Raw genomic sequence first — 288,358 nt, forward strand, 5'->3', positions numbered from 1 at the left:
CCTTTTCCTCCTTATTATACACAATATTGGCCTTGGCTTGCAGACAAAGCACTGTTATAGAGATAATCAGGAAGTTTGACATCCCTTCACAGCGAGGTTGTTTCCCATGGAGGGAAAATTTGCACAGGAGATAGAATTTCATCCCCTGCTAAATGGATGACACAGATAGTTAGGACGATACTGGTATGAAGACTTGTTTTTCTTGGAGGGGTTGGCAATCACTAGTTACCAAGGCTAGGGTGTTACTGCTGGCAACACACCTCAGCCTTTGGTATTTTGATGAAAGCGGTTCAACTGTCAGCCACCAAATGGGCAAGCTAATTACCAGTGTAAGCTGATTTCCTGGTTCAAGCGCTCCACAGCAGTGACTCTCCCCAAGCACTGGGTGTGATTGTTAAACTGAGAAAAGGTACATGTTCTGCGTAGATACACCGGAGACTGTGTAAATGAATAGGATTGAGTGTATGGAAATGAAAGAAATGTGCTCCTCTTATTGGGGATGGCTTTTTGAATTCCAATGAGGAGAAACACGGTCTCTGTGGCAACGGCAGCAGTGATTTACATCCTCTCCGTCAGTCAAGCTCCTAATGTGGATCTATGGCGCAGTGCCACACATGATAGCCCGGACCTTTTGTCTTCATATCGGCAGGTATGAGATGAAAGTCTAAGAGAGCACTTCAAAGGTGCCATTTGTGAAAATTGTGGCTATACTTTGTCATGGCCATTTACATTTCCAACAGCTCCGTCTGTGTGCAGCTCATCAGTATATTGTCCACTCTCCTGAGTCATTTATTAAATACTGGGGAAACAGTGGTGACAGACACACAATCCTTTGTCAGTCAAGAGCTAAATTAATTAATTAGCAATCCATGCCGTAGTGCCAGGAGGTTGTTGATTATATCGTCCTAAGCCGTCATCCTGTGTAAATTGGCTGAGATTGAGATCTTACAAGGCTCTGACCTGGATCCCTCCCTAACATCGTGATGTGTGAAACATTGATGAGGGGATTTAGCTGGAGGAGGCTAGAGGACATGTTATCTTTAGCCATGCCATCAGCTCCATTAGTTCAAAGCAGCTAATGGGGCATTGGTCTGACACTCCCTGTGTCTTCTTTTACGGTAATATTGGTTGCAACCTTAACAAGGGATTCCTTTTCAGCTTTTTTGTTGTGTTTTGAAAGACAACCCTCTCACTTAAAACAAAAAAAAGGCAATTTCTGAAGCAATGTGGTGTAAATGCTAAATAACAGTGAACTGAGACTGACTTTTGGTTGAGACAGATGTATGATAATGTTGTTGTGGGATTGAGAAGAGTTTAAAATCGGGGAAATGTTCTAATTATTATGTATTGAATTGTGCCTTTGTATTCCCTATGGACCAGGCTATCAAACAAAGCCAATTCATCCTCTCTGGTCTTGTATCTTTTGATCCAGTTGCTGCAGTTACAACCCCTGTGGGTATGTGAATTAGAAATTGAAGAAAACTGATCATGTAAGAGTGCATGAGGATTAGAAGGTTTGAATGGTGCTCAGACTTGAAAGATAAGGAGAATGTTCTGTTTGGGATTCTTAATGTCTGATTGGTCACACATGCACAAAAGTCATATGCTTCCACCATACTGTATAAAACATGTGAAAAATGTTTATGATCTTCTCAAGTGCCATGTTCTGTTGTATTGAAAGCAATCAATGTTTCTTTGTATTAAGGAAAAAAAACATCGGCTGAGGTTTGGGCTTTAACAAGATTTGATTTATAAACAATGCATTGAGCTGACACTGTATTTTCTATGTGTTTGTGTGAAAAAAACGTTGTGGATTGAGTCTTTTTAAAGATCCAACAGGCAATGTATAAGGTAGGTGTTAATGCGGTGTAAAAATGTGAGTAGTCAGAAGACTAGAAAAGCGCTATAAGCTCAAGTCCATTCACCATTTTACTGTACACTGTACACTTTAACTGGAAAAGGTGATCATTCAATATTTTTTAGAAAATTATTATTTTGAGGTTCAAGCTCATATTAATATCCATTTATTTTTATCACCTTCAACTTGTTTTTGGTTACCATATTAATAACCTGCTCTGACCTTTTTATAGGCTGCAATAAACAATTGCTTTGAAATAGTCCTTTAATTACAGCTTGCAAGCGAGTGAAAAAAACTCAAGGGGACAATGGATTCAACTTTCCAGTGAAACAGAAGATTGACAATGGTGATCACAACAAAGTGGTTTGTGAATGCATTGCTATCTCCATGGACCTTCCACCGCTGTAAGGCACGGTGACTGTGGAGTGAGCAGGTCCCCTGGGCCCCAGAGGGAGGTTAGATGTTCAGTCTCATTTCACATGCTCTTGGAGAGAATAACAAACATAGCAGATCCTTTCAAATGCAGAAACAGCGGCAGATAAAGTTTACACATAAAACTATATATATACATACATATATATAGATATATATATATATAGATATATATATAATCTTTTCAAAATATTTCCTTAAAAAAAAGATTTTAGAAAAACATTGGTTTGAAATATCAGGAATCATAAACTAGTGCTGTTAGCATTAACAAGTTAATCCTAATCAATTAAGGTCTGTAATTAATACATTCATTTTCTAAATTGCGAATAATTGCATGCTATTTCGGCCTCTGCAGTGTCTCCCTGTAATCACAGTGATGGAAAAGGACACTGCTGCGTCTATGAAAAGCTAATTTAATTAAAAATAATACCCACCTTATGAAATCAAACATTCTTAATTGTATTTGTTTTCATTTTGTTTTTGATCCATAGTGTGTTCCTTTTTCTGTAGTTAATGTTGTAGCCTTTTTTTCAAAATAAAAGCATGGTTGAATTCACACAGCAAGTACAGTAATCTCAGCTACTACAAAAATTCAAAATAAAAGCCTAACCATTTTAAAATGTTTTAATATGAAACAATAGAACTTCAAACATGCGATTAAAAATTTGATTAATCAAGATTAATTATTGAAATGTTTTAATTAATCACTATTAAAAATGTCATCGTTTGACAGCCCTATGTAAAGCTATTCAATTTTGCAATATCCTACTTTAAACCTCCTAAAGTATACAAACTTCAATTGTTTATAATAATGAAACATAATAAAATAAACAAACAAGCAAAATTAAATTACAAAAAATTACTGTTTTATTCAATATATAGTGTTCTTTTCAAGCAAATAGTTTCCAAGGTTCAAAAAGCCTTCCTTCAATTAGTACACCAACCTTACACAAGTGACTCCTTTTCACTGTGTGCACACAGGACACAAGGGGCCACAGCACTTGTCAGAGAATGTCATTGAAGGTGCCTAGGAGACTTCATTGTTTGACATTAATCATGTTAGGTGTACCCTTTTATTCATTACAGTCTCATCATCTGAGTGATGAATGATCAAGGAAATACTAATGAAGGTTTGTACTTCTTTCTTTTTTATTAGACAGGCCTGCTTCATTGTGCTCATACCGTATGATTTTAGTCAGTAAGTGATTAGCCCCCCAATAGGCCCTGTGGTCTAAATGAGAAAAGGAATCCCCTGTGCTCCATAGAGAGACATTACACTGATCAGGGCCTTATTAAACACAGACTGTGCAAAACTAAACAAAATAACCTTAACAGTTTAACCTCTGAGGCATCTCCCATGGTTATGTATTCTACCCCCCCTTTACAATATCATAATTGCTCACAGTGGGTGGGGAGGGGGTTTGCTTTATGTAGGCCAACAACTGAAGACCCTGTGCTACTCAAATTGATAATCATGCATCAAGGATAACTGGGCAATTACACATACATTTGCAACTTTAAAGTATCTGTTTGTGGACTAACATTAGAATGTATATGATATTGTAGTATTATAGTAATTGCTTTTGTTTTGGCATGTTAACATTTTGAAATTTCGACTATTTATGGAACTTCAGCCCTATTTTCTGGCTCTTTCATTGAATCCGTGTTTGCTTGCGTATACAACAAAAATGTGTAAAAAAAATTGAAAAAAAAAAAAGGAAAAAAAAAGTAATGATCCAAAGATGACGAAGATCTGTGTAAACAATTTTGCAGAGCTTTTTTGGGCAGCTGGCAACTGAGAGCTTGGGACAAACTGCGCCCTGGCCTTTTGCACTTTTACACCACAAACTAAAGCCTAACAGATGGAGGCAGCTTATACTGAAGGTTGGGGGTTCGATCCCCAGCTCCTGCAGCAACATGTCTCCTGTGTCCTCTGACTTAACCCCGGATTGCTCTCGCTGCTTTGTCGCAAGGCGTATGTGAATGGGATTAGTTATTACTGATGGTAATATGCAAGTTCAAGTACATTTACCAAAAAAATATTTGTATTTTAATTCAGAAAACTGAAGTCAAGGTGATATATGGCTTGAAACAACCATTACCAGTGTGGGTGCTCCTTGTCTGCCTCGTCCTTTGTGTCACTGTTTCACTTGTTTTGTTATTTCAAGAATAAAAGGAAAAAAAAAAAGTTATGAGATGACAAATACTGACCCTGATATGATTTAAACAATCCAAAGTATCATGGGACAGTTTTAATATAGGTCAGTAAGATTTAAATAAACAAACAATAAATGTATTAATTCTTAAAAGGTTCAATTAATTCTGTTGATGGACTAAAGCTTCTGTAGCCTACAAACCACTCAATGGAACTTTAACTAAATGGTAATTATCCTCTCACAAACATGTTCATGATGACAGGGGCTGCCATATTCAGTGTCTGCTTACCAGTACAGGTTAATGTTAAACGTTTACTTACACACCACAGGGACATTTTCCTTCCATTTACTGGATGGCTACGCCCCAGTACATAGCTTAACTTCTATTAAAGCACAAGCTGGAATCAAAAGTGCCCACAACACTCTATATCCATCCCCATCACTGCTGCTCTGCAGTGTTAGCAATAGGTGAACGAGGATGTGTCTGTATTTACACAGGCACTATTTGCATGTTGACAAGACGAAGGCTGCTGGAGTGTGAGGCAAATGAAGGCCTTCCAGCTGGATGCTGTGACATGTTAAATGACTGTTAACGTAGTGTGAATTCAAACACTGACAACTTGTAAATAAACACCACAACAAGAGGGAGGGCATTGCTTTTTCTGAAGAATATTTCTAACATCAAATCTTAACCTGTATGTCTTATGTTGAGTTATGGCCTCGCAATGTCATGACCTTTCATAACAATGACTTGAGCCTGGCACACAATGAAAGATTTTGAAAACGTGAGAGAGCCCACACATGATGACAACTAATGACAGATTTAAAAGTGTTTTTATGGTTATGTTTTTCTGCTTACTGCTTCAGCCAGCATTCTTCCTGATTGGCTGTTGTCTGTTACATGTCACAATTCACAGAGTCAGTGCTCGGCTGTCCTCTGTGTTCTCCCGACACAACAGGGTTTTCTGATCGTAAATATTGAACACGTTTAATATTTATGCTTTCAAAACAGGGGAAGCCGCGATTCCTCTTCTGAGCAGATTGAGGAGGGTAAAATCCCTATGAACACACCTCACACGACAGAAAAAAATTGGCGAGATAATCTTTGGAAGCATTAGATAATCAGGCTTTGCTGACTTTGGTTGGAAGGGGAGAATAGGCCCCGAAATCTGCCCCATTATCCTGTAGTGTCTACCCTGCTTAAAGCATGGCTGTGACTGCTGTACTGCATGCTTGTATATTATTCCTGTAATATTTGGCTTTGTTGATCATATTTTATGTTATTTAGATTTTAATGATAAGAAAACCTTTTCATACTCTGGTCTGTAAAGTATCCCTGTGTCTCCAATGACTCCAACAGAATTGAATAATTTTTAACAGAAATAATCCCAATTGCTTTTTTGTTGTCTATTCCATAAATAACCTGATACCTCCACTGAATGCGTACGAATACAGCACTGTTATACAGAAAACATACTAAGTGCAAAAAAAAAAAGGGCCATGTCACCCAAAGATGAGAAGCAGCAAATATTTAAAATAATTAGCTCATTTATTTAGTCATGGAAGCCTGTATATGTATGGTTATATATGTGTATTTCTTCATCTATTCTTCAGAATAGTGACTTCAGAATAGTGACTATTTTGCCTGTTAGGACAAATCTGCGGATCGTTCTGATTGGCCTTGATACTTTGAAGTTGTGCATACCTCGGGTTGAAAGAGGAAATCGACTCTGGCTGGGATCATTTCAACCTGCTGCCCTGGAGAGTCCTTCCCCAGGCAGTCATTTGGACGATTTTCAAATGGTCGAGAGATGTCTCCAGTTAATTAAAAATTTACTACAGATGATTAATTGACGATCTTGATAAGAGGATCTTAACAGGCTTCGATGTGTGAGTTGAAGACTCATATTCTACTTTCAGGGGCAAAAAATGATATCCATCAAAATAATTATGTTTAAGGCTTATTTCCGTTTTAATTCATTTTTCTGCTGATAATTATCTGCTTATCAACTGCTTTCATATTACTTTGAACAAGAGGTTGTTCTTTATATATATATGTAACACATAGTGAATATTGGAAAGGAAGGATCCCCCCCACCTATATTCATTGGATCAGAGAAATAATGTTAGGACTAGATCTGGAGAAACTTAGATATAAGGGTGGGTTGGAAGATAAGTATGACAAAACTTGGTCACTTTTCATCACACATGTCAGAGGCCTATCTTTGACCTGAGATGCTATATCGGCTCTGTGACTGTTGAGTTGGGAGACTTTGATTATGGTTGTCGGAGCTGTTGTACACCCTCTATTTGTTATTGCCTCGTTGTCTAAAGGTTTGTGTATTTATGTGGGGACGCCACCTGGAGGGGGTGGGATAAGGGTTAACAATTTCTTGCTGTGAATGTTCATCTGACTTTGATGTAATAATATGTAAAATTGAAAATAAAGTTGTTCAAAAAATAAGCTGCAGTAACACCTGCTAATGTGCAGTAAAAAAAAAAAATATGTCTTGTTTAAATTAGTTCTGATGTGAACACAACATTTTAGGTTTTATCACCTCAAATACGTTTCTTTCTAAAGTTTCTATCTTGAAAAAAATAAAACATAGTGAATATAATGATGTGACTCTTCCATGACTTATCCCTGACCCACCCTCCCTGACCAGAAGAATTTACCAGCCTATTCATCTGCAGTGACACACTGGCTGATTAGCACCGAGAAGACCATTAAGCCACAAACTTACATTTTCTCCAAATTCCTTACTACTATTTTTTAGCAATAGAAAGGAGAAACTATTGTCATAACCCGGCTCGTGGGTTGTGACAAAAACTGAAGGAGTCGGGTTTTAGAAAAGCAAAGGATTCATTTGTAAGAAAAAAAAAACAAATTAAGTCAACCCATAACAAGACAGATGAGGTGTGTTATGGATGTGTGTAAAAGCATTATGGTGTATGTGGTGTTGAAGAGTACACTAATATAATAACTAAACTAAATGAATAATGGTGTCAGCTCAAGCTTAGGCAGAATAGAGAGAGAGACATCAGTAAACCTTTAGATGTCCTATATTTCAGAATCATTGGCCTAGTGGTTCATGATGAGATGTCAAATAAAAGAAAATAATATGAGAACATTTTTTGAAATCTTTGAGCAGAATACCAGATGCAGATGACCTGGGAGTTCTGACTAATGTAAGCAATTTGGATTTAGGCTGAGGCAAAGAAATGATTGGAATACAATGAACTTAGATCTTCACTAGGAGGTCAGTGGGTGTCATTAATACATGACATTGAGTAAAAAACAATTTAGGTATTACTTTTTTTTATTTACTTTAATCAAAGTGGTGCATCACTTTCAACATTTAAAAAAAAACAGAATCATATTATTTAAATTCCAGATCAGAAGTTCTTAGGTCTTTATTCAGAAAGCCAAATTATTTGCAGACGTCTTCTTGTGTTCAAAATATTACATGTTAAATCCTACGTCATGTCTCTGCCATGCTCCTCAACAGTCACAGGATGTCACTTGTGGCTGTGAGCTGAGACGCTGTTGAGATCTTTTTTACTATGGAGGCATGTCTATCCTGGTGTTACCTCATATAACTGTTACCATGTGCATAAAATATAAGATACAATACTAAAACACTTTTAGTGAGATTTTTGGTTGTTGAAATGAACTTTTTCTGTAATTTCAAGCACGCGAATTTGTTTTTTAATTGACTTCAAGATGACCTTAAATAGAGCACTTCAGGAAATGATCTTTAATATATTACACTGCCATTCACTGCACATAACTCTTAATTGTCCTGTACAGCTCACCTCACTATTCAAATTCTCTGTATATACCTCACATTGGTATTTTTATTTATCTTACCTATTCTGTGAATTTACTTCTCTGTCTTGCTGCTGCAACACCCAAATTTCCCACCTGGGGATTAATAAAGCATTATCATATCCTATCCTAAGATTGTTACTTTTAATCAGTGCAAATCACTAACAACAATTGTATTCAAGACATATTATATAATAAGACATATTTTTCATTGTATTCATAAATGGCAAATAACATCCATCTTCTAAGGATATCACTCCAAGCACAACACACAGAAACACTGGACATTTTACACTTTAACACACTTTAAAATGGGTCAAGACACCTGTGACCAGAAATGGGGAATGGTAAAACAGACCCATTTATTAAGGATGGCTTTGGAGCAGCTGCAGGTGAAAGACTTAACCTGGATCAACCAGTTGGGTATTCCCACGAAGGTAATACATGAGACTCTCTGCACATCATCATATTACAATGAGAGGTTTGGATCAAGATGTTACAAGGGCCGTATATCAGCCTATTGCTTGTGTGTATCATTAATATTGCTTAACACTTATATTTAAATTACATACAACAAGACATAACTGTTTGTATGACTGGAACATGCATTGAAGTCTCTTTGCCAAATGTGAAAGTTATAAAGTTTACGTGGATTCTGATTGGCTACATTAGCACACGTGTAAGACCCTGTAAGTGGCCATTTTCAAAGTCAGATTATTACACTGGAAAAGAGAAAAGATTGCATATGGCAGTTAGGATATTTTAGCATTTGGCTACATACAGCTCCTATCTAAAAGTAAAGGATTTTAGGAACCTAAAGCCAGATGGAGAACTGTGTCTATACAGGCATCTCAGTGATGACAGGTGGCATGATTTCAGCAGAAGCAAAAACACATCATTCATCACTGATGCCATTTGTTGTCAAAAAGAAGCCCATACATTTCATTAAATGTGCATATAGTGAGGGACTCAATAAAAATGTTGGTGAATGTCTGAAGAGAAAAATTACACATTTTGCAGAGAGAGCAGTTTAACTGATATCATCGATATATTTTTATGTTGATTTTAAAGTACAACATCCCAAATATAAAATCCAACTATTTCATAATTCACCGTATTAGTAAACATTAGAAAAAGCACCCATTCCAGACTGAAAGATCCATTGCCAAACCAGTTGGAACTGACATCAGGACACACTTTCCCCTTTTGTGTTACAAATGATTATATTCCCGGGTATTTCACTCCTTTAAGGGAAACGTCCATGGTGCAGATGACAACAGTACAGGAATGCAGCAATAGACCAAGCAATGCAGTCAATGGGCCCGAACATGTGCCAGGCGCAAATGTCTCGTCGCGCAGCAGAGTTGCCTAACCCATTTCCATCTGATTCAGTTGTCATTTTAATGCCCAGCACTCACAGTGTTTAAATAGCAAATTCATTTGCGCTCACGTTAGTGCCCAGGTGTTTGTTCGTTTTAAAATGGTGGTGTGGTCAGTGAAGAAGCTGGCGTGTATCCTGAGGACAGTTATCAGGCCCCTCTCCTTTAGAATCATCTACCAGTCAGGGTCAAGGAGGCAGACACACTCTGTACTTTTATGAGTATTGCTGCATGTCCTTTTCTGTTCTTTTTTTTGTACCATCAAAGTTACAAACCCTATATCTTCCTCGTAGGTTCCACTGCATCATTGGTGTGGACAGACTGCTGCTGCTCCCACAGTTATTAATAGCATTAGAGAATAAAGCAGATAATTCCAGCAGTGAAAATAAGTAAATGAATGTTTGCAGCCTACCTTTTTTTTGATGTTGAAAGTTAAGTAAGATCCTGTCCAAACCTTTTTATCATTAATGAGGATACGCTTTTGTAGCGTATAATTTTATTATGAGATGGATATCTCATATATTTAACCTCCATTAGAATATAGAGACACCACTTCCTAGGAATAAATAAACATTAGTTGTAGTAATTAATCTTTCAATCTCATACCAGAATTGGTGAACTCTTCAAGATGTTTTTAACTATGAAATACACAGACAAAGCGTGCAAATGTAATTAAGGAATTGTGAACAATAATGTAGATAAATGAAGTGAATATAAGTATTAATCTCAGTGAATTATGATAACAAGATTCCAAGACTTATGAAGGTGAATTGGTTTGCTAGAGGTCTTAATTTAATTACTTGATATGGTATAACTACCATACCACTTCGACTTAATCCAACAAATTTTGCTCCCTGCGCCTGGTTCTATACCTAGATTGTGCGCTGCGTAAAAATTCAAATACAATCGGACACACCCCAAAACACTGTGCACCTCGCACATTACATCATAACTGATTTTACAGTCTTTGACACCAGGATACTTATTAAATAGTATTAACTAATAGCATGCTGCATGGATATTTATCAAATATTGATTATAGACCCTTGACAGCTCAGTCTAAAATTGATATTTTTGATAAAACCATATCAAAGAGAAAGATGGAATTTTCCGACCTAAAGTCTCAGTGTCAAAAACAAACTTCAATCACCTCTGATTCCCATCTTCTGTGACAAAACAAAATAATTCATGCAACCTCTTCAGTTATTCTTTATGGTCCTGTATCTTTGGATTTGTTCTCTCTAGCTCTCTTTTACTGATGGCCAGTCATTGCTTCCACACTAGAGGCTCCCTGATCTAGACACTTGTTTTTACTAATCCCAGTGTGGCAAAGTATGGCCTGATAGTTTCTGCTAAGACAACTTTCTGATAAGGAGTATTCGGAAGATATCCTACCCCTCTGTCAACAAAACAATTAAAGATTGGATTGGACAGTGGATTTCTACCACCGGTTCAACAAATCGCAGGTGACTGAAATGTGTTTTGTGTTGCTCATAAGAAAAAAACAACAGCCCATTTTAAGGTTTCACATCTCTATCTAGATGTGAACATAAACACTAACACTGGTTTGCAACATCGCATCATAACAATTGAAACCATGATTTTTTGATTTTCGTAACATGTACTTCAGGAAAGGGACACATTTAAAGACTTTCCCCTGGTCAAATCTTACCTTTTCCCATGTTAATTTGAACCATACTGCCTTTCCCTGTCCTATCTGTAAGGTCCATCTTGGTGTCTGTGTAGCCCCTATGTTATTTTATAAAGCTACATCAACAACTTTGTGGTGTGTAATGAAACTGCGAACAACTGCGACAAAACAAAAAGAATCAGGAGAAAGAGATGTTCTTGATCCTGCTGGTCCTGGAACGAAAAGGCCTGTAATGCCTCAGAGAGAGGAGGGGTGCAAACTGTCTGTGATTGAAGTGAAAGGTGTCCCAGTTGATGATTCGTGCTTTCCTTAGACACCACTTGCATTGGACAGAACCAATTATGTGTTGGGCAGTTTTCAACACCCTCTGCAGTGCTTATCAGTCAGAGACAGAGCAGTTGCCATACTGTGAGGCAAAAAGAAAGGATGCTCTTGATGGTGCAGTCGTACAAGCAGACTGAGTAGACAGATGCGCCTTTGTGAGTGTCCTTAAGAAGAGGAGACACTGGTGAGTCTTCTGTGGTTGAGGGTCTACGAAAGATCCTCAGAGATTAAACTTGTAGTGGGAGACACACTTGACCTCCGTCCCATTGTTACTGATGTGTGTGTGTGTGTGTGTGTGTGTGTGTGTGTGTGTGTGTGTGTGTGTGTGTGTGTGTGTGTGTGTGTGTGTGTGTGTGTGTGTGTGTGTCTGTGTGTGTGTGTAAAGTCAATGAACAGCATGATCGCATAGGTGTTACAGATGTCCAGGTGGGAGAGGGCACACTGTAGTGCTGTAGTGCTGTTGAGATGGCATCCTCGGTGCTCCTGTTCTGCCGATAAGCAAATTGAAAGGGGTCGAGTGTGTGTGTGTGTGTGGTGGGCAGGTTATGACATGAGCCAGGACCAGCCTCTGAAGGCACTTCATGATGGTTGGAGTCAGAGTAAAGGGGAATAATCAATATGGCTATCAGCTATAGGCTGTTTGGGCACTGGCACAATCATAGTGGTTTAAATTATGTAGTGACTGCTGCTTGAGCCAGTGACAGGTTGAAGATGTCAGTCAGATCCAGAGGTGCAGCGCCACAGTGAATCAACTCTGTTAACCATTATTCCGTTAACAAAGACTTTAATTTAGAAATGGGCAGAAGGTCCCTGATGGACCTTCTGCCCATGGGTTGCGTTCTGTGTTTATCACTCTTGCCAAACATTGGCTATGAGTCTTGTGATTCCTATTAATTTTCATCCCATCTACTGTACTCTTCCAGTCATAAAACCATCCTGTTGCATCGGCAAGGGTCCCCATGATCCAAATCCAGTAAAAGATGTAATTCAAACACATTACTTCCATAAAGTAACAACAATGGCAAGAGTCATCATCATCAGTCAACCCGGACATGACATGTTCACCCCCCTGCCCACTGGCAAGTGCTACAAGGTGCTGTGCGCACACATGACCAGACTCCGAAAAAGCTTCTACCACAGAGCTGTCTCACTCCTGAACACACAGAAGTGACACCCACCCCCCTCCCCCACTGACTCTCTGCATCATAGAAAATCATGATCGTAAATCGTTTTACCATTTTACCATAGTCATCTGGTTAGCACAGCCCCTTGGCACACATATGGGGATGGCCAGCAGCCTCATGTCCAGCACAAAGAGCATGAGACCAACAGTAATGAGATAGATCAATAAAAAAGAATAAGCTCTTTGTAGACTCTCAATAGGTGGGAAGCTACCTGGGGTGTGAACCCCCCTCTTACACTGTGTCAGTAATGTTAATGTAACACACTCTCATTGGTCTTACAATGGAGAAAATTCAGTTTGGAAATAACCCCTTTTTCTCCTCTAATCCTCCTCTAAAAACACAACATGTGGAGTGTTTTGGTCACCTGTGAATAAATGTGTGAAGTGCCAAAGCCAAAAAAAATCCTTCTGTGAAATTGATGCAATTTTTATTCATTCATTTTAATTTCTGTCTCCACAGGTACCATACCCTGAAGCCGATATGGTAATGAGACCACATTTGTATTTTTCTGTTCAATGTTTGGAGTGTGATCCGAATCTGAATTTAATCTTCAGCAGTCCCACTGTTGTAGTAGGGTTTGCAGATTTTCATTATTTCTTCTAATTGTGTTTAACACAAAATGTAATGATCTAGAGCTTTATAATAGTTCATGTTCATTCATCAAATTTTAACATTAATGAAACAAAAATCATCATGGGTCCTAATATTTACTAATATTCATATAATTTGAGAAAAGTCAGAAATTTCACATTAAAGATTATTGAATCATGGTTGTATGAGTTTGTGTGGAGATAGATCAAGGGTAAAGTTCTGCCTCTTCAATAAATAAAGAAAACCACTTACATGATTTGCAACTTTAAAACCTGACTCAGACTACAAACAAATTGGGCTGATTTAAGGTCCAATTCCCCCTCACTGACAAATAAGGGGTTGTTTCCTACTCGAGGCTGGATGGATCATCTGCCCAGATTACATTGTAGTGTTAGTGGTATGAAGATCAAATCTTAACCTCCCCGACCTGCTCAGAGAGCATCGGGTACACCCCAAATTATATTAAACATGTTTGAAGTTGACAATTAAACACCCAGTATGTAATAAAATATATTTGAAAAACAGGTAGGATTTTTTAAAAGCTCCTGTAATCTTTAACTGAAATGTTACTTATAGCGTATTGCTATTAGTTTTTTTAAAGGAGCAATATGTAAGATATCTACTGAACTAAATCCTAAAATGACCTTTCTATATGATCAGACATTAAGGAAACATGCTATGTTGAAGTGCTTGCTTTGCTGACAAACAATGCAGCAGCCAGTATGTCCAAACAGGTGTTGCAGAGATGGAAGCGTGCAAGCAAAGTGTTTCAGATAAAAGCCTCTGCATTTTTTTTATAAGCTCCGTGACCAGAAACGTTTTAAAAAATGGAGAGAGGACACAGAGATGGTTTCAAGACCGATGCAGAGCTGGTGAAACAATACGCTAAATAAACAATAATAAAGCTCCCATGTTTGCGACATGGCAACCCACAAGCCCATCGGCTCTCAGAGTAACATATTGCTCCTATAAATCATAGCAGAAACGAAAACCCTGTCACAATTACATGATGAAAGGCCTGAATAGCTTTCATGCTGAATGCCAAATCTGTTGTTGGTTCATTTATAAAGGTAAACTTAAACTGAGTTAACTCTAATTAAACCTGGTACTTTGCATGCTTCATTCAGCTTGGACTAAAAACGTGTAACGTTTTCATTGTCAAATCAATCTCTATTCATTTGAGCTTCCACCCATTTTTGATTATCCCCAATATGAACAACATAGCTTATTTTCATACTTCAGTACAATAATCACACACTGTAATTATACACAATCAGCTGCTTATTGTAAGTGTAAAGATTAACAGTTTAGTTATATAAATCTAAAATCAGCCAATCACTTTATGGAATCATCCACACATTAAATCAATCAGGGTCTCTAAGGCTGTTGAACTCGCTGTGTGGCTCTGACTGATCTGAAGTACATAACACCCTCTCTGTCTGTAGAAGGTTTGCTATGGCACATGGGAGTTAACTCGTGATTTCCAATATTTATCAGTGATATATCCCATGATCATAGAGTTTTTGCTTTTTTCCTTTAGTAGAACTATTAATGTCATGATTTTTTTTTTTTTTTTTTTTGCATCTAGTAGTTGTTGGAAATTTCACACAAAAACACTTGAATGACAGCCTGCTTGTGCCATCAGAGGAAAAGTCAGGAGATCACAAAAGTATTTTTGCCCAGACAGGATCATACATTTGTTTATTCAAATGTTATGGTAATTCATCAATATGTGTGATTATGTGAAAACATAAACCTCACACCAACACATAGACAGCAACCATTTGGAGGAGGTTTTGAAATGTACTGTAGGAGAGTGTGTCTATCAGACCCTATCCTCTCACACACAAGAATGTGATGACAGAGGAATGGAGTTTTTCTTGTTACTAACGTTACTACACATACTCTGCACAGTTGTATCAACCAGCATAATGACATCAAACTTTATTCCATCTTATTCCAGCTACAAGTCTGTAAAACACATTTTTACACAAGGCAACACACCCTGTAGCCAAGACACTGTACTTGGGAAAGCACCTCTGATTTTCCAGACGCAGCAGCTTTGATTCATAACTCTGTTCCCCTCTCCCAAGCAGCCATGCTATCATAAGGCACATTGTCTATATGCTGCAGGCCTGTGATGCTGCTCCACACCGGGCTCCTGCTCATCACTAATGACGAGTTGAAGTTTAGGTTGAATCCTGGAATAAAAGGAAAGCCGATGTTGAAAAACAAAAACCTCATACAGTACATGGTCGCAGACGAGTTATAATATTATAATATTATTAGTTATAATAATATTGCCCAAACAAGTCGGTATTATGATCCTTCTCACGTCTAATGGAAAAGCAACTATTAGATGACAGAATGAACATCCTTGCAGATTATGTATAACAGATTTAGACATAACGTGAGGCTGCATCATTTCCGGTGTCATTGTTGTCTCACGTTTAGCAGCTTTACCGGGATCAGAAAGTAAACACAAGTTATGTCTCCGGTTTGCAAACAAATAGATAAATATATCCATCTTACGTCGTCTCCAAAAAGTTTATAAGCTTACAAACCGATAACTAGCATGTATACATATAGCTATTTAGCTACGGCCTATAGATATCATGGTAACAGTTGAATACACATACTCATACTAAACATCGGACTGCAGACATCCAGGTTTTATCAAAATCTGGTAATATTACTGTACCTTTTGAGTCAACATGGTTCTTTATCTTCTGTGCCGGCTTCCTCACCCTCTGCTTGTCAACAAATGCACGTTGTTTCAGATGGGAAGCGTAACCATTTTGCAGTCAGAATTGAAGCAAAATAAATAGATTTCCTGTCAGTGGAACACAGCTCAGTGTTCATCCCTGCCCAATGAACTCATTCTGTGCAGAGCTAATATCTTTGATAGAACAAGTTCATCTAACATTGCCACCTCACCTGTTGCCAATCCGAAACTTCAATTCAGTTAATGTCATATTGTAGTAAGATATCCTTAAAACATTTTGTACAGTCGTGAAGATATGGCTATATAAACATTCTATTTGTAGTTATTCACAAACAAAACTAATATGTATGAAAGATAGCAAGTCTTACAATAAGATGCAACATGAGGTCCAACAGAGATCTATCCTTGAACCTCTTGTAATCATTTGGATTGTTCATCCATTTTTGTATTTTTTTTTTTTTTTTCAGTTTAGTCTTAATTAGTTCTAATGCTGGTTTGTTCATTTAACTGAGTTTTTATTTTGTGAAAATGTTTAGTTTTAGTTAAGTCTTAATTAGTTTGAGTGTTAGTTTGACGTTTTTTGTAAGGAGCGAGATCCAAAAGGGCCAAAACAGTAAACATTGTACAAATTTTTAAATGTATTCAAAATAAACTAATAAACAACAACCGCCATCCATAACAGATTCACAAACATGAACATTGGGTGGGCCTTACAGGCTTTGACCCGCCCACTTGTACAACTGGCCCAACCTAAATTACTGTTAGAAGTTAGACTCTTTATTTATTCTTTTATTTATTCATCTCTGACATTTGAATACAATTTAAAAGCTACATTTCCTTTCTGTGTCTTGTGGATGGGGCAGAGGGAGCTGCAAAGGACAGTGAGTCAACTTTCACCCAGATAATAGTCAGTTAATTTCTTAGTGATTTAGGCGTTGTCCATCTTTCCCTAGTTTATGTCATCCAAGGTGGCAACTGTCACTGCACGTTTAATTTAATGACCATACAAGCATTTCCAATTGAGACTCAAAAAGTCAAAACCGGACAAATTATTTGTACAGCTGATCAAAATATAACTGTAGCCCTTCAGGATTACACCAACTTCTGACTCCAGCACTGCAGGATAGAGGACCAGTTCATTGATGTCGCCTCTGACTCAGTGAGGCTGCAGTTTAAGTCCACACACTTCATGACTGACTTTATTTTGGACTGGAGTTGAAAAAGTAGTCCCACTACCAGGCAGGGAAGCACCGGAAACACTCCTTACTTTTTGAAACATCCTTTCTAACTGGGACATGAAATTGGGCAGAGCGTCACTGCTGAAGCCCTGTTTTTGAGAATATTTTTGTCACAAATCAGGCCCACATCACTCACTGAAAGATTCATGTTTTTGTTAATATACAGGATGTTGGTGACTATTGTACAGAGAGACAATTTTGAGCAAATCTATTGGAGCCAATATGGGGTAAGCAAAATGACCAAAAGGTTGAAGGATGACTTTTGACCTCTTTAGATTTCAGATCAATATGATATTGAAAGGCGCGCAGAGCAGATAACTTCACCATTACAAATTTGAGGGAATTTATATATTTTGTATTTCTTTCGAATTTTTGAATGTCAATTTGATTTCATATTTGATCTTTTCAGTGATTGTGAATGGATTGCTTCGTGACTTTAAAACATTATATTTTAAATTTGTCATGTGTGAAGCGCTTTGAATTGCCTTGTTGCTGAAATGTGCTTTATAAATACACTGAGAAACACATGCTCTCCATGCATGTGTATGTCGCAGAGAGGTTATGTCTTGTTGATTGAGAAGCCGAGAGTATTCTTCAGTGACTGACAAATATTAGCTAAATAGAGAAAATGTTGTGGCAGCTATTTGAGTATAAAACAGTATGCATAAAAAAAGACTCTGCATTGCAATAAATCCCAGGTATAAATCAATTGATATCCTGTTAAAATGGTAAAAAAAATAATTATTAAGCTTATCAGAGCAGAGAAATTGCTTCGATTCATAAAATTTGGACTTTCACATGTGATATGTTTTCCGGCAGTTCCCCAAAGGACCTACAGATTTGACAAGTGATATTTTCAGTCTATCAAAGCTTTTGTCATTGAACTTCAAAAAAGCATGCATGCTTGCGTTAGTCAAGGACCAAACATTTACTGGTTCATTCTGGTATTTTATGTACATTGAATGAAACATACAGTTCACAACCTACTCCTTCATGTGGCATCTAATAGAGATGAAGCTTCAGAGCCATACCATGATACATTTGGGTAACAAGACCAGGGCTAACGCTCAGTATTACTATGATGGTAAAGGTCTGCAGAGCCTAAAAGGATGATTGATTTTTCAATGTTGCCAATGGCTGATGTTAGAAAGTTGTGGGCACACACCATGAATATTCAGTGGATTCACTCAACAGAAGTCCACCATTATTTGAATAGCTTTTATATAATATGTTGTATCCATCTCTGGAACACTGAATTTCACTAGCTAACTTAAATACCAATAGACTTTTAAGATTAATATTCATCCCAATGGCTTGCCGAAACAAACCATTTCACTGATGTGAAAATAGTAGGTAATATTACCAAAAGAAAAAAATCAGTTAAAAGGTTGCTTGCTTGAAGGGACTGTTTTTTTCAAACAACTATTTGTATCAAAGCGCAAAATTTACATTTTCTCTAAGGGTTTAAAAAAGATGCTTTTCATCCATTCCAAAGTGCATCAAAGGACAATAGTCACCGCATTGGCAAATCAATCTTGACACACACACACACACACACACACACACACACACACACACACACACACTGACCCACACACATACACAAACATACTAAGCAAAATTGTAGGATGAATGTGTGAATATGGTACTTTAATGGGTCCCCAAGGTCCCCGGTAATACAGTCAAGGACAACACCATACACATTCTTAAAGTTAGTTTCAAGGTTTTGTAAATTCAACTGATTTCTTGCTTGTACATTTTTGTCATTGATTCAAGATTTACAAACAAAAAAAACAAAAACATCCTAATGGAAATGACCCTGCTTGTTTCCCTGCATTTAATGTCATTCTACAGATTACAGAAGGTACATTACTTTCTTTAATCAAGCTCTTTTTGTTAAAAAATAAAAAAGAGATCAGCTGCTCCTAACACACTCTCAAAGAAGGCTAGATTCATAACTGATGATTGTAGTATCTTCCCCCCAGATCATATATTTAGTTTAAAAGGTGGTTGACAGTGCTGGGCTACTATGGGCCTTTCTGGAGATAGTAGATTGGACCATTTGGCTGAGTGCTCTAAACTTTCTGTGGGACAGGAAATGCATGTGAAATTAAACCTAACCATGACTAGTAGCAGGTAATGGGACTAATGGGCATTAGAGGCATAATGTGGTGTGATTTATTTGTCCTTTGCATTCAGCAGATCCCATTTAATACAGGGTAATAGACTTTTTGTGTGTGGACTTTTTGGGATTTTCAGTACTTTCTGCCCCCTGCAGATGAGGAGACCAAAGATAGGAATTGACCACACATACACATACTAGATGTACTTCATGTATTGTAAAGTTAAAGTGGTAATGTAAACAGTGGGAGAATGAGTCAGTATTCCAATTAACAAATGCATAATTTCAACAAACTGTCTATGAATTGTTTATTGGTTTAGGATTAGTTCACATTGAAGTTGTCTGAACAGCAGACAATTGGAACGAGTGTTTTTGGTACTTTACCTTTACTTAGCAGCTGGTAATCTGAAGTAAACAGATAAAGTTGAATGGCCAAATACCTGGAGCTGGTAGAGCAGTGCTGGAAAGCTGGCTGCGAGGTGGGATGTAGAGGCTTTGCAGGTCACACGTTGTGCAAAGTCTTTGCACTGCTTGGCATCACAGGAGCTGCCAAAAGGAGAGCCATCAAGTCCACCATTGAGGCTGCAGAGAGTGTCTCTAGGTGCCTTTGGATCAAGAGGTCTGACCCATGGGCCTATGCTGCTGGGACACAAGCCAGGGCCTGATCAACACTGGCTGGGCTGCCTGAAAGAGGGTGTCTGATGTCGTGAGACTTGAAACACCTGATGAACTCGTGATACAGTGGCTGCCCTGTTTATATTTATGCCATTGTCAGGATTCATCAGTGATGATGTGTCCCAGCGCATCCTTGAAAGTTTCTTCAAACCCTAAGAATGTAAGAATAACAAGCTTGTCATTTATGTCAGTGAGAAGGTCTTTGATACAAAGCCTTCATCTGAAACGACGTTGTCACTTTCTTCAATGAGACTCAGAAAGCCTTACCCTTATGTAACTTTCTTTTCTGAAAATGACCCTACAGTATGTGCAAGTTACTGACTGGCTAATTTACCCAGAAGGAATAATTATAAGTAAGTAGTAATACAAAGTCAGCAACTTCAGCATTGCAGTGCCTTCTCAAAGTCACTGGTTAGGGTATAGCCTCTCTATTTGGCCAATTCAGTGGTGTAACTAATGAAAAGAGAAGGTCAATTCCCTGGTGGTTTTATTCTGCACAGCTTTACCACAGAAAAATAGTCCATGCCTCACTGGTAAAGTAAGGACTGTTTTGAAGAGGCATGGGTGTTGTTTGTAGGACCCAGCTTCTACAAAGTTTCCTTCTGTTTGATCTAGCCTTTGCATTGACTCCATCTGCTGCATATATAAATATTCAATTCTCATTAGCATTCATACTTTAGCCTGTATATTGACTAACAAGGGAGTTAAAGGTAACACAAATCTAATTAATGTATAAAGTCTTACAGAAAATCATCTTCAAGGAAAAACTCTCCTTTGACTTTCTGTGATGAACTCTATGGGACTGTTTTTGTTTTGCCAATAGATTTCATTAATCTGCCATTTAAATGGTTTTTGAACCATATTCAAAATATGCTCACATGCTTGTTTTAGATCTTGATTTAAAACCATGCAGTGCTTTCAATGCCCACCCTCTACACACGTATACCTTAAAGGAGCTATATGTAACTCCCTCGCGTGCTCGTCATACGTGCTCGTACGTACACAAACGGGCATCATCATAATGTTTACAGAGGAGGTAAGTGGTCATACACATCTGTGTGTCTGTATTCATTCTCCATCCTGAGTTTGTCCGCCTTTCAGAGCTCCTAGGGTGGATAGAAGTGTGTGGAAGACGGCCTCTGGCTGTGCAGGTGAAGACCGGTATTCACCTGCCCGGGTAAAAAATGTATACAGGCAACACAGGTAGACAGTGAACATCTACTTTTTCACATCAGTTAACCGTTCGCTTATTAATGGGTGAAAAAAATGATTTATACATTTAATAAGTTACATACAGCCCCTTTAACATGCAGAAAATATCCCACCATAGCACTGTTGAAATCTGAAACTGAAAAAGTCAATGCCAGATAAAGACAACTAACTATAACTAACTTCTATACTACAATAACCATAACAAGTATTGAATTGGAGTTGTACCTTATACGACTGGCTTCTAAGAGAAACAAATCAGTAATAGAGGAAATGCAGAAAAAAAGGCTTAAAGAGCCCATATTATGCCCTTTTTGGGGTTCGTATATTTAATCTATGTACCTACTAAAGTATGTTCACAATAGTTAAAGTTAAAAAAAAAAGTGTCTGGTGCATGGAGCATGGAGCGGCAGAACATGAAGTTCTGCCACCAGCTCGCTTCTGACTCTCTAAGGCTCTGAAGTGTCCACGTTCAGAGTCCCTACTATCTGATTGGTCGGCCTGTCGGCTCTGCCGTAATTGGTCAGTCGCTCAGCACGGTTCTAGGAAATGCCCTGCCTCTTTTACCATATTGGGAATGCAGCCACTTTGGCTCCTTCCGAGGGGAGCATAAACATTAGCACCTTAGCACGACTGTGCTACCGCAGGCTACGACATATCGTGTGCATGCTACAGAAGTTAATGGGCCTGCAACATGAGCTTCTGGGCTTGCCACAATGAGCCAATGGGCTTAGATCAGTGATATCACACTGACAAGACATCACACTGGCAATTTTTTTTCGAGGGGGGCTAGAACCGAGCGTTACATGCAGCTAATGCTGCAGCTAACAGGAGGAGGTAGGAGAAGCCGCGTTTTTGCAAATAGATGTGCCTAAACATGCACAGGACACATGGAAAACACACTAAAGAGCATATAGAACCAGAAAAAGCATAATATGACCCCTTTAATGGCTCCGCCAATATAGCAACATCTGAGAAAGATCTGGCTAAACCTTGTGACCTCTGATCATCAGAGAAGAGGACAATGTTAAGGAACTTCAAAGTCCTTTGCAATTAAAAACAACATTCATATCAGGGGTCTACTTCAGGAGCCCTAGAGGATCAAAGCTTCCAGTCACCAGAGCTACTCACCTCTGCAGCAGATTCTTCCTGCAGGCCTCAGGTCCATCATCGGACCAGCAGACTGCTGAATGGCAAACAGCTGCTCAGCGGAACAGCCTAAGGGGCTTTTGCTCCTGCTCATGTTCAACACACCAACACAATTATCTGCAGTTGTAAATTCAATCCCTATCTTTGATTGTACTGACTATTAAAAATATAGCAAAAGTAAGTGTGGACTGGGACTATCTATCTATTACTGTAATACTAAAAGCCTATGTATATGTCATGTATGTTGTGAATCTAACTGCTAACTGGGCCCGTCTATTAATAAATCATAGTTATAAATCTAGTGTTGGTGAGGTGTTAAAGGGGTATGCTCAGTCTGTAGGGACCTGAGAGGTGCCAGGTCACTTCCTGAGCACTGCTGAGGTGCCGTTGAGCAAGGCACATACCCCCCCAGCTCAGGAGCACTCGCTGTGAGCAGCCCCGTCACTCTGACATCTCTCCATTTGTGCATATTCATAGGATCCTGTTTGTGCATGTGTGTGTATTTCAGTCTATGTATGTGTAGCATACAAGCTGTTTAGCTTGTGGTTGTTTGGAGCCGTTAGTGGACTGGAACTCTGTTTCACACAAGTTACTGTAAACAAGTTTCTTGGCAAATGTGTCTCAGCGTTCTCTCCAATCTGCTGTCCCACACCACACAAGATAAAATCCAAACAAACCACCACATATCACCAATCAGAAGAGCTTTTTTCTTCAGCTATAGGTTCAACGCAGCAACAAAGTTACAGATCAGCTTTTTGACTATATTTTTCAGATACATTTCTTTCTTTCTTTTTTTCTAATACGATTATAGTTATAAGATAAGAAAAGATAATCCTTTATTGATCCCCAGTGGGGAAATTCAAGTGTTGCAGCAGTTAAAGACAAGAAAAAGAGCATGCATATGAGTACTAATAAAATAAGAATATATAGGAATAAAATAAAGATAAAGGTGCTATGTATTTACAACTATTATAAGCAAGTATTAAAGGGGTCATATTATGCTTTTTCTGGTTTTATATGCTCTTTAGTGTGTTTTCCATGTGTCCTGTGCATGTTTAGGCACATCTATTTGCAAAAATTCAAAGTCCGCGGAAGAGTCGTCCTGTTAGCTGCAGCATTAGCTGCATGTAACGCTTGGTTCTAGGCCCCCTCAAAAAAAAATTGCCAGTGTGACGTCTTGTCAGTGTGATATCACTGATCTAAGCCCATTGGCTCGTTGTGGCAAGCCCAGCAGCTCATGTTGCACGCCCATTAAACTCCTGTGGCACGCCCACGGTATGTCGTAGCCTGTGGTAACACAGTAGTGCTAAGGTGCAAATGCACGTTAGCTTGAGCAAAAAACGGACTTGGAAAGAAGTTTCAGCTCCTACTCTCTGTGGCAGCTATGGAGATTCTGATGCTTCTGGAAGTTCACAACCACAACATGTAAGTACACTTCATTTATTGTCTTTTTTATTTGTTTGAAAACAACTTTTTTTGACTGTTTTGTTACTTTGCATTTGTTTATTGGTGTGAGGAGCCTGAACGGTGCTAAAGTCCGGATTTATGACCGTAGTTCGAGACGGTCTAATGAATGGAAAATCTGCTTTGTTACAGCCTCTTAGCTTTGTACGACTCTGCTAACTTACCGGCTAACACAGCTGTTGTTGTCCTCTTTCTACTCTCTTATCCACCTCTGTGTAAAACTGCTTTGTTATGTGGTGATTTTTTATCGATGTAGTAAGCCGGACCATTGCTAAAGTATTGATAATTGATCTAAACAGCTCGGCCAAAAATATTTTAAGAATCCTTTTTGCACTGTTACAATATAATTTGTGAGTGTTTGGCAAAGTAAGGTGTTTTTATACAATAAAGTTGCATGCTTATTTTAAGTGACGGAAATCAATATAATTTTTTTTTTAATTGCTGCACATTCTTGTTACTGCATTCTTTTTTCCAGTCTATGAAGTTAGCTCAGCAAATATGCTGTCTACAAAGAGAAAAATTGATGCTGAATGCAGATTATTTCAAGACAGATGGAAGGAAAAGTATTTCTTTTGCACGCTGAAAGATACAAGTACACAGGACAACTCCAAACTGAAAAGGTGAATGAACTATAGCATCATCTCTGCAAAAGCAACAGTCTATGTTTACCAAAAGCCGAGAGACACACGAAGGAGCGATCAAAGCCAGCAATGTTATTGCATGTGAAATCGGCAAGGCCTCCAAGGCGTTCGCAGAGGGTGAATTCGTGAAAACATGCACGCTGAAGGCAGCTGAGCTGGTGTGCCCCGAGAAACAACAAGCTTCAGCGAACATTAGCTTGTCAAGAAAAACTGTGGCAGAGAGAATCGGGGATCTTGCTGGGGATTTGGACAGGCAGCTTAAGGACAAAGTAAAGTCCTGTATTGCCTTCTCTATTGCTGTCGATGAAAGCACAGATGTGACTGATGTCGCCCAATTAGGGATATTTATACGTGGAGTGGATTCATCTTTATGTGTCACAGAGGAGTTTGTGGGTTTTGTGCTGATGAACGACACTGCCACTGCGAACGATGTCTTTGCAAGCCTCATCGGAGCACTGGATAGGCTTGAGGTGGACTGGAGCCGCGCAGTGACTGTTGCCGCTGATGGAGCACCATCTATAGTTGGCAAAAAGGCTGGAATGGTTGAAAAACTCAGGGACAAAGTTCGGGCTGTTAAACCTGGGAAACTGTTTTGGAACTTTCACTGTGTATTACACCAAGAAGCATTATGCAGTAAGAGTCTGAAAATGGACCACATCATGCATGTTCTTTTACAAACCGTGAATTTTAGAGCCAAGGGACTAAATCACAGACAGTTTGATGCTCTTTTATCTGAGCATGATATTACACGCGGTCTGCCATATCACACCGTCCGTTGGTTGAGCCGAGGAGCAGTGCTCAAGCGCTTCTTCGAGTTGCGCACCATGATCTCCCAATTCATGGCGCATAAAGGAAAGCCAGTGGCAGAGCTGGATGAGCCATGCTGGCTCACCGACCTTGCCTTTTTGGTGGACATTACAGGACATTTGAATGTGTTGAATGTTAACATGCAGGGGCGCAACGACCTTGTGACGGAGTACTATGACAGCGCTCGTGCTTTCCAAATGAAACTGTCCCTGTGCGTTGGACTGACCCAGTCCAACACAGTGCACTTTCCCTGACTTAAATCTCTCTCTGCTGATAAAAAAAGTATGGACACGTACAAAAACACACTGTCAGGACTCATGCGGAAGTTTCAGAGTCGATTTACTGTGTTCACTGAGCTGGAGAAGGATTTTGCACTTTTTTGCTCTCCGTTCAACACAAATGCAACAGATGTAACAGAGGAACTACAAATAGAACTGATTGAACTGCAGTGCAGAGCCCCGTTGAAGGATACATTTGGGACGGTTGGTTTGGAATCCTTTTATCAATGCCTGGTGCCAAACTACCCGAGGATGACCGCATTTGCGTCAAAGATACTCTGTATGTTTGGGACAACTTATTTATGCGAGCAGGCTTTCTCCGTGATGAATCTAAATAAGTCAAAAGGCGGGATGCACCATCGGCTGGCACACACACATCTGAATGATTTAATGAAGAAAAACACTGCTCAAAAACCAGCACCTGATGTTGACAGGCTGGTGAAAGAAAAAAAGTGTCAGGCTTCTACCAGTAAGTGATAATGTAAGCGTGCTCAAAGTCTCTCTCTTACTCTCTATCTCAAATTCAAATTAGCTTTATTGGCATGACAGATCAACAATCTATGTTGCCAACGCAGTACAGAAACAATTTGATCAACGAATGATTACAATATATACAAAATGCAAATATATATAAAAAAATAAAAATAAAAATACTAACAATATGAATAATTTTTATGGAGTATTTCTAAGAAACGTTCAGTGTAGTTTTAAAATATGTAGTTATGTTTTTACAAATGCATAAATACAAATTATACTGAATGTTTACACTTCTGTGTTCAATACAAAACTCTGCCTCTTGTTAAAGGCCATTTGTCACTCTTACTGTTGTATACTTTTTATTGTTTTCATATACAAAAATTCAGTTTCCAAGCACAAAAATGTGTGTGTTGCAGTTGTGACCTGCAATCAATCTAACATACCATATGTTTTATTTTATAATTTATTGAAACATATATCTTTATGGAAAATATTGCAGGGAAAGCATGTTTTTTGTCTAACTTGATTGTTGATTGTTGTTCAGATTTGTTGTTGTTCGCTCTTCTGTTAATAAATCAGCTAGAAGATGATATTTCCATGTTTCTTGAATTATACTGATGTTGGGACGGAAAAAAAAGTCCAGCCTCCATGAGGTCTGAATGAACAAATCAGGCCCTCAATCCATTATAACTCTGACATCCCTAGGTTAACCTATATATGTATATATATATATATATATATATATATATATACAGTGTTTCCCCTAGGTTTACAGCGTTGGGGCGGGGCGCCACGCCAACAAGGTTCAAGGTAACCCATGAACACCAAGGAATCTTGGTGTTCATGGGTTCATGGGTTCATGGGTTACTTTTAATGACAGCTGTCCTTTTCTATTGGAAAGGTATCCTTAGTGATACTGGTGTTGGAGGAGGTGTTTCAGGAACCAGAACCATTCATGGAGGAGCTGCAGAAAATACCTGGCTCTCAAAAGAAGGAGGGGTGGCTCGACACATGTCCAGGTATAGTCAAGGGGCGGGCCAAAGCCAACATACTGTCGGGTCAGGAAACTTGAGGCGAATCCTCAGGACAACACACAACAGGATAACCACTCTGCAGTTGTGTCCATGAGTATCCCCAGCACCGGCTCACAAAGCTGCGATGAGCTGCCAAGTGTCTGCACAGCCTGTATGCAGACAATATAGTTGGACGTAAAAAGGTTACTTCTCATTGTATATTTACACGTATAGTTCTACACATTTAAATGTTTTTTTTCTTACCTAAACTGAGAATAAAGAACTTTGAACAAATGCTTTTCTCACTTGTTTACTTTTATTCCTCTGAAATAATGAAACTGTTTGATTAGAATGAATTTGATTGAAGCTGTGAAATTGGAAGAGGCTAACGTATTTGATACAAACATAGGATAAGATAGTACTTTATTGATCCCCAGAGGGGAAATTTGGGCATTGCAGCAGCACAGACAAGTAAGGTCAAAATACAAAATACACATTAAACAGAATAGATTAGATAAGATGAATAAAAATAGGAGTTATATACAAGTACAAAATGAATGAATGAAGTAAACTGCAGGGAATTGAGACAGTATGTGCAGAGAATGGCAAGATAAAGTGACAAGTGATGATTAAAGTGACTTGGGATGATCAACAGCAGCAAGAAATGTAAACAGCAGAGAAGAGAGGCAGTGTTGTACCACAGTAATGCAGAGTGCAGTTATATAATATAATGTAGTAAAATATGATATAATATAGTGCAATATAAACAATATAGTGTAATATAATTAAATGTAATATAATATAGACTAATATAATAAAATATATATGATAAGAATGTACAGTATATATACTGATGCTAAATAATAATAATAATACAGCATAATAATACAATGTTAGTAATGATAATAATGAAGCAGGTCATGGGGGTAGTGTTTTATGGGGCTGAAGTTTGTGTCAGGATAGACTGTTATTGTTGTCATAGGCTGCTGTTGTACAGTCTGATGGCGGTAGGCACAAAGGAGCACCTGAAGCGCTCTGTTTTGCACCTGGAAGGGATGACACGATGGCTTAAGGAACTGCCCATCAATTATTAGATTGTAGTTAAATCCAAGCCTGTAGCTATAAATGTAGCGTTCAGGCAACCACACAGTGAACAAACCAGAACAGACATAGACAGACACCTAAACTCAGTGGCTTTATGAAATTAAAATGTTCACATTTACATTGACAGATCCTGGAGAAGAATGCAGAGTTGTAAGTGTTGATTTAAGCAGACAGCTCTAGGGACACATACGTGCATTGAGTTCTATGAATTTGAGGAGTCGTGGGAAGGAATCACAATTATGTAGTATCATGCTGGCAAGCCACAAAATTGAACTGAACTTCCTCTGACCGTCACCCCTCATTCCTCTCACAGCGGAAAGGGTCAGGAGCTTTGGCTTTTCCTACCATGCTGTGGGGCTCAAATAACACAAAGACTCCATGAAAAAAGCTTACATATCATTTCCTCAGCATCTGCTACCACAGCAGGTTTTTGCCTCCTGTAAGCTGGCATGGCCTTGTGCAACTGACATGAAGTGGATTTAAACCAATAGTGCTATTATTGCTGCAGCCAGGCAGAGCTCAGACTTGCCAAATGTGACCATGGCACACACAAGCAGGCTGCTATTTATGATCAGCCAGACACTTAGAGAATACATTCTTACTTCAGGCAACCTTACAAGGTTCCAGATCAGGCCCCGGACAGAAAGACAACAAGAATCAATTTGGCACTGAGGAATGAAGAGATAAAAGCTAGCCTGGAGTTACTTTTGGAATGCTAACTTTTTTTTTCCTGCTTGGATTAATATGTTTGCAGAGAGGTGTACACCCCTCTGTTCACTTGGCATGCACTATGGTCTGCTGTATCCATCACACATAATTGTGTATAGAGGTGGTCAGTCTGTGGCTAATGGATCAGATGTGTCCACTCTGTGAAATCCCTCCAGCCATGCATAGCCAGCTTCATCAGAACAAATAAGGTGTACCGACTCCTCTGTTCCAGCCCATCTCTTTCATTTCCACTCATAGACCTTATTGCTGAGGTAGGGAACAATTGTTCTGCTGCTTACGCCCCTTCATCTCTCCACTACATCTCTCATTCAGCACATCTGAGAGGCAGTCTACAGGGAGGACAACAATTAATAGGGAGGTGGAGACAGCGGATATGGTCCAACACACATCATGGCTTATAGCTGCACTTAGGATCTTTAGGGATTAAGTTGTTAACAGATCTCTGTTCATATATTTACAGTCGGTGGCATGCCAGAGGAAGGTACCCAAATAAGTTGGTGGAGAAATAGTGTTGAAGAAACACTGGGATGTAGTATTACTTTAGCTGTATGAAAAGTAAGAAGAAATAGTTGGGTTCAATTTTTCTTTCATCCATTAAATGTCTTTGAAATTCCAGAGCTATTTTTTTACTGGCACAAACTGTGAAAGCTATTTTTTAATATTGTCATGAGTACCTGAGATTTTTCATTTATTCTCGTATTAGTTGAAAACAGTGATTCATTTGTTGACTACCATATCTTTGACGTTTGGGAGTAATTTAGTTTTCTTGAGTTAATCAATCAAACAAGCAAACAAACAGACAGACAGTCAACAATAAAACTGTTGCATTTCATATTTTACTTTAGAACTTCTCAGTTGACAAGAAAGTCTCCTCTCACAATCCTCTATGTTATGAAGCACTAGACAGCTCATGAAGTGATATGCTAACCATCATATTGGCTAAGTAAATTCAAGTGTAAGTCTTCCAGTCCATTTCAGGAATGCATCCAATTATCTACCACAAACCAAAAATATGAGATACGTTTATTTTTAATTGAAAAAAAATGTCAAGAGGGGTTCTAGCAACTTTACTGGTGGACTGTAGAAAGTAGTGTTGTAGTCAAGACCACACTCACCAAAACCAAGACATACCAGAGACCAGAGTGCTCTGAGACCGAGACAAGACCAAGACATTTTGGGATCGAGACCCAGACAAGACCAATGTCAAGGCAGGGCGAGACCCAGACAAGACCAAGAGGTCAAGGTAGGGCGAGACCCAGACCAAGGTCAAGGCAGGGCGAGACCCAGACAAGACCAAGACCAAGGTCAAGGTAGGGCGAGACCCAGACAAGACCAAGAGGTCAAGGTAGGGCGAGACCCAGACCAAGGTCAAGGCAGGGCGAGACCCAGACAAGACCAAGACCATAAATATCACAGAAAAATCATCATCTTGTGTGCAGCAGGCGTGTCACTCACTTAGACGTGACACTGGGAAAGTTGTGGCCGTAACCGTGGGGATAGCAATCAAATTATGAATTAAATGAAATCATTCCTTCTTTTAGAAAGGGCTATTGGCCTTCCAATCACAGAAATTACATGAAAAAATAGCCTGTCAGTGGTGGTCTTTACTGGTCTTCAAAATCCGGAGTCCGCCCTGTTTGAGACTGAGACAAGACCGAGTAAAAATGCTTTCCATTCCGAGACGAGACCTTCAAAAAGTGGTCTCAAGACCAAGCCCAATTTCAAGACTAGTACAAAGTACACAAAGAGCATCTCCATGTCAATATCAATCATGAGCAATAGCATTGCATACATTAAAAAACACAGCACAAAGTACACACATTAAAAGAGGACTGTTGAAAACAGCAGCTTTAAGAGGCAGAAACCTCGAGCAAAACCAGTCATGTTGAACAGATGTATGCACATGTAAACATTTCTATATATCTCGACTTGAGCATTGTTTGAGTTTTGTCTAGATGAAAACAATACAATTTTGTATGAAGACCTGTCAATGTTGAGTACTGCTTTCTTTTTCTTATGAATAAAAATGCAGGTCGAGAGTATTATCGAAGGTGAGGAGGTCCACAAAATGGATCTTCGCTATCTACTACTACCTAACTACAACTGTTGTTGTTTTTGTGCTCTGATATTTATGTGTGGAACAAAGTTATTCCAGGATTCTTTAACAAAGTTGGAGAGTACAAGTGGGTTAGGTCAGTGACTTGTTCATGTTGTATAAAATTGTTGTGTTTGTTTTCTGATACTTTGTGCCTTTTATTTGCACTTTGTAATCTCTATATAGAAAAGTGCCCTTGAAGTCGATAAAGGTGTCAACGTGTCAGAATCAAGTAATAAAGTGTGCAGGGCCCGATCAGCATGCAGCCTTTAGCCCCTATGGTGTGATGAAGGAACAAGACTAGAATTGTTGCAGAGACACAAAAGCTGTGAAAGAAGGAGTGGACCCTCCCACAGATTTATTGGCCAAGCTTACTAAAAGTGTAGCTTTCCCTGCAGGGATTACATATTCAGCCCCATTTCCCCCTTTAATCCGGTCATTAGTCAGGGTTTGGAGGGACACTTTAGGCCATCTCAAATGCATGTTCAAAGGACTTGTTTACTACATGTAGAAATGATTGATAATATTCAAGAATATATTGGGTAGATTGCTATAACAGTCTTTTCAGATATTTGTGTTTCAAATGTGAATGTATGCTAATAACCTTGGGGATCTTATGGCTTTTCTTTCATGCAACAACTAGATCCAATTTTCAGTTTGTATACCAGGGTACATTTAATATACTAACACAAAGCAGACAGAAAAAAAACAGCTCTCTTTGCTTCTTGTATGATTGTTTGTGGCTGCAGCCGCTGTATTTGTGATAATTGTATGATTTCGTCCTCTTTTGTGGTTAATCCTAGCGAAGCTCCACAGAGGAAGGCAAGTTTATGTTTTGAATTTTTAATCAGTCTCATGCACAAGTTCCAAAATCTGTCTACACTAATGGATTTTCTTTTTGTTTTTTTTGTTAGCTTCATGTGGTTCTAATCATGTTGTTGGATTGACAGTGACTGAAGGTTCAACATCACGTATCACTATAGCAATGACACTCAATTCAAAGGTCAATCTCTTGTTTTTGAGCACTGTTCTTTTGTTCTGAAAGTTGATTAAACCACAACAATAATACATTTTTTTATTCATTAATAGCCTTGAACATTTGAAAATAGGACATTCTAGATGGACATTACTCTGTAGATATAGAAAAATGTTTCATTGTGAAACGCACTTTTTTTGCTAACATGGATTTATGTTTTGCAAATATATCAACAGGTTGCATATTACTGTATTACACCCATACAATAAAGCAGAACTGAAGGACAAAATATGCTATTGAGGAGTCTTTCAGTCGTCAACTGATGTTAGTACGTTAGTCACAGCCAAGGGTTCCTTCACAATGAAACAGTACAGTTATGTACCACCTTGGACTTATTATTAAGAGGTCGGGTGGAAGGAGGCATGTGTGCAGGTGCAGGATAGACACACCAGAGTCCAGAATTTACTTCATAACAGCAATCTAGGGCTCAGATGTTGGCATCTAAAGCCCAAGGACATGGGTACATTGTAATTCAGTTAGATGTTAATAAAATAGTTGAGTTAAATTGTAGTCTCTACGAGTGTATAGTGTATTTCAGAACTGCATATTTTGGTGGAAAACAAATGAAATCTGATGTCAGTTCAGAGTTGTTCCTGTTAAACCATACTTCCTCTCATATTTACTCTTACAGTCTCTTGATGTCTTTCTTGCAGACACTCTGCATCTTGCCTCACACAGAGATAAGCAGCTTTGCTTGGTGCAGGCAACAACATGAGTATGCAGGAGCTGTTGTTTATAATGTGAATACGACTCCTGCTGTTATTGATTCTGTCCGAGAGATGAGCCCTGTGGGTTTTTCAGATGTTTATGTAGGAGGATGGTGATGCTTGCTAAGTGGAAAAGAGACAATAAATCAATAGGCAAGGTGAGGGGAAGGGAGTACCAGGCATCTCTTTGTTCAGGACTACTTTTCAAATTTCAGTTTTTCTCTACTTTTGATGCACTTAAGGGGCTGAGTGAGTGGGCCAGCAGTCATCTCCTCACCTTTCTCAGTGCAGCTGAGTTCTGTCACTGCTGAGCTGGAGGTCTTGATTAGTTGGAGACTTTTGTATCGAAGAAGCTCGGGTTTTCAGATACAGAGCAGCAAGTTGGTTTTCAATTAGAGAATGGTGAGGGACTAAGGCAGGGCTCGACATTATAACTGGCCCGCTGGCTCGGATGAATGATTGACAGAGTCCGGCTGATTGCACGTTCAGCTGGCCCGCTCGGGCCAGTTAAAATACTGCCTGAAAAAATATTGACTGTCATACCTGTGTTTTGTCAGTGATTATTTTAAAAACGTTGCGCTAATAACTGCTCGTGCGAGCGCTTGTGTGTCATAGTTGAAAGGCAGCAGACGACCTCACTGCTGTCCCTCCCGCGAGCACGCTCGCTATTCTCGAATTGTACACTCGCACACAGATTTTAGTGCAGGTTTTCTCTAATAAAAAACATGTTTGGTAAAACGGTTTTAAAACCATCAGATCCCGACAAAAGACGAGCTTAAATCAGCATTCAAAGGAAAAAAATCACCGGAAGAGTGACAACAGGGCGTGACGAAAACAAAACGGAGAAAAGTTTCATCCTAAAGTAAAGAAGGAGGAACAGCTTCTCACAGAGAAGAAAGAAGGAGAGAAAGGTGATCATAACAATTCCAGCTCTATCACAGCCTCATATTAATATCAGATTAAGGAGACTCTTACAGTTACGAGCATGGTGAATAAACATGAGCACATACATATCAGAAAAATACAAAATATTTTTATAACTAGAGCTCAATTAATGAAATAAAAGTTGTAATTGACTTTTGCATCAGAATGGTTCAAGAGTAAATTGGTGACTGTTATTTTTCAAATGAAAAGTAACGTTCCTGGGCCAGCAGTTAAAATGATCGGGCAGTGATCTTTGAAAGCTAGTGGCCATGAAGGCTTAATGTCAACGCCTGTAAGGCCTAGTTCATTTATGTCAATTGTCTTTATTATTTTTAGTTATTGTAGATATGCTATATGTTGTGGAATGTTTGTGTAGTGAGAAAATAATATATACTAAGAATGTGTAAAATGTATTGTGACAATGTAAACTGCGGACCCCAGGAAGAATGGTAAATGTTTTCTAGTCTACTGACTACTCAAAGCACTTTTACAGCGCATGTCACACCTACACATTCACACCCATTCACACACTGATAGCAGAGGTTTCTATGTAGTGTGACCATCAGTATTAATTAATCCCATTCATACACATTCATATGCCACAGACAAAGCAGCGGGAGCAACTTGGGGTTAATTGTCTCACCCCAGGACACATGGGACACATTGCTGAAGGAGCTGAGGATAGAGTAGCTTCTCACTATGCTAAAGCCAATGGGGATCCAAATAAAAAAAGCAACTATCATTATTTGTATTTTTGAAAACGTAGGTTTTTCTGTGCATTTTGGCCTTTCGTACACTCGCAAACTACGTTTTATGTCACTGAAAACGCACCTTTTGCAAAACTCCTTCCAGGGCTAAGATTTTCAGAAACTCTGTTTAAGCTGTTTATGTTTCAACGGGGAAAACTGACTTCTGTGCTTGTAATGTCACACTGTATGCAGGTTTCTTCCATATTAATCTCATTTGATGTCATTGTGCGACGCTGTCGTAACATTTTTTTAACGAGTTTAGTGCAATTGCAATGGAAACAAACTAGTGCTGGTGTTAACAGTGCTTACTTGGCGTTTACATGTTTAGACAGTACATACACAGTTGCTCCCAGTATGTTGATGAGCAGAGGTGCCTGAATAACTTGAAATGAAAATGGTCAATGCAGTTTCTGACTTGCCATAACAGTGCATTTTGCGTTTTCATGTCCATGAAGATGTTTCTGAGAATTTAGCGAGTGTGGATGGGATTCTTTTTTAAACTGAGGAGGAAAACCTCTATTTCCAAAAATACCCACCTATGTGTTGACTAGGTCTTATAGTCTGGCTAAAAGACATCCCTATAAAGCTTTCAGTTTGGTCCCTCAGATTGTTTAGGAGCTGGTTGGAAACACTGACATCTGAAACCTCAAAGCTTGGTTCTTAACAACCTCATCATACCCATATTTTCATATTCTTTTTCATTACATCAAAACTGGATTTCAATCAGATATGGTTTTACGGATTGCCAAGTTAATTTGATGCTTCAGATGTTATTAAAGCTATTTATTCAAAATAATTTTGATGAAATTAGTTTTTCCCTGGAATGAAAACTGATTACTAAAAGAAAAAACATGAAATCTATTTTTATAGGTCTCATCACTTTTTGACTAAATAGCTCCATAATACCCCCATAAAAATGTAAATAGCCACCGCAGTATGTTAAGTAAAACAATTATCAGGCACATGTAACGGCATAACAGTGAAACGTTTTTCGAATTGAGTTTTTATATTCAGTGTTGGATATGAAGCCTGTGAAAAGATATGTTTTTGTCATGGCATATGGATGTTATGGTAACTCAAATAAAACATCTCACATTTTTTACCAAACTTTGAGTTCCTGCTTAAAGACATCTTCATGCCTGTATTAAATGATTCTGCCATCTACTGGAAACAAAAAAAGACAATGATTAAATCCTTCCAGGAGGTTTTACCAGACTTATGTCAAATAAGTCTTTTCCCCGAAATCTAAAAACATTGTAGACAGTCATGACTCAGAGTTATTTTCAGAGGATATTCTTGATTTCTACGACATTTAAGTGTGCTGCCCGCCATGGCAATGTTTAATTCACTATAAAACAGGATGCTATTTAAGTCTGAGTGTATATCATCTGAAGTGCCCCAAACCTCACAAGTTTGAGTCCCAGCCAGCAAACACATGCCAATTAGGACCCAAAGTCAATGCACCAACTACTGGCAGCAGAAAGTGATATATCCACCTTGCTATCTTTTTGCCTTCATCTTACACCATAATCTTCCCTCTTGGGACCAATGCTAATAAAGGCTTATTTTATCTGGTAAGTCTCCATCTTTTCTTTTTTTTAAAGTCTCCTTTGGTGTTCCCTGAAATATATCCATTGCTGTAAAATGATAGACAGCACACTGACAGCCAATGTTCACTTTTTTTTTTTTACCCACAAACAGGAATAATTTACATGTTCTTTCAGTGTTTAAAAGTGAGAGCTCTTTTTTTTGACAAGACAAGCTATAACGGTAATTATGTAGATAAAAAAGCCCATTCCCACCATGTTAAACCCTGTACATGTATTTCATGTATGTTATATTAAACTGCAGGGACATCTCCAGAAGTGTTAATCATTAGATAGAACCCAAACCTAGGGTTGACAAACATGAGTTAAATTGATTTTTTAAAATTGAAATAGTATATTTAACCATGTACAACCCCTGAAATATTAAAACAAAATGATACAATAGGTTAAGAAATGTAAATGTTATTACCTACAGATTACCTTTAAACCGTACCTATTTATTGAAATAAGATGGAATATACATTTATTGACCTTAAAATGTCTTTATTAATGGTATCAAAAGTCTACGTCTGGAACAGTGATCATATAATGACGTGGGCTACTAATCCATGGTGATATCGTGCAGGGCTGTTTTGGGCGGGTTGGGGATGGCTGCGACAGGTACCTTGGCAGGTGGTTTCTTGGTGGTATGGCGGACGGCTGACACGGAAAACAACAATACAAAAATATAGAAAGGATAGTTAAACAAAGAACTAACTAAAACCAGACAAAACAAATCAATTCAGGGAGAAATTAAGGTGTCACCCCTCAATGGTCAAACTGCCTCCATACGGTCTGGTAGTTAACCACTGTGGGAAAAGGCGATGGTCTTGTCAGGGCCGCTATTCTCCTCTGGGTCTGGGTGTGGCTCTATAGACAATAGATCTCCGCTTGAATCCCAAAAATAAACAAATAAGAAATTACCAGTGTGGGCGCTCCTTGTCTGCCATGCCTGCTCTGCCTATGGTTGTGCTGCTGGGGGCGGCTTGGTGGGGGCCTAGTTGCGTGCCTCTCTGATGGCCTTCTCTGACCCCGCACTTAAAATTGCTGTGAAGGCTAATGGTGGATGGTGTGGCATTATAACATTTTGGTTGAGGTTGTGCATTGAGAGTCAGTGTGTGTGTGTATGTGCGTGGGTGTGTGGATGGGTGGGTACGCTTGTGTGTGTACCCCTGACTTATTAAAACAAAATGATACAATAGGTTGAGAAATGTATATGTTATTGCCTCTCATCAAGAAAAAGCAGGCCATTTGTGCCAGCTTTCAAACTGAGACAGATTACCTTTAAACCGTACCTATTTATTGAAATGAGATGGAATATACATTTATTGATCTTAAAATCTACAGGAATCTTTTGGAAAATGTTTGGTTTTATAATTAAAGGCGTTGATCATTTATAAGAAATAAACTTGCGTATATATAAAAACATTCATGCTGGTTTATATTTTCCCCAGGTTTATGAATGGCTTCTTCATTGCCGCAAAGGTGCACAGTGGAGGACCATTAAAGAAGCTGGAAATGCTGACTCCTATTTGTACCGTCCTCAGAATGTGATGGGCTGGGCGTGCTTGGCTGATCCAGACGATAGCACAGACAGATGGAGAAAGGGCAGGAATGCCACTGCCTCCTCTGGTTGCCATGGTGAGGGAGGAGGTGAAGAGTGTGGAGAGACAGCCATTGTAAGTAAAGTGAAAATAGACTGAATTATCATTCAGCAGGTGGTTTCCCCACCACCAGGTAATAAATGGTGTGGCCTTCCTGCACACACAAGGAGGGCAATAATGTCCCATCAGCCTCCTCCCTTTACACAGCAAGCAAGTAACATCAGGTCAGCAGCCATGTGTACTATGGAGACATAACAACTCGGCCATTTGATCCCTGGTTGAGAAGGCAGATAAGAAAAGCACACATCATATTAAGATGGTTTTAATTAAAACCCCATTCAAATGTTAAAATGTAATGTGATCTGCTGTTGCCTGAAAAAGGGACACAAGGTGGAAATAAGCCCCCTTTATTCAATATCGATTTACATTTTATATAAAATTACTTACATTTATTACATTTCTTCAAAATACAAGCAGCCAAACAACATACAAATCAAATACAAAATTATAAAATTTCTTATATTTATCATCTCCCCTTTCTGAAATAACAGATGTGTTTCATAATAACTCTTAATATCTGTTTTGTAACTGTGGTAAATCTCTTCCTCATCTACATCTTATCCATCTGTTGACATATGAGACCTAGAAAAATATGGTATTCAGTATCTGTCTATTCAGTGTACAGTACAGGATCCGGGAATCTGATCGGAGAACATTCAAGGTGGGCTACTATCTCTTTCATCAAAAGATAAGCTCTTGTGTTATATTACTGTCATAACAGGGAGGATGGCGATTGAAATCAGTGGAAATATAAAAGACAGAAGAATCATGGGAAAAACAAATTGTGTGAGAAAAGATCATGTCTATATTATGGCCTTCACTGGAAAACCAGTCTGAATAAGAAAAAGAAAAAACAAGAATTAAAAAATATCAGGCTTCACTGCTCAGGTGTGAAGCTCTGTGGTCCGTACATCATATGGCGTATAAAAAAAATAAAAATAAAAAGCCTCGAAAACAACCATCACACCCCCTCTCTACGATACTTACATGTGTTCAGAAAATTGAGCCGACCCACTTTCAGTCCCTTCACAAAACGACACAGCGCCCTTATTCCACTCCAACTAGAAACAGTTATGGGTACAAATTCAGCACTGCATTTTAAGTTTAAAACTGTGCACGAGTGTGGCTTATGGTGTTAATAAAGTTTTTGCAAATCAGCAGCTTTACTTCATTGTCCTACAGTATACAGTGAAGCACTGTATAATTATGTTTGACAAACATTAGAAAGCAAACATTGAATGGAAAATAAAACTCTTCAGCACACCAACAAGGACATTATGCTGATGCTAAACCAGCAAAACCTAAGAGCCTCGTCGGAAATAGAAAGGACTTTCCTTCTTTGTATTATACATTGTACACTGTGGTAAAAAAAGAAGTACAAAGTGTAAAGTTAGGCTATGCGGCGGTTTCATGAATTGTCCCCTCTAGTTTCTTTGGGAGTAGCTCTCTCCTCTCGTCAATACTGATGACTGGCTTCCGGCAGTTTTGCCCGTCGATATATATCTTTGCATACACTGGATTGGAGTAGTTCATGGGCTGTTTGGGAAAGAAAGAAGATACAAATAAATATTTCGTTTTAAATTTGAACACTACATCTGACAGTCCATTGTAATGTATGGATTAATCAATCCAGATGAAACACAGCACAATAATCATTAAGCTGAAGTCATGGCTGCTCATTGATAAATCTTCTCTTTTAGACATCTCTGACAAATCGAGACAATAATCTAGTCTTTCTAGTGCTCCATTCTCATCTATTCTACAGCTAGCCTTGCCTGCCCAGTAGTGATTGGCAGGTACAATAAAATACTTTTTTCAGGGCTTGTTTGATTCCTACTGCATGCGAAGACAAGACTGACAAGAGAGGAGTTCCAGATCCAGTTTACAGGAAACCAAAACAAGGATCTAAAAGACATTTATATACTCCATAGAGCTGAGGGGATCTGCAGAGTTGTAACTCAGAAGGGCCGTTTGACTGATGTTTCTATAAGACATTATAAATCAGTGCAGCTATAAATACAGTTAACTGTGATTAATCAATGTTTGCCAATGTGGGGTTAAAACAATTACCAGCAAGCTCACAAAGACTGAATTGCCTCAGCTTTTAGGACCAGAAATGGCGCACCTTTGACCAATGCTATCTGCATGTTTTAATGCTCAATCCAAAAAAACTTGTTATTCAAGTGCAAACACGCTGATAGTTTTCTAATCAGTGCAGTTTTGAGCCGAGACTTAAAATATGAAAGAAGTTCAATAGTTCTAAAACTTCTCTCTAGGGAAAGCCAGAAAGAACAACTTGGACAGCCCCAAAACCAACTTAGCCCCTGATTATGATAATCAGTATAATAGAAATATTTACAGACTTCATTAACAGACAAACAAAGGTTGAACTGTTGTAGTTATCACCGGAAATTCTGAGCATGATAATACGGCGATATACAGTCATAATCACCAACTATGTGCTAACCGTAAAAATGTCACTATGTGTGACTGTTAGTGCTGCTGTTTGTGAATTGGACTTTCATCGTCATGAATAACGCTTGCATAGAAACGAATGTCAAATGTTTCATGATTGTTTAAAGTAAAAATCAGATCAGCAGCAGTGTGCACATTAAGAATGATCGATGATCTCTTTAGATCTCATTTGTACAGGTCTATGAGCTGCAATATCACAGCATCCTCTTGTGAATTTGGCCCTGAGTTTAACTTAAAGATTAAAACAGACACACCCATGCATGCTGTATGACAGGTAGCAATACTACAGTAAGACAGATAGCAACATGCAAGGTAATGATTACATACAGCCATGCAAGTAAAAGACTGGTTTACTAGAATAGACATTAAATTATCCTTCACAAATCGTATGGAGTATTTTTTTTAATGGTTTGTAGTTCACTGCACAGTGAACACTGAATTATTTCATGAGTATGACTGTTTTTCATGAGGACAAACATGACATAACGTTTGCGAATTCACCTGTCCAGGGATTACCTCCTTGGGCACAGAATTCATGCCCAAGGTGTGAGTGTCACTGGATTTTACACACCAGCCCTGCAACACAACAAACAACTTCTATGTGTAAAGGACAAAATGCATTTCATAAGAAAGTAAACACCAAACACTAATAATAAGGATATAATCAATCCATCTGTGGGTATTGAAGGTTAAGGAGTTCTGAATGTAGGGAACTATATTGTACTGTGTATGGTGTAAAGTGTAGTGTTTAGACAGCACAAAATACAGAAGCTAGTTTACATTCAAGACGACATGCTTCTGTCGAAAATCCATCCAGATTGGACTGACAATAGCAAATGTCAAAGATTGCAGGAAAAGAAGCAATAGCATTAGGCATAAAGCTCTAGCAGGTGAGCTAGATAACAGTATCAGCGAAGGTGTTATGATTCATTTGATAGGCTGAGTGTTAGTGAAGGGTTGAAGGCCTTGAGCAGAATAAATCGCCAGTCAGATTAAAAATCCTCTTGGACCATGGCAGCTGAAAATTCCTGCATAAACAGGTTACAACAAAGCCTTTAGGAAACCAAATGTTGTCCCAATTGATATATCCCAATGTACACTGTCAGATATAGAAACAGAGAAAAAGAAGCTCACACAAACTGATTGTTAAAATGCAGGAGAAACCCTAACCCTAACCCAAAAGTCTGGAAATTGTATCTTTAACAGAACCTACGTTTAATTTAGATTCATTATTAAAACTGATTGGATGCTCTGTTAAACAAAGGCAGAGGCAAGTTAATGACATGACACATCACAGGAGAACTACAAGATCCCGTCGGAATAAACATGTTGCTTTGTATCTCTGAGGATGAATTGTTGTTCATTCGGTGCCTGTTTTGACGCAATGTTGATAAAGTCATGAAAAATATGATCGTGAGTCCGTATATTGTGTTTTATTCTGAAATTGACCGGATGCTCTGTGCATTTCCTTGTCTGACTTCCTGTTCGGGCTGTCATAATCTGTCCAACACAATGATAGAGTGGCAGCTAAGTACGGCGTAGTGCGTGATGCTGACGGACCGCGGCGCGCGCGGAGTATGTGTGAATTGGGGGTTAGGAAAAAGATAAACATCACAACAAAAAATTAGGATGAATTATTTCTGAATAAAAAATTCACTTTTCTAGTTTAATTGAAATCTGATCACTTATTTGTGGTCGTGGTACAACTCTAGTGTAAAGTTATTAAATGTATTTTTTCAAAAGAGATCATTAGGCAAATGTTGGCATTCATTGGATAAGTTCAAAAGACCAACCTTGTGAGGGTCTAGTGTGAAGTTGGGTCGCAGCAGGCTGCCTGCATCAGCATGGTTGTCATGGTCCACTTCATACATGTTGTATGACGGGTTCCCAATCTCCACGTTTATCCCCCCATTTGTCATGGGCTGCCTCTGGACACTTTTTCCCCTGAGTGTTTGTATGATGAGCCATCCATCAATAACATGATTCACAACAAACAGGTCGACATGCAGTAGAACTTTAGCACAGCTCAATGTAACAAATCACATTTCAATAGGGCGATGTAACAGTAGCATCAATTTCACGACATCAAGAGAACCAAAGTGTCTCGATACAGTCATGGACATGTGAAGGTGTGAAACGATAGGTCTTTCGGGCAAAAAGGAGCAGTGTGAGTGCAGGTCAGCGGGGAAAATGGGGGTGGGTGGGCAGGCAATAGTTGCCTCAGCATGGTAAGGGACAACTGGGCCTAGTGTGAGTGCGCCCTAAGACAGACATCATAGCCTTCTCTGAGCACAGAAATACGAAAGATAGAACTGTTTTGAATGGATTCATCCTTTCCCACTTATTTCGGTATCAGTAAATCTGTTCTATTTCTAGAAAAAAGTTCTAAATAATGTGCCTTACAGAATCATTCCATTAACATACTGTGACATCCCTACAATTCACTGATTGGAACACTTGGAGTTCAGAACTTTCCTGAGCAAACCTGAAAAAGGAATTACAACGAGAGGCTTTCTGCCAGCGTTAGGTGTTCCATTGAACATGATGGAATGAGTGTTAATTTATAAAATACTGATATCAATTCAACATAATCTATTTATAAGCCTTTTACTGCATTATGTTGAATTTCTTGATTGATTTACTTACTTTTGCTTCTGTCTGCAGATGTAAACACCTGCTACCACCATCACAATCAAGACTACCAGCAGGACGAGAGGCACGATGATAGCTATGCTTCCTGAGAGACGCACAGAGGAGAGAGGATGTGGAGAAATTAGTGATGCATTAGTTTAGCTGAGATTGATTCAGACAGTGACACTTTAAAACATGCCTGACAGTAGCTTCAAAGGAACCTTAAAGGTATATATTTTTTATGGCCCATGATTTTTCACCATGTGATGATTAAGGATGAACAAGTAATCATTACTCCCAGTTGATAGATTGTAACTGTGGGAATGTTTTATGCATTAATTCATACAGGATACTTTACGGTTCATAATAATACTCACCTCCGCTAGTATTGTCTGATCTGCTGCTTTTAGGGGCGGGTCTTTCACACTGTGTTCCTGCCCAGTTGGCTGAACACCTGAAGGAGGTCAAGGAGTATCAAAAAATAAAATCAGAATGCTTTTTTCTTGAAAAGTAAACTAAGAAAACAATCTTACAAAAAGAGAGTATGAAGTGACCGTGGCTTACATATACAACACATTATGATTCAGTCTTGCTATGAAGTGCTTTGATCCAAAACAAACAACACACCACCTGGAGAGAGGGCACTATGTACATGGTGGGTCTGCAAACAGTGTATGTGAATTTACATGTTGAATATTCAGGATAGAAAGAAAATCAAAGAATGACAGCGGGACATCATGTCGTCATCTCATTTGTGTTCCAATGGGATCCGATGGGCGTGATGTATGACCCTTGTTAGAGGAGGTGATATCTAATTTCACACGACGGACGCAGATGGGTCTGTAAAGCATGGGTGATCTGGTAAGTGTGACTGGATGATGACAGAATGAAATTACTCTAAATTACATGCACTCTAAGAATCAGAACATCAGGCTACAAAAAATAAGGATGCAGCCCCATATATACAGGAAATGAATAACGCTCTCTTTGAACGAAATGTCACATCAACATGAATTTTAATGGAATATTAGGGGCAACAGGGAGTTTGTATCTCCTTTGGGAAAAGCCTAATTCCTTAAGAAATGATGGACTCTCTCAACCTGTGGTGAATGCCTTAGAGATAAACACCAATTACTGATGCGATGTTTCCGCCAAGTAAATTATATGCATACCTGATGACAGGTCTGTGACAAAAATATACAATTTCCCATCATGCAACGGTAGTTTTACCTAATGTCTTGTGTGCTCGGTGACGACTGCATGAGATGGGTGGATGGGTGTCAGTGAGGGGCAGCAAAGGTACAGAGTCATGCAACAACTGATAATGTAATAAGTGCGACATTAGCAGATATTTACACAAATTGTTATAACAATACAGTAGAACAGATTCAAGCTCTCAGATTGAAGGATGATTACATCTCAATTTAAGAAAATCCTAAATTGTGCCTTACTGCTTCTGCTACTTATACTGAGATAAAACCAGTAGGTTATATTTAAAGGAATGTCCTTTTTCACTTTCTTACTTAGAGTTGAAAAAAAGGGTTTATACCAATTTTATGTTTGAGCAGTGCAGCTCATCTTAGCACTGTTGTGTTTTTGCTTTAAATGCAAAGCAATGTAAATATAGTGCAAACAGTTATGTCTTAATGCTAAGATAAACTGGCAAGTAATTGATCTTTTCTTTTAGTTGATATAGATAACTGCAATATTTATGAGAATCTCAAAATTCTGCATGAAGGGACCAATGACACAAATTTAAAATTAAATTTAAAGTCATGACTTATTCTAAAAATGTGCTCGCTAAACACAGTTAATAAATGATCTTAATTAGTTTTTACATCAAGAAAAATATTTTTCCATTACATAAAATAAAAACACTGTTTCTTGTGTCAGGGTGTGTAAAAGAAGCCACACTGTTGGACTACTTTAACAAATGACTGTTGGTTGACCCTTTATACCAGGAGCCATGGCAACTAGACATCACCTTCAAATCCAAACAAAACAATCTATTTATATTACTGAGGACACTCAGGAGTCACAACCAAAAGGTGAAAAATATTTAAAGTTACTATATTATATTTGATTAAAAATGGCTATAATAATATATTTTGCCCATCTAAAAAATATTACAATGAAATCCAAAACGAGTGAAATACAACCCTGGGTAGTTACTTTAAGTCATTACATGATACTCGAGTTTTCCCTTTTCAACCTAGCTTGAATTACCTTTTGTTTTTGTGACTTGAACTAGAACTTATTACATGACAAGTTGCTACAAGGCTGCACTGTGACAAACAGCCCATATACTGGGCTTAGGCTGAAATGGAGCCGGATGGAGTTGAGGTGGGGGTGTGGACAAAGGGGTTGAGTGGGCTCTGAATACAGCTGGAGAGGTGAGAAGGACCTACTTGCAGCGTGGTTTGTTAAGAGCTGTTAATGTGCACATCCCCTCATTCTGACAGAAGTAATCGCAGGGGTTGGCCAGCTCATCACAACGTTGGTTCTTGAACCCTGACGTGCAGCTGCAAAACATTGTGTTTGGAGTGATAAAAGGGCCCAGAGAATGTATATTGAAGAACTGTTGTCTGTTTGATGAATGAAGGCTGACACAGTAATCCCTTTAAGAAGCTTTGCTCATAAGATGGAGTAAGTTAGTGTTGTGTCTGCAACAAGCAAATAAGCAAACCAAAAAATAAGAGAAGAAATCAATTTCACTGCTCACACACTGAGAGGAACATCTGCAAGAAAAGGCTGTTACAGTGGTCTCAATTTGAGATGTGAGTTTTCTTAAACAATTATTTCTGTGATTGCAATAACAAAGCTAAAAGAACACACTTGTGTGTGTTATTCAATTAATAACCAAAAATCAATAACCCAGAAATACAAGAGCCTTTCACTTAATTCAAACTAGCTTTGGAAACACAGAAAACACAAAATATACAATAATGGCAACAGTTTGTGATAAACAAATTGAAGTTTTAAAGTAATGTGTTCACACAGTGAGTATTCTGTTCTTAAGGTAGTAAAAGTTCTTTCAGAGTACCTGAACAAAGCAAAGTAAAGAAAGAAAGTAAAGTAAAGATTAAAGTAAAAAGCACGTCACAATAGCACAACATATTCCTTTCTTAACTTTCTTAAAATCACATGAGTTTCAATTTCTAACAGGAACAATATGTAACTAGGGGGTGTCGGGAGCCTAGTTGTTCATGTGAGCACGCCCAATGTACAAAGGCTATAGTTCCCCAAGTGGGCGGCCTGGGTTAGAATCCGACCTGTGGCTCCTTTCCCGCATGTTATTCCCCACTTTCTCTCTCTCCCCTAGTTCTGACTCTATTTTCTGTCCTATCTCTAAAAAAGCCCAAAAAAAGAAAACCAAAAAAAAAAAAATAGAACGCAACTAAACTAAACTGAACCGAAACTAAACTCCAAACTCAAAACTGAAAGTGCTTTATTCATTTTATTTGGGATGGTACTTATTCAGCCTGAGGTCTGTTGGCCGCCCCCCAAGAGTTTCAAATAGAAAAACAAGCCAAAGTGACTCGTAAACATTTTGCTACAACCCAGAAAATATTTACAATGAAGAAAAACGTAAGCTAAGGTAACAAGTTCTTTAGACAGAAGTACTGTTGCCGTTTACAGCTAATGAATTCAAGGTAATTGATCCAAAGTCCAGGGCAGCTGTTGAATGTTCTGCATTGTAGAGAAAAAGGTGTTATTGTATTTTTTTAATCCTTTTTATACATTGGATTTAAATCATCAAAGCCTACCCAGGGGTACACACCTTTAAAGAAACAAAGAAGAGTAAGGAAACCATGCATTGCATCCATGCACAAACCACAAGAGCATGTTTGAAGAACCATATTCAACTTCCCCTTTTCTGCCATTTATGGAATTGTTATGGTCACTGTACTTTCTTGCTTTGTATTCATGCAGTCAACCTTTCTTTCAACCTCAAGGAGTCAATGTAAAGAGGCCCTCATTTTCACTGATATTAAGAGAACATTAAAAAAATAACATTCATAAACATACAAGTAAACAGCAAAAAGATTTTAGGTAACAAGAAACAATAGAATAGCTTAGAAAAGTTAAAAGTTACATTCAAGAATGGTTAACATAGACACTGGGGTGGGTTGGGAACTACTGTTATAAGGGATGGGGTGGGTTTGGATAGGGATCTGGACCACAGAACTTTTTGCACTCTGGTGATTGTTGTAACACTGTACATTTCTGTGCAAAAACCAATAAAGAATGTTTGGATTAAGAATGGTCAACATTGCATCCAGTTTAAGATTGGTATATGGAGATAAAGGTTTTTTAAGTCTAATTTGTAACGTGAATTATTCCAGAGGTCTGCATGAGTGCACACAAACTGAAAGCAGTTTCCTCAATTAAGTGTTGGCATGCCGGGCTACAATACCCCTTTAGTAAGTCAGGTAATAATCATCAGTTTAGAAAGAAGAAAGTGATATATGATGGGAGGTTGCCAATAAGGCGTCTATAAATAAACAGAGACCTGTCATATCTCATTATTCAAAAGGCCTCCTCAACCTTGTCATACAGGGTCATCTTTTGGTCGGAGCATTTGATTTATCAAAATAAAGTCACATTTGTAGCTTTTATGATGGTGAAACTTGGATGTTAACCATTGCATACCACCGCTCTACTGCAGTGCTGATGCCGTTTTGGAAATCTCAACAACCTTTTTTTTTTTTGTTTCAAATGCAACGATTATAATACACGACACAGCTCTGCTATGCAGGGTTTTTGCCTCAGAAAGGCTTTATGAAATACACATTTACTGAGTGTATTAGGGTCAAACATTATGATTTCTTAACGCAGACATATCCATCATCTCACATAATCTCCGTTCTTTGCAGCCAACAATAAAGCACATTATCAGGATCTGTTAACCTCATCGACTAGGATGGGATCATTTGCATAGAAATTGATTTTATCCCCTGGAATTTGTGAGTGATGACCGCAAATTTCCATTTCACTATATTGGACAATGGGCAGTTAAAAAAACAGAGTTGGCTTTTAAAATGGATTTCCAATTTCCTCCTTGAAGATATTTTTAATACAGCACTGCATGTGATTATGGCTGAGGTTATATTCAGGGCTTTCAGATGTCTTTCACAATGATTTTCTTTGCATCCGCCTGTCAAGCTTTTTTTTGTTACAAGTTTCAGAAGTGGAATCTCATAGCATGTTCTACTGTTACATACCTCAGCTTCTTTCTGGGAGAGCAAACATCTAAAACCTACCATTGAAGAGTGTCAGAGAGGCCTGACATCCGCTCTTCACTGCAAGAAGGAACAGTGTGATATGTTCAGAATGGCAGACTTGAAGGGTTTTCTTATCTGCCTAAAAACCTTAAGCCAAAGCGAAGTGTCATACAGCGTCAGACGAGGTACTAGCACTCAGCCCCCTGCTGTGCCGTGGCTTCAACGTATTGACATCAAACCGTCCCTCAACTTCAGGATTTCTTTCCCATGGAAGACATTTATCTTGTACTGTTCTCCACGCAGGAATATGGTACCCCTTGGGGATCTAAGGCCAGGCTTTCTGCGGCAGCGAGCATTTGGATGGAAACAATAAGGGTGTGAATGATAGTGGAGAACATTCAATTTTCCCCACTTTCCTTCACCCATTAAGCAGTGACTTACTGACAGAAAGGCAGGCTGGTGTCGGGGTCCAGGTGACAGGTGCCTCCATTGTAGCAATATCCGTCACAGAGCTGACAGCTCGGGGCTATTCTGCCATTTGTACAACTGGTGGGTGAAGAAATAATGGATGCTAGTGAGAAGCAGGATACCATTCTTTTACAAGAAGCATTAAATTAGTTGTCATGATGTACATAGTTTATATAAAGAATGAGATTTCACCAGGCTCTTAATACACTAGCGTAACCAGAAATTAAATCACTGTAGGCAGTTTGCCGAATAAAATTTAAGTTTTCATACAATCAATTCTAGAGGCCTTTAGCCTTAGGATACAGCAACAGGACTGGAGAATACACCATGGAACTAATTATTTTTCCATAAATGTAGAAAACTGTAAAAGTCTTAGATTACAGCAAAATTGAGAGCAGATACAAATAGAGAGCAGATACAAAGCACTCACTTGCAAACCACATCTCCCGTTTCATCGTTAATGAGGCACGGAGCTCCGTGACATCGTAGACACTTGTCCATCTCACACTTGTTTCCCTCAAACCTGGCAGGACACACACACTCCACATTGCCACTACTTGATAGGGTGCAGGCCCTGGAGTTTACGCAGTAGTGATGACAGATGTCTGTTCCACATATAAAGAGATAAAGAGAAGAGGGAAGTGCTTAATGAGAAACTGGGGAAAAAAAGTGTAAGTCTGTTTGATTGGAACTGTACACAGCCTTAATGGGACTTAATTATCCACATCAAATGATATCTAAGCCACAGATGAGAACATATCACCCCTTGGGCAGCAATGGTAGGAAAACACTAATGACGTTCAGTTTAAATTGTTTTCCCCAATAACAATTATGAAAAAGCGACGCAAAAGAAAATAAATTATCACTTCAGAACAGAAAAACCCAAAGGTTGTTTGATTGTAGTACTTTGACTTTCTTTATCTGTAAATGGATGCAAATGTAGTGTTTATGGAAAGAAAATACTCCAAGGGGTTGTGCTTTGTTCCACTGTGTTTGTGAACGGCTTAGTTCTATCGATTGTATGCAGCAGAACTGAATCCAATTCAACGGTTTGTTATGACTGTGGCTTGACTTGAAAGGCTTATGTCAATCAAATGAAGGCAATGTGCATTTGCTTTATTTGCCACGAGCTAAAAGGTGCAAGACTCACGGTAAAGACAACGGTCCCCAGTATATTCTGCCATACAGCGGCACACTGGCTGGTTCCCCTGAGTGATGTCGCATGTTCCTCCATTTAAACAGTAGTTGTCACAAATCCTCCTCTCACAGTAAGGCCCTGAGAAACCAACAGGACAGCGGCATGTAGGCTTACCTGGACAGGGAAAGAAAGGGAAAGATTAAGGGAAAATGAAAAGACCAACAATGCATTGATCCCACTCACAAAGATAGTCTGTTATAGACTGTTATAAAGAATTATTTTGGGCATAGACCCCAATTGTTTAAAAAAACCAATGTAATTTTTGGTAACACTTTATATTAAGGTGCTTGTAATAAGCATTAATAACAGGTAATAAGTCACTTATAAGACCTTATTAGATTCTTATTAACACAAATAAGAGTATATATTTATTAAGTCTTATAAGACACTTATAGGCTCTTATTAGAAATGTATTAACACTTAATATATGTCATAAAAATTAATAAGATGCTTATTAACATTAATAAGACTTCATGAGTGTTAATTAAACTAAAAAATAACTTACAATTGGCTTGTAAAATATTAATTAACACAAATAAACTTGTTTATAGACCACTTATCAACATTCATAAGATGTTTATTAACATTGATAAGACTTTATTAGGATATTAATGCCTTAAGATTAATAAATACTTTATTATGCAGTAATTAACAGTTAATAAAGCTCCTCTGCAGGTACTGGATCTAAAATGGGAGCACTGCTTATAAAGATCAATAAATACTTTATTATGCACTTATTAACAGCTCAGTGGGAACAGGGTCCAACTTTCAAGTAAACGCAGAAACACAAAGGAGATCTATTAAACTTCCACTCAAACAGTTTTTGAAAAAAAAAATGCTACTACAAATACAAGTATTATCTTTAACGTTAACTGTAAACAACATTATTAAAACATTTGGTGTGTCATAGCTACCAACATATCTGATCAAATTCAGGGAAAACGCATAGTTTAACCCAACTTACTGTAAATAAAGTGTTTAAGGTGGATAAACTAGACTAGGACACCTGGAGCCCAAGATCTGAATACCAGTCAAGAGGCGCACACAGGAATACATTTGCAAACTTTGTATGTAAGTAACACAAATATTGCAAAACCAATTTTTTGTTTAATTAACACTCATGGAGTCTTATTAAGGTTAATAAGCATCTTATTAATGTTTATGACGGTATATAAAGTGTTAATAAGTTTCTAATAAGAGCTTATAAGTGTCTTATAAGACATAATAAATGTGTTAATTATGCCTATATTAACACTTATATATAGTCTTATTTTTGTTAATAAGAATCTAATAAGGTATTATTAGTGACTTATAAGTGACTTATTACCTGTTATTAATGCTTATTACAAGCACCTTAATATAAAGTGTTATTTTTTTTACAATAAACACACAACTGGGTGACATGTTCCTTTAGAGGTTTAGGTTCACTCTCCAGTCCTTATGGCTTGAAACAAATGAAAATGCACACAGAATAGAAAAGATAAATAGCAATAAAATAAGAGGTATTTACAACTAGTGTAAACTTGTCAGGATAATTATGACAAGTGATAAGTCATGATTTTAAGTGACATGGTATGATTAATAGCGGCATTGGTCAGACTGATAGTAAAATTAGACACCAATCCGTCAATCATAGATGTTGCATGGAAATTATACTCCCACAGTCACTGTCACTGGTTGATATACACAGTAAAAAAACATCAAGCACTTTGATGAGAGTAATGGCAAAGACCCACCCTTCTATCCATCACTTTTAGACATATATGGGTCAAGATGACAGCAGATTGGCACCTATGGAGAGGAGTTTGGCTGCCCCCTTTCAGAGTTGTGTCCTTCAGGTTTATCCAGGGGGGCGCCAAATTGTTCATGGGTCAGGCACAATATGCATAAAATTCATCCAATGTGTTCAGGGTCAGCCCGCATTTTCCCCTTGTCACACATGTCTGGAATACCTCTAACAGAGAGGTGCTCTGCAGCTCCCGATCAGCAATGACCTCAAGCAGCTTCAACATGAGGGAGCAGAGGTTCTACCTTGTGTTTTTTTTTTTATATTTCACATTTGAATTTGTAGGTTTTTGATGCGTTTTATTTCTCTTGTATATTCCCCTTCATTTCAACGTAATAGAAAATACAACACTGTTAGAAGCGTGGTTAATTCCCCTGCTCTGTTATAAATCTTTTGAAAGTGGAAGAGCCTTAGCTGAAACCCCTCAGGTGAGACGTCTAAAACAGCCTGAAAATAAAATACATGTACGCATGAAATGTTATTTGAGGTCATGCATGATTGATATTTGAACACCCCTTTTAGTCTCATTTAGATTATTTGGCTGTAAGTGTTTGATGATCCTGATAACACCTAAAGGTCAAAAGGTTGTTTTTTTACAGGTTTTTAGCATCCAACATAGACAATCCCCTTTCTCCCATTTGTGTGTCAATTACCAGCATCCTATTTACACACAACAGATACAGAACAGCATAAACATTCATTTTGTGTTGTGTTTATAAGTAAAAAATGTTTTTTTAATGTTCTGACTTAATGTCAAAGTACAATTCTTCAGAGGTTTTAGATGGATACTCCATATCAGAGGCTTAACATACTTGGTAGTGTTGGTATTACAAGAAAAAAATGGCACTGCAACATCTTTAATCACAGGGGGCCCTGATTTTTTTAAGTCTTGATTGATTGGAGTCATGAGCATGATATACTCTTTTAATTAAAAAAAAAAAAATATTTTCCCAACAGCACTGTTGGAGTGGAAAGGCTTTATGTGAGCAGGTGTAAGATGTTACAAGCAGGTACAGAACCATATCACTTCAGCTCTTCATGTTCCCTTTTAAAAACCCTACCATCATACCTAAGAAAGAAGCCCCAAGACTGAAGGTGTAGAGGAAAGGTTCTGTCTGCACTGTATTTAACCAAGTTGCCATGGATACGTGTCTTGCTACATCGGTCAAATACAACAATAACAATTTTGCACTTGAAAACTCTGTCACTGTCATAATCTGTTTGAAATGTCAATCATTATGCTTCAAGACACTTCTTTCTAACTCCCCCTCCTGTCTGTCATCTGACTGTGAAGCTTCAAACTCCCAGGCTCCCTGAACTATCCATTTGTGCTTAGTAATTTAGATGGAGTGATGTTATTGCATGGATGCATAGATTTAAAGCCTCAGGTTGTGAGGAAAATAAAATCAGCAAACATAACAGACAAACGTGGATGCCCAAGAGCACAGGACTGTCAGACCTTATATCTAGGTGCAGGTGATGACAGTAAACATTATCTTGACAGCATTTGCTGTCAATACAATACAGACCTTATTGTTGAACAATAAAGAAACCCCTAGTTTAATTTTGGCACATTCAATAACACAAAGTATTTGTGCAGCACTTGAGAACCATGCCTTCAATTCATTAAATCAAAGACCACAAAAGGAAGGCACATGTGGATCTTGCTAAATAATCCTTATAATTAATACGTTTTTACACTTGATGTGTTTGTTTGATGATCCCGTCTACTTGTACTCTTATTACAGCTGTTCACTACTTCATAACAGACAGCAGAGCATGCACACACGGAAGCAGGAAACAAATACAATAATGTGTCGGGTGTTTTTTAGCAAAACTGAGAAAATGAAGACTTGAATGTAACCTTGTGCTTTCATAGATCAAACTGGACAGATTCCAGTCTTGTTAGGATGCTTTCAGTCCCCTTTTTATTACAAAGAGCCTTTGACTTTATCCACACCCTTGCTCATCATTTATCCAATTTTCTTTTGCCTCAAGGACATGTGTTCAATGCAGTGCAGACCTCTTCTTGAATGAAAAATACAAGAAACAGCTGTCATAGCATGAAAGGAACAGAATTGTCTGTCTCCAGCAGCACAACAAACATTACAACACATTTTCCTCTTGGTTGTCCACCATAAACGGGAATTCAATTCATCATCCAGTGTAGAATGTTGGACTTTGCTGATGAATGAAAGACAAAGGGAGCACCGCCTTCATTTCCCAGTCCTGAAGCAGTGATCTCAGAGGGCTTAACACGATTTGGATGTTTGACAGACACACTCCATTTTCTTTAAAGAGCAGGAGTGATTATCTTGGCTGAGAGCTGTTTTAAAATCTTCACAGAATTTGATTAAAAAGATACATAACTCCTCTTTTTCCTTTTTTAAAATGTCTTTACTTCCTGTTGGGCAGACATGCTTCCCAAAGACCAAATGAAAAGTAAACAGATTATGTTATACGCTGTAAAAAGACCAAAGGCAAAAGAATTGCCCATTTGAAGGGATTAAAGATGAATAAAAATCCTGCTCCTCACAAATCAAAGCCCAAACTTTGAAAACAACAAATGACACTTTATGAACAGGGCCATTGATCTGCTGAGTTTAGTCACCTCAAATGGAAACGGAGGCGTTGTGGGTAATTGCTATGATGGGAAGATGATGCACATGATTGTAAATCAATAATACAATTTTTAATAGGGATATAAATCTTGTTACAATCCCAACACTGAAACCTCAGCATATTGATATAAAATTACTAGATTGTAGGGTAGAACTGGTTGTTCCAGACCCATTAAAGCATGAAAGAAGACACTGCAAGATAGAGGGTTGATACTTCAGGCGTATTTGACAGGAGCATCACTGACAAAAACTGCTCAACTGGCAGATCTAACGTTGCAAAATTGAGCAGAGTTGAGAAAGGCAAGGTAGTTTTAAAGGAAGACAAATGTGGTTGAATGACATTATGCATCGGGTCAGTGTGCAGGAGGAAATGGGCAGGTAACTCTGAATTGAAAATGTCTGTTTGTGGCTGTGACAGGTTTTTTTTCGGCAGGATTGGTGTTCATGAATACGAAGGACTTGGAATAAAAATACAACAAAAGATTTATAAATACATATCAACATAGAGATAAATCAACATGGGGTGGACACAAGGTAGAACACCAGCAAAATAGAGTTCAAGCCCTATGGCTCTGCAGAAATAGGAAGAAGGAATCGTGCTGCACATTTGACAGTACATTTTTAAGTAGACTTACCCAGGGGGGATCCCATGCAGGTGCCTCCATTTAGGCAGTAGTCCGTACAGTGGTTGACCTCACAGCGCTCGCCTGAGAAGTCCGGCCAGCAGTAGCACCTCCAGTCTCCTTTCTCATTGGCTAAGCAGCGGCCTCCATTCTCGCAGGCAGGACGGCACAGTTCACCTTTACAACAGAAAAGTCCATCACATACTGTGCTGCAGTGTATTGCAGACAACAAAGACTGTAGAAATGTGGACCTGACTTTTTGAGGGAGTGAGAATGAACAAAAACCTGCATGCGGAAGGTTTGTTCAGCCTCAACAAACACCAAAGCCTCAGAATGTTTTGCTCGGGGGTTTGTTTAGTCCTAGCTGTGTACTGTATAGATTCTTGTTAAAGTACATTTTTTAATACTTTAATTCAATTTTCAAGCCAAAACTAAGGTGGCAGGTACATGCATAGGCTCGGCAACACCCGAAACAACGCACATTTAGAGAAACTCGCAGTATATACAGAAATGCTGCACTTTGAAAAGCAAACGCAAACATCAAACAGCTGAAACAAGCTGAGACAACTGCATCATCAGATGCGCTGCAAATACATACACGAAACAAATCAAAAACATACACAGGTTCAGAAAACAACTCAAGATAGATAAATGCTGCAAGTTAAGCCTTTTCAACAGAAGTACATACAGGTCTTTAGGGGGCGCTGTATGGGACAGTTTGTTTCATTTGCAGTGCATTTCAGCCGTCGCACTTGTTTTAGTTGTTTGCTATTTGAACGTGCAGCTTTTCTGAATATGCTGCATGTTTCTCTAATGTACGTAATTTCAGTTGTTGCCGAGCCATGCACGTACCGGCCACCGTACAAAGCAAAGCAGGCAAGTGTTTTATTTTGAAATCCCTTAATAAATCTTAAAGCAAACTCAACTTTGGCTTGAAGATGAAAGAGCAAGCCTACCTGAGACGATGACATCACTACAGGTGCCATTCACCAGAACCTTCCCCTCTGGACACGTGCACCGGGCACCCGTTGGGTTGAGCAGACACATGAAATCACATGACATTCTCAGACAAGGGTTTGATGCTGTGGAGAGAGTGAAGAAAAGCCAAGAAGGTAATTTGTCAGTCTGGCCTGAGATGAGAAAGATCCTTTTGTTTTTGAAAGTGTTTGTTCTTACTCAAAGTAAAGACATTTATTTCAAGTGTTTTAAATATCTGTTATTCTCTTGAATCCTAGCGAGGCACCAGAGTTAAGCATAAGAATGACTTCTCGACCTCATCTCCCGATTATGGAACATGTTAAGAACTTCCTGTTGTCTGACTGATTAGCACACTTTGAAGTGCTCTTCTCTCTGACGCACACAACGGGTACACAAAGTAAGGAAAACGTCTCATGAAAAACGCCTCTCTAAAACGACCAGTACTGATAATAATAAAGCTTTGTGAGGCACTTGCTACTTTGGATTTAATATTTTAACTGAAATGTGCAGAGTAATGAACAGAGCTCAAAGACAGCAATTTGATTTACAAAATTTGCAAAAAATGTAATTTACACATTTGATTTAAACTCATGTAGAAGTTATGTTTCCATGCTTCACATATTTACTTTAAGTCTGGCACATAATGTAAAAACTAAAAATAATCAGTGCTCAGATTTCTGACACAACACATAATGATGAAAGCTCTGAAAAAAAACTAAATGGTTGTTAGGTTTTTTTTTGCTGAACATATCAAGCCTTCACGTTATCTTTTTTTTTTTTTGCAGGCTGTGCACATCTTTAACCCACACACTACACACTACACGGCCATCCTAATGAGTCTCTGTGGAATGGAACAGCTGCCCTTAAAGTGAAAAACTGACCGAGATGGAGCTTTCTAATGCTTTATAACCATTAACACCAGAGATGTAACAAATAAGTGAGGCTGGTATACTACATGAGGAAAGTGAGTGAAGAGACACGGTTGTATTGATTGACTGTGTTGAAGGAAACAGATGGGGGTGTTTTGGTTGCACATCTGAGAAAGTCACGTGTTTCAGAAAGATGTTAAAACAGTTGTTTCAGCCTCATCTTCTCAGGGAAACAGTTTCTCTAGTTTTTTTTTTACAACTACATATATAATAATAGGCTTAATGCATTTATCATAAAAACATATTTATACATTCTGAAAAAATTTAGTCAAACCTTTTCCTGACAAAAATTTCATGATATGTAGACTTACACACTAAACTTTTGATTCATCATAAGTACAAGTTAGTACACATCCTAACAAATATCATGAATAATATGTGGTGGGTAGTCTTTTAAGCTATACTATGTATTGACTTAACTCCTTATCCATCTTATACTGATGTCAGTAAAATCCCTCATGTCAGCCTGAAACAGTTCCTTATAGCTGCTGTCTCTTTAAGGCCCCTCTCCCCATGTGACCAATTTCTTCCCATTGGCCAGTTTTTTTGGCAGTCGCAGGGTAATTTGTGTGAGTTTCAGGTGGGCGTGTCCTCTGAAGAGCTGCCCAGTTGGGCATGGACAACCTGATGTCAGGTTCTGGCCAAGTCTTGAGAAGTTCTCTTTGTCAGCTCATCTAAATATGGATCAGCATAATAGATCTCCTCTAAGGGTTTGTAATCGACTCATTTGTCCTCACCTTATGTCCTACCTGAAATCCCCAAACTAGAAAAATCAATAAACGGTAAATCAGAAACTGAACTGCGACTGGAATGTAGGCTCTATATAAAATTGGAAAACAGAATCTTGTCAGGGAACAAACTGGTTTGGAATTACCTCATCTTCCTTCTGTTATGAAAATAATGTTCATGAATTAGGGCTGTCAGTGTTTACGTGTTAATCGCGATGGTCCCAGACGAATGCATTCATTTTTCAAGTCGTATTAATCGCATGCTATTTTGTCCCTTTTGGCGCACCATAGATAGGCCACCGCAGAGTCTCCCTGTAGTATAGACTGTGTACCATGTAGCCACAGTGATGGAAAAGAATGTCTCCTCTGCTCCTTTGAATGACTCATTTAACTTTAAAAACTCCCAGACATTAATATCCTAGAGGTGATAACAAACATTATATTTTTTTGGTGAACATTCCCTTTAGCTGCTTCCATTTATTTATTTAGAACATTTTTCTGTGACATTAAGTTAATGCGGGAACCTTTGAACTATGGATATTTACCGCTTAGTCTCTTTCATAATAAAATCAGGTTTGTAACCAAACAGGAAGTAGGGTACCATTAACTTAAGGCAGTACAAAAATACAAAATAAAAGCATCACACAACATACAAATGTGATTTATCTCGATTAACTATTGATATTCAGCAATTCATTTTTGTATTCATTTGGCAGCCTTTATATGAACGCATCATGGTCACTTGATAATACTCTTAAAAAGGACTGATCTTAAAGACAACATACCATCCTGCTGTTTGTAACGGTGGGAGATCAAAACATTGGTAGGCTTCTCAATACCCAAATTGAGAAATTCCACTGGCTGTTTGCCATACTTGTGAATCTTGAAGAGCTCATGCTTAAGTCCAGTTCCATAGATGTAGTCCTCAAAGATATCAATTCTATATGGCTGTGAAATTCCTGTAAATCCAAAAGAGAAAGGAATCAGATAACCGAAGGTTAACTCCTCAGAACACTTTACATGTTGGGAAACTAGAAGTTTGTATCCTGTGGCAGTGCATTGGTTGTAATTATTTGATAAAAAAAAGTTGAGTAAACTGATGTGGAGCATGAATAAAATGTCTTTAACAGAAGTTGTGCTTTGCTTTGCTGGTTTTCTTACCGTGTCTGTTGCTGATTGTCACCAGAGGGTCTGAGCCGTCCAATCTCATGCTCCCTATCTGCGAAAGCTCAGGATCTGCCCAGTATAATCGCTGGTTGAAATAATCAATTGCCAGCCCTGTGGGAGGATGTAGGAAATACATTTATTTACCTGACAAATTACACAGGCATCATCAAGGAGTCCCTCAGCACAGGAGACCTTAAGGTCAGAATGGTTATATGTGTAGAAGATCAACGCGATGTGGAGAATAGATTTCATTTGTTTCATTCTCCCTCTGGCTGTTTGCGTTCAGCATTTGTTTTGCTTGTGTCAATATAGCATATTAGATCTACCATCTAGTTGTGCAGTGCACTTTTGATGAGTGTAGGCGTGCCTACATTTCAATTTCAAACAAGAGATTCACTTTTACTTCTCCCTAAAGTCTGACAGGATAATTTAGCACCTGGCTGGGGCATTTAAATAGGTTTGCTTTTTTCCCCAAATGATGAATTTCCCTTTCTGTGACCAAGACAGAGCATTGGTCCCTTGAATTAAAGGAGGCCAAAGCAGCTCTTCAAAACTAGATCAGTCCTAAGTGTCTCCCTGTAGACACACCAAGAAATTCCTCGAGGCTGAAAAGTATCTCTTACTTTTAAATTTCCTTGGTGTTTTTTCCACATCTCTTGCTACCATAATAAAGCTCAAACTTTAAAGGCATTAAGATGGTACACATACTTTAGTAGAGTGTGACTGCACTGGCTTTTCAGTACTCTATCTACAGAGCATGAATAAACAGACAGAATTGATGTATTTATCCCAATCAAACAAAGTGGGAGAAGGCAGAATCTTTGGCCTTATTTTGATATTCTGACCAGCAGAGTGATTACTTGGTTATTGATAATGTTGTTATGACAAATTAGTCTGACATGATAATTGTTCTTAATTATGGAGTTTCAGACAATGAAGTCGCATGATCACAATGATGGAGTGTTGTTTTTAGATGTCCATTGCCTGCTTCCGGAAAAAAGGCAATTAACAGCTTTTTTTCCCCTTCAACCACATTATCAGTTTGTCAGCTCATCAAATCTGATGTCCAATAAAGAATATAACAAATCTCTTTTACATAGGCCATCACTTGAGCTTTTCAGAAATACTATGGCTAAATGCTCATAAGTCTAGGACAAAGCAAACATAGCTTTATTAGCCACACAACGGATTCAGTACATTGCCAGGATTTTACTTGGTTGTCCTCAAAGTCACATGATGATGGTCTACAACATATACAAAGCTGGGAGAGATCTGGGAAACGCTTGAAGTTTCATGGCTTCACCCAAGAGTTGGTTTTACAGTAAAATAAATGATGTCATTTGTCTAGGCTGACTATATGTGAGAAGCTTACTCCTGCATTACTGATAGGCTCACTGAAAGGCTAATTTATTCCATATACTGTAAATCTACCGTTGAGGACATATGAAAGCACTTTTGGTCAGTGCTAGCCATGAAGCAAAAATGATAACCACAACCAGGCCAAAGTAATGCTGGTACTGTCTTAGCCATGAGAAGAGAGAGGGCATGAGGATAACTCATCTGTAAAAAAAAAACTGTAGCCCTAAAACAACACAATCAAACTGAGATGAAAAGATGTATTCTCTATAAAGTCTGATCAGTCAGTTAAGATTTTTTGGCTTTGAAAATGCCTAAACCGATCACCAGACAGCACAATTCATAAAGAAGTGACTACAAGGTCTGATTGCGATAACAACCTGAAATCTGTGTGCATTTCTTTTATTTTTTCAAGTCCAACATGTTGTCTTCTACTACTCCCGACCAACAGAATGAGTGATGGCAATGGTAATTGGACTGCACTTAAATAGCTCTTCCTAGTCTTCCAACCACTCAAAGCGCTTTTACCTGACATGTGGTATTCACGTTTAAAATAGATGCTGCTACATAAAGTGCCCAACTGCCCATCAGTACTAATCACATTTATACAGTGATGGCTATGCCTCCAGGAGAAACTTATGGTACAGTATCTCGCCAAGGACAACAGATATCTGTGAAATAAATACTGTGACATATATAATCAAATTCACAGACACACAAAGTATGTAAGCCTACACACACACCACATAAACCCTCTGCTACATGCATGCAGCTTGAACCAAGTTGACACATCAAGATGGTGATGTGATCTTTGTTGCGTTATCTAGATGTTTAATGGAAGTATATTACACATGCTTTTGGCTTTAATACATTATAAGAGAAGTAATAATTTGCTAATGTTAGATAAACCTTGGTCCTGATTGGCAGCTCCAACCAGTTACAGTGACAGTGAAACGTAACTTGAAAGAATAACAAGACTTACGGTAGATACACCTGTTGACAGGAGCATGCTTGTCTGAACACATTTGAGACTACACGACAGTTTCAAAGCAGAAGTGCTCAGCCATGACTGTTGACTGCTTATAATGCTCCTGATATGCCTCGGAGCAGATGAAAAACACCATATGGACGCGTTAACAAGGTTAAAAACTAGATTTTCATGAGAAAGCTCTTTAAAATATCAAACTAACAAAGTGACAGCAGGGAAGAATATATTGGAAAAAAATGAATAATATGTGGATATTAAAATACCTACCAGTCGGCCTTCTGAGATTTTTCTCCAAGAGGACCCTGCGCAAGGAGCCATCCATGGCCGATTCCTCTATATGAGAGTGGTCGCCAATAACACTCCAGTACATCATCCTGCACACATAAAGAGAAATACCACTTCACTTTCTGTTAATTATAAAGTGTGGACTGTGTGCACAGACATATGCCTTTGAAGAGCCAAGAAAAAGTCAAAAGAATGTCTGCATTACACTTGTAAATAGTCAAGATTCATTTTGAGAGCCTTTGATACTCTGCTCGTGTAAAAAGTCGAGCTGCTCTGACAAACGTTTAGTAAAACACTTGGTAATGAGCATTAGCAATTTTTCATTGTAGTTGGAGCTAGAAGGGTTGAGAACTGTTAATTACCTGCTTGTTAATGTCCTGCTGGATACAAAATAGTGTTTCTATCAGGATGTTCCGAAAGAGTTGTGAGTAATGTAAGTAAAAGTGACTTTGTGCATGACCTACCCTCTAGCTGGGTTGACAGCAATGGCGTATGGCTCTCCCGCTATGTCGGTAATCAAGCGAGTGCAGTTTGGCGTCTTAAGTTGCCCCACATTTATGGAATACCGTAATTTCGTCCAGTGGGCTGTGTAATAGCTGAACCAGTGCATCCGAGAGTGATCGGTCCAATAAATGTTGCCTGTGATCCAGTCAGCAGAAATATCTCTAGGTCGACGAAAGTCTGAACACTGCAACCGAAAATATTCACAAATTAAGATGCTCTATTTAAACTTAGTTCACAAGTTCACCGAAAAGACGCAGTGATGATACATTTAGTGTAGTGAGTCTGCTGTATGAAATGACTGAAATGTTAGCTGTACATTTTTATCAACTTATTATGAGTTCATGAATAATATGAGCAATTAATCAGTTAAGACTGTTTATCTTAATGCTTGTAGTCTATGTGGTGAGATGGCATAGGCCTACTTGGATTTATTTGGGATTATTATGTTTCAAAGTATGTAAAGTACGTAAACAAACAGGTTAGATGCTGCACACTTACGATGTTCTTGACGTTTGTTTTACTTTGACTTCTCTCTAGAGTGTCTTTGTAAAAAATTCCACCAGGGTTAAACTGGGTAGCCCAGATAAACTTCTGGTGGTGAAACAGGGCGTCCATCCCAATGATACGGGCATTGTCCTCAATATGAGTGAGTAATTTGTGTCCTTGGCTCTGGTTAAACGGATACACAAAACTTCTGATTTCAGTGTCATTAGCAATGTAGAGCACGCGGTCTTCAGGTCCTGCATGGTGAGTAATACATGTGTGAGAAAGAAAGAAAGACAATTAGGACTATTCCAATTGAGTATTGACAAAAGGCAAAGCAAATTGCACACACATCTATCTGAACAATGTAATTATATAACATGACATTAATGTCAGAAGGAGTATGTTTACACCATAGCATGCTTGATAATAAACTAGAGAATCATACCTTTTGCTATGCAGTTGCCATTGATGTCCTTATAATTGCGGTCACATGTGCACTGAAAGGATCCTTTAGTGTTTGTGCAGTAATGAGGACATGTGTCAAACTGCAGGCATTCATTTATCTCTGGAGAAAAAGAAGGATTCACTTAGGAACAGGTTATTTATGAAAAGTTATTCATATTTTATTCAACTAAGATAAGCATTCAGAGACAATGGGTAATAAATAAGAACTACATCACAGCACAGGACAGCTGGGCCGGGGACAAACATGGCTTTGCTAACGACACGATAAGCAAGAACAAATTATGAACCTTATTTTAATTTCCTCTATGACAACCACTGGCCTGGTTCCATTAGTAAAGAGGAAATTAGAGTGTATGCTGGCAGTAAATGACTTCTATGCACAGAGGCAAAATGTCACAGAGAAAAAGGTATCAACTGGGAAACAAGAACAGATATCTGTGTTTTTTATAGAATTTACAGCATAATGATTCTCTGCTGTAATTATTGTATTTAAATATTTTGTCAAATGTTATTTTGCAAAAACTGCTTATTTGGCTAAGAGGTCTGTTGTAATCTGTTCAAAGCTGATGTAATTTTGACGTCAGCTAATAGTACGGGAACTGCCAGTCTGTGAGTCCTGTCGAGAGGTTCTTCACATAATGGGGAAGACTGCACGTTTATTTCTGTTAAAAGAATAAGTTTAAAAATGTAAAAAAAAGCCACAATAGCCACATCGTGGTGTAAATTTAAACCATTTTCAGGCAGAGTATTGGTAGACCTCCTTTTAGCTACCGTAATTTATTATGCATCTTGCCGTTTTCAATGAATTTTTACACTGATAAAATAAATATAGCGTATCGCTGATTCCTTGCAGTATTTGGTCAACAAAGCAGATCATTTCTATGACTTAAACTGGCTGATCAAAGGAAATTACATGGTTTAGTGTGACATGTGGTAGGAAAATCATTTATTGAATTAAGTAAGGATCATTGTACCATTTCCTTTTACATGGAAAAAGAGAGAACACATGTAGAAATTCAAAATAAAACAAATTACACATTACCTTCACATAGGCCTGTTTGTTGGTTCCTCTTGAAGCCAGGTTTGCACTGGCATACAGCATTAGCATTTGTCTGGTTGCAAATAGCATCCTCTCCACATGGATTTGTTTTCTTTTCGCACACATCTCCACTGGAAACTACAAATAAACACAGGACTTTGATTACACTTCAGTCTTCTGCATCTTAGACACCTGCTGTGTTTTTCTTTTGATGTGCAAAAGCCAAGAGGGCATCATCATCTTTCAAATAGTACAAGACACATCTCAAACACGGTTATACATATATTACCATAAATAACAAAACATCACATTTTAAATCTGCTCTTCCTGATAACATCATCGTGACATTCGTTTTTTTTTTCATCTCAGCCAAAAGCTTCTTTGATCTGTTAGCTAGAGTCAGCTGGTGCAGCACTCACAGGCCTTGCAGTCTTGCTCGTCAGAGCCGCCATCACCGCAGTCACTGAAGAGGTCGCACTGCAGCTGGACGGGGATGCAGCGTCTGTTACTGCAGGTGAACTCTGTCTTCCCACAGGGCCGAGGTCGACCAGCCACCACCTCTGCTTCAGTACACAAAATGTCAGCTTAAAAGACAGCTCGTAACCACACTCATGCTGTCCCAAATATTCATGTCGGAATATTCGACTTCATGTTTCAAAAGATAAAGTAGTAGAAGATGGAAATTTAGAAATGTGACCAATAGAATTTGAGCTTGTTTACAATTATTTGGATGGTAAATGGATTGTACATAAACAGCCCTTTTCTAGAGTTCTGACCATGCAAAGCACTTTTACATTACATTACACATTAACCCTTTCACACACACATTCATACACTGATGGCAGAGGATGCTATGTTTAGTATTAACTAATCCCGTTCATACACATTCACGACTGGCTTTGACATTCAGGAGCAATTTGAGGTTCAGTGTCTTGCCCAAGGACAGTTTGACATGTGGACTGCTGAAGCTGGATGTTATTACTTTCAACTTTACTATACCAGTGTTTCCCCTAGGTTTACAGCGTTGGGGGGGTGGGGACAAGCCGACATGCCGACATGCCGACACGGCGACACGACGACACAACTAAGGAATCTTGGTGTTCATGCGTTACTTTTAATGACAGCTGTTCTTTTCTATCAGAAAGGTATCCTTAAATGACTTCTTTCCCTGATTTCCGACTCTATCCACTATCCTATCCCTACAGTAAAGGAACAAAAAGCCCAAAAATAAATCATTAAAAAAAAAAAAATATATATATATATATATATATATATATATATATATATATGTTTTTTTTTTTTTTTTTTTACTTGACCTTTGGGGGGGGCAATATAATGGTATCCACTATCCTATCCCTACAATAAAGGCACAAAAAGCCCCAAAAATAAATCATTAAAAAAAAAAGAAAATGTACTTGACCTTCAGGGGGAGTGGGGGGGGGGGCAATATAATGGTAGGGGAAACACTGTATACTGTATTTTGAATTAAACTTTAAATGTCCCAGATTACTTGTGAATTGCTTATCAGCTCTGATAGTGGATGCACCACCCACCGTCAATATGTTGGACATTTAAAAAAAGATTGTAAACAATACCAGTGGAAGCAGCTTGATAATGATGTAGCCTACAAAAACAGTCTAGATTAGGCTAGTTTTACTTTTGCATTTTTTTCCTCATCAATTTACATAACTTTAAGTGTACATTTTCTTCCATAGCTCATAGCTGAGCACCAAGCCTGAGCACAGCAGAGAGAAGGAAGAGAAGGACATCAGGGAGTGATGGAGAGGCGGATGGAGGGAACGGTGGGATTGAGGTGAGTTTGAAAGGATGGATGGAAGAAAGACGCATAGAATGGTGAAAGGTAATGGAGTGAGGTAAGAGATGAATGGGTGTACCAATGAATTCAGAGAGGAAGATGCATGGCGGAAAGAGGGGGAGAAAGAATGAAAGATGAATCAAGTGATTTGTCCCTTCCTTTTCCAGTCTGCTCTGTGCTGTCGTTTGCAGGCGGCTTGTACTGAGGTTACACGTCAGGACACAATTAAAGGGCCATTATTAAAGGGCAAACTGGAGAATAAAATAAAGCTATTTTTTACACACAAACAAACTGAAATAAAATTAAAAATGATACATGTGTATTTTTTATGATAAAGCCTCAATAAACACATATTTTGACACAAATGCATTTTCCTGGATAGGATTAGCTCTATTAGCTTTATTCATTGGAATGAATTAATTGGAGTTTAAAATAATAACCTAACTTAAAATTGTACCTTACAGACACACAAAATGTGACAAAAAAACCTTTTTGTCATCATCAAAAAGTCAACCACATTTTGAAGTTATGACCAAACACTATGCCAGCCCAAATGAATATTTTAAACTCTCATATCTTAATAAACAAATATCTGCATCCCTGTGGGGGCAGGAGCATCAGGGGATCCTGTGTATAAGATTATCGAGACTTCCGTCGTGTGGTGAATAAAATGTCCATAACTTCAAATGCAATTTCTTATAAACGTTTGCTTCATTTAAATATCAGTGCTGTATTAGGGCAATTGTGCTCACCACACTCTTCTTCATCTGAGTTGTCACCACAGTCATCCACTTTGTTGCACACTTGGTCTGCACGTAGACACACGTGATCATTTCTGCAACGGAAGGGCCTTGTAGGAGGACAGGGAAGCTTCGCTAGAGATGACAGGACACAAACAAACTAATGGATATGTCTTTCAAAACACACAGGAAAAACAATGATTTGATATGTTTTGTGAAAAAAAAAAAAAAAAAACACTAAAATATTCCCGCTTGGAAAACAGAAACGTTGTGCCTTGTAAAAAATGTGTCAAATTTGTTCCAATGAAAGTGACAATATCAAACCCACCACACATGTCTGAATCTTCATCAGAGTTATCTCCACAGTCATCCTTGCCATCACACACCCATGTGTGGAGTTTGCATAACGTGTTGTTGCAAATGAATTCATCAGCTCGGCAGAAGAATGCACCTGCAATTAAACAGAATGGTCCCCATTACTTGAAACCAGGAGGAATTTAGAAAAGTGCATTCAATGGAACAGAGGATATGATTCAGAAACTCTTATGAGAAAATTATAATAGTAACTCATTTCACATAATGATTCAGACAGCCCTGGGTCAATATGTCATATACTAGGGGTGGGAATCACCAGAGGCCCCACAATTCGATATTATCCCGATACTGAAGACACGATACTATTCTATTGCGATTCTTAACATTTTGCGATATGCTGAGTACTGCGATACAATATATTGCGATTAAGCTTTTTAACTGCATATTATGTCAACTACACTAAACTAAAAACTAAATAAAGTATATAAATATTCATCCCTCTTGAGTCGTTTTATTCATACAGAGTGGGAGTCAAGCCCACTGACTGATCAACACTATGATGATATTAAAACCCTGTAAAAGGCTGCATGCACCTCACAATCTGAACTGGTATTTCAGTCTAATCCAACTTTAACATGAATTCATTACAATGCAACTTGTTCAAAAATAATTGTGCAACCCCTTCAGCGGTTAAAAAAAAAAATATATATATATATATATATATATATATATATATATATATATATATATTTAAAATATCATAGTAAAAATCGATACTTGGCCAACATGAGATAATATAATATTGGCACACAAAATATTGATACTATACTGTATATTTTTTCCCCCACCTCTACCATATATGCCTTCTGTCTTTCATCTCATCCCAACTTTTAAATCACCACCTCTACCTCTATGTGCTCCACGGTTACCTGAAATATGTTTTTTTCTCTGTTGTTCTCTTCCCCTGAACATTAGATGTTTAAAATGGTTCACATGACTTAATGAAATACACTGTGTGATAAGGCATTCCAGATATTACATTTTAAAGTCTATTTGAAGATTTAGGTTAGCCTATGAGAATATGATTTTTAATTCAACCCATAATTTCAGTCCCCAAAGCATACAAGAGCCAAAAACACTCTCATTTAAGGTCACAACGTGCGTACCTTGGCTGCAATTTTCCTCATCACTGTGGTCCATGCAGTCCAATACGTCATCGCAGCGCCAGCGCCTGGGGATGCAGTGGGCACGATTCAGACAGAGGAACTCATCTTCTCTGCATTCCTTCACACAGCCAATCTGGTGGCAAAAAAAAAAACACCATAAATCATAAAAAGTGTCCTGCGAGTGATGTTGTCAGCAATCACAGGAATCTAAAACACTGAATGACTCATGTATTCACCAATTTTGATCTATGATTGGACAGGCTGCCCCCCTCACCATAAAAGTTGCACTTCTCAAAAGACAAATTATTTTTGGGTTGATCTTTATGAGTCTCATGAAGCTGGACTGACCTCGTCTGAGCCATCCAGGCAGTTGTCATGTCCATCACACCGCAGGCTGGCTGACACACACCCTCCGCTGGCACACACATACTCATTCACAGAACATGAAGGGACCACTGAAAAGGGCAAATATATATCAGTCAACAACTTGCCTTCTCTCGGCTAGAAATCATGCAGGTGAGACCTTTACAGTTTATTGTTGTATGACAAGGAGAAAAATCCACATAAAGGTAATGCTGACTTAAAATGTGGCTCTTGACAGGAAACAACTTGAACTCATCACCCCCAAAATACATTTAATGCTGCTGTTCTGCAGGTTCTATAGTGTGTGTTAGCTGCCGCTGAACAAAGTGCCTTAAAGTACTTGTCCACAAATAGACAGCAGTACTCAAAAGAGCAAATCTACTCCTACACAAAATCATTTGATAGTTTTACTTATAACTGCATACCACATGTACATTGTATTTTGGACAAAATATCTTTGCACAAGTTAGTTACATTTTTGGTCTGGGTTAAAAATAATGGAATTAATGTCAAATCAAAAACAGTTCCTTACTATAAATTCTATGTAAGAAACTTGAAGACGTTGGTATTCCCATATTGATCATGAGACATATAACACAAGTCATTAAAAAGGTAATGTTCTAAGCACTAACTCGATTCTGAAGTTTGACTCAGTAATACTAATGTGTGATGTGATATTTAAAAAAAACAAGATTCATTAAGTTTTGAACCTGTTCCCTGGCAGTTTTTTTCGTCTTCCCCCATCTTGCAGTCTTCTTGACCATCACACAGCCACTTAAGCGAGATGCAAAGGTTATTTTGACACCGAAACTGGTCTTCAGCACATCGTTCCTCGCAGCCTTTCTGCAAACAAAGACATTAAAAACACAACATAAATAGATTGATTATTGTCCAAATACAATCATCTTAGAATGCATATTAACTGCATGTGGACATTTGAGATCTTGCCTTTTGGAACACAGTGTCCCCAACACTGAGAATTACAAAATGATTGGTCAATGTCATTAATTTAGCTTTGCAGCTTCAAGAGGATTGAGCAGGTAAATAGTAAATGGTCATAGACTTGTATAGCCCTTTTCTAGTCTTACAGTTGAGAGATGACCAACCCCTTAATAAGACCACTGTTTGTGGCCTGTTACTATAAGTGTACAGTACATTCTTTTAAACTTTAATGTTAATTTATCAATCTATTTCCTCTTCACTGTGTTCTTCCATTTAAAGGGAAGGGTTGGATGTTAAAATAAGAAAAGGATGGACCATTTGGCCAATGAGAGCCGTTACAAATAATTTAACATTCATTGTGAATGTTGACTGAAAGACATCTTTCTTTCCTTAAACTACATTTTGCTCTGACCCAAACAGCTAGCATTGTTCTGCTTTTCATTGTGTAAGTAGGGTTGCATTTCATTATATGGAGACGGATTATATTTGTGCGGAAAATATTGAACAGAGCAATACATTCAGAAGAAGAATGCAGGATATTAACAAACCTCAAATTACACATTGCTTTGCATCATTACCACTGATGGGGCATTTTCTGTCTGAATGGAAAAAAAAATCTCTGCATATCCATGCCATGCTAGATGAAGACATTTTTCCTTACAGATTATAAAGAGTGTTGAATTACAATGGTAATTCAAAGATTAAGAAATTAAGATACTCATGCATATCTATGAACAAAACTAGCAGTCTTTGTTTGGGTAAAAAGCAAAGACCGGGTATTTAGTGCACTAATGTACCTGAAAATACAAAAGCTCATCCCATCTATACTTTCCATCCAGCATTGTTTTGGAGTGTAGCAACAATATAGCGGGGATTTGTCCTGACACAATGAGTTATTTGTTGAATGGGATTATTTTATTTGCAAGTGGCAACATTGCCATCCGATATGTTTTGCCTTTCTATGCTTGGGCTAAAAGCTCAGACACCAACACACATTACAGAAGATCAATTACCCACTAAATAACAGTCTGCTAAGTATATACTGTAATTAATTCTGTGCACACTGTAATTTGCAAGTGTAATTCTCATCCATGTCCTTTGTATAATGTTCATGATATTTCATTTTGTTTAAACTAAACTGTCATTTTTACACAAGCCAGTAGTGACCCCTTAATGACAACAAATTATCTTAAAAGAACATTAACAAACGGTTAGATACTACAGAAAAATGTCCTTTTGAAGCGTGAGTACATTATTCTGAATTTAGTGTCAGGGTTGATATTTGTACAACAAAAGCAGCACTTTTATGGATTTACATTTCGTATTGATCTATAAGTCATTTTAACTTATATCAAAAACACTGACCTCATCTGAGTTATCTAGGCAGTCATAGTCTCCATCGCAGCGGAATCGGGAGGAGATGCAGTCACCGTTGGCACAAGCAAAGTCCTTGTGGTTACACGTGACGGGCTCTAAGTGTAAACAAACAAACAATCAAACAATTAGTTATAGATTTAAATAAATAGGACAAGTTTTCTTCCATCATGAGACACAACAGACCGACGCGGTTATCAGTGTAATAGTCCTTGTTTAGAATAACATGCTAATGATTTGCCATGAATTCAGTAATGAGTGTCGTGTTGTATCAGAAATGGAGAAACTATCAAAGCAGATCAAGATGTAAATACATTCATTGCTGCTGCTGTCACAAAGGAGAAAAAAAAAAGATCTTGTATCATTTAGTGAAAGCCTGTCCCTGAGGACAATATTAGGGCTCAGCTAAACAGCTGCATCAGATCCAATGTGCGGGCCCACTGCTTGTTATCATGGACTGGTAGCTAACACAGTGGGTGGGTGTGTGTGTGTGTGTGTGTGTGTGTGTGTGTGTGTGTGTTATGAGTTGTGCTGAAACAAAGACTCCCAGCAGCCATTGCAGCAGAATCCGATTTGCAGTCTCTCCCGTTTGCTGGTCCACCTGCTTAATTCTTTGCCAGCCAACACTTGACAGGCCTTTATTTGCATTTTAAGTGACATTAATAGGTACGGGGAATAAGCACCTAATAAATCACATAAATGATGCATACTCGGCAAAAACACACAGAGAGTATGCACACAGCCGTATGATATACAGGCAAATAATAGTCCCCCTCGCTCTCACACACACACACACACACACACACACACACACACACACACACACACGCACAAGGAGTTAAAAGCACAAAAGATCTGAAATTGAATATGTTACCTTATTCATTTGAAAAGTAAATAAAAGTTTTCTTTTAAAGTGCTCATAAATATTTAAAAAATAGGACATGAAACTAGTGAATATTCCTAAAGGGATGAGAGAGGAGTTCTGACATCTCACAGAGGCAGAACAGACAATAAGAGCATGTTTTGAAAGAGTTGCACATGAATGAATAAATTGTCGGCTCATAAGCCAGAGTTCACTGAAACAAGTGTGTGTGTGTGTATGTGTGTGTGTCTGAGAGATAGGGGCTTCGGGTGGTTATGGTGGAGGAGGGGCACTCAGGGGTCTTCAGAGAAGTCCACGTCTTTGAGTCTTCAGCGGGTGTATAAATCGTCAACAACTTATGAAAATGAACAAACAGAGCTGACAGAAGGTAAAGGAGCCAGGTACTCACTGCAGTTCTCCTCGTCTGAGTTGTCTCCGCAGTCATTCTGGCTGTCACACCTCCAGTGGTCTGGGATACAGTTGTTATTCTCGCAGCGGAATTCATGAGGTCCGCAGGTCTTTTCATCTTTTTCATGAGGAGCAAACAAACAGCAAGATGAAAATGGCTTCAAAGAGCATGAATATTAATGGTGTGCTTGCTATCATATTTTCTACGTGTAATCATCGTTTCCTCAGGGTTTCCCCGAGCAACTCTGACACCGAGTTCAAAACACAGTATGCACACCAGAGGCTAACACACCGTAAGATGAAATACCTGACTGTGCTTCAAATCATCCTCCATAGAATTTGTGACAAGAAGTTGCCAAAATTGAACTTTCTTCAAGAAAACATGCAAGAGAATATAAGAACACAACAAATGCTGTAGAAGTGGGTTTGGCTTGTTGTACATTTTAGTGTTTTGTGCCAGTGTCCCATCAGTGCTAACAAGTAGCAGGTAAAAACAGGTACTGATACTTTCAACACATTCTTTTTTAAGACATTGACAGCAGCTAAGCAGCTTTTCTGGGTATCGATTACCCACTCAGTCTTTAATGTTTTTCATTTGATTGAAGTAAAATGCCCACGTTTATATTCAATCATAGATAATAGATTAGATCAGATCAGATTCTGTTTTTAAAATGTGAAAATAATAGTTCAGAAAATCTTCCAATTCTAAAAGAGAAAATGAAAATATAAATACTATGGGAACATATATTTTTTTCATGAAGAAAAACAAGCTCTAATCATCTTATATACAAGGATTATGACTTGAGAAAAAACAAATTTAAGTTAATGTGGGTATGTGTGTGTGTTTATGTGCCAATATACTTTGCAGTTGTTAAAAAATCCTGGTGAGTTGTTCAATCTTGAAATAAAATGTAGCTTTTCAGTGTTAAAATTCATGGCAAGAGTTAAAATCATTCAAGAGTAACTGCATGATTTAAAAAAAAAGTACACATGGTTTAATATTTGCACCAGCAATACTCCCCCAGAATGGGTTTTTAAAGTCATACTGAGAGCTTCCTTTAAAAAGTCACTTTAGTGCAGACATCATCAGGGATAATGGCCAAGGTAACGCTGTTATCAGTTAGGCAAGAGATGCGTCAAAAGCGGAGGATGGCAGAATCTGCCTGGATCTCTTTCAAACATGACAGCAGGAGCAGGGAATCGGGAGAGAAAGCTGAGAGCAGCAGCAGAGGACACAAGGCAGTAATTCATTAGGAAGCAGCTCAGTCACTTACAGCTTATAAAAGATGTGACACTGGGAAAAAAAAAGCTACATTTCCCTGCCAAGTCAGGGCTCATTACGAAGCTAACAAGCAAAACTGACTTAAATGGTCAGAGGTAAATCCAAGTGAAAATAAAACAGCTATATGGCAGCATGTCTTTGTCGCTGTAAGAACTTCAGAGTTGATTTATCACCAGATGACAGGAGTAAACATTACACACACGGTAATTGGATAAAAAAATAAATAATACGATGATGGCGTCTTCAAAAATGAATAAACGTAAAAGCAGAAGCAAAAACTTCACATAAAAGTGAAACCAACCTAAACCTACCTACAGAGCAATCTATAGAAAGGAGACCTGTCACATCAAAGCATACACTCTCATTACAATCCTGTTCCAATGATGATTACCCTGACAACACTTGTTCTTACACTTCCAAAGATCAGGTTATGAAGAATCAACATCTGGCCAAAACACACAAACACACTTGGTGGAAGGGCCGGGTGGCCTCCAATGGATGCAAGATGACAACTACACCTTTTAATCAAACAATATATTAAATATGCTCTATCAATCCTTATATCCTTGAACTTGTGAAAAAGCTGGTTTGGTGTTTTTTTTGCAAATTTGACATTTTAATGACATCTCATTTTAAAACATTCTGTCTTCCTGAGGATGATGAAATAATATCACAGTGTCAATTTACCGTCAATTTTAAACCTCATAAGGTGGGTTGTGAACAATATAATCTGTTGCCCTGTTTGAAATGCCCCATTCCATCGCCCCTGAACAACGCCTGATGCATACTTCTTTGGCTTTCGAAAAACATGGCGCATCTCTCGGTAATGCTATACGTTGTGCATGTGTATGAGATTCCATGGGGCCTCTACAAAGCGTCTGGATTTGAAAACTTCAGATAACAGGCTTCAAGATGAGGCAGGTGACACCAGCGCAGGAAGTAACAGCAGCAAGACCTGAGAAGTGTAGGAGGAGATGTGATCCTGAACGTACAACAGAAAAACAGTCTGACTGAAGGAAGACTTGGATCATTGCTGCACTTGAAATTGATCGAATATGGCTGTAAAGGACTGAAGCAAGACAACAGTACAGTCTTTGAGGCCCACAAATTCAATTTGATTTCTCACCAATTAAGCTTAGCAAGAACTTCTTGCCAATAGATAATCAACAACGTTAAACGAGATGCTTTTATTGATATTGTCCTTGGCTATGAATAGTTGTTTTGGTGTATCTGGAAAATTCCACTATTCTCCTTTTACGTCCAACATAACTTAGTTTGCAAAAGTCCCCTCTTCTCAGTCATGAAATCAATGAACCAATATGACTCAAGATACAGACCGCTGCAATCTTATAGTTAGCCACCATTTGTAAGGAAGAGTGAATTCCCTCTTTGTAATTAAGAGCCATTTGTTCAGTGTTTGACTTCAGATTTCTGGAAGCTAAAGGGAAAAAAACGACCCATAAAACCATCAATAGAGTTTTTATTGTTAAAAGAAAACGGTTAGTCCTTGAAACAGAAATGAAAACAACTCTTCTAGTAGTCCTCTAGTCAGTCTTGATCTTGGGCTTTGCTTACAGATATTTCAACATTTTGATTTATTGAGACTGAGAACACATTAAGAGACAAAAGGGGGTGACATAAATGAGAGAGACAATACATGCACAGTGTGGCCAACAGACACACTGACAGCTTGTGTCATCTTTCATGACTGCAGACACATTTGATCTTTGAAAACTTCAGAGGGAATAGTGGTTTCAACTAGCTCATTTCAATTGAAACAGAACAGTGAAACAGTCCAAATACTTATTTCTATGTTGTTTTATTTTACGGATTTTTGCATTTTTGGGCTTTTGTCTTGATCAAAGAATCTGGCTCTTGTAGTGGATGAGGCTGGCATGAGAGAACATGTTTTGGTTTTCAGAGAACTGATAATCCCCAACAAAGAATCTCTTTCACACTACCCCAAAGGACAGAAAGCAGGCAAACAATCACAATACGACACTAATGGACTCTTTGTGACAGTGTTCCCATCTTACAACCTGTTTTCACACGCCTTGCACGGCTCCGCAAACACCGACCCTTTGGGAACAATCTACCAGCATCTTTGGCTCTTCTCAAGGACTCATACAATACTCGTCCCCATGAAATGCTATTGATCATGAATGAAAAACTGCTATTGTGTTTAGCTGACTGTAAATATTGTTAGATTAATGTGAATATTGGCTATAATGCCGGTAAAGTGATCACACCTTGTAAATGAAAGAACATTAAGTTTACTTAGTGCTCTGTTTGGCACACTGGGAAAAATCTGTGTTTTTAAGATAAGATAAGATATACTTTAATTGTCCCCTTGGGGACATTTTTCTTGGACTCCGTCGAGCTGCAGTTGGCAACTCAAAAGTAAAAAAAAACATGCATCGAGGTATGGAGCTCGGGTCGTGGACTTCTGCGTTGCCACGAACAGAAACCAGTTATTTTACTGGCAAGACCTGCGGCAACCATTGACTAGCATGACAAACATTATGGTGTCGGTCTGTGTGTGCATATACATATATACAGTATGTAGGTTGTTTTCTGGAGGAACTCGGTTGGATTTTCTGACTTCATGCATGCTTGATTTTCTGTATGTAAAGATAGTATTTAAACACTAATTTCTGCAACAACTATGTCAGACAAACAAAGACAACGATGCTACACCGTTATAATAAGATGTGCTTCATTGCTTTCTTCCTAAGCACAATCAGAAAGCCAATAAGAATAAGTCAAAGACACGAGTAAGAACAAAGTGAAGCCAGGTGTCAAATAATTCAGCTTTAAACAAGACCTGGTCCTGTAACTGAAAAATACCTGAAGTAGTGTGAAAAGTGGTTAAGTGGATTTAAATAACTTACCGCAATTAGCCTCGTCTGACCCGTCTGTACAGTCGGGGTCTTCATCACAAACCCAGAGTTTGGAGATGCAGTGCATTGAGGCCTTGCATTGGAACTGGTCTGGAGAGCAGGTGCTTTCAGCTTTAGGAAAAGGTAAGAAGAAGAAACATTGTTTGTGGAAATAATCTAGGTTGTCTGTAATAAAAAGATTCATTAATATAAGAAGTAGGAGGGAAACATTTAGATTCTCCCAAACGCAACACTTCTACATTACATACGTTTAAGGTAGAAGTGTTTCATACAGTTCCAGGGGCCGCTTGTGGTTAACATTGTTTCAGCTAGCATTTTGATTTCAGCGCTCAAGTGATCATTACAAAAGTGCATTCACAACCACATCCAATCATTGCGGAGTCTAAGAAGGGGTGAAGTAATTAGCTTTCCTTTAATTAAACCCTTGTTCTCTCCTCCTTACTTCCTTTCATTTGCTTCCCCCACTCTCACCCCTCTTGCAATCACATGCAAGACAAATGCAGCAGTCGGAAAGACTTGAATAGGGTGTGATATTCTGATGAGTTACATCATGGCAGAGAAAATCTGTTCTTATCCTCTGCATGATTCAATAACTAATCTCTTTGCAAAGGAATCGGCCATAACAAGGGATGCCTTTGGAATATCTAATGAAGAATGTGTAATGTCATGAAGTTTGTCCAAGCACAAAAATAAATTAAGCCTGAAGAGAAGACCGCTACGCAAGTTTAACTTAATCATGAGCATTTTCTCAAAATGACAAAAACATCAAAAAAAGGTATATTTAAATCTAAGATTTTTCGTTGCCAAGTTTGGAGTGGCTCATCAAAACCTCTGTGAAGCCATTTCGAAGACAATGAGTCTAAATGTAAAAATGTAAGGCCTTACGGCAGTCTGTCTCATCCTCTCCATCACCACAGTCATCCTGACCGTTGCAGCGAAGGTTAAGAGGGATGCATTTCTGTTTCCTGGTGCACTTGAACTGGCCTGACAGGCAGATGTATGTCTCTGAAAGAGAAAAAAATGGACAAGAGCAGAAGGAGGTGGCATCAATAAGAAATACAAGAAGTCCAAGAAGACAGACATCAACTTTTATATTTAGACCATCGAGTGGTAGAGACAAAAACCTCAATAAAACCAGTTCGTTAAAACCTCTACATTGACAGTTTAATGTTATTTTTAATAATCGTTGTATGCTAATGTAGCTTTTTAAATGTAGCATGATTGAGTTAACGAAGTGGATTCACATGAATAAAACTATACTAAGGCCGTTGCAATTTTTTTAACATATAACCTCTCCAATTTTTTCAACAGTAATTTAAATTTAAACATATTTTAAATTAGTTTGCTAAATTAATTTGATGCCTAGTATGTTCTGAACTCAGTGTACCGTCTACACTGTTTGTTTGCACTCAAACATTGAGTTGGACGTTTTGGTTTATATTAAACACACAGTGTGTAAATTTGGCTACCAGAGGGCTCTCAATCAAAACAATAAAGCTTTCAGTAGCAGCTCCCGCTTCCTTATGTAGCAGTCTTTGACCTAATATCTGGTGTTTCCATTGCAACAAGTGCTCAACCATAAAGAATATGTAATAAAGGTTTATTAAATTTTTCATTCATTTATATATTTTAGTGTAAAAATTTTACATATTGTACCTTTAATATGAATCTAATGAAAGTATCACATTATTTCCAGTTTTGGAAAAACTAGGAGCAATAAATATTTTAAATGTTTTGTTTTTGAATTGTAAAATGATCAAATAATCAGTTTGGGAAAAGTAATTAAAAAAAAAAAAGTCTTTAAAGCACTTATAGGTAACTTCATTGGTTTTCTGAGAAAGGTTTCTAAAGAATGCAACAAAAATACACAAGAAACAGCAAGTTGCAATTATGTTTTTGTTTTTTGAAGAACTCTTTACATTTTCAACATAAGCGGTTACATTATTTGCTGCATGCTTACCACAGTTAGCCTCATCAGAGTTGTCACCACAGTCGTTCTCTCCATCACAGATGAAAGGAGGGAGAGCACAAAGACCAGTTCCACACTGGAAACGTCCAGGCTGACATTTGAATTCCGCTGTTGGAAAGGGCATAAACTCAACTTAATCTCATAAATACCTTCAGAGTTCAATTATAAAATAAAGATATTCTGTCATTGCTTGGTCTAAACCAGTAGAAACTGGTGCTATTAAGTGATAATCGTGTGAACGAATAAGATAAAAACAAAAAGTCATTACATTAAGGTTGAAAACAGTAAAATACAACCATTCAGTTCCACTCGAGTTTGTTATCCCTGAAAGCTCACCAAAATAGATGCACTTCTTCTGCTATAGTACTGATTGAAGCCAACCTTTGAATAAAATGACACTCACGGCAGTCAGCAGGTTCATCTGATCCATCCCCACAGTCATCCACTGTGTCACACTTCCACCAGAAAGGGATGCACTCATCTGTCCCACAGCGAAACTATTAGTAAAACAGAAATACGTCTTAGAAACAGGTTTCTGAAGTCTACATGAATAAAGTTTTGCTTCAACATTCTTCAAAGCCAAAGTCAAAGTCAAAATCAATACAAAACCACTTCCTAAAATACACCGTACATGTAAGAGGAGTAAGAGTTGTTTGCCTTAGGGGAGAAATTCTGATCAGAATAGAAAAGCAAGGACATGGTTAAACTAAGTGAAGAAGTGGGAGGGAAGAGAAATGCTGCTGACCTGACTGGAGGTGCAGTTGGAGAGGCATGTCTTATTATCAGCAGCCAAGTAAAAATTAGTGGGACAGGCACATTTGTGTTCCCCACCAGGGGATAGCAGACACAGGTGGCTACATCCTCCATTTGCAATCTGACACTGATGCTTGGGTACTGCGCAGGAGAAAAAAAAAAATCATAATGTATTACGCCAACAATCTCCTTCTCTAAACAATAAGGAAGACATGTACCAACTACTCAGCATGGGAGGATAGAACGAACATAAGTGCCAGATGGACCTCATACCTTCAGGCTGGCGCAGCGAGTGGTAGACCTTGATGGATTTGATGGCTTGCCAAGAGTTGAGGAGCTCCATCCCTTGAGCGCCAGTTGTCTTGTGAGCACGTCGAAGGGATTTGGACTTCCCATCAGTCCAATAAATAAAGTCCTCAAACAAAGTCAGAGCCATTACCCCTTGGATGTGATCATAAGACACTGGAAAGGGAAAAAATGTTATGCCAAGCTACAATTAAACTCATTTTTATTCAATTTAGTTAGTTTAGTAATGTTTCATACCATAAATAATAGAGAAATATTCCACTTGTAAGTACATATACTATGTTTTTAAGATTTTTACATCCACAATGCAATTCTAAAGTCAGGCTTCAAAGAAGGTACAGCTGTCTTCATTCTGTGTCACAAGCTTAGCTAACCAGTTGCTGCCTCTAGCCTTACATTAAACAGACAGTACAGGGTGCTATCAATCTTCCCACTAACTAGCTGTAAGTCAGGACAATGTCTTAGTCTCACCTTTGCGTCTTTGGGTGCCATCCATGTTGGCAAGCAGGATGTGGTTGTCGTCTGCCCAGTAGAGCCTCTTGTTGGTATAATCGATAGTGAGAGCAGTGGGGCTATAGATCTCTGTGTCAATGATAACCGTTTGCCCTCGGCCATCCATGCCAATACGGCCGATGTGGGGAGGTTCACAGCAGTCTGCCCAGAACACATACCTAGTAAGAAGTAAAGCACATTTTCAAAGTGCTATATAGTACAGCTATACACTATAAAGAACAAAATAAATACTGCTGGCATGGAGGTCATCCAGTTTGTTATCCAATACCTTCACACTGGCTAGTAGTATGCTTGACAGTGACAATCCATGAGGCCTAGATTGAGTTTAGCTTGGTTTTAATCGTGGTTTGTGTTTACCCTGGTATTTATCAGATATGTGAATGGAGTGTACTTATACAGCGCTTTTCTAGTTTTCTGAAAACTCAAAGCCTTATTAACGCACATGTCAAAATAATCCAATTATATACACATTCATACACTCATGAGGAAGCATGCTGCTATAAAAAGTACCCACCAGTTCTACCTAATCCCATTCCTACACATTAGCATGCTGCTAGCTATTCAACATGGAGTAATTTGGGGTTCAGTGTCTTGCCCAAGGATCCTTCCATAGGTAAAATGCAGGAGCTGGGATAGAAATGTCAACCTTCAAATTGAAATACAACCAACTCCACCACCAAGCCGCAGCAACCCCATAATTTAGATGGATGGCTTGTCCATGTTGTGTGGATTGTAGCTGACATATTTCCAATATGTTACAATGTTTACTCCAATATTTATACCAACGTGTTAGCAGGGTCGGCATGAGGAGAGTTGGCTGGGTTTACCTTTCCCTTTACATAGTTTTTGTCCAATATTATTCACCAAAAGCTCAAACTACATTTCTAGCTAAATAGAAACATATAAAGTGTCACTCTGAAAGATCAAGCACCAAGGATTTACCAGCTCACTGTACATGTGGATCCATTTCTGGTATACAGGGCAAGGTGAAGGTGTAAGGACACTTCTCTTTCTTCACAGCAATGCCACCCAGAACTCTTTCATTGAATAAAAGCTTTTTATTGAGGGAAGTAGAGTACTTGAGTCACTGGTGTCAAGACAACGAACCTCCCCCAAATAGAAGTAATACTTTTGGGTTGATGATGGAGGACTTTGGGAAGAATCAGGGGAGAAACTGTGTCCCTTTGTTATCATTGGGTGCTCATGTGGTCCACAGTTTATATAGGGTGTTGTGTGTGTGATCCATAATAAGTCATTGTGCAAAAGGAAAGGTAGGAAATTCCAGGTGTCCCTTAGAAAAAAGAGGAACAACTACTTACATTGCTCTGACATAACCATCACATTTGATACTGACACAACACTGAACTAGTGAGTTTTCTTAAGCATACAGTTGGATGTACTCTACCCTGCCCGAATGATATTTATCAGCTTTATTTAGCTTTGACAGTAAATAAGGATCCTAACCAGCTGAATAATGACTTATTCAAACTCTCCGAAAGATTGAAAGATTGATTGATGGATTTCATTGGTTGATAAAATGAGACTGTCTTTCAGTTCTCCCTTAAGCATGAAAAAAAACCCCAATCCTTTTGAAGAAACATAAAGGCATTATGGTAAAGCTTTATGGTTATGAAATAATACTTACCCTGTCTGGGGGTCCAAAGTTAGATCTGTCGGGTTCTTGAGGCCAGAGCTAATCAGGATGGTAGGGTAGAGGCCATTGGCTTTGGACACTTCCAGGGTTTTCCTTTCAGCATCACACCAGTAGAGATTTTTTCCTATCCAATCCACTGCTAAGGCGCTGGGTACTGCTGTTCTGTGGACTATCTACAAATGTAGAGAGGGAAGCAAGGTTAGAGTTGTGTCTATCCATATTCAGTAGTGGACACATTTAATCTTATAATCTATATCTATAAAAAAGCATATTACAAAAAAAATATTAGATTTAATTCAAACATTTGTGTGTTCAGAACTATCATTACATAAGAGTAAAAAATAACTTTGATTCAGTAGAGTTATTTGGCTACTGTGCTTGATCTACTAGGAGTCCATAGGTTTATATGTGTTTCATTCTTTATCAGCAGTGGGAAAAAGCTTGGTAGGAGTAAGCCAGCTGTCTCTTTCAGATAAGTGATCATGAAATGAAAAGACAAAGGCAAAAGATGTTTTCTATTCATGTGTGTATGTTGTCTGTAATCAGCGTTGCAGAGGACCTAGTGTGGAGATGCACAGAGGATAACTCAGGAGATGAACTTTAGGTAGGTAGGTCAGAGGTATTGAATTAATCAATCAGATATAAAAAAGAGTACAGAAGTTTGTGCACCTTTTTAGATTAGGGGCTGGTTATAAAGACTTAAGAATATTAATTAAACTACCAATGTAGTTTGACCCTGGCATAATCATGCATAGCGTACTCTCAAATTGGCCATTATGGGGTAGGCAGTTGCGGCTGACATTTGTGATAGTAATTAATCTCAGTCAGCAGTAGTGACTCTTAATCACATTCAAATTGTATTTAAATGTGCATTTACAACCATACTAGCTAATCATAGACCAGGTTAAAAAAAAAGCTTAAGTGGATGTGCACAAGTTTCAAAGAGGTGTGTTTGTCAGAACTTTTGCTCTTTAGATTTTCATGCACAAAAAACAAGCCCTATGCTGCATCACTTCATGTGGTGCAGTTATGTAATGCATGCCCTAGTTTTGTGCCTTATGTATGGATTCCTGTTAAAGTTTTAATTAAAAAAAACATGTGTGTCATACTGTATATCTCTAACCCTTGTTTAACAAACTTACCGTAAGTAAAATAAGGGTCACTGGGCATATGATATACAGTATTTTATTATGCATTACACATATGTGTATTATACCAACAGAGGTTCTTCCACCAGAGGGAGCTTAGTGTGTTGAGCTGTAACAGAACAGACTGTTTTCAACTTACTTGTAAGTGAAGTGTAATCTTTTTTTTGTTGTTGTTGGGTTGTGTTGGAAGTATATCCCCAATTTCCCAAAAGCACACTTGCAATTTACAGTAGCCAAAGGGAATGAACATTAGAATCTATGAAGATAGGGCTCTTATTTATCACATTTTGGGAACCGCACCTAGAAACTTGATTAAACTATAAAAAGACTCATCTAATTGATGTGAATAAAATCTAAGAACTATCTAGGAACTCCATCAACATCCCCAGGCTAGTCTCGGCTTTTGAGTTGCCAAAAGTCAGTTGTTCAGATAAACAATCAACGTTCCAGCTGGCAAATAAAACCAATGCCTTTAAACTCTTTAAGATAATAAAACATCGCAGCACCCATGCAATCTGTCATTTGGGGACATGATGTGCTTTGAGGCATTATCTGACATCATTTGCAAAGAATATTTATAGTCTTGGCAGAAGACTAGGCTGTCCTCAGGCAGTAACTTGGATAAAACTGGCCTTAAAACAGTGACTAATAGTGCACAATTGTCACTCACTGTGAAGTACTTTTCATCCAAAACTGCCACCATGAGTCCCTATTTTTTATTTCATCCACAGCTTTAATGTTGTTGATAATATAATGACAGTGAACTGACAGTTAGCGTGAGAAATGCCTATATTTAAATATGAATCCGTTCAAACACTAATAAAACAGACAAACAAAAGTCTCTCACCTTTGGCTGACACTTTGCTTTATCAGTTTTAAGTTATCAAACATCTGTTGTGACATCACTGATTACCCCAAATATCTAATAGCAAAACTCTTCAAAAGTTCTCAACACAAACAGCACAGTGCAAAGACAAATTACTCTTTGAAATGAGAAGAAACTCAGAACCAAGAGACTAAAATCTGAAATGAACTTACATTGTTCTAATCAAACCATAGAATTAAATTAATCTCTGCATTAGTCAGATAAAGTTCTATCTTAGCAGAGAAAATCCAAAGAAATACTCTCTGATCCCAGATCCTTTTCTTCATCAAATGGCAAGCCTATACCAGTCACGCTGGATATCAGTGGCTCTTTTAATTAACCCAGTGTGAGAAGCTCCCTGATCGGGGTTTCAGACAGTTTTTTTTAGTTGCTAAGCTCACTCAGTGGCTCAATCAGTGACTGTGGAAGTAATTGGACTGAATGAGCCTCACGCCCCCACAATCCAGTGCTAATGAGTTGTGAGATGGGGACCCACCAGGTGCTTTGCTTATGTCTTATTGGCTTCATTTTGTGCTCTCTGATCCTATGACCTGGATAAACCTTGGTGATTAGAACACCACTGCATCATTAAGCTTGTTACAATCATCTCAAAGTCACAGGTGATAGTCTTAATATCACTAATACACATTTATTGTTGTTGAATCAACTGGCATTTGCTGCCCACAGAAACAAAAGTAATATGTTTACTTTATAAAAAGATAAAGGAATCACATCATCAGTTGAGCCTATGTGATGCACTTCATTTTCCAAGAATACTTGAAATCAATTTTATTTATTTTTTTTAACTTGAATAATCTTTACAAAATACACATTTCTTGTTTAAATGTATCTTGATCATCTCAATTAATCAGAAAATTTGTAACTGGAACAATCAAAGTTGAGCCAGCCCCTGTGTCATGGGCCATAAATCCCCACATGGCATGCAGTAACAGCAGCTAAATCTTGTTGTACCTTCAGGTCGCTCCCATTGAGGCGCATTCGGTTGATCTTTCTGCCACTTGGCCTTGTTGAGTCCACCCAATAGATAAATTCCTTCTTGTAGTCAAAGTCTATGTGGATGATGTTGTTGAGGCCCTGATGTGCAGAGGACAGAAAACACAATGGTATAAAAACAATGTCAGTTTAAGGTTTGAACTAAATTAAAACACAGATTATTTGAATACAATAAAAACTATTAGAAAGCACTTTCATTGGCAATAAAGCTGTACAAAAAATCCTATAGTATTTTTATCTAAAATGATGTTGATATGCAGGTTCATAGGGAAAGTGGTTTCAGCCCAATTGTTCTATAAAACTACATATATGACAAAATATGTAGACTTCATTATGGCCATGTATGTTCTGCAAACATATGCTTATAGACGTGAACAATGTTCTACTCGTATCTTATAGCCAATTTTAACTATCCAGAAGTCACATTCACAGTACCCATGGTTTGCCCCTACATGCTCACACAAACTTAGAAGACCTAAACATACATATAACAAATATCTAAACTAGCTTCAAACCAGTAATGTGGTTGGCTACTTTAATTCTGATTGGCCAATTATTCTGATCATTAATTATAGCTGATTATTATAAGGTTCCATATAAACTCAGCTCCAGTGTCAACTAAAACATAAAAATAAAATAACACCAACCCAGTGAGGTTCAGTTTGATGCATCTAGGATGAGAACAGGATGAGAAATACATGAAAACAGCTCTACTCCTCTGTTTGTGTTTTCATATTTACTTTAAATGTGATATTGTTTCGAGTGGTTTTCCCATAGGTTCACTTGCTTTTAGCTATATATAGCAATTGAAGAACCAGTGAAGTCTCAAATGCTCTGTGAATTGGATGTCCTATCAAAGCAGAAGAGTACTGTACTTCCTATCTCTGTCATGCTCGCAGGACCCCACTGTCAGTCAGACAGAGCTGCTCACCAACAGGAGTGCCCCCACCCTGCTATCTCACACTGTGGATGCTGAGAAAAGGTGTCAGATAATCTGACAGGCGAAATGAGACATCTTCATCAGATCATCAGCAACCTCACAGACAGGCGCCAAAGTGTCCTGGGGGAACCCTTCTCTATTCCACATGCTCCTTTTATCAGTGCCTCTATCCAGAAATACATTTGCCATTAGTATTCCCTAAAGACAGATTAAAATCAACCAACTACAAAATGAAACACAAAAGGAAAAAAACAAGCTCAGCACAGGAATAATTTCTGAAAACGGGCATGAAATTTTAAAAAAAAATGGATTTTTTAAATTATTATTTAATTTTTTTTAAGTGCGAGTATGACATCGACATCACTGTCAATATTTCCTGCTCCACAAATTCAACTTTCTTTTTGAAATGTGTTTGACTAAAATACCTTTTGGTGGATTCAGTAAAACATTTTTCATTCCAATCAATTCGTACAACTTTAAAGTTGAAAACAGGGACCAATCTAATCCGGTGGCATCATGACGAAACTCTAGAATTAAGCAATATTTCAACATCAATATCATTCAAAAGCCCTGCATTTAATGATTTCTTTACAGGAGCTGCCATATTTTTTTTAGAGTAATGAAAAGCATAATAGAAGTGACTAAATGTACTTATACCATCATTGTGCTCACTACTTTAAGCCTGAGATTTAAGCTGTCATTAACCACAAAGACAAATGAAAATTGGATAGGAGAACACAGCAGAATGGTTGGGGGTTAAACAACAATATTGTCAGTCACTTGTGATTGTCGTGGGAAGACAAATTTATGCTAACAGCTAAAAAACAAAGACAAAGGTAATTGATTGACTCATGTCAAATTTACATATCAAAAGCATTTAATGTGAACAGGGAATGAAACGGTGTGGTAAAGTGATATGAGGTCAGTGAAGTATCTGCCAGCACTTAGGGAAGCCATGTGCACATTTCCCTCTTTAGCTCCCATCGATGCTAACACATCGTGATTAAAGTGAGTTGTGGCTGATGAGAGCTCTGATACAGACAGTAGAGTACATCCAGTCAAGAGGTTAATATGACTGTGAGAGGAGACTGTAGGATACCCGTAGGCTGATGTTCACTAAATCAAAGCCAACCATTTGTGATCATCAACAGTCAAATTCAAGCATTGCCCAGAGCAGCTGTGATGAGACCTGGGAATAATTGAAATAGCTTTTCCATGGGGTTCTCAATGGGGTCATTTTGCTTTCTGCCAATCAGTATAACCAGTTTCCTGTGTCCATTTGGTGGGGGATGGGGAATAATGATGAACAGGACATCTTATCTAAACAGAAAATACTTCACTGAGGTTGGAGGACATTTTCACTCTAATTTAGAAAAACTCACTTGTGAGATTGACACATTGAGCCATGTACCTCACTTTGAACAGGTTCTTTTACGGGGATGATGAATGTCTTGATTGAAATTAAAAAAATGTTTTGTTGTGAATCTATAATGAATAAGCATCAGATTCAGGGGCTTCTCAGATCAATGATTGCAAACTTCAAAGGTTAAAAAGGGGGAAAAAAAAGCACATGGATTTGCAGAAGGCAGAAAACTTTTCAAATAAATGTTTTCTTCATCAAACTCTGAAAGGATAATTTCTGCCGTCTGCCATAGTGTTGATTTTCTTTCCAGGATATTGTACCGTGGTAAATGGGCAGATTCCCACAGTTTTGCATTGCAAAACAAATAATTGTATAACCTACCACTCCTTTGAAGATCTCTGTAAAGGTGTTGTGATTTTACACACATTCAGCAGGTGAACATAATTTCATTTTAATCCATACTCCCTCCTTATAATGCCTACAGACTGAGTGCAAGATGCATGGGATACTTGGATTCAATAACGAAATGTGACAAGATGGTACTGTAATTTGATTCATAACCTGTTCATCCCTCTCAGCAGGATGTTCATCTAAAAACAGTGAACACACATCCTCTACTGCATTAAATTCTCAACAAGCACGACGGCTGTGATTCCTTTATCACTTACCTGTTTTAAAATGGTGTAATTTGAGCCATCCACACTAAGCTTCCGAATCTCATGGTGGTCCGCCATAATGAGAAAAGGTTCCTCAGCTGAAATACGGTTCAGTAGAAATTAGAAACATAAAGCCTTGTAGGACAGATGGCACTTACAGCACATGGGAATTCTGGAAGGGGAGAGATAAAAAAAAAAAAAATCAACTGACCTGACAGTGCCTTGCATATATTGGGATTTCGCTCCAAGGCTTCGTAGCCATCCACACATAGGCACTTGTAGGAGCCAAAGGTGTTAATGCAGCGCTGGCTACATGGGAGTGTTGTGGCGCATTCGTCAACGTCTACACAAGTTTTCCCGTCATCCTTCAGGTGGAAACCAGGCCAGCATTTACACTAGTTCCATAAAAAGTCAATAAACACACAAAAAATTATGATTTCATTATGAATACATGACACTCTATACGAGAGCAACGTTTTAGCTGATGTGACTCTCCCTATTAGGTGGCAAGTGGAGATTTTTTAAGCCATGCTTGACATCCGAGCCCTGATACACATACTGTACTATGATAGCAAGAATCTGACATCAGTGACTAGGGACCACCAAAATGAATCCAAAGTGCTTGGATCAGCTGCTCGGGGGCCTACTGCAAATCCCTTTCTCATCCAAACGTATAACCTTGAGGGCCTTTCTGCTGATCTTCCTGTTCAGACCACAAATGGATGAGCTAAGGGTCTGCATTGATGTGCTCTCTGTCCATCTCTGCCCCTGACATGACAGGCAGGAGAGGTTTTCTGTGCTTTCAGTCACTTTTCTAATGCAGTAAGCGCCACTGCTATGGAAGAGTAACAGCGGAAAATCCTGGGACGAGGGCATAGACTGCTGCAGTCTGACAACAGTGATGGAAGCCAGAACACTCCAGCCAACATGGCCTTCACCTGGATTCTACCCTTCTATCACATGGCACAGCATAATCACCTGGCACAGTCGGAGAGCACAGACAGTGGTTGGCATGTTGTTGAACTCTCCTTACAGCTGTCAAGGTTATTCAAAAAGTGAGACACTAAATGTATGCATTCTCACAGCCGTCTTATCTGTTTAATGATATGCTATGTTTAGACTTGATATATTGTTGGGTCATTAGTCATTCATGTTCACACCATCACCAATATAAGCTCCACTATTTAACTGCAACTAATCAAAGGAGTGCTTAGAGCTGTAGTTGAGTACAGTCTACACAAGTTAATGTCTGACAGCAGGAACATCCTTCAAACCTGAATATAAAGATGCAAGTCGAACTGTCTGAAGCAGAAATAATTATAGATGTAACTCATTACAAGTTTAACCCCTGTTTGTTAACCGAGTTTGCAACTGCAAGCGTGTTTGAGTTAGCGTCAAATCACGGGAATGTGTTTTTACACATTTTAATCCTTGCTTTGACCATGCTGGAATATAAGAATCACAATTAGACTTTATAGACCAACAATCGTATGTAGCTTGAAGGGGATTTTATGAAGGGATGCATTCCAAACTACTGAACCAAGACTAGTCCACTGATCTCTTACCTTGAATCCCACAGGAAGATCTTGGCAATCCTGTGAGCACCCACTGACACGGCGGTTCAGGCACTCGTTCACATTACAGTTCCTCTCATCTGAGTGATCGCCGCAATCATCTCTCCCATCACAGAGATTCCTCTCGGACATGCAGCGCCCATTAGAGCACATGAAGAAGGAGCCGTTGCACAAGCTTCCTGAGAAGAGAAAGATATGACTTTCACTTGCACACATCCTTCTGTATTTTCTCTATAAACGAAGGGATTTTTTTTTTTTTTTGGCCTGCCAAAGAATACAGACAGATTAATTCCTTCCAAGAAACTTCTTCTGGTTGTGGCATCTTTTGTATTCAACATACGTCCCCAGTTTCTTGGGCGAGTGCTGCTGCTGGTGACTTTGATGAAGAGATTCCAGCTGAGAGCCAAACAGCAGTCTTACCTGCAGCCAGACATTTGAGGTTCAGCGGCAGTTCGTCAGAGTGGTCAGGGCAGTCTGCATAGCCGTCACACTCCCACTGAGAGCTGAGAAGACAACGGCCATCCCTGCAGCGAAATTCCTCTGATCCACAGGAGCGATAGACTGAAGAGAGAGAGAGAGAGAATTTTTCATCAAGTTTTACTTGGGCTTGACAATGATACATCTCCAGTTCATGGTGAATCTTTACTAGAATTAAAGGAAACTACAATGAAAAATGGTAAGCCTGATGTTTTAAATGTAGCAAAATTATATGGTATAAAATGAATTCAGAATATACATTAAGCTATTTCAAAGTACTATCGACAACATTTTCTAATACTACCAAGTATAAATAAACATTTCATGAACCAAAGTAATCATATATCAGGGCCGAGTCAGATGAAAACACTCTAGTCACCAAAACAAGTTACTATGCCAAAGTCAGACAAGAACAATGATATCAACTTAAATTGACAAAAACCCAAAACAACAGGAGTGAGTTCAGAAAAAAACACGGCATGATCTACAATATACCAGGCTGGCGACCTTAACTTGAAGTATTTATATTTTTGAAGCTTGGAAAAATAATATGTTTTCTACGAGGAACATTAGCTGAGTCAACAATAATTGTTATTAAGTAAATAAATATGCTTTTGCAGAGTCTTGCAGGATAATCTAGGTCCAGGGTGACAATGACTGAGCAAAACATTTAAATAATTTTTTAATTGGGCTTTTTCCATTGCTCACCGTTTGTTACAGATTTTCTATTTAGTGCGCTTCAAAATTTTCATTTTTGTCGGAGACCATAAAAAAAAACACCCTTTCTCAAGAACGATGCTCAAGATACAAAAAGGGAAAAAATAACAAAATAACAGAAATCATCATAATATTTCAACTTGCCAAACACAACTTAGATCCACCCTTTATCGAGGGACCATTAATGAACATCAAAAAAAGAGAAAACAATGAATACATTTACCACATTCCACTGACTCATCGGAGCCATCTCCACAGTCGTCGTCATGGTCGCAGACGAATCGTTGGGGGATGCATGCATTGTTGCGGCAGCGGAACGAGCTGTCATCACATGTGTTGTTGGGTGCTAATGCATGGGAAGAGGTGTGTTTAAAGGCAAATCAGCGGAAACATGGTGTTAAATATGTGTAAAACACAAGTCATTTAGGCTTCTCCACTGGAGGAGCAGGCTTGAATAAAAAAGTAGACAATGAAGATTACACGCTGCTAGTATGAATGGTATATTCTTCTTTTTCTTGCTTGGACTACATTCTTCATGGGGATTTGCAGTAGGTGTTTGGTGGTTTCCATGTTCAGTGAGCTATTGTTTTACACAATGTAGTCCAAAATGATAAAAAGGACAAGCAAGGATTACTTGTCCCTGCATTTAAATTTTACTATTACACTTAGACAACTCCATGAGACTTTTAATGCGTTTGACTGGAGCTTACCACAGCCAGCTGCAGCAAGTTCATCACTCCCATCAGGGCAGTCCCTTTCCCCATCACAGAGCCAGCGTTTCGGAACACAGGCATATGATCCAGGGCAGCTGAACAGTCCTGGAGCACATGTCACTAAGCCTGAGAGGGAAACAGGAGCATATGCTCTACTTCTGAAAGTAAACAGTGGGTCAAATTCATAGAGAAGAATGCGTTTAGAGGACACAGAGCTGAAACTAATGTTTTGGTTTTCATCTTTTATCACTGAATATTTAACAGACATTTCTATCATCACATATTTTGTTAAACTCTTGGTTATTTAAACTGATAACTAAATCATGCTGTAGCAGTCCAGAACAAATAATGACTAGGCCAATGTGAGTAGCAATCATTTCCTTGAATTCAGTGAGTTAGTAATTCTATCCTTTTAATCATTTTAAGGCAAAACAGGATAGTAGGAAAATGGAAGCACTAAAAAGAACAGGTAAATACAGTAGATCAATTTGGCATGCATTGCTGAAACCTAAATCTGGCCTTTGACAATCCTTTTCCCTTTGAGCCATTTTACATTTCCGACAGTTATTACAATCCAATCATAAAGGCTTCATGCACATTTTTTCTTTCTCTTTTATGTGATTTGATCCTTTTAGTTTATTGTAAATTTAATTTCACATTTTAGGCATTTACCCATTGATTATCTGTGCCTCTAGGGCCTCAGTGATAAGAAATGTGTTTGTCTCTGTGCCTGCTCGCATCTTTAGAAATGACTGCAGTTTCCTCTGTTGTCTCATTACTGTAAGCCTGTTTCAGTTCTGTCCATTCATTTCCAGCCCTTCAAGGGTAACACGTAATGCTGCCATATGTAATATAGCAGATTTGACCTGTAACACCCACGGCAGATTCCTCATGACATCTGAAAGGACACTAACCGCAGATCTGCACGCTCTCGTCAAGGCCGTCCTCACAGTCGTTCTCCCCGTCACACAGCCATTGTTTGGCAATGCACTTGTTCTTGGAGCAGGCAAACTGGTTCCATAAGCATGAGGAGTCTGCAGAGGGCATATGGAAAGAAATTCCGATGCTATAAATCAAACAAAGTGAGGAGGAAACAACAACAACAACAACAGCAAGATACCCTATAGAAGGGGAAAAGTATTTTTAATCAAAACCTAACTAGTGAGCTGCCTTCTATTTGCCCCTTGGCTTGCTTGTTTCTCTGTAGTTCTCTGCTTAGAAGCATGCATTAGTGTTGCTGCCACACAACAAAACTGTAAATGTATGTTTTTCTTTTCATTGCTCTCTCAAGAGTTATCTTAATGAGTTTCTGTGTAGGTAAATAAAAACACAATTCATCCAAAAAAAAAACATCTTCTCAATAACAACGCTCTTAACTAGCAATTATTTGGATTTATCTCGTTTAACATTAAATAAACTAGGCTGATAGTGGTGACAAGAAAAACATGGGATGTCAACTAGGGGTGCAATGTGCTTATGACTGTGAAAAAGCCATTGTGTAAAAATGTGGATATATTCGTAATCCGCACTGAGTTTGTGTCTCTGAGCCACCCACTCTCCCTAGGGAGTAGTTCTGTGGTCTCTTTTTCTCAGATGTCAGGACTGGCAAAGTCTGCCAGAGCTTTGATGAGATGTTGAGAGAAGGAAGGGGGGGGATGTGTGCTCTAGGTCACACTGCAATACAAGGAATTATGGATCCTACCAAGAGGTGAGGGTAGAGATGGGGGAGGGGGGGGCTCTCACACAGCGTGTGTCGCTTTCCTTCCTGTCACACTTTGTACATCACAACCGCTTTACGTGCACTGATACGATGATGTAGGATAAGGAGAAGATAAACATTAAATGGCTAAATCTGGAAACCGTGATTATCTAGAGTTGGTACGTGATTCTAAATTTGCACTTCAAATGTGAACAGCTGCTTCAAGTGTAAAACAAATAAAAAAAAACAGGTCTACAGCCCATTAAATGTATCAAAGAAAGGCTTTCATGTCTCATGTTCAATAGATTTCCAAACAGAAGAAAAGTGTATTATGCACAGTGAAGTGACAAACGACTATTTCCTCTAATCAGATGTGGAATTTGAAATGTCTGAAATGTAATGACATTTTCCTCAAACCACAATGCCTTTGCAGCGAGATTATCTGTGGCTGGAGCTTTTTATATGATAATTAACTCAGTGGAATGGGAATATTGTCTATTTGTCCTGAAAAAGCTATTCAGATTTTTTCCAGCAGTGTGGCATAATTCATATCAGTTCTGATATAGGCACGTTTGAAGCATGGGATGTTATCATTTCACAGAGGCACATATTAAGTTTTTTTCTCGATAAAGGACTAGAAATAGTGTTCATGTGTTATGAATCTCTCCAACAACATTCATGGCCAATTTAGAAAATGTATCAGATAACTCGAATAGCATTAATGTGGAAAACTGAAAATGCTGCTGAACTGCCTTCTTCTATCTGTTACTGAAATGTGAGCAAAGGTGCTGGTTAATTATACAGAGGGAGAAAACCAGACAACTACGATCTGCAACATCCTCGTCATTTACCCGAAAAAAGGAAAGACATGTCATTCCCGTGTTCATGTTTTATTTATTATGATGTGTTTCTTTTCTAATTATGCTCTAAACATGCATCTTCTTATACATACACAAGAAAAATGTCTGCTTGAGGCTGTACTTAAGATGTCAGCATGGTAATTTACTCTTCATGAAAATGATAACAGACCTTTGTCTAGCAGTCTTTCAGCTTAGTCTGGTAACATGCTATCTATTATTAGTGTCTTGGTTCTAAACCAAAGTACTTGAAGAAATAAGACCTGACCTAATGCTTGATACCAAGTTAAGTGATAATCAAACGTTATATAAGTTAACGCTGTGAGGAACGTGACTATTAAATTCACTGAAATCCACCCAAAAGTTGTTGATCGAGTTCAGCCAACACCACAAAGATAAATAGCATGTTACCTCACAGGCTAAAAAAAACCCACACAAGTTAAGACAAGGTCGGAGAACACATTGTCTGGGGATCTGAACGCGTGTATAAAAATGAGAAACATGAGAAAAACCACTTCAATCAGTGAAAATGTTCACTTTCTATTTTCTGAAATGAAAACACCTAACGACAAAGAATTCATTATCTTGGACGGAAGGGAATGTGTAAAAAAATTTTTTATTTGTAACTTTTCCACCTAACAATAGTAGTTTCAAATGTCCATCTGATAGACAATAACTTTCTACAGGGAGAATCGCTTCTCGCCCTGGTTGCCCGTTAACTGCACTATGTAACTTTGGCATCTGGCAAATTCCTCATTGTCTTTGAGTGAGACGCCCCCCGTTTGTGTTTGTCTGTTAGTGGGAAAAAGTATGTCTTTGGAGTTGATAATCCCAAACAACACTCACCTCACAGACAGCTCTAACCACTGACTACTTCATGACTTCTTAGACTTTAATAACACACACCATAAACTCTTACCACGGGACAATACAAAAGGCTGATGACTCAAAGCAAGACGGTGAGCAAGTTGACACTGTTTGTATGAGTGTGTGTGGACTACTCCATCAGATCTAATTACCTTGTGCAAGTGTGTGACCTAGATGAAGCTGAACAGCCTCTCTAACCACCTACATTAAAGCACCAGGTCGATTTTGCTTTGATGCCAAGAGAAATGACATGCTGCTGGCTATGTGGGCAAGCTGTTGGTTCTGAGGGGAAACTATTTCAGTCCGTACGGTGACTTAAATATGATCCTCCTGTTTAATTGAAAACATCTCTACTTTTGAATGGTAATGGTCAGGGTAAGTTCCGCATTCATTTATATGGAACCAAATCTAAGTAAGAATGCTCTTAGTGCATCTGGTGAGAAGTGTGTGTAACTCTTTAACATGTCACTGCTTTACACTGAATCCACATCTCCATATTCAGTTTGACCTTCTCCGTGACTGATGGTTCATTAATTAATATTTGCAGTGAATGTGCTGTGTATTATCAGTCAAATAGAGTAGGGAGAAAACTTGCATGTTCAACAGCCTCACTTAGAATTTCAGGGTCAGAATTAGACTTTCAAACAAGCAGCAACCCCCACTTGAGAAATCTCGAACACACAATAAGGGGGGGAATGAAACAAAGTGAAGGGAAATTGCCTTGTGGCATGATAAACAATTATCTCTTGTCTCTCAGTCTCCTCTTTATATACTGTATGTATTATTTGTTGCGGGGCCTGGATCTATTTAAATAACAAAAAAAACATTACAACAAATAGCTTCTTGTTAATGGAATATAAATATCCTTACAACCGCCAGCAGAGTTGTGCACAGCAACCGAATGCCTCATCTATTTCTCCCAGTTAGAAAACAAAACATCATTTCAGTTCAATATCAAGGAATGTCTCTATGGGAGGTAAAAACGTTTAGGTTTACCACACTGGAACTCATCGGCGCCGTCTTCACAGTCTTTTTGGCCGTCACAGAGCCACACGCTGGAGATGCAGTTCCCACTTGGACAGGCGAAATGGCCCTCTTCGCACTTCTGCCCATGAGAAACTGAGATGAACAACAAAACGAAGTCATTCCTCTGAGCATTACAAATGATTAAGGTCATTATCTTTTCCTGAGCTCACCCTGAACCTCTCATTCCTCTGTCATAATCATCTCCGAAAGTGAGATCTCACATTAAGTCGTTTCTAATTGAGGTTGAACATCTTAATCTGCTTTTGTACATGCATAAAAAATGTGTGTGATTTCATGTTCGGGGCTCACCCTGACAGTTGGTCTCATCAGCATAGTCTCCGCAGTCATTTGCACCATCGCAGATCCATGAAGGGTGGATGCACAGTGAGGTGGAGTTGCAGCTGATGAAATCTTTTTCTTTCACCCCCAGCTTGTAGAAGTGAGAGCAGTCTGTGTGGTCTGAATACAAAGCACAGCAACACAATGACTGTCTTATTACAATGGAAGGAATGGCGGCGGTAAGGAGCGACAGGGGCAGGAATCAATCTGATCTGAGTGAAGAGTACACATTTAAGGCACTGGATCGAAGGCTAAAGGACTCACTGCAGCTCTTCTCATCTGAGGCATCTGCACAGTCAATGACCTGGTTACACCAGGCTGAGCTGGGTACGCAGCTCCCATCCTTGCAGGAGGATTCTGACGAGCCACACGTGACATCTGGGGGAGAGAATTAGCATTTCAAAAAAGATAACAGAACAGAAACGGCACTCAAAGACTCATACAGGTGTAGCTCACGACAATAACAGCCTCTTTCTGGGGCTGGTTAAAATTAGCTCGAGGTTGCAAACTGCCAGACAGAAAAAGATTTGGTTGAACTGCCTTACACGGTAAACATTGCCAGAACGTCACAATCCTCTTAGTGCTGTGCAGGAATAAGTCCCACTTAGCGATCAAGACAGGTATAAGCTTTTCTGTTGTTAGTTTATTAGACACTTCAGAATGGCTCTGGTCATTTATATCTCCACAATATATTATCATTATATAGCTTAAGTGAAAATAGGATTCAACTGAATGGAAATGGAGATATGCTGATTATGCCTCAAGAATGTGGCAGGAGATGACACATTTATATGAAAATAAACTTTAAATCCTTAACTGCTGAGTTGAAAGGTCAAAAATAGTTATGAGAATACCAGTGTCTCCTAGAGAGTTTTCATTTGAGTTCATGATCAAGAGTAAACAGGCCACAGTATCCTCCATCTTTCACCAATAACAGAAGTGACATTAACACAAATGGACTTTGAAGAGATTATTTCACCATCAAGGTCCGTGTTTCCCACAGCCCTATATAGTGAAGGAGGCCACCTTAACACGTCCTCTCCCCCTTAACTACAGTTGTAGAATAATAATCCCAAATAGATTGAAATACTCCTGCGTCTCCATGTGAGATTTTCGGGCCACATTTTCTGTACAAATATGAAGTCAATTCAGTCTTTTAAAATGTATTTTTCACGCTAATTGTTACTGTTTTTCTTTGTAAATTGTTAATATGTCATTGTGCATGGATACTTTTATTTCAGATTTGAGTTTTCTCTGTTTCATCTCACCGTGTTTGTGTCTATCATGCAGGTATCGGCTGGTGGTTATGGCTGACAAAAATCAAATCAGAGATTTATGTCAGTACTGCAACAGCTTGCTGTAGTCTGCAGCTGCAAACTTTAGACAAATAAACTCCATCACAGAGTGTGTATGTTCGCTTCAAAAACTACAGCCCCTAAAGATATAGCCCCTAAACAGAAGCGCCCCCTTTGGTGGTTCGCCTGACTCACACAGCATGCGATGCAGCCGTGCAGAGACACTCACACATCAGCTAAATGAACGGAGTGTGTATGTTAAGTGTTCAACATTGTCAAAGCTTACATGAGATAAAAGAACATGTTACTGTAAATAACAGTGGAAAACAGAAAACGACTATTTTTCTCCTTTTGCAAAGTTGACGTCCTTGATGGGGGGTAACACACTGCAAAGTGTTATTGCAATAATTCATCTTTTCATATTACAATCAGTTGTATTCAGAGTTTTAAAAGTACATTCTTAATAAAAAGGGAGTTCAGGTTTATCTAACTGCTTGTATTGTTTATTATAATTGTTAATTTTTATTATTAATACTTTTTTTATTTTATTATATGCTTTGTTTCTTTGTTTGTATTTATTTAGTGTTTCATTTCCATAACCCTGAAGGGTCAAAACAGAATTAGTCAAGCTTTATCTGAGGGACACTAAGTATTTTCTGTGCTCTCAAAAGCTGCTTTTACAGGTGACTGCTGGGCCTGTCTTTGACTCTGTGCACTCGCTGTGATCTTGGGGCTCATTAGACAGTAAAGGCTTAGCACAGCATGTGGCCTAGTGTGCCGTATTAATAAAGGCGTAAGTGTGACTGGATCCTGCCCTTGGATTGAACAGAAGATCAAACGGCTGCGACTCACTGCTGCAGAAAGCTTCATCCGAGTTATCCCCACAGTCGTCGATGCCGTCACAGAAACGACTGATGGCCACACAACGCTGGTTGTAGCAGGGCCTGAAGCCCTTTCGACAGCTCCTGTTGACTGAACACAGTTACATTCATAAATTTGATAGAAACGTTGAAATACTTGCAATCAAAAGTGACTTATGGAAGGAGCTATTCTATATCAAAAAAACTCCTTTTTTTACTACTGTACATCTTCATATGCCTGAGAAAGCAGTCGGGAAGGGCTTCTTACCACAGTATTGCATCTTCTCATCTGATTTATCTTTGCAGTTGGCGATTCCGTCACATGTAAGCTGGTAGTTAATGCACTCACCATTTCCACACTCAAATTCAGTGTGGATGTTGCAGGAGGAATTTTCTGCTACAGAGAAAAAAACAGGAATGATAACAATTCAGAATGTTAACGTATAGCTGTGTTAAATGAATTGACTTCATTCATTCAGGCAAAGAGGCAACATTTAAATTCATACTGTAGTGTTTGGGTCAACATTTGTAAATCTCATGAGTGCCATTATCCGTTTACACTAAAACTTACACTTAAACAAAATGGGACTGTGCATATGCAACCATATTGAGATATACAATTGGTAACTCATTCTCATATGATCAATTACACTGAAGTTAAAATATAAGTCAAACCAGTACTGCCTGTTTTCCTCTATCACAACACCCAGGCTTTAATGCAGTGCTTCTGAGAAACTTGCGGCAGAACTTTACTCATTATTGGAGGCAAGGCATCATCAGAATGCTTCTGCCCGGAGAGGAAACTGTGATTCCCTATGGTTTCGACTTTCAGTTGTCTGCTCAAACTTCAGTTGAACCAAAGATATATTGGGTGTTTTTTTTCTCTGAGCTGCATCAACTCTGACTTCTGGAATCTTTACCAATTTATTGCCTTGCAAATGTGAAGGGAAAGCAGCTGTTTATGATGTCCTGTTTGTGTCATAACATTCAAAGAAATCAATACAGAGATATCCAAGGTTCATTTAACAGCACAAACTGGGTTGTGTTGACGGAAGCAAGGTTACACGATGGATTTAAATGCAGGCCGTGAACTCTTTACAATAACTAATCCATAAGGAGTGCTATTACAATCAATAACCGGTTTTGAAAATGTTCAAGGGTTAGCATTTGTGGACCTGGTATAATTCAGTTGAAAGCACCTCATGACTTACACACGCATCTGTTGTCGTCTAACAGCACGCGCTCTCCGCGGCAGGTGCAATTGACCCTTCCATCGGGGGTCAGGAGACAGAGGTCACCGCAGCCTCCATTCAAGTGTCGGCATGGGGACAGCTCACCTTCAACAACAATCACACAAAACTGATTAGGCGGTCAGAATCAGTCAAAGTAAAAAAAATCTTGATTGACACTTCTCTTTTACATGTGGACGTCTGACATGGTCACATACTTGTGAGTGTGCATTACATCAAGGCGAATCTACATTCCATATAAACATTTTTTTTCCTACCTAAATGGTTGTTGAATGTTGCGTTTGCTCTTTTGCTCTGTCACCAAGCCTGATCTTTAATAACATGTAATGGGACATTTTTACTCAGATAAAATAAATCCTCTGCAGTTGACTTTTAAATCTCCAAATGGGCACGACATCGTTGGTCGACTTAAAACCAACAGGAAATGGAGTGCTGATAGCCTAGCGGTTGTGTTGTGCGCCCCATGTACAGAGGCTGTAGTCCTCGTCGCAGGCGCCCTGGCTTCATATCCGACTACGGCACTTTGCTGCATGTCATCCCCTACTTAGTTCTCACAACATTTCCTGTCTCTCTTCAGCTGTCCTTTCCAATAAAGGCAAAAAGGCCCCAAACATATAGCTTTAATTTATGTTTTTTAAACCAACAGGAAGTAACATAAATAGATACAAATAGAGGCTGAAAACATTTGAATTAAATGAAAAACTTCGAAAATAGACATATTTTAATTAATAATGTGTTTTAATGGCCTTTGCTAATTCTAACTATTATTTCCCTGAAAAAAAAAAAAGGTGTTGTAGCTCTGTGGAAATTGTGTATTTCCCTCAATTACAGCATACATAACCCTTAAAATAAAATAGTCCTGCAAATATAGAAAGAAAATAAGCAAAAAGATGCAGCATCAAGTTCATGTGTTAAGAGACAGGCGTGTCCACTGGAGACCTTTTGCTACTTCTTGCCCTCCAGCTATAGTATTTTATTCATGGGAGGAAAAAAACAACGTTTCTCTGTTTTGTGGCTCAGGTTAACCGCTTGAATTAATATTAATACTCAGGATATTCATGACAAGGAAATGGTAATAAGAGGTTAACAATGTTAATACCAAAAGGATAAACTGGTTATCAGAGCCATCATGGCTGGTTTCTGCACATTATGCTGTAGAACCACAGCTGTGGCCATGCAGGTCGTAGGAGGTGGTTATTTTTTCTTGATGACATAGACAGGAACAGAAGGACAATCAGCATTCTAGTCCAACCATTGGGACACGCTTAAGCCCACTTGCCTTTGTCCTACTTGTATATTAAAGTTCTTACCAGACTTTAGAGACTCCCTTAACAACATAGGCCACTTTTATTTATTACCTCTGGAACTTAAGCTTCTAGACACTGTAAATAAGACCACATGTATTTATCATTTGCCCTGTTTTTGTACATTAAGATGAGAGGTCGCTCTAAAATATCTCAGTCTTTATAAGTACAGACTGTATAGTATAATAAATCTATGAATAAATAACTTAAATGAAACCCAGAAGCTGTAGGGGGATTCAGTGTATAAGGGAAAGAAATAACTCTTGTTTTCATCCAAAAGACCCCGTTTCTACTGATCAAGCACGCTGAAGCGGTTTTGGTCATATGAAGACAGAATGAACTGACCAAAACTCAAACCCAGAACCCTTTAGCTAATGCCTAATAAGCTATGTTCCGTCAATGTACAGATCAGCGCTCAGAGAGGTCAGAAGACTCCATTTACCAGATACATGCAGATGAACACATGGTAACAATCTGGTGGCAGATTTCATCCTCCAAAAAATGCATTCTTCTGCCTCAAGTTGCAAGTCTGACTGAAAATGACCAACTAATGGAAAAGAAAGCCTCTAGCAAGGTGATCATCATAGATTTAACAGTCATATCCGCCGGCTACTCGTAAAATATGAAGCATGAAATATAGAATAACTAATCAGTAGTAAGCTAATGAGATGTGTGAAGGCCTGTATTACATACCATTAGATCAACACAGGCTGATCACAAACATATCAAACCTTAAGTAACTTTACTGATCTAAACTGAAGCATTGTGTTTTCTTTATATGAATTGTTTTTACTTCATAGCTACTGAGTAGGATCACTTCAAGTAAACATTAAGTGCAACGTACTAATTGACCTTGAACTGATTTTAAAAAAAAATCTTGCAGCACGAGTCATCAGCAAAATAAGCTTTTTGCTTAACTCAATAAGACCATTTAAATATCTGCTTTAAAACATGCTCCTGTCACATTATATCAGAGAAAAAAGCCATAGTAAATCCTTGCCAAAAAATATGTTTAGGTCATATGCTTGTTATAAAAAAAGAACAGCTTGTATATTATTGCTTTTTTTAATCTCCATTTTCTCTATTTGTTCTTTTGATGTCACAGGAATACAGAGTACTACATTTATAGCAGTAGATCAGTTTAAAGCTAATTTCCATAGTAGATGTAATGTATCAGGGCCACCGACCTTTGGTGGTGGACAAATTGAAAGAGGACGTTGTGGTGACTCAAAAAATTACACTTTGAAATACTAAAGAAAATGTATTAAAAAAATGGCCTGGCTTTTTAAGATATATCAATGGAAAAATGGAAAACCGGAGGGGTAATCCCGAAGGCATGCACCAAACACAAACAACACATGACGCATACAAAGAGTGGAGCAGATAGCAGAGTATCCTGTAACATCCTCTCTTTGATTTAGTGAAAAGAACAAACAGTAACGTATTCTTTTTTAGCTACTGCCAATGAGAACCCAACAAATTGCAATCACATCATTACAAAAATACTTGCAGAGACAATACAGTAAACTAAGCTTATATTCCAGGTGTTCAAATACTCACAGTTGTTTGTGTCCCTTGCAACAGCGATAATCCCCATTGGCTGATGAGGTATATCTGCTCGCAGTACCTTGGTGTCACCGCCGGTGTACTTGTTGGATCGTAGCACAGACCTGCGGGCCCAGTCTGACCAGTAGATGTAATCTGCATAGATGGCCAGCCCAAAGAAGTTCCCAGGTCCTGATTTCACTATGACCTAAACATTGCAGAACAAACCACTCAATTAAGGGATGCTTTCAATCATGTTTTTTTTTTTCAGTTTAAGGCTTTTGAATTAACAAAATCCTGAACCCTTGAAAATAATGTGGACACCAATATTTTGACTCATTAATCGACACATCATCCCCCCCTACCGCACCCACATGACTGCTTAACCCAGATGTTGGGGTAGTAAATGACAGTGTCATTGGCCGGGTGGCAGGAATCCATCAGATGTCTCCTTGTGGAATTCTCCAGGCTTGTGAGCCGATGTGTGTGTGTTTTTGAGGGGGGTGGGGGGTGCACAGCAGCTCTGTACTCTCGGCAATTAAGTGGGACAGGCTTGTAAGCAGCATCACATTAGCCCTGTGCCATACTGGGATTAATAGGACAGGTGTTGATTAAAGGAGCCCAACGTGTGTGGAAGCAACAACTGGCCGACAGGCGAGTGAGAGACAATGACAAAGACACAGAGGGGAAAAGATAGACCGCCAGATGGGAATGGAACATATTGATAGGAAATGAGATTTGGGAGACATTAAGTGTACAGCCAGCAACACATTACTTTGTGCTGAACTTGTGTTTGGGATAAATGACAATATATTCCATCCATTCTTATCAGTGTCTCACTATTCAACAAGATTTAAATTAAGTACTTAAACTGCCATGTCAGTAATCAGGACACTGTTTGCATCAATGAGCGTCTGTTTTTACATGGCAAACATAAAATGTCTTGAGGACGCCCTTCAGACATTGAACTGAGAAGACACTAACCATTCCCAGACAGCTCTCACTTTATATTCCCTCTCTTTATGGTTAAAAGGGCATCTTTCCCCACTGAGCATGCTGACATCTTCCCTTATAATGCACTCTCTGCTGCCCTTTGTGAAGCTCTGCCTTCATTAACAACATAGGTCTCCACTCTCCAAATGGCACAGGGGAGTGAGCTGTGCCACAGCTCTTGTTCCTCTGTCACCAACCACACTGTCAGCATGTAATGACACTGCAGCAGCGAAGAGGCATAGCTTCAGGATTCACATGTAATTTGACTGTTGGCAGCCTGGTGAATAGCCATGATAATAAACCTCCCGCCTCGTCATATGGCTAGCAGAAAAATACTCATCCTACCAGTAGGTTTACAAGACTGTTATTGGCCATTTATTTCTGTGAGCTACTGATGGAGAACAGTTAGCACAGAAGGCTTGTGTTATAATGCAGTGGGTATCTCGTTTTATTTTCTGCAATGAAAAAAAAAAGGTCTGCCGCTTCATTCTCGATTCAAAATGTAATATTAAAAATACAATGTATTGGCAAATTAAGTTTAAATAAAGAAAAGGAAACAAGGTCCGCACACCCAGAAGCTCCCGTTTGAAAAAATGTGTTGAACAGAAGCTTCTTGAAGTGCGGCTCTTGTTTGCTTTTCGCTTAATCTCTTTGTGATTTTGGATCCAGCAACCACTCAGGGATGTGCGTGTCTTTTAATTACTTTTACTTTAAGTTTAAATACCATCACATTTCAAGCAGATCATGTGACTTTTTTTTAATTGATGGTTCATCAACTGTAGATTGTTTTTTTGTTTGTTATTTTTTCAGGGCTCATGTATGGACAAAACAATCCAATATAACAGAAGTTCAAGATTCACCTTTTTTTTTTTTTTTTTTTACTGGATTTAAAATATACACACGAAACAATACAAAGGGGAGCCAAATGTAAATGGGGTGCATGCACAGATGGTATATACAGTAGGTGCATGCTCTACCAGGTGAGGGATTCCCTTTGTCTTCAAAAGGAAAAAGTGGCTTCATAACAAATGAGCATTATTGACTGTGTCTTGTATTTTTTCGATTGCTTGTTTAATGATTTTTCACAACCACAGCTTAGTTAGATGCTGAACATGACAACCAGCTAGCTGTATTTAATTTACACATTTTAATTGGATTGGAGAATCTGCACCCAGAGCAGTCTCATTGCAAAGCCTTCATTAGCAGGGCTAGAGTGCAGCAGGGGCAGGTAGGGACCCAAAGGTGAAGGCTTACTAAACCTTTTGAACCCGGCTCGGCAAACATATGGGTAACTAATTGAGAAGGGCCAAGGTGCTGAGCAGCAGCGGTCATAACATCCATAGCATGAAAGACCAACTTTTACAGTAATCTTTTCACAGTTCATGTAAAGACGTTGGAGTATATCCAGTTGGGATGTAATTCATTATAAATCAAACTTTTCATGGACAAAATAAGAACAGCCCTCACTGAACTTCATTGTTTGAGAGTTACTTCTGTTACTAAGGAACCATCTGTACTATAAGAGATAAAATAATCAGAAAGCACATTAAGGGGTATTTCAGATCCAATTTGCTGCGTTGAGGATTGTGTTCAGGAGCTCAATACGGTAAGTGTGGAAGATTCAGTGGAAGATTAAAAAAAAAAATGGTTCCATTTCTTTTCAAAGGGTAGATTAATCTCACAGTCTGTCCCTGAATATGTTGCTTGTTTCTAAGATATTCAGCAAAACAAAAACATCATTTAAGTGTGAGACTACATATGGGGGTTCTTCAGAAACATTCTTTGATTGACAGGGATTTCAAAAGGTGTTGTAAAAAAAAAGAAAATGTGAAAATGAACACAAGTTAAAACAGGTGTTTGACTTTTCTATATTATTAGATTGTAGTGGAAAACCAGGATTCACTGGTGGGGGAGGGGGGGGGGGGGGTATCATACTCACATGTCTGCTGGAACCATCATAGTCACATCTCTCAATTTTGCCAAGGGTTCCATCTGAAAAGAAGAGCTTCTCTGCCTTGTGGTCAATGGTCAGTCCATTGGGTGTCAGGATATCAGAACTGATGATAATCCTCATGTTCTTGCCTGCTAAGGTGGCTCTCATGATGCTAGGCCTCTGCTCATTCCAGTTTGTCCAAAACATAAGGCTGAAATGGAAAAGGAAACAATAGAGTTCAGACCAATCTTGTCCTCAATAATATGGAAATTGTAAGTGGCTTGTTAAAGCCATGGCTACTTTACCGAAACTCTACACAAACACGGCAGCAACAACTACCATTAAGATGTGTGATCTGTTAACAATATAATTCCAAAGAGGACAAGACCTCTATAGTCTGTTGCGAGCTCCTCCTATGACCCTGATGGTGCTCATAGCTTTTTGTTTCATTAATTTTTGCTTAATTGTGTTGCCAGGCTTGCCTTTATTGGTGCCTTTATTAGATCAGCTTAAGAGAGACAGAAAATGTTGGGAGGAGATAGTGTGGGAAGACATGCAGCAAAGGACCGAGGTCAGATTTAGACCAACAGCCACAGCAACAAGGACTACAGCCTCTGTACATGGGGCACGTGTCATAACCACTTGGTAATCCAGCGCCCCAAGATGGTTCAGTTTCAAATTGATTAAACAAATGAACACCATAGGTTGTAAGACAGAGGACATGTATCCACACTCCACACTGAAAGGACTTCTTAAATGTGAAAACAAAACAAAACTAGATACTAACAAACTACCACACACTGTAGATGAATAGTTTATATCAATGTATATATAGGTTTGAAACATGCATGCAAACCAAGTGATTTAAGAGTTGAAAATGATTAATATATTTTGAAAAACGTATGCTGCTCCTGGCCTTTAACTCGATACTACAAAGAAGAAGTTATTGGAAGTCGACTTTAGTGCGATAAAAAGGTTTCTAGTCAGAAGTCACAACCAGGGACCGCAAATGAATCACTCGAGTATGAATTCTAATTATCAGGGTTTCTGGCGTGGGATGGATACAGTGCCAAATTGCCAACCAAGGATCCGAGGGTGTAGTCTGAGGTCAAGAAATTAATTTAGTAAGTATAAAAGGAAGTTCAAGATACTCACTCTTTTCAGACTGCTCACAGTAACACTTTTCTTTTCATGAATATGTAGACCTACGTTAAATCTGAACTGGATGTGACAGGAATACTGAAGTGCTATTTTTTGAAACCAGAGTAAAACACCTTAACCCTGACCTCCTTCTGAATAAAGCTGAGAAACAACACTGGTGCATTACATTTTCAAAAAGCTATATATGCAGCTAAAAGCAGATCATAACACTTACACCTGAAGTGTTAAAATGCTCACCAGAACGAGATCTAGCTCAGGGTATCTGAAATAATAGCTCTGGGCAGCACATTGCCACAAAGTCTTGGCGCTGAATGGATGCTTGTTTAAAAGCCACCATCACGAAAGTCCAAAAGCAGCAACTGTGTCTAATGGTGACAAAAATAAACTTAATGAAAAAATTATAACCTTCCATCCATGAATCTTCTTATTTTTCAACACATCCTGACATTGTAGTGTTTAATAATAAACATGTGGGTTTAAAGAAGCTGTGAAACCGTCACAGTAAGAACACATAGGGGGGATAAATCTAATAAGGTCATTGAAAAGTGCCACCTTTTCAAAAAAATTAAATAACCCGTTTAAAAAGTGAAAATGACTCAATATGAAAATGGCAGAGTTATACTCAAGGCAAAAAAGGAAGGCTTAAAAGCAAGCACAGCACAAACTTAAAAGCCTGAATTGATGTTGCTGTTCTCAGGCCCTGAAGGAGACAATTCCATTATTCTACATTTCTGTAGCAGTGAGCAGTAGACACTCTCTGAAAGTGAGAGCTTTCTGTACCCGGGGCAGCACAACAACAATACATTCCATGACTATATTTATAGATAGGTAAACAAAAATATCTTTAAATCAAAAACTAAAAGGGGTCAATGGGATTCTGAAAAGCAGCAAGGGCGTATTTCATTGTTTACATTTAACTTCAAACAGATATTATAGATTAAAGGTGTTTGTATCTAAATTAATTAACAGACTTTAATTGAAGAATTGTTGTGAAATGCATCAAGCAAACGCTTCTCTATATCGAAGAGAACAAGAACAGTCAGTATTTAATGTTCTTTATACGATTGAATAGTGTTATATTTTGTTTATTGTTATATGCTTTAAGACCACTTATCTCAGCTTTAGGCTTACAATCATAAATCGAAACATATATAAATGATGGGGCTGTCTGCATACCAATAAAAAGCAGAAAATCTTAATTTATGTTTCAGTATTAGGGCTGGAAATCTTTGGAGGTCTCACGATTTGATTTCAATTCTTGGGGTCAGTAGTTGATTCAGAATCTATTTTTGATTCAAAACAATTCTGGATTCAAAGTCTATGTTTGAATAAGTACATACTTCAGGATCTACTCCAGTCATCTGTGAGACTGGCTGAATTTCTTGCTGCTCTATCTGGTATTATACTGAGTTAAAAGCTAACCTTAGCACTTAGCAGGGAAGTGAATGATTAGCCCAAAAGAAAACCAATTTTTGGAAGTTATGAATCTATTTAAAATTTCAGAAGATAAGAATCGTGATTCTTTTACTTAAATAGTTTTTTTTCCCCCACCTCTACTCAATATAATTATGATTTTTACTGTATTAATTATTGTGAAGGACAGTGTCATGGGTCAAATGTTTTTGGATGAATTGCCTGATAATGTTAGAATGGAGAGAGTGATGAGAGTCCAGGAAGAGCTACTGACTTCTGACACTCATCCAAGGCCAGGACGTGTGGGTGGTCTTCCTCAGAGAGAGTGACCACAGCCTGCCGGCTGAAGGCGCCAGCTCGTTTCTGGTCCAGGGTTTGTCTGGTGATGGTGGAGGTAGTGGAGCTGGTCCAGTATAAGGTGTCCCAGGCCCGGTGGTAGGCCAGGCCCTCTACGGAGCCTACATCTAAAACAACAGAGTCATAAGATCAGTGCTCAAGTTCAAAATAAGGAACCTCTTTCAGACATCCTAGAGAAACATCTTTTAAGAAAACAAAACTTCAGACTGCTGGGAACACATTAATATGATGTTGTGTGAACTCCTGGTAGTCAAATTAGTTAAAATGAATATAAATTATTGTTACTGGTTGTTATAGAATTGGGGTTATGTTTCCTTGGTGATTGACAAGAGAAACAATTTCAAATCTCATTACACAGGACAAATAGATATTTGTTGATGAGTGGTAAAGGATTGAATATGTTTTCATTGGGAACCAATTACCTAAACACAAAACATGGACCAGCAGCCTCTCTGGTTGGTTTAGAGAGTGACTAACAGAGAGGGAAAGGTTGGTCATAGTCATGCTTTAATTTTAATAATAATAATAATAATGATAATAAATTAGACTTGTATAAACACTCAAAGATGCTTAACAAGGAATAACAACCAAAACAAAACAAAACAAAACAAAACATTGAAAACAATGCAACGAAGAAATAATGCTAAAGAAGGAGGATGAGAGTTGAGATTGTTTTTTTTTTTTTAAGGCAAACATATCTGAGATTACCTTATAAATAAGAACACCCCTATTTTACAATTCACATCCATCAATCTAAAAGACGATGGTTAATATAACCAAAGTAACACAGCTCCATGTACATATATATGACTACTGGGCTAATGGAAGCAGTATATGTACAGTGTATGTTCATGAATGAAGCCGTAGACAGGGGGGTTGTTGCCATTGTTTTCTGGCGGTGGAAAATTGAAGGAAAAATACACAAACATACTCTATATGTTGAAAAAAAAAAGGGAAACCAACAGGCAAGACGTAAAAGCCAAACCAGTACAAAGAATAAAAAATCCACATTCCCAATACAATCTAGGAAATAAAGACCTCCAAAATGTGTACTAAAATCAAATTAAAGAAGCATTGATAAAGCTGTAAAGGAAAACAAAGCTACACCTCGCTGAAGTTATATCAATTTTTTCTATTGAATTTAATAAAAATTCAAGAAAGCTTTGCCTGATAGACGCTGAAACCCTTTGCTGTAACTAACCCAATCTGACTGCAAAATATGGAACTGGGTTTAACAGGGATTTGGAAAGAATACCTGGATGAAAAAGTTTTCTCTTGCACGCTTCACCACGTGCTTCGCTTCTGTGTGCAGTGTCATTTGATTATTGTGTGACAAAGAGAATATGTATCAACGGGATTGTTTGCCCAATCCCATCTTTTTGTTACTCGTATGTTCTTGCGGACACCTTTATCTGTCTTTGCGGGCCCTAATTTGTCTTAATGGGGAACATGTGGACAATGATAGAGAGCGTGGCTATATCCCCTCATCTAAAGCCCCATAAACATGCAGTAGAATACTTTACACACAACCTGAGTCAGCCGATCACTAATTAATAGTTTGCAATAAAAGCCGTCTGGCAGCTTGGAGTTCCTCACAATTTTTTTGGCGGGGAGAGGGAGTAATTAATGGGGGACATGGAGTTTAATTAGGGAAAAATGGATGATTAACACCTTCACCTTTCCTCAATGACGGGATGCAGGAGGAAACTTTAGAGGGAAATAGAAGAGTCTTGCTTTTTTTGTACAGCGCAGGTTAAAAAGATGCTTGAAGGTAGTGTTTTCACAAAAGAAGTATGAACCAAATGGACGTAGTGCTTTTACTCAACACCAAAGAAAAGAGCTAATAGGCCTCAAAGAAAGCGCAACATTTTTACACAATGTTGCATACAAATAAACAATTTGTTTCTGATTTCTCAAAAAATCTACATAACCACGTTTTATGGATTCAGAAAATCTGAATTGCATTAATTATTCATAACACTTTGATTTTTCATTTCACAAGTGACAAAGTGTGAAGGACACTTCCATATCCAGACAGATGGTTCCAAATAACGCTTGTTCATTTCGAGAAGCTACATAAATAAGCAGAAAGTTCCCACAGCAGGGGTGTGAGCGAGGGATAGCAGGGGGGGGAATCAGTAACACTCTGCTAGTCTCCTGCTAGTGTGAGGAGGGGGCGAGAAGGTGCTGAGCTCTACTCCCAGAAGGAACTTCACAGAATGGCAGAGGATGCTAGCCGAGCAGAACAGAGGCTTTTGCTGTTCATCTGACACTAGTCATGCTTATCGAGACAGGACTGACTGAGACTTAGCGAAGGAATAAAGAGGGATTGGTTTCATAATTCAATGTGTGAAAGTCAGTGAGCAGAGAAGGGTTTCAAACATAGGAATCATACCCCACTGATTTAGTATTAAGTGGTCTTTGCAGAGGAGTAACAGCAGTGAACAAAGGAGAAATGAAGGAGGAATTTGATATGTCAAGGTAATGTAAACAATGTTTTTTTTTGTTTTTTTTAATTCTTAACAAGGTTGCCCCGTATGATTAAAACTGTAAAATGTAAATCATTCATCTTCTGAAAAAGAACGTCAAAACAGAAGCACAAGCTGCATTCACTGGTCAGTGTCCAAGCTGGACCTGCTCAACCATAGTGCCACGGTGCACTATAACACTATGTTGGCAGCACTCACATCCCAATACACATCAATGTGGTCACACATGAGAGAAAAGTAAACAGACTCTGGAGCTTAAAATATGCTTTGGTTAGCAGTTACACATGTAAAGGACAAGTGAAGCATGAGCCGTTATGGGGCTGTTTAGACAGCTGTATTGATTAAAATCGATGCATTCCTTTTTCCATGAAGAGCACAACAGATGGATGACTTTAACCGCGGCAGAATCATACCAACTGATCCGGTGCAACAGTAAGGCAACCCTTACTCAACTGCAACAACAATATCTGTGCAAACAAGCCTGGCCACCACGACTGTGGGAAATATGAAGCTCTCGTTATTGGCCTTACAGTGTGTATGAGAGTATGTGTAGTGGGGACGTTAGGAGGCTTTTTTCATTACATAATAACAGACAGAACATGTAAAAACAAGGTAAGATTGTGATATATATATATACTTACTTTCTGCAATAATAGATCTTCCTGTCCAGTCATCATTAATCACCTGGATGTTTCCAAAATGGACGTCACTGAAAAAGATGCGGTTTGTCCCAGCTGCTGTCTGACTGTAGTCAAAGGCCAGGGCTATGATGTTCTTAAAAAAAGCAGGATTTTCAAAAGGCTGGACAGGTGAGTTGAGGTCATTTTCGTCTGAAAGGTGGATGCTTTTAAGAATGGTCCTCTCAGAGTAGAGTAGATAACCTTCATAGCGCTTACAGGCGAAGCCGTCCTCTGCCAAGCGTCCATGGGCGCAGGAGCAAGTCCGACGACCACTGCCCAGGTGAAAGCACAGCTGCTGGCAGCCTCCGTTGCTCCTGGCGCAGGGGTTCGTCCCTTTAAAACCCAAAAGACTTTTAATAACTGGTTTGCCTCAAAAAAATTTCCCAGAAGCAATCAGGTGTAAATTGTAGATGAAAATACAATTTTTGAGTGATTGCAATATCACATTATATACAGTATATGAAAAAAATAAAATAAAATAATAGACGGCAATAGTGTATTAAAACTGCAAGGTTGAAACATTAACCTTTTTCTCTGCCTCTGTTGAAGACTGTTACATCCTTTAAATTGACCCCCAGACCACTCCTCATGGTCACGGCATCACTAGTGTCAGTTTTAAAGCCACGTCGGATCGAACCATTGGAGTGAGCCCTGAAGAGGTACAGCGGGAGAGTGAGTGGACAAAAAAGCATCCGCATCTTCGGTGAGAAAGGGTAATGATTAAGTTAGACAGATAACAGGACAGATATCTTTATAGACAGACGTAAATCAAAATCCAAGTCTGAAGTCATCCAGTCCAAATGTAAATTCCAATATGTAAAAAGGTTTGAAATAAGATTTACTGTTTTTTCCCATGTTGTACAGGGGAGAGGATACGTTGATTGATCTTTACGTAATGCAACCTTTTTAAAAGGCATAAAAAACCGACAAGGTGTATAAAAGGCACGAGGCTACCAGCTTCATGTTAGAAATAAAGTTTGATTAAATTTAACTGTGCCTGATTTTACAGAATGGTGAAGGAGGATTTCCTTTGCTTATGACGCTAAATTCTACCTTGGGAATGTAAAATAAATAAGCAATGACCTTCACTGTGAGGAACTGCTGTTCTTAATGTTTTCCTGTGAGACCTTTGACAGCAAGGGTTATTAGGAGGTTATGATTACAGGCTTTGCAGGCCGGTGCATGTGTTTGAAAATAATAAATTACCTGTCAGACCAGTAGATGTAGGGCCCAAACACAGCCACTGAGAACAGGTCTACGTTGGCCACTGACAGTACAATCTCCCGGCTCTCACCTGTCTCAAGGTTGATCCTCTCGATCTTATCTGTGCGGGAGTCGCACCAGTATAATGTATTTTCCTGCAAAGAAAATGAAAATGCATATCACTAACCAAACCTCTTAGGCAAAGTCATTTTCATATTTCACAGAAGAGATGAGATAGGAAGTACAGTATATAGAAAGGGAGCAGGAGAGGTCGGTGATGGTGTTCGTGCGTATGTGTCAAACTGTACCTCATAGTCTATAGAAATTCCATTGGGCCACATGATGCCTGAGTTGACCAAGGTAACTTGGTCCGAACCATCCAGACGGGATCGACCAATACAGGGGTTCTGCCCCCATTCAGTCCAAAAGAGAAATCTGGCCAACACAGAGGTGAAACGCAAACACACTACGTGAATTGAAAAAAAAAAAAATCACTGCTATTTTCAAGTTCTCCTCTAAGAAAGAAAACTCCAGTGTCTTTGACTTTGACCTGTGTAGCATCAGTTTGTGCATTTTAAGTGTTTTCCGATTTTTGCGAGCTTTTTTTTTTCCATTAGTGTTTCAAAGGTAAATGTTAACATGTCCCCTGCCTCGTATAAATGCTTAATAGAACCACTGGTCCACATGTGCACTACAATTGTGAAAAAGACAAACATGAAAGCACAAATAAAAACATGGTCTACCCTTTCTGTGGATGTACAGCGATGGCCCGAGGCTGATCAAGCCCATCAGATATGACCACTGAGCGGTATTCACCATTCAGACGGGAGATTTCTATTAGATTGAAACCATGGTCTGTCCAATACAGGTTTCCTGTGAAGAAAAAAAAAAAAAAAAAGCAATAACAAGGTGTGTAAATCCAACAGAGGTTTATTTGTCCTCCTAGGCACAAGACACATAAAAGAGATTACATCAAGAACCCACGTCTACTACAACTCATCTTGCACACAAATGTGATGATTTTACAAGGAGGTTACTGAACATTTTCAGATGGCATTAATATTATTATTTTGGCATTTCAAATCAGACCCCTCCATTTTTTTTAATACCAACCAGCAATCCAGTCAACAGCAATGCCTTCCACTCGGCTAATGCCCGTGGTAATGATATCCTCCCTCCAGGTCTGATCCCGTTTGGCCCTGGATATTCTGTTCAGGCCCATGTCTGTCCAGTACACTGTGTCATTTCCTGAAAAAAAACATGCAATATAGTTAATGATAAAAGAAAAGTGATGATGGATGCAGCTGCTGTTAAAGTATTTACGCTCTCAAAAAAGAAAAAGCAGCTCATGAAACCACACTTTACTGCACTACGGCCCATTTCACCAAATGTTGTGTGGGACTATAAAGTATGATGTGGAAATACCCACACAGTTCATCCACAGCTCTTTGTTGACATTCAGTGTCTGAAAAGGAAAGGCAACTGTCGGCCAAATTTTACAGGGCAATATATTGCCTCATGCAAAACATGGTGTGGGTAAAACTGTTATGGACCCTTTCTGATTTTATAGCCATATTACAAAGGTATATAAAATAGTACATCATTTATTTATGGTGCCGTCTTCAAGTGCATCTCAGTGCATGCCTGTCAGCTTGGCTGTGTGCAGGTTGTTAGGAGGTTAGGTAGCGTTATGTTTATTTGCACTTTCTTGTTCCTGCTTCCTTCACACTCTGTTAAGACGCAGCTCACATAAGACAGAAAACAGCTGCAGGGCTTTCATCTGTTCTGCTCTGGCAGCCCGGCTTCTCTAATGACATGTAAATGATGTGCGTTAGGTATCAGCTGCTGCTCTGGGATGGGCTTAGTAATCCATTTGCATGTTCACCTGCACAAAGTAATAAAGGGGAGGACAGACTGCAATCGTGTCCCGTACTCTGGCCATGTCTGATTTTGGCTTGAACTCAGCATAATTACTTTTTTGCTGACATCAACTGAACTAGGCAGTCAGAAGGGGACAAGATTTCAGTCTCTTTTTAAAGCTTTAAATGAATAGACTGACTCATGACAATTACTTGTTCAAAGATAGCTCAACATGTTCAGTACAGAACAGGATTTAATGTAAAATGATTCCAGATTACATGAACGACCTTTGTAGTATAGATAACTAGAAATAAAATGCCATTAAATAACTTTAAATGTCACTAAAACAATATTAAGGTTAATGGAATTGAGCTTGTATAGCTCTTTTCTAGTCTTCTGACTACTCAAAGTGCTTTACACTGCAGGTCACACCTACACATTCACACACTGATGGTAGAGTCTGCTATATAAAGTGACCATCAGAAGTAACTAACCCTAGTCATATAAATTACATTCATACACTGCCGCTGAAGCAATGTCCAATGTGTCCTTGGGCAAGGAATTCAAGACAATCTTGAATTCCTTGCCCAAGGACACATTGGACATGCTGTTGCAGAAGCTGGGGATCAAACCCTTGACCTTCCAGTTCAGAGACGACTGCCTCTACCAACTGAGCCACAGCTACCCACGGTAATGTAAACCTTTTGTAACTGTGAATATTTCCCAGTCTCTTTTCTTTCTTCGACAGAAACCAACATATGATAGTCACGGAAAACGAATTACAACTGCAAACCATGCAGTTTTTTTATCTGCTGCTGCGTTCCGATATTCTATGAAGAATTTCTGCAAACCCACTGTATATCAACCTTTGTATGAACTTAGCATGTTTCTGTTTTCATTTGTGTGTATGCAATTTCCTTTACATCGCTTTCGTTATCATGCTTCAGTAGCACCCTATTATTGATATAGAATGCTGTGAGTCTATAGTATATTCATAGCGTTTGTTATAACATATCTATCAATTTTATCCTGTGTTGGCTGAAAGGAGGCAGGGATGCAAAATAACACAACAGCACAGGCTATAGGGATCATATTCTGCAGTGCCTGTTCCGGTGCCTTCATGTGATACAATATCTTTGGAATTGCCTGAATAGCAAATGTTTCACAAACATGTTTTCTGTTACTCAAGCTGAGGTTTCCCTTTTATGTAAACTTATTACACTTTCAGCATTCCCAGAGGCAACAGACAATTGTTCAAAGAGCCCAGTATTACAAATATACCCCCCCCACACACATTGTTTTTAATATTGAAAAGAAGACGATTGTAATGTAGAAAAAAAGAAGTGTTAAAGTGTATCACTGTGTAACTTAGCTATACAATAAAAACATGTTGCAGAGGGTATATGCTCACTATTAGCATGTATAAATAACTTTTTAGTATGCAAAAAAAAGTATTTTATTAATTACATTTTTATTAAAGAAAGTATTTTAGGAAACAAAAAGATTGCATTGGCATCATCATGTATATAATACAGTTGAAACTGCTATAACCCCCCCCCCCCCCCCCCCCGTTTCTTGTGTTGTATTTTAAAACAAAAAACTCAATTCAAACCTCTTGCCTCCCCGTTATCACTAATGATCAACTAGTTTTCTATTCTTCCTATTTTTTGCGTGACCGATGATTGTTTGCACATTCACGCTGTTATTTGAGCTCCTTTTTGATCATGTGAAGAAAGTATTACAATGAAGAGTTTGCTAGATCATAAGGACAAGTAACAAAGACCCCATTAAACTGATGAGCTTCACATGTCAAAGTAAATAATAGTTCAAAGTGCAAAGTTAAAACACAATGGGCCTCATTCACTAATATATGCATAGAAATGTTCTTTCTCTGCATATACAATAAGTGCATCCTCAAAATAGGTATATGACATGTGTGCACCGCCAATTTTGTTCTCTCCACCTTGCGTATGTTAGTGAATCAGAATAATTCTAAATTGACAGAAGCATGCAATCAGTATACTGTCACACCCCCCTTTCTTTGGTGTATCAAGGCGAAGAGTTGTGAGGGGCAGACAAGTAGACGTACCCTGCATGCACTTAAATAGGCTACCAATTAATCATTAGGTTTTGGCAATAGATGCTCGATTTCATGGCACTTTTGGAGGGAGTGATTGATGATATTCTTGATTGTAAACAAAGTTTTTAATTTAAGATGAAGGATTTTAAGTAAAATTCGGATGAAAAGGCATCAATTTCATGTTAATTTAATACGTTTAGTCAGCGTATTAGTAAATTCAGGGTTGGAATGATATTTGTCTATTAAAGGCTATTCTACTGAATGTAGTTTTTATATGTTGTTCATTTAGTTAAAAGGGGGTGTGTTTACATTTTTCTAGGAAAGCTGGTCCATCATTTTAGCGTAGGAATGCTCTACGGAAGCTCTAACTTTGTTTGCAGAAGAAGAACAAATTCAGAACCACCTTACAATCACTAAGCACACTACAAAAAAGAGCCATTTGTATAGTAAACAATGTAGGATATTATGAACACACCAATATACTGTTTTTAAAATTACACACCTTAAAGTTTGGGGATCTGGTAGAATTTAAGACTGCATAAATAATGTCTAAAGCAAAAAATAAACTGTTACCTGTAAACATACAAAAACTGTTCAAAGACAGACAGAGGGGGGTTATAACTTTAGAGGGAAACTAAACTTGAATCAGCATTATGCTCGGACCAATTTAAAAAGTATGTGCATTTCCATTTGTGGGGTGGTTTTGTGGAATGCTCTTGACGAAACAATTAAACAAAGTATGAATATAATGCAATTTTAAAAAAATGTACAAAAGATATATCTTTGAAAAGTACAGAAATAAGGAAGGAGAATGTAAATCTCACAGCTGTTAATGGCGCTTGTTCATTTTGTTCTTTTTTGTTTTGTTTTGATTTTGTTTTGTTCTGTTTTTCTTAATAGCTCGATTGGAGTATTTTTTTTGTATTGTCCGTTTATTTTATTTTATTGGATTTTGCTTTATTTTGTTTATGGTGAAGAATGGGGGTAGGACTTGACAAGCCTAGGCTTTTTTATTTTATACAGATTTTTTTTTCATTTGTTTATTCATTTTCATGTATTTTTTTAATCGTTCGAAATAAAGAAATAAAGCAATGAAGAAAGTTAGAACGTATTGATGAATCCCAGATTTGTGTGTCAAACGTTCACACAAACAGTTTAAGCACATATTTGTGTGTACGCACTGTTTGTGAATGAAGCCCAATATGTCTATATGAAGAACATTTTTATTTCTACCGTTGTAGTTAAGTCAATAAGCTGCTTTTTAACTTATGAATAAGAAAAGATCAAAGCTAATTAAAGTCAGCAAAGCAACTTAACTCAGCGTAATCCAGTGTCTGATCCTCTAAATCAAAGATTATATCAACAATGAAAGTGAATAAATGTTGCATGGTTCCAAACCTGCATGAAAGTCAACTCCCACAGCAAAGAGTGTTCCTGTGATGGGCATGAGCGCCTCACTGTTGTCGTTTGGGTCAAGAGCAATTCCCCGGATTCCCTCATGGATGGAATACATCAGAAACGAGTCAACACCTGAAGAATAGAACATTGCCATTATACCCTAAACATAGGTACTAAAGTGCATTTCATTATTAATGCATTTTATATGTATAGATTAACGCACAGATTAATCTCAATACAATTGTGCAATGTCGACCATAGAAAAAACTGTGCAATTTTATAATGTGAAAAAATATGTGTGAAATAATCTTCAGGTGCAATAACAGATGTAAGACATGTACAGAATTTGCAGGACAAAAAAAAACATATTTATATTTATATTTCATTGTGTCTCCCTTTGTAATTTTTTGTCTTCAAGAGAGTGTATAGTTTTCTGTACAGTTTTTTTTTTTCTTAGTTGTGACTACAACTTATTTATCTTTTTTCTACTCTCGTGTATATTGCTATTCTATTTTTTCTTTATATACTTTTGACTTGTTTGTAGAGCTGACTCTGGGAGAAATGCACAAAAATTCCAATGCACCTGTACTGTCCTGTACCTGTGCAAAATGGCAATAAACATCTAATCTAAGCTAATCACATGTACTTAACATAGGTAACATGGGATCATTTCTTATCATTTTGAGTTGTCCTAAAAAACATGAATGCTGGTGGGACATAGTGGCAGCTCTGAAGTATATATTTTGGGAAATGTACCTTCGCAGGACATGCGGTCGCTACGCAGGTTGTAGCCAACCGTGCAGGAGCAGCTACGGGTGTTCTCAGAAGTGGGGAAGCAGAGCTGTGAGCATCCTCCGTTGCTTATCTGGCACGGGTTTCTTCCTGAATGTTAAACACAACCAGCAAAAGGCAAGCAATAAAGCTCTGTACCACACATGTATTAAGGTAGTGAGTTTGGATCGGTTTGTTCTTTAATTTGTGCTAATGCACTTACCTTTCTGACCCTCCCTGTCGTACACCTTCATATGAACCACACCACTCGTCTTGTTTCTCAGGATTATAAGATTCCGCCCGTCTCTCTTGGTGACCGTTCCCAGCTGTGCAGATTCGTCATCTGCCCACCACAGTTTGCCACCTGCAACCATCAGTGTTCTTTGTTAAAAGCTGTTGCAGAAAACTACAATGGTAGGGTAAATTGCATTATGCTTAGAACTGCTGCATTCAAATTGTGCCACTCAAGTGGGGATGCAAACAAGCAAAACACTACAGCACAATCAAAAAACTATTTCAAAAGGCAATGTTATATTTTAGACTTCCCACTGAGGCTGGTAGTTGTATGCCACCAAGACCTTAATAATTTTAGCATTCACTCAGATGATTTGAGTGGGATCCCCCATCCCCTGCTCTGCACACTTTTGAATATGCATGAATTTTGCAGCCTTAAACTGTATCTAGTTTGATAGTTGGGTGAGGTGCTTACACCAACAAATTCTCCTCCATGACCTCCCTAGATTACGTGTGTGTGCGTGTGTGTGTGTGTGTGTAACATTTGAGTTACATTCAATCATCTTCACTGCACCGTTGATGTTGTGTCATTATGTGTCACACACCTCCTGAAAAAGTAAGTTGCCCGTCTGGCACTATGCGACAGTGAAGCTCTGGGCTTTAGTAATGCTTCTGCTGTGAGCACAAGTGTTGAGTGTGTTTTTGCAAAAAGGCAAATGCACAATAGGCTCCTGACCCCAGAACTCACCACCACCGTCACCACCACACTGTCCTCCAACCTCAATGTCTGTCCTCAGCAAGAAATCAGTGATGCACAGTCCAGGCCCTTTGCCACAGACTCCACAAACGTGACAGGAACTCTCAATTTGAAAATCCCACTGAAGTGAAAGGTACAGGAAAGTCAGGTGGCTCCTCTCACTTTAAAATAGACTCTCTACATGGGCTGCAGATGGACCAGAATTTAGTCAACCTTTAAAATATCAGAATTGCAAAAAAATGGAGAGTAGCACTAGGTTATGATTTACGACGGAGGATTAGGGCCATGTTAAAAAAAATATTAGACTCGTCTCAAACTCATTAATGTACAAGATTATTCTCATAGATTTACGGGTTTAATCTCGTAAATTTACGACTTTATTCTCGTAAATTTGCAAATTTAATCTCAAAATTTAAAAAAATATTTTTTTTTAACATGGCCCTAATCCTCCGTCTTGATGATTCATGTTAACTGTAAAGGTTTATACTGTATTCCCTTGATAGGAAAAACAAAATGTTAAGGACATTTTTTGACATTGTCTTTTTTGTGTTGCTTTTTCAAACCTACTCAGCAGCAATAGTGAACCCTCATCCTTACGGTTGATAGAAAATACCAGAGAATACCATAAGATTTCACAACATCAATCCCTTGTATCCCACCTTTGAAAACAAAGAAACACTTTGAACATGCATTAAACGCTTGAGGCTCAGTGTTGTCCCAAAGGTGAATGTAAAAAAAACGTGTTTCTTCAAATTAGACACATTTCAATGAGTGACAATGGCACCTTACACGCAACTGACAAAACATTTGACCCTGGTGGGCATGCTACCCTAGATTAGCTTTGTACCCTAAGTTAATTGAATGCTGCAAGGACCGCTGGCTAGCTGTGATTGCTTGCTTGTGGCACATCATATTCAATTTCCATCTCAACTGCTGGTTTGATTTCAGGCAACCGGCTGATGGATCACCAACATCTTCTGAATAGAAGCCCTCACCTTCCTCTCAAAGCATTCTCATAATTACACAGCCCTAGGACCAGTGTGGATCGACCTTGTGTCACTAACAGTGCCTTCATTAAATATTTTCAACACCAAGCCAGAGCAATCATTAAGGCGGTCACACAAATTGAAAAGGTATGAGGAAATGCAACGTGTTTCTTCAAACACACTTCTTCATGCTGATATCATGCATTGTCACTTTGATCGATAGCGTTCATTATTCATTTTGCCCGTCAATGACTGAATGCAGGAATCATCAGATTCTGAGAGAAGAAGCTCATAAACAAACACATTTCTAGAAACATTTGTATATTGCCCTGCACCTACTTGATTGTAATAACTGCCTACTTTGTCTAAAATAATCTTAATTCCAAATGTCTGTCGAATCCAACTAATTTATCATAGTATGCTAAAATAGAAAACAAAATAAATATGTATTTATTCCTGCATATATCTATATAAGGGCTGTCACCATTACTACGTTTCAAAAGAACGCGTGTAATCTTTGTCACTTTAACGTGTTACATATCTTTTATCACAAATTAATCATTTGACTTTTACTGCTTCATATGCAAATTATCATGGAGCATCATTCTCCTTAATTATCCTTTCAAAGATTCATTTATGATCACAAATCTTGACACCAATCACAGCAGAGAAAGGGAGACCTCTGCTCATTTAACCCAGCAGTAGACATCAACCTCGTGTGTCATTACAGACTGAAGTTATGAAATGTCCTTGCAGGCAACATCTTCCGATTGAGTAATTTAAAGCATGTGGAGACATAGTTAATGCATGATAATAGTGATTGGACATCAAAACTGTCAATTGGAAAGACAGTAAACCTATCCCTGCTCAGCTTCTGTTGCACTACGCATGTCATTCATTGTCTCTAATTCTCAGGCAGAAATGACAAGCTAAAAACACACTTTTTTGCAAAATGGCTAAAATTGTGTCGTGCAAACATAGTTGTCACAGTTGTTCCTGTATTTGCATCCATAATGACGCGTAATAGGCACCTCCATATGTGCAGCAGCCTTATTTGTAATTAAAGTGTCCCCAAGATTTTTTTCCTGACAATCTAAAAAGAAAATATAATCAAAATGGGTCTGATGACTTCATTACATTTGTTGCATGAATCCAAGTAGAGTAAATGCACAAATACATTAGTCTGTGATACCAGATTAAATGTTATTCAATAGCAAGAGAATGAAAGAGTGAAAGAGTGTGAAATTGCTCTGTTTAACAGAGTGCAATAATAAAATGGTACAGGGCTGTTCATTCTACCATTCAAAACCATTCCTTCGACATTACAAAATGTCATTTATTGTGATTGATGGAGGCGTGCGAACATTATTTCACTGTTTTGCTGTACCTGCTACTGTTCACAAACCAAGTCATTAGTCTTTGTCACCTTGAGTTCTATCTCCCATTTGTGAAAGGCAATAATGAAGTCTCTATCGCCCCTTTAGTAGAAAGTCCTCCATAGTCAAAGTCTTGAGAAATGCCTCTTATCAAAGAAGAAATGGCTTGTGTTGCAGAATGGTAGCCGCTAACAAAACTTTGGGGTTTAATGCTTTCCACCACAGTGTTATTCTGTAAAACTGTAATTAATACTCTCTGCACAAGCTGATAAAATACCCAACACCTAGGAATCCAAACACAGTGATTAATAACGTGCTTCAACAACACAAAGTATCAGCCTGACAACACTCTGGATTTTATATTTTACCTTTGAAAAAAAATCACTTTGTTCCAGACACACACACACACACACACACACACACACACACACACACACACACACACACACACACACACACACACACACACACACACACACACACACACACACACACACACACATCTACACACACACGTAACTAACCATGCTCTGTTCAGTATGTTTGCTTCCTTCTCATTACCAGCCTTGGCAAGGAAAATGTATTCATGTAGCTCACTGGGAAGCCTCCCAAATTGTCAAGATTGTAGCAGTGTGGAAGTGAGACCATTTCAAATCCAAATACAGGTCAAAACAAATACAGAACTGTTGTGTGATATCATTTTGAAAAAGTTGAGAGTCGTCGCCTCTCAACCGGTTGAGCAACACGTCCGATGTGTCCTTGGGCAAAGACACTTAACCCCGCATTGCTCCCGCTGCTTCACTGGCGGTGTATGAATGGATTAGTGTTGTACTTACTCTCTGATGTACGTCACTTTGGATAACAGCGTCTGCGAAGTGAATTTTACCATTGTAACATTGTGATAACATAACATTTCCACCTTATAAAGTGTAAAGGTACAGCCCCAATGCGTTGTTTGGTTCTTGGACCTGAAATCTGGTTTTATTGTGTGTACTGCACTTTACATCACTATTGCTATTTTTTTTGTTTGTTTTTTACTTCATAGTGTTAAAGCAAAACGAGTATGGCGCTTACATTTACAAACAAACTCTGGCAAGCCTCTTTTTAAGTCTGTACGCATTGGTTAACATTGCCTATTCCTCACGCTGAAAATCCACCACAGGTCCACTTTAAATCTGTTGTGGACACTACATCAAAAAAAAAAATGATTGTGTGAAAACAAGTGATGACCCGTCTGATATTTTACATGTTACTAAAGGTGTTCCACTACTTTTATAGTTTCATCCAATTTTGTTGTAATTTCATATACTATCCTCATTTTATCCCATACATTGAATCTTTTATGTGTGACATTATCTGATTTTATTTCTGAACATTTTTATATACAGATGTATTCGACCTTTATTCAATTGTTTCAGCTCTGCCATGCTTGCTTTTGTTATTAATGTTTTCACTAACTAACTAATTTACCTCCTCAGTGAACCTACACAGTAAAACGATATTGTATGTATGTGGGGGGAAAAGGAACGGTAAAAGCAAGACACTGTTAGCTTAGGACTGTTGTAATGTGACCAACTGGTTAAATGTCCGTACAGAACATATAGCAGAACTCATTGTCTTAATTCAGGAAATGTCTAAATTAACCTACGAGTTGATGAATGGTGTGACACATTGGAATGAGCACTGATAACAACAATCAACAAATAATGAACATCTACCTCCCTTTTCATTAAGAAAGGGTGAGAAAGTAAATCATCAATCACTGCTTCACTGTGATTTAATTATCTAATGCCCCTGCTACTTCACACAAAGTGGATCACAACTGTTGCGATGGCTGAATAAATACCTCCATTCTGCAGCCACTTAACTGGTTAAACACGTAATCCCTCCACACTCTCTGACTAATCCCCAATGGCAATCTGATGCACTTGTGACAACCTCTACTCACCCATCACGGCCAGAGCTGTGCCTTTGACTAACTCCCTCTTCAGAGTCTCCAGCACTTCCAGCCCACTGCCATCCAGATTGCACCTGTTGATAGTGCTGTTGACCGAGCTTATCCAGTACAGCTTGTTGGAAGTGAAGTCTATTGAGAGACCTAAGAGGACGACAGGTGAAGAGAGGACACCAGCATTAGCACTCATTGTGCTTAGATTTGTGTACTAATTATTTGAATTCAAAACATGGCAGCATTTTTGTTACACCATTTAAAAAAAAAAAATAGTATTAGAGACACAAGTTACAAATGCATTGCCAAAACTTAATATGGCTAAAGACCAATGTGTTAAAGATGAATGTGCAACATTTTACACATAAATACAGCAGAAATCCATCAGAAATCCAGTATATCCTCTGTAGTTAACTCTCATGACTGTCTACATTGAGTGAGATGCGCGAGTCGGGCTGGCTGTGATGTTGTTTGAGCCGTATTTATATCGTGTATACATGGACCGCCGGCCGTCCAGCTCATCCCCTTGTGTATTAAAGCTGTTTAACTGAGGGGGGGGGGGGGGGCACGCCGACACGCCGACACAAACACTTGAAGGTATCTTGGTGTTCATGCGTTACTTTTAATGACAGCTGTCCTTTTCTTTCGGAAAGGTATCCTTAAATGACTTCTTTCCCTGATTTACGACTCTATCCACTATCCTATCCCTACAATAAAGGCCCAAAAGGCCCAAAAAGAAATAAAAAAATATATATATATTTTTTTTTACTTGACCTTCAAGGGGGGCGGGGGGGGGGGAAATATAATGGTAGGGGAAACACTGATGATAACTCCTTTCTTGGACAAGAGGGGTGAGGGGTTGGAGGTTAGCTGCTTCAGTGTGGCAGAGGTGTCGCCAAACAGCAGTTTGTTTTGGTTTCACGCTGGTGCTCAAAAAAGTTGCACATTCTTCCTTTAACTACAATAGATTTGACATGTTGGAGATAAAAATGTTCCAACATAAAAATCTTAGCATTTGAGACAATACACCGAAGAAGAGTGTTGCTAAAAAAAATAGCAATCATTCTTTTGACTGCATGAAATCCCGTAACAGTAATCAATTACTATTCAGTTTAAATCACTGACTATATTGAATATGCTGTTTTGAGTAGGTGCACATGATCTTTCTGATCTTTTATGCACCTGGTTGAGTGAAACTGAAGTGTTTACATTTCCTGGCACATATCCGATAAGAGCTCCAGTTGGCATGAAAAAATAATGAGAGATACTTTCCATAAAGTATCCCTGTGTTAACTGAAAGCTTTCAGTCGCAGTCCTCCTTTGAAAAACTCAGTCACCCAGCCGTACCTGGCCATGTGTTGGATTTATGCCCGACAGATTCACAGTCACAATGCACCATTAATTTACGCTTGTCCCCAGGTCTACCCCATAATCATAAATGAAGCCAGTGAAATATGGTGCGCTCGGCTATCTGTGTGGCTGACATGGCGGGGAAAATGAAGAAATACAGTGAGGACAAAAGAGCTGTTTGTGTGACAAATGGGGGCTCTGACCTTGAGCTGTGGTACAACAGCAGCTAGAGATGAAGAACAGCTGATGGTTTTTGTTCAATCAAGTTACAATTGCTCACTTAAGCATGCATCAAGCAGGGACAGAGTATACAATCCAAATGCATAGCATATAGAACTACTAGTCACATGAACCTGTAGAAAGAAAAGGATCGAGCAGTATGGACTGATAAAAGGTCCATATTCATTTTAAATGTAGGGATAGGACATTACATCAACTAGAACTGCTATGTGAAAACACATCTAGTATTGTAACATCAAAGAGAGTTAACTTTCCAAAAATGTGATACCTCCAAAAAAAAATGTGAATTCACCCTTTCTTTTTTAATATTGTCAAGCATGGGCGATGGTAAAAAGCAGACCAAATTCAATGATACAGAACAAACAAATACATAGATCGCTTCCCTTACTGTCAGAGGATCACAGCAGGAGACACACACATACACTGCTCCATTATTCTGTTCTACTACTCTGCTCCTGCAATCAGGCCAAGTCAATTTTATTTCTGTAGTGCAAAATAACAATTCCAACAAGAAGTCTAAGTCGCGCATTGAGCAGTTCAAGGCACATTTCAGGGGTTTGAAAATCAGCGCCTGAGTTGAAAATCAAAATTGTTGAATCAAAATGATATTCCTTCTCTGTCACATAAAATAATGTTGAATAACTCAACTAAGTACCACTAGGCACAGCAGTGTCATTCACCTCAAGGTAATCCGTTAATGATTCCCAGAGAGGAAAATCAGAAGAACTCACTTCAAGAAAAACTTTTTCAGTAGCATGGTTTTGCTTTTAGTTATTGTAGTTCTGGTATCACTGCAATAAGGGGAGATATATTTTTTTTTTGTTCGAAATCACTCTTACACTAAAAATTAACAATCTATGGGTTATAACCATATTATCTGAGGATACAAGTCCACTTTGCTAGAGTTAAAGCGGCAAATTTGGCTTTCCCCTAAAACTAAAGAGTACAGTTTGATGCGAGGGGATCCAAGTCAGTATGGTCTCCAGACACAGTTATTTTTTACAGTCGTTAAAAATCATATGGCACCACAGATTAAACATGTTAATATCATAAAATAGCCTTGCACATAACTTTCTCCCTGCTTCACTTTAATCTGTCCAAAATGGCATACAGGTATTATATTACAAAGAGTTTGGCCTGAACCTGATCCATCTAAAAAGTGTCCTGAGATAACTTTGCTGGTTTGGTACTAAATGAAAATACCAACTTGAATTATATGAGTCCATGTTAAACGTAGCATCTCTCATGTGACACGACTCTAATTAGCCATCCTTTCCCACTCTGCTTTGGCCTTTTGCCGATGAAACATCATGCTTTCTTTGATTAATTCTCTTGCCGCTGTGTTTGCGTGTAGGATCCAACGCTTCAGCCTCAGCCAAGACAGCATATGGCAGCTTCCTCCATGACCAACTTGCTCACCAACATCTCTCAAAATGGGCTTGGCAATGTGACTCTTTTAAGTTGAGAGTAAAGAATGTAGGAGTTCCTTTTGAAATAAATACTAGAATATACTTCTGCCAACTACCAAGAATCCATGATATCACACTGGATTTAGTTTAAGGAAGCAGTGCTTCTCTACTCAATGTTTCTATGAACTTATAAACGCTGTTTGGCTGTGTCTGTTAACCCTCTTTAGTTGCCCAGTTGTTTAGGTTTGTCTGAGCTTAAGAATCAATGCTACTGCTTTCTTCACACCATTCCACCATAGGACCGTCATTCTCCATCATTAAAGGGATACTTCACCCGTTGAAACATGAATCTGTATTGACATTGGGTCATATATGTAGTAGAAATGTGAAATAAATTTTGAAGTTGGTGCCTTCTTGGCCGAGAAAAGGCAGAAAGTGTCTTTTTGGCTCATGTGGATGAAAGACACCAAATCCCAGAATGCACAGCAGGCCACTCCCACTAAGGTCCTCAATTTCAGAATCAGAATGAGAAATACTTTATCAATCCCAGAGGGAAATTCGATCATTACAGTTTCTCCAAAATATACAGTATAGCAGTAGAAATATAGTAATAAAAACATTTACAGACATATTTACTTCAACACATAAGACCATTTCCTCAACAGATTCTGAGATTTCTTCCAGAATTGATCTTGGAAATTCCTGGCAGAATCCTTTTTGTTTTTGACTATATCTTTGTCTTATCTGGATCAAACATGATCAGTAAATTAAGCTCTTCTTTTCCACTGGAAAACCTAATGAATGATACAAAATGTAGGTAATCCTATCCTATCAACACCCCTGCACCTCATGTCCTGGGACTAACCATTATCATAGGTCACCATTTATCTATTACATAGGAAGATTGATTGATCTAAAGTGAGCTTGCTTGAACTGTACTCATGATCAATTCAACAAGGTTAATACTTTCTAATCAGCTGACATGAAAATAAGCCCATCAACCATATTGAACCTGCATTCTACCGAGTTCCTTGGGTTCCCCATATTGTTATTGTCCTGTAATAGTAGCCCTTCTGAGGCTGTAGATCACAACCAATGGCAAAAACCAGGTTACAAATACATGGACATTCTGTATGCAATTATAATGCTGCTTGGGTCATTACCACAGTACCTTAGAAAGTTTAACAAAACAGTAAGATATCAGTCACATACCTGTCCCTCTTGGAGTGGATTGGAATCCCACAGATACATTTTCTCAGGCCAAGGAGCAGGGCATTGTTCAAAGAGTTGCCTATGTGAATTACAATTGACTCAAAAAATACAATGATGCTGTATGACTTTACTCTATGAGTTTGTTCATGGTCTGAACAAGATCTTTTGTTTTCTAGTATATGTTTCATGTCGTATATAACTTGTTAAGACGTCTTTGTAGTTGTTCTCTTTTACAAAATTGTAAAGTCTGTTTAACTGCTTATGAAGAATGATTTCAAAAAACCTCAACATGATAGCGAGGTTCATTAGGCCTGCTCTGCTTTTTTTTCTATATAATGTTTGTGAGGAGCTGTGAGATATTTGTGGCTTTGAGCTCTGATTCAAGTTAGAAGAAGAATTTGCCTACAACTCTGTTTGCCATGTTCTTGAAAGTACTCAGAATGTTTAGAGATTTGAAAGTTTAGGGCTATCTAAGACTTCTGGCTGAGATATGTGGTCTAGTCTCTGACATAATCACACACTTTTGCTGTAGCTGGTTGGCATTCCCTACTGAGAAGCTCCTCGCCCTCTTTATCTCCTGCTGCCTCCCATACATCTGCCTGGGTGATATTAGTTGCTGCCTTCTTCTCAAGATGTGGATTCCAAATAAGCATGTGGTCTGATTTCTTTTAACTTCAATGGCAATCTTCATCCCTGCATTTTCAGCAAATGCCCGCCAATTGCTTGATACAGCACTGATTGATGATCTAGATAATTGTGTTGAACAAGAACATTGTTACCTTAGTTGTAGTGCTTTAGATCTATGTACAGCAAACATTGCATAAGGATAAGCACACACATTTCTTAAAAACAACGATGGAGTTTTATTAAACATTGATTGCAAAAAAACGAACGATCATTTTTTTAGGTTTGTAAAAGTGCTGTCAGCCTAAACGCATTTATTGTGACGCGATTAAGGTCTGAAATTATTGCATTATTTATTTTTTAATCACATTGATCCCATGCTTTTTTGTCCTTAGGCCCATCTAAGATAAGCCACCGCACTGACAACATCAACTATCTGTGGGCACAGTGATGGAAGAGAAAGGCACCTCCGCACCTTTGAATGGCTCATTTCACTTCAAAAAAACTTCAAAAACCAAAGCAGGTTTGTATCCAAACAAGAAGTACTTTTAGCTTAAGACAGTACACAACTACAAAATAAAGTACTAAAATTTTTTGGAAATATTGGATTTCAAACATGATTAAAAATGTGATTTATTGCAATAACTATTGAATATCAGTATTTATTCATGATACAAAACATGTATTCGTCTGACACACTAGTTTATACTAAACTAGTTCTGACACATGATACTGCCAACGGCATTGACAGAGAAGGAATTATCTCAGTTAGGAATGGATTAAATGGATGAGATGAAAAATGAATCGTGGTACCCATTATTAGCAGCCTATGGCACTATCAGCCCTTTACTTCCCTGTTTGCCCCATTACATCTCTTAAGCCTGCAGCCGAATAAAGGACCACATACATAGTCGACACATTGGCAGCCCGGAAGCGTATATTTACGTACTATTGTAGAATTTCCTTTTTTTATCTATTTGAGATTGGCATCCACTATCAATGAACGATCTCTCTCTATCTCTGCACCTTGAATGCTATGTCCCAAATAGTCTCCACACACCCCAGAGGAAACAGAGAGAGAAAGACGTCCTCTGGTACATCCCTCCTTTTAATGTTATGACTGAGGTTAACACTCTCATGTTTAATGCAGACCTTCTTATGCGGTTTATGTGGTTTGACCCCTTTGAAAATGAGATGATTCATCTCAAGGGGATATCCATCAATAAACAGACTTTGAATCAATATCAATCATAATGATCATGATTATGATTTTTGCCATAATCGAGCAGCACTGCTGAGTTGAGAGTATCAATACATCCGAACCCAGAGGCCAAGAAGGGAGCACTATTTCAAATCATGGGATAGAAAACTGGGAATCATCCTCTGGCTCTTTCCTTATAATCACACCTTCCAAATGGAATACATTGAGAAATATATTAATACTTATGCCCCAGCACATCATTCCATAATGAACATGAATTAAATTGTACTGTTGAAGACTACTTATACAATATATCATTGTCGCATATTGCTCTATAGAAGCACTCCAGCCAACAAAACAGTCAAAAGATTTCAAACCACCTACATAAACACGAATAACAGCAAGTTTTCCATGAGACATCTATCATCAAACAGGCTGCAGAAATTCCAACAACAACAGCAAGTCCTCTGTGAGACATCCAATAGGAAACGATCCCTCATTGTAACATACAAAGCCCCCGTTGGCACATCATTCATTGCACATCAGATATTGTTTGTTTTCTCTGTTGTGCTGAAATACAGTTTCATCTGTTACTTCCACTTATGTTCTCTTTGTTAATTTCATGCCTGTTCAAGGGGAGGAAAATAAAACACACACACACACATGATAACATGATAATCCAATATAGTGGAAACACTTATACAAAATCAAAGCCACTGCTCCAGCAATAGAAAGTTTAGATGTGGAAGGATGGTGGAGGATAATCTGGGCTTTAGTTATCTTTTTTCATCGCAACAGTTTTTTAAGTACTGCCTTGTGTTTCTCTCCGTTTCAGAGTGGAGTCAAACGTTTTGACTAAAACCTTTTCTTAGTCTCAACCTGAAAAGGTCTTTATACTTTTACCGAAGAAAAGTCTGTTGACCTTCTATCACAGTATCAGTTGAGTATCATCACATCACAACTGAGGACATTAGTGTTCCCCTGATTCTTGTGGACAGAGTAGGAAATAGGAAAAAGGAACAGCTATAACTAGTCTTAATGGTATTTGGAAAAGTGAGCTCACTTACGTATATCTAAGGAAATAGAATAGGTTTAAATCAAGTCAAACCGAGATTATTATAACTTTCATGTATGAACCTTCATGAGGTCATCTTTTTCATATCAAGGCTCAAATAGGATACTACTTTCAATTTGAATGGCATGAATATCAAAGCAAAGCGGTACAAACAGCATCCATCTGTTTATGATCAAAAATGTAATTGAATCCAATTACCATAAATTGAATCCACATCAGAAGAATACTGATAAATCTCATTACTTCTCCGTGTTGTTTTGTGGTAATAAGATGTTTGCAGTGGAATTCCACACACTGTTCCAGACAGTGGCAAAATAACCACACCAAGATTGTGCACGTAGATAACGGAAGGATGTGAGATATGTCGAACCATATTTAACATTCTGATCCTATTGGTTTTAATTCAAAATCAGATTAAAGCGTGCATGTAAAAAGAGTTTATGAAAACTTGAACATATACAGCTGAATGGGAGGTCCGTCAAATTCAGCTATAATTCGTTTTTGTACTGACCTACAGGATCCCTCTGATTCTGGTGGAGGACCTTGCTGTTACTCCCGTCCATGTTGGCCATGTTAATGGTGTTGCCATCTGTCCAATAGATTTTTCTGTGTGGGAAGGTGTGAAGTGCATATTTAGTAGTTCAAATAGGCACACGATTCACAGTCAATGAATGTTATGTTGTTAATTAAAAAAATGAATGTAAGCCAATAGAGTATTTTCCAACTAACAACCTTGTAAAGATCTACACTAACACTACAATCGTGGAAAGCATGTTATGCTGACAACAACAGGGATTTGATCTTGCATACAGGTCTGATGTCTCATCAGGCTTCCTAATACTTTGCATTGAAGGCAAGGATACTGATGAAGTGAACAGACTGCTCTAATCTACTTACCCTTTGGCTGGGTGCACTACAAGGCACCTTGGCTTATCAATGCCGTGGATGATGGAGGTCTTCAGGGACCCATCAAAGCGAGCCACATTGATCTGCGACTCGTCATTTTCAGAGCTGAGCCAATATAAGTTCCTGGAAAGCCAGTCTAAAGCCAGACCACGGCAGTTCACTATGTCTGTCAGGCAAAGAATGAAAAAAAAAAAAGTAACCTCTGTGTGCCTGCTTTAAAAAGCTTTATTATAAATATAATTTAGTAAATAATTACCGGTAAATTTTAAAAATATGTGTACACGTGCACCAATACTAGCTGGTGTGCACATGCATTATAGAACATTCACCATACAAAGCTATGAGGTATTTTGTAAACATCTGGAACCCACCCACCTGCAGAGATTATGGTCTCCAGCTGCGTGCCATTGATGAAGGCCCGTTTGATGGTTTGGGTTTTGATGTCCGACCAGTAGATCCTCTCCTCCTGGGCATCATAGTCAACAACCGTAACATCATCAATGTCTGGAACTGTTAGCGCCGTCATGACGTTCATATAAGGGTTGTCAATATCCACTCCACGGATTTCAGACCGCCGCACATACAGCAGGAAGCGTTTCAAAGCTGGTAAGATGATCAAGAAAATCATTTATTTAAGGTCCCCCATGTGACCTTTGTTTTAGTATGAATTCAATCATAATAAACTTATATAAAGGCTGATGTCATGTTAAGTCCAGATATGCATTTTTGACCACAACAACAGCGTTGTTTTAAATATATAAAAGACCTTGTTGTATTTAAGGTCTTTTATATATTTAAAATCTCACAAAATCAGGAAAAACATGTGAAAAGTGTTGTAGCGTTTCTGCTCACCAAAGCAGGATTGTTTGTTTGGGGAAAGCTTCATAAGATGCGGACAGGTGCAGGATGCCGTTCGGTTGTAATTGATAAGGCACAGATGGGAGCAGGGACCACGTCCATCATTCTCCTCACATGGGTTGGAAGCTGATGTGAAGGGAGGAAAGAGAAAGAAAAAGTGGACATGTCAGAACACTCATTACAGAGCAGTAGAGATGGGGGAAAGAAGACAGGCTGGGATGAATACTTGTTGTGATTCGGTTTAAAAACTTTAGAAAAAGCTGAATACAGGGCTGCCTGATAGTGCCACTTTAAGAAGATGCATACTTTCAATTGTTTAAAAAAAACACAGATTAAAACAACTATGATTATAATGTTGACCATGCTGTAGTATGGAATAAAATATACATTTTAATCCTGGAAAGAAAAGTGAGAACAATGGCATTAGAATATAACAAAGGTCTCAGACTTAAAAATAGGAGAAATGGGCAAACAACTGTGTGTGATGTTTTAGAAAGTCTCTTGAAATATGAATGAAAAATACTGGCTCTGCAACAGCTGACTTTGACTTATCTCTACTTATTATCTGCATGGTTTTTTTGCTTGGTCCTGTATTGGGTCAACATTGGTTAAAAGCCATGAAAACATTTTTTAAATATCTTAATCTATAGGTACTTAAAATGATAGTTTTAAGTTTCAGGAAGTAGGATGACATCTCAGTTACCCTGTTACTGCAGAGAAGCAAAATATCCACTTTGAATCCTCAACTGCAGTCAGTTTTTACAACACAATCATTATAAGCTTTATATCAACAGTTTTAAAGAAATATGTGATCTCAGTTTTCTTGAAATACTAACTCTACTCGGTTCTACATAAATCAACTATACCAAACTTAAGAACACCACCCACAGTTCAATTATTTCCTGTCATTCTGCAATCACAATTCCATGCATAGCACATGTCAGCTTTCCCATCTACTCTGGATGATTTATGACAAACAAGCTCATTCAAAGTTAATTTCCTGGTCTCCTTCATGCACACATTGGAGAGCTCCATTGCATGAGAAATGTGACTATTTAAGAAGATTAAAAAAACTGAATATGAGAGCTGGAAAAAGCACCCTGCTGACTCAGTATGCAATAAGAGAGACATCCAAAACAGTTCTGCATTCACCTGAATCATGCTCTTGAGGAATGACAGGCAACAACAACAGAGCCAAGGTGTTTCTTTCTTCTAAACTGTCAGATGTGTTTAAAACAAATATATGTTTTAATAAGCACACAATAATGCAATAGCAGACAGATGCCGGCACACCAGGAAATACAGAAGAAATGCTAAATTTTAATCTAACAGTCACATTCAGAGAAAGTCCAGCATAGTGATGATGCAGTTTAGTATGCAAGTGCTGCTTTCCACTAAGAGACGTGTATGTGATGTGCTATCTCTATTACAAAGCCTATTATATTTGGCATGAAAATAAATTCTACTGTCAGTGTTCTACAGCTATTGTTGTCTGGTTGTACTGCCTGCAAATAATTGTATATGTTCAAAATGGTAGAAATATCTTATTGTTTATGCAAAGCTCTGCACACACAGAATAACAATAGAAACTGAAAAGGATTGAACCAAATTAGTCTGAGTCACAGCTAAACCTCCTGTTAGCTCAACAGGATACAACAAGAAAAAATAGGTTATGTACTAGTACTTATACCAGTTAAAATGACGACTCCATTCTTCCAAAATGTGAACAAATCTGAACAATTTCACACTCAACACATTCTACTTTATAAACCATCACAACAGTGGAAGAGCTAAATAGCTTGGAGTAGCTTTAAGCGGGGTACACGCCTGATTCCCCCCTTTCCGACCAAAGTCAGCAATCCCAAATTATCTGAGTGAGCGGGAGGAATCATTAAGAACTAGTTCTCATTTTTTATGCTGCCATGAGTACGATTGAGAAAATAATAAAAACTTACACAAATGGGGGAGTAGTTTGTGGTCATTGTTTCAAATGGACCAATAAGGACAATTGGTGTACTCCTGTGCATTTTAGAATGTTTCCAGTGTGCCTACCTTAAAATGAAAAATGCTTTCCTCAACCATGTGTATGAAAGTTAGACGTTGAAGAGTAGCCTATTGCTGGAAAAGTCAGATAAAGACCATTGGATTAATTCACAAGGTCTTGAGGCAGAAATATGATCACATTTGTGGTATTAGAAGAAGTAGGTAGCCGCAAACTGAGAGGTCAACTTTACCAAGAATAAGTTGTGGCATCAAAGGCAGTGACAAAATACTAACACTAAGGATCAGAACCAATTAGTAAAAATAACACTCATAGCTAAAACACACCAACGTTTGCCATCTTTGTGCTTTCAGTTGAGCTTTACGCCACGTTTTTCTATTTAACCTGCTGAATAGTTACAAAGATCAGCTGCATGTTGGTGTTCATCTTTCACTTTGCCCTCCTTCCTCTATCTCCTCCTTTCTTTTTCTCTGGTCCAGATGTTCAGAGTCTCACTGAATATTACATTTTAGGCCCTTGTTCTGGTTAGGGTGGAGAATAGGCAGCTTCCCCCGTTTGAGCTTTTCAAAAAAGAAAATAGAAAAAAAGATTACGCATGCTTTCTGACATATTTGGAGGCAGTTCCTTTTGCTTGCACTTATCTATGGTGAACAGTCATGAGAATGCAGAGACAGGAAGGAAACAAGCAAATTAACTTGTGACACTCTGGAGAAGAAGTGGAATGACAGAATAAATGCCAACCCAATTATGACCCTAATAATGCCTATTTTGGAATAATGTCTGAAACATGAGAGCAGAGCAGGATAAATATGAAACTTGGCAAGGCTTACAAGGGAAAAAAAAGAATGGAAATTAATCCATTAATCCATTATTCTGGAGATTCTAATTTACACATCAATAAAAACAATACATTTCTAAAAACATATTTAAGGGGGAAAAATACAGATAAACCAACGGAAGACATCTTTCATTCTATTGATGAATTTGGCAAGTTATCCTGTATGCAAATCTGCATATCAAATACAGCTTGGCTTGGATATGCAGGCTTTCTGACAGAAAAGCACATCAGCAATGTATCGACTGTGGTCAGAAACTTGGCTTTCATAGCTTCTCACTAAACGTATTCCCATTTTTTACACTGTCAGAAACAGATTCAAAAGAATTAACTGACAAAGAAATCGCTGGCAATATTAATGAAGTTCAGAATAATTCAATATATTTCCTGTCAGTAATTGATTCGATTTTGGATCTGTCACAATTATTCATTGGCAGATGCGGTTCTCATTCTGCAGCTCCTAATTCACATTCAATAGAGAAGAGTGGGGAAAGCTTTATAATGTAATAGTTAGAGATAACTAGAAACATTTGGGTGGTTAGACAGATACATTTAGTCTGAACTAAAGCTAATTTATTCTCTGCATTATTACCTGACACATGCTTAATTACATATTGATCCTTTTTTCAATCTCAATCCCAATATATTCATCTTCAGTCATATCCAGAAGGAAGAATTTAAATCTGATGTGCCTGAATCAAACTCTTATGATGTAAGAAACTTCTGTCTTGTCCCATAAAAAAGCTTTGGGCTTTGAAGCAACGTCAAGTAGTAAGTTGATTACACATTGTCTCGGTTATAAGTCTGCACTGGCAGCTAGCTTAAGGGGTTACATTTCCTTGCTGTAAATAACAAGCCTCTGAAAGATTATATTTAGACCCGGTCTCAGCTAACATAAGCCCTATTCAGTACAATGTGAAATCACCTGGTGACAAGGTCGCCAGTATTATGCCCTTTCAGAATCAATATGAAAGTGCACAGACGTAATGACAGCGATGCTTTGTTATGGCGCTGTTGTGGAATGGCAACCTGAAAAAGGCTACAGTGATACGTCTCTTTTTTTGTGTTTCTTATCCACATCAGTAAAGCAAGAGAGTGTTCTCACCTTGAGGCTGCCTGCTGGGGTGGAAGATCTGCAAGTCAAAAGGCTGAGCGCTGGTCTTCTGGATTACTGTGACATTATGCCCAGTCCACTTATTGGCTCTAGCCAAGGTATTTGTTCTCCAGTCCGTCCAGTAGACATTTCCCCCAAACAGAGACACAGCAAAGGGATGGGAAAGGTACTCATGGCCCTTGAGGATCTCAATGACCCCACTTCCATCATAAAGTGCAGAGAAAATGGCATCAGAGCTGTTCAAAAAGACACAAACACAGAGGGCCATATCAAAGTTTAACTGCTCCCCAAATACATTGGAGGTAGGCAGATGAAAGTGCACCCACAAGTCCACTGGTGGAACTATTGAATTGTTCAAGACCCACTTAAAACCAAATATGGCCATCATACTAGGATCTCTTAATAATACATGTCCTCCATTATTCAATGCCCATCGTGCAAATGGAGAGTCGAGTATTCTTTTTTTCCCCCTCAGAGATGTGGGAATCCTTTACAGTTCAATGTTCTAAAAAGAATTTGAAGTCATAAAAGGTGTTAATGTTTCTGCATACAACATGAAAAGTGTAATGGTTTACCGTGCATCTGTCCAAACAATTCTCTTTTCCAAATGATCCAGAGTCAGTCCATTAGGCCAGGCGCCAATTTCCATATCCTTGAACACAATGTGACGACCTCCTCCACTCATAGATGCAGCCTCGATTCGGGGAAAAGTAGCATCCCAGTCAGTCCAAAAGAGGATTCTTAGAGAAGAAAATCAAAGGCAACAATAAGGACTGATCAGTATTTGGTTTATAAAGAAATACAAAAAAAGGACATACTAAAACTCTTTGATTTTATTATCTACAACTCAAATGGGCTGTTAGAGCTCATAACCCATCTGAGAGCAACTCCACAGTCATATGTACTTGTCAAAATACTATACTGCAACACAAAGTCATTACTTGTATAATGGTGTTAACTGTATGCATAAGCACATACTGTCAGTGATGTTTGTCTAACAACAGCATGAGCGATCCAGTGGAACACTCAACATCTGCGACAAGGCCTTGAAATGGGAGGCCATCTGTTTTATTATAACTTTTCACAGCTCAGTGGGGCCGAGAAAATGAACACAGTCATCGATGTGACCATAGACAGTATCCTGTCCTACTCCAACCCAGTAAACATCGCCTCTGCCCTGCCTTGGTCCTGAAAGTCAGCTAGAACGAATGAGAAAAAGGGTGCTCAAGCTTAAATCACATACTGACGACAACGAAACAGTGTTAGGAAGAAATATCCTTGTCCAGATCAATAGCCTTATTCACTTGATAAGACCTTCCTGATCAATGACCCACTCCTTTGAGTGGATTCAAGTAATTAGATTAGAATTATTGCCTTGGAATGGAAATGGGCCTTTAGGCACCAAAAGTACCCATTAATCCTACTCTGGACAGCCATGAAATGTAGTCATCCTCCAAAATGTGAAAGAGTACTATAGGGGAGAGTGCATGAGCAGATTACTCATTTCTTAAGAGTGTTAAATTGATTTTAGGAACGACTGGATTTACTTTAATCTTAAATATACTGGCCACAGTATACAACCACAGGCTAGTTCTCAAAAAGGATTAATCCAAAGTAAGCACCGAATGTGAAATGCAAGCAAAAGACAGGCTGCAGAGAAAATTGATTTAGTATTTTTTATTTGAATATTGTGTTATACAATATATTGTATTGCATGTTAAATTCTGAATGATCAATTATTATTATAATCTGATTAATGTAACTACACAAATATTTCACTTATTTTCTGTAATTTAATACGCATTTAACGTATCAAACTGCAAAGACCCAAGATGGATTCTTTTTAAAGCAAGGAATGTACTTTGTGTTAGTACAGAGTTTTATGTTTGTTAATTTTTAGTTTAGTTTAGTAGTTTTTATTATGTCAGTTAATACAAGACACAGTGAAACATAGGATTAGAATTTGTGATTTGATAGTGATTGATTTGTTGATTGGTGCATAATAAAAGCTGAAGTATCTTGGAGGTAACCAAGGGTCTTTGAGTTCTCTTACTGTACCCCATAGAGACGCCATTCCTCTAATTAAAATGATTACAACAGACTTCTGCATTTTTCTTATTATACCATAATTAACCACTTGCATAGGGCAAACAATCAGGCAATCAATTTCTTATTTTGAATAACAACTTCAGGATTAAGGTGAATTACATAATTATCAAACAAATTTGTATTATTTATATTTTTTAATCAAGAGTGCAACAGCTGCCTGCATTAATGCATCTTTCCATCAACATAAAGCCATATGCTATGAACCTTGTCCTCATTTTCTGTCATTTTCAAGTGTTGGCATTCAAATTGATTATCGATTTGTTGTGTTGTGCAGTTATTGCCGTGGTGCAGCGCTGTTTACATTGTGAGCGTGGCGCTGGACAGCACTTTGTCACCTTAAGCTGTTTTTAAATGTGCTGTGTACATAATGTGTTAATATAAAGGTAATTAACAAAAGATTACGAGTAGAAATGTTTATCAACATCCATTTATCCATGACAAAGGCGAGACTGTGGCAAGCTAAAAATAGATCTTTAATAACCAAAACTCTTTTTTCTGATTAATTGATTAATCAAAAAAGAATTAGCAGATTAATCGATTACGAGAATAATCATCAGTTGCAGCCCAACTGGGAGGCATCACAAAAATGATATTCTTTCCTTAAGTCCAGGTTTTCTGAAAAACTGATTAAGGGGCCTTTTTTAGACTGGGGTCAGCCAATCCTTCGATCCACCTGCTTCAGGTCAGAATATATCTCGGATTCCTACATATTAGTCCCTTTCTAGCCTCTCTTCAGTGGCTCCTGCTGAGGGACTCATTTGAAGATTTCTCTGTTTGAAAAAGCTTGCAGAGTGCTATTTGATTAAGAATATTTATTGTTTCCATGAAACGCAGGAATCAGTTGGTGTTAACAGTAGGCAAAAAGCCCGGAGTTTGACAACAAGCAAACACAAACACAGAGAGGGGCGGGAGGTTGAAATCCAAGAAAACAGTGCCTATTATGCAAAATTAGTGCTATTACTTTTTTTTATTGCATATTTACAGGAAATTATAGACTCAAAAATATTCTTAAATATACCAAAAAACAACAAGAAAGCTAATTTATTGTCACTATTGGGCCAGATACTTGTGTTAAGGTGACAATCAGTGCAAGACATTTGATTTAAAAAAAAGTTCTTACATCATCTCTAGGATCAATCTTTGACAAGACCCTAACTGCTCATATCTTACTTTTAAAGGCAGCTGGGCTAGCCTCCATGCCCTCCCAGTCTAGAATCGACTGTGTCTCCCACATGGTTGTGTTTTCTTTGTTTTATTTTGTCTTGCTTATAATTCAGTGTGAGTTGTCAAGCTTATGTATTGTTTAATTTGCCTTGGGGGCGCTGATAGCCTGGCAGTTAGGTTGTGCCCCGCTGAGGCTGTAGTCCTCCAAGCGGACTGCCCGGGTTCAAGTTCGACCTGTGGCTCCTTTAGCGTATGTCACTCTCTCTCCTCGATTTCCTAATCTATACAATGTTCAATCTAACTAAAGGAAAAATCCCCCTGTAAAATAATTCTAAAAATAAATGTTTGCCTTGTACATCCCTTTTATTTATCTGCTGCTTCTGTTCTTGTACGAGCTTTATAAATAAATGACATTGATTGATCGTTATCTAATCCATAGGCCCCACAGATCAGTGTCAGATAGTGCTTTTTGAAAAAAATTGGCTGCTCCCTGCTCAAATAAGCACTAAGTGATTCAGTTTATACAAAAAAAAAAAATGTACAAGGATTTTTAGAGACAAAGTGTGGGACACTTCTGATAAATGTTCCTGTGACAATATCAATGAATACATTGCCTTAATGAATGTATAATGGCTGCTGCAGTAGGCAGTGTGCGTACTTGTCCAGTATTACCTATTTGAAAATTTGGATTTACAGAAATGATTCAACAAAACAAGGACTATATTTTCATCATATAATCTGAGGGACTTGCATATGATGACTTTTAAGAAAAACATTACCAGGGAACAAAAGTGCAAGGCTAGTAAAGCATATAAAGCAGGAGGAATGGTTGGAGGGGTATTAGCTACATCGGTTGTCATTACTGCAATAGAGCTCACAGCACTGTTATTGATGTACTCTATATAGGCTGCATTAATGGACCTTAACACAGCAGACATCTTCATACATCAAGGCAGATGCAGAAGTGAGAAAAAGAACGTTGTAATTTTACTCCATTGCCAATAATCTCAGTGGCTGATGGATAGCGCAGATACAAAATGCTCTGTATGTGGGAGTGCATAACATACCCCTGGCCTGGGTCGAGAGCGATGGCCCGTGGATGCTCCATGCCTCCTGCAATCAGTGTGGTGCGCATATCTCCATTAAGCTCGGCCACCTCTATTTGGTCCAGGTTGCTGTCAATCCAGTAAAGCTTTCCGGTAATCCAGTCCACAGCCAGGCCCTCTGGGGTGGCAAGACCATGCTGTACGACCACCTCAATCCCTGTCACCCCTAAAACAACATTTTAAACAAAGAAGAGCATTGTGTGACTATGAAGCATTGACGCACTCTGGAGTCGAGGGCACTGGAACGGCTGGTGTCTCTTTACCTTTCCGAGGTAAACATTCGTAAACCAGAGAGAAACTTCAGAGGAAAGCTCTTCCATATTAAGAGGGCTGCTTCCATAAGGGTTGCATTAACCTGATAAAAAGGGCTCGCTGATATTTAAAAGATAGTTATTATCAGATGACAGGTCTTTTGTGTGCGTCTCATTAAAGGGTGGATCAGGTACAGCTAAGAGATGATTTATTTACCTCCACAGAGGGAAAAATAAAGAGAACCGAGTGAATGCACTGCTAGCGCACATGTACACAATTCCCACCAAAAGTATACTGACTGAGACATTCACCTGCTTTTTTCTCAACAGGAGTACCATTTTGTCTTATGATACACTATACAAAGTCGCACCTGTATGTATTGGCCTTGTATACTTCATTGGCTATTTAACAAGACCAGATATCCTACTTGTTTTTTAAGCATAATAAATTCATATTTCATCCTGTATAGCAGAGTCAGCCCCACTTGGTGCAAAAGGTCACAGTGCAGTCAAGTTTAAGTTTATTCTGGAATAGATTAGTTTGCTGTAGGGTTATCAAGTTGGTGTACACCTCTTCTGCCATATTACTGGGCTTCGTGGCCCTTAGTTCCAAAGAGTCTTTGTGAGTCTTGGAGGCCTGTTTAATGTCCCAGAGGGAATCGAGGGAAGTACTGTTTAACTTTACTCTAAAGCTAATAAATCACAGTCATCTTCAGATATATAAGACTTGTTTTTGTAAGTTGTTATGTAGTCGCGGTTGTAAATACCACCAGATTCGGAGAGTCTTCCCCTGTAGATCTTATCCTCCACCACATCTGTCCAGTAAAGGAGGCTGCGATTAAAGTGGAAGTCCAGCGCAATGGTGTTCCTCAGCCCTGGAACCAGCAAGCTGTAGTCACGCTTGTGAAGATCTATTCGTCTTATCTCGTGGCGGATTGAGAAAATGATGAAAGCCTCAAAGGGATCTGGCAGCGGAGATAGACAGGACAAGGATCATGTTATTTTAAGCAGGGCCTTGAGGATGATAAAAAATAAAATGAAACTGAGTGACTGAATCAGTGTTTGATTACTAAGTCAAGGTTTTGCAATGGCTAGCATTGTGATGGCCCTATTTTATTTAACAGGAGGCAACTTAAATATATATTTGTAATTCTCAAAGGAATTGATTATTGTCAAATGAAAAAAAAAAAAGTCTAAAATGTAACAACAAATACTTTATCTATGACCAACCTTCTTCTGAGGTTTGGTGAAGTCAAAAGAACATATGACAACGTTGACATAGTTGGCTCTTCACAATGCACTTTTTAAAAAGTCAGGATAGTAGAAACCCAGACACTCTGCATGCTGGCTCACTGTCACACTTTCATTCACACCCTGATGGTAGTGATCACTATTTAGTATCATCCATCAGAAGTATCTAATCCCATTCATACACCACCACCGAAGCAGCAGGAGCAATTCGGGGTTAAGTGTCTTGCCCAAGGACACATTGGACATATTGCCCAGTTGGGGATTGAACCCTTGACCTTCCGGTTGAGAGGCAACGACTCTACCAACTGAGCCACAGCCGAAATACCATTCGTATCTTTATGTTCAACAATCTCCAAAAGCTCTGGTGTTTGAAAATGATGCTGTTCTTTCAAGTGTATACTTTTGATGCACCACAGTCAGGCATGGTGCAAGATAAATAAATCTTTTTTTTTTCTTGCTGCCATTAATGCATTCATGAGGCACTGCACATTGATTAAAATTCAAACCTTGTTTGTTTTGGAGGTAGTTGGTCGTATTCCCTTCCAGTATGCCCCCAGACACACCTGGCAGAGATCTGCACTCTTCTGAGTGCAACTTCCTACATTTCATTGAGTTTCATCAAATTTTGTGGAAAATTATTAACATTGTTTGTCTATACACAGTCAAATTTGCATGGGGAATTGAAACGATTGACCTTAATTTATTTCACTCAGCTGGCTCTCTTTCACTACTGATCCACTTTCAAACATATCTCACTGGTGTACACCACCATGTGGTGCACATTTGTATGCATTAGTTGCAGCCAAACCAATTTGTTGCCAAACACTTTGGGAATCAACACATTAAAGTTTTCAATTTCCTGAAAAAGTAAATACATGTGTAAGTAGTCTCTATGAAAAATACGTTTTGTAGGGCCTCTAAGAAGATGCTGGATCTAGTGGCAAGTCCTAAAGCTGGAAATAGCATCTGCATACTGAGCATCTCTGGCCCTTCCCACTCTATCAGTATGATTGTTTTTGCTTCTTAGAAATGTTTTTCACAATGGAAACAAGAGACGCATGGACACTTAAACAGGTTCAACAAATTTATCGATGCACAAAACCAACATAAACACACAAGAACTTAAAAATAATAATTCTTGCAAGCCTTCTTACCACAGCATTCCAGGCAAATATCATATTTAAGGGAACATAACTGTTTGCAGAAAAATGCCACTAAAATATTGTCCTTGCCTCTATGAGACTTGGTGAGGTGATTTACCCAATGTAGCTACAATGAGGCAGAATTAAAGATTAGTACTTCAAAATATTTTACTCAATGTGATGTTTAAATGAGGAGGGGAGTTTGAAAAAAAAAAATCCAATAACCCTTCTCAAATTTTAATTTTATAGTTGTGTTTAGTTGTGTTTGAATGAAAACTTACTTTTTAAAGTATCTGTAAAAGACTGATTGGATTCAAGTTCAAATATAGAAGCAACTAATCAAGACTATTAGTAAAACTGAATGGGAAGAGCCAAGAGCATATCTGTGGCCATTGTATCTAAAATGGTTACTGTGCAGCTTAATCAAATATGTTCTCAATTACAGGGTTTGAAGGTTTTTAGGCCCTAGATAAACTCCTGCAAAACTGAATGAAGTCACAAAGCTCTGGTGGTTTGAGAAGGGAGGACGCAATTTAATATTACTGCAAACATAGGCCCATAGCCATGACTAAAACAGTACCAAGTAAACAAACGTTATAAAGGCTTGTGTCTGCTACCTGTGCTGTGACAGCTGTCTCCGTCTGGGTCCAGCATCCATCCTGGATAACAGGAGCACTTCACTGTGGTCTTGTACTGCTCACACACTTGGCTGCACTTCAGGTGACGGCTGCAGTAGTCCACAACCTCGCAAGTCTTGTTGCTGGAGTCCAGGTGAAGCCCAGGGGGACAAAAACACACAACCCCTTTCCCTGGTGCCACAGTGCACTGGTGACTGCAGCCCCCTCTGGCTACAAGACACAAATCTGGGGTAAAAAAAGGCCAAAATCCTTAGAGACTGTACAAACACTGTGGAAAAGACTGTGGTTTTTTAAAAGCCTTTGAAAAATGAAATGTGTGTGGTGGCACTGTAACCATTTTAGTGTCTGACTCTCCACAGCTGAAAACATTGCATTTAATTGGATGGAACATACAATGTTTTATGTTTGAGCATCACAAGAATATCTTCAACTCAGGGCTTGAGGTCACGGTCAAACAGAATGAATCAGAAAGCCTTATTATACCTCTTTTCTCTGTGTATTCATCTGCGGGTGAATGGCTTTAATTTACTCCACTGCTTTGAACGCAAACCACAGAAAAGAGCATTATGCATCATTTCCTTTCAAAGTGTAGAAGACACACAATCCTTATCTTTTTGTTCTTTTATCTTGTCTAAAAGTTGTTTTCCTTTTGGGCCTAGACACCTGTTTTTGATAGAAGCCAGCAGGTCAAGATTAAAAAGTATATCGGTAAAAACAATTTTGGTCAGGCATCTCTTTTCCCACTGAGATTAAGACAGTCCTTTCAAGGTGGGCAAGAATAGCCTTGACTCTCTCAATAGGGGGGAATGGAATATGTGCTCATGGTGGTTAATGGTGGGTGTGAGTCCTGCTGAGCTGGTGCAAATCAATCAGACCCTCAAGGTCCCTCTGAACACATAATTGTCTATAAAGAGGCACAGGCCTTCTTTTCAGGAATGATAACAGACACTCAAAGGTCCTGTAGGGCCCCCCTGAGGCTTGGTTAGTGATGCTCAGGAAAATGAACCTCCATGTTTACACTGCTCACTTCAAGAGATTAGATGGCTTGGGCTAGTCACATGAGATCATTTTCTTCCCCTAAAGGTTGCTGGACAAACACTTCCTTCAACAGAAATCTGGAGTAATGCTTCATGTTCTGTCGCTTTGGTCTCTGAGACAAACACATACAGGTCCCTCATCAGGCTGTACGCTGCTGAATTTGGAAGAGAGGATGTAGCAAGATCCCACAGGGACATGGTCTCCACATCACATGATATAACAGAAGACGAGAAATCGAAGTGAGCGTTAAGTGTGCAGGGAGTTGCAGGAGAGGATAACATACTGAAACCGCATAGGAAAAAAAATTAGGAGATGTAAAGGTGTTCAACATTTTCGTAATGTTGTTGTATTTATTTATTTTTCTGTTGTTTCTTTTTGGGTGGGGTGCAAGCTGAAACAAAAATTTCATGGAAAGAATTTTTGCATTTTTTGTTCATTGCCAATTTAAAGTAATTCTTCACCCAACAAATTGAAAAAAAGTAACAATAGATTTTGACAAGGCAGAAGGCAGAGGACATGTATGTAGCCTTAATGACGACTATTTCTGATATATATTTAGCACAACATGCTGAGGAACGCTGTGTAACTTTTAACCATCGGACAACTGAAATCAACAGTAATCAGCAAACCACTATAATAACATTTATATATATATATTTGAACCTTCATGGGACTTCGGGTAATTATAGTCAGGACAATCCTGGCCAATCTTGTTAAAGCAGATAATTAGGAAGCTAATAATAGTAGAGAACTTGGTTGGCCTTTACAGAGCCCCAACCTCAACCCCCCAAATCAACTCTGGGCTGAACTGAGTAGCCGACCACGAGACAGGTCAGAGCATAAACTCAAAATCTTGACAAGAAACTTTGAGAGTGGTGGCTGTTAAATATGCAGCATATTAAAGTCCCTGATGGTTATGGTGATGAATGTTTTGGCTCACAGTCAGATGTGTGTAATGTTCTAGTTCCCACATAGATACGGCCTTGTAGTGTAATGGAATATAGCATCACTTTTAGTATCTCTCATGATGATGAAGCAAAAAAATAAATAAAAAAAGACATAGTGACAGAACAAATATTACCACATATGGGTCCTTCATCCGAGCGGTCTGGACAGTCCACTTTGCCATTGCAGATTTTATCAGGGGTGAGGCAGACAGAGGTGTCGTTGGCACAAGGGTACTTGGGAGGTTTGCAGACAGCTGACTCACAAGACTCTTCATCTGAGCGGTCCTCACAGTCAATGTCCCCATCACACACCCAGCTCTTTGTGATACATTTGCCTGTAGAGAATGAGATGTGGGGACATTCACTTTTTTAAAATCAAGATACTGAGAAAGAAAACGTCAAAGTTTTGCTGCTAGGCATACAAAGCAGAATCGATGTAATGAGTGACCCTATGATTCTTGCCTTAACTTCAACTAGAAATGAATGTAATATTCTCAATTTGTGTTGAATAAATTTGCAATAGCTCAGTTGCTACTTTATCTTTGGTATAAACTTTAGAAAGTAAATCAACACCAAACTATAGCCACACTCTGTGTTAAATGTCTAACTTGATGAAAAAATCCACAAAGGATCAATATTCCTTTCGCTGAGATTTATACTGGAGTATAATTTGGAAATCTCTCACTGTGCAGCCTAGAAAGAGAGCGCAGAGAGGTGGAAGCACTGAGAGTTGTGAGGAAGAAAACAATCTTGATGTCAGGATGTCTCCTTTTTGCACACAGGTGAAGCTGAGGTCAGAGCATATTCCATTTTGCTGTTTTTCCATCAAAGCTCCATGATGGGGTTTTGACATCCCACTGGCTTATGCTTTGTGCTGGACCAGTGGGGGGGGGGGGGGGTGAAGTGACAGGTGTTACTGTGCTGATTCTCTGTGTGTTTAGATTTCTCTCTGTATGTTATGAACATGTACAGTCACATGGCACTTTATGTTTGACTTTTGTCACGTTTGCAATTCCACATGTGAAAATTAATGATGTTCCTCTTGCATAAAATATGATCTATCTTAAGTGCCATCACAATGTGTGTGTTTGTGGTAATGCAAATAGTCTAGGAGGTTAATCATTTGTTTAACTGAATAATTCAATATTCATGTTAGCAATTTCACCTTGAGTGACACAGAAAATCCCACAATTTCAGCCTGATGGGTTTTATCAGTGAAAGTGGCTGTAGAAAGCAAAGTAGATGGGGATGAAGACAAAATAAACTTGATTTTATTCTTGGAGTCCGACTCACAAAAAGGATGGACTACAAACCGGGTTGGCTAATCAAGCGTAACAATAACAATAATTTTGTATAAAATATTTTGTATGTTCTATCAGAATATGAGGAAAGCTCAAACATCATACATGCACTCTTTGATTTCACTGAAATGCAACATTTCTGCATTTATTAGGTGTGATTGCCTGATTACAGAGACTAGAAAGCATGGAAGGAGGGTTCATAAAACGGGTACCCAACATGTGTAATGGATTTGATGGGTTATTTTCTGTGTTAAATATACTAAAAATAAGATAAAATATTAAAAATGTCTCCCTGTTAACAAGTAAGGTCTTTGAACGTGCATATTTTAAATAAACAAATGAAGTTGTTGGTGTGATCTTTTATCTCCTAGGTAAGAATTAACACTCTCCTCATCTCCTACACCCGTAATGACAAAAAGGGAACTTTATGACTTCAGCTATCAGGACCCGAAAGTTTCAAGCACATTTACCTTCCACCAAACCATTACTCTTGTGGTGTTGTTTCTGACCACCTGGAGCAAGAATTCAATATTTAGAAGGAACACGTTAAATGTAACAGTAGGCTTCAGACTGTGAAAAAATATATATCCTCTATGGGATCCCAACATAGACTGACTCTTAGAAATTTCCATAAAAAAGAAAATAGAATGATTATGCAAAGATGCTTGTTTTAATAAATGTACACATGTCAAAATCAGCAACCTGGATTGATTTTCAGAATGGCTATAGGTACAAGTTCTAAAGCTATATCAATTATAATTAACTTCAACAATGATTATTTGGTGGCAAATGTGAGAGAAGCCAAATATTTAAAGGTTGGAACTAAGTGACAACCTTTAAATATTTTAGCCTTTTTGTATGAACAAGTTAATCAAGGACATAGATACGGTACAATGGGAAAAGTGTGTTCCATTAATAAATTAATAATGTGGTTCAAGTACTTTAACTATTTATGAGAGTTGGCTGGTAGAAATGGGAAGTTCCCAGAAAGAGACAGAGATGCTTTCTGGACTGATGACAAACTAAAGTCCTTGATGGACCAGAGGGATAAAAAAAAAGAAATCGGTTCCAATTTGGTCTGCTGTTACAAAAGATTGAAAGTTGTCCTGTTCACTTAGAAACTTGGTGACAAAGCTGCTTTGAAATGCAGCCAGTTTAGCCAGTGTGAATGAGTTGAATAAGATGACAAAATGTAATATAACGCACAGAATGATGAATTCATTATGTATCTCAAACTAAATCATCTGTGAAGAGGAAGTTAATCAATGGGTCGCCATCAATGTGAAAATGTAATAGAAAAAGAGAAGCATTGATAAGGAGGTATCCTGTCTGTCTTCAGTAATAATCATTTACAGGTCAGATAAGCCTTTGTATCGTTGCATCTTAAATCAACAATTTGGTCAGCACAGCAAATAAATGCACAAACAGGCGTAAATGTGTGCAAACTGGAGACATAAGTATCAAGTTCAATTATAGATTAATAAAGCCTAATATACTGTATATACTAGACATTTTTAATTTGGCATAGGTTTCACCTGAGTTTCATAACAGTGAAATTTCAAAAGGAAATACACCCCTCTCCTTTTCATCCATCCGAACTGTTTAAAAACTGTTTTGAATATTGTTCGAGAGGGCACTCTGTTCTTCTAGAGAGGACAGAATGAACTGCACCAGTGCACAGGGGGGTGACACTGCAGTATTACAGTGAATAATAATTGTGTGGTCTAACCAACCCCTTTACTACGCAGCGTTGCTTCCATTCTTGATAATACTGTCAAGGGATGAGTGGGGAACTGTGGAGCTAAAGACAAAGAGAAACGGAGTCTTTGTCTGACCTTCTCCTTTCATCTGCTAAAAGAAGGTGAAATCTAACTTTGAGGGACTTGGGAGTTCAAACAGGCCATTTCAATGGTTTTTCCTAATTGGTTGAAAAAGTGCATAACACATGCACTGCTAAGGAGTAGAGAGTGGTTTAAGCCTTTAGAGGCTGTCAGAGAGGGAAGCCTTCATAAAAGGGAAGAGAGCCATTTGGCAGCATCCTTTGTATGTGATACACAAAAACAAATGTTAATATAATGACTGAGATACTCTCCTCCTTTCTTAAAACAGAAACAAAAAGTCTGGAAGTCTGTTTATACTTATATATACTTACTTAATATTTAGTTTGTTACAGATTTGAATGTGAAGGTTAAGTATTAAGAAAGATCTCATAGATAAAGTGCATTTTCAGATTAGAAATAGATCAAACTTCTATGATCAAACTACATGAAAAACCTAGATCACAGTTGTGTCATGTATGTTTATGCAGGTGTATTGAAATTAATAGTTCTCTGTATGTATAGGCACTTAAACGGCGCATGTTATGAATGTCTGTGTTCTTCAGAGGATATTTACATGTTGATTTATCTTAACGGTGGTATGATACTTTAATAATGTATATTTCTATGTTTGTCTTTGGTACCCGATTAGAAAATGATGAATTTCAGCTGTCTTGGGTCACATGTATGTGTACTTAAAATGGCAACTTACAAAAACACTTTCAAGTCTGAGGAAGAGCATGTTGGCTCTATGCGTCAATAAATACTTCAAAACAGGAGCTCCTTGGTGTGCAGATCTTTCTGTTGCTTCTTTATACAAACTCCAAACTATGAAATCTAAAACTCATGATTGTTTTGATGACATTTAACGCTCCATGATGTAAACCCCACACAGAGTTCCAAGAACAGGATAACCTGTTCTGTTATATGTATATTCACGTAAATTATATGCAATAGTCAATAATCAAGGCAGCTGATTTAGTTCTCTCTCTGTCACTGTGTGTTACCGTCCTTCACGCTCTAATAAGTTCAGCCAAGCTGCCATGGAATTACACTATAACGTTTATCTCAGATGAATGATGCAAGCTCTACTTACTCAAGTCAAATGCCTCAGGATCAGATTTTACACCACGGACCAACCGAAATTATCTGTGACTGATGACTAATGAAGTGTATAAGTCAACACTACAACAGTGTTTACGTGTGTCAGACTTCATCTGAATCTTTTGGAAGACGTTTTAGACCCACATAACATCTGCGACGAAACAAAATGATGATTCACGGGGGGGGGGGGGGAATTTTTGCTAAATTCTACATAGAAATGGATGTTGTGGGGTGCAGTGGTTAGTGGGCATATATGGAGGCTCAATGTGGGCGGCCCGGTTTTCGAATCTAACCTGTGGCTCCTTTTCCCGCAAGTCATTCCCCACTCTCTCTCTCCCTGATTTCCATCCATCTATCCACTTTCCTACCTCTCAAAGGCCCAAAAAGCCCCAAAATAAATCTTAAAAAAGTTTTTTTTTTAAATAAATGGATGTTGTCACTGTACGTATATATTTTATTGTGCCCTTGGTTTGTTGTACACTACCTGTATCTTTGCAGGTAAACTTGGCTTTGGGGTCGCACATCCTTTTGGTGCCCTCACAATCTTTCTCATCACTGCCATCCTCACAGTCCTTGTCTCCGTCACATCTCCAGCGTTCTGGGATGCAGGTCCCGTCTGTGACGCAGTGGAATTCCTCCCCACTGCACTCGATCACAGATGGCAGCACTGAAACAACAGGCATTCAACAATTACTGTTGCACAGATCTACTACACTCTGTCATGGGCACAGGCACAGGAGTATTCAACTGTTATTTCACAAGACATCTTTTACTGTTTACAAACTTTTATCTTTCCATGGAGGGCACTTGGCAGCAATAACAGGTCACTTAGATCGAAAGGGAAGGGAAGTTATTAGACTTCAGTGTCTAAGATGCTTCTGTCTTGTCTAATGACTGAGGTCACTTTGTCTTTGTACTGCAACCGTTCACATCAAATAAACAAAACTGGTTACACCACGGCAACGTTCTGTGTGTGTTGCATGGCTGAACAGACCTATTGATACATAAGAGCTGAAACGGCGGCCATACAAAGACGTTTTTAAACCAAATAATATTAAGCAAAATAGGATGACATCAAACAGGTTCTTCATCCTTGTGTGTGCCACATTAAAACATTTTCAGCAGATTAAAAAAATAAATCAATATGCATTAGTTCAAATCACGACATGGTGAATTGAGTGTAGAGAACAGCCTGAATCTGATTAACCATTCGCTTATCACGTAAAAGTCAAGCCCAAACAAGATTTCTCTTAAAGCCAGGGCAAAGCGAGACAGATTCAATCCCCTGAGGGGTAAGCAGAAGCAGACACGGGGGAGAGGAGAAGCCTGCAGTTCCCGTCAGGAAACAGTTTGATGAATAGTCTGCACATTCTAGTGACAAGCAAGTCAGCTGTGAGTTTCTAGGAGCTTGCATGAGGTTTGTGTGGTAATTAGATTAAATGATTCAACTCCTGACGGTAAAATTCCCCCAAACTGAGAGCAGATACGATTAGTGACACGCGAGTGTGAGACAAAGTTATTGGACTCAAGCTGGTGAATTATTTACAGTGTAATGACAACATTTACATTTAAGCATTGATTTGAATTAAACAGAGGACAGCTACTCTTTCAGAAAGTTAAAAAAAAAAAACATACAATATCTGCTTTAAGGTCGGTCTTTCAATGAAAAAAACAAAAACACGCAATGACTTAATAAAGGTCTTTACAAATACATTGCGTTCCAGAATTTGTATGTAAAATATGCTTTAAACAGAGCTTATCTTTTGCTGGAGGTTTTTATTTTTATTTTTTTTATATTTTTATTTTTTGTTATTGTTTTTAAAACTTCACAGCATTTAAAAGGTAATGCTTACATGCTGATCCACCTCTGCAGGTCGTGTTCTCATCGCTGTAGTCTCCACAGTCATTATCACCATCACAGGCCCAGTGGTCTGGGATACAGCGGCCACTTGTGCACTGGAACTGGGTGTTGGAGCAGGACTGGATGCAGCCCACTTCATCACTGCGATCTCCACAATCATCCTCTGCACACAATAAAAAAAAAAAAGAAAAAAACTGATGCAAAGCTGTACACTTACACACAGACGTGTCCTGGCTGTGAGATGATGTTGTTGTTGTTGTCGTTTAGTGGATTAATGGTTGAGCATCTCTTGACTCTTGTAATGAGTGTTTCCCAAAAAATATCTCCCTTACCTGAGTCACAATGCCACTGCATATTGATGCATCGTCCATTGGAGCAGCTGAACTGGGTCAGAGGCTCACAGGTGGGAAAGGCTGAAAGGTGTGTTGATAGGTACACGTCAAATGAAATGCCAGTCCAATTAAACATGACAGCACTGTAATTCTACACATTGATTGGATACTTGAAACTGCTTCAACATCACGGAGTTAGTTTAATGTTTAGAAGTACAGTCTTCATATTATTTCAATTTGATCAACTGATACATAAGTCATATATCTAAAGTGAATCAAGATCTTCTCATTTACAGAGCATTTTTCTAATGAAAACCTAGAATAGATGCTATAACATGCTGTTGTAAGCTTTAAAGGCTTGGGATAAAAAAATAAGGGACGCTGTATTTGAAACTAAGCATTAAGAATATATATTCGGTACGCTTCTCCAAGTAGGTGTTAAAGAAGAGGCGGCCTTGGGCGGTAGGGGAAAGTAAAAGTTGAAAGTTAACTGACAATATTTTTCTTGATTAATGCTTCATACTAATTGAGGCGCTGCATACCCATGTTTTATCCTATACTGGATCTGTTTTCAATCATTCTCTCTCCAGTTATGACTTCAATCATCAACCTCATACTTTTTGTGGAACTGTTTTAAAATAACTTGTTTTGTTTCTCCACTCTCACACCTTCCTATCAAACACTATTCACGTATTTATCATTACAGTAGGCTTTGTAAAGGAACTTAACTTGAGAATTTAAGCTGGAGATACCAAATCAATGACCCCCCCCCTCGAGTCAGTCAAATGCTTATCCAGCATCCATGACTGCAATTCATGAGCTTTAATGGTCTAGTTATATAATCAATATTGTCTACCAGTGCTGCAGTAACTATAGAATACAGATTTGACAGAGTTTTGTGCATCAATAACGTTATCTGGATTTAAATTCTCATTCCTGTCAGATACCATTCTTGTTTCCTATTTTGAGATACTATATATACAGCACCTTTCAAATACCCTTACTGAAAGCCTGAAGCTTTATTGACTTCAGTATAAAATGCAAGTCAATGAATTGAATTGTTGGCATCTGCTGCTGCTGTCTGAAATACCTCCGACGCTTTCGAGGAGACATACAGTATCTTTATCAGACAAGTGTCTTCTATATTTCCCACAAATATGCTCGGTCTCACTGACGCTACATGACTGGCTGGAATTTAACATTCATTAAAAATGAAGCACGAACATCCATAAATAATGAAGGTTTCAAGTAAACAGTGAGCCAGGCAAAAAAAAATAGAACGGTGGCATCCATAAATAATGACAGAAGTAAACAGAGAGCCCAATATGAGACACTGTGTGACAACTACTAAACTACTGACAAACAAAATCCAAATTAGCATCAATCTCGAAGGCGGCCACCACTGAGCTTCAGGTGTTCAAAAAACCCACAGTAGCTGCACTGAAGCTAAGTGAGCTGCCAGAGCTTCACAGTAGAGTGCCTACAGAGAAGTAATGCCTGAGGAAACTCAGACAACAGTATGGGAGAAATATGTTTTGCTGCACAGCTTGATTATGATTGAATGAAGCCGAGCATGAACTTTAATTACTGCTTACACCCTGGCTGTTTGTGAGTGCGTACTGGAGCAGCTTAGGACACACAAAGGGAGGCTGAGGTGAGACAGCACAGTGCAGAGTTTGGCAAACATCAATCACTGTAAAAAGCTGCTTTAATACAAATAGTGATAAGAGGGGATCTTAAACCTTTACGCCTATCTTTCAATTCTATGCCCGTAATTCATCCAGTTCAACCTGCTGCTAAGAAAACATACTTTACAGCTTAAAACGATGTCTGCTTCTGAATAAAAATGCTAAATACATCTTCAAAGCTCAGGCAGATGTGCTGTGCTTTGGTTTTCCTTTTTTTTCAATTTCTGTTTCCCAAGATTTATCCTGAGCACAGACTGAAACTTTCACCGACAGTGTGTTTAAAACCACTGATACATGACTTAAGGACAGTGAACTCATTACAATTATGAAGTTTAGTCGTCACCATCCCTCCAAGCTGAAGCCATCATGCAGGGCATGTCTACATCTTGTTCCAAAGAACTGGGCATTAATATTTCAGCTTCTAAAACGATGATTTTAACTTTGTGTGAGAGACAAGAGCAAACTATTCAACTAGTCACGTAAAAAAAATGTGCACTGATTGAGTGTTTGACAAGCTGTCCACCCACCCAACCAGAATATTCTGTATCTTGTGACACAGGATACATAATTGCAGCTTAAGCTGATGATTTTAGAATTCATAATCTTTCAAGACCTTGGCAGGTGTCAAAATCCTGAATAGTGACATAGTTCCTTAAAGTCAATGAAAATGTCAACTTGATTTAGATCACCAGCTGGGCTACATCAGAGTGTTTAAATGGGAGGCATACTTTTGCTAAACGCATCATGGTACTGTAAATGTTTAACCATGATTTGATAGACACATACTCTTGAGAGTTCTTTCACACAATGAGACTGATTGCACTTTGCAGGTTGCAAGGTATAAACCATCGTTCTTTCAAGGTAATGGCCTTTGCACAACCCAGAAGTGTAATCTGAAGTATCATTCACTTGAAGAGCCTACAGCCACTACAGGGGATCTCTGAGGGTGTAAATTGTCACAGTATTGCATTAACTATGATGTGAGCATGCTACAAATGAATGATGCAAAAATGTAGTTGTTTTTTTTTTGGTATCATGTTAATCACTTTAGTTAAGCATTAAGGGGAGGGTTACGTAAGGCGTGCTTTTAAGGACATCAGATGCAAAGAATTAATTTTTTGTTTGTTTTCGTCCATTTTGTCATAACATCTGGAGAACTGCCTCGTTTTTTTTTCGTTTTTTTCTTTGCTGTCTATTCTTTAGAGGTAAACCTAAAGTCATCTTTGTAAGAGGAACTACAATTGTGTCAACATTTTCCTGGCAAAGACATATACATAAATTACAAAGTCCATTTTTAAGTTCCTGAGTAAGAAAAAAAAAAATCCCTTCCTGATGCAATAACCATTAACCCTGATCAGCCCTTACACTTCCTCGTGATTAGAACATTGTCATTGTCGCTTTTTAATATACCCCGATTAGAAACACAACTTAAATAACGTGGGAGAACAGGAAGACATTGACCTAACATGGCCTTAGTTGACTCATTCACTGAGCTCGCCTCTTTTACATCCTGACCAAACAGAGCGACACAAGCGGCAGTAGGATTTTAATCCATGTAGAGTGGCATTTGAGTGACGTGTGGTAAATAGCAACGTTTGACTCACTGCACGATATTTCATCAGACATATCCCCGCAGTCATCTTCCCGGTCACATCTCCAGGCATTAGGTACACATCGTCCGTTCCTGCAGGAGAACTGGTCAGCCTGACAGGGCTGGGCTGAGAGAGAGGAAATAAGCCCATTAATTTGATCAGTCATGCACAAGTGTTCAACAACTGTAATGATGACTACATCACCTGGATGTTACTGTCCGCCTGCTGGAAACCTTTTATCACTCGATCACACAGTACAGCAGAGAAGGGTCTGAAGGCCGCAGGAAATGTGTTTTTGCTAGATGGGCCGTCATTTACAAACTGCACCACTCTGATGAGTATACATGGACAGCACAAAAGGGATTTCCTACTGTTGTGGGATACGCATGTCAATCTGATGATGAGGAAACATTCATCATACTCTGGCTAATGCTCATTGATTAATCATCTAAGGAGGACAAAGCTCCTGAGAGGCCAAACTGAACACATGGGAGGCAAAGTGATATACTGTTAGTGTTGCTTGTATACAGTTGTCTCTAGCAGGTAGTACAGCTCTTTGATACTCTAGAGTGCTTTCACATAATGAGATTGATTGCACTGTGCAGAGCTGCAAGGTATAATCGTAATGATTGCTTTGACAACACAAGACATCTCTGGTCAAGACGTGGATGTATAAACAGCTTTTGAAGTGGGCAGACTGTTAGAAAAGATGCGAGGGGAAAGTATTGTATGTCTGCTGTTCGGATGAGAAAACTGTTCAGTCTTCATTTAGTGGAGTCCACATAAGCGTGATTGTATTTTGTTAGAAGATAAAATAAAAAAAGAGCCTTTACTAGCTGAGCGAAAGTTAGTCCCGAAACCGCAATATGCTGTTCTGATACTTCAATTTCAGAAAATTACACAGTGTTCATTCATTGACTACCTGATGTTTTGAGGCAACATAGCTGATGAAATCAATCAGTTTGCACAGTAGTACCACAGATAATGTCTTACAGATTTTGTCAATTTCTGAAATGACAGGAAACTATCCTTTAAAACCTGCTGATTTAACTGTGATATGACCAAACAGCAGCCAAAGCTACACTTAATCCCAGAAAAAATGAATGTAGCACAGCACGTACCCAAGCAAGTGGTGTTGGCTTCATCCTCACTGTTACCACAGTCATTCGTTCCATCACAGAGCCATCTTTTGGGAATGCAGCGATTGTTGCTGCATTTGAACTGATCAACAGGACAGGTGTGATTATCTAGAGTTCAAACAGGAAAAGAAGTCACTCAGTGATCCTGCAGATAAATGGAAAACATTCAAACCTTGAAAATAAAAAAATAAATAAATGAGAAATTATGATCACAGCCTTAACAGCCTTATTATATACCGGATTTCAACTCGGTCTTTTATAATAACAGCTTAGGTAATCACAATGCTGTCCTTTTGGATGAACCACAACAAGGCAGAGTGAGGCTTATAAATGTGTTCTCTTTGTTACAGAGTGAGTGAGAGAGTCGATTGTTCAATTCAAGTGTAACAGTTTTTTTTCCTTTGGTCTGTGCTGTGTCAAAATGATTCGCCCCAAACAATCCTCAATTAAATCCTCAGGGAGCTTTTGAAGCAGGTCCACTTACTGACTGCTGCTCAAACCAAAATAATTGCACACTTATAATGGTACATCTTGCTGATCTTAAATACTGTTACCTGAGAACTAAAAAGTCTTGAATTTAACATTTGTCCTCAGTTTAGTACAATGACCATACATGGCCAAGCCAAGGAACATAAAGTTTTACACACTTTATTCGGGCTATGATCTCTCTCATAACTGTGGATATGAATAAGATCTTACATTTTCTTATACAGTACACTCACAGCCTCCGAAGGGGATTTCATTGAGTCCTCAGCTCAACTAATCTTGTTGATGGACCAGCAAGCGGGGTCATGAACCATAAAAGAGAATGTTTTCAAGCAGACTCTCACTCAGGATTCTTATTGATGGTTTGTCCCTAAATTGAGGGCAATGTAGTCCCCACAGTATTTTTTACAGTGCCTAAAGTATGTTTTTATGAGGTTGTACTGCCTTGACTCTTAAGCCAATTTCAGTACCTTAGCTCAAAAGTATACTTCACCGGAACAACCAAGCTTATTATTAACTAACAACCCCTTTATGCAGCTGCCAACCGCATTTATCCATTTTCAAAGTCAACGCTATGCTCCTCTTACGCACTAAAAAGAAATCAAGTTTGTGAACTGTTTAAATATATTTCGTCCCAGGAGAGTAGGTAATTGATTTTATAGTTCTGATATTTCGGGCGGAGGATTAGATTATGTGTGCTAGCCGTCAGAGAGAAAAGCGTCTTACAGGGTGTTTATCCGACTGATTTGCGAGGAGCAAAACAACTTCAGCAGGAGCATAAGGGAAGAAAGCAGTGGGGAGGAGGAACACTTTTTACCTCTAGTTTAGTGACATTTAGGAACATGGAAGATGTCAGGCAGAGAGAGTCAGCCTTTAAAAAGCCTTGCTATTCTTGCTATATGTGTGGTTGTGAATGTAAGTTCATCAGTATGTAATATTTAAGCACAATGAATTTGTTGTGTGAATACAGTGAGTTGGTCTGCACTGCAGACACATTGTTAGATCCTCACAGCAGCTGTGGCTCTCCTCATCACTTCCATCCAGACAGTCATCATCTCCATCGCATTTCCACAAAGCCCGTATGCAGCGATGATTATGGCACTGGAACTCATCATTTTTACATCGCTGAGGCTCTAAACCACCGGCTGACGCTTCTGGGAGAAACAAAATCAACAGGAGACTTCCTATAAATAATGTCTTTAGGAGAAATATTGGCATAGCTATAATGGCAGAAAAAACAAGTTAATAATGTCTCATGACCCTGTGAGTTACCATTGGGAGTTGGATTATATTCCTGGCCGCCCACAGGGATGATTTTCAATCTGTTTTTATTTGTTTGAAATCACATTTGCATATGAATAGATAAGGGGGTTATATCTTATCTTTGTCCCATAGGATAACACCAGGTTTACATTACACTGGGAAAAGATGATCTTATGCCTCGTACTTTGTCTGATTCATTACATCCTCCTACCTGCACAGGTGACATTGTTCTTCTCCAGAAGCTGGTTGTCAGCGCAGGCACACACTCTGCCCCCTGGGATGGCAAGGCAGAGGGTACTACAGCCCCCATAATTCAAACTGCATGCGTTTTCACCTGGAGAAAAAGATCACAAATGAGGTGTCTTGCTCAGTCAAAGCCACATTTTCTCCAGCCAACCTGAAGTGAAAATGGCTTTGTGTTTCTTTTCTACAGTGAACAGCAGAGGTTCATTGGTCAATATAATCCCTGCTAAAATAACTCATCTCACTGATACCAAACGTATCTCGAAGAGATAAGACAGGTGTTTGCCACATGTTCTATAACTTCATGTCAAATGAATTATTGGGAACATGTTAAGTTACAGACATTTGACATTTTTATTCCTCTTGGAGAAATAATTCATCTTCCCAGACAAAGCAGACATTATAAACACACATATATAGTTAAAGCACAAGACACCTTTGTCACTTTCATTTAATAGTGAGCCCAAAGGCAGTGCCTGAGCCTATGAGATAAAGCTTTTGGTTTTGTACGAGCCAATCATTAATATTCTGACAACTGGATAGCCAATTAATCTATCCAGTGACATGAACAATACAGAAATGTCCAGCCAGAATACTCTGTTAGGTGGCACTATGCTGTGGATGCTGTAGTAGACTATAAGGGTCAATACAGCTCTCTCCTGTCACGGCATGAATCCATCATCATTTGTAAGAGAATTGAGCAAACCCCTCCAAACCTTGGTAACCTTATTTAACTTTCCTCGGAGCCCCAAGTGATTTTCGCATCGCTGTCAGTGTTGATCTATGTGCCGGATAACATTGCGAAATCTGACACAAGCAGACGTACATGTGAAGCCTCTCGTGTTTTTATCACATTTAGTCCTCTCTATTAAATACAAGTGTACAGGGGATACAAAGACTGTGACACACAGCACAGAGTGGTTCTCTTTTCAGGGCAAAATAGCCACTATTTCTGGAAGGAGAGATATGGTTCACTGGATGAGGAGTGCATGAAAGAAAGGCGGCCAACCTTGCTGACTCTGTGCGTCATAGACGCGCAGGCCAAATAGTGGTGGCCTCTCACTCCGCAGCAGAGTGACATCGCCGGTGGACAAGTCCAGCTGGAAGACAGAAGCATTCATGTACTCCGTCCAAAAGATGAAATTACGATAATGAGAGATTCCGAATGGATGGTTCAGCTCTTTTCCATTGTACACCACCTGCAACATGAAGCAAACATGCAGTGTAATCAAAAGATTAGAAGACCCATGGAAAGACACCAGCGGCAACAAAAGGAATCAATCATCTCAAACAGGGTTCTTGCTGTTTGAATATGGAATTAGAAATGATTTGATCACAGTATATGATGAATGTGATTCAATTTCGTTGCACAAATTTATTCATACGCGGCTGTATGCCTATGATAATGTTTGCTAGAATCTTGGCATTGATTAAATAGCATTTGCAAATAATTAATTAGCTTAATATGCCAGTACAACTAGAGTCGACAGGCGCAATTTGGGATGAAGGGCTGTCTTGCTGGCAGTTGTGAGAAGAGGAGCAGTTTCAATCATCTCACTGTTTTGCACATTAACATTATATCAATTCTAAAATTGAGAAATCAGCATTGGACAGTTGGACCCTGAAATAATCAAGACATTATTGATCTGAAACCAAATAATTCAGCCACTCATAAAACATCAAACAAAGAAGGCAATGATATGGACTACAATTACTGCCTTCTGGTTTTATACACAACCAGTCAAGCTCAACTCTACATTCTTCCATAGGAAATTGTCCCATAATAGATCCTCATTGTTCTACGGGACGGGTTAAAAATAAATAACAGGGGCACCGGTGGCCTAGTGGTTAGTTTGCACATCCCATGTACAGATACTACAGTCCAACAGGCACCCAGGTTTGAATCCGACCCGTGGTTCCTTTTTTTCCGACACTATCCATAACCCCAGCCCTTTAAAAGTCTTTAAAAGAATCAGACCTCATTTAGTTCATACTAGGTATTGCAGAAATACTATCTTTACAAGAATGAGAAACACATGAGGTAACAATGATTTTGGAACCCTCAAGTCTTGATTTGAAGAACGCATTTTGGCGAAATTTCAAGATATTACCCCCAGGAGTTCCTGAGGTTTCTCTTTAACAAAGGGGGTGTGAAATATGGTACAAAATAGATTTTTCAAGATATTTTGACGTCACGATGAAGTTAACTGTTGACCCACGGGTGTAAAATGTGTCATTTAATTATTTGATCTTATTCATGCAGAATTGTGTTCTAACAAGTGCATGTACTTTGAAGTTATGGCTGAAAATTCTTTTTAAAAGGAAGAGAGTGACAGTAGACCTTTAACCACTAAAAATGAATCCTTGTATCTTAAGAGTAAAAGTGGCATTTGGGCTTTTTGGCGATACTGTAGTCCCTCCAGATATTTCTGAGACATTGCATTTACAAAAATGGGAGAAATAAAAAAAAACACAAAACCTATAATTCTGTCACTAGTGAGCAGTCATCATAAATAAGCAGTGTTGGGGAGTAACGGAACACATGTACCGAAGTTACGTATTCAGAATACAAATTATGAGTAACTGTATTCCGTTACAGTTACAATTTAAATAGATGATATTCACAATACAGTTACATGGTTGAAATCAACGGATTACATGAGGGTACTTCTCTGTTTCACGAAAAGGGAAAACTGGCCAATATTGCTCTTTTTTAACCAAGCAAAACATATTTTTGCGTTAACATACCCTTATTGTCTTTGTTCCTCTACAGCAAATTATAATATATTGCACTTTCAGGGGGACTTGGGCCTTTCACATTCAGCCAGTTGAACAGAAGATCACACCAGAATAGGCCTGTTTAGTAAGCAGGATGTGACTGCAACAGACTTACAAAATGCAATTCAATGTGGAAATAATCCAAGTATTCAGAATACGTTACTCAGATTGAGTAATGTTACAGAATACGTTACAGATTACATTTTAGGGCATGTATTCTGTATTCTGTAAGAGAATACATTTTAAAAGTATCCTTCCCGACAATGTAAATAAGTATAGTGTCTTAAAGTTAAACTATTCTCAATAGTAGAATAAATTGCAGGTTTCTCATCAAATGACCAATTCAATAAAAAGATGTTACCAAATCAATTTTTTTTTAAATATATTTTGCAGGTTTGCAATTTCAAAATAAAACGCAATATACAGACTTGCGATCATATATATCCCATCACTTTATCAACGTCAAAACAGGCATCAAACAAACAACAGACTATGCGGAAATTGTTGGGATGGGAAACTTCTGCAAATAATTGATAACTAAAATGATGGGTATAAATTTAAGATCATTTGATTTCCATGTATTGAAACTCACCATTCTTCCAGTCCCATTGAGTTGGATCTTCTCGATGTGATCGTAGTAGGCGTCACACCAGTACATGGTACTGGTGCTGTGATCCAGAGTCAGACCATTTGGCCACAGCATGTTGGAGGTGACAAAAATGCGTCTGTTGGATCCGTCCATCCAGGCTTTCTCTATCCGGCCTATGCTGTCATTGACTTCATCCTCTTCCCAATCTGTCCAGTACATCCAGCTAAAAACATGCAGATAAAAAGAAAAAATGATTGCACCAATACCCTGTATCAAAAGATTACTCTGGTTCAGGGGAGTAAATCATACTCATATCGAGATGAACACTGATCGTATCCCGCATTTAAAGAAAGACAGTTTATTTCAGCCTCATGCTCCTCATTCATCCCTTCCCTCACTTCTTGACACGCTGATGTTAGATGGATGTACTTGTCGTTCCAGTCATCAGCCTCTTGCTTTGATTTATCAATCAGAGCACATGTGACAGCATGTTTGGGCAGACTTCTCTCAGAATTATGTACCCATAGCACAGTGGAATTTACAATGCAGGTTCTGTTTTGTACGCCCATGGGAGGGCTTGACTGTTCTCCCCACTGAATCTTTTACAAGCGGCTTTCATTCATACATGGAACATTAAAGACAAGACATCCTGCACTACCAAACACGAGAATATACCCTTTCATTCAGAAAATAGGTTTTCTCATCATGATTAGAGCGTTCCCAGTTGAAATGGAAATAAACTGGAAACCAAATTTTCATTATGTAAAACCAAATAATCGCATACCATTGCAGCCAGAGGCAGGTGCATTGTACCCAAAGAAAGTATAGCGCTTTGTGAAAGCTTTATAATGCTTGACTGCACATCAAGGCAAAGTCCTTTATTCCACTCAAAAAAAAAGTTTACGGTGTGTCGTGTGTATGCTAAGAATGCAACTCTCAATGGACCTATGGTATTTGAAACATGATTGGGTCAACGATTTGACGTGCTCTGTTCTCTAGTAACAATGCCCAGGAGATTTGCTCTGTTTGAGTGCTGCTGACTGAGCCATGTGGCCCCTGTTTCTCATCAATGATAGAGGGCTGGCTAAGGGAAGATGAAACAGAATAGGATATGGAGGTGAATGAAGACTCCCTCTGTGTTGAAGTCGTTTTTTACAGCCCAATGAATTATTCAGCAAGTCTCCACGCTCGCATGTAGACACACACACACATGCCCATACACATAGAAACCCATAGTGAGACAGACTGATGGACGCAATGTTTGCATTGTCATATTAAGAAAATAAGAATACACGTCTTTTCAATTGACTAACATATCATTGTCAAAACGTAATATTATCCAAACCAACATTTTCATTCAGAGCTTCAACAATCAGTTAATAAATCTATTACTGAGTTATTTAAAATAGTTTAAATGAAGTTTGGAGTTTGTGAGATAACCTAGGTCATTCAAAGACATGAACTTGGTTGCTGGCTACGTTTGATGTGAACTCTTAGAAATTGGATGATGTTCAAATGACTTAACAATTTAAGATGTCTTTATTAAACTAATCAGTACAATTAATGACATTAAAATAACTGTTAGTTGCATGTTTATGTTCATGAAATGCAGGCTGGCACATTATTTTCAGAGGTTTTTTTGTGCATGTAGCCAATAAAAAAACGTGATTTAAAAAGTCAATGGTAAAAAAACCCAAAGAAAAACATGAACAGCAATGTGGTTTAGAATATCCAGTAAAACCACATACATCTCTGTGCAAAAATGCACAGAGATGTATGAAAAATCATCTATGTCTATATACATCAAAAGAGTGTCATGAAGAAAAAGATACAGGCTTCTGAAAGCACATCCCAGAGTCACCTCACTCAAGTCGTATACCATTTCTGGGGGGATTTCTAATGTGAATACATGTATGGGATTCCTAATGCAGCGAAGATTGAGAGGTATGCTTCTGTTAAGTCGTCCTTATCATCTCAACACAGACTAGAGGATGCAAATGGAGCAGAAAATAAGGGAGCGAGTATGCAGTACGGAAATCAGCTGGAGAGGTGTATCCATTTTACCTGAAGAGACCCTCCCAGCAGAGCAGATAAAGATCAAAGACTTGCAGGTTTCAGGCTGAATGCTACCTCTGAAGCCCAAAACTAGCTTTCCTAATCATTTGTGCTGCCAGTGGGAGGGGTTGGAGAAAAAATTATTAATCCTCATACAAAAAAAATGACATGATATTCCCCACCCCCAACATTCCTGCCACAGTATTTATGTCAGGGCTTAAATTCTGAAAAAAAGAAAAAGGCTAGTAGGCTACTTCCTCATTAGTCTGAATCATTTAAGACTGTGTCCTTATCATGGCTGCTTCCATTTATTTCTTCTTAATCAGAGTAAGCTAATCTTAGAAAAAACAAGTGCAAGTTTTGGTTTGGTGTGTGTGAGTATAGCAGCAAAACAGCTTCATAAGGCAAATTGTTGGAGCAATCCTCTTCAGGCATGGAAACTAATCTCTGGATTTGTTGTGTGTTAATACGATTTTAGCCTTTTAGTGTTAATCCTTAAGATCCTCGAGAAACTCACTGATAATTTTCACATCTCCTCTATACATACAGCAGCATATGTGCTGTCAAGGTCGTTCACATATAAAGTTGTACAGGAATGCACAGGAGGCCTCATACATACTGTGAATTGTGTTTTTATAATGGAGACACACAGACCTGAGAAACATTCAGAAACAAACAGAGAAACATTCATTAAAGAGCATGAATGTGGCAAACACACTGGTACCTGGAACTGAAGTTTGGAGAAAAAGATTAACCACCTTTCTCTTTAACCAAAAAAAAAAAAACTGACCTGGCATATAACCAAATCAGTTTAGAGATGGTTGCTAGATGAGCAGAATATGCAGAAGCAGAATGTGTACCATCATTCATCTTTTTTCCTTTGTATGCAAGATTAACTGATTCCAGAATGTAACAAGGTGCAGGACCTGGCAGTAATTGACTTTCTTTGTAATACAGGTGAGCTTGAGTACGATCATATCAAGACTTAAAGCAAAAATCTCCATACCCCATCAGGAGATGTGATTAAAAAAAAAAAAACGTTTTCTCTGTAGATTTCAGCAGGTTCATTTTCCACAAGTACAACACCTTGCTTATCCAAGAGTATGCAACATGACAATGTTGAGCCACCCCTCCTCACCTACAGCCCAAAGCTAGTATATAATAACTTATACCTTGACTCCTACTCGTGACTTATTTCTTTGCACCTGTTACAAACATATTCTGACACGAGCTGCTGCTGGCAAAATGATTTTTTCTTCAGGTCTGTGTGTCTCCATTATAAAAACACAATTCACCATGTCTTTCCTGACCTGTTAAGAGGGTCAACCACAATGGCCCGTGGATGTGACATATTGCCTTCCAACAGTGTCTTCCTTGTCTGGGAGGCTCTCTCCAGTCGGGCGACGCTGATAGTTTTCCTGTAGCCATCATTGGTCCAATACAAGTTATTTCCAATCCAGTCCACTGAGATTCCTTCAACATTGTCAAGTTCTGTAAAAGAGCCAACAAAACGTATTTTAATAAAACAAAATGTTGCAGTACAAACTCAAACAGGAATATCTGTTCAGTGTAAATAAAATAGGTTAGATTACATTCTCATAAGGTGTCCATGAAGCCACTATGAGATTTTTTATGAAATAATGTTAAAATCCCAAATTTGGCCAACTTATTTTCACACAAGCTACTTTGGTTATAAACACTGTGTGGTAAGAATTGCCTACTCATTAATAAAAAAAAAAACTTATGTAACTTATCATTACAACTGTTTTATCATCAGAAAATTGTAATGTTTTTCACAAAAGAATTTAGACTCACCATCTTTAAGTATCGTTTCTCGACTGTTTCCATCAGTCTTTTGCCGACCAATTAGGAAACTGGTTGTGTCAGCAAAGTAGATATGTCCTGATTCTGCATAGTAGTCAATGGCACGAGGGTTGACCAGGTCCTCGATTGGCACCATATGCTCATCGCTGGATTTGATGTTCATATCAAGGCCTCGGATGACTCCAGGACGGCCCTTACCGTAGAAAAGGAAGAGATCGCTTTTGGGCTCTACAAGGCAAGAAAGGACAGACCCTCTTTTACTGTTATTGTCATTTAATTGGTCTAATTCATCAGTGCTGATCCCAGCATTAAACCCTCTTACCGGCCACATTGTTCTTATATGTGAGCCAGAGCCAGAGCCATCCATTCACCTTAATAGAGCCAGTAATCAGTGCCAATGACTGTACACTCCACCTTCAATCATGCCTGCTTCAAAGCTGCATTAACACTAGGAGAAGGAAAATACTTGAACAAACAGACAATGGCAATACTTGCCTTGGCTCTTAACACTGTCTCTGATTTCAAAATGTTATGGTGCCTGTGTAGAAAGACAAACAGGGACCCAGAAAAGTGAGGCAACTCCTCGGCGGCCCACCAGCCGCTCAGGGGGCTGTATGTTCACGAACCCTTTGGGATCCTCCAGAGAGGCGAGAGGCGGAATGAAGGAGGGCTTCCAGTGAGAGAAGCAGACCTCTCCTCGCACTCAGCACCTACCCAGGAGACTAGGATGCTGAGGGTGAGGACCACACATGCCTCACTTCAATTTATCATTCTGTGAGGGAGAGACCGACTACCCAGGAGACAATTAAGCATTGCAAGAGACCCAGATATCAAACCCCACAGTGACTGCCGTATGAAGAAGCACTACCATTTAGTACCGAATCTCATTATGCTTAGGGAGAGGAAAGCGCGAGCAAGACAGAGATAGCTGGTGTCATCAGAACATCTATGAAGGGGGAATAAATCAAATGTGTCATTGCCAGGCCTCCCAATGCTTCGTTACCCCGATCGAAAAGTGGTGGGCCCTCGGATTGTGTCATCAATTTGATCTACTGCTATTATTGTCAACAACACAATGTCCAGCAATTGATCAGACAAGCCAAATGCAGACAAACTTAAAACCTCATTATGACAATAATCAATCAGGCTGGCAACGGGTCGATAGTGGAACATCACTTTCAAATGGGTCTGTGTCACACAGCACTCATCTACATCACTGTAGGTCTGCAGCTGAGGCATGTGTATCACACTCTCCTCTACAAAATGACACAGGCACATTTCAATGTAAGAAACAATAATGATGGACCTTGCCCCTTTACTGGCACAAGTATATATTCTTGTTCATAATGACCAGGAAGCACCACCAATGAAAAGCCAATAAGTACTGCATATCGATAAAAGAAAAAAAAACATTCAACTTTTGTAATGTATGCACAATGATGCATCTTTTATGTCCAGATGAAAATGTATACTGACTTTTACAGGTCTGCCCGTCAGAGCCCAGGCTGTAGCCAGTACGACAGCGGCAAGATCTGGACTTGTAGCTGCCGCTCAGAAGGCAGATATGGGAACATCCACCCGGCTTTCCATATGAAACCATTTCACATGCATGACTCCTGACTGTGAACAAAAATCACAAAGGATAGAGAGATCATTCACACTGCAATATCCTCATTCTTTATCAACACAGATTGTAGTTTGCATGTCACATGATGTAGAAGATTGACACTTACCTATGTTAACCTACTAGAAATGTCCTTTACCTTTTGGCTGAGTGAGTTTGTGGTAAACACTGAGTTTTGCAGCTTTCCCGAGGCTGGCTAGTGTCCTGCTCTCTGCTGTGATGTTGAACCTGTGGATCTGTAGCAGCTCCGCAGAGGAACTCACTTTGGAAGGGTCAGAGTTTGTAGCATAAAGGTAGTCCTCAAACACAGCTAATGCATAAATGTACGACACCTGAAAAACAAGGAGATTCATTCAAGTGTTTCTTTATACATCATCCCTGAAGCTAAAAATGAATAAAACCACAAGAGACACGAAAAGTAAACAGAAACACAAGTAAATGAATGAGAGGACTTTTATTTCTAATCATGCAGCAAGCACGAGGGGAGAAGGAGAGGGTGGTAGGGCTGTCTGCACATTTGGCAGCTCACATAGGGTCAAAAGCTGGACTCCATGGGGAGGCCACTGGCCCTGACACCACAGCCTCTATGCTACATTTAGCAGGCTGACACCCACACAAAGCGACATGGCTGGAAGAGCTCTGTTCACAGGAAGTACACATAAGCTCACTGGGTCACACCTTAACATCAGAGGCACCACGAAACATGCGTCAGAATTAATAAATAAAGAACAAACAAACCACCCAACCGTGTCTCTCTATGGAATTTGGCTTCAGCACTGTACTTTTCCATTTTTATATTTTTTCTCAAGTATTTGGGGGGATTTTTTTTGCCTATGTTGTGTTAAAGAAAGGAGAGAGAGAAAAGACAAGGCAGAAATGGACCTAGCTTGAAATCAAACCTATGTTGCTGTGGTAGTTACACTTAAGTAGATAAACTAATGTTGTGTCCTACTTTCCATTTCAACGCAATCCTACAAAAAAACATATTGAATGCACACACTGAACTTGCTTAATCTACAGCATACTGACTAAATATTGTGCCTAAATATACAGGCCAGTTAGTGAATAACCTATTAAGAGGTAATAAATACTAAAAGGGCTGTCCAATGATTTTGTGATTTCTTTGCTACAGAGGTGCGTAGCAATCCTCATAAAGTCAAGGGGCTCTTCAAAATTATACCTGAACATTACTCAATAGTTACAAGGAGTACAGTGTTACAGCCGTGTTACATAAATAAGCAGCCTCTGCCGTAAGTGAATGAAATATGTTGTGTCAAGGTGCTTTGAGAGGTCGGAAGGGCTAGTTCAATACATTTACCATTTACTCTTTAACATGTATCCCTGCATATAACGGGAACGCAATCTGTTTTGAAAATGTCATACAAAAATTGCTCTTTACCGCACTGAGAACACTGAGCAAATCTGTTACACCTGAACACTGAATACACTTGCTGAAACAGAAAAGTTTCATTATATACAGAGTATAGAAAAAGATGTAGAAAGGAGCAGCACGGCATTTGTTATGCAGATAAAATGAAGGGAACGTCTTCTGTCTAATGAGGCTGCAAGCAAATGGAGGAGGCAATGTTATGCAAAGATCACCTGCATACACAATCAGGTGCTTGAGATGTAGGTTTTTTTTCTTTCTTCATGAATAGTGAACATCTAGCCCAAGTCGCTTGAAAGGGACTTTTAATGAATAGTCAAAATCGGCGATGAAAGGACTCAAAAGTGTACTACAGGAAAGAGACTATTGATATGCTCATTTGGAGTACAGCCCCAAATGTGCCTCAATTTCATAAACCATCTATCCTTAATTCAAAAGACCTTTTCTATGTAAATGAAGAGGGAATTATAGCAACAAGCAGTGAATATACCACCTGTCTTGCAGTGATAAAGCAAAGTGCAGTAAATTAGAAAATTAACCAAGAAAATCCCTCTCATGTAACAATTTGGAGCCTCTTAAACGAAGAGGAGGAAAGCAGCTACTGATAAGAGAAGCCTATCGTGTGTTCATATTCCCACTACCGTTTGTCCACTATGGCTCCTTCTGATGTGGAGCCCAACGAAGACAAAAAAACAAGACTTACAGTAAAATGTGACACTCACTTGGCTCCCATGGATGACGCTGTGCCTGTTCTTGCCATTGTAATCCACCACGTCAATGTAATCCAGGTAAGCATCTGCCCAGTACACCAGCTTCTTGACCACGTCCAATGCCACAGCAGTGGGCTGCTCAATTTTATAATCCACCAGGCGGGTCCGGTTGGTGCCATCCATATTGCAACGCTCCACCTTGGCTACATTCCCATAGTCAGTGAAGAACATCATTCTGCAGGGGATGACAGTGTTTAAATGATTATATTCATTAAGTTCTGCCTGCTTGTTGGAGGAGAGCCATTTACAGACATTCAGTCCAGATTTTCTTAGACTGTTTCACTTCACTGTACGTACAAGGAGTGAATTACAACCAGCAAAAGCAGAATCAGAAATCAAAATCAAATTTCCGCAAATCATACAAGTTTGATAAAGAGAAAACAGCTAAATCACGGGAAGTAAGGAAAACAAACAGGAGAATAATATCTTTTGGACAAACAGCTTTTTCTGTGAATGGAGCAAAATCCTGGAAGTCCTTACCTCATCACTTGAAACTTTCTGCAAACTTCACCTCTTTAAAGAGAGCCACCAAGTCCTGTTTAGTTCAGCAACAGACTTGTACTGGTGTTTAATTCTTTGTAGCTATATCACAGATAAATGTGTGTCTTACTGCATCTTGCTGTGCAGTTTACTCTCTCTATTTCTTTTTAACTGTTGTTATCTTTTATTTACACAAAAGCCCTTCTAGGGACAGGTGTTGCAAATAGGCATGTGCTATATAAAGACTGATACTTGCATTGGATTGCTGTTTTCAGTTTGTCCATGCATATTGTATATGTGCCTATCAAATAAAACATGAGTAAATAAATAATGATTACATGATTAGTGTACATGTTTCATATTTTATAGAATCTTACTGTAATGCTAGAGCTGAATAGTTGTACACTGCAAAACAAGAACCATGCTGTTTCTTTATTACCAGACCTGTAACATAGTTATCAACTCTCAAAGGTTCATTTAAGTTGTACATGCAAGGCTCAGTCTTAAACTTGAGACAGCCAGAGATACTGTAATCAGTAATCAACTATGAAGCTAATGTTAAAATTAGTGTTTTTAAAAAGCTAGCTAATTAAACTGCCAGTTGATAAAATCTTCACGCGACAGTTATCAGTTTAGCAGGCAAAATTTACCGTCTATAACAAAACGGCTAATTTTGTTAAATTCTGTTCGAGTCAGGCAGCTACTGTTTTGAAAATTAACACACATTCAGAGTGGTCATAGTGGGCACCTCCTTGTCATCACTAACTGCATATTAATTATGCAAAACCATAGATAGGGTAGGTGTAGCAACAGTAACTGTAACGAAGGGAGACAGGGCCTAAACAATGGTCTGTTTTGTAAACTAATTAAAGACCAAATATTTTCTTTTTCTTTAGCATTAGTTCAGTTAAAATACCGTCGACATTAACTGAGCCGTACAGTGTTGACAGTTACAGGGATGTATGACTTATATCCATCTTCAAAGTGTTTTTGAAATCAACATCCAAACTGAGGCACTCAATAAAAATGTTTTAACAGTAAGAATATGTGTCTGAAAAAGATGCCATAGGTCATGTCATTATAATGTCAGACTGGCATCATGTTCAGGTATCTTGCGATCAGTAGCCATGCCTCAGAGGTCTGTCTAAATACAGCTCCAGCATTAAGTCAAGAAAGCAGCAAACTTGCACTTACAGCATAAAACAGCAGAAAAAAAACTTTGCCTCTATTTAGTCAGAACTATGCACATGATGTCGTTCTGCAACACCTGTAAAAAATGGCCCAGACCCCAAGCTTCTTTTCACATTCATGTAAGCTACTGTGTGTACACTTTTAATAACACGTTGTGTCAGGAAAAAAATATTGTTTAAAAGAATGTCAAGGTTATATCTAAAAAAAGAAACAGCATCATAATGTGTTTAAATGCCCTCCAAAAGAAGAAGTGAAGCTGCCTCTCTGATACAAAGAGGCTCCATAACCTGGAGGCAGAAGCAATAAAAGCAGCATTTCCCATTTCCTTCGAGGTAATTTTGAGGACATTTAGAAGGCTTGCTGCACTTGTGAGTCAGAAGACATAAAATGACAGACAATGTATGATGCAGAGGAGCCAAACCATATAGTACCTAAAAAACTGCGAGGATGGCTTGGAAATCAATCCAGAAAGACACAGGGAGCGAGCGAGCGGCATGTAAGACTGATACCGAGAACTCATGGAAAGCAAGTGTAGAGTAATTTATACTTTACAACAAGGACTGAATAAAATCAGACAAAGTAGTGATATGCCCTTTTAATGGAAGTAGAGATCTCACGTACTGTCACTTTAAGTATTCAAAACTGCTCAGGTCTGCACAAATGGTAATTAACATGGAAGGCTTGCCGTGCTGTCTTGCTGTGGCTCTGGGAGGACAGAGCTCCAACAGATACCAATGATAACGAGCTTCAGCCACAGAGCAGCGGGAAGCCGACTTAATCTGCACAAGTCAAGTCAGAGGAGAGATGGGCTGCCCTTTGAACCCAAGACCAGGCTGTGCTGAAAAAACTGTCAGCGTCAGCAAGGGACCCAGCTCCCCAAACAGGTGCACCTCCATGTGGCATACAAATGATAGCTTTCTGGGATTAGGATGGTGCTGATGCTGTACCTTTGTATTCGGCAGCTACAACCAGTTAGATCCATGCTAGATAGAAATGAGCACGGCTGAAAAAGTAAACGACATACGACCAGTGAAATACAGTCTGTGTCTTACGCTGAAACAGAAGACTGAACAGACACTGTTAGACTTAAGAAGTACTTAAAGACGTTACTTTCAATTTTATCCAGCCGTGGCAGAAAATACCCCTCCTCTGCGTTGTTTAATTTACAGCATTCAGGCAAAAACGCACCCTCACAATAAAATACCAATAATAATAGCATGTTGTGAATTGGTATTTGTTGCCTGTGTCTGCTTTTCGTAGCAAATTACATATAACTGCAGCGCCAAAGAAAGTGCAGCCTTTTACACTGTACAGCAGCATTTCGTTTCACAAATCTGCAAAAATGACTTATTTTGAAGTTTAAGTGGTTTGAAGGCCATAAAGACCCCTTTTTTGGCACTTTAAGATGAATAGTAGTCTACTATGTATTAAATATTTGATGTGTTGTAGTGAAATAGCCCCTTTTAATGTCATATAGGGCCGTAAATCACCAGTTTCATCCGATATTATGCCAATTCATTGGCCAATTCTATTTGTTATTATCACAAAGTCTGCTCCGATACAATTGCGACTGGTTTCCTTTCAGCTTCCTGCCATTGATTCTTTATCTTTTTTTGTCAAACCAATCAATGGGTCAGTTCAATGGACTGATAACCGCAGTGCTATAATGTGTTTTTTCCCTCACATGAAAAACCCTATTCCACAGAACACAGAAAAGTATTCTTCCCTTTTCCCTAAAAAATGTTTTGTTGATAAAAAAATAATAATATTCAAACTTCACTTGCAGTGTTCAAAACATGTCAATAGATCTAACATCCTATTTTTACATTATAGGCTTCTTGTCAAGCATAATTCTATTCAACTTTCAAAAACAAATCAACTTCCTTTCTACTCACAGCATTCACTTAATAAAAAAAAAAAAAGTACTCACAGGGAGCTTCAATTTTGTAGCGCTGATCAGAATTCTGACTGATGAACAAATACTACCATCAATCAACTCTTACCTCCCTTGTAAAATAAAAAAGTTTACCATCAAAGGCTTCCAGATGGCAAAATTAAAATGCATTTTCTGATGGAAAAAAAGGCACAGAGTCGGAGAGAAAATCAAATTACCAAAGAAAAGTGCCAAATGAGAACATATTCCATAAACACTTTTCCTCTCACTGTGCTGCCATCCGACACCTCCCTGATTTCATTTGTTTTCGCTCCATTGCTCCAGGCTGACAGACCTCTCTCAGGCCCGCCTCTTCAGAAACAGCTGTACCACTGTCTCACTAATTAGAGGCAGGGAGAAGCCTTGGAAAACTTCTGTGTGTTCTAAAGTCAGCAGCCATCATGTCCAGCTCCCATGTGGGCGAGCAGACTCTATATACATACTATCATCCCTCTATACACAGAGCAGAATGGGCACAGTGTGCGTGAATCATGTGTGATTACAACAAAATCATTTAAAAAAAAAAAAAAAAAACAGCATTACTTATCTGAGGTGACTCAGAGGGAGCCAGCTACTACACACTGAGGTTTATTACCATAAGCCAAATTGCTGCCAAACAAATCAACACTGTCCATGTCATTTAGGAACCAGCAGCCAATTATTTTTGATAAGACCCAACAGCTCATAGTTCTAGTCCAAGCTGTTGAATAAAGTATAGTTTATAAACATAAAGTCCACAAAGCAGCAAGGTAGTTAGCCGTCTGTATCCAACGTTTTTTTTTTTTTTTTTTTTTCTGTTAAAACCAGCAAGTACCTGAGTACTCATTCATAAAGTCATGAGAGCACTTGAGCATTCGGATTACTGTAAATTTCCATCCCTACTAGCAAGCCATATTTGATCACAAAATAAAATACTGTCAGCTCTACACTTCACAATAAATGCAAATGTCCTTGGAATCTGTTTTTGACTGCCTCTTGTTACTTAGTCTGTTAAACTCACTGCTGAAGAGTAAATGAAAAAAAAAAAAAGACTATCCTGTGACAGCTTCAGTCATATCAGTAAGAGTGTAACGCACAACGTCTGTCACTCTTAATCTCTGCCAATATCAAGTTAATGGACTTGAGTCTGTATAGCGCTTTTTTTAGTCTGCTGACTACTTAAAGCACTTTAACACAGCAGGTCACACCTTCCCATGCACACTCTGAGGGCAGAAGTTGCTATGTAAAGCGACCTTCATAAGTTACTAATTCCATGCATACACATTCATACGACGCAGACGAAGCAGCGGGAGCGACTTTGGGTTAAGTGTCTTGCCCAAGGAGAAATCGGACATGATGCTAAAGAGCTAAGGATCAAATCCCCGACTTCCCAATGCAAAAGTAAACACGTTTTACAAACAGTCGCAAACATCATGTTATTATTATTATTATTATTATTATTATTATTATTATTATTATTATTATTTCGTCAAATACATTCCAATACTAGAAATAAATATAATTATTAATAAAAAAATTATCAAAGCATAATTCGAAAGAGAAAATTTGAATGAAACATTGCGAGGCTAAATCAACCCCATTTTTTTCTCATATTTTTTTTCTGTTTTCTATAGTACATGTGGAAACAGCTCAATTATCACTATAATACGTTTTCCAACATTGTGATCCGTGTGATTGTCAACCACATGCTGTTCATGTTTCACCCTTCACTGAAAGTAGGGTGGGGATATTTTTTTTTTTTTACTCCACAGCCATCCAGGTTTTTTTTTTTTGTGATGTCTATAGAGAAAAAAAATCCTGTAATGGAAAGTCCTGCAGGGCCATTTTCTGCTGAGGGATGTTGAGTGAAATCAGTGAATACAAATGAATGTCTCAACAGTAGAAACTGTCTGAAGCATTACTATCCACCAAATTACACAGCTCAAAGAGAAAAGGGCTGAGTCGAAGGACAGGGAATCATTTAAATCCCTTCATTGTAACTCGCTCACAGTCTTCCAGACAAGTCAATTGTTATGCATAGCAATTTTTTTTCTCTTCCACCATTATTTTTTCTGCTTCAACAAAAGATGCATGATGATAAATGAGCCCTGTAGCACATTCAGAGATGGCTTATCATGTCAACTGCAGAGCACTCACCCCATGAGAGGATCCAGAGCGATTCCTTTAGGATTGAGCAGGTCTAGCTGGACGATTGTAACACATGTGTCTCCAGCACGGTCACAAACAAATATCTTGTCAGTGACACGGTCAACAAAATAGAAGTTTCCAGTCAGCCAGTCGATGGCCATGTGCTCCACATCTGCAGCAACAAACAGAATTTTAACTATTTAATAAAAATATAATACATTTCATATGTTTAACCAACATCTATTACTATCAGAGAGATTTGTTCAAATAAGAAAGACCAATCAAAGTTACTATGTTGTGACATTCCAACTTGTGGCTTTGGATTAAATAAAAAAAATACTCCTTCACTTCCCATAAAGTCATTCAATGGCATGTGTTTGTAGGCTTTTTAAATTTCCTTACCTTTTCCATTTGTGATAGTTTAAATTAAAACTTTCAGGAAGGAGTAATAGAAGTGTTTGCATCAATCAAAGTCTTATGTCATTCTTACCTTCAAAAATTACCAATACAAAATATGTGAATCTGTATTTAAGGAAAAATTCAAATGGTTAAGTGGCATACTGTTTGATAAGTATCTAAGCACACAAGATGCACTACCCATTAGTCTTATAGTGGAGAGTTTTCAGGATTTGAGAACAGCTAAGCTCTAAGACTAAAAAAAAACCCAAGCAAGAGAAAAAGTGTGTACTGTAAGAGATGGCAACTGTGAGTAATTGGAAACATACGTCGCAAACTTTGTTGTGTTCTTATTTCCTGTTCCCGTGTGAATCCGCGCAGGTTCCTCGTTTCAGCACAGCGGAGTTGCCCAGAGGACTCTGTAGATAGAAGCCAGCATACACTTTCCTGGTTTTGCTGGAAATCCAATGCAAGTGTTCCATTTACACCCAGGGACCTCAGGGGCTGGAGGCCTGTCCCATTTAGATGGGTGATGACAATCCGATCTGAACCACCAATGAGAAGCATTGGGCGGTTGTCACCAGCATCTGTAAAATACAGAAGTTATTATTATCTTTTTATATTACAATTCCACAGTTGCTCTGTGCCGAACATCAAGGGACCACATGACCTCAATGAAACACAAAATCACATTTGAAAAAAAAAAAAAAGGATTAGAGGTGAAGTTGTCTCCAAGTGTGCCTTAAAATATGGCCCAAAAGATGAACGAAGGACACAAAAACACAGAAATTAAAAAGAAATTAAAAAAAAACAGAAAGCATATCTGTTCGGGCATAATCTGTCACAAGAAATTGGACATGAATGGCATGCACGCACAGAAGAAAAGAAAAACTAATCAAGGACAAAATAAAATTAAGACTAAATGAAACAGCATCAAAGCAATCAAAAAAAACAATTATTTTCAATTAAAACATGATTGGCTTAAATGGCAAATTATGAAACCCAAACATTAACTCAAGTGAAGGACCTGACTTTTTAAGAGCTCTCTCTCTCTCTCTCGCTCTCTCTCCTGCTGGGAGTCAAGGCAGGACAGTTTATGGCGGTGAAAACTGAGATGAACTGCTTCATGGGCTTAATTGACCGTGCACATTCTCTGACATCAGGTTCACCCCCTAAAATGGGGCCCTTATTTATACCCATCTTCCACAAGAGTTCAAGTCAAGGGCTACCCTCCTAATACAGGCAATAAATCAGAATGTCCGGTCAAATAACTGTTTCCCCTTAGCCCTCAGACTCAACTTTTAGAAGTCAGACATCATTCTGTCACGCCAGGGGGTTGATGGGGTTTAGACTCAATTCTCTGAAAATTATCTGAGACTGTTCTGCCCACTGACACTCAATCAAACATGTTAGCTAATGTAAAATCTAATGAAAAGCATTACGAGGACACCCAAAAAGACATTTAGAATGAAAAAAAATATACAATATGGGAAGTTTTCTTTATTCTTCAAAGACTTTAAGAGTTCTACTTTCATCATTTACGACTTTATTCTCGTAAATTTCCGACTTTAATCTCGAAATTAAAACAATTATAAAATGTTAACGTTAAAATGAAAAAAAATATACAATATGGGAAGTTCATTCTGGCATAGATGGTCCCACAGACATAACATTAAGTTTTCCCATTTTGCAGTTCAACATACATTCAGAAATTCTCCTTTTCTTTGCCCTGTACAGGTGGCTGTGCGTGTTTGTTCAAGTGGCTGGTAAACTGAGCCAAGAGATGGGAGGGACAGAGTACTGAAGCTTACAGCCCACAGTGCATTTTAGGCAATAGAATTAAAGCACATCTGCATCTGAACAGAGACAATCATTGTTCATTATTGTTTAACATATTACTGCAAAACATCTAATTAACTATATAGTGCAACCCTGGTTAATGTTTGCAATGTAAATTACTGCTTTATGTAGGCCTTTTTTTTTAATGTAAACTATGCATCTACATAAACAGTGAACCACAGACTGTGTTAAAGTGTTACCTACGTGACGTCACTTTGAGGGCTCAGCTGCTGCTTTGAATGAAGACACTTTGGTAGTCTGTCCTTATTGCAATTTGGACAAGAGGGTTAAGACCAAGGCTGCTTAACTGTCAATAGGTGATTCACGACATTATTTTGAACGATACAATTCTATATTATTTAATTAACCAGGTGCAAGTCATTTTACTTTTTTTTGTATTTTCATTAGAAGGAATTCAAATGGCACCATCACTACAAACATGAATGAGAGGTTAAGTTCAGGACTCTAATTAGCTGACACCTCGCAAATGGCTGGCGGCTGCAGGACTGACCTGCTGTCACCAAAATTGGCCACGCCTCTTATTACTTGAGGTAATAAAGGGCGTGGCCTCGATACTTGAGCTTTGATGAGAAGATGTCAAAGAATAGTCATAAAATAGATCCCGTCAATTCTTTAATCTCTCCAGGTGTGTGGATGTGGATAAGGCTTGTACTTTTTTGTAAACACGCTGATAAAACGCTGAACCATTTTTTTGTTCAATGTAATATAACTATGCATTTTAGTCAGATGTGAATTCTGTTTTCACACAGTTTTTCCCCTTAGATAAACAAGATAAACAAATGTCAAAATTATGTTGTTTTTTTTATATTTGGAAAATGTTACATTCATAATCAAAAGTTATTTCCAATTCATGCTTTTTTTTATTATTTTACATTTGCTTTTTAAATACATCCTTTATGTGTCATTGTTTTATTTTACATATGATGAACAGCTCTCATGTATTCTGTTATGTTGTTGTTAGTTAGACTTAATGTGTACATTTTGCATTGTTAAATTGAGTAAAAGTACAGTTTGTACTTTGTTTCAAGCATGGCTCAATGAGTGATGGGGACAAAAAACGTCGCTTCTACCAGCCTGTGAACAGAGATTCAGCCTAAGTGGAGGAGGAACTTCTCCTTTTTCCTGTGTACCCAATAGCTAAAATAGTTTTTTTTTAAATGTATGAGGGCTACATATAGTTGTATTTGAAATATTAAAGTGCTGTACCATTGCACCAGGGCGATATTTTACCATATTCAGATAAACCTGATCAACCTGAAATTTATCTTCAGTCTTCAGTCCCAATTTTTTTGTCTGAAATGTAAACTCTCTATTGAACTCTGTTGCTACGGCCACTACTTCCGCTTTGTTTTTTGTCTTACCTCGGGAAATCCCCCGACCCCCCCCCCTCTCCCCTGACAGGGATAGTCCCCCGCTGTGAGGAGCATATGTGAACGGCTAGGTCAGGAGAATCTCCGGAGCAGTCCTCCTGTAATTATCTAGATATCATCCGTAGTGCATATGTGAAAACGGCTTATGTCAATTTGATATAGATTGCAGCTCAGGTCTGGTTACAGGCAACATCATCCTGCTGATGCAGATATATGAGCATATCAAATGTGTATTTTTTTTGTCCACAGAAATTATATTAAACTTCTGTCTGTTTTAGCCTTATTTTGTTTAAGTCTTCAAGAACAAAGAGTTGGCATTGGCTCAGTTGGTAAAGTCGGTCGTCTTTCAACCACAAGGTTTGGCGTTCTGTCCTGAGTCCTGTCTTGCAGCCACATGTCCGATGTATCCTTAGGCAAGACACTTAACCCACAGTTGCTCAAGGTGCTTCAGTGGCAGCATGTGAATGTGTATGAATGGATTAGTTAATACTGATGGTCACTTTACATAACTCTGCCATTATGTGTGTGTTTGAATGTGTATGAATGGGTAGGTGTAAAAGCGCTTTCAGAAGTCGGAAGAATAGAAAAGCCTCAGCTCAAGTCCATTTATCATTCCATTTACAGCGTTGGAAAAGTATATGGAAACACATCATCCATCACTAATATGTATTTTGTAAAGGCATTAAAGTCATTGTGCTGTGACATTTATAATCAGTGTACAGTAATTCTTGGTATGAGTCAGTGAAGTCCATTAACATAGAGACATAAAAACTATCAGGGTGTTGTTGAGTCAGATTTATGTTAGAATTGTAGGTAGAAATATAAAATATCAAACCTTTTACTGTAGTCTGCACCAAATAAGGATCAAGATTGAATCCCCCAAAACGACATTTGTCAAGCAGAGTTTTAACTTCAATCTTACACTCAACACATTAATATGTTTTTTTTTATTCCCTGCTGTTTCTCCCTGTCAGGTCTCAGAGAGCCATATCTGAAATTTATATTCATAGGGTTTTACAACTAATGGTAACCCTGTCGTTATCCCCGTACCACTATCGCTCTCTGCTAAATTAATATTAATACATGTGAGCATTGGGTTCAGTTAAGTTTATGGGTAATCATATTCAGTTTATTCCTGGTAGGACACCAGTCACATTGATTAAAAGCTGCAACAGTGGTGTTCTCCCCAGCTGGGTGTGCTGGGCCTCCAGCTATTTTCAACCTATATATGCCAGTGACAAAATACGAAAAAATATATGCTTCACTTTGGGGTTCAATGCGCAATACAAAAAAAATATCTCTTGAGGTTACACTTTTTTTTTTACATGTGGATGTCAGACCACCAAAACACAATACCTCGTTTGGTTGTTTTGTTTCTAAGTAGGCTGTTTTACTCATCAGGACAGATTTGTTACCAGCATAAGGCATCGACATAAATCAGGGTGAAGCTGGGCATTGTCTCCACACAAAATACTCCCGACTGCTCCCACTTAAAATCTCATGCTCATTAATTTTATCATTATCCTGGCCTGACCACGTCTACCCAGTCCCATGTGGATGATCGATGTGGTCACTGCTAAACCACATTAATCTCGCCCTACCAAAGCTAGCGAGCATGAAGGCCTTGATAAGCTATACTTCCACTTTGGTTGAGCAAAACCTCCCGGTTTATTATTAGAAATGAAACATACAGACTATGCAGATTATGTTGTTTCCCAATGCAAGTGTGCCACTCACCTTGTTTCGCTTTGCAAGATATCCTGTCAGGCTGCAGGATGTATCCGTCTGCGCAGCTGCATCTGTATGACCCGTAGGTGTTCGTGCAGGTTTGGCTGCATGAGCCATACATGGCACATTCATCATGATCTTATGGAAAGAGAAAGAGAGTCATTTGTTACAAATTAGGTGTACTCAAACATGACCCAAATACATAAAGTATACTTAATGTGGCCTTACTCTGGCACCTCAGGCATAATTACTTTTATAGCCAATGAGGCTTTTTTGGAGCCGCAGTACCCTATAAACCCCTATTTCACATGTCGTCTTGAAACAGGATCGAATTTTGTGACTCTGTTAAAGCCCTCCTTTCTGCAGAATGATGCTATTTTATGCCATAGTGTGGTGTAAGGTATGTGCAGGGTACGACTAAGACACTTCAACTCTTGAGGCATCTCTGACAGTAAAATGCTGTCTTCATCACTGGTTGCCAGACACCAGGCCCGTGGCTCATATGGAGAGCTTAAAAAAAGGAGAGAAAGAGACGCAGAGAAACTGTGTACGGTATAGACAGTAAATGTGTAATGCACTGTGCATGAGGCCCTGATGGCCCAGATGGTTCTCCTATACAAAAGCACCTCCTGCTTACTCATCTGAGCGACGTCTGGCCGAGGGCAAAAGGAGGGATCAGTGTGGGAAATAGGGATTGAAAGGGGAGCGGGGGAGGGGGGGGGGGGGGGGGAGTGCTCCGTAGCAGGAGGCTTCCCCCCCCTTTACCCCCATAGCACAGCTGAATCTTACCTCTGCAACTCGTCCCGTCCTCACCGACCTCAAAGCCGTCCGCGCAGAAACAGAAGGTGCCGTTTCTCGTCATAACGCAGCCGTAGCGGCACCGTAGCTCGTGGCAGGCTGACAGGAGCTCTGCAGGGGAAGAGAGAAGGAGATAAAATGTGAGAACTAGAAAAAAAATGGAGTTTAAAAGGGTAGGTGGAATGGGAAATTACTTTTAGATTTGGGAAATAACGCTTTTGATTTTGCTCTTGACGTGGCCCCTTTCAGTCACAAACGCTCCCTTGTCATTTAGCACACAAAAACTCCAGCTGACTGTGACAGGTTTATAGGACATTGTTGAAGTCTTTTTTTTTTTTTGTCTTCGTCTATTGACTACAGGTCATGGAAATCCAACTGATAGAAATGTCACTGTGATAATTATTAAATGTCAGAGGATATTGACATGTGAGGAAAAAGATGTCATTTTTTTTTTACAATGAAGTACAAATGACTATAAACTGTAAGATTAATAAATGCCATTTAAAGTGTGAGACTACAATGTTTCTTTTGAAGTGATTGAAATGTGTTCCTGCAGCTTTGCAATGTAAAATCATCAGTTAACACAATGATTGACTGGTAGCAGCCCTCAGGAAGTACCACCATTGTTATGCCTCTTGTATTTCCTGAATGCTGTGATTGTTGGTGATGCATTGTATAGCACTAATCTTTATACAAAAAGGAACGGCCAAAGATCAGCTAATTATGGCATGATGAATGCTCAGAAAATAAAAGGCACAATTGACAATATAACACAGGAAACAAAGCTCTAATTGCACAAAGATTGATATTCTGAACATTGATTAATGTCAATTTACGACCCAAAAGATAAAGGCTCACATTGATTGTCCTTTTCTCTTCCTGTTCGAGCCATTTCAAGTAATTTCTTGACAGGGTGTATTTACATTCAGATGTGTAGTGGGAAGTGAGTCAGAGCTTGTGTCATCACTTCTTGAATGAATACACAGTTTTAGAGAGTAGAATTGAAAGGGGTTATAACGGCTTGTCAGTGAATCAGACAGTTCTCAACAATGACTTATCAAAGGTCCATTTTTCATTGGAGTATCTAACTATGGCTAGCTCTCTGACACATTGAGATGAATGGTGTGGCTGGATTGTTTGAAAAGCAATATATAAACCCCAGTAAGTGCTTGCTGGAGACCAATATGTCAACCCATAATCATAAAAGCAGTTTGTAAGAGATGGAAAATACAAATATTTGAATGAAATGAGGTGAGCAGAACTGGCAAGGTGAACTAACTAGCCAGAGAAATGAGACAAAAAGCTTTAAGTCATAAGCAAAATAAAATAATAATATTTCACACAATAAAGTTACAAATAAGTTACACAATAAATCACATCTATCTCATATGTCCGTAGAATAAAATGACCACAGAATAATCCTTTTAATGTTAAATAATACACACTAGAAACTACTGGCCCCTGTTTTCTTCACCCACCTTCATACAGGACTAAAAACGGGTGAACTGTCTGTGTACTGGATTTTCATATAGCTCTCAGTATTGACTGACAGATGGTTTGAGTGAGTGGAAAAATAACTGAATTTCAAATCATTCCAGGGCAAAGTATTTTGAGAGCAAGCAAACAGAGAGGTATTAAAATGGTCAATGCCCAGTGCCCTTTTGGTCTTCAATGACTAGACAGAGCCTGTCTAGGTATCTCTGAATACCGCTCACGGGCTTATAATGGTGAAATGATTGCAGGGTAGCAAAGAGCTAGAGCTCAATAAAGTTGAAAAATAAACTGAAAACAAACAATTTCAGAGACACGGCATTGCTTTTGTGTGTTTCAAGGATAGGTTCTTGACATTTATCATTTTGTACCCATTATATTCTCTATATCTTCAACCCATGGAAAAGTTTGACTGCAGGGCAAACCCAGAGGTTTTACTTTTAAGCATTTACCCAGAGTTAGCAAGTGGCAGACAAAATAACACTCAAGAGAGCATGACTGAAATACTAAGAGAGTCCACGACTTGGAGCCAGATACATGATGCTTCATCATGCATGAGATAGGATCATATTTACTGATCCCTTATTGGAGGAACATGTTACAACAGTTTGAAAGAAAACAGGAAAGATAGTATAAAAAATAGAAATAATTACAAGAGGAAGAAGGAAATACTTATATAAATACATACATCTTTACATTTCTTCCACAGCCTAAATGTGCAGATATTAGAGAATGAAATATGTAAATATTTTATAAATCTTCAATTCATGCATGACAAAAATCTTGCACATGTTTTTTTTTGAATATTAAAGCTGCTACATATCTCATTATTTTTAAATTAATCTGTTATTAACATGAATAATTGACTCTTGTGTGTTGCATTTAAAAACACAAGTTTCTCCTTTATTGATCATAACTAAAAAATAAAAGCCTCTTCACTGCCGTGCATTAGCAGTCTCAACAAATCCATACAATATTGAGCCTTGTTTTTGTCACCTGCTTGTCTATGTTTCAAAAGGTGTTTAACTGTGGCATTGATTTGAAACCTGTATACACATTTCTGCTGCTCTGGCTCTGTGTGAAGAAGAGAGCGAAGTGATGTAGTGACGACTAAATTGTTCATTAATTGCTGCAACCATACCTCAAACTGCACAGAGAAAACTCACAAGGACTACGACATGGCACGCTAAGAAGAGTCATTCAGTTCATTTCCACTTTGACTCACAGGCTGACCTTAAGTTACCTTTTGTAGACAAGCTAACATCAACACCGGAGGGAGTTTAAACTCAAGAAGTCAGAGAGGGAGAATAATTAAAGGTTTTATAATTGACACATTTCTAAACTAAAGCATGTAAGACACTTAACTGTTAACGATTCAACTCCTCTGTCTGTTTTCCTCCTCCTGAGCTACTGCACTCATACAACCCATTGAGACATAACCGTCTTTCCTAAACATGATGTTCATTTTCAACTCATTTACATAGGCTAAGAGATGTTGCAGTAAATGGGAGGCTGCCAAAATCAGTTTTTCTCAAAGTGAAAAAAAAAAAAAAAAACACATTCTTGAGGATGGGATAAGCATATATCTCATTACACCACAGCTGCTGAGTCAGAAAGCCAAGATGGTTGCTTTTTGAAAATCTCTTAAGCTAACTGAACTGTCTTACAGCTCCCATGATGTTTGTCTGCACAACTTAAAGGTACAGTTCAAGAACCAATTCACATAGTCTGTATCTAAACTTAGGGCAGGATTCTTTTTTTTTTTTGTATTAAAACCCCTGGAAACCTGACTTGTATTTTTTTTTTAATTCATATTTGATATTAAAATGAGATGCATAAATAAGTAGCTAAAACAATCTGAGTGAAAATAAACATTCATATCTGCTTATTTTGCAGTTTAGGAGATTTCCCCAGGACTGTGTGGGCGTGGCAACTCACACAAGTCAATCGAAATTTTCCCCCCATTCATTAGCAACGGTCCGACTCACTGCCCAAAGCATCCCGGGATACCTAGCCATGCTTATATAGCTAGCTGTGCCACTTTTTTAACAGCTTTTCTCCCTCGTTATGTCAAAATCATCCACAATAAAGAAAAAAACAATGATATGAAATATACTTTGACAACAGGTGACCAGCAGAGGTGGATGGCATGGGGAGGATGAGGATAAAGTGAAGGGAGGCAGGACGCCGTTCTGGGTCGCAAGAAGTTTGGCAAAGCCTGGAGCTTTACGGAAAAAAAAATGGTCAACTGGTATTGGAGGGTAACGAGCGCAGCATATACTGAGTGCTACTCCGGCTACAGTACAGCAATACACAACCCACTGTTTATTTAAACCCACCGAATGACAAGCTGTCAGCTTCACCTTTGAATGTGCCAGGAACAGAACACACAGTAATGAAGGCTAAGCTGGAGGAGCAGAGTCGTTTTTGTTGCTGACAAGGGTTTCAACCAGCATTAGTTCATGTTTTGTGTTTTTTTATATTATTTCCTGGTTTATGTTGGGTTTTTGTATTCACCCTTGTCTCTGTCTTTTCAGATCCTGCTCCTCATGTTCCTGCCTTGTGTGCCAGCCTCGCCCTGATTACCCTCACCTGTGTCTCGATGTTCCCTGATTGTCTGTGTATTTAATCCCAGTGTGTTCTCCCTCTTGTTGCCAGTTCATAGTGTTTTTTTTTATTTTTTTTTATTTTTTTTATATAGTGCCTTCGTCCCAGCATTTTCCATATTAGATCCTAGTGTATGACTTTTGCATGCCTTTTTGACCTTGCCTTTGCCGGGCCCTCTAGATTTGTTTGTTGTTGCTAAACCATGTATCGAACCCCTGCCTGGATTGAAAGGATTGATTTTTGAACATTCCCTCTGAGTCTGCTCTTGCTCCATTTACTGTGGCGTCTTTGTGTCAGTTGCACGTTATTGGGCAGGACATGAGTGTATGTTTGTATTATTGATTTGAAATTTAATGTGTCTCAGAGCTAACACCGCCCCCAAATGTCCGAAAAATGTTCAAAAACTTTAATAACAAAATCTCAAAAAACAGTTGGAAGGTAACTTTTCACACTTTAGAGAGAGAGTTGATATTATCTATATACGATCATAAAAGATATAGGTAGAAGCTTGGGAGATTTGGGTTCCCAGTGGCTTTAATGTTTTTGATCAAACATTTAAAATGATGCTGCAGTTACATTAGTTGTATTCAGGACAAAGATTATTTTTTTAAAGCCTGCCCATACAATTCTCTGTTTTTCTTCACAGCAACAACAAGACAGAAATAAATCTATGATCCCTGAATAACATTCAACTCAGGCAGGATGAAACAAAAACAAAAACACCCCTAGGAACTCCATTCAGCACATTCATCATGTACCTGATCCAAATACAGAATGAAAAACGTCACTCTTTTCGATCCATGTGGAAAGGACCCTACACTTCTTTACAAAGATCCTCCGGCCCAGTCACTCTTTAAGTCAGCCGCTCATAACTCGCCATTGTGCTTAATACCTCTATCCATTATTTTCCAGTCAACAATGTCCTGCCCAGTATTCCCAAAAGAAATACAGTAGGATTTTAAATCAAATATATTCCAAACATCTTAGTCAAGAAAGAAATAATTCCATCCCACATTTTGTCTGTTTTGTCACACACCTTTTTGTTTTCCTTTCTTTTATTCAAGTGGTTTGAGAAAATCGGGAAAAAAGGAGATCATATTTCCATATAGAAAGCAAAGATATCAGATATTCAGGGCGAGGCAGCTAGAACAAAGAATTTAAAATATATATAGCCTACTGTATGTAAATAAATTAAATCAAATAGAAGCACTCAGACCAAGCGACAACCGTCACTTTAAGACTTCATCCTTAATTTCAAATGTATTCTCTATAAAAGAGAAGGAGACAACATGAAAGTTTTACCTTCTTTTCACCAGTCTTTGGATTAGCTCTGTTAAAACATCTAATGTGGACCTTATTGTTACATAACCTTAAACCATTGCATCTTTCCTTGCTTTGCTCAGCTCTGAAACACTCAAGTTTAGATATCTATCACCAAACTGTTGTACAGAAAATTTAACTGAATTTATTTCCCCCCCTGGTCGTCTCATAAATCGGCTTTCTTGCATATCAGAAGACACGGTGTTTTTTTTTCTCAAATTGAGTTTGCATTTTCTATGGAGCAAACCATTTAGGGATATTAGCATGGTTACGTTTATTTTCAACCTTGGCCATACAAATAGGTTGTGTTATAAGATGATTGATGTGTATATACCTTTAATTTACTCTTAGGCCACTCTGTCTCTGGTGGTTAAAACACATCCTTTCTCAAAACCTCAAACAACAGAAAAAATTAACTTACACTATGAGCTAAATGCCAAAACCCATCTGATGCTGCCTTCAAACCACATTTTCCTCTGAAAATTAGCCACTAGATTGGAAAGCAAAACGTTCATGAAAGCAGTTCAGACGACGATGATGTGTTTTGCTTATTCTGAGGGGTTTTTTGGGGGTTTTTTTTTGGAGGGAGTCTGTGCCAGACATATTGGGCTGTACTTGAAGTGTAGCACTACCGGCAAAGTGGAGCCACAAAAATCTACAAAATGATTTGACAAAACATTAAATACAATCAGCTATCATCATGGCAACGGCTGTTTAAAAAAATAAAAGGACCTGCCTAAAAATGCTGTAGAGCATGAAAATGGATTCTACATTGCTACATTTTAGCATGCGGCTATTTTTCCAAGACAGAATCATAAGCAAAGCGCTGAAAACAATGGGTTTGTCCAAACAGCTATTGCATTTAACAACTCTAGCCTCTCTGCTATGTTAAAAAAGAAAGAAAAATAATCAATGTTGTCAATTGTCATGCAGACCACAAGCACATTGAGAATTAAGAGGAAGTGGACAAAAGCACCGAGAAAATTTATTCTGATTTATCACTCCTCCAGTTCAGATGGAAATAATGTATCTCTCTAAGGTTGCACTCCTACTCTAAATGAACTTCTGCGAACCTCTTCACATTTTTATGGGAATACAATTTTAAAAATCATACAGTAGTTTGAAAAATGCGTATTAATATGCTGTCTGGTAAAAACAGTTTGATGTAGTAGGTACTTTAGAAGAAGAAGAAATTGTCAGCCCTCGAAAGGTGGGTCATAAAGCGATGCTGCTTCCAGCCATCTCTGTTTACTCAAGCTGTGCGGACCCCATGTGACCTGTGCATTATTATTCATCGCGTGGTATGGTTACTATCACGCTTCCCCGTTGTGCAGCAGTATGCAAAATGACTACATGCCAGGCTGAAGATATTCAAAGCTAATCCTCATATCTGCTTAAAGACGCCAGATGATCAGCTTTCCCTCTTGGCAAACAAAGAGTGCTGCAGGGTTTGTTTAGGGTTTGTTGAGCCTGCTTGATGCTGCTCACATACTTAAAGCTTTGGGGTGCTACCTCTGAGAACTTGAGTCAATAGTGAAGAACATGTAGTAGCCTTGATACCACGTCTACAAATATACTGTATGTGGAAAAATCTTAAAGCTGCTTAGCGAAACATTTTCATTTCCTCGCCTCTATACTGTTTCTAAGAAATTATTATTAACTCCTTGCATTCATGGAAACATACTCTTATATGCCTCTTCAACATTAGACAAATGTGACTTGGAGAGACACAACGGAAAGGAAAAATAAACTCAAATCTGAAACTGAGTAACGCTTCATTTCTTCTTAAAGGAGTTCAAGTTCAAGATGCTTTATTGGAATGAACGGTAACAACTGCTACTGCCAAAGAAGATATTATCAAAACAATCAACAACAATTTAACATATAAAACATTTAACAATTAGGTTATATATTTTTTTTGAATAGACACATTTATACACATAAAACATGTACAAAAAGACATTAAATATAATAAAATGGTAAATCGACTTGTGCTTGTATAGTTATTTTTTTAGTCTTCTGACTACTCAAAGCGATTTTACACCGCATGTCACACCTACACATTCACACACTGAACGCAGAGGTTTCTTTGTAAAGTGACCATTAGAAGTAACTAATCCATACATACACATTAATAATACACATTCACTCGCCCTTTACGAAGCAGAGGGAGCAAATTGGGATTAAGTGTCTTGCCCAAGGACACATCGAATATTTGGCTGCGTTAGCTGGGGATCAAAACCCTGACCTTCCGGTTAGGAGACGACCGACTACCAACTGAGCCACAGCCGCCCAATTACAATTAAATTATTATTAAAATAACACATTTAAGTAAACGAACTACCTGTTAATCTTAAAAGGTGGCAATCATACACAAATTGTGTGGCTGAAAGCATAAATTGTGGCTCTTCTGCGAAACAAAGTCTCATTAGATCCTCATGTGGCTCTGCTGCTGTAAGCTGGCACAAGAAGCTCTTTCTGAACGCTTCATACAGAAAGATGAGGAGAAAGTGGACCTTTTTTTTTTCTACTTGTCTAATTTACTTTTTTTTTTACTAATTGTTTCTTCTCTAGGTTTCCAATTTTATTGTCTCTGAGTCTGCATATTGTTAGTATGCTTTTTTTTTTCTTCTTCTATTATCTTCTCAAAATATGTATAATGACTGCACCTTTAAAAGAAGAGTGAGCTGAAGTTCAGAGAACATTCACAAATATTTATGAGTTTCTGAACAAACAGAGATAAAACAGTAAACAGCATGAGCCCAAACATCCTATCCTCTTCCACAATGTAGAAAACTCTTGAAATATGTAGCTAAATGTTACTCAGATGAAACACATGTGCATTCATTCAACAGTGCGCTCGGTCTCATTTGTAGTCTGCTGCAGTCTCATTTGCTCTAATCAGATGTATCAACAGAATGATCTAGCAATTGCACAAAATTAATTTTGTCTGTTTTCACATTATGCCTGGTTAGAAAAAAAGATGGCTAGTTGAAAAAATGGGTAGCTCGGATGAGGCTCTGTTGCTTTGACAGGGGTTGTGAGAAAGTTACGATATTCTTAAATTCTATCTATCGATCAAGTACTAAATCATATCAAGAAATTATTCTGAGAATTACCGACGTCTCTCGACTTCTCATTTCCAACCAGTGTAACTTTTGTCTGTGTGCCATGAGCATGCAGCATGCCCTTGTAAAGTCATAATAGGGGACTTTCACCAATTAAAGAGCAAATGTAGCTTTTTTTCTTTTGAACTGTCTTAAGAAAACATTAAAGAAAAATCTGAGGATATTTCTGAATGAGGTCCAATATTTTTGTGGGTGGACTATGATAGATATAAGTTGTTTGTCCTTTTTCCTCATTTCTAACACCCACACAGGAAGTCCATAAAAGGCACAGCTTAAGCCAGAACACACAATGCTGACATGTGCAGAAGCAACGGTTTTTGATATGGCATGATATTAATGGATATTAAGTATGTTTATTTTAGCGTGGCAGTGTTCCCATTTCATGGAGCTAGCAGTGTTTAAAATGATGTTACCACTAGAACACAACCAGGGCTATGAGGTCTTGTCTTGTGTCAATATTTGTAGACTAAGATGTGCATTAGTGAGTGGTTCACCAAGGAAGGTCACAGTCTGTCGCCTAGCAACAACCACTCTCAAATGTAATTCAACATTTACGGATGGGGTGCCCAACCAAGAAGCTGATGCTGTCAGGTGAGTAAAAGCATAGTTTCTGGAGTTTTCTGAATTTGATCCAAACAAATGTTTTCATCACACCAATGAAGAAATATAGTAACATTTTATTTCTGCATATTAGAGACACATGATATTGATTTAACAGCAACAATCGAACAGAAACGTCAAATATCTTTCTAACAGACCACCTGGGCAGAAGTGCTCAGACCTCCCACAATCAGCCACACTGATTGGCAGAGTATGAATGGTGAGAGGTTTACTGTCCCTCTGCCAATACAAACAAGAAGACCCACTATGGGCAAAGAGACTAACCCAGGTCTAACAGTTAGATTGCCCCATCTGGCCTAATTATGGTTTCCCCATGTGGATAGCCATGGCCTTTCTTTGTGAAAAGCCAGCCCTGATCTCTGTTTGCAATCAAGGCCTGAAAATTAATGTGGGGCCAATTTAAAATGCAAACTCAACACAGGTACATCACTGGCTGTCCAAAGGACCTTTAGCGAGACAATTTCTCATCCGTAATCCATGAGACTTAACCCATTCTGTAGGTCTGAAGCTGGGGTTGGTATCCTCTGGGTGGCAAGAGTGACAAGATTGATTCCACAGCGATGAAACTGGGTCATGAAATCCCCAAGGTTCAAACATTCAAGAGTTTCCAAAGAGAGAGCTGCGACATATTATTTGTATAAGTAGTGCAATAATTGCAATGACACAATTTATTGACAAGGCTTTAGAAAGTTATCAGAGAAGCTTAAGTATGTCGACTTTGATGTGACACAGAGCTGTCCGGAGAGTCTAGAAGGTATCGTTTTCCCGAGAAATTGAGCAATACAAGCACATATACGTGTAGTTTTCAGAAAATTTAATCCTGTAGCTTAAACTAGGGCTCAAATGTGACAGTAAATGTTGTTAATCCCTCAAAGCACAATTCGCTGAGGGATTTGAAAACTGGTGCACTGCCAGGCTTCTGACATGCCCTTAAATATTTGAAGAAACAGCACGGTTTGTGGGTGTCGAAATCTTCCAGCAAACAATGAAATTTTAATTCTAGCCACTCCTGAAAAAGAAAATCCGCTGTAATAGGATTTGATGACACCGGATTGTTTCCTCATATTAGGGAAAGTCATGATATGAGTGACAATGTCTTGTCAGTGTTTGGAACAACAAAGTAAGATGCATGAAATATTGATTGCCAGTGTTTGCTGTTATTTATATACTGTGTAGTGGGGCCAGGCAATCAATCGTACCCTGTGTTACTAAGATAACAAGCCTTGCAACTCTATCTCCTCACACAGCACAGCACAGTCTGTCGCAGAATTCAAAAGTAGCTGAGTTTAAGACTGGAATTACTTTGACAAAATCCTTGGTTATTACCTTGAATCATCATGTCCATCTAAAACAAGCGTAGATATTGGAAATTACTATTGAAAGTTGAAACTTTTTTTTCTCCGGCAGAGTGACTGCAGTGAAGTAGAATAACATACAAAAAAGGACATTGCAGAGAATCACCAGAGAAATGCGAGCAATCACTTTCACTACTCACTGTAAATGTTCCATCCATTAGAGGGTGGAAAAATGAATAAATATGCTAATTTGTTACAGTCTACTAGGCTGGTTGCTAGCACATTTTCAACCTACTGAGACGCCACACTCATGGCTAGTTATTTGGGAACAAGAGCATCACTTATCAGAGGCTCCTTCACCCCGGAGAGAAGTGTTTGTTTGTTTGTTTGTTTGAGTTGTTATAATGAAAGTTAATCAAGTGAGATAATTGAATGTTGTCAGAGACAGAGAGTGCGGAAGGTTCTTGTTTGACATCGTTTGTTTTCTGCTGCTTTATTGTAACAAAATGTAGCAAAATGTTTATAGGTGGCTGCAGCTGTGGCTCAGTGGTATTGGTCATCTCTCAGCTGGAAAGTGGGGGGGTTTGATCCCAAGAATCTGAAGCCAAATATCCAATGTGTCCTAGGACAAGACACTTAACCTCAAGTTTTTCCCGCTGCTTTGTTTGTTACTGGTTGAATTTTTGTATGAATGGAAAAAGTTAATACTGATGGACACATAGCAGCCTCCCTCATCAGTGCATGAATGGCTGTGAATGGGGTTTCACGTGTGACCTGCCGTATAAAAAAGCGCTTTGAGCAGTCAGAGGGACATTTTTGTGTGGCATTGTTTCTTTGGGATTCATTCAAAGAAAATAATCAAATGTAAATTAATACATTTTTTTATTTTCTGTGTCAGAATATCATATTGAAAATAAATGTTTAATGTTTGTCCTCCACCAAATGACTTTTCATGGGATTGAACTGTCAATGCCAATTTTCCAAGAGTTGTTGCGAGGCTGTGGTGGTTTGCTCCAGTGAGGCAGTAAAATAATAAGGTGGTGTCCTGTTAGCAATCTGTTAGCTTGTTATGCTAAACTGACATTACGTCATTGATCACTGCTGATAACACAAACCACTGCACACACGAAGGCAGCTGTGTCCAAAGACACCTACTCTGAAATGTTTGACTCTGTGACTTAATTGTCTTTTGAAGTGAACCTAAAGGTGTCAGATTTTTTTTTTTCATTTGCGGGGCCATGTATGCCTTTATTGGATAGGACAGCTGAAGAGAAACAGGAAACATGGGGAGGTGAGAGTGGGGAACGACATGCAGCAAAGGGCCGAGGTCGGAGTCGAACCCACGGTCGCTGCGACTAGGACTACAGCATGACATAACTGCCAGGACATCTGGCGCCCCAGGGTGTCAGACTTCAGACTTTCCAAAGTCTTTTCAAAGACTTCTACTGTAAAGTAGGCATATCTTTGCCAAAGAAGATGCACTGAGGAATAAGGCATTTTCACTTCTAAGTAGTAATGAGATTTTATTCTGCTACTTTTCTGCCAAATTTACTGAGATGGCAACTATAATTCAAATCCTCAAATAACTTAAATCACTGTGTTTTCTGCAGAGGGCAAAAACATTGCCTTTGAAAAGTTGTTCTCTGACATGGAAATCATCTCTGCATAAAGGTCCAGATTACCCTTATGTGGCAGGAAGAGAGCCAAATATAGCTGAATCAAATACATTAGAGAGCCTGTCTAAGCACAGTGCTGCAGAGGCAACCTCACCTCATCACTGTTAACACTCGGTGGCTTTCAGAGGATTATTTTCGCTTATCTGTTTAGAGAGTACAATCAGGCGTTTAATCACAGTCAACTATGCTCTAGAGCAATATACGACAATGTTTGTCTTTGCCCTCTGTGTTATTAATGTTTTCTTACTTTAAATCAACGTTGTTAAAGTCAACGTTTTCTGCATAATAAATCTGAGTACAGGTATATAATGGCTAATCTGCTTTCAGTGACAGGATGCAGGATTTAAAAAAAAAAAACGATCGTTGAAGCTCAACATGGTATCAAATAATCGTATATAATAATAAGTAAATATTATAGGGAAAAAATGTGCATCTTCCAACGCATGCATATCTGCATTCAAAATCTATGAATTTAATTTTCATGATTGTTTTTTCTTACATGCAAAATATCAACGCTCCAAATGAAAATGTTTAATGAATGCTATGTCGACTGAATTCTAAAGGTTTCACATATTATATTCAACCTAACCCAACAGCTAAATCTTACTGGAGCTTGGTGTATTTTCAACTAATGGGCTGAAAAATATGCTGAAAATGACTTTTAACACTTCATGGCAGTAGATTAATGGTTAGCTGCAGCCGAGTTAGAATATTCTGATTAACTGCTGAATAACAAATTTTTGGAAAGGACTGACAACACCTGATGCTCCTGCTGGCAGGTCTACACTTTAGCTGCAATAGTTAACATTGATGTTGGCTTCAGAGGCAGGAAAGGCAGGAAGACAAGTTTCACAACACTCCTTTTACAGGTGTCAGTTCTGAGCTTTATTGTGATACGTTGCTGATGATATGTTCTAAAAAAGTGTAGCCCAGGGATTTAGACAACTCTGTTTACGAGCTATCTTTTATATTTAGCAACTTCTGAGCTGAGCAACCTGATAACTATGTAGCACAGTAGAAAAATGGGCTGCGTAATGTTGTTTATTTTTATATTATTGCCTATTGTTTTGCAATCTGTCAATCAGAGTAGTGTCCCTTAGATTCTGCTCACATTGGCTCAGGGAATGCTGACTCCTGATATGTATGCTATGGGAGGTTAAGTCCCACCTCTTTCTGGAGAAGTCAGAGAATGTAGCGTAAGAGAAACGATGCAACCAGGATTAGGGATGTTCTAAAAATACCTTTTGGTAAAGTAGAAACCAAGGTGTTCAAAAAAAAAAAAAAACATTATGAAAAAATTAGAGATAGTAGTGGAAGGAAATATTACAATGTGCAGAAATCTATCAATGCACAAGGTGTACTTTGAAATAATATAAGAGAGGAGGTAGTTTTAGTTTGACTAAAGTTTGACAGTACGGGGCTAAATAAAAACATTATTTTTGTTGAAGTTAAAGGTTAAAGTTAATCAGATAAATGTTCGTAATGAAAAATCACAGAGAGTGGAAAACACATACTGTTACACTGTAGAAAATAAAAGGAAGAGAGGATTAGACTAAATCAAAAGATAAGCAAGGCAGGAAGAAAATTGATCCCTGAGGGAATACTGTGAATAATGGGAGAAGGGGTAAAGGAAACACAGAATGCTGTTGTGGAGTACTTGAATGATAGAGGGTAATATCATAGGATTACGTTTTTAGTTGTTTTTCTTTCATGTGGTCTCACATAGCTTGTGCTACATACTCCGGTACAGTCAGTGGCGGTATGCACCTTTTAAGGTCATGGTTGCAACCTGCCATGAAACCAAAAGAAGAAGATGATGAAGAAGAAAAATAGGTACATGCGAGTTTTGGAGGGAAACCCGACTGATAGCTTTAAGATTGATTAAAAACGTCTGGCATTCAGTCAGACGACACGGAGAAGAAGGAGATGACGGATTTAATTATGTTAACCTCAAGTCAGCATTAAATTCAAATTGTTGGTGTTCACATTTGGAAATTGCCTCCTTTCCAAATCTTTACATCACAAAGCTTTTACTTAACTATTACCAAAGTCAAACTTTTGAAATTGCAGAGCACAGGAGAGATTAAGACTTCATTCAGACTCACAAGAAAGACATTTAGACAGAGGAAGTACAGGACAGTTAATGTAAAACATTGATCCATTTTTCCCCAAGAGAACACAAGTGAAAGCTTATCACAAAGAGAGAGAAGGAAGAGATCAGGGATCGACAAACTTCCCCTACTGGGGAAAAGACCTCATGCTTGTTGTGGCAGTTCTAGTCGTATTGTGAGCAGTGAAGCAGCTCTTTCATTGGCAATAAGAGAGAGAGCACATTGAGTAGAGCGTAACAATAACCCCCTATTGGAGTGTGGGTCTGGATACAGTATGAGAATCAAGTCATAGCCAGACAATGCTTCTCCATCAAACCCCGTCTAAACTAGCATCACATGCACATCAATGCCGGAAGCTTAACAAAGCATGAACATCCTCTCCGGCTGTTTTTTTTTAAATTTCAAACTGAGTTGTTTTCTTTGCGGGGAGAATTTTAATGCCTGCCCTACACTTCATCAACAAATTATGATGACTTATTCAGCAGTAAATGTCAAATAATCACGAGCTATTACAAAATGAGGTTAGTAATGATGAACGTAATGGGTTTGGTCCAGTTTAGTCAGGAATAAATATGCCAGACATTAGTGTGTTGTCTAAATGCCAGAGGAAGTAGGAGACTTCATGCTGCATTATGTCCCCATACTGACAGTCACTGTTTACATTTTTAAGTGCGCAACCAAAAATATCTCATTTAAATTGAAGATTGACTTAATGTTGGTAACACTTTATTATTTTTTTCATAACCTACTTGTATGTTTAATGAGTCTTTGGTTTTTTTAAATGACACTTAGGCAGCTACTTATCAGCTACCCATATTATAAATTATATTTTTAACGGTCTAGTACTGACAAAATATAATGAAAGTGCTGTTCCCCCCCCCCCCCCCTCCCCCTGAAGTAAACAGGTAAAAAGTGTATGTGTGTTTTGAAGCAGTGATACTGTTTTAATTCGGTTTGATCTGAAGTACAGCACAGAAGCGCTCCCTCATGGGAAGGCTCAAAGAAACACCTGTATTCCCAAAAGACTCATACGCTATTCCACGCAGCAAATGCAATAAGATGTGGAAAATTGTGTTTCTGCGATTTCTATAATCACACGTATCATGCATATTTTATGTGGGTCCCCTTGTAATCACTTGTTGTAACCATGCACTCCAATTTACATGCAGCTTCTATTTGATTGCTTGTTCTACCTTCCGTGTCATAGGAACAGAAAAGGGCCCACGATATTATACCAATGGGCAAAGCCATCTCACAATCTCATAGCTCTGCTAATGCGTGTGTCCGTACGGCCATGAAAACTGAGCCCAGACTGTTTTTTAATTATTCATTTACAGAGCCATACAATCTAATGATGATGATCTCTCTGGGCACTCACACACAAAGAGCTATATTCACTCTTTGATGACACACAAGGGTGGCTGTGGCTCAGTGGTAGAGTCGGTGGTCTCTCAACTGGAAGGTCAGGGGTACGATCCCCAGCGTCTGCGGATACGTATCCAATTGGGCAAGACACATTACCCCAAGTTGCTCCTGCTGCTTCACTGGTTATGTGTGAATGCGTATGAATGGATTATATAATATGTATGGATACTTTACTCAGAAGCCTCTGCCATCAGGGTGTGAATGTGTAGGTGTGACCTGCGGTGTACAAGCACTTTGAGTAGTAAGAAGACTAGAAAAGAGCTGTACAAGCTCTAGTGTGCTACAGTAACAGCATACATGTATCTAAAGCCAATACTCAGAATCTATCCATCGACAAATTAGAGGTGACCCTATTTATTCAAATACTCGATGATGCGTTTTGTCAGAGCCTCATAATCGAGCACGTAGGATCATTCCATTCCAGCTATATGGGGGGGTTTTACGTCTTACATAGATTTACCCGTTTTCTCCAAATACTTCATGCCTCATAGCCTATCTTGGCATAAATATCACCTTGTTATTTTTTTTTTACGCAGTTCTGAAAACCATTTGTACTTTAAATCAATCTCCTTAGTCTGTTCATGAAGAAATCATATATAACATAGATACATGTTTTAAGAATTTGATTGGCTACAAGAAATGTCAGTCATCAGCACAGTCGTGTGCAATTATATGTGAGAAAATGGGGAGGCACTTCCTTTCAACAAAGGCTGGCTGTTATATAGGTGTTAGGAGGTGTCTCTACAAAAGGTCAGCAGAGTAACAGAGTTTTTTTTTTTTTTAACAGTTCCCTGAATCGTTATTGATGTAAAGTGTTTGAATTAAATCTTTTACTGGAGGGATATTATGATCAGGAGAGTTCAGCATATCTTCAGATGGTAAAAATAAAAGACGCTGTTTGTTTGTAAGAGGTCTGATCCGCACACACTGGGCTGTCTGTGTGTGTGTGTGTGTGTGTGTGTGTGTGTCTGCTGTAGAAGACGTGTGTAATATACTTATATGGTCATATTAATACAGAGTTAATGAGTGAGAAAAATGATAGATCAAGTCCTAACATAGAATAAATTGTTATTCTAAGTCTTGAAGACAAATAGTTTTATGATGTGGTCAAATTCTAATGAGAATATGGATCAATGAGTGCAAAAAAAAACAAAATCTAAACCTGACGACTCAGGTTTCTCTATGTAAATCCTTAGTTAGTATGGACAGGCCTATTATAAATACATACATATTAGGTTTCTTCTTTTCCTCTATTGCGCTTCTTATGTAACTCATTCTACCAAAGGCAAAATACAAGGCATCAGTCAAAGGAACTTAAAGGCTTCGAGCTATAAAACACAACAGAATAAGCGTCTTAATTTAGCTGGATTCAATAACCTGGCTAATGAGTCAAAGGCTTTCATACAATTATTACAACCATTATTAACAGCTGTGGAAATAAAAAGCTGAAAAAAGCGTACAAAAGGAAATCATAAGGTTTTTAACGTTCAGTATTTTAATTTTCTGCACTATGGATATTTTCACAGCTGCATTGCTGACTTTAACTTTGGGACTGCCATGAGACGGTGTTGAGTTGGCGTCAAATCCATCTGTAATCTTTAAAGACACTCTTGTAAATGTGCCATATAATCTCTTACTAGATTCTCTCTTTGTTTGTGAAGAAAGCAGGGAAGAGAAACTAAGAGCTTGGTACTGACAAATATTTATTTTTCAACATAATTGGAAAATACCAGAACACAGATATTTTGTCATCATGTTTGTTCCCGCGACAACAACAGATACTTCACGGATTCATTTAGAAGAAAGCAAAACATTTAGCTAACTGTTATAACAGACATGGATTAAGCCTGAGATCTGAATTAAGCTTTTATTTCTAAATCTAGGAGAGACTTTGTGTCACGCTATACAGGATGACTAAGTGCTCAAATTCACTCTCTAAGCAGCCGCAGTGTTCGCCTTCTTCATGTTATTTCTGAGGCATATTGTTTATATTTGCATTCTGAGACATATGAAGTATGCAGCTGAATACATATATTTTGATGTTTAAGTCTGACTTTTGGCCTTCTCAATGCGAGCTGTAAAGACTTGGGAAAACCCACAGCACAGCCATGAGCATGAGATTAAAAATGAGTATGTTTCCTGAAGGTGAACAAAAAGACAAAAAGGCTGGTTTTTTTCCCATCTGGGCAGCGTCGTACCCAAGGCCTCTCGGGATGTTCAACATGTATATTCATTAGAGGTGGGCAGGAAGGAGATGAAAAAAAAAAAAAAAAAAAAAAAAGTTCTGTAAGAGGCCCAGCTGGTCGCCTAAAACTTCTCTTTGGTGACCTCAATTTCTCCTGCTTCCCAATGAGATTGGTCTGTCCATATGGGAGTGAACAAATTGTACAGTGTGAGGCCCTGCATGAACTCTTAGCCAAAGGTTTGTGTCACCGACGCTCAGTTGGGACTGTAGTGCATTATCTTTACTGAAAGATGAATTGATAAAAATCATTCAAATCATTCCACAAGAGCGTTTTTCCTTTAGTAAAAATCAATCTCTCAACGGTTGTAGGCAAGGCAGTGAAAGCAGCAGGCTGCAGTGTTGCATTAGGATTGTTTGCATTCAGATCACACAGTCCTAACATAAGATAGAACACAGAGGTGCCTTGTTACTCATTTACTGACAAGGGGTGTATGAAATACACACATATAAAGTCAGACAATAAAGAGGAGGCCAACAAAGTGAAGATAAATCAGTGATTATGAAAATAAACCTTGCTCAGGTTTACAAGGCTATAGGAAAGTTAAGTGCCAGGATGGCCAAGAGACAACAATGAAACACAAGAAAGCAAATGTTTGTAGCCATGATGTGAAAAGTGAAAGTTAAAGGTCACATATTATACTCCTTTTCAACATGTTTGAATAAGTCTTATAGGTCTCCAAACTTGTCTGAGAGGTTTCTTGTGAAAAAATCCACTCTGATCCTGTATTTTAGCATGAATATAAATCCCTCTATTTTAGCCCTGCACAGCCCTGTTCCTGTAGCTTTAAATGCAAATGAGCTGAGTCTGACCACACCCCTCTCTGGTAGGGCTTGGGTGGCTCGGGCTTTCTCCATCCATGCCCAATTGTTTATGCTACGGATGTCAAGAAGGGAAAATCCTAATATGTGACCTTCAAGTATCAGGATGACCAGGAGACAACAATGTAAGTTGAGTTTGTCCAAAGCGTAGCTCATAATAAATCAAATCATTGGTCATGATGATGGGTCATCATCTCACTTTACCTTGGAACTAGTTTAAAATGTTTGATTACAGATAAAAAATAAAAAAAAGTAACATTCAGTGATACTGCAGTGAAACTTTCAGTGAAAGAAAGTTTGGACTGTAACACTCCATGAAATATGAAGTAGCTCTCTTATTTGCTATTCCTTGGCATTAAAATACCTGACATTCTAACCCTGATGCTTTGAACACGTTATTTTTTTTTTCAAATGCAAAGCAGTACATCCAAATTAGGCTGATGCATAGGGGAGAAAATGAGCTTGTGGATTTTTTGGTAATTCAAATGTGGCTCTATCCTTCATGTAACTCTTTGGAGAGGGAAGGTTTTGACACCACCTCTCAAAAAAAAAAGAAACTGCTGTAAGGCTTGGATTCACCTTTGAATAAAAATCAGCTTTATTGGCATTGAAGACTTTGTTTTGGGCTCTCTATGCACTTGCTGTCTGTGCTTCTCTTCTATTTATGCAATATTAGGTTGGCTTATGAACTAAGTAATAAGAAGGAAAGGTTATTTTTCTGTACTGCTTTTTTTTGTCCTAAATTGCAATTTGCACTGATTTAGTTTTGAGGGAGGCATCAGTGTTTTCTTGTTGGTTTGACAGAATTCCATTAAAAGGGAGTCTTTATGTGACCTTGTTTCTTTCATGTCCTCCCCCCCCCCCCCCCTCTGGGAGACTGTGGCCAATTACTCAAAAGTGCTCCCAGTTTCTAAGAACAAGGAGAAGTATTTAAATTGAAATTGTATTCCAGCCAGTTGTATTGTATTAAGGTCTAATCAGCTTCCTTTTGGGGGATCTGTAATAGAGAGAGTAATTTGCCAATTGGAAGCAGGAGTATGTTTTATCATAATAGCTACTTAGCACTGCTGTATGTATAAAGGAGTCCTTCCCATGAACCTATACTTACTGAGGTTAAATAAGGTAGCTGATAGAGCAGCTGAACATTTAGTTTTTTTTTATTACCTCGTCCTTCCAGCATCACTAGATTAACTGCCATTTTCCTGCCTGTGGTGACACACATTTGCAGTATGGTACAGGGAATGGGAGTTACCTGAGCCTGCAGAAACTGCCCGAGTGTTCTTCCTGGGCTGACTTAAGCATTTCTCCCAGGATGCTTTTAGCATTTTCATTAAACCTGACATGACGTGAACACAGTCTTTGAACCAGGCTTGTGGACCTCTCCTGCTGTGCATTTCAGTACGATGAACAGACCTTAAGGTATTAACCCTGAGGAGCATTTCAGAGTTAGAACCAATTTGTCAGATGTGGAGAGAAGTTGGAGAAGAGTATGAAATGTGTACTGTTGCAGTAAGATTATTTTTTTCTGTATCAACCAATGGCCCTCATGCATAACAAAGAAAGGTTGCATACAATTCTATCTAAATATACTCATTTATTTTTACTTGGTGCATTTTTTTTCGATCAATAAACTTGATCAGCATTATTGAATAAAAAATAAAAATTCAGTCACAATATCCATTTTTTATCAATACATATACAATATTCTTTTCCTGTTCCAAGGCAATCGAGAATGCAAAATCATCATTGCCGGCTACAGCTTAGAAAGTAAAAACAACACAGCAGTGGTTTGCTTTTCCATGCCAGCAAACAGTCTTGTGGACTTTTCCCGGCTGCAAATCAAAAACTACCATATCCTTGCACCCGGCACTCAAACATAGACAAAGCCCAGCGTGACTTTAACTGTCTTACAGGTCAGAAAAGGTGGCGGATACTGCCAGACTGGGGACACTGTTGTGCCAAGACTGCAGCAATCACGAGGCGGACGCTGCTTCATCACGGAGGCCAGGTGTCCATAGCAGCTTGGAAGAGTTGCTAAGAATGTGAGCAACAACATAAACTTGTGTACAACACAGCACCTGGTGTTGCCGTCCCACTGTGTGTCTCTCCTCCTCTGGCAGGAAGGATGATGAGAAGTCACCTTGGCAACCAGTTTCACCACTAAAGTTAAAAAGTGCCAGCTCATGCTATCATTTCATGAATTTGCATTTATGCAAATCTATCGTCTTGCATTAAGAGGTGAATGTAAGTGCTACAAAGGATAGATTAAACAGCTGTTGGTTGTTATAATGATCCATACACTCCTAAAATTAATGTAAAAATAAAAAGTACATTTAGCTTAAATTAACTTGGCTGAATTTAGCAATCATGAATATCTTATAAAAGCACATTAATATGTGATAAAAACATTTTTCACAGTTTTATAATTTAGAAATCTAATGCAGATATCATTTGTAAAATACATTTCACAATATTAATAATCCAAATAAGATGAGCATGAGCTGCTTAATTAGCATACTAATGAGAACGCATATTAATTCATGTATTCTTAACCCAAGCTGATATAAAAAAAAAATAAAAAAACGTAATTAACTCTTACCTCGACAGTGAACTCCTTCATCATATCCATCCTCACAGTCTCTGGCTCCATTGCAGAGTTTATTGAAGTGAATACATTTTTTTGTCCCGATGCACTGTATGTGATTGAGAGGACATTTGATCACCACTTCCTGTGCACCTGTAGAGAAGTGGAGAAGAGAGGGTCAGAGAAAAACATCCCTATTTACCTACAGTTTTCACACTGCTTCAGTTTATTGCATTTTTCAGCAATGTTTTGTTCAGCATATGGAATAGCAGCGACACTGAAGACCATATGTCGAATCATTTTGCATAGCGTATTTTTTTTGCATGTAAACAGTTTTTTTTCTCTGTGTATTTTTTGAGCACCTTCTCAAAGTGCTGATACTTCAAAACCTCGTTTATAGAAGGCGGAAGAACCTATGCATATGCAAATGTATTTATACATCATAGCATTGTTCTTTACACACAACAGATGCTCCCCGCGCTGCTTTGCAAGCCGCACTGCAAACGTCTTGTAACAAACTGCTTGGCTGTCCCTGCCAGCCAGGCAAGCAGCAGAGAGCAGCTGTTTAAGGATTCATGAGGCACATAGGTGACCCTCGTTCACGTGGCAGCCACAAGAGCACATAAAACACAGCTGACCAGTGCACCATTACTGTAATGTGTCACATCTCCACCTTAACTACATTGATATCAATTACCAATGTGTCGTTGCAGCCACTTAAGTGGAGGATTTATCGCCTACGTGAAGGGATCCGTAACAATCCCCAGAGTTCTCCCACCACAAAGAACTCACATTCAAGCACATTTGGACCATCTTGACCGGGCGGATACTTATTCACAGCATCCATCTCCACTTTGTAAGGTAAGGTATCCTGCAATTAACAGGGCTATTACAAAGCGGGCTGCCATACCCTGCTGATTTACAGAAAGGATCTGTGGAAAAGGAGCTGTGTATCGATACAATAATGGCCCATATAGGTTTGCTTTATAAGAGGTTGCAGGGGATCTAGTTCTTCAATAATAAATGTCTTGGCTATCTCTTCAAGCCCCAGTTATTCACACCCTTTTTCTCGCCATATTTAGGTAAGTCAAATATAAGTGACCTTGTCTGAGAGTTCATATTTCATATGTGGGCAAACTGGCAGCCTCATCTGCAGGGCTCCAAAATCTGCTCTAAGCATCTCATTTTTCATTTCTCTTCCAGCTCCTTCCTGGCAGCACTTTTTCATTTTCTTCCGTGTGCGCCTTTAAGATTTCAATCCACAAAAATATAAACAGATTGTGTTAAATATGATCCAGTCTTAACTTGCTTTTGAAATCATTATTATTTACATCGACTCAAAGTCATTGTAAACGAGGGTTGCCCTTCAATGAACTCTCGAGTATAGAAGAAGCTTGAATGAATTAACTGAATTAAACTGATGTTTCAGCCTTCAAAAACGATCATCAATGGTTATAAAAAGGCTGACTGCATTTTTAACTTTCGGTCTCTTTTGTGTCAGCAGTTATTTTTCATAAAAGAGGGGGGAGAATGTTGCTTGAGTTGTTAAACTAAATCTCACACACTTGGAATCAAACTCAAATAAGTGTTAGATCTCGGTGTTTAATTGCAATGCATCCAAAAATACACAGGACATTTTCACTCCCAACATACTGTCACAGAACATTTAACCCAGTGCCATACCATAGCTCGTCTATTTGGAAAATGTACTATTTAACACACAGCTGTGAGGGTCTCTGACAACATAACAGTGTTGTCAGCCTCTCCCCTTGCTTTCTCGCCACATGGGTTCTAATCTAATGTGATAAGGGGAGGGATGGCACATGAATATTCAGCGGCTCTGATCTGTCATGCAGGGGTACACAGATGGTCTCTCAACAGCTGAGGTGCTCAATTCCTCTGTCAGTTCTCAAACTACTGTACTATGTCGGATGATTGCTTAACGCTGTATATGTAGTTCACTTTGTCAGGTATACCCATCCTGTGACAGCTATACTGGAACTTCTCCTTCCTTAACTTCCAATTCCACAGTGTGTTGGATATAGCTCAAACCCATGCACCCTGCATACTGGATGAGCCATATATGTCCTCTTAGGTAAACCACAGTGCGGCAAGTTTCATTTTGAATGATCTGGAATCTCCTCAACAAGAAATATGTTGAAAAAAAAAAAAAGATTAAAAGTGCAAAGAGTCTATTTTTCAGAATGAGCTGTGATGAGGAGCATTATACAGCAAAGAATACTGAATCATTCTTATACAAATGTAATTTGTTATACACTGAAAAGCATCTGAATTTACACAATGTACAGTTTTTTTCTCAATTGCTTTGGCACATTCCTTGTCCTTGAAGGCTGTAACTGACCCAAATTCAGTTGTAAAACTTAATTTATTGTGTCAATGAATACGTATACTGCATCAGTATGAAATGTTGCTTTCACATCGTGTGAAAGCAAGGAGGTTAAATGTTTTAGTCGTTTTCTAGAATGATATTGGAGCCTGAAAATGTGTTCTTCATCTTCCTACAGGCCTGCTGACTGACTGCTATAGTGTGTCAAAGTGAATCTTCAAATGCTGATTTCAGGAGTCCAAGGTTTCAAATTCCACTTTTTGTTATACAGGTAAAGAGCACTTCCACAAGGAGAAATAGTTTAGCAAAGTCAAATAACATATAACCAAAAATGTAAATTGAACTGAACAAAACCTACTACAGGCAGTATGAATGGTGACAGAAACATGAAAAAGATGAAGTAAAGCCTGAACATTTTGACCAATGCAGCTCACATGATGTCAACAACTTTTCAACTCGTTTCATTGACTAATTTACTGACACAACGACTCGGTTTTGGAACAAGGATGACATGTTTTGCTTGATGTATGACATTTTGTAGACATGCAAAAGAGTTTTGATGTCTTATTAGACAGTTGTGACAATTGTACTTCTTCTACTTAAGAGAATTTTAAGACTGTTTTGAACAATGAGCCAAAACAGTTAAGAAGATCTGTCTCTGTTTTTAAATATTCCTGTATGCAATGTCAGTGTAGCATGGGTCAGCATGCCCAGTAGCAGGACCCTGGATCTGAACAGCAAAACAGAATTCTGCCCTCCGTATTTACTCATGTACTGCTTTACTGCGGTCAAAGTCTCTTGCAAGAAAAAGGCTGTTACAATTGCGGAACATATTATTTATTTTCTCTTGCACCAATCAACGAACACAGAATATATTTTTCTTTAATTTCCGTTGACATATCGCTGTAAATAATGTAAGGTTTGTCTGCTTTCACTTTCACATACATTGGTGATATGCAGACGGACGGGCGGACGGATGGATGGACGGATGGATGGACAGACAGACAGACAGACAGACAGACAGACAGACAGACAGACAGGCAGGCAGGCAGACAGACAGACAGATAGTTGAAAACACATAACTGTCCTTGTTGTGTAATGCCATTCCTGATATATACATTTCCGATTAATTTGGATAAAATGGAATAGTTCCAGTAATGGATGAATTAATTATTAATGTTGAGGGATAAAATGGGCAAGCACACTAAAGTACCAGTTTAATCATAACCACTTGAGAGGAAGACAGATGCTCCCCTGTCAGCTGGGGTGTGAAATGTTTATTCAGGCAAAAAGGAAAATGTCTTTGTTCAGCATCTACTGAGTAGAAATTATTTCCAAAGTAAATATATTGTAAATTATACTACGCACTGGAATTTCAAACTTATTCAAATGCGGCAACCAATTTTTGGAAGCAACACTAATGCTACCAGTAGCTATTGTATTTCCGAAGGCCAGGATGATACTTATTTTATAATAATAACAGACTGAAGAGAAAATGGCTTAAATTTAAGACTTATTCAAAGTTAAATGAATAACAGGGGCAGATTTGATGTTGCCGCCTTCTGAATGATGCAGCATTAACTTGGCTATAGTTTCCTTGATATGCTAGATCCTGTTCTGCTCTGTGAATCAAAATGATGTTTGTGTGTGTGTGTGTGTGTGTGTGTGTGTGTCTGTGTGCATTTTGCACATTTGGCTGCTGTATCTAAATCTACTTAATGTAACTTTGAATAACACCCAACAGCTTGCATGCTCAAGTCATAAAGCTGTGACCTATAGCGGGCTGCTGAGCAGTAGGGACGATGCTACACTAATGCTTTTAGGGGAGGGAATCGTTCCATTGGTTAAAACACTCTTAAACACCAGAGGAACTGATTGCACAGGACTGCATGTCACTGCCTGTATAATGTTTATGCTACATTCACATGGCAGAGGATAGAAAGCAGTTTTTGTTTCAGTGGTCAAGAGTGGAAAGACAAATTTAGTTGTGTTTAGTAAGGTCAGAAGAGAATACTGTCTACTGCAGACGTAGATGTCATTGCTGTTTAATGTTAAACTATTTGAACCGGTAGCTGTCCTCCTGATGGAAAATATTTTCCTACACTGTCTTACTAGTCTAACAGTGAGGGCCAGAAGGTATTGTCCGTCTTCTACAGCTACCATCAACTAACTGTCTCCTGAAGTAATTTCCCTTCAGCCTGACTTTGATCTTAAACTTTAGATACCAGGACATTTTCTTGTCAATCTTCCTCCTCTACGCTCTGGGTGAACTCTCCTTACTTCTGAAAGCCGGCAGTGGTTTCCTTCTTGGATTCAATTCTACCTCTTTGCTCGGGCCTTTGTCTGAAGAAGGATGGAAACATGCTCACATCGATGCTAACACGGTGGAATGCTTTTCATGGTCTCCAGAGGATGAGACTGATCTATTTTGGATAATTTATGTACATTTCTTTTGCCAAATGTTTATTCATTAATCTTAACAATTCAGCATCACGGTTTTATGGAACATTGAAAAATGTACAGAAAAAAAACGACGGCTCTGAGATCTTAGGACATGTTAATTAAAAATCCTGCTGCTATTTGCCCTCTTTGAGATGTGAGTAAGGAGGAACGAGATGAGACAAACTAATATCCCTATTTAATGTAAAAACGAGAGGCTTCTTAGGGGGAATTTCAACAGCTATGTTCATTATGGTAATCATGTTAATCTGAGCCACAGCCAGTTTGTGCGGAATAATGAATTCCTCAAAGAAAATAAAAGACAACCTATCAGCAGGGGATGCTCCTTGAACTTCTAGGAAGAGGGATTCATCATATTCTTGAGAAATAACTCCTTCATGCTATTAATTCATAGATGAAGTTGATGATCAAAGACGTGTTATGTCACTCGACCTGAGGCTACACCACTTTAGACTTCCCATAAAGGCTTCATAACAAAAAGGAGGCTGTGTTGTGGTGAGTCCCACAAATACAATAACATTAGTTTCTGTGTGCACTCCATTTTTCAATCCTAACCTCATTATTGTTATTACATAAATCACTAATCTAATCATGAGCATGATGACAGTGCAGAATCAATTCGGTGAATCTGAAGCGCGGCCAAAATGTCAGAAACAGCACAAACAGCATTAGCTTTACCGGCTGCACTGTGCTTGAGGGTATAGCTTCATTGCCAACTATATGACAAACTTTTTGATGCACCTCCAATTGATACGCCTGACATTTTGTTTTACCTGGATAGATAGTAAAGAAAATTGTACCCAATTAAAAATGAGTAGCAATCATGTTGTTGTATATGCATTATGTGAGTTAATCATGTGTGATTGATATGAGAGTAACACTGTAAACTCGTGACAAGTAGCCACAGTTGTGTTAACTTTCACAAGTTTCTCGGATCAGCAGTTCATTAAAACAAACCATGGGAGAGAGGATGTGTCTTTGCAAAAGTGGTGCAATGTTGTTAACGTTAATCTCTGGGCTCCTAAACTGTGTCACTGGTGTGGAAGAATAAATATAAAGTGTAAAAGGCATGAATATTTCAGTTATTCTGCTTGTGTGACTCTGAATCTGTTAAAGTGTGTTTGTTTGTGAGCTGAGGAGTCAGAAAGTCAGGGTAAACAGGGAACTCTTCAACTTTGCATGTTCTCTGTTTGCAGTGTTGGGAGGGTTACTTTTAAAATGTATTCCCCTACAGATTACTGATTACATGTCCTAAAATGTAGTCTGTAATGTATTCCCTTGGATTACTCAAGTAAAGTAATGTATTCTAAATACTTTTGGATTACTTTTAGCTTACTTCAAAATCGTCTAGCTGAGCGTGTTTATCTGGAACACTGAATTTAGTTAACACATGCTTTAGAGAACGATCTAATTACTGTCTTCAGAGAAAAAGTTACGCAAGTACACGGAACACAAATGTGATCAATTTTGTCCTGCAACCTAGTGGTGCCAATACATTTATGGACTAAATGGTAGGCTGCTGGCATGTACAACAGAAGAGGTCCACCACTAGTGGATTGTTTTTAATTCTGCCAAATGTGCTTTCCTTCATCATTCATCATTCATTTTGCCACTTGTTAAACTCTAAGGGCCAGATTTACTAAGCTCCCAATTGAAGAGTACTAAATTGTGTGTTCACTCCAAAAGTTTGCACATTTGGTTGGTGGGCGTTTTGCGGGTGATCTACTAAGAAAATTTGCGCGAATGACACCAGGTGCAAACCTTGTGGAGGCGGTACTATTTAAGTTAGGTTATTGCGTGTTCTACTGGTTTACGTCACGGAGAGTTTGGACAGAAAGCAGGACGACTGCAAGTGTGAAATAGGTATTAGTGGGAGAGGCAAATAAACGCACAATACTTTTTAGTTATAGGAGATAAATCTCAATATTACAAAGAAAATGTTGGTTATAAGAAAACCTCAACATTAAACAGGGCCTCTCTTTTCTTCCCTTAATCTTAAGAATGAAGTGTCATACATTGCGCAGGAGGTGCGAGCTGTCTCCTCTGTGGCACGGGCGCTCTACACTCGCCGTTGTTGCGCACCAGACAGCTGGCCAGCGCTGTGTCTGATCGGACATAAAATTCCCTGGAAAGAGGTATCGAAGACGGGGGTACAAACAGTGGTGAGGTCCCCCAATCCAAGCATCCTACAGAGTAGCAGCAGCGGGCTTTAGAGGAAGGAGACGAGCGCATTATGGAGAGGAGCGCACCGGAGGGGGGCGAGCTGGGGGAGAGACGCGCAACCCGAGAAAAAGGAAAAACCAAGTTTAATATGTAATGTACGCGAAAAGAGGGAAATAGGAAGACATGAATGTCAATGTTGAAATTCTATACAATGCAGAGGCTGTGGATGTTCAGTTTTGTTTGGCTATATGGCAACAATAGCCATGTAGTTTAATCATGGTGTTTCTCTTCCTTAACAATTAGAATATTGAATCAAATTAAAAAATGAATGTATGCCATTTATTTTTCTGTCATTTGAAAGATGTAAACACTGTGATGTTGCGGCCTTCTTGACCAGGTTTGTAGGTAAAATGTTCTCTGAATTTCCATGCCAAAAATGCATTTTTGTCCTTCGCCTGGTCGTTTTTTTCATCCTCTGCCATTGTCATTCGGTTGTGTGGAAAGTGCTCTCGTGCATTGACATGCAGCGTACCTGCGCACATAATGCCACCTGCTTCTGCATCCGCACAAGTGCCGTAAAGTAAAGTGTAGTGCCGTAAAGTAATCCTTACCGGTAATCCTTTAATAATCCCACAAGGGGAAATTACTTTTACACTCTGTTATTTAGACATGCTACTCACACATAGGCTGATATACCCACACATGCACAAGCAGGATCTTATTGACATGCTTTCAGAGTGAGGGGCCGCACCCGGGCAGTTGAGGGGTTCGGTGCTTACTCAAGGGAACTGCGGCAGGGCTAAGGAAGTGACCTAGCACCTCTCAAGCTACCAGACCAATTTACATACTTTGGTCTGCACCAGGACTTGAATCAGTGAAACCTCCGGTTCCCAACCCAAGTCCCTGCAGACTGAGCTACTGCCACCCAAAAAAGGGAACAAGGTAAACAAGAGCAAAGTTTAGTAACATCAGACTTATTTCACCACGTGTAAATGATAGTCTTTCCTCATATGTTCTAGTCTAAAAAGGCACTGCAGTGTTTACACAGGACCAAAGGCCATTTTAGACTATTTTTAGGGGTTCTGAAGCACCCCTAAATGTAATGCCCCACTAGGTTTATCTACATATTTAAAGTCAAACATATTCCTCTACACCTGTCATATAGCATACCTAAAAAGCTCCCTACAGTTGGTTTCATCCAAAAGTCAGACCAGCAGGCATATAAACACAGAGCGACTGTAGACAGTCAGTCTGTGGAAGAGACAGGGAGTTAATGTGTTAAAATGTGTAACATGAAATATGATCAGTTATATACATGCTTTAGCAGAGGCTAAAGATATGCGCCATCCTTTGTCAGGTGGTATAACGCTCTGGATTGATGGGCTATGCTAGTTGTGTCTTGTAATAACATCCTCTTTTAAAATCTATAAGGAGAGGTCAGAGTGAATGAAAGTAGGTTAGCGGGCTGACGATTTTTACCACCTGTATATCAAATGTAAAACACTCAATGGTAATTCTCAGTGAGGAAATCACTCCATTCCTTAATAAATAGCAGCACAATCAAGAGGCTAATGATGCAAAAGAGTAGGCTCTTTTACTTTACATAAATGTAAGTTCTGTGGTGTGACAAGTAAAAGTTCTGCATCCAAAACGTTGCCGATATAATAGTATAATCATAACATAATAATAACATGGCTTAACAACTCATTTCTATTAAGCTGGTTCAATACAGACTAAAATTAATCATTTTGATCAAAATTGTAAATTTAGCTGACTTATTAATGTTGTCTGCTTGGCGTTTCGCCTCACTATGATTATATTTTCTCTTTGTCACTACGTCCGTGTCTGTAATATTTGCTGGTTTGAATCGGGGAATTGTATCCAATTCAGCGATTTCAGCACACACCTGTGTGTCTATTTGTCAAGTTTGGCATGTTCACTCTGTGCTAAAGTCTTTACATGGAAATTACTAGTTTCACACAATAAATTACTATGCAAAATAATGTTGTGTTTTTTAAGGCTGTTGAATTAGTTTGTGTTGTTTTTTTGTGTTACCAGTGTTTGGATAGTCCTATTAGTGTGTGTGTGAGGCTGTGAGCTACTTTATACACCTTAGGAATACTATCAATATCATCTAAATATTGTTTATTACAGGCACTGGTTAAAGTAAATCAGCTAAATCATGAAGGTAATATGCGTAGAGCCCCTCTGACACCTCATTTCCTATGTGCAGTAGCTCACTATTTTCTGTAATTTGTGAGTATTTAATCAAATCTCTTTGAAAGAGAGGAGAACGGCTACAACTGTGTAGTGGAATGAAGCCGGGTGCTGGCAGCCTTGACATCTCTGCTCTACAGTATAATAAAGAATCAATACATCAGTCCATAAAAAGGGAATGAGAGGCCCCAGGACGGTGTCGTAAAGCTGCACTTCAGGAACAGCATACAAAAAAAAATCCGGCTGAAAAACAAACAATTTATCATTATTTGGTAAACAGCGACATAATTAGTCAATAAAGATACTTTTGTGACCGACCATTATGCAAATGTTTTAATCTAATTTTTCTGGGGCCAAAATCAAATGAATAATACATTCAGTGCATTGCATTTAGAGAGGCTAAAACCAATATTTGCAGAGAAGAATGATCTCATTAGGAGCATAATATACACCATTGTGTTTAATGCAAGCAGTTTTTCATCAACTCGTATACAATACATAGAACAAGATACACTATTGTGTTAATGCCATTTAAATTAATGTCACTGATGCAATGGGATTAAGATATTTTGGTGTTGAATTTAAATCCATAATCAACACAACATATTTTGTGTTGTTAGCTGATGTCTTTCTAACATACTCAGCATCATTTAGCTTCAACAATCTTACATAAAGCAGTGCACAGACCCCAATTCCTGTTTTTTTTCTCCAACCATGGCAATCCAAAAGACATTTGCAATACAAGCAAATAGAGGAAATATAATATTGATGAGAGTCTAGGCTCAATATTGATATATTATCATCTTATGAAAGGGCTTTGGTATACATTCTACTCCATAGTTGTAGTTTTTAAAAAAGCCCCCCATTGGAGCAACATTACCATTCACTTTGAGTCATGAGGATGAAGTCAAACATTTGGATCCCATTTATTTCTGGTTTGGACTCTAACACATCTTATGGGATGTATCTGTCTTATTAGCTGTTTAAAGCTTCACTATATTCATATGTTTGTTGCTTACTTTGTCTCTTTGTTGTTAGTTGTACAATGGAATGTGTACTGTAGTAGGGACAGTTAGACTGTTAGATGGTTATTAGGAGGAAGCCTGATTCCAGAAATGTTTTCAACTAACATTTAATTCTTTAAATTAACCTGATCCAAGTGTCTTAATAGCAAAATCCAAGTGGCAGCCTTCGCTCTTGAAAAATGAAGCTAATGCAGAAGTGCAACGAACTGCAGATCCTTTAGATTCCGCTTGAGACTGGCTGCATTTTTTATTTTTTAATATAAAATTCATCCATTTTGATTTTCTGAAGGATAAGAGTTATTGATAATAAGGCGCATGGCTGACCTGACTCAAAGGCGGGCACTTGATAGCTATTTGTTAGGAGGCTTGACAAATGGCTGCAGTAGCTGGGAATCGAACTCCGACCTTCCAGTTGTGAGACGACAGACTCAACCACTAATCTAGTGCCTGGCCTACTAAACTGAATGTATGGTAGACAAGGCTATGTGTACCTTTACAAAGTGTATTTACTAGTTTTAATAAATGACAATGGCACTTTCAAATGTGGTCTATTTTTTTGTAAAGGGAAGACACTGAACAAACAATATGTCATTCAAATAAAATGACGGCGCTTTTATGTGCCTTGGTCTTTGAGTCTTCTATTAAATTGTAATAGTTGAAGTGAAAAGCCTTGACCTTTACCTTCATATTTCACACGCTGTGAGGACTTTCAGCGCCTAAATTGGTTGCCGGCCTATAGTGTAAATCAAGTCATCATAAAGAAGTAAATAAGCCGGTTTTTAGCTCGAAGGCATCTTTAATGAGGACCGTGGTTAGTGTAACACACACAGTAAGTGGGAGGACATGTATTTTTCTCTAAATATCCTCTGGCACTAACCCAGCTCCCTTGAAATAATCATTGGACTATGACCATGTTTATGGAGTGGCTATAACAGAAGGCATTAGCTCATTCCTTTCACTATCTATTAGACTACCCATTATTTATAATTTATAAATAAATAAAGGCCAATGTCACTGATTCATGCTCTTTGAGAGTCAGGACCTGGCTACTGCATGAACAGCACTCATCATCCTGATGTTACAGGCTATTATTCTCTTTGGTTGCTGCACTAAGTATGTGTCTCTGTGTTTGCTCTGAATTAAAGCACATATCACTTTGAGGCTTTGTTCTCTGCTGTAGCAGCAGGGAGATAATGTAGACTTTAGTTCTTTAATGTCACACTGGGTCCATGACAGCAACCATGTCAATTTTAAATATGCTTTTTGTCTCTGCTTCATCAGGTGACAATCTAGGACGCTGTCCTCCACAATTCTCATGCTAAGAGAGAATACACAGAGAGAAAATGTGTCAGTGCAGCTTCACTGTTGAGATGGAGGCTTGTGAGAGCAAAGGCAACCTGCTCCCCCCGGTGCGTTACTTATGGCGCGGATGAGACATGGTGTGAGTGCAAGATTGTCACCAGGCAACAAAATTCATTCTCACGGTAATAGTTCTGCCAAAGACAAATACTCAAACAAACAGAATTTTTTTTTTTTCGCAGAGGCAGGGGCAGCAACCATGGGGATGAATATGAGCAAATGTCTTCAGGGCAAAGATGACTCTTCTTTTAACTACATTTTGACAGTCTTAGTCACTATGGCTTCATATTGTGCACTGCTTTTCTCGGTACCGATATTTCCAAGTACACAGACATGCAAGTAGGAACAATATTTTATGTGTTTGTTCCTCGCCTACTAAAACTTCTGAAGAAACAGATGGCCGAGCCTTAGGAAGCGTACATACGTTCTGTTCCAAATCTAAAGGAGGCCGAGAGATCAATAAAAAAAAAACAGCCGATCACAAAATGCATATGTGGAAGGTTAAATACATTGATAACACAGATACTGTGGCTCATTTGATCGCAAATCAAACACAGTTGACAGACCCAGCACTGAGGCACCAAACATAATATTCAATTAACTTTTGCTGCACTAACATAGTACCACAAAATGTTGTAGAGATAGCGTGATGACAACGTAACCTGCAAGCTGTCTAATAACTTGGGCCGATCATCTTAGAAGAAGACAGCAATATGAAAGTCTAATCATGCAGATTTAATTGTCTCATCGGCAAGCGTGGCACTGTCTGGGACTGAATAATTGTCACAATAAAAACACATGATGATTGAATGCAAACTAGCTAGATTTAAAGTGATGCCATGTTTAAAGTTTTCTGGATGAGTCAACAGAAGGGTAATTTGCCAGCAGGGAGGGAGAGATGGAAAGGTAGGAAAAGACATGTTACATAATGCAAAAGGCTCTGTCCTTCAGCTCAATAACAAGGGTTTACGCTACATTACCCCCTAAACCTCCATCCTACTGGCGCCAATTCTCAAGGGAAGCAGACACATTTGTGATACATTTATTTCAATATGAGACTTGCCAGATAAAACACCCTGCAGGACATTGATAGGCAGCCCCAAATACACTCACTATAGCTCCTGTAGCTTCATCACAGGCATACAGATCAAATATTATCTGCACTTCTAAGCAGTGTTTTCTGAAGGGCTTTGTCAGCTACTTCCAAATGTTTAAATGGCAATGTTAGTACAACATATAGGAAGTGCACTTCAAATTTAGAATTGTATTTATTGGCTGAGTGTGCTCGAAGGAATCTGATTGCAGAACCAAAACAACAACACATATAAAAACAAACCAATCTGTTACCATGCCCCAAATCAGACAGGAACATTGATTTAGGTAGTTCCGCATAAGCCAAAATTAATTAAAAAGATTTTAAAGTCCTGTACATGACAACCCCATTATGGTTCAAATAGGGGAAACCCATGGTTATTTAAGGAATAACTAAACAAGGAGAAATACAATTACCTGTGTCTTTGCGCTCTGCTGAATCTGTTTGTGATTTCAAAAATCAACTTAAGACACACCTGTTTAGGCAGGCATTTGGATAATTATCATAATCAATTAATGCACTGTGAACGTACTGTTCTTTCTATTTTGGGAATTGTTTTTGTGTTTGTATTTATCTTAACTTTTCATCTTTTCTTTTATCTTTTGTGCTCTTGTTGTTGTTATTGTTGCTATTATGGTATTTCTAACTGCATCATTATTACTACTGTTACCTCCTGTATTTTGTCTCTTTGTAAAGCCCTTTGTGGCTAATGTCTGTGAAAAGTGCGATATAAATACAATGTACTTACAACATTTGTATTTGTTAAATAACTGATTTTCATTTGGGATATGGTTTCCTACCATGGACTGAGTAAAATGTGGATCTAGTCTCAGTGACATCACTCCCCCTGATCTCTGAAAAGCATTTTGGTGTGGCACACCATTGAAGTCAACACTAAAGATGAAGAGAAAAGGGTTAATAAAATCAAATATTTTGGCAGATTTGAGCAGAAAAACAGGACATGATTATATATATTAACAATGTGCTTCACTTAATTCCTTTTTGCTGTTCTACACACCTTACCCATGCCGTCACTGCTCTTTATAGATACTTTCCAAAATAATTCCATTATTATTCATGAAGCATTAGCTGCACAAGGAGTCAGGAAGTAAACTATACTTAGTAGCCTAACCACTGCAAGATAAACACACTGCACCCCTGTGTTGGATCCTCATGCTGCTTGTTTTCAAGCTCTCTGTAGGATACTGATGAGCTGTGTACAGAGATTGCAAGACTTTAGAGGAGGACCTGCCCTCCCCTGTCGTCGAAAGCGAAACAAGTGGAAGAACCCCAGAGAGAGAGAGAGAGATATATTTGCCGAGTTCTTCTCCCTCTGTGCCTTGAGGACACTGAGATTAACATCAGAGTTGGTTGGGTCAAGCCAAGCTGCTGCTACGAAACCCAACTCCTGCCACCATGTTTTCGAAGTCAGCTGCTGACCCCTTTTATTGTCCTTTCCTCTGGGATTGACAATTCAATCAAAGGATTCACTGGTCTCCTCATCCAGCAGATTCACAAAGCTCCTCATGGCAGCACAACTGAGACGAGCTAAAAGTCCATGAAATCCTTTCCTGGAGGATTTTAGTTCTCAGACAGTGTTTGCAAGTGAGTAACATCAATACAGAGAGAGAGCAGCATCCTCGCAGCCATTAACACCAATGGTTTCTACCAAATTAGACTGGAAAATGTATTTACAGAGAGATAATTATGGCTATGCACAGCAGATCGGTATGCCCTCAGACAGGCATGACATTTAGAAGTCCTTGTAAGTATGACCATCCAAGAGTGTACCCTTATTACAGGAAATTCTCAACCTTTCCACTTAAGCTGTCACCACAAAATGTGCTATTTGGCCCCATAACGGGTTGACTTTAATGTACAGAAGCGTTGCCCTGACCACAGCTGGAGAATGGCCATTTTGCTGGCTTTTCTTTAAGGCAGGTTGTTTTCCATTCTCCCTGAATAAATGTCATCGGCTGTCCAGTCCCTCGAGGACCAGGGCTGAGCAGATAAACGGGTGCCTCCTTCTGGTCTCTGGGTATTTCAATCCAAGGCCACCTTCCATTTCTTTCTCCCCACAGGCCCTAAAGATGCAGTGATTACATCGTCCTGACCAAAGCCATATCAGGGAGGAGCGGGGCCATCAGTAGCACCAATATTTTTTATATTTCTCGAGAACAGGAGTGAAATTTATCACCTTGACTTTTTCATTAGACGTGACATTTTTCCGTATCAGTATTCGCAGAGAAATCTAAATTCTGATGAGCTTTATTTTAATCCTCTTCGGCTTCACTTACTGCATACCATCCTAAATGAAAGATCTTTTCTTCGAAGGTTATTACAGATCTTTTTATCATTTAAGAAGGCACAATACGTTCCAAACTTGTCTTCTGTTTGCAGGGCAAGGCTGATAATCCCCACTTCCATCAATACATCTTCCATGATAATAAGCTGAGCCAAATGCCTTCGATGAATAGGCAAGGTCTTCTTTCTGGAGGCATTGTAAATAAAATGGAGCCAACATTAATCAAAGTGATAATTAATTGCCTTGTGGAGATTATAAGACTTTGCCTTCAGCAGCCAGAGAGGTTATATTATATCCATTATATTCTAAACGTGTTTCGCAAAGGGAAAGTGAAGGATCATAGGTGACACAGCAACCAATCAGAGAGGAGATAAGGGATCCGCTGGGAACTGCCAATGGTGCCCCCAGAGCTCCTTATATTACATACATTAAAACTAAATATGATATTTTGCAGACGAGCAGATTATCTTTGTCCGAATCACAGCAGTGCTGAAATTCAGTACAACATCACTCCCTCTCTTTCGATATTGCTTGAATATGATATTGGAGTGTTCCTTTAAATCGAACATTTCATTCCATACACCTAGACAGTCTTTCGTCGGGGGTAAAAATATGACACTCAAGAGGTGATGCACGCGGAATAACTAAGAGAGAGAGAGAAAGAAAACAGCCATTGCATACGAGAGGCAAAAGATATTAAAGATGGACTGATAAATGGAGCCATGAGCAAAGACTGCAGCAAAGAAAGCATCCAAGACAAGAGATCGCAAGAGTAAAAGGCACAATATCCATGATTGCTTTTGCATATTTGAAGAAAGACAATCGGTCCTTGTTTCAAATCCAAACTACTCTTTAGTGACAGTTTTGTTGCCAACTTTTCACTATGACACGAGTCCTGAAAGCTCTCTCCACAACCCACCACTAAATTCCTTCATTAGAGTTCCACAAGTGGCCACTTACACGACAAAAGCTGGTCCCTGTAATTATTTGGTTTTCACAAAAGCAGTGAGGCCTTCATCTTTTTTTCCTTCAACAACCATTGCCAACCACTACTTGATATATGACCTCTTGCACACTAGGGTATTAATAATTATTACACACGGTGGTCAATTTATGCACAGATGCCTCTGCCAAAACTATAAAGTGGTAATTATACCCAATAACTCACACTGATGGGGAACCTGGAGTTAACGTGAATAATTTGGTTCTGTTGCCTTTTTTTTTTTTTTGTTGCTGTGACAGCCTGCGTCACAGTGACAGTGTCGTCATGATTTAAAGAGGCTAATACAGCTCATAATAGTGTGAAATTATTGCTCTGTTTATCCATTAAAGGGAATCTTTGTCCCAGAGGTGTAAATAATGATACTCAAGAGCACGCATGCAACAACTCATTTTGATGTGAAGGACGAATGAAGGTTTACATGACTGCAGTCGGATCAGCCAAGCAGATTCTTTCCAGCACAATCCAGCACTTCAACTTGCACACTGAATAATACAGTACTACAATAACACCTCTTGTTCAACCAGACAGATATTCTTCTGCTTTTATTTCTGACATAATAAGCTGTTTTTGTAAGCTGTCCTGGTCTTTAAAGCAAGTACAAGTTTAAAGAAGACTCCTGATGGATACATTACTGGGTTTTGATGACAGTTACACAAAAAAGAAAGCATTGAAATGTGCATACAAAAAAAAAAAATGGGTTACTAAAAAAAAAAACAAAGGGGGCAAATGTGTACATTTCCTTAAACATTGACTCTGCGTCATATATTTTGGAGCCTGATCATTTATTTACAGGTGTAAGGGTTAAATGAAAGTTAGATTGCAGAAACATTTGATTACATTTCTTTTCGCAAATGTCTCATTTGACACAAACAGCTCCTCATCGCCTAAACTCTCTCATCAAGGTCTACACTCCCTCCCACCCTCCACGCTCAGCCAGTGAAAGGCGTCTGATCCAACCTGCACTGAGTCTCTAAGTGTCCTCTGTCACCTCCTGTTTGGAACAAACTTTCGTACTCCATTCGATCTGCCCCTTTGCACCTTCAAGAAAAAGCTAAAGACCCCAGCTCTTTCATGAACACCTACTAACATGATGCTGTTAATATTGATGATGATGATGATGGTGGTTTGTTTTATAATGACAATGACGTTATTTAGCATGGTTTTGAAGCTGATTAGAACGTGCACTTACTGACATTAATTCCTCCTCTCTAGATCCTTTCTTGTGTTGTACTTACTCTCTGATGTATATCGCTTTGAGTTAAAGGGTCGGCTATGAATTTTTGTAGAGTTATGAATCAACTTCATCATGAATGTTAAAAAAAACAGCAGTGTAATGTGTGGTACTGCAAGCTAGCCATATCTAGTCCATAAGGCCATGGTAACTGTAAAGAGAAAAATAAAAGCCAACTCAAATTCCGTTCATATTATCCTCAATTCTTTTAAATCCCTTCTTAAAACATACTTTTACAGACTTGCTTTTATGTGATATCGTCTTCTTAATGTCTTCTCTTACTGGTTTTACTATTTTTATCTTCTTCTACTTCTTACTGTCTTTTATTTATGGTCTTATCTCGTATTTATGCTCATATCTCAATCTCCTCTTGTGTTTTAACTTGGTAATTTCTTATTTTACTTACTTACTATTTATGTTTCGTATTTATAGTTATTTTTTATTTTTATTAATATTATAGTTTTGGGTTTTTTGATCCTTTAACCACTTGTTTTTATTTCTTTTACTGCTCTTAGTTTCTTACATCTTTCTAAATCTTTGGTCCTCTTGGTCTCAGCTCGTGTTGTTGGGTTCTTGTGTTTCCTGGGTTCTTGTGATGGTTCTTATGATGGTTCTTATCATGGTTCTTATCATGGTTCTTGTGATGGTCGGGTTATATATGTCTGGTTGTGTATCGTGCACTTTGGGTTCTTTTCTGTTGAATTGTATTTAATTATTTTTGGTATTTTGCATCTGTTATATTCTTACTGTTGTTAATGTTTTTCTGTGTTTGGTTTAGTTTGCTTTGTTCTTGCTGTTTGTCAAAGCACTTTGTAAACCTGTGTTTTTAAAAGGTGCTATATAAATAAAGTTATTATTATTATTATTATTATTATTATTATTATCAGCACTCCATTTACTTTATGTATCTTCTCATTATGCCTGCAACAGAGGATATTTTGTGCTTTTAAATACTGGTGTACTAGGAAGCCTCTAATTTTCAAAAAGAAAATACAGTTTATAAAGGTTTGTAGGAACTTTCAAACCAGTCCGCCATATAATCCTGCTGTATCCTCATGTTTCACCTGCTCTTTCATTTTCCGGTTTCGACACCTACCCCTTGGCAGAAAATATATAGGCATGATAAAAAACTACATAGAAATGATCATTGTAGTTGCTGATAGTCTCCTTTTTTGTAGGTCACATAGAGGCATCAGTATTAATTTCAGTCTGGTCCAAAGCCAGCTAAAAGTTCTTTACATGAGATTTAAACACTTCTGTGTGTTTGTTTTGTTTTTTTTTTGTTTTTTTTTTACACCTTAACAAACTGCTTAATTTCAATCCTGCCTTATTGGAAGCCTGCTTCATTTGAAGTCTGCTTCCATGGCTGCTTCGATGTGAGCATCATGCCTTTCCCACAGCAGCTGATCTCTCCGACGGATGACACCACAGACTTCTAGCACCTTCCCAGCCAACAATCTGATACTAAAATGGATACCTTTTTCTAGATGGAACATTGCCTAATGCATGTTAAGAACCCTCATCTTATAAAGGTGATGAGTGGAACACTGGGACAGAATTCAATATGACACTTTCTCATTGGTGAGTAATGGATGGGATGAGTGACTTACAAGTTTTGTCTGATTCGTCGGAGTCGTCGGGGCAGTCGGGCTCACCGTCACAGAGCCAGGCTTCTGGGATGCAGGTTTCCCGGTCGTGACAGTGAAACTCCCCTACGTCGCACAAGATGGCTTCTGGGTGGCAGAGGGTGAGAGAGGGTGGAGAAAGAGACAGAAGAGATGCAGCATGAGGTGATGGAAGTGAACAGGAGGATAAAACATGTACTGGATGTAAACTTGAACGTGAGTGGGAGTTAAGAGGAAGTGGATTTGGACTTTTTAAAGAATTTAATGCCGTAATGGATCTGGTGAAGAAGAAGCTTTTATGTAAGCAAAGTTGGAGGTACTATGTCATATTTAATGGTGGTATGAAGCAATATGAAACGGAGGAGAGCTTTTTAATAGTCTATACTTCTATGCATTTATGAAGGCAGACAATTAATAGAGTTCTGTACGTCTTTTGTCAGAGGCATCTTTTCATACAACAGTTCTTTGACAGAACAGGACGACATATATTTCTCCTCCACAAGATTAAATGCTGCTAAAAGAGGCAGACACCGACGATGCCCGGGCTTTGTGATTTTGACAGCTACTCCTCCTCTAACAAAGACATGATGTCCTTCATGCCTCGGCAAACTATTACAAAGCAGTTTGGCAAGTTTGTTCTTATCTTTTTCCCTTCTTGTTGTGCTTTCATTTGATGGAGGAACTGGGGGAGTTCAGTGAAAGCCCAGTCAACTAAAAAGTCATCACAGCCTTTCAATATAGTGTAGCACGCATCTGTCAAAGTGTTGACATGTTTCTTGCCGGTAGCTGTCAGAGACTGAGCTCCATCATTCTGCAGAATGACACAAGCTTTTGCTAAAGATTTGACATCACAATGTGACCTGCCGCTACTTCTCCTCCGCGCAGAGTGGGAAAAAAAGACGGTAATTTGTTTCTAAGCTTAACCCACAGACAATCAGACAGGCTCTGACTCCCCCTCCCACTCTCTTACTCTATCACCATCTTTTCCCAGTGTGTTCCTAACCCATTAGAGGTGGGAGTGAAGCAAGTGGGAGATCAGGTCTGCAGCATTTGAACGGTGAGAGTGATAATTCAACGCACCGCTGCTCCCTGCCCCTGCACCCTCCAGCAAATTCACTACCCAGGGACAAATCTGAAAAGGTCAAACATCTCATCCATTCTGCCTCTCCTATTCCCACTGATGCAATATATCTGAAATCTCACCATTTAAATCAAGGTCTCTTTTGAAATATTCAAAGCCCCTTTTTCAGGTTTAAAAAGGGGACATTCTTAAAATTGCACACCAAAGCCATCAAAACTTGAAAGGAAAAAAATAATATTAAAATTCATGTCTTGTTTACTGGGGAAGGTGGATCTCAAGGTAGACTCCTGCATTCTGAACGGATGATTCAAATGATTTTGCCTCTGAGAAGTGAAACAGTTCTACAACACCGTTAAGAACAACGATGTACAGTATTAGAAGCAGGGGGATATTTTTTTGTTAAAATTGTAAAATAAAACCTTATTAGGAAAAACTCATAGGAAGAGAAATGTCCCATGCTGTTTTGCCCTGCATCTTTAACAGGGTCATTAAATATTAAATATTGATCCAATCCTCTATTTTCCTAGATAACACAGCGACACAGTCTCAATGTCAATTAGTAAATGGTAAAATGGTAAATGGACTTGAGCTTGTAAAGCACTTTTCTAGTCTTCTGACTATACTCAAAGCAGGTCACACCTCACACCCACTCACACACTGATGGCAGAGGCTGCTATGTAAAGTGTCCATCAGTAATAATTAATCCCATGCAGTCACACTTATACGCCGGAGAAGAAACAGCCAGAGAAACTTGAGGTTAAATGTCTTGTCAAATGATAGATCGGACCCCCCCCCCCCACTTTCTGGATGAGAGACTACCAACTCTACCACTAAACTGCAGCCGGTCCATTCTTGGGGCCCCAGATTGCATTAAAGTAATTAATTAATCCAATGTATTCGCTTTGAATAGATCTGCATTGCAATTACAAAATATGTTTCCAAATAGTTCTTCGATGTATTTTTGTTTGATAAAAGAAAGTATAAAATAAAACAGCCTTTTTTCAACCTCCTTAGCCTTTTTGGACAGTTTCATATGAAAGACCTCCTATCCCTTTCAATGTATCTTAATAAGCAGGGCCTTTTGTTGTACTTGCAGACCTCTGGTGCTGTGTGTGTGTGTGTGTGTGTGTGTGTGTGTGTGTGTGTGTGTGTGTGTGTGTGTGTGTGTGTGTGTGTGTGTGTGTGTGTGTGTGTGTTTGTCATTTTCTCAATAATGTTTTATTTCCACTGAGCCTGGGCTGGGTCTGGCCCACGTGAAACGGAGTTTAAAACAAGCGAGAGACTCTAACACTGAGCTGAATCGAAAATAATATCCAAACAGTTAACCAGAAAAAAAAAATTCTCCCCATTATTAAACCGCCTTACAACTACTTGCTGTCATTTATGGGTTTTTTTTCTGTGTTGTGCCTCAGGGCTCTGGCACACATGGAGCTCAGCAGAATGTAGGAGAGATGAAGAGTTGAAGAAGGATGCACATGTTGTTGTTGCTGTCCTTGATAGCTTTGTGACTAAAAGCGTTGTAGCAGCATATGTAAAACAAATGATCACACTGAATCAATGAGTCAATATAGCAGACAGAATCAGTAACAGAAAAGCCCTGGAATTCCATGAAAACATTCATTGAGATCTGATCAGGACACCAGAAAAAAAAAAGAGAAAAATCGTTTGAATAAATCTAACATGATTTCAATTTCTTTCAATTTTAGACACTTTTTTTTTTTTTTATCCCTGGGATGAAATTAAAACGTTTTACTCATAGCCTCATTGCTGTCATTGTGTGACATAATACACTCACACATAGGCCAGAACTACACACAAACAGTACATCTGAACACATTGACAAGACAGAAACTCGGAAAAGAGTGTATTTAGTCAAGAAACAACACCTCTTCACGTATAGTACAGAGAAGGTGAGATCATGCATCATTCAGCACCAACATCCTGAGGCCTGATTGAGGGTTACAGCGGGGCCAGCCCCAGGGTACCAGGAGTCAAAAACCCAGCAAGGACCCCACCTGGTTTGCTGGATTCCCAATCTTTAAAAAAAAAACACACATCCCCCCCTTCTGTCTCTGAGGTTGTGTTTGCTAGAAGGCTGTTGAGCCACGATACCATTGCTCACTCATCTGGCTGCACATGGGGCCTATTTCTGCAATGCTCCCCACTAGCATTCCCTTGGGGGGGGGTCTCCACTGCCCCTGTGTTTGATTAATTAACTGTTTAACAAACTGCAAATGAAAAAAAAGACTTTGCTGTTCTTTCATTCATTTACTTTTTTTTTTTTTAACCAACAATAGCCCTAATGTGAGTGGTTTACTTCACAATAACACTGACTATTTTTGTGCCATGTGGCAATGTTTAGCTGTCAAGTGTGTCTTTTAACCATCATCAAGAAACACGATACTGCGCTCAACATGACCAGCTGTCAGCCTCAATAACAATGATTATCACTGCAATAAAAACGAATACAGCACCAGTTTAATAAGATGGACTGAGCATTATTTGTCAGGTTTATGGTTATACAAAATAAGGGATATGATACTGTGGCATAAATACCACCAAGAAAATAACATTTTACATTTGACCATGCAGACTTTTACCTTTTTTTCTATGTACACATAACCACTGTTGCACATAACAACTGAACTCTGTTTGAGCTGATGTTCACAAGATCATGTACATTTTCTCTGAAACTGTGTTTTTTCACAAAGGTATCCATAGACAAACGTTCGGTTCGGTTTTGGCCAAAGGGACATCCATTTGAGTGTATAAACAGTAATGTCCTACCTATGCCTTTAAAGCTGAATAGATTGACATTGAAAAGAAGAGGCCACTCCTTCAGCAAAGCAAGCGATGTAAGCCATGAAAGGAACTGCCCCTGGACCTTCGAGCAGAGCAGTTACCTATTGATGTTCTACCTCTTTTCATGCCTCTTCATCTTAAAAGGGGGCAAATATAAGGCAACACAAATGACCTCCTAGGTCAATTCATCCTTCCCGTCCTGCGTTTGCAAACAGCCTCCCCTTGACACAGGCTGCACTGTCGCTGCATCATGGGGGGGGGCAATAGAGACACAAAAATCTACACTAGGAAAGTAAATGCGCTGTCTCTTTGTTCATATATGTGTATGAGATAAATAAAGGTGCAATATTAAACACCATTATGTATTTTGCAGATAATTCTATACAAACATCAAATGACTGGTGATGGCTGGAATAGTAAATAGGAAAAAAAAAAAAAAAAGGCAGAAGATGCCTTCAGTGAATGCAAAATATCCCATTAGCATAACAGTGAGAAACAAACAGTGACATTTCAGCTGGGCCCATTACAATGAGCTTCATTCCTGACACCCGAAAGCCACCACTGGCACAATACTGCGGCTCATTAGAGCCATTGAGCTTCTTAAATGTGCCAGATTTTCAGACGCACAAGGAGTTGTTTGGAAGCAGGCAGACAGGGAAGTTGTTTGCTAACCTGCTTAAGGAAGACCAGCCAGCAGAATTAATTTCATCAAATTGCTTGAGATGAGGTATGAATTCGAGAGTGTTGACCCAATTGCTGAACACGTCCAGCATGCTGCAGTGTAACCATACGGCAAATCTCTCTATCCTGAATTATGCAATATAGCTCCCACTTTGCTATCGTCTCAGTTCTGTTAAACTCTGAATTACACGAGCGCTTAGGCCTTAATTTACCTTTCTAAACAATATTATATTCCCATGAGCTAAGCCACAAACCACTAAGGCATTACAATCCCTGGAATTGCATCAGACACACAGTTCACAATATGGCACAGTGGATAAGTCGTAAGCCACAGGCCTATTCAAACAAAACGTGTGCTAACACAGCAGTGGTGCTGCACACAGCTCAAACTGGTGAATTAAACGTCAGCCATGTATGTACAGCTGAAAAAAGCCGATCTGAGAATATTCCTCAGTCAGGCATATCTTTCAGCTGCAGGTTGAGTAGGAGCTGCTTCTTAAAGAAGCTATTTGCAGCTCATCCAACCTGCTGTGCTCTACACTGAAAGCTGTGAGTGAACTTGTCAAAGCAGTGATAGTCCATTAGACAAATGTTGCGCTCAGGGGGCTGAAGGTCAACCAATAAGTCAGAGAAAAGAGTCTGAAAAACAGAGTGGACAAATAGAACAGCAAAAATATATTTGAAAAGGAATAAATAAATAAAGAACATTATAAAAGGTTATCTGAACTTGAGGTGAATTGTTTCTCAGCTGTGGCTATCATTTTTCAGTTTAGTTGTGATGGTCATTTTGGACTTCAGCTCCTACTCCTTTAGTAGTTGCTGACAAGGGAAGAAAGTGTCAGAGGGAGGAAATAAAAAGGACATTGTAGTTATACAGATATAATTTGTGATTAGCATGAATAACTGGTGTTTATGGATTCTTCTTCCTTGCAGGTGATGACATGCTGCTGGCTGCTCAGTTGGCCCTTATGCAGCTCTGCATATTCATTAAAAATTTGTGTATTCATTTGCATTGGTATTATTCAAAAATTAAGTTCATGTAGCAGTGGAGTTAATTTTCCTGTGGTGTAGTCTGCTTAGTGTACCTCATGTTTACTGATGTCCAAAGTGATCATTTGGAAACAGTAGAGGCTTAATTGCCTTGGGAATATTCCCCCTCCTGGTTGTTAAGTTAGTTTTCTGTCTCATGCATGCTAATGTTCAACCACGGCTTGTGGTTTTTTTGATCATAATAAAAGACATAGCTAAATTCTAGCTCATTGCTAATTAGTTAGCTAATTATTTTGACAGAGAAGAGGAGGCCTGGTCTGCATACAACTCCTAAACCTGTCCTGAGAACAAACTTATATAGTTGCTGAATATTCCTTTTGTATTAGGTTCATAAAAGAGAAATAAGCAAGTCCTGATGAACGCACCTTATTGTGTCTTAAAGGTGATAATAGTGCATTCATACATTATGTACTATGTCAGTTGTAGTTAAACTGAAACATGCTCCCTTCAAGTAAATGTCAGCGAGTTACCAGCAATTCAAATAATCATGATACATCAATTGAAGTCATTATAAAATTCCACATCAATGGCGGCATTTGTTGTTGTAGACCGTTCAGCTTAATATTGGTGCTTCACACAATTATCATAAGGCCCTATAAGCAGATTTATTATTCATTATAAGTACAATTATAATACATTACTGACATGGGCATCTTCGGAATTGCTTTCTATCACAACACTTATTAACACCTTTATTATACAGGGGCTCAATTTGATTAACCAGCTCTTAAGAAGGGAGGCATTTTGGATTTATGAACTCATCAAAAATTGAACCACATGGACTTAATGAAGCACATGCTTTGTTGTGAGACTAAATATTATATCTTGCTCCTTTTCTACAGGTAATGTGGACCCATAGGAGAGTTGAGTCACTAGGTCCCCTCACAACCCCCCCCCCCCCCCCCCCCCCCCCCCTCCTGTTTAGTGGCACAGGGACAGCTGCAGTATAGAGTTCTACTGTTTTTGCATTCAGCTTATTATATTCAGTAAGCCATAGTGGAAAGGATCATTATATTTAATTGACAAGAGTTGGTAATTGTCTTGTTTTTCTTGTTAATATGTTATGTGTATTTATTTGTAAATGTACTTTTTTGGTATAATATCTGGATTATATAAATGATGTCATGTTGTTTTGATGCACGCTATAGGTCTCGTTTGAGGCTATGACCCAGAATGATCTGTATTTTGATGATTGGTCATATTACATGTATATGTATTTAACACCCCTGTGTATGCCCATGATTGTGCTGGGTGAACCTTTTTTTTTAAAAATTTTGATACACTTTATTAATCCCCGAGGGGAAATTCGGGTTTACACTCTGTTATTTATAGGGACACATAGGTCTGAATCACACATGCACAAACAGGACCTGTTTCTCTCCACATGCATTGGTGGAGAGAGTGGGGCTGCTACAAGCTGCTAAGCAGAGAGCACACCTGAGGATTTGGGGATTTGGTGCCTTGCTCAAGGGTACCTCTGCAGTGGTGCCCTGGTACCGCTCTAGCTACCAGACCAACTTCCAAATGATGGTCCGCACCGGGACTTGAACCAGCGACCCTCCAGTTCCCAACTCAAGTCCCTACAGACTGAACTACTGCTGCCCAACTTAAGGAAGCTAACGGCGAAACACGCCGTTCACTCACAATACTGTGACAGTTAAGTCATTTCCAGTGTGCCACTGTTTATTGATTTTTTTTTTTACCTTTATTATAACACTTTTCTGCCAGCTGTTGGTGTCAAGGAATTGCATTCATCCGTTTCAACCTCATTCTCTCAGGTCTTCTTAAAGATACTTGGGAAATGAGTAATATGGAAAAAGAAACTTAGAACTACAAACAAGTAAATCAGAAAATAGAAAACACAGTCACTTCCAGAAGGAACTTATGTCATACTGATGATATATAACAGTCTGAAGGAGTCAATGCGGGTGGAATATTCTGCTCTAAGATACATGGATTGTGTAACATCAATCAGACATATTGGTTAAAGGCATCACATTAAAATGTTTCAAAAGGTATTGAGCAGAAGTGCTCTGGGGCATAGAAATTCAAATGCATTTGAAGAGTTTTAGTCTGCCCGTGCACATACATATAGAAACTCACCTCTGTGCACGCACATGCACATAGATTAGGGATTTTTAACCCTCTCACACTGTCAGAGCAGACTTAGCGTCCTGGCCAGCTGCAGGTCATATGCATTATGTATGAGCATTGGGCTCTGAGCCAAACTAAGCAGGTTATTAAGTATTACAACAGTATAATGCGCTCTCTCCCTTAATCTTCATATCTTCTATCTGCCAAAAGATGCAACGTTGTGTGATGCATCTCAATGATGCCTCACACCTGCATAATGAATCTTTATTACAAGCATATCTCTGGAAGTGACATATGCCATGTGGTATTTAGACTTAAATGCCATCCACGTCAAGTCTGATCAGAATACGACGACTAGAGAGGCTCTTGTGACGCTGCTAGCTGATGAATGATTTCGGAATGTCAAAGCACTTTTGGACTCAGGCCCACAAGTTATAACATGCACATATTGCGGTAGTCCAAATTCTTTTTATTCTGCATTTGAGAATTTTCCTTTCAAAGGGGAATTCTTCTATCCCTTAGCCAAATCAAAATAGTGAGCCGTGTTTGAAAAGAGATAAAATAATGATGTACTTGGAGAGAAGTAATTGTGTTTACAGAGTCTGAGGTATAACTAGGCTCTAGGAAAAGCATGCTCGTACCCAGGGCCATCCCCCATGGCAACACGGAACATTCTAGCCATGAAATGGGTAAGAAATCAATGCTGTAAGACGTTGGGGCCTTCATTAGATGCTGGCCGACCTTCACAACTGTGTGAGGTCACTTTTACTTTCTCTACAACAGCAGGGGCATGTCAACAAATTATTAAAAGGGCGCGTGGTATAAAAAGTTCTAGAAGACATTGGTAGAGCGGCCTCCTGCTCCTTGGCATAAATCCCTGCACCAATAAACGATGAATGATTCATAGGACCCATCTTTAGCTGCATGCTGTTAACTGCCCTTTAACTCTACATGCAATATTTTTCAAAAGTATTCTCGTGTGTTGTTGAATGAAGCCTGTTCACTCTGGATCTGATTAAGGTGTCAAGTTTATGTGTGGCTCTTAGCTGGAACAGTTTTAAGAGAGTACCAACAAGTGTGTAGTAAAAACATGCTGGACAAGTGGGTCTTGAGGACTGGGCAAATCAAATAGAGGGCTTTGGAATATTAAACAAATACTTAAATATGCACTAGCATGTTAGGAGCACAGAGAGTGAGAATTCACCTTTTTGAATTCACTTTCACACATGGTTTTGTTGTTGTTATTTTCACTCTCGTATTGTTTAGTATTGTAATTGACTAGATGCACTTTGCTTGTGTTCCTCTGACTCAAGTGCAGCGGCTCATATTCATAGGTCATTCCAGTATGAGGAAAGCATTTCATGTGCGATCACAGTATGTCTTGTAATCACAGAAACATTCCCACTGCAGTAACACATGTTTGAAAGGCAACATTTCCATTAAAAACTGTCCTTTTGATGCCTCTTTCACATTGCTCGAAGCCACCTTGTTTACCCTGCTGGCAGCTATTCATCCTGTTCTTCTGAAGAACAGCATGTAACTACCCGCCAGTGACAGCACTTTACCTGCAGGTTGTGCCTGGTACAGTATGCACTTATCCAAATTTATATGCATCCATGCATTTAGAATACCCCACGAACAAACCATCATATTTATACACCATTTTTACTCGTGCAGTTTTTCTTTGCATGTCCAGCCTCTAGTATCACACTGTTAACACAGCTCTGTAATAACTGATGAGAGCCAAAACTCCTCATATCTGTCCTCCACAACAGAATAATTGACAGTATCAATCTGTACCTGGGTAATGCATTCACTAAATGATTTTTTTATTTATTTTTTAAATAGTATGGTCTTGAGCTTATATAGCGCTTTTCTAGTCTTCAGACTACTCAAAGCGCTGTCACACCTACACATTCACACACTGATTCTAGAGGCTGCTATGTAGTGAGACCATCAGAAGTAACTAATCCCATTCATATGCATTCAAACGCCGCCGATGAAGCAGAGGGAGCAATTCGGGGTTAAGTGTTTAGCACAAGGACACAGCGGACATCTTGTTGCAGGATCGAACCCTCGACCTTCCGGTTGAGAGACGACGACGCTACCAACTAAGCCACAGTGTGTGGGCAGCTTTTCTTCTTGGGGCACAGTTTACAAAAACAACACAACTGACTCTCTGTAATTAGGATGAACACATGGCATTTAAATGTTTGCAGATAAAAAAAACACAATATTTTCAGGTGGATAACAAAATGATTTGTTGCATAGAGTCAGGTAAAAAAAAAAAATCCATCACATATTTGAAGTGCTAACTGGTTTCATGTACCCTACATATTTGAATATCATTTGCATAAGAATGTGTCATTATACGGCCAATAATAGAAAAGTAGAGCGCCCCCCCTCCCTAGCCTTTCCATGATCCATCCAAGGTCACCTAATCACAATGTTCCTGCACAGACCTCTATCTTAACCAGCAGCAGAGTAAGGGATTTATGTCCCACTCCATGTCATGATTACCAATCAGGTAGAGTAATAGCTGCTTAAGCAGACAGGGTTTTTGTCATCACCCAGGGGTGAAGTGCCAGTCAAGGTTTCCACTGGGTTTTTGTCCAATGCCGGCTGATACTCTGTGGGGCATGTCAGTCCTTTGGGTGTAGCCTCCAGATTAAACTGCATTATCGGAGTGGAGTGAGAGCTGTTATGGTGAGGGATCACATCCTCACCCGCTCCCGACTGTAACACTGCTGCAGATATCAGGTGAGCTGTTCACTACAGTTTCATATCCACCTCAAAACCACATATAACTATAGATTCCAGCATTGCAGTACAAAGCTGAACTATAACTTTTAATCTGAAATGTCGGGTAAAGTTTGAAGATGCAGTGGTATACCGTACCTACTTTTACTTCAAAATACAAAAAGCAAACAGATAAAAACATTTTATACTCATAGAATTAAACCACCAGAACACAGATTTTTCAAAATTGGAAAATTGAAATGAACACAAAGTGGCTCTTAATGAAAATATCTATCATATAATGAATTTCCATAAATATATCCAACCAATAGCTTGTAAATAAAAGTGGGCTACACCAACTCCATTAGAAGAACTTTCTTCTAAATAAGACTACTGTGAAAGCAAGCAAGAAAGAAGCATATGTCATCATAAATTATTTTCATCGAGCCACAGGGCTACTCATTTACATCTTCATATAGCTCTAAATATAGGTGGTCAAAGATCTAAAAGAAGGATTTTTCTTTGTTTCATTTGATGCATGTTTCATCTGTTCCATCTGTTTTTGAAGTATGCAGTTGCTTTTGAATGTGCAGCGTTTCAGAATAAGCTCTGCCTTTTTTCTAAATGTACATCGTTTCAGCTGGTGCCTTTGCACCTACAGGCCACCGTAGATTTCCATCCATAAAGAAAGGCACTTCCTTGAATTAGACACTAGAAGGCATCATCTATATACGTATTTCCAGACATAGGAGAGTCAAATACGTATTGGAAACAAGGCGTCAATGGCTGGAAAGACATATCTGCCATCTGGTACATTTGACTACAGGAGGGAGAAAACTGGAGTATTTTTTTTTTTTTTTCATTTTAGAATACCAACTGAAATATAACTTTAAACATTTTTTCTGCTTCGTGAGAAATAATTATTTTTCACAATTTTAAAGTCTCACTGAATGTCAAGCATAGAGAAGGTTTTTCCAATAAATAGAACTAGCTGAAATTAAATATTGAATAGAAGACAAAGAGCTGCAGAAAAGACTTTAGTTTTACTGTCTTCACGGCATAATAAACCACTTTGCATTGCTAATGTGACATTTCCGTCTCATTTCCTTCCACCGGACCACAGAAGCATATGATCAAGATGGACTTGCCCTTTATTTAAGTTTTTCCACTTTACTCTTCAGTGAATTCTGCAAAGTTGCACAGCTGGGAGTCAGCTTCCACAGATCTGATTAGCTCCGTTCCATTAGAAATGGGGAAACATGTCTCTTCCAATATGCTTGACAAAACAAACCAGCCTTATTAGCCATGATAGCCGTGTGACTGTTTAAAGTGTGATATGAACCGAGAAGTGGGAAGAATACCTCCAGGACCAATACAATTTTGTTTTCATGTGCAACAATGAATAAAGGGTACTTAGCCATAGACTTCCTGTAACATACAAGGAAAAATACTGACATGTAATTCATTATTTCTAAAAACAATATATTAATATTTAAATACATAATTTGGTAAAAGAAATATAAAAGACAGTCAAAAATCTTCATCATATTTGTCATATTGTCTAATGTAGGCTAAGCTTTAAACTCATCACAGACAATCACAATTTAAAGGTTGGGGATTGAGTCGTTCATTTCTGTTTGATAATTGAAATTGAATTCCAGGGTCTCATGTATAACCCCAAAAAGGGGCCTGAAACTTCCATTTCCCATGCAATTTGTGATCTATGAAAACAACCTGTAAAATGTGTGCACCATTAAGCAAGCCCTGTCACATATGTACCTTCTGGAGGCAGGGGGAATCGACACGGCAAGTTGTAGAATTCAAGCCAGAACGTGTAATGATGCCTCTCACACATTTAATTTTACAAAATATCAAACTTTACTGTCAGATCCACATCATCATAATCATTAAAAACGGCAGTTTCATTTATCTGTGCACTTGTAGTACCACCTTCAGTATCCCAGAGTGTAGAGGACCTGTACTAATGTAATCACTGATGTAGAGATCCAAAGTAGACAAACACTAAAGCTCCACCATTTTTTTCTAATACAAAAATATTGTGCATTCATCATCAAGTGTTAGTTTTAGTTTAAATAAAGATTACTGAGCTGTAAGACGCACAGAGCGCACAGAGCGCACAGAGCACACAGAGACACGGCGGCGGCTGTTCCACACATTCTGCCTTCTCATTACCCTGCACACCTTCATACCTTCATCACCTGCACGTATTTATCGGGTTACTGAGTAAAGTGTATAAAGTAAGTCAGGGCAGCTCTCACACGATAATTAGGCCTATATATCTTAATCATTAGTCAGAGGGCAGACAGAGTTTCCCACGATAAAACGTGGCCTACAATCAGAAGTTGTTGTTCAGCGATCAAACTTCTTATTAATATAACGTAGAGTGAAGGAGACTGCTGACTTTAGCTGAGGAAAACAGTGGGGGCCTCGTAAACATATAAACACTATACAGATCCTCTAGGGTGTTATAATGAACGGTGGATGTTTTATCACTGCAGAAGGACTGCATGAATGCAGCAGTAACATGGTGACATTTTCAGATTTTTCTGTAGTTTGTGACCCTCCTGCTGCAGCAAATAAGAGCTTTTTGACCTCCACTTCATTCATGAGCACCTCCATTTCTTTTATTCTATTTTGTCCGTCTTACTTATGGTTGAGGCTGTGATCCAGTACTGGAAACCTTTAAGTAGCCTGCACGTTTGCATGCATTTTCATACACGAGGTCTTTTGCATTAACCATTTCAGGTTGAATGTGGGAGTGTGGAAGGCGACTTATTGGGGGGCTAATCCACAGGCTTACATTTCCAAGTGGATCATGATTTATAGAGGAAAAAATTACGTGCAGGTGTGCATACGAACGCTTTTAAAAAAATCTTAATTATTTGGAACGCACACCATTTTCTGGTATTGTTGCAAACACACTTTTAGTATTGAAGTACTTTCTTAAATAAGACCCCAGGAAGCTCTTAAGTAAAGAGGCTAATTCAGATATAACCAAAAAAATGATCATCAGCAGATGCGCATGTACCGTAAAATCCGGAATATCAGTCGCACCCTGTTTTTAAGGTCTCTTAAAAAAAAAGTTTAAAATGTTTTCCTGCGTGACAATTTATATTGTGTTCAACGACGTCTACAACATGCATTTTCTGTGCAGCTGCGTAGCTCTGGTCACTCTTTAACTTTAATATAGGACTCTTTGAATCAAAAGAGCACTCCACAAGGTTTATTTACAGAACAATATACCACTGTTTTCTGTAAATGCATGATTATGACCTCGTCAGGGAGAAAAGATGTGGAAAAAGTTGCGCAGCCAGATTGGTCTGTGTCGCCATCTTTCCCAGTACAGCGTGCAACCAGCTTTCAATACACAATGAATGGGGATGACTTTTTAATCGCATCAGGTCGCAGTGATAGGGGCTGCTACACCGCTGTAATGACAGCGCATGTTTCAGTATTTTATACTGGTGTATTGGTCGCACCAGTGTATAAGACGCAGCCAACTTTTAAGACGAAAAAATAGGTATTAAAAGTGTGTCCTTTACACCGGATTTTACGGTATATGATATTGATTTACTTTTAAATCATCAGTGCTGGGAATTGATTAGAAGTAACACGTTTAGCTTTATTTTCCATTCTAAAAGGTCAAAAAAGAGGGGAGGAAAAAATCTGTAGTGGATCACATTTTTTTCCAGTCAGTATGTGAGACTGCCAGAGGAGACTGTGAGACTGTAAATGCAGTAAATGCAATGCAAACATGGAACACATTTTAGAATTAAAAGAAGCTCCTATATCACTCAAAAGCAACTATTAGAAGAGCTAATCAAAATCTAAAAACATTATATTCCTTAACAAATCAAACACAGTCATACAGAACATCATGGACGCAGAGTTTGTTATATTTTCTTGTTCTAACAGTGTTGAAACAATGAAGTATTCGGTTGTTAATAACATGCTGGTTAAGTAAAGCAGCTAGTACTTCCACGCACACGTTATTCATTTTAAATGACATCAATGTGACTTGCTCTGCAAATGCAGACGGTAGCATGACTCCACAATGCTATACTTAGCAAATACATCTCATATAAATCTGTGGTGATGAGTCAATCTTTAAACTTGTGGTGGAACACATTTTGATTGACATCTCCCTGGCTCCACATAAAACAGCAGTGCATGTTACAAACAGTGTTATGAAGCTCTAAAGAGTAAGTTTGAGTCATCTGAGCCAGTATCATAGGAAGAAGAACTGCTGCCATCTGGAAATTATTACTTTCAATTACTCACTGAATGGTGAGCAACAAAATGTTGGCGATAAGCACACACCTAGAAGAGATATAAATGCAGTGCTAAAATATTGACTCTTGTCCTCAAACTTCTTTTGTCATGCCTGCTTGGAGGAGTACTTTAAGTGGACACATTCAAATTTCAAAGCATATTTCTTTGAAAACTTAAAGAGAAGATGTCCATCCACACTCATAATCTGAAGTAGAAAGAAGAAGAAGAAGAAAGCTAGAAGCCTGTTGTAACACACCCAAACAGTTGATTTAAACATAAATTCTGTCTCTGACAAGGCAAAATAGACAAACATAACATTAACATTTTGGCTCCTGGGGTACCCAATCAGACTACAAGGGGGGCCCAGGTAACCCATTCGGCCACGCCCCTGCTGAGGAAAACCGTGCTGCCCCCTTTCAGTTTTCCAAGATGTTGGTATTGACCTTTTTTTTTTGTTTTTAATTATTATTTTTAATCAAGTTTCTTTTGATTGATAACGCTTCTAAGATATAATTGATACCTGAAACAAGAGAGGGAAATATACTCTTTAAAGGTCAACTCACTATAAGCATAATATAATATAATAATAGGAAGGTTAACGTATAGTTCAAATAGTTTTTAATAAATTAATTATTTCAGGGTGTAAAGTATTTCTTCATGCCACAAATAAAGTATTGAAATGCTTGTCATGTTAGCTTCCACAGAGGCAGCCATGATTGGAGGTGATCGACAATTTATTCCAGTATGGTTTTTCAGATGTGTATGATTCATAAATGAAAATAAAAGATTAATGTAGAACCTTTGCACTTGCACTTTCCTTTGTTTTTTACTCTGATATGGTAATCGTCAACGACCGCTGTTTATAATACACATTAGATATTCAAGAGCCGGAGTTCTGTTTAGCCCGTTTTGCCAGCCAACATTACATATACAGTAAATGTGTGCACGCATGTGCTTAGTATCTCGGGCAGGCCCCAAAGTCAATGAAAGGAAATGATAAGCAACACATATTACTTGTTAAACAAAACTAAGAACAGAGTGCTTTCCACAGCTTGGCCTGAAGCAAAGACTAATCTGGCACCATTAATACTTCCTAAAAGGGAAAATATCTCAATTCCTCTTCAAAGCCATGGAACAGGAAGAACAGTCTTTCTGCCCTGCAGATATATAATGTGATTTGTGTTATAGGCTTTTATGTAAGCCGTTGTAGAATCCTGAATGAAGAGAGAATGTAAACGCAAATTGAGGCGTTCATTGTTTAATTATGACCTCTGACCACTCATTAGTTTGTTCTTCGTCTTTTTACAAATCAATCTTTCAGAACCCAACGGGGAATGTAGGGAAATGCATTTGAATGTGAATCTGTTGTTTCCAGATTTCAGCCGAGGAATTGATTAATACTGTTTTTATACTCAGAAATCAGAAACAACAGGACATTAAATCTTTGATGGGATTTCAGGTAAACTGAAAGGACATTTTCATAATATATTTTGTAAGGTTGTATCTCTCTTTTGCATAGACCTTCAACTGACAAATTTCAATCCTTTTTTTGTGTGAAAATGTTGTGCCACCATGTATTCAGGGTTTATTCTCCAGTGGAGTGAGGACAGAGTTCTGTATTCATTGATTATAAAGAAAATGTAAGCGTTTCCTTCAGATCTGATTTACAATGACAAAGGAACAGGTGAACTTTCCAAACATTTTGAGTTTTAAATTAAAATCCTCACCTTAAAAAAACCACAGTGTTTCATAAGCAAAGCAGAAAGAGAAGAGAATCTCTCTTGGTTTGAAAAAAAAGAAGAACTTTTAAAAAATTGAACAGACATAACCATTCTGTGCCAGTTTGATGAATAACAATCTATTCCTTTTACTTTTAAATATTACATTACATTTAAACTCTTGTTCCACTCTCTGATGTTCAGATTCACCTCATAATATAACTATTCCTTCATCCCTTTGGGGATGAGACAGTAACTTAGATCTTTAATTAAATATCCTTTAATTTAATTTCCCCAAATCTCTTGAAATGTCTGTGAGCACTTTTGCTAACAATACTTTCTTTGGGTGAAGGACTCATCTCCCCTTTTCAGGCATCACTATAAAAGGAACCCTTTTTAAGATGTCACCCTCAAGCATGTAGTCTGTGGAGTCTTTCACAGGCAAGAATATAAACAACCACATTTCTGCTCATGTGACCAAACCCTAATGGCAGGTCTGAAGCGAGTTACATCAAGGATATGTTAAAACAAACTTAAAGGTAGAGTCAGTTGCATTGTTCGTTGTAGCTTGTACACACATATCCAACTCCACCCCTCCTCCTGGGCTCATCGCCCCAAGAAGCGTACACTATCTGCAGGTCATAGTGTGTCAGTTACTGCTTGCTCCTACACTGCCAGCTAGCGCACACTAGCACAAACATATGAAAAGCACGAAGACTTTGAAAAAAACAGGTAAGGCAGGGAAAGGCTTACGTGTCCTGTTTACGAGGAATTGGACCAAAAATTGAAAGACTGACTGTGTTTCTGTCCCAAGATGGCATTGCCAAGCCAGCAGATGTGGAGAGGTACTCAGCGCTTGTGAAGACAACGAAAAATGACAGAATGTTACGATTACTGCAATAAAAATATTCTGTTACAGAGAGATCATTCATACCTTACTTCAATAAAAGCACACAAGTTTTAGCCTTTGAATATAAATTTCAGGATTTCAGGATAAAAAAAAATTCTGTAAGCTTTTGTCAATGCATTTGGAGGTTAACAAACTGACCGTGAGCTGCAGTGCGAGTTACAAGAACTGGCAGGATTACGTTACTTTCCTTAATTTTCTTTGTACATATCACAGGATAAGATACTCCTGCGTCTTCATCTTCATCATTATCATCATCATCATCATCATCCAAAGCGTCTCGTTCCCATCTTCACCACCCTCAAAGAGACTGTTTTGTTCCATCTGTGGCTCCACATGGTGGAAGAAGACTTAAGTTTGAGTCATCCTTGGAAGCATCACCACTCTCCTGCCATTACCACCACCAACGTACCCCACCGACGTCTCCATCTCAACTATTCGCCTCGGTCAGGCATCCATAACACAACACTCAACATCACTCATTCAATCTACCTTAACTGACAAGACACATAGGCTGAAGAAAGCCCATCATTCTACTCATCAAAAGAGGGCAAGTGATCTGATGTCTTGGCAACTGTAGTACGGCACTGTGCACATCTTAGTTCTCACAGTATCAAACACAGACATGCACATCTTTTTTTTCTCTTTGAGCTATGAAAATAGGCAGGACTTAAAGGATCAGAGTATTTAGTAAATAAAACTGTTGAAACCCCAGAGCAAACACCAATACAGCATCATTCCTGTTTGAACACTTCAAAATTGAAAGAGATTATCCGTATTGAACAGGGCCAGAAGCTGTTATAGTCAAAATCCATCAGAAAAGTTGATCAAATGGGCCTGTTAGGGGCATGAAAATGAGTCAACAGAGGGAGGATCAGATCTCCTTTATTGTCTGATTAAAATCAATTTGGTGGGTCTGACGCTGAAGGCGGAAGGCGAGAATGAGCAATGAAAGTTTGCTAAGCGTCTTCTTCTCTCTTACTATTGACAGAGTACAGTGTGAGGGTGAGAGCGAGTTGTGACAGCTCCATGACACTACGACTCATGACATGTGGCCCAAGGGAAAGAAATAAAGGTCATTAGCTGTGGGGAACAGACAAATCTGATTACAAGATAATGAGACCACTATTTTGACATGGCATTTAAATGACCACTCGCATATGAAAGAGAGGAACCCCTCATACTGACGGCTGTGCGCAAGATACATTTAAGTTAATCATCCAAACCAAACCTTTATCATCTGTTCACTCATTTTATGTCAGAGAGAGTAACGAGAGCGTTCTGTAAATGAAACATGATTAATTTATGTTTGCCCTGATCACTTAGACAGAGACATATGTTTGTACCAATAAGCATAAATGTTAAAGAATTTCCTGTGAACAGTCCAGCAATACTGTTCCAATTACCAACAACAGCTAGTTGTGCTAGACTTTTGTAACTCCGTTCATTACTTGTTACATGACCTTTTTACAACTAATTAACAAGGTTGTCAGGAATTTGGGTTAAAAAGTGCAGCACAGTTCATGCTCTCTGTAATAAAGCGAAGGGTAGTCTTATTAGGAGAAAAGGTAGTAAAGCAACTATGTGACCTTTTAGCAGCTTTGTTAAACACTGACACAACACAAACACAACAATGAACTTTACTGTATCAGAGGGCTGTGCAGCAACACAGGGTCTGAAAACCTCATTTTGATTTACGCTCTAAAACCCCACAACAAAAAGGAACCGACACAGAAGTGAGCTCGCCGGATTTGCCACATGAAGACCCAAGGTACTTGTTAGCAGTTAGCGGAGTGAAAAAATAAGTGGGTTGACGTTTTGGCAAAGCAAACATATTTGGGGAAAAAAAACGCAAAAAAAAATTAGCTTGACTTGATATTGAGAGAAATCAATTGAATGCGGACAAAAATGCTTCAGACTAATCACATCAGCGCATTAGGTAATTCACCTATTTCATCTCACAAGTGATCATCAGAATTGAGTGATTTTTGTTCACCATATCTTAGTACCTTGGGTGGAACCATGGGGTCTTTCATATTGAATTAATAAGTTGTCATGGCAACATAGACCAAAGCTCTGAGGAAGCAGCAGTCTGTTAAATCTCATGCAGTATGACCAAAGGAGAGAAATAATCCATCAGCGCAAGGACTCAAGATATAGCTGTGCATATCCTGACAGGGGACGTGAACAGAAACCCTAAAGGGGCAGTGGCTCAATTAAAAAAAACACACACCCACTCAGCTCTCACATACATAGGAACACACATACACTTGTTTCCTCTGATTATGCAAATTAAACTGGGAATGTGAAACCAAATGGTTTGTCCTGTTTTTCAGTTCAGAGAATAAACTAACTTACAAAAATCATACATTTCCATAATTATTGAGCCCTGGTCAGCTGTTGCTTTATTGCAAGTATTAAATGTCCTCAAATAACAATAATTTCCAATCACTTCACTTTAGAAAACTATAGGTGTATATATGGACGTAGTCTCAGTGATTTCACTCATTGGTTTCTGACTTTTGAAGCAGATCGGAGGTGGTAGCCATATTGGATTTGCCATCTCAAACTAACTTTTGTTAAAGGAAAAATATGTGACTTTTTGATCCAGTAGATGTCGCCCTTGAGCACCAGCATGAAACCAAAACAAACTGCACTGCATTGTTGAGTTAGCATGCTAATGCTAGCACTCAGCATGTAAATTTACACGAAATGACCATGTTCTAAAAACGCTTATGTGACATTCAAATAAGCTGTGAGTACAGTATATGAGTGTATGTTATTCATCTTTTCTCTCGTCCCGCAATTAAACAACTTTTATACACAAGGGGATGACCTTGCTGGCCGTCCCGTCTATGTAAAAACGCTGTAGATACGGCTCAAAAAAAACATCACAGACAGCGGGACTCGGCTGTCACACTCATTGTAGACAGTCATGACTCATAGAGTTATTTTCAGAGGATATACTTGATTTCTGCTACATTTAAGTGTGAAAAATCGCATATTCTTCCTTTAAACCTATACACAGGAGAAGCGCTGGAGCTGAGGCGGGCCTTATGCCTCCTGTCAAAGCTTGATCAAGACCATCAGCAATGACTGAAAATATGCTGACGTTTCAACCTGAATAAAACAGTCAGTAATGATAAATGACAAGTTTTCAGATTATCAGAAAAAATAACTATTAAATACAAATATTAATCATAACTCTATTTTAGATGAGCACAAGTTTTTTCATGAGTTCTTTTTTCAAGTTTGTGGAGTAGGACTGTATTGTCAACTACAAGTTAATCCTCTTTTCACAGGCACATTCCTTGATGTTTTGAGGTATACTGTTGTTCACACACAACAAATAAATAATTTAGATTTCACTGAGCAAAAAAAATGTCCAAAAAAAAATATTGTATTTTTCCATCCCATCACAACAACTGCTTTGGTTAGAACGGAGAAGATATATGAAACAGGTTTCAATAAATTACCTCTCCTCAAACTCCAAGATGTTAGTGCTGCCTCAATAGCACAGACAATAAAATTCTACAGCACAAACTTGCAGACAGGAGTGGTCTCTCAGGATAAGTTTCAGTTGTTTCAGATAATTTCTAAATGGCCAGGAGATTTTTGTTTTTTGTTTTGTTGGAGTCCCACAAGGTTCTATTTTAGGTCCAGTCCTTTTGCTCTCTGCTACAGTCACATTAAAAACACATTTCAAGCTTCCTGATGGGCAAAAATAAAGTTCCTTATTCTAATTCAGAGAATAAAAAGAATACCAAACTAATGGCAAAAGTGAACAAGTTGTAAGATTCAGAATATTTTATGTTTCGGTCCGGTTGGACTCTTTGGAGAGATGAAGAAAAGTGTCATTGATTATGGCACTGTTTCACACTACAGCTGCATGACCCTATTACCAGGCACATCACGACTGTGGAATATAACACAGTATTATACCTACAGTACTTACCAATAAGAGAAGCAGAAAACTTGTTAGGAAACATGATATCTAAGATGTGCCACCCTTGTACAAAACCTGATGTCTCACATCATCCACGCAAGATGCCTGAAAGGTTCTTGTGATGATGTCTTTCACATTCTTTTATTTAATTATTTTTAGTAAGTAATTTTTAGGCTTTTATTGGACAGGACAGCTGAAGAAAGGCGGGAAATGTTAGGAGGAGAAAATGGAGGGTGCAGCAAAGGCGAGGAATATAGCCTCCATACATGGGGCGCTGGACATGAATGTCAATTTGGCAGAGGTCAACTGACTGTGTAAGAAAGTCCACGACAGTTATGGGTCATTGGTTTTCTTTTTACTCTTCTTAGTTCTTGCAAAGCTTTGAGGAATGTTTGTAGTCATTATCCCGCTGCAGGTTGAATCCTTTTCCATAGAGATGCAAACCACTGGGTAAAGCATATCTCTGAGCAGTATTCCTCCTTAGTTAAGATGTAGTCAGTTTGGTACAGGTGTCCAACTCCAGAGTGGCAAAACACCCCTGGACTTGAATATTCCCAACATCGTGTTTCACTGTCAATTTGATTCACTGCGGTACCATTCCATCCCCTGTTCATATCCTTATATCCATCCCCCTGTTACAGCTATACAACTAGAAGCATGAGTAAATACAACTTTTTTTTCTTCAGTTCACAGATGTGATGTCCTAGCATTTCTTAGCCCATCAACTGTTTGGCCTTGTTTTCCCACTAATTAAGCCGAAACTACTCGCCTTCAAAGACCATGACAAGTGAGCTTTCTTTGGAAGGTCCTTTTTGCTCAATGGAGTATCAAGGTTTTAAGGATTTTATTACTTATCTCATGTTTATTTGTATTGAGCTAGAAAACTCTCTCCTCACACCACAGCATTTATAGCCTAAGCCAATTTGCAATGCTTGATCGTAGTTTGCCCTTTAAAAGACTAACAAAAAGTAGTACCAAACAAGCACAAAAATAAAAGACAGACCATTACAGGATAAAAACTATCACACAACAGAAGAAAGTAAAACAGGAAGCACAAGGTCATACATGACCACAAGACTGAGTCCTTATGATGAGATTCTGGTTTTGTTGTTACTTCTCTTCGTTATATAAAGGTTTAAGTCCAATTTGTAATTGCAAGTGTCATTTCAGAGCTGAGAGTATGGGCAGGGAAAGCAGAGACATTGAAATACTTAAGAAATAAACATGAAGCCTGTTTACATTGCGAAAACATGCCCGTAATATCACCAACATTTAAAATAAATTACTACTTGTCTGCCTTACATCTGACAGGCTGATCTGTCAGAGTCCATCTACTGAAGCATAGGCATTGTTTCTCTGTCCTATATGCTCTCAAGAGAGTTATTACACCATTCTGTCAAAGGCTTTTCAGCTTTGTCTTGCTGGTTGTTTGGCGAATAGCAATTCCAGCCTGGAAGAAGAAGCTGAAAGCCTTTTCGCACTTTGCAAGACAAATGATAGCAATTCCTGCTCTTGAAAAGATGAGAAATGCTTTCAAGCTTTCAAACATGACAGGTAAAGAGAGGGTTTTGTTCTTTGTATGGGGATTCAACTTATTTACTGAGTGTCAACTGAAAAATACTATAATGGCACTTCAGTGCAAAGTTTAGAAACCAGCGTTAGCCTATTCTCGTCTTTCTTTTCCTGTTTAAATCAGGACGCTATTGCAGCTATCAATGAAAGGCTGAGAAATGCCTATAACAGAAAGAAATCATGACATACATCTTTATTAGTAATCTATTAACAGGTAATTCTTTAAGAACAAATTCAAAAGAAGAACTGTGTCGCAATGGGAAGTAACTGTTTAAAAGTAAAAGGACTTTAAATGCACCCTATATTCCTGTCTCATCATCTCCCTTCCTGGTATTTTTTAAAGCTTGACTGTCATTGTTGTCAAAAATGTAAGCCATGGGTTGTTTGTTGCTGCTTTTCAGAGGTACGGGAGAGCTGGTAGCTGTTTTGTGAGGCTTGAATAAAGTTTGGCATTTTTATGTTCCTCCAAGACATTGTTGTGATGCCAATGCAGCACAAGCACAGTGGGGTGTTGGAAGGAGACATGAAACGGTCCTTCAAAATTCAAGTTATTCAAAGACAGTTGATGCGAGAAAAAAAAAAGAAAAAATGTGGAGAATCTTTGCGTGCGTAAAAGAATCATCCTCCTTGTGGGATATATCGCCTAAACAAGAGCGTAATGATGAAATATGTGGAGATTCAAAGGAAATACTTTTATAAAGATATTCAATAATTCAAGCACACAACATAACATATTCTTTGCTGAACTCCCATAACAGCATTATGCCAACACTTGAATTGAAGCTTACACATGTTTAATAAAACACAGCGGAAATGATGCTTTCAAAAAGACCTCATTCAGTACATAATGCAAAAGTCATGTTAAAGCTCTTATGCAGACATTCCAAGTTATTTATTTGTACAGAGAACCATCTTACTTCAAAAAGTTCTAAAAAGCTGTAAAAAAAAAAAAAAAAAAAAAATCACTACAGTACATGTAATATGTCCTGTGTGCAGTACAGTCATGACTCATTTTCACCAAACATCTGCTTTCTCGTCTGCACAGGAAACAGGTGTGGTCCCACCAGACTTAACAAATGACCTCATTTCATCATCATGGATTCAACCACTGGATTTGCAAGCCAATGTAGCTCTGAAGTTACTATTTTTACAGAATGCTGAAGGGATCCTGCAGAAGTCTTCCAAACAATTTGGAGAAAAGGAGGATATTAGAATGATAAAAAAAAAAAAAAAAAAAAGAAATCGAAAAGTTTCATAACCCTTGCGCCCCATGGATTTGAATATGTAGCAGGCTCCATCTTTTTAGTAAGCGTTACCTTTCCTTCAATTTGAGGGATATAGCTCTCCAACACATTTCAGGTAGAAGAACGTACCTGAACATGAAAAACAATTTAATACCACAGTGAAAATGTAAATGTGAGTCTTTGTACTAATACATGTTCAAGGCTACTGAGGTCTGTTAGACATGAAAAAAGAAACACCAATAAGATGCAGGATTCTTTGGGTAGAATATGAAAGATGTTGACAGTTCCAAAATGAATCATTCTTTGAAGCACAACTGCATCTAAATAAAAGCAACAAAAAACAGAGAGCAGGAAAAACTAAATCAAGCAGGAATCTGATTTTTTTTTTTTTTTAACTATAGCTATTGCTTTCAAATGCTCATCATATTTCAAACACAAGTAATGGATTTTGGACATGCACCCATAATAGAATTAAAATAGTTCAGCTAACAAATGATAGTTTTGAACTAAACTTAGCATTATGTCAAATTTCAAATGATCACTGAGTGACACACATTGTGATGGATGAGGATGCTTATATTAAATCAAGTTTGAATTTGAGCTTTTTGTGCTTTGGTGTTATTTCCTAAAATATTAAATGAGATTACAGATTTTACCCAAAGATGCGAATTACTAAAAAACCTGCCTTTGCAACAGTGACATCAGGTCGTAACAACCCATCAATAAGGATTGATGGTGTTGGAAGATTCTGGACCTGCCACCAGCATTACCAGAGCCTTTTGTTAAACATTTGTTTTACATTGCAGGGTAGAAACGACTTTGAATCAAAATGAATATACCTGTCAAAGTAAACAACCATTTGCTAAAGTAGGAAAATAATCCTTATTAGAATTAGCATCAAAACAGAATTATACATTGTGTGCAGCTGTGGCTCATTGAAAGAGTCATCTTTCAGCCAGGGGGGTTAAGGGCTTGATCCCCAGCTGTTGTAGTCACATGCCCATCCTTGGGCAAGACACTGAACCCCAAATCACCCCTGCTGCCGCGTCAGCGTCGTGTCAATGTGTACGAAAGGGGTAAGTTAAACTGACACTTACATAGCATCTTTTGCCATCAGTGTAATGTGGGGGTAGATAGGTGAATGTCACCTGCGATGTAAAAACAGCTTTGAGTAGTGGGAAGACTAGAAAAGCGCCATACAAGCTCAAGTCCATTCACCATTTAAATTCTCCACGAAGTGACCACTCTTAAAGATCATGGTTTTTTTTTTTCAAGGTAACAATGTTTTTACTTTCATTGCGTGATGCAGTCTGGGTATTTTTTTTTTTTCTAAAGGAAGATCTATGTTCCTAGTATAGCGGTTGGTGGATAATTCTCCAAGGGAATATATATATATATATTTTACTTAACAATGTGAAGTAAAACAGCATCTCATTTTGATGCTCTAAGTTAGTTTCTCAGCATCTCTACAGTGTGTAACATTACAGTTGTGTCAGTGGTCAAAAGTCAGTGGCCTACAGGCTGAATGAATTATCCCAAATTTTCAGCAAATAATGCACCATGACACCTGTCAAGGGAGACCTTGACCTGTTTGTCTATTTATGCCAGCCTTCCATGTTCATACCCCTATGTTAAAAAAAATTGGTGCACAGTCCTTAGTATTAACTTACAAAAAGGTGTGAGAACATCTTGGAGCATAATGCAGTCCAGCACGACACAAACATCGACTATGACCTCAATGCTCCGACTTATAATTCATTTATCCTCATGGAGGACCACAAAATATTTGCAAGAGACGTGTTGGGTCAGGTTTTAGCTACATTTTATCAGTGCATGCCATGCTTGGCTGTGACACAAAAACTGGAGGATTTGAAGTTGTTGAATGGTATCTCTGCATCCTAAGGAGAAAGTGACAAAACAGGCCATGCATTTTTCAAATACAATCTGCTGACAAGGATGAAATTGCTGCTGCACGAGAAAGGCCAATGATACTAATCTATGAGGGGCGGAGAAACTGATTCTCTCAATGCCTTAATGCTAAAATGTTTCTCTGCTAAGGTCCTGACAGCAAAACAGCTATTCGTCGCTGCACCAACGTCTTTCCTTGTTTCACAGGTTCATAGTGTACCACAGGGTTTAAGAATGGATGAGAAACTCACACCAGAGACATGGGGCTAGAGGATCCAAGACTAATCCTCATTCACGTCTGTTCCCACCAGGAATCCCCGACTCAATCCTTATTGCAGCTTGTACGCTAGAAATGCTAGTCAGGTTATGGTTGCACATGCTTTGTGCTGAAAATGTCACGGTCAAGGACATGATGACTTCATAGTCAGTTCAGTCTTCAGAGGTGTGTGCATGAATATGTTGGCACAACATATGAATGAGGACATGGAGCGAAGATTACATATTAGCCTTTTGCTCTCCTTAACTGTTCAGTCTGTGCTATTGAAATCTATGTGCAACATGGTTTTCAATATAAAAATGTATTACTAAGACAAATTAGTTTTTGCAAAAAAATCTGAAATATACTTTGTGAGTATAAAAAATAAATCAATTTTGAGGTAAGGGTAAGGTTCACATACACAAGGATTTCAGTAGTCTATAAACACAAATCCCTACCAGGCCCACCAGGCCCTGCATGTTCTAATTCCAGTTGAAGTTTTTTCCCACAAATGCAGAAAGACAAAAAAGGACAACCAAAGGGGAAAGACATGTCTAATACCTGATTGGATTTGTCACCCATGCACAGGACCACAGGCAGAAACATGCTGTAGTAATTTCACACCAACACGTGGCTGATGTTATGGCACTTTGTCACTTCTGTGAGGGTAGACGAGATTTCCGGTTCAGCAAGACCCTACTTTCTATGACCAACTCTGCCCTATTTTGCCTTGCCTAGTTGCACTGACCTCAAATGATGAATGCTGTCCTCGGGAGAGAGAGAGAAACACGGCCTGTTGTTATTGATGTCCTCAATTAATAACCCCACACAGCACAATGATTCCCACATGTACTATAGAGCTGACTACAGTGTCTCAACAAACAGGCATCAGACATTGTGGGGGGCGTCTCGCTCAAAGGCAGAGGAAAAAAGATGTGAAAAAAATACATGAAATCTGTGTTTTATACCTGACAAGCATGGTTTCTTCATGAGGAAGAGCTTTTTCTCACTGTTAGATATGGTCCAAAAGGATTGACATTGTTACACATTGCAGATAATGCTGCAAAACATTTTTTCAGTTATTAGCCATCTGTTTCTGTAATAAGTCACGAGTTAATAATCAGATGAGAATTACAATTGAAAATCACACACCTATCTGTAATTGAAATCTGTTCAGCGAGGGTCCTCGATGCAGAGTACAAATATTCTGATAAGATTTCCGTGTTCATTAAAGACCGGAGCCATAAAAAGACGTCCCTGTTGGCAGCATGTTCATGCCACCTGCTCTGTGTATGAGGCACAGCCTGTGAGCAACAGCAGTCAAAGTGTCCACCCATGGGCAAACGGCCATCTGAAGGTGATAGACTCCTTTGGCCAGCCTCAGTCACTGGCTCCAAGTACTTTAAGCACTAACACAAGTTATCCCAGAAATGGCACAGATTTGCCCCCTCCAGGCAAGGTGACTTTACTTCCCGCTCTTTGCGCCTAAAATGTTCCCCCCACCTGGCATCTTGAACGCTCGTCACACTCTGAGGAGCAGAGTCTGAAATGCAACTTGTCACAGTTTCTTTTTACGACCACGGCACAAAGCGGGAAATAATACCAATGTTAAAAGAAATGCTCCACTGCTTTTATTTTCTGGCTTTCCTTTGACATTTCAAGTGTTTTCAGGCACAAAACAACATTTAAAATTCACCCAGTTCTGACAAACAGAGTATTTTTGGAGCTTACCGTCAAGCATCATTTTATTGCAGAAATAGAGACTGTGGGATGCGATTGAATTCTTTGAAAGCTGATAAGTAGAGGTTTGTGCTTTTTCTTCTTTTGATACATATCCTTCAGTTTTTTTTTTTTTTTTTTACTGTTTCAAATAATAATGAAGCATCTTTTAATGAAAGCAGCATTGAAGTTAAGCCCAACCAAGAGTGCTTAAAAGTAATGTATTCAAGTTGTTGTGTTGGAAAGCTGTTATCTGTTGTCTTACAATTGTGGATTGGTATCATTGATACAGTTGTCAAAAACATTATCCTTTACCAACTTCCCAACCATGGAATCTACCTTTCAATGCTTAATGGATTACCAGGCAGAGTAGGGGATTCATGTCAGGGTTTACTCCTGCAGTACTGTATGTTTGCTATTGCATTGTATAACCACCAACGATAGTTTTACTCGCATGTCCAAAGGCTCATTCCTGTCAACAACTACTACTTTTACAGTTCCAACATCTTTAGAAGCAACAGTTCTGTCTCGTATCCTGGTAAACACCTGAAACCTGGTTAGAAAAAAATAAAATAAAAATCACCACAAAAATAAATGTGAGAGCTCCGTTTGTTCTTTGAGGTTTCATTGTTGTGTGCTAAATCTTCAAGGTGTTAATTGGAGACAGAAAGATACGGTGTGATTAACACCGAGGACAAGGAGGAGCGTGAGCATTTTACATTTAATTTGCAATCTAGAATCTCCCAAAAAAGTACCTTCATACCGCCTTGGCACTTCCAGATGAGAAAGCCCGGAGTTGATAAAAAATGTTGGCATGCTCATCTATGCTGCCTTCAATCATTAGTGCTCTCATGGCAGTTAGCTTCAGGAGCAGGGGCTACTGCTTTATAGACTTTTCTGTATTTGACTCTAAGGCTACAGGCTAAAAAAAACTTTAATGACCTCTTCCACAAGTTTGTCTTTATTACAATTTTCATAACAGGAATTATACAAACGGAACTTTTGATACTGATGTGTCTTCATTTTTGAATATTGTTAAAGGCTGCAAGTGTTCAAGTGGTCTTTTTTTCCACTTAGCTGTCCTTACTAGAATAAACACCTGAATCAGGGCATGTGTCAAGAAACGGCTATTTTGCACTAGCAGTACTCACAACCTAAATTTTAGAGTGCTTACTGTTGCTATGTTACCAAAGTTGGCTCACAACTCTTTGCTTCCCTCAGTAGTGATCGCAAGGTCTGCTTAAAATTGCTTCTTATATTCAACATTTGCTTTATTCAAGCAGCAAAAGAAGCATATCTAGACCTTACAATTGTACCCTCGAAAAGAGCCTTTCTTGATTTTGATTAGTTGGTGATTAAGAAGTGACCTTAAGAGCATGGCGGTGTTCCAAAACTTAAAATAACTTAATCTAAGTATGCTGTGAGGGCAGCTACAAAAAAATAAAACCGCTAACACCTGGTAAGTTTTTGCGCTTAGGATGCTGAGTGCTGAAATAGCTGAGCTTCATTGGTTTTTTATGCAAACTGCAAACACAGGCCCTCCGATTACTTACTGCTGTAACATGCAGTGAGAACCTCGTTTCATGCTTGAATAATTTTCTCATATAAAAACAATGTCTCATCATAAAAGACAAAAGACTACCATGTCACAGGGGTAGAGAGCTCCTCGGTCAACGCAGTCAGCATCAACAATAAACGATTGCATCATCAATACTTTCAACCCTTGAGCTAGGTCTTTATGTTTTATATTTGTGAAAGGCTCTACAAAAATCAAAGGCGCTAGTGCTCTAGATAAGTTGTTTGACACCGACTTGTTATGTTCAGAGTTTGTGGTAGTTCAAGGGAAGGTTTTTCTGCTATCAGCATTATTTACCTTCAAATTATACCTCAGAAAGGCGAGGAGTGAAAGGTTACTCAGTAATTTCTGACTGCCACCTTCTTTCGGTAACCTTTTAACCTGTAAAGTAAGTAATGTTTTACCTTTGTGAAAATATGACAGCATATCCTATTTGCTCTCATGCAAAGCTCTATTGGCCTTTCACTGCACATACATCATACACACTAAATGTGCAGTACAGGCAAGGCTGAGATGAAAGGAAAGCCCTCCAGTCTTAACAAGAAAAATGCAGCTTCAAGGGCAAATTAGCTATGAGCATCCTCAGAGGGATGGATGGAAATGGAATGATAGAGGTCTAGAATTAATATATTCTGCATGTTTTAGTTAATCTCTAAATGTTCTAGTCCTTTGAGAATAAGTGAAAGTGCCTCAACTAAAGTGACAATATGAGAGTAATTGTTTTGGTGCTTTTCTTCAACGTTTATTTGCAAGCTTCAGGGACTCCAACTGGTTGGTAAATGACTAATTCGGACGGTTTTGCACAGCGTGAGCGATGTGGCTGGTGGAGCAGGTCTGTCGGATGGGAAGATGAAATGAATTGCTGGGAAAAAAAAAAAACCACTGCCCAGTTTGGTAATCATCCCCGTCCACTCCACACAGACTTGATGAATGGTTCTAATCAAGTGACATCCCACACTGAAATAGCCCCACACAGGCCTCAGCTAATAACAGTGACAGCTAACAAATCTTAATGGAATATTTATACACTCACTCTCTGGTCTGTCTTGTCAGTTTGACAGCTAAGGATGAGTTTAAGATACTACCATGAGCTAAAAAAAATGACTATGAGGTACTTTTTACAACTTGTTATTGTGAGAACTGACATGTTGCAAAATTATTAAAAAATTACAAATATTAGCTAACGAGGAATCCATTAATCTATCACCACTGGACAGGAGATAATATGAAACTCTACTGCTATATGGTTCCCAGACTATGTCATGAATGGGACCACAGAGCACTACCACGCCAATTTGTCAGCGCTTCACCTTTTTTCACCGAAGGAATGCAGATCACCTCCCACATGAGGAACAAGTCAGCCCATCTGTCACAAAACATCTGGAGCATTCAGCGGAAGCTCATTCATTGCTGCTCGCTGACTCAACCAGGGTCCTTGAAGTTAATTGTTTCAAGGATAAAATGCTTTACAGCCAAACAAACAAGTGACCAAATGATATAAAATAAATGATTACAAGAGTTGTGTAAAATGGTTCAGCCTCTGCTGGAAGACCTGGAAAGATTGAAAGATTCCTTCACTATTTGTGAAATACACACTGCCTGTTCCCTCTCCACTAGCATCCACCATCTGGTATGGCTTTTCCATCTGGACAGGTTGACTACTTGGCAAAACTTGTATTAACCCCTAGTCGTATGATATGAAATAAATCTGAGTTTTATTCTATTTTCATAGCGCAACATAAAAGATGATTGTCGCTTGCTTCCAGTTGCCCTAACCTTGAATTGCACATTTATTTGAAATCTAACAAAGATATTCGATTTCTAGAATTACTTTTCAGTGGTCACATGGTCTTTATTTTTTCAATGCAGCCGGAGGCTCTTTGTTTGTGCCTCTACTTTCGCTGTGTGCTCAGTCAAAGCCTCAAGGAAAATGCATTTCAATGCTTCCCTTGCAGTCAGGTTTTATTCAAAAACTCTATATGACTGAAAAATATATACAAAGAAACATGAGCTGGACTGGAGCAGGGACAACTACATTATACTGGATATGAGTAATTCAATTAAACTTTGACCAGTGACAGATTCCAGTTTACTGAAAAATGGATGGACATCAACATAAGAAGTATAGAGAGACCGAATGAGCATGTTTCCAGGCCTTTGAAGTTATGATTTGTTCAGAAATTCAAATTGGGTTGGTGCTTTTGGTCCGTTCTCCAGATGGAGAATTTTTCAGCCAGTGAAAGTTGTTCATGGTCACAGGAAAAAAAAAAATCACTACATGTTGGACAAGACCAATTGAGCCTCTTCTGAGAGCTCTAAGTCAACCAAAAAAGGGGGGAACAAAAGGAACTACTCTTTCATCAGTGAATATGAAAAAGCTTGAGCGGAACTGAAACAATTTGTTAGTTCAGGCTAGGACAGTAGGGAATTTTAGAGTCCTCGAATGACTTATTTTGTACTTCCAAACATGTCAAATTCTCACCATACCAGTACTTATGCCCTTACTTATAAGTAAGAGAGCTAAACAGTTGTGAATGTAGTGCACACAGACAAGAATTGCCTTAACTTTAATTTTTCCACAGATAAGAACCACACTGACTGATACATTCGACTGTGAAGATGAGTATTTTTTGTCAGAATGCACTACTTGTACATGTATAGGCCAAGAACGGCATATACAGTAGATAATACATTATTGTCCACAAAATTAATGTTTCCCAAAGTAACTTAAAGACAGTTAAAATAATACAACTTTGACTTTTGGTCACACCTCTGACATAAACCCTGGCCTTCTGGGTTAACAAGAATCACAGAGCTAAACATGGTGGGATTAATTACTGGCTGCAGTCCAGGCCATATGGATTTTCTCTGCCAAGAATCCTGATAGCCTACAGGCCTTGGATTATGGAGAAGCTGGCCTTCAGGGTCGGAAAAAGGAACAAATTTTGGCCCTGGAAATTTTTCATGCCAACAGCACTTAAGCAAAAATACACTTCACAAGGAGGTCAAACAGCTCCATTAACATTGTTGCTATGTATCATCTGCTATGAAGTCCTTAGCAGAGCATTTCTCTTGCCCCTGTTTTTAAATAGAATCAACCTGCTTCTGATTATCTGTTCAGAGTATGGTTACTTTTCCCTTTTCTGTTTCATTTGGTTCAATTACACTCTTAATATAATAACTACTTCAGTTAGCAGGACATTCCTTGTTATTCTAAAACTGCGATGTCCCTTTCTCCCTGACCTTGTCAGTCCAACAATTTCAATAAGTCAGTATCCATTTAATTTCTATTTTATCCATTTTTGTGTCATTTATCTAACTTTGATATTACCTGGAAGATTTGACTCCTAAGGTTGGGTGGAGTTAAAGTGGTATTGTGCAAGTACCACTACAAACATATATGTGGCCTGTTGACAATTTTGGGATTGTGTAACACCTTATCAGATGTTCTGCTAACACATCAAGTGGGCAATGGCAAGCGTTTCAAATACGTTTTTTTTTACCCAAATGACATCGTTGGTCATGGTCATGAGGCCCACTAGATTAGAAGGCCCATATTGCACTAGCCAGACTTGCCAGATAGCCATCCTGAGCCTGACGGCCTCAGTGCCAGCATTATTTCCAGCGGCATATTGGTAGCAAGCCAATTGTTTCACTGGGGCTTAGCTAAATCATGGAATACCAGACTGCTATACCCGAGAGATGGGAGTTGTGAATTCATTTGTGTCACCAAAACTTGGTTATATCCTGGGGTGCCAGATGACTCTGTTCAACAGAGTGAGTTTTTTTTTTTTTTGTTTACCGTACTGATGAGTTTTACAAAGACTGCAAGGTATTTATTTCTTAAAATATCATAAGCTTAGCTCTCTGACTCTAATATATGGAGTAATTTTAATACATGGGGCGTATTCTTGAACTAGACAACAGTAAGTGGAACAAGAGTAAATTAAATTAAATTTCCTGCAATGACACAACAAATTTAGTACAAAGCAGAGGCGAGAAGAGGAGATACTTCTGGTTTGATTTGATCTTTACTTTGAAGTTCCTTTTTTCATTTCAGTTCTGATTTGTCATGCCATCCCTACCCCACACTTCAAACTTTAATTATTGTTATCTAACTCATTACAACTCCCCACTTGTGCATGATGATTAATGTTTGTATTGCACGATGGAGAAAAAAAGAACACATTGTTTACTCAGGTAGACCAGTAATTAGCTACAGATGATTAGTATCAACTGAAGGTCAGTCAGGCTTATAAGAATGCTAAAAGGGACATGAGAATAATGAGACTAGCATTTGCAAACACACTGTTTCTTTTTGTTTTCTGTGTACTTTGAAAACTGTTTTCTTCTCAGTGATTAGAGTTATCTTCGACATGTCGCTGCTCAGTTTAATTATATGAGTTTGTTTCAATAAATAGAACTTCAGTTCTGTGAACATTGCTCCATTCAAGACTTCAAAAAAAACATTTGCATTTCTCTTGATCTTATGAAGGAGCTTTGTTTGTTTTTTTCATCCTGACCATACGCACATCAAAAGACTCCAAGTTATTTGTATTAAAGCTGTCAAAAGCAGACAGTTCCTTGATTTGAGATCAGCCTGTGTATTGGATAAAGTCATCAGCTGTGGGCAGGACTCAGGTCAGGTCTCAAAATGTCAACACAAACTGAAGCTCTTTGCAACCCTTTTCACTGTAGTTAAGTCATGTTACCATTCTTCCTCTTCGAGATGCACCCTGGACTGTATGCCAGTCAATCACGGGGCAGACATATAGTGACAGAAAACCAGCCACACTCACATTCACACCTACGGTCAATTTAGAGTCACCAGTTAACCTAACGAGCATGTCTTTAGACTGTGGGAGGAAGCCGGAGTACCCGGAGAGAACCCACACATGCACTGGTATAAACATGCAAACTCCACACAGAGATGCTCCTGTCAGACGGGGATTCAAACCAGGAACCTCCTCGCTGTGAGGGAACAGTGCTAACCGCTGCACCACCATGCAGCCCCCTCCTGGACATGACATGTAAAAATATTTAAAAATATTTACATAGCCTTTAAAAGATGAATACGTTTCCTTTGTAAGGCAGCATCTTTTAAAATTGTACATTTTAACACTGTCAAACTAACACACAAAGCCAACCACACGTTAAGAATTACAAATAGAGTTTAAATGTTTGCATTGATCATACAGTAACATTTATCATTTAGGTCGCCCAACAAAAGCTTCTGACATAATGTTTACAGCTGTATCCAAAGGCCCTGAATATTGCACTACCAGGGTGTGTGTGTAAAATCTGGTCATCCTGCCTTAGTTTTCACCTGGCACATAACAAATGTGCCCCATGACAAAAAGCATTTGCACAGCCCAGTGGCTCCATGGGATTCAACAGAGCAGCAATCAAATCTGAGCCACAGGGTTCTGTTGTGGAGCAGACAAAAGGAGTCATCCTGTGAAGACAATTAATGTGTTTTTTTAGAAATACATTTTTACTATTGAGATATACTGGAACTGGGCCCTTTCACAGAGCAAATTGAAAAATGGTGAATGACCAGAAATCAGGAACTGCAAAACTATTATGAGTGAGGATGAGGGTCAAGGGGGTTAATCCTTAGCCATTTTGCTAAACAGTTATTCACAGTTTTTAGGAAATACTGCTAAAATATATATATAAAAAAAAAAGAACCTGCAGTTGTGATGATAGATTTGTACGTTCCCACGTCTAGGGACTACACATGAAAAAATAACCTTCTAGCTAAGTCTGGCTCTTTTAAGTATGTATTTATTAATTAGCACTGTTCCATATCAAATAAGATTAAAGAGAACTGCTTTCATTGGCTTGTATTTCAGCAGTGTAGTGCAGACGATGAGGTAATAATGCTATAACACGTTTAGTAATGTGCTGTCTTACTGCACCAGCTTTTGGCATATGGTGTGATTAATGAGCTGGAAGTCATTGAAAAATATATATTTCCATTACCGCATTGGATCATTTCCTTTTATTGGAAACCAATGGCTGTACTCAAAGTCACATTGTAGCATGTAAGAAGAATACAGTTGTCAAACCTCTAAGAGATCCCCCCGGGTATAAAGAAAGGAGTGCACTGGTGCCTCGCGGGTGTGGCTGCAGGCTAGCTGGGTCTCAGAGGCTGCTTTGGGCATGAATGTTTCATCCTGGCCTTCCTCTGTGTGTCAGCACTAATCACAGCTCCATATAGACACAAACAAGCACCCACGGTCTCAGCTTCCTACCAATCTGTTATCACTTTCTCTCTGGAATTGCGGTGCAATCTTGATGTCTGCTACAGATAGGATATCAATCTGTTTAATCAGAGACGATAGCAGTCTAACTATTGTTCAGTTCAGCCACAGAAATCACACACTGCCAGAAGCTTATGACGTATTTCATTACAAAAATGTCAACTATCTGATGCTGTGAAAGCAAAAACAATGGAACGCCATCCAAATATAATAAAAAGCCCCTCAGCTCTATAACAAAACTGCTGCCAGATATCGCTAAGAGCTACTGAGGCTGCACTACCACTTAAAGGAGAATGATGGACTAACCGCATTATCACTTCATATTAAAGTGGAGTGAAAAAGTGGATTCTTGAAGGGTGACTCCAACTCACAGAATTAAATTGGAGTTTTCCCGTACAACCAGCGAAAGAAGATACGATCAAGTTGTACGAGGACAGCACTGAAAATATGAAGATTCTCCTCCCTCTTATGTGTGTGTCAATGCATTCAACGTGTCTCGCAGCAATGTGTGCTGTGGATACTCTTCCAAGACCATCAGATGGCCTTTCGCATCATGCTTTGCTTCAAACAAGAGGGGAACCAATGTCGCAAGCAGGTGGGAAGGTAGCAACAGTTGCACCTCAATTGGCACAACATCCATCATCATGTCCACCATTTATGACGCAGTTGGCTAGGTGTGCAGGCCATGTGTTGGCTTTTATGCCACTCATTAGTACATTGAGCACCAGTGGAAATAAGGCGAGAGAAATTATTTCAAAACAACATACAAACTAGGTGCAGTTAAATAACACAAATGTCAGCTTAAGTGTAAGTGACTCCGGGGTCAGATAACAGATTCAAAAAGTTAAGTAGCTGCAGCTTTCAAGTGACATTGCAAGGATTGTAAGAAACCAATGATATAGTTATGTAATATTGAAAGATGTCAAAGATTTTATTTAATTATGTTTTGATAAGGACACAAATTACAAAGACCCACTGCTGCCTTAGAGTACAGTTCAAATTCTCCTATCCTCGTGCAATGCTATCTCACACTTCAGCACCATGGACAGCACCGATATCCACCAACTTATGTCTCTAGTTTTACACCTGTATTGTGCCTTAGTTTAATGTTTCAACAATAAGCAAGACACACCATGTTACAGACTTCATTAAAAAGACTATTTTATCTTTGTAGCTTTAGTTCATTTTGACTTTGTAGAATCTGGTTATTATAATAAAACCTCATCATATAGTAAGTACCAGTCTGTTTGTGGGAACTAAACCACTCAGTTGTATAAAAGAAAAGAGTAATCAGCCACCCTTTTTTATCTTCAACATTACAGTTATGAGGCTGCACGGTGGTTAGAGCGGTTGCCTAACAGCGAGGCGGTTCCTGGTTCGAATCCCTGTTGGACAGGAGCCTCTCTGTGTGGAGTTTGCATGTTCTCCAAGTGCATGCATGGGTTCTTTTCGGGTATTCCAGCTGCCTCCCACAGTCCAATGGCATGCTCGTTAGGTTAACTGGTGAGTCTAAATTGCCCTTAGGTGTAAATGTGAGTGTGGCTGGTTGTATATGTTGGCCCTGTGATTTACTAGCGAACAGTCCAGGGTGCACCTCGCCTCTCGCCAAATGACAGCTGGGACCGACTGTAGCCCACGCGACCCCGAGCAGGAACACTGGTATAGATAATGGATGAATAGATGGATTACAGTTATGAATACAAGAATATATCACTAACTATAAATACTAATAATGAATATTTTATTATAAAACAGGTTGTTACATGCTGGTAAAAAACTTTTACTGGTGGTGTAATAACTTAAAATTATCTTTAAGCTCCAGTGAGGATTTATTAGCTGGTTTTGTAACAGACCCATAGTAATATTGATGCAACATTGATTATTTCTATGTAGTTTTTTCTAATGTTTGAAAATGCTGTCAGGATGATAAAAGAACACTACTTACAGGACAACATGAGCAAAGAGGTGACGCCAGAAGGTGTCGTCAGATTGACACAAACACAAAGTTCCTTACTGGGGCTTTAAGTTGTATTATTTCTTAATTAAATTATTATAAAGTCCTCTAACACAGTTTAAAAACGAACAAACATTGCAGCCGTTAATTTTTGTGCAGTTTTAATATGGGAGCAAAAATCTGCTCCACTCATGATCTGTAAAAAAAAATTGAACTATATGCTTCAACTTTGCTCTTCATTGTTTTCCCTAAAGGTTGTTCTACTACGTCAGTATGTAAAATCATATATGCAGAGTCCTTTGAGTATATCGCCAAATTCTACTCCCTGGTACATCGCTCTATTGCAGCCCTCTAGATTAAGTTAGAAATAAGCATACATTTTAGTCATACAGCCAAGGTTAATCAAAGGATTGTTCTACGAGTCCTAAATCTCATACTACTTTCTCGAGGCAGAGGCAATACAAAACAAAATATGGTCTGTCAAATAATTGTAATAGTCATAAGAGTAAGTTGAGGACGCTTGTATCAGCAACTCTTCAATGACAGCTGACCATTTTTTGAAAATTCACTAAATCAATTTTTTACCAACATAACGATGAGTGACAACCTAAATCCAATACTAATTTGATTAACCTGAGTCAGAGAGAAAAAACTGCGTAAACATCAGGCTCTGATAATGATAATGTAATTATAGTACTAGTTGGATTAATCTTCAAGATAGGTGTGCTCTCATTATAGACACATTACTGCAGAGTGTTTTGTGTGACACACAACCATGCTGCTGGAGGACACATGCCAACAATGCTGTTTTTCACAGAAAATCGCCTCTTTTCTTCACTCTGTACATCCACCATTGTCAAAACTGCTGTGAAAATTTGTTCTCTGAAAGTATGAAAGTGCACAGAGTACAGCTGCAGTTATGGCACAAAAAAGAAAATTATGAAGCACTACAGAGTCATGACAGAAGGATTGGGTTTGAGAAGGAGATTGGAAGGTAACTGGTGCAGAGGAGGAATCTAAGTCCATTTATCTGTTACATAGCTGCAGGATTATTAAGCAAACAAAGGTACCAATTAGCTTTCTAATGGTTGTATTGCTGCAAATGCAGGCACTGAAACTGTTCAGGACTGTACAAGTGTTTCTGTAAAAGCTTTTGGCCTTCAACAGCTTTATAGCAGCAGCAGCCTAGTTGAGACTATAAGTCTCTTTGTATACATATGTTGCATATTCTGTACCATAATCGTCTCAATTAAAGGAGCAATATGTACTGTAACTCTGACACGTTGCATTTAAAGTTGGTACTGCAGCCTCAATTTAAAACCCTGGAGAGTGCTGTCTCCACCTGCCCCCCTCCACAGCTTACTGAGCTCTGCATCAGTCTAGAAACCTTTCTGCATTCCAACCTCTCTCCTTTTTCCAAAAGCATTTCCAATATTTATCCCAGTTTTACCATCTTCTGGTCATGGAGTTGGGTGGAATCAGTTATATCTGAACCAGTTAGCTTGCCTGCTTCAATCACTGCAACACCTGTTGGTTTGCTGTTTGCCTAACTTCTTTGGTCAGAACAAAAAAATCAGATTGAGGAAGAAGATAGGCCCGCACACTTGCTGGAATACCACATTAAGTTTTAATTGATCACAAGTTTCGACCAGAGGTCGTCTTGAAATTATCACCTTAAGAAGACCTCTGGTCAAAACGTTGTGGGAAAATAAAAACTTTTTGTGGCATTTGAGCAAGTGTGTGGGCCTGTCCTCTTCTTCAGTCTGCTGATTTTGCACTGCCCTTCACCTACGTGATGTGCGTACCTCCTCTTTCAAAACAAATAGAAACCATTCCAGACCGGAATCAAAACTCAGGATGAAGACATACCGGCTGCTGCATTGTTGTCAGAGAAGCCAGCACTTCAACATAGCATGTTTCCGGAATGTCTCATCATATATTAAGGTTGTTATATGATTCAATTCAGTAGACATCTTCTGCATTGCTCCTTTAACAGCAGACCATACATTTTGCTGAAAAAGAAAAATATACTTCTCTATCATGTACTCCACAACCAAGGTTACAGTATATTTTTATATCTTATTGTCCACAGCCTGACAAGCAGCTGATATTTTGTATTAATGAAAAAAGAACCATACTGATGGCTCATATAATTCAAATAACATATTTTACTGATGATATATACCTTAGACGAGGCAGGCCGGGTTGTGTATCAGCTGTTTACAATGACAGCACTTATTTAGGCATTTGTTGCTAAAAATCTATAACTGTGAGTAATCAGCAACTAATTAACTCTTAATATAAATGATCAGTTGGTCTCTATTCATGACTTCTCCTCAATGAGTTGTGTGTTATCAGCTTCAATTACACTTTCTGGCCAGCTTTCACAGACAAGAGCTAATTTGTTTTAGTCTTATCTAAAGAAACCTATCTTGTTTCCTAACAATTCAATTAGCTCTTATTCTGTAAAACACAACGGTCTTAATGGATACCTGGAAGTCTATGGATGCAAAAAGAAACACGTTCAAAAACACCACACAATGAATAGGTGAAAGAATACGAGACTTGAAGATGAAACATAAAGGTGAATAGGTTCAAAATTAAATATTTAAGATACAGATAATTACCAATTGACTTTATATTATCTTGTCACCTTCTTATTCTTAGTATATTTTTATTTATACATTATGTTATTGAAATCCTAGACACAGGACACAAACAAACTTGGAGCTTCAATGAACGGAAAAAGCAATAAGTCAAATAATAAAGAAAAATAAATATATAAATATATATACAACATCATATTAAGACCTTTAAATTAATACAAAATGAACATAAAGAAAAAAGATATATAATCATATGTGTACTATAAATATACATTTAAGTATATAATTAAATAATAATGTAAATGAATACACAAGAAACTAAAAATGATGATTCATTCAATTAAAAATCATATAATAGTTATTTTCTATATTGGTATTTCCTCTTAAAGAATTAAGAGAGACTTTCTTTTCTTTTGACTATAGTTGCACCGAGAGGGTCCCACGTTTTAATAAGGTCAGACTGAAACACTCGAGTCAATTCTAAAATTGAATGCGGGGCTGAATCCCAGATCAAAGTAAGTTTAAGGCCTCTGAATGTCTGTTTGGTGTTTGAATATTCTATCAAATGTTTGTATCTTGTCTTGCTTTGTAAATGTTTGCTGCTGTGATGCAAGACAAATGTCAGACCATGTCTGACAATGACGTTCTATCAATCAATCAATCAATTATGGGTGACAGTATGAAATCAACACCCTGATAAGAGAGCAAAAAATTAAAAGTATAAATCAAAAATCAATCCCCTCTTTACATTAAATTATTGTGCAATTATTAGTTAAAAAAGAGAAAAAGGGAAGCAACAAACAAATCCCTATTCTTTTGATGAACACTATTTTGAATCTTAAAATGTGTAATGATGCTGGCATTGAGTGAGAGGTAGCTTGGCCTTTCCCATTAAAGTATTAGAAGGATAACCGATTAAGGTCAAAAGCATGTCCTTTCCTGAACACCTTCATTGTAAGGAGGGCAACGATATTCTATATTAAGTCTATTTATGCAGCTAGAGAATCAGAGCCGCATGAACATGTGGTAAATGTCCTGCTTATTGGCCTGAGGGTAAACTGGCTGCTATCGAGAGAGGCAGCGTGGGTTGGGGTGAGGTGTGGGCGGGGGTGGGTGGGTGGGGGGGAGGTGTGAAGGGAAAAGGCAGCACAGCAGGTGTCGAGCTCCTATACTGTTCAGATATGTGACCTCTGGAAACCATCCAGCACCCGCTCTGCAAGACACAACACGACCTCACCTTTCACGTCACACTTTCTCAAGAGAAACACCGCAGCCCCCATCCAGCAGCCAATTAAAAAGTTATGCATAATTTACCATGTCATTTGGAAGCACAATCAAGCTAAAATGATTTGCAATTAATTCTTGGGAATTTTTCCTCTGCATGCAAGGACAGGGATGGAAAAAAAAATATATGTCTGTAACCTGATTCTAGTGGTCATTACGTTAACTCTCCAAATGATCCGTCTCTCACTCAAATATGGCTGGACCGCACCAATTCCGCTGATAGGATGAATGCAACCCCTCCAGAAATGTGATGGCGATTTTTTAAATACAGGGCCGATAATGACAGAGCTGAAAAATCTCACATCGCCATTGTGCAAGGCCAGCACAAAAGAAGCATCATTCCGGGGAAATGAAAGTACCCCTCAATGGGAGAGCTATCCCTGACTATTAAAATTGTGGCCTAAAGGTGAAATCACATTACAGAGGCGGCTCTTCTCCTGTTCCACTCTATTCTCGGCAAGCTGAAGGCAGGTACAACACATCTCCTTCATCCTAAGTATGAAATGACTCTCCCGTTCCTCCAATTAAAAGATAGCAGTAAAATACAGCCGACGTGGAGCTGCGATAGCGTAATTGCCCACTGCCGTCGCCGTGAGGTGCTAGCAAAGCTTGTCCTCTTAAGCCTGGAGGGGCAAAGCAGACAGAGACAGGACAGACGTGCAGAGGGATGTCCCCCATGATCCAAATCCTTTCTTTTGCTTAACAGCGACAGTTTAATTGTCATCATTTCTGCCAATCGTTCAGAGCACATACTCCTGTTCCTTATAGCAATGCTGTGGAGATAAATTCATGAGGCCAAAGGCTGACGTTTAATGACTAATGTAATACATTTTATGTTTTCTGCATACATATACACACACAAACACACACACAAACACACACACACACACACACACACACACACACACACATGCACACACACACACACACACACACACATCCAAACAGTAACAATTGTGTTTCCAAAAATATAAGATTTAATTGTAATGTGTCATAATTTCATAATCAGACTGTGGCTGGCATTAAGACAGAAAGAGACAATTCTGGAGATTGTAGATTTCAGCCAAGCATTAGGGGTTTTTATGTTAACCTCTTCAAGGGCAGACAGCAAATCATATAAGCTCATTCAGGCATTTCCACTCAGTCAAAAGTATGTTTAAGCCTGTCAAGCTTGGTCAAGTAAAAGCAGCGGTTTTTCTTTTTTTTTCTTTTTTTTTTAAGGCTTTTTGAATCGAATGCCAGAAGACACCCACGGCCTAATGAGAGGCTTGTCTCTCAGGAAATCAGTTAGCAGTTGTCTGGCTCCTAAAACAACCTCCTAAACAGCACCGCAGCACACAATGGAAGAGGCTTTGCTGCAGTGTATGTCCTTTTAACATGACAATTCTTCTTTAAATCTGTGTAGTCCACCGCAAGTTAGCATCATACTGTGAGTTAAAGATTGTCACTACTCTATTGAACACACAATGCCCTTCACCGACATGCTATACACTCTAGCTGTCATGTCTACACCACAGCTGTAACCAGCATGTTGGCCAAGTCTCTCTTTTGTCATTGAAGACAAAGTAAAGAAAATAATTCAACACTCTCTATCACTCTCTTGAACCAGTTTCATTACCCATTGTCTGCCATGCCACATTTGAAGCAATTTAGCTGCTTTAATGGAACACTGTCTTCCTTTCTTAATGGCTTTGTAAGAATTTTCAGTTGAGCAGTCATAAAAGTTTGACTCTCTTAAGGACACACAATCATCACTATATTCTCATTTTCAATTATAGCCTTTAGATGGAAATTACAACCAAAAAGAAATTATATCTCAGTTTTAAATTGAATCAGGCACTTGTTCAATTGTCATGCTGAATTATTCTGCATTCATGGTGTAATTCTTTAGCGAGATGGGGGAGTGATTTAATTGGATCATCCATAATGTGCTTCCTCCATGAAAAGGTCCATCAAGGCCATCAACATTGAAAAGCGTTCCTGCATGTGCCTGATCACATGTTATAACATCAAACAGGCATCAATGTGATGAAAAGGTCATTTGCCTACTTAGTGACTTTAATTCATGCTACTAATACGTTTTTGGTTTCCGAGTTTCAGTATAGTGACGTTAAAATATATACTGCCCCTCATCAATGTAGACCGTTTTTCCATGACAATCAAGAAATTGACACTTTACAACAGACAACATACAATCTACTAAACAAGAAAAAAAAAATGTACATGTTACAGTAAAGGCATCAGAACCTGACTTGTGAAATGAAACCCTGGCACCTCAGTTGACCATTTGGCTACTCCAAGGAGGCACAAGCTAGCATTCAGCTTACGTCATATGCATCTGTCCCATTTCAGAGGCTCCTTCAAACATGGTGGACAACTGGATCTACTTTTCCTGGGCCCAGTGGATGCATCTGGTGCATCTTTCAAGGCAAAACATATCCCAAGATTAATCAGATTGGAGGCATTTTCTTTGAAATAAGAAGTTCAGTTATGTTATATTTGGGTTATGTTACGTATTTCCAATGCAGCTGTTGAGTTTGTAAGGTGAGAGGAGCAGCACTTAGTGATGTAAGGGCAGGAACCGCTGGTGACATAAACAGGAAATCCTCTGTAGGCCTGACCGTCTCTTTTCAGTCCAGCCTGAGCAGAATACAGAGACTACGAAGGCTGGATCCTTCAGAGGCAGGGTCCTTCGACAAACAGTTCTTGTGTTAAAAAAAAAAAAAAAAAAACAGCACCGCTCTCATTTGAAATTTTTGTTCTCAGGGAAGACCATTTATCAGTAAGACAAGTCGTACCATGTTATATCGTCTTCACAATTCCTAATTCTGTCATCACACATAGAAGTTCATCCACATATTGTGAATACCAATTTATCATATTTCTGAAAGGGTGCCACATCTACAGTAAATTTAAAAAGACCTAAAGAGATGAGTTTTGCTTTGCTTGCTTCTCCCATGTCCTACATTTAGATGTCAGTTTTCAATGTTGCCAGAAAATCCTTACTGTCACCGTCTGTATCTCCTCCAATTAATTGAGCATAGGATAGTAAGGAGGACCAAGCAGAGTTTTTAGGAGGGATAATGAGCATGTGTTTTCCGCTGTCACTGCTAAAGTATATTGGGAGATACACAGCCAGACAGTAATTGAGCTGGCCAATTGACCAGTGTCTTCACTCAGGCAGCAGATACTCTCTGGACTGCCTTCAGCGTAAGGAAAAAAGAAAGATATCATTAGCATATCCTGAATGCAATTTATTCTTGAGAAATGTTTCGGCTAAAGAGAGAGTATCAAAAGGCACCGATAGTCAAATAAAGGACTTCAGCATAAATCTCATCACGAAATAAAATAGAGAAAGAGCACAGCATTACCCCTGAATGACAAATCCAAGGTTGCCAAAGTGCCATTCCGAATGTAAGTGCTCGGGATTTGCAAGGTGCTTTTGATAAACACATTCAGCAGCTGGCATATGGAATGTTGATTAAGCTTTCTGCCTCCTCCTACATACAATACACAGTTAAGTTGTGTCAAGAAACAACTAAAAATTGTTTATACAAGCGTGAGAAGGTCGTCATTAAGAAGCAGTTTTTAATGAAGAAAAACACATTTAAATTGGATTCTCTTTAACCTTTTTGCTAATCAATTCAATTATTTTTTATAAATGACAACATATATAATGACATACACAATGACTTAAAGAGGCCCCTCCCTGCTTCCCACATACATAATTGTAGTTGCGTTTAATTGCAAAATTTCAATAGTTATATCGGAATTAATCGCATGTTTGAAATTCCATTATTTTGCAATTTAAAAAAATGGTTTAGGCTTTTATTTTGAATTTGTTTACAGTCTTAAGCTAAGAGAACTTTACTTGCTGCTTTTATTTTGAAATAAAGTAAGGACCCTTTGGTAGATTGAAGGTTACAGAACGAACACACACTTGACAAAGGTTCACAGGGACCGAAACGTAGTGATTTGTTTCTAATAAATTGGTGATGCTTAGCAAGAGTAGTGTGCAGGATTTTTTCTCCTCAAGATGGAAGGTTATGACATTAACTTAGCCACGGAAAATGAAAGTCGTTATGGATCAAAAACTAAATGAAAACAGATAAAAGGAACGGTAAAAAGTTTGAAATGAGACACATAAAGACTGGTTTATCTTTTCCATCATAGACACTGACACACTACAGGGAGACACTGCAGAGGCTTGTCCAAGGTGCTCCTTAAAGGAAGAATATGAGATCTTTTGATCCAGCAGATGTCGCCCTTGAGCACCAGCATGAAACCAAAACAACTTGCGCTGCATTGTTGTGTTAGCATGCTAATGCTAACGATCTTTATTATGCTCGTATCTTCACACTGCATGTAAATTTACCTGAAATGACCGTGATCTAGAAACGCTTACGAGACATTCAAATAAGCAGCGAGTACAGTATGTTATTCTTCTTTTCTCTAGTCCCTCAATTAAACAACTTCTATACGCGAGGGGATGAGCTGGGCGATGTAAAACAAATTGAAGCTACGGCTAGGAAAGCTCAGAAAGCATCACAGACAGCGGGACTCGGGTGTAGCACCCATTGTAGACAGTCATGAGTCACAGAGTTATTTTCAGAGGATATACTGGATTTCTGCTACATTTAAGTGTGAAACATAGCATATTCAGTCTTTAAGGGACATGTGATTTATCTCGATTAAAAAAATTTATACATTCATTTCAGACTTTAATTCACTGTGACTAACTAGTTAATGCTGACAGCCCTAGTATGATTTATGCATTAGTGCACTCAAGCAATGTATACATTAAACACAAAGCAATCTATTTGGTCCTTATATCACTATGCCTCATGATACAAAGTTGCACACAAACTCTTTTCCTCATTGTAATGGTACGCACCAAATCATTTCTACTTTAGAGATTATGTTCTGCTTGTGTCAGATAAAATCCAGACAGAGCAGGTTGCTTCTTTTTGAAACACTCCTGTACCAATAAGATGCCCTAAAGCGAGACACTTCTTGAGTCTGCAACTGCTCCAGTGGAGCTGTTTGGCTGCCAAAAGTACAAGAGTGTGCTTTTATTGGACAATGTGTGAATGTGTCAGATGGATTCAGTCTAACAAGAGTAAGAAGGGTTCTAAATCACCTAGGCATGTCCTAGTTTTAATGAAATCCAAAATCTGCCACAACACAGAAGCATAACATGAGCACAATCCCTTCAACAGAAGTGTGTTGAGAGCTAAAGTATATCGTTTTTCCGTGCGAAGTCAAAATTGCCAAAAAAAGTTGCAAACATGCAACCACAAAGGGTTTTAGTCACCACACAGCCACAATAGGCTACTGGAAGATTCCTGCAACTGGATGAGCTTCACTCTTTATAAGTAACATCCTAAAAATTCATTGGGATCCTTTTATTTTTAGTGACACCACTGAAACCATTACTAAGATACCTTAACATTCCAAGTATTTATTGACAACACTATCAATACTTTCGATTACTTGTTAGAAAGACAAGGCAATATGTTTTAAAAAGACCTGGGTTTTTTTTATTGCCGGGAAGAAGAAACAATGTATCCTCAAAAAAACAGTTTTTATCTTATTGCCAAAAGCTAATCATTCTCTCCTGTGACGTCACATTTGAACCCATCATGAATTATTTTCATGTATCTTTGCCAAGTAGACATTTTACTGACCCTTCCTTGGACACATCACAATCCATCCTCATGTCACCTGATGAAGTTAGCAAACTAGCTTTCATCCTGCCGATTTCAACAGATTTAATCTTGGGATACTATTGTAATCTAACAGCACTACAGGTTGGTTGCTCTTACCATGGCTGCTTTGAGAGGAGGAGGATGAGGAGAATGACTCCTAGAGCAGCAGCATGAGTTAACAGAGTTTGTTCAATCCAAGACAGTCAAAGGTGCGGCTTTTTGGTTTAATTTGATGTACAATGTTCGTGTGCTTGGCCATGACTCTACTTGAGATATAACATTACGTTACAGGACCCATGAGATTCAATAGCAGTATCAATAAGCTCAGTTATTGATTTTTGAGTTTAAAAAAAAATGAGGCACCAGGTCCTTAATAGAGTTGAGTTTTATCTCATTCCTTAATCACGCAGCTGTCAGCTGCTTGTCAGATCTTTTTTCCTTCAACACCACCAAAATAAATCAGTGCAAGTGATGATGGTTCCCCAAACATCTGCACTCATTTCTCTCTTTTGTTTTATTTATCTAAAATTACTGTGGTGCAAAAGTGCAACATACTCAAAAAGGCAAGTCACTGGCATCAAACAAATACTGACAACCCCACTAAATGCCACATCCAACAGAAATGCTTTTGTTGGAAACTGAAAAGTTATGAGCAGGAAATGTACGCAAGTTTGACATTTTCATGGTTTAGGACTTGTGGAGTGATGCCATCAGGCATCTGTCAGTGGATTTTTTTTTTACCTAGATTATTATTTTTTGAACATTCCTTGTTTCTGTTTCTTTATCTCTATTAATACTCAACTGTGTGTCGAGCTCTATGTGCCACTATAATTAATAGCTTGATTTTATTCCAGAGGAGCAGATGTTATATCAGATACTTAGCAGAAGGGCTTTGTTCTTGACAGGGAAGATTTATAGAATTATTATTTTCAAATACACTGACTTGTAAATGTAGTAAACATAGGAACTGTGTTTATTCGTGAAAATGCAACAGGCTTTGCCAAACAATATGTCTATAAGATACATTGAATGTGTTATTTTTCCAGATTTCTTCTTCATTTCTGCTATCATTTAAGTGCATTTATATTTCAGAACCAGACCAAGACATTTGCATTTATAGTTTTTGCTTAGGAAAACATCATTCTACATTTTTTTTTTTCCTTACTGTGTAATTCAAAGAAGAAATCAGCAAATCTCCAAGGTTGAAACAGATATTGGGTCATGAAACAATATTTGATTCTAAGGTTAAGAAAATGTACAAAATAAATATCTTAAATAAAGGCCCAAAAAGCCCAAAAAATAAACCTTTAAAAAAGTTAAATTTGTGTCCTAGAAAATGACCAAAGTAAAAAAAAAAAACCGGATCATATAACAAGAGCACAAATTGCAATTGACATTTCCACCTGCTGGTTACATGAAAATGTCAGGTTCCTGTTAGAAAAACAATTTATAAGGTCAAGAGAAGCTATTGGTCATGCTGAACATGAAACATTTTTGTTGTGGGAGAAAAACAGACTGAAGTGAACAGACTTAAGAATTGAAAGTTGGCTGCATCGGAGGCCATTAGACTTGACCTCCATACCTTGACCTCCTCTTTCTTTCTTCTCACAATGCATCCCCTGTATCTAACTCTTTCTGGTAAATACCACTGTGGATTCTTTACTTGTAAAGAAGTCTAAAGGTCAGACTTTGTATTAACAGTTTCATGAATACACTTTTCTCATAGGTAATCATACAATGGTTGTTTTGCAGGGGAGTATAATGGTCGGGATGTGAATTAAAAAGATGGATGAATGAATCTTTATTCTATTACAGAGTTGATGGTAAAGCTGATGTAGATAGTGGTTACAAGATGGGAATGTTGGGAGTAGTATTCATACCATTAGTTTTTGAATGTCCCTTTGTTCCATGATAATTTATGTTCTTCATTCCAGCCTGACAGCGTGGAACAAAATACACTCAAGCATAAACATGCACACAACCCCACACACACCTACAAACCTCTTGTTCTTTGACTACTTTTGTAATTGTCCCGTAGTCATTATTTTGATTTTCTCATGGCATCTTTGTCTTTCTTCTGTCTTGTAATAAAGGAAAATGAAACGCATCAAATAGCAGCGAGCTATTTAGGGGATTATGCTCGGAGGCTTATATTGTGTTCCAGGACATCCTTGTGTTTTTCAAAGACATGAACAGCTGGTCTTGTGCAGTCAAATAACAGTAAATGTTCCATGTGTGTTTACCGAATCTGCATCTCAGCAGCATGAATCGGTAACGAGACAGATGGAAAATTGGCAATGCTATGTTAATGTCAGGCCTACCTGATTTTTCTATCCCATCAGAGCCACAATCTATCACACCAACAGCCCTGCTAATGATCGTTGACAGATTGGATAAACTACTCTTCTGAGAATTCTCACAAAAACAGAAACGTGCATTCATTATTCTTTTCACCAAAAATCATTTTCTTAGCTTAACATCATATCACTTTAACCGTTTTGACTGCTGTATAACTGCATCAGATACAAATATACTATTAATACCAATGATGATCTACAGCATGTCCTTGTATATAAATATCCCTGTCATAACACTGATGAACTTCTAAATGAATGACATTTCTACAGGACAGTCAGGTGACGTTGTGTATCTGTGGTTTCCAGTGAGTTGGAGTTATACAATAAGACAGCGGTATGTAAAACTCCACAAATAGCCTTACTTATGTAAGTTTTTTTGCCATCTATTGAGTAGAAACCATTAATACTTTGAAACACTGCTTCTCAGATACCTTTGTGTCACGTCTATCTACTCAGGATGGCTTTTTTTCTGAACTGTTATCATACGTTTTTCGTAACAAGCAGCAAAAACATTTGCTAACTCCACTGATAGGTGAATAAGGGCCATGGGAGAGGTTACGCTGACACAGAAATGTTCACAGAACTCTCTCCTGGATCACAAGGGAAACTTCTTCAAACTGTCTGGATTGCTTGCAGTTACGGAAATAAACTTTCTCCGCCCCCCTCCCTCCATATTCAAATGAACATTTTGATTTTGAATAAAAAGTGACAGCAACTAACATGTATTGATCAGCAGGGCTCCAAATAGCACCCAGCTGATGAATATTTTATTAGTTTGCGGAAAACAAATCAGACACAAAACAATCTCACTTCCGTGTACTTGCACATTGAAATTGGAATGTCTCTAAGCAGAACACCTACAAGGCTTGGACGATGGATGCAAAGCTAACTTGGTAGAAATGCTACAGAGTAAAGACAAATAGTTTTGCTTGAAGGCTTGGTTTCAGAGGACATAAATGCAAAAAAGACCACTTGCTGTTGTGCATGTATTTAATTGTCCTGGAAACTGACCTAAGAGCTAAGACCTGGTGTCCAATACGACACAACACCAACACATTTACGGGTGCTAATTTTTGAACAGATAGTCCCAACTCAAACAGTATATACAGGTATGTTGCATTTCTCTTCCTACTTGATATCACATACTTGAGCAAAGTCACTTCAAGGTGATACCTGGTAGAATAGGATCCTGAGACCTATTGACTTTGTTCATTATTAATTCAGTTTCAAGCTTACTGCAGCACCGGCATCATTTCAGAAGCAGGGATGAGAAATTGGAACAGCTGGGGGTGTAATACTGTGGCTTTTCTCTCCGGCCCACCTGTCAATACCCACATCGAAAAGATAGAGGTTGCAGCCTTTATGTCGAGTCAAGTCGGCGCGCCACTGGAATCCAAATTCTTTCTGTGTCCAAGAAAATAAACTAAATACAAAGAACTGTGTAGTTTTAAAAAAAAGTTGTCAATCAAGTAAACACAGCTTGGGAGGAGATCCAGCTTCGTTAAGTAAGCTTAGTAAGCTTCCTCGCGCTGTGAGGCATATTATTCACAATTCCTCACACACCAGAGAAGGCTCCAGAAAGCAAACAATGCAATATTGCTGGAAAAGTTTACGACAGAAAAAGCCATAATCATTGTGCAAATTAGATATTTTCTCTTTTTGGTGAGGAGGGATTTTTGCACACTGCCAGAATGTTTGGTGCCAAAGCATTATTAAAGACTGTAGCAGCAGCTGCCACCACAGACAAATAAATGTTGCATGCAAAGACATAAAATGTTTTGGATGGAAGTCTTCCACTGGCAGCATTGATTTCTCAATTCATCAAGGAAAAACATACAGTATCTCGAGGAATTGCAAACGCTCCAGCTAACTATAACCTGTGGCCATGCTGCCCACTGGACAGAAAACAAACAATGTAATTTGATCTGGGCCGGCTATGATAAGACACAAGCAGTGTGTGTAATGTCTGCCTTGGACAGTCTTCCGACAGATCTATAAATCTTATTACTGCTCAAGATACAGCAATGTCAATAAAAGGGGACAGATGTGCCGCTCTAATTATGTGTCAGCTTTGTTCCACAGCCCGGTTTTCATGACAGACCTCACCTTTCGCTGCAGCACACCTGACAGCCTAAATCTGCCTACTTTTCACTGTTATCCCGATTTATTGGTTCTCCTGCTAGAGACAGTGAAGCACTAACAAGCTAAGCCTGTAAGGAGAAATCCTGAAAAATCGCTTTATCATTTCAGTAACACTTAGCTCTACGTTCTAGTGCAACACAATAAATGCACGTTTTGTGTTATAGAATAATAAATCGATAAGGAGATGTATGCATTTATTCATTCTTACGTGGATAATGTTTCCTCTTGTAAGCACCAATGAGTGCAGGCTGGCATTAAATAGATGATGAATGATGGTATTGTAATTACATTGACTTGTAATATTGTAAAATAGGTGAAGTTTTAACTGTTACTGAATGCATGTTGCCAATTAATAAACACTATTGTTATATCAATTATAGCAGCATTTTATGTATAAGTAGTTGCATTTTATGATGGTTGAGATTGCTGACAATGCCAAATAAATAACTTCCAGTTATGTTCTATCAGAAATTGGTTTTCAGAATTTGAGAGAATATGAGCTATAAGCATGTAATAAAGCTGTAGTGTGGTCAGGGGTAAGTTAAAAAAAAAAAAAAAACAGCTGTCAGGATTATTATTCAATCTCTGTTGAGATGTTCTCCTGCAGAGGCATTCAGAAGTTGTCAGTGATGCGAAGATTATAGTCGTTGTACAAGGATGACATCTTTGACAACTCTGAAGTGATGCGTTTGTCAAAACACATCTCATAAATATTCACTTAGGAGCTAATCTCTCTTGAAAGCTACTCAGCTACGAGGTAGAGAGTCCCAACAAAGAGCAATTTTACGGAAGATTTAGCGCAAAATAATTATATAAATGTAATAAGCTGATATTTTGCAGTAAAAATAATGATTTTGATTTAATATCTGTAATGTAAACTGTGTTTTTAAGAGAGCAGATTAGCAAGGAATGTATTCAAACTAATGAAATTAGTATTTGTGTAACATTTAATTCATGGCTTTACCGTTTATAACTCACACCATGAAAATACCAACATTTTCTAAATAGTTAACTAAATCGTCAATGAAATCTCATCTAAATGAAACACTAATGGTATATTTAGCTTTCTAGTCTTCTGACTACTCAAAGCGCTTTTCACACTGTACGTCACAGTCACCCATTCACACAGTAATGACAGCGGCTGCTATGTAAAGTGTCTATCAGCATCAACTAATCCCATTCAAACACATTTACACACTGCTGAAGTAGCAGTTGGAGCAACATGGGGTTCAGTGTCTTGCCCAAGGAAACTTCAACATGTGACTGCAGCTGAAGAATCGATACCCCTGATCTTCTTGTGGAGAGACGACCGACTCTACAGTTGAGACACAGCCGCCCTACAAAATGATCAATTGTCAAATATGTACAGGAACAATCAGCTTATTCTGTGAAAACATCGAAAAATGTCAAAAGGTCTGGAGCCACCTCCTGTTTCAAGTGATTGAATCAAAGCTAAATTTCACCTTAGCATTGTCAGTATTAGGTAGCGCGACCTCTGTGCCGTCTAGAAAATGGTATGACATGAGCATAATGTAACTCCAGAGAGGTGCTCCATCACTATATGTCTGCAGATTAATGGCTGCAAATGTCGCAGGGAATAAGGTCACGCGCCAAGAGACCTGGGCTATGAGGAGACATCTGAGCACTTCCAAGTCTGAATCTCAGCTCCACGGTCCACTGAGAAGCCAAATGTGCTGCTGTCAAGCCCTGGCTTGCAAACACACATAAGCACACAAACACACTTAACAGCAGCATGGTGTGGCCTCTGTGATGAGGGAGGACAGAGACAGGGTACATTCTTACATGGAACATTAGCCATGATTAGAAACCATTACCTGAAATGCCTCTGTCACCTCGATGGCACAGCTTTAGAGCCAAGGCAGCAGAGAAGGCAAGTACATCCGGTACAAACATGATGCGGCCAAATCTAAACTTTGATCCAGATGTCAAATTCAGACATCTAACTCATTTCATCTAGGTCCATGCAATATATGACTTCTTTCTTTATTTAAAGTGGCAATTTTTCGTACACTGTTTTGCAATATCCAGGTCATATATGGGTAATAATGCTAAGCAGTGGCGTTAAGCCATCAGCCAGCCGTCTGCAAGTGGAGGAAAAAAAAACAAGTAGGAAATATTGCTCTCATTTCAGTTTCATTAGTCCAGTTTGTGTGCATTGGACTGTAACTTTTGCATCTGTACAAGATGATACAGCAGAATCTTTATTTGAAGAACAGGGAAATAAAAGGCGTAACTGGGGGCAGAGTGGGTCACACACAGCGGTCAGGGAGAAGCATGGTACTAAAAAGCGCTTCATAATGAATGATAAGCAGCCAGTATATGACTAATTAGCATGCTAATAAGGAACTAGTAAATGGTGAATAATGTGACCTTAATTGAAAGTGTTAGTGAAAGTTGTATTTGTTTTATTTAACCTTGTTCTTTCTGCTCCCTCTCTAACTCAAGGTTCTCAAAGCTGCTCTCACTGGGCCACTTTGCAGCCTTTAAAATCTGAATGTAGATCTTTTTTATTTTTAAAGCTTCTGTACTTCAATGACAATTTTAAGCTCCTGCTCGTATCCTTCAGTTTGATTCAATTTTGACAAAGTGGTACTTCTTCTCCCGTTACTAATTTTTGTTTTGGTCATGTAAGTAATGTTCTTTAACAACAGACATACTGCTGTATTTTAACTGTCAAATGTGTAACTCATCAAGAATCTTTGAGGTGAAAAGATAAAGGCTGGGCAGTGCGCTGTTAATCACTTCTGACACCAGCACACATACAATGATGTGTTCATGCTGCATACACACAGGATGCTTGTACCTGATACCACCATAACCACACAGCAAGCTTCATGATAACCCTTACATCACTGTAAACAAAAGAAAAAAAGAAAAAAGTGAGGGTCACAGTGTTTGTCCTCCAACATTTCACGCTTAAATTGGAGTGTATGTCCATGAAGCTTATAGCTAAGTTAAAGTAATACAAACTGCCAAGATAATAACAAAGTGTGTTTGTAGTGGAACAAGGGCAGCAATATCCTTTGTTTGACTTGGCACCAAACGGGGGCCAGGATATCAAAGTAAGGTTTAGAAGAGAGGGGAACAAATTCAGTGTAGCTTAAAAGTCTGAAAGTCAGACCGAACTCTTTCACATTGATTAAAATTCACTTTCCTCTAAAACCAATGTCGAAGACTCTACGCCACCTGCCTCTTGCCCTTATGGTGTGTCACCAGGGACATCCTGCAACAAGCTTCAATGTCAGCTGCTATCTGTTTCTCTCAGAGAGGGGCATGATACTGTACAGATGGATGGAGACAGGGATTACTTAAACCTGGAGAATTGTGTTCAGTCGATATGAGCAGTTTTCTGATTTTAGACTACCAATTGAAGGAATTACCCAGCGTCAAAGCACATAGCATGTGGCATATTGGCTTTGCATATGACGTAATACAAATATTATTCAATTCTGTATTTTATAGTCAAATTATCCTCTGTAATAAAGTCTTTAAGGGCTATTATATCAACTTAATTCAAAGAAAATATAATACTTAGTCTGAGGTTTTTGATTTGTACTAATTATGCTAATGTTCCGTCTATCCAATATCTATTTGTCCAAGCCATTGTGAATAGCTGTTATTGTGCAATTTTGCCAGAGCCGGAGCAACAGCTTTATCAATAGTCCCTCTTTGATTGAATTCCAACCTCAACAACCTGCAACAAATCAGCATTTGCAGACACCCACTAAGCAAGAGCATAATCATGTTTGGACTGGGAAAATCTAATTCTCAGTCAATTATCTTGGCCTCAATGGAACTGATAATGGTTACTCTTAAGCTGTAAATTGGCACAGTTTAAATGTAAACACAATATTTCACACTGAATGTGTTGGCGGTGGATCAGGTTCCCATTTTTTTGGTCCAAGGCCACTTTTTTCATTGGTGGGCAACGGTGTGGGTGGGCGACAGGGTGCTGGTGCTCAAAGGGATCTTGGACTACATTAACATTATCAGTTAATCCCATCATAGTAGCAGAGCAGTAAACCAGATGCAGTGGCGAGGCCCCAGCTAGCATCGCCGCTGGCGTGCTTCACACATAGACATCTCAAAGGCAATGTCACAGCAGAACTGAAGATGATACGATGTCTTTCCAGTCAGTCAAGGTTGACAATATTATGAAGTAAGACACCTACACAGTCTTAAAATACAGGGCCCTCGCTGACGTGGAGCAACAAGAATGATTCTGTGACAGCTTTCTGAGTGTAAAAAATGTTGGCATTTCTCCACTTGAGAAAAAAGCGCCAATCTGCACTGGTAAGTCATTCACAATGAAAGAATGAACGACTGCTTCTGTGTTTCTGACATAATATTGCCCTATATGTGACATTCATAACTGACAGACCTTAATCAATACCAATGAGTGATTCATAGAATCAATATAACACCATGCTGCTGGTATTCCTACCTTTTTATTTTCTGTATAATGAAGGACTGGTGCAATATTTCTGAATCAGGAAACACAAAATGCATTTCTGTCCATTTTTTAAGGATTCTTTATTCAGCTTTTTTAATTTATTCAGTTAACACAAAGAACAAACAAGTAAAAGTAAAATTATTTAATTCTCACTGACATTTTATTCTACAGACTTAAATAAGATGTCACATTACTATTACTTCAGCTGAACTGCAAGGACTGAGAATGCTGTTAACTGGGAATATCAAAGGGGACATATTATGAAAAATCCACTTCTACAGTGTTTTTGAACACATATTTGGGTAACCTCAATGTCTACTGGCACACAAAATGTGAAATAAACCCATCCAGTCCTTTGTTTGTGGTCTGCACAAGTCTTACAACACAGAGAAAAATGCTCCGTTTCAAATGTTCTCAGTTTGTGATGTCACAAGCTGGATTCTGGTAAAAAAAAAAAAACCTCTCCTCCCCCGATATCTCCACCCATAGACTCCACCTCCAGCCTAGAACAAAACTTTTGCACAGATCTGCCATTTTAAGTCTTGCTACAGAGGAGTGATGTCTACCGGGAAAACTCAGGGGGGGCTCATTGCATTTAAAGAGACACACACACCAAAACGGAGCGTTCTGATGGAGCTGGTTTATACAGGGTCACAAACCTCCTCTGGCACTTGATCCATGTTATATTTTGACCAAAGCACAGCACAGATGTTTCATTTAGACCACAGGGGACTGTTTTAAAAGGTGGAAAAGGGGGATATGTCCACTTTAAATAAATAGTATGATAGTTCCACTGACGCGGCATACGATTTTTTTAACAAACGTGCAACTCATGATGCACAAAAAAACACTGCTCTACATCTTAAACTTGGTAATGGGGAAAGATCAGTGTGTTATTTGAATCACAATAGCAAGGAAAATTTCATCTCTTTCATTCCCAACCCACGCATCTTTCTTAACCTATGTTGCTTGGATCTAGCAAGCACTGTATGACCTCTTGCAAGAAGTGCAATACACTGTTCTGCACAGCTTGCTGGCAGAAAGCCTTCACAGCAAACTGTTCACCTTACAGGTTGTAGATCAGTGTTTACAGTATGGACATTGTGGCAAAGGCAATAAGACCAAAATAAATATTGAAAGAAGAGGCCGAAAGAAGAAAGACAAATAAGTCAGGGACAGAGCAAGTATTAAAATATATTTCAAACAAAATTCTTACATAATGTTGCTTTCAGAAAAAGTCAAATTTCTGTCTCTTGTACAATTGAATAAGGTGTTGGTCCTATTGTTGCTGTACAGTACTGGTTTTCTTTAAGTATGAAAACATCTCTAGGAAAAGTCTAAAACTCATTACCCAGTTTTGTCCTAAAGCAGCAAATGCCCAAAGCCACAAACCACCACATTTGATATCCTTTCCTTAGTTTTACCAGAAATAATGAAGCTCATGTCAGCCAGGAAAGATAGCCATTTGACTCATCCGTCAATAATATAGCCCGAGGATCGTTCAAATGTTTTTCTTGCCATGCTGCTCTGAATAAATCTTATTGATTCTCTCAAATGTCCAACTTCAACAAATGACCTGACCAATCTTAATCTAGAAAGGACCTTTACACAGAGGCAGTGTTGCATCCAACAAAGCATCTGTACACAAAAGATGTTTGGTATTGCACTGACCCTGATCCTGATCCTCTTCTCAGCAGGGGCTGGTGTTGTGTGCTCCTCATAGAAATGTAGATAACAATTGCTTGGCTTGAAAGCACAACACACTATCCTTATTCAAAGGAATGTGAAAAGTTCAGATTGTTCATGCTAGCAGCAGGGTTTTGCATGATATTGTTTGTTGTTATCTCTGCTGCACATACTGCACGGATCTATGACCATGTTTGAATGTAGAAGTTGTAGTCTCCTGCTGCTCTGGGCTGATTGAAATGGTTCACATGCGCAATGATTCAAACCTCTCTCTCTCCCCCGCCCTCTCTCTCTCTCTTCTGAGATTTTTTTCAGCTTGAACCGCTTCATTCCAGCTGTTCTGATGCCCTTCTTGTATTCCTGGGAGATTTTCAGAAGATCAACAGTTTATTACACATCCTTTGGAATTATGATATCTTACGGGAAGGGCAGGACTCTTCATCCAAACAAACATTAAAGGCAAATGTAAACTTATACAGCTCTTAAAATACTGTCTAGTTAGGTCATTATGGTCCATTTTAAGGATCTATCATTACAATGGCTTAGAGCAGTGGTTCTCACTGAAAGCAGCTCCGGGACTCAATGTTGGGTCCCAACCCACCAGTTGAGAACCACTGCTCTGGAGGGGGCCAGCTGCTGCTACTGGTATGCCAATGTGAAAAGGTTCACCTGCCCCCACCTTCCCTACACTGGCCTGCAGAGTGATTAGGCTGAGTGAAATCATCTGAGCTTAATTGGACAGAGTGGGTCCAGCTGGGTTTTTTCTTGAGTAAAGCCAGACTCAGCCAGAGTCTGGGGGGTTTGTTAGTGGCAGCTTGCTGTGGTTTCTTTCAGTTTATGTAATCTTGTTTAATTAGATTACCAGGGACTTGTTTTGTTGTTTTGTGCTATTTTTGGTTAATAAATCAACCACCTTATTTTGCATTGATTTCTTTCTCAATTGACATTTTTGCTCACCACCAGTGCCAAACAGCCACACTTAAATCCCAATTTTGATGTGGACTTACAATCAGTAATGTTACAGCCAGAATGTGCAAAGTCATCTGTTTTATCACAAGTCTGCACAATAGGCTGAAAAGTATCATCACATGTGGGCACAGTTAATCAAACATTTAACTCTGTTAACCGTTAATCTGTTGATAATAGTATAATAATATAAATTGTTTGGATATATCACCTCCTCTGATGGTCCGATTATGAGCTGTAAGTGTGTTTTATCCTCATCACAGTCATTTAAACATCTGCTGTTCCGTGTATAACACTCATAAAATACTGTACATCGCTAGAAAGCTACGATTTCTTGTGATTCTGACCATGTAAACCATTTCAAGATCCAACCAACACAATCTACACATCTATCGACAAACAAGCGAGTCTTTCTAATTATTTTTCTTACCCGTCCAAAGGTCTACTGTACTCTTCCAGTCATAATATCCCAACAAAACTATCCTGCTGAATCAGCAAAATCCCCACAATCCAAATCGAGTAAAAGCTTAAATCCAAACACATTACGTTCATAAAGATCCACGGATTGCTTCAAACTGTCCGGCCGTTGTTCAACTGTTTCTCTGTACTAATTCATGAACTCTGACCTTTCAATTGACACATCCTTTGACTAATCAGGACCTTCAATTCACTGCTCCTAGGCTACTATAGCCACTGATAGCCTGAGTAGAAATAACACTTTCTTTCTCAGAGTCAGAAGCAAATGAGATCAGCTTACTTGAGTTGGCAAAAGTGAATTCAAATAACAAAACTGACGTTAAAGTTAAATGTTTGATAAGAATTAATTCAATTAACAATACGTTAAAAATGAAACCCATGGTGAAAGTTTGACATGCTCAAAGTTACAATAAGGCAACAAAATTAGCCATTCAGATTGAGAATGTAGCAATGTCATGTTATGACATGAACTGTTTAATATCAGTAAGTTAAAAACAGTCAACACATTTTTTTTTCTTGTCACACATGGATGATAAAACCTTGTATGACCGGTCAAGGCTTTAGTCTGTTCGACCAATCCATCCATCCACCCCATCCACATGCTAATGCTAACCTTCATGCTGAGTGATACTTTGACTTCCTTGTATGTTTCCTCATGTTTATACTGCAACTATTTCATTGCCCAGCTACCAGCAGGAGCAGAACTATTTTCACCCAGAAAGTTCTGGAAGATCATCTGTACTCAATATTTCAAACAGCAAAAACATAGGAATATCAAGAAGGTAACTTTATAGACGGAGATATATTTGTCAAGAGACCAAAACAAATCAAAAGGAGAGTGGATGTGCTGCTTAAATTTGTCAGTTTGCCAGAGAAATGATTCACAGTGTCTGCTATAGGTTCCACTTTGTTGGTTGTAAAACAAGCAACTGTTGGCTAACACATTAGCCAGAAAAACATCATTTTGTTGCAAAAAATACAGGAATTCTATTTTTACATCCCTCTTATGAAATCTGTAAGAAAAATAGAAAAATGGAAAATAAAAAGGTGTGAGCAGTCAAAGGGTTTGATAAGCCTGCCACAGTTTTTTTGTTCCCCTGTGTGACTCACACAAACACTGGTGTTTCCACTTACACCACTAATTAGACCTGTGCTGAGAGGACGGGTGATGCTGGGATTAACTGAGGTCCTGAGTAAGAAAGAATACAGTGTCATCCTTCTCTTCGATGTCAAATGCAAAATGTCTACTGAAAACAGGCTTTTCCCATTGCTGAACCTGAACACACTACTCAGTACACAGTATGCACTTCAAACAACATCAGCCTATAGCTTCTTTTAGTACTATGCAGTATTAAACAACTATATCTACCATAGTGTACCTGTCTTAAAAAATGATGAATGTGACTTTGCTCTTGTTCACTTGTCACCCTTTGGTATATTAGTGTAATTGTTCCATAACAGTCTATAGGTTAGACCTCGTGCACTGAATTGTTGTTTCTATCATGCAAGGTTTTTTACAGGTTTACTGTGAAATTTTAGCATGTCGCATAATTTAATGGAATTTGGACAGCAAGGCGTTTTTTTGAATACACAGATGCATTATGTATCTTTATTTAATGCCATAATTGCTGTGAAGGCTAACTGCTCTCGTGTATTTTAATATTACAGGGAAAGTTGTGTCACAGTATAATTGTTGATATTTATCAGTAGATATGGCTGCTTATGCAATTCAAACAACACACTTCTTGTGATTCATTGTTACTGTGGACCTTTCCCTCTTTGCAATTGCTGATTATTTTCAATAATATCATTCTGATATGATCTTATTTTTATTCATTTCACCAAAACTTATTGTCTGCTAAATTTAGCCTGGTAAGCTTGTTGTAATGATAGTGACAGTTGCAGTGCACTGTACTTTATACTTCATTAATCCTGTGAGGGGAAATTCTGTTTTACACTCTGTTGTTGAACATGCTACACACACACAGGCTGAAATACACACACGTGCACAATCAGGATCCTATGGACATGCACTAATGGAGAGGTCTCAGAGTGAGGGGGCTGCACACAGCGAGCGCTACTGAGCTGGGGGGGGGGTGGGGTGGCGGTGGGGGGTAGGGGGTACCATGCAGCGTTCATAAAGTGAACCAACACCTCTTCAGCTACCAGACCAATTTCCAAACTTGGTCCGCATCGGGACTTGAGCCGTCAACCCTCCGGATCCCAACCCAAGTCCCTGCAGACTGAACAACTGCTGCCCCACTTGTAGATGAGAGTGATTTTTAAATATAGCCCAGAGCAGATCTAAATAATACTTTTAGTAAAAACCCACCACATGACAATATGTAAACAATACATGTTTTCTTTGTACTTTAACCCCTATAAGATGCATGTTGGATAACCAGGTTTTTTAAGCAATATGAGTTTTAGTATTTTTCAGTCAAAGGTTAAGGTTACAGAGGAAGAAGCATGAACTCTGAGTTAAAGTGGGATTCTTTTTCTTGCTTCAGTTCAGTTCTATACAGTACTTTGATTCTAACCTACAGAATATTTCACATGTCAAGCGGTCATTATTGGTGTTATTGGTATTATTGCACTTATAAAGATGCCAATCTTGTGTTTTCTATGTAGGAAAAGTGACAGCAGTGTCTTTTGTGTATGCAGTACATTCTGATGAGGTGCCACAGTTGAGTCAATCTGATAATGTATTTTCCTTGTACTCATGGCTACAGGAAAGGGTATGAATGTAAGCTTACTGACTGTAAAACACTTCAGGTATGCTGCAGACATAAAATACATGCACACGGCCCTCTGAAGGACATGGCTTAGCTTAACTAAGTCACTTTTCAATTCTCCATGAGTAAGTATTCAACAAATGTTTGTTTCATACTTTGTACGTAGGTGTAGGAATGCAGTGAGCAACAGACTTCTTCTTCCTCATCTGTTTCATTTTCATTTTTGTGTAACCAGGTTTGTAAGGAATTATAACTTATTGCATTATGGTGATATTGGGGGGAAAGGACTTTTAACATACGAGCCACAGGGTTGGAGGTCGCTGAGCATTCAAACGTAAAACATTTTTTTGTTAAATTATTAGTGCCTTTTTTTTATACATTATCCATTGCTTTTTCCTAGATTTATTTTTTAAATGAACACTAACATGTGTACAGGATCAAATCAGAAAAGACCCCTCTGTGCACGAGGGTCGCCCTGAATAAACATAAACCAAAAGTTACTCACAGGAAATCAAACCTGGGCTGAGCTCTCTGAATTGAAGCTGATATGACAGATGTTAGATTGTGTAAGTCACTGGACATTTTCAATCCAATCAGTTTTTAAATTGTCTCTTTCAACATTATAGTGCCCTCTTGTAAAATAGCAACACAAATGAGATGGATTCCAAACTATGTAATTATTTCAAATACATCTTGCTGGAGTTCAGGGATTCAGAAAATGTGTACTTCTGAAAGTCACAGCAGAAAAACAGCCACTACTGTGATAAAAGCATGCAAGACAATTATGTTGGCTGCTGGGCTTTAGTGATGCACATTTATATAAAGCCATTGCAGAGGAGGCACTTGTGTTGAATACTTTCATAAGGATAGATTATAGCCCTGTTTAGACCGGAGGAACTTTTCACTAGAACTAAATAGGCTTTTTGAAGAACTGTGTGCGTTTCCACCAAATCTACCAGGGTACAAATGTAGTTCTGGGGTAAAAGATCTACCCCTAAAAAGACCAGATCAGAAATCTGATATTCTAAAGTTTAAATGTCATAATCACAAAACAATACCTCCCCCCCAATATTAACTTTAAGAAATTAATTGCAGGGATTAATATGATCATCTTCTTAAAAGGTGTTTCTTAGGGCTATTTTGTTGAAACGGGGGGAGTGTCCAGTTTAATTCTTCTAACATTTTGATAAGAGTCCTCTTTCCCTTTTAAGGCCCTGACACACCAAGGAGATCGTCGGCCCCTTGAGCATGCGGCTGTAGTATCAATGCTTTCACCCATTAGTGCCTCTGTCTCTTCTTTCCTTTTTCCACTAAGACCAAGAGCTGACGCCAGTGCCATTTTTAACTTTTATCAGACATCATTCTCGATTAGTAAGCTACCTATAATACGAGTGTTGCGCAACAGCAGTGTGTAAATGGGGACCTTTGGTCAAAAAGGGGATTATGTCTTCATAACAATATCATATTCATTTTGTAACCTTCTGTAAGCTTCAACTTTAAGTAGGACATATTTTCAACAATTAAAAGAGCTAACATGTAAGAACGACTCCTGGAATACAACACGCATGGCCTATCATTGCACAATGCTTAAAAAGACACTTGAAGTCTCTCCCTTTTCAAGCTCAACTCTGAGTTCTCTTCTCTGTGAGTAAGAACACACATCGATATTTAATGCCACATGAGGGCAATCCCATCTTCTTATCCTACCAATTGGTATAAAAACAAGGTTGCATTGCTTTGGCTGCTGTTCCAGATGCAGGCAGAGAAAGAGCAAAACAGGGATGAGCTTTAAGCTGTGGCTCTGCCCTCCAGAAAGTCATTAGGTCAGAGAAGTGTGGAGGATGGTCGGTGAGGGGCCTTTAATAATGAAGAGCTTGTGTTCCACCGGGAAACACCGCCTGGAGCAGACATTCACACTGAGGCGGCTATGGAAATGAAAGATTCTGAGATGCACAGAGGTCCCACAAAGCATTTGAAAGAAACAGGCAGGCTAAAATCGCTTTGAAAGGATAGATGTGTGATTCGGTTGACACAATTTTAAAACTGAAAATTCCTCAGGGATAGCTGCGAAGGATAAACTAAAAGCATTAACTACTGAAGAAGAAAAAAAACTAAAACCTTTAGGCTGAGAAATACTGCAACGTAACACTTTTTTTTTTCCTTTACTGAATCATATTGATAATTTTTATGGTGTTTTATTGTTATACAGTAGCTGTCCATTTGAGGACTTTTTTTAGACCTCAGTTTGTTTTCTTGTGTGCATCATTCACAAGGTCTTCAACCGGATCTCAGCAAGAGGTCCTCACTGTTCTGAAAAACAGAGCTGCTATTTAAAGCTGATAAAAACAGAAGATCAAGCAGGTTTTGGAATAAATAAAAAAAATCAGTGCTTCCCTGATGCTCTTCAGCAGATGCAACACATCAGGCGGTGTAAGCCAGGCTTCTACTAACAAAATCTCAGCATGACCTTGGTAAGTTTTATGTCAGAATCACAAGTGTTCACTGTTAAGAGGTTTTAGAAGAGAGTGTCCCTGGCTCTCATTTTCTTTCAACATATGGTACCAGAATTATTTTTTTTAAAACACACAAATAAACTCTTTCAGGCTCAAACTCAGGGGGGAGGGGGGGATTCACTAAGAATGGATTGCAGCCATTGAAAGACTATTCATCAATTGCAGCTGCTATCTGCTCCATGTCAAGGTTCAAGTCACAAAGCATTTTGCGCTAATGATGATGTTTAAGCACACACACGCCAAGATTGTTGTGTTTGGTGCAGTTTGCTCTTACATTGTGTCTGATTGTGGAGCTGAGTGGTAGGCATCTCCTCTCTCTTCTGTTCAGAGCTGTGCCGTGCGCTCTTGATGGAGCTCAAGTCTATCCACATGTAGATGATGAGCTGGGAGCGGACACTTGTCACCAGCATAGTGTGAAATCAAATCTTAACTGATGTAAAAATGGTGGAACTTTCACCATTTTTTAATGAAGTCTCTTCCCTGGACTAGCTGATCTAGCTGGGGTTCAGCCGCTGACAGCTGCATACTGATATTTCTCCTTTTAAAATGAATAACAGTAATGTCAATGAAATATTTACAGACTTTATTGAAAGAAAATGTGTCTTTATCTCATACAAGGGTGGAATTGTTGTCCTGAATCGGCAGAATCATTGCGTGTGACATCACTCATAAACACTGAGGATCATTAGTAAGCTTTGCAATGTTACGTCGGCATGTTATCAGTGCAGACTAACTGGCTGTTGCTATCTCTTCTGAGATCTTGCCACTTCATTTTTACAGTGATCGCCTATTGAGATCTGGGAACCAAAATAAACTACAAAGGAAAAGTTCAACATGCAGCAGAAACTTCCTGCTATTGAGCACATGGAAATACTGGATGCACTCCCCCTCTCTAGAGTCCAAGGCTTTGAGTGAATGTCCAAATGCAGGCCTTGGTAACAATATAAGACAAGAAGACCAGCCGCTCCACTGGCTATTGCACACGTGGCACATTGTAAATTCTAAGACAGCTGTAGTGCAGAAACCAATTCATGTCACAGTGTGAGCAACAGGGCTTGACTATCAGATGACACATTCATAAGCTACTTTCATACTCGAGCTGAACTGTGCTATATGCATCTTTTTTTAACAATAGGTAAGCAACATCCCTCATATTCCCTTCAGTTTCAAATCTCCAACAATAAAAGCAGTGATTTATCAAAGCCTTAAGATCTGCATAGGGCACTGTTATATTAACATTACATTTTTTTTCACCAAGGAAGCCCTGATCCCACGTCTTCACTCGGATATATTCCCTCAGGTTATTGCCTGTACTGAGCAGTGATCCAAGACCACAGATCTTCTTTTTTTTCTATATATATAACTGATATGAATTTTTTTTACATGTATAAGATAATAAGAGGGTCTAACTGCATATCCCTTGTGACTATTTATGCCCCTATAGAAAAATAAAAAGCCAGTATTTAAAGCAATGGCTCCTTTGGGAAAATATACAGCTGCCCGTTAAATGAGATGTTACAACAGCTGATAAGGTTAGACTGGTACATCAATTCATTTGTGTTTTTTGAACAGACTTAAAGGAAGAATGTGCAACATTTTACACATAAATACAGCAGAAATCAAGAATATCATGTAGCTGTAATGTAAATATCTCTCTGGGTCATGACTGTCTACAATGAGTGAGAAGCGAGAGTCCATCTAGCTGTAGGCTACTGTTGTCGGCCGTGTTTACGTCATGTGTAAACAGGACGGCTTTGCGTATAAAGCTGTTTTAGTCAAGGAATAGAGAAAAGAAAGACAACATACTCACTGCTTATTTGAATGTCACATAAGAGTCTTTAAATCTCCGTCACTTCATGTCAATCTATGTGCAATATGAAGCTATGAGTTAAACAAAGTGTGCTAACATTAGCCTGCTAACATGACACTGCAGGCCACAGGCAGCTCGAGCAAAGGACAATTCTGTCCACAGCTTGCGCTTAATGGT

The 288,358-nt window shown here is 38.6% G+C and overlaps 2 protein-coding genes across 2 annotated transcripts; both read right to left on the reverse strand.

Annotated features, from left to right (window-relative positions):
• Nucleotides 1-38,127: 38,127 nt before the first annotated feature.
• Nucleotides 38,128-176,782, reverse strand: lrp1bb (low density lipoprotein receptor-related protein 1Bb). Its single transcript, XM_065962263.1, has 87 exons — nucleotides 176,041-176,782; nucleotides 175,325-175,487; nucleotides 169,537-169,759; nucleotides 167,567-167,759; nucleotides 167,280-167,423; nucleotides 165,795-166,031; nucleotides 165,290-165,470; nucleotides 161,928-162,147; nucleotides 159,567-159,756; nucleotides 158,526-158,648; nucleotides 158,062-158,202; nucleotides 156,548-156,673; nucleotides 155,439-155,552; nucleotides 152,147-152,227; nucleotides 151,807-151,977; nucleotides 150,438-150,620; nucleotides 145,866-146,066; nucleotides 143,726-143,971; nucleotides 141,483-141,680; nucleotides 140,426-140,630; nucleotides 136,661-136,825; nucleotides 136,077-136,321; nucleotides 132,129-132,260; nucleotides 131,652-131,879; nucleotides 131,268-131,442; nucleotides 130,882-130,976; nucleotides 123,260-123,409; nucleotides 118,182-118,322; nucleotides 117,944-118,069; nucleotides 117,188-117,319; nucleotides 112,963-113,097; nucleotides 112,593-112,722; nucleotides 112,158-112,284; nucleotides 111,853-112,004; nucleotides 111,173-111,297; nucleotides 110,608-110,979; nucleotides 107,395-107,584; nucleotides 104,553-104,757; nucleotides 101,636-101,828; nucleotides 98,733-98,858; nucleotides 97,790-97,918; nucleotides 97,514-97,633; nucleotides 95,631-95,744; nucleotides 95,337-95,486; nucleotides 94,998-95,120; nucleotides 91,493-91,612; nucleotides 90,576-90,704; nucleotides 90,089-90,211; nucleotides 89,092-89,232; nucleotides 88,663-88,850; nucleotides 87,309-87,492; nucleotides 87,110-87,195; nucleotides 84,097-84,219; nucleotides 81,103-81,284; nucleotides 79,416-79,615; nucleotides 78,912-79,100; nucleotides 78,631-78,779; nucleotides 78,289-78,382; nucleotides 77,877-77,993; nucleotides 76,802-76,921; nucleotides 75,908-76,027; nucleotides 71,736-71,852; nucleotides 70,456-70,562; nucleotides 68,859-68,991; nucleotides 68,134-68,240; nucleotides 67,786-67,918; nucleotides 66,633-66,755; nucleotides 66,317-66,439; nucleotides 64,168-64,308; nucleotides 63,752-63,886; nucleotides 62,690-62,809; nucleotides 62,257-62,498; nucleotides 61,719-61,942; nucleotides 61,237-61,343; nucleotides 58,620-58,736; nucleotides 58,244-58,417; nucleotides 55,780-55,905; nucleotides 54,836-55,000; nucleotides 49,746-49,907; nucleotides 49,026-49,200; nucleotides 48,569-48,673; nucleotides 45,311-45,424; nucleotides 43,280-43,356; nucleotides 42,918-43,008; nucleotides 42,065-42,215; nucleotides 40,773-40,847; nucleotides 38,128-39,332 (listed from the first exon to the last, which is right to left on the reverse strand). The coding sequence occupies exons 1-87, from the start codon at nucleotides 176,276-176,278 to the stop codon at nucleotides 39,192-39,194; spliced, it is 13,308 nt and encodes a 4,435-aa protein (XP_065818335.1). The 5' UTR covers nucleotides 176,279-176,782; the 3' UTR covers nucleotides 38,128-39,191.
• Nucleotides 176,783-180,430: 3,648 nt separating this feature from the next.
• On the reverse strand, nucleotides 180,431-222,598 carry LOC136181303 (low-density lipoprotein receptor-related protein 1B-like). Its single transcript, XM_065962392.1, has 5 exons — nucleotides 222,588-222,598; nucleotides 221,603-221,910; nucleotides 202,805-202,942; nucleotides 181,459-181,578; nucleotides 180,431-180,807 (listed from the first exon to the last, which is right to left on the reverse strand). Exons 1-5 carry the CDS (start codon nucleotides 222,596-222,598, stop codon nucleotides 180,548-180,550), a joined length of 837 nt encoding a protein of 278 aa, XP_065818464.1. The 3' UTR covers nucleotides 180,431-180,547.
• Between the last annotated feature and the right edge of the window lie 65,760 nt (nucleotides 222,599-288,358).

Source organism: Labrus bergylta, chromosome 13, assembly GCF_963930695.1.
Source record: "Labrus bergylta chromosome 13, fLabBer1.1, whole genome shotgun sequence".
NCBI lineage: Eukaryota > Metazoa > Chordata > Actinopteri > Labriformes > Labridae > Labrus > Labrus bergylta.

Coding starts and splice junctions, on each gene's coding strand:
- LOC136181303 (XM_065962392.1), bottom strand. Junction 202,943..221,602: donor CGACGAATCAGACAAAACTT/GTAAGTCACTCA, acceptor ACTTCTCTACAG/GTGCACAGGAAGTGGTGATC. Junction 181,579..202,804: donor TGAAGGAGTTCACTGTCGAG/GTAAGAGTTAAT, acceptor CTTCCCCTGCAG/AGCTCCTGTCAGCCTGCCAC.
- lrp1bb (XM_065962263.1), bottom strand. CDS start 176,278: ATGCTTCTCATTGGTGGTTCAGATCGGATTGTCATCACCCATCTAAAT. Junction 117,320..117,943: donor CGACCGCATGTCCTGCGAAG/GTACATTTCCCA, acceptor TCTATTCTTCAG/GTGTTGACTCGTTTCTGATG. Junction 43,009..43,279: donor ATCAGACAATACTAGCGGAG/GTGAGTATTATT, acceptor TGCGTCTCTCAG/GAAGCATAGCTATCATCGTG.